The sequence below is a fragment of the Carcharhinus amblyrhynchos genome, chromosome 27 (genome assembly GCF_965287045.1).
Source record: "Carcharhinus amblyrhynchos chromosome 27, sCarAmb.v2.hapA, whole genome shotgun sequence".
NCBI classification, from domain to species: domain Eukaryota; kingdom Metazoa; phylum Chordata; class Chondrichthyes; order Carcharhiniformes; family Carcharhinidae; genus Carcharhinus; species Carcharhinus amblyrhynchos.
In genome coordinates this window covers 15,580,470-15,868,827 of record NC_137350.1, presented here as the reverse complement: position 1 = coordinate 15,868,827, position 288,358 = coordinate 15,580,470, and the positions used below count along the sequence as shown (strand labels likewise).

The 288,358-nt window shown below is 41.3% G+C and overlaps 1 protein-coding gene across 6 annotated transcripts; it reads left to right on the top strand.

Annotated features, from left to right (window-relative positions):
- Positions 1-141,212: 141,212 nt before the first annotated feature.
- LOC145359145 (speckle-type POZ protein) lies at positions 141,213-259,065 on the top strand. 6 transcript variants are annotated; one of them, XM_080213562.1, is made up of 12 exons: positions 141,213-141,316; positions 181,032-181,121; positions 185,549-185,592; positions 209,889-210,030; positions 214,473-214,594; positions 223,255-223,406; positions 228,388-228,515; positions 237,071-237,248; positions 240,354-240,409; positions 241,067-241,189; positions 246,321-246,463; positions 257,044-259,065. In XM_080213562.1, exons 4-12 carry the CDS (start codon positions 209,953-209,955, stop codon positions 257,186-257,188), a joined length of 1,125 nt encoding a protein of 374 aa, XP_080069688.1. In that variant the 5' UTR covers positions 141,213-141,316; positions 181,032-181,121; positions 185,549-185,592; positions 209,889-209,952; the 3' UTR covers positions 257,189-259,065. The 6 variants fall into 6 exon arrangements, with proteins under 6 accessions (XP_080069688.1, XP_080069682.1, XP_080069683.1 ...); XM_080213557.1 differs by lacking the exon at positions 185,549-185,592 and adding an exon at positions 172,018-172,122 and having other exon boundaries at positions 141,214-141,316; XM_080213558.1 differs by lacking the exons at positions 141,213-141,316; positions 185,549-185,592 and adding exons at positions 153,198-153,477; positions 172,018-172,122.
- The last annotated feature ends 29,293 nt before the right edge of the window (positions 259,066-288,358 follow it).

Genomic DNA, 288,358 nt, shown 5'->3' with positions numbered 1-288,358 from the left:
AAGTATAGCAGTAGTTTGCCATTGCCTTCTGCAGAATGGCTGACCAGAAATCCTCCAACGTTGGGGTGAATCCTGCGGTTGTTCGTGCCAGCTGGATTCTCTCATTCTGCAGGGTTTGTGGGAGTGACATCAATGGAAAATCCCACTGACAGCGGCAGGGCCAGAGAATCCCACCACTAGTGAATGACGTGCTGCCTCTCTCCACCGGGAAACACATGGCTGGGAGGTCAGAGAATTCCTCTCCTCGCAGGGATTTGCAGGCTGATAATGAACATTGTTTGGCCACATTGAGGAGGTTCTGCAGAGTTCAAATTGATATGAGAAAGAACTATCCAAGTAGGAAGAGTGCTGAGTTCCATATTTATTGTTGAGGAAACATAATGAATAGATTTTGGGGATTGTCTGCAGTAATAATTGGAAATGCTGTATCCTATATTTAGGAGGAACAAAAGGATTAGTGGGGTTAGATAGCAATGCATGATTATCAGTGCATTATGATTATTGTTTTGTATGTTATAACCCTCCTTCCACACCCCCACCCCAAATTACAAAGGGAACTATTTTTTGGTAGAAAATTAAACCTTGAGAGCTTTGAGTTGCAAAGGGAAGTTCAACCAGTTGACAGTGACCACGTTATAAACTATTGCAACATACAACATGTGTTATACTTGTGTATATATTAGGGTTGCTGTAATCAGTGGATGCATTCACCAGCATTTCAAAATGACATTCATTTAAAATCTTTCCATTTGCTAATATTTTAACAGCAATTTTGAAAAGGTGCTCTGGGAATTAAGACCTTTGACTGAATTGGTGAAAGGGGCTGGCATTCAACAATGTTGCTCATCTTCAGTCACAGTCATTTGTTCTAGTTTAAAGGTCTAGCCTACTTTGCTGTGTGTCTTTATTAAATAAAGCATAGTCCCAGAGGCTATGAAAGCTTCTTGTCTGCGTCTCCCTTGCTGATCACAAGAGTCCCTTGTAGCAGTTCCTTCCTGCCAATTCTTCTACACAATATTGAATCTTTATGGAGTCAGTCTCATCATCTGTTAAGTAACTGTTTCCAACTGCAAATGAATCTCTTCTTTCAGACAGGTTGTCAAAATGAATTATGTGCCTGAAGACAATATTGTCTTTCAGAGGTTAATAATGAAATCAATTTGATGCCACAGTGATGGGGCATGTGTCTGGTCCAGTATGTAGTGCTGTGGAATGGCAGGAAGTAAGCTCATAGTCATAGAATCATAAAACAACACACCACATAAGGAGGCCATTTGTCCCATTCTACCTATGCTGCTGCTTTGAAAGAGTTATCCAATTAATTTTGCACTCCTGCTCCATTCCCATAGCATTGCAAAAATTTCCACCTTCAAGTGTATATCCAATTCACTTTTATTATTGAATTTGCTTTGAACACTCTTTCAGGCAGTGCATTCTATAATCATAAAAACACGCTACTATATTATTTTCCTCATGTCTCAGGTACATTTGGCATGGTGGTGGCATAGTAGCATTGACACTGGACTCATAATACAGAGACCCAGGGTAACACTCTGGGACCTGGGTTGAAATTTCACCACAGCAAATGGTGAAATTTGAATTCAATAAAAATCTTGAATTAGAAGTTTAATGATGACCATGAAACCATTGTTTGTCATAAAATCCAACTTGGTTCACTGATTTCCTTAAGAGAAGGAAATCTGTCTTTATCTGGTCTGGCCTACATGTAAATTCAGATCCACAGCAATGTGACCCTCAACTATCCTCCAAGAGTCAATCACATTGCTGTGGATCTAGAGTCACATGTAGGTCAGACCAGGTAAGGATTTCCTTCCCTAAAGGAAATTGGTGAATCAGATGGGTTTTTTCTGACAATTGACAATGGTTTCATAGTCATCAGTAGATTCTTAATTCCAGATATTTTTAATTGAATTCAAATTCCACCATCTGTCATGGTGGACAGAGCAATAACGAGCAATTTAGCACAGCCAATCCATCTAACCTGTGTGTCTTTGGACTGTGGGAGGCAGCCAGAGCACCCAGAGGAAACCCACTCAGTCACAGAAAGAACATACAAACTCCAGAGATATAACCCAAGGCTGGAATTGAACCTGGATTCCTGGCATTGAGGCAGCAGTGTTAACCACAGTGCCAGTGTGCTGCCCTGGCATTGACCCACAGCTTTTTAAAAATTATCTGCACATTTTCAACACCTGCTATATTTTTTCCCTGCTGTACATTTTAAATAGACAGTTCACCACTAGATGGCACCAACAAACATTCAATGAACCCTGGAAATTAGGAAAGTAGTTCAAATACTATTGGAGACTCTCACTACCCAGGAGACCATTCAGCCCATTGTGTCTGTGCTGGCTCTTTAAAAGTGCTATCCAATTTGTTCTAATTTGCTTCTTTCTCCATAACTCTCCAAATGTTTCTGTTTGAAGTTTACGCCCAATTCACTTTTTGAATGTTGGCACTGCTGTCTCAACGACAGACATCTGGGTTCAATTTTGGCTTTGGGTGAATGTTTGTGCAGAGTGTGCACATTCTCTCCATGTCTTCTGATCTCAGCATTGACAGACTGACGCAGTAGTCCATCCAGCACACTGGTTTCAGTCTGTACGAAATGAATAGGCCCCACCACCCATTCATACTGTTGGCTTCCACACTCCAGAGTGCGGGAGATCTGTCTCTGAACTGCCACTGACAAAAAAAAGCTTGAATTACTCCCAGTTTTCACACAAATTTGACACTTAGAATTTTTTGGGAGGTTGCCAGGCCTGATTTTCTGCCATTGACAGTTACTTTGACTCCAGGTGGAAAGGTTTTATCTGTGTAGTGATCCACCCCACAATCCTATCAACGCTTAAATAATGCGCACTTAGAAGGAAGGGCTATGCTGCAAGTGCAGCTAGCTGGGTGACTTTTCCCAGGGGCTTTCAAGAGATGATGAGTCACAAGTGGCTGATGGGAAGGTTAAGAAAAATCGGTTTGTTGAACTTATTTGGACAATTTTAAAATTAAAAGAACAGTGGACAAAATATGATCTTCCTCATGGAAGCCTGTACAACCAGGAAGAACCTAGGCATTTCCCAATAAAGCAATAGAAAATTGCCTCGCTTCTTGCAAACAAAATATGTTGTGAAAATGGTTTACTTTTGAGCAGGAAAAAAAAATGAGGAATGTCTTGGCCCCGGTACAGACCAAGGTTCTGGAAGGTTCATTAGGATTTGAAAGATAGCAAAAAGAATTCAAAAAGAAATGCGGACAATTTTAACCTAATCCATCCATCAGGAACCTACAGGACTGATTGGGGTTATGTTTAGCTCAGTTGGCTGGACAGCTGATTTGTGATGCTGGAGCTGACAGCCACAATGTGGGTTCAATTCCTGTAACAGTTTGAGTTGATTTATAAAGGCCTCATCTCCTCAACTTTGCCCCTTGCTTGAGGTGTGGTAATCCTCAGGTTAAATCACCACCAACCACAGCTTATAGTCACCTGGGACCACAGTAACTTTACTTCTACACTCTGGCTGGATTTTACACTGCGGTTTAATGGGGAATAATGCTGGACAGAGTTCAAAACTGGCTGTCCCACCTAAACTCGTGGTTTCCTCCCTGGTGCATTAGGTTATAATTACCCCTCACGTTCTAAGTGAAAGCATGTTATTCCAAATCCCATGCTTCGGCTGACTGAGTGATCTAAATCAAGCACACTGGGTGGAATTTTACAGGAACATTCCAGCTAGCATAAAAATGAGAGTTGCAGATCCATTCTTTGGACGCATTTTTAGTCCCAATCTTGTGTACGTAGTGCATGAAAAAAATGGACTACACTGTTTCTAGCTACTGCAAGCAGCCGAGGGAGCTATTGCGCACGTGCAGTTCTTCCTCCCTGCAATTGTGGTGGCTGGCACCCGATCACGAGCCCACACCACCTGAAAATGTAGCCCCTACCCCACACCCCACCACCAGACCGATTGTGCCCCCTCCCCTCCATCAATCTCCTGCAAAGCAGCAGTGGATTCCCCTCCATACTGAACACAACTGTAGAGTGTGCAGTAGACCCCTCCCTCCCTGGTCAAGTTGCCACGGCCTGGGCCTCCCACCCCCACATGTTCCACCCCTCTGGACCAGGCCACCTCCAGGCACTGCTCCCATGGGCCCTAACCCCTTCAAGCCCTATTCTATACACTCTCTTCATGCACCATACCATCCCATAGGCCTCACTCTCTCACCAGGCAGTGCCAAATTGCCAGGCTGGTTCCAGTAAGATTGTGAGAGCCAAGAAATCGGGTGAGATCCAGATTTCATGACTGTTACGTGATTTTACCGGCTCGCTCTGCCCATTGATGGGTGGGGTGAACTGGTAAAACTCCACCCACTTTTAATTCATGAGGACAGGATTTTAGTTTAACTTGTATTGAAAATCATGGAATTCCACTTGGCCCATTGAGTTTGCATCGACTCCCCGAGAGAGCATCTTCTCCAGGCCCTATCCCTATAACCCAATCTATTTATCCCACTAATCCCTCTAACCTATTGCACCTTGGGACACTAAAGGACAATTTAGCATAGCCAATCCACCTAACCAACTTAACCTAAAAATGTAAAGAATCTGACAGTTTCCTAATTCATTTCAGGTGGCATTGCTATGAAATTATTCCAAGCGATAGTACCAATTATTATTGCTTCCCTTCTTTCAGCGGTAGTGGGAGATCCACAAACCTCAATTATCTTAATACCAATTGTTCCACACTGGTGCTGTTAGTTGGAGGAGAGGTGTTAGCCAGGACATGTTCCTGCTCCTCAAAATAGTGCTTGCATTTTTTTTTACACTCTCTGGCAAGGGCAGTCTTCACTGCTTATCCCCAATTAAGAATCATAGAACCCTCCAGTGCAGAAAGAGGCCCTTTGGCTCAGTGAGTCTGTACCAACCACAATCCCACCCAGACCCTACCCCCATATTCCTACATATTTTACTCACTAACCCCTCTGACCTAAGCATCTCAGGACACTAAGGGGCAAAGATTGATTGGCCAATCAATCTAATCTACACATCTTTGGTCTGTGGGAGGAAACTGGAGCACTGGAGGAAACCCACGCAGACACAAGGAGAATGTGCAAACTCCATACAGACAGTGACCCGGGCCCCGAATCGAAGCCAGGTCCCTGGAGCTGTGAAGCAGCAGTCCTAACCACCGTGCTACTGTGCCACCCACATAGGACTGAAGAGCAAGAATAGGCCATTCAGGCCTTTGGGCCTGCTTTCTCCTCCCCGCCCCCCCTTCAAACAGATCATACCTGATTGGATTGTGGTCTTAACACCACTTTCCTGCCTACACCCATAACACTGAGCCCCCTGTCACTCAGAAATCTGTCGAATGCAGCCTAGAATACCTTTATTGACCCAGCCTCTGCAAATTATGGGGAGGAGAATTCCGCAGACTAATAACTCTGAGAGGAGAATTTCCTCCTCATCTCCATGTTAACTTGGAGACCATTTCTTTTTAAAAGCCCCAGGAGACGAACAACCTCACAGTCGCTAATCTGGAAAGCCTTCTCGGGATCTTAACTGTTTCGATAAGTTGGCCTCTCATTCTTCTCAACAACGAGTATTGGCCCAACCTATCCAACTTCCCTCATAAAATAACTCAATCGTCGCAGGAATTAACCTATGGTGAACCTTCTCTGAACTAGTTCCAATGGAAGTCGTCCCTTTTTAATTAAGCTGACCAAAACTGTACGCAATACCTGTGGTGTGGGCTCCCCAATGCTTGATAGAGTTGCAGCATAACTGCACCACTTTTATATACCACCCCCTTTTGCAATATAGGCTAACATTCCATTTGCCTTCCTAATTATTTGCTGTACCTGCATGCTGACTTTTTCTGATCGTCATCTGTGATCTTCCTTCCATCAGAAGGTCAGAAGTGTGGATGCTCGCTGAAGATTGCATAACGTTCAACACCATTCATGATCCCTCAGACACTGAAGTAGTCCATGTCCAATTGCAGTAAGACCCGGACAATATCCAGGTTTAAGCTGACAAGAGGCAACTAACATTCCACAGAATCCCTCCAGTGTAGAAGGAGGACATTTGGCCCATCGAGTCTGCACCAACTCTCTCAAAAAGCATCTTATCCAGGCCCAGCCACTACCCTATCCCCAGAACCCGCACATTTATCATGGCTAACCCACCTAACCTGCACATCTTTGGACACTAAAGGGGAATTTAGCATAACCAATCCACTTGTGCTGTACATTTTTGAACACTAAAGGGGAAATTTTGCATGGCCAATCCACCTAACCAACACACCTTTGGACTGTGGGAGGAAACCCAAGCACCGGGTGGAAATCCACGCAGGCATGGGGAGAATGCGTAAACTCCACACAAACAGTCATCCAAGGTCAGAAACACAGGTCCCTGCCACTGTGAAGCAGCAGTGCTAACCATTGTGCCACTGTGCTGCCCCTACAAGTGCCAGGGAACGACCATCTCCAACATGAGAGAATCTAATCATTGGTCCCTTGATATTCAAAGGCATTATCATGGCTGAATCCCCCACTACCAACATCCTGGGATTGACCAGAAACTGAACTGCATTTGCAATGTAATCACTATGTCTGGAAGAATGGGTCAGAGGCTAGAAATCTTGCACTGAGTTACTCACCTCCTGACTCCTCGAAGCTTGTTGACCATCTATAAGGTGTGAGTCAGGAGTGTGATGGAATACTCTCCAGTTGCTTGGATGGGTGCGTCTCCAGCAAGAAACTTGACATTATCCAGGACAAAGTAGCCCACTTGACTGACATCCATTCCATAAACATTCACTCCCTCCAGCAGTGTGTACCATTTACAAGATGCAGCACAGGAAGTCACCAAGGCTCATAGTTCCTTCACTGTCGCTGGGTTAAAATCCTGGAACTCGCCCTAAACAGCATTATCGGAGTACCAACACCACTTGGCCTTCATTGCTTCAAGAAATCAGCTCGCTATCACCGTCTCAAGGGCAATTGGGGATGGACAATAATGCTGGCCTAGCCAGCAACACTCAAATCCCATAAATAAAAAAAGTACAACGATAGACCCCCGCCTTGTTACAGCAGTCTGTAGTCAGTCCCTCCATTTAAATTATATTCTGCCCTTCTATTCTTCCTGCCATAGTGGACAATCTCACATTATCCTACATTACATCCAATCTGACAATTTTTATCCACTCACTCAACCTACCTATATCCCTTTGTGCAATCCTCCTCACTACTTGCTTTCCTGCCTATCTTCATCATCAGAAAGTTTGGCGACAATGCAATCGATTCCCTCACCCAAATCACTAATATAAATTGTAAATAATCATGGCCCAGAACTGATCCATGTGGCATTCCACTAATTGCGCACTGCCAACCTGTAGATAACCCATTTTGTCCCTTTATTTGAGGAAAGATAGAGTGATGTTGGAGGCAGTTCAGAGGAGGTTCACTAAATTGATTCCAGAGATGAAGGGTTTGTCGTATGAAGAGAGTTTATACAGTTTAGAACTATACTCTTAGAATTTAAAAGAATGAGGGGAGATCAAATTGAGGTATACAAGATGATTAAAAAGTATGGATACAGTAGACATGGAGTGGATGCTTCCTCTTGAGGGGCATTCTATGTTAAGAAGTCACAGTCTTAAATAAGGGGTAGCAAATTTAAAACAGAGTTGAGGAGAAAGTGTTTCTCCCAATCTGTTGTGAATCCGTGGAATTTATTACCTCAAGTGCAGTGGATGCTGGGACAGTGAGTAAAGTTAAGGAGGAGTTAGACAGATTTTTAATTGGTAATGTGTTGAAGGGTTATGGGGAGAAGAAATTGGGAAGGAGGAGCATATCAGCCATGATTGAATGGTGGAGCAGACTCGATGGGCCAAATGGCCTAATTCAGCTCCTACATGTTATGAACATTTATACAGACTCTGTTTCCTGTGAGTTAGTTCTTGTTAATTGTCCTTGAGAAAGTGGTGTGAGTCACTTTCTTGAGCCATTGCATCCATGTAGTGCAGGTATTCCTTTTTGACTTTTCTATTGTGGATTTGTACAACTGAGTGGCTTGGTGAGTCATTTCAGAGAATCAACCACATTGTGTGGTTCAGGAATCACTAGAGTCACATGTAGACCTGATCAAGTAAGGGCAGCAGATTTCCTTCCCTAAAGGATATTAATGAATCAGATGGGGTTTTTACAACTATTTGATAGTTTCTTAGACACCAATTAAAGTCTAACTTCCAAATTTCTCAATTAATTGAGGTTAAATTCCACCAACTACTATGGTGGGATATGAACCTGTGTTCCAGAGCATTAACCAGAGCTTCTACTTTACTAAAACCAGTGGCATTGCCACTATGCCACTATCCCCTGTGATGTTAGTGTACCTTTAAGAGTTTTTTAAAATTATGTTCTCTGTAGTTCACGGCTCTCATTGTGGCACCCGATTGTCTATTAGGAACCTTTTTTATTGCTCATTTGCAGGTTTTAAATGGGGTTTGTTTATTTTTACCTTGGGAATGAGTTTTATGATCCTGCACTGTCAGGAGGAAGGATGTTCACAGGTCAGGTGACGGGGTTCTTTTATATTCAGTTCTGAGCTGCAGGTTTTAGTTTAGAGAGTTTTAGAAGGGACATCAAACTGGACAGGAGTGTCTCTCTCTCTCTATCCCCTTTGGAAATTCTGTTGGTTAGCTGAAGGCCTTTCTGGAGTAGAAAATCTGCTGTTGGTGGCCTCCCTACTGTTCTGGGAAGCTGTTCTGACTTTAAACTGTTGAGTGTATCCAGAGGACTGCTAGGAGTTCCAAGCTGAGGACTCAGAGTTTTCAATTCTCCAACTAAAGGACTCAGTTCCAGTATCATGTGAGCATTTGCTGTGTTAAATCTGTGAAAAAGGTTTTGACTAAAGGAAATTTTTATTTGATTGGAACATCTTGGATACATTTGTTAAGGGTTATACATTATTTTGGTTGTTTTTTTGTTTGTAATTGATAGTTATTGCTAATTTTCTTTGCATATATGTCAACTATATTCTTAAATAAACTTTGTTTGGTAAAAGCTTCCTAGTGGGTCATTAGAATCATACCTGAGGTGAACCATATCGTACTTATCCTGGCCAAATTCAAGGTGCAAAACTTATGCTCGAGGCAGGCTCCATAAAACAATTTATGGAGCCATAACACCCCTTAACCTCAGGTTAGTATAGAGATGAATAACCAGACAGGGCCACAGTTTAATATGTTATCTGAAATTATAGTGCCTCGAAGGTTGTCTCAGTGTTGTACTGAGGTGACAGCCTGAATTACATGCCAAACTCTTGGGATGTGCCTTGAATTCAAACCCTTTCAATAGAGGTGATAAAATATCAGCCGACCGTAGTCAGGTGATTTTCTGAGTTGGTATTGCTGGAGGAGACAGGAATAGCTGTGATTCCCCAACAGGCATCGTCAGGGGAGTAAAAGACAGGAAGGCAATCCTGTCATAGACTGCTCACTGTAGATGCAGAGGCTAGATATGAATGTAAGCACAATCGTATAGAATATTGTCTGGTTAGTGGTCTGTGTTCATGCTGTAACTTAATCATAAGATCTAATGAACAGTTAAAGTGTGTTTCTTGCTTTGATGTTCAGCGACAGAATAGTAAAGCGTCAGTCAACTGCTTTTCCTGGGAGATGTGGGTGACAGCTTACAAAGCATGTGGTTGAAAGTGTAACCTATGTTGAAATATTGAGGCATGAGGATATAAGTAAGAGCCGCAAGTGTCAGGTACTGTCGTATAATGATGTATTTCTCAGCTCATCGCTGTGGTTATAATAAATGTTCCAGCCTTATGCTCCAATAAGGTACAGGGAGCTAAATTAATTAGCTTGGCATCCCCCATTCTAGCATACAACACAGGGTAACATCTATTCTAATCATCGCAGTGCTGAAACATTCATTGTGATCATTAGTAGACGGATAATGACATAAGCCTTGAAATTAGCCTGAGTGATTTTAGCATATGAACATTATGAAATGACTGCTATTTTACTGGAGGCATCAATCTGTTTAAAATCACACATTCATTAAAACAACTGTGAACAAATCTCAGACCAATGTGTGACATGTTCATGCGCTGATATTGTGCATTGCCATTTCTAGGTAACGTGTGGAGCTGTGACATTCTCTCCCAGCTGATACAGCTGATAAAGTTTAAGATTTTGCTAAGTAGTCTTTAAAAATTGGCAAGCAAACATATGGGAACATTGAGACCATTAGTGGACCTCCCATTGTATAGCTCATGATAAGTCAGATGATACACTGCTTTAGAAAGACAATAGTGTTACGCCATGTGTCATGCAATTCTGTGATTCACGTGAATCTGTTTGCAGTAAGTTCAACCCCTTGAGGGTACGTGATCTAATTACTGTAGGTATGTAAGTAGAGACTTCTTGAGGTCAGAGTTTGCACATTCTCCCCGTATCTGTGTGGGTTTCATTCGGTTGTTCCGGTTTCCTCCCATGGTCCAAAAGATGTGCTGGTTAGGTGCATTGTCCATGCTAAATTCTCCCTCAGTGTACCCGAACAGGTGCTGGAGTGTGGCAACCAGGGGACTTTCACTGTAATTTCATTGCAGTGTTAATGTAAGCCTACTTGTGACACTGATAAATAAACTTGAAAACTTAAACTTATGGGCTCCCTATTTCTACCTCAATAGTTTTACCTGCATCAGTCCTACTTCAGTGCCTGCAATGCTGACATAGTGAAACAAACTTTATTCCCTACAAATTCGAGGTGGTGGGGTGGGGGGGCGGGGACAGTCAGTGTGAGTGATTGGGGTATCACTTGTATAGTTACCCAGGTGTTAGACAAAAATGTTCTTTCTAACATTCATGTGTAACTACCCAGATAAGTTCCACTGATCTCTTAGAAGTCAATGACATACAGGGGGAACAGGGAAATTGTCCATTAGAAATTCAATCTTCCCAGGTAATTCCCACTGAGGTTAGCACATCAGGACCGCCATGGAGTTCGAACATGCATCTTGCATCATGTGTCCAGTCTCCAAGGATCGCGAAACAGCAAGATCTCGGCCATTAACTCTGTTTTGCTCCGCAGATGCTGCCTGAGTTGCTGAGTGTTTCCTGCATTTCTTGTTATTATTCCAGGTTTCCCGAATCCACAGTATTTTGCTTTGTATCGTACCACACCATACCAACATACCATATATGTTGAAATAATACTAATTGTCAAATTGAAATAGGGGTAATAATTATAAATTTAACATACATTGTTCAGGATGAAATGAATGCTCTCAATGATGACTATTGTTACACTTACACCCCTCCATCTCCTGCTTCATGTACAGTCCAAAAAAATTAATGAAACATTGAAAATTGGACACCCAGTCCTGAATACATGTAACAGTCCAGATAAGATAATGGATGAGTAAGTTACAACTGATTTAATATACCAACAGGTCACCACTCAGTAGGACTTAATATTGATTGACTATTGAATAAAGACAATCAGTGTTGGCAGGCCATTCGTCCAACACTATCAGGATTATAAGGCTTTAAAGAATTGATCTAATACAATTGAAAGGAAGGATAAGGAATGAAGCATTTTAAGTATTACTGGTTAATGGGCTAGGTAGATATTTGTATATCACCTGATGAAAAGACAACAATATTAGCTAAAAGACTTTAAGAAATAAATTGATACAACCCAGTTACTGTGAATGATTTGCTGCATGTTTGATGGCACAGTGGTTAGCACTGCTGCCTTTCAGTGCCAGGGACCCAGGTTCAATTCTGGCCTCAGATGACTAGTTTTGTAGATTTCTTCTGGGTGCTCTCACACGGTCCAAAAATGTGAGTTAGGTTGATTGGCCATGCTAAATTGCCCCTTAGTGTATGGGGGACCAGCACATGGGGATAGGTTGGGATTGTTGTTGGTGCAGGTTCAATGGGCCAAATGGCTACCTTCTGCATTTTGGGGATTCTGTATTATACCTCTCTGTATGGCGCCGGATTTATTCAAGTATCATTTCTATGTAATTGTTGCAGGAAAGTTGGCATTTTTAAAAATTAACCAGAATTTTTATTTCAAAGTGGGCTGAACTGTTGAAGGTGTTAAAGAAACGGAATCTGTTCACAGTTTCAATGCTACAAGGGTTTATTAATTCCTCTCTGCACGAATTGATTCTCAGGGCACCGCAGGTCAAGAGAAAATGCTAAAATAGCTGTTCTGTAATTTGTAAAACGACTGCATTATTTACCCAGATCAATAACTCGGCATTAATATGTGATAAAGCTCGTGATCTTTCTTTCACATAATGGGATGTCATCTCAATGACCATGCTTTGTTGCATTATTAATTCTTCAATCTCCACCCCTTTGTCTTCCTCACATATCCACTTTGAGAAGAGTGTGTAGTGTGAAAGTGCTGGTGTTTGAGTAATGGCCGGAGTTGGGAAGTTGCTGGAGGCCAAGGCTGGTGGGGCACTGAGTCGAGTTACTGAGCTGTGTACCTGCATTTCCACCACTGTTGCAGCACCATTTGACAGGAGTCCAGATCTTGGAGTCGACTGATTTCCACAGAGACCTGCAGCGCGACAGGTCTTCTGGCACAGAGGGTGATTGACAGTGTCTCTTGGTCAGTGGATTCCCGAGTGCTGAATGTGATATACCACCAGAGGATCTAACACTGCACATGATGCAAGCTCTCTACTGCATATCGATGGAATGTATTTCTTATCCTCAAAATAGCAAGCTGACCAGGAATAGCTTTGCCATGCATCTCTGGAAGTTTAAAAATGTATCTTTTTGCTCTTGTTGCCATAGTAGCTCCATGAAAGTGCTGTTATTAGTGACATTCCTGACCTGTTGACCTGCAGGAAAACCTCAATGATCTTCAACTCTATGCAACTAGTATAGAACAAAATGAAACTCCCATTATAATAACAATAAGAATAATAATTCAGGCCCTAATAGCCAATATCTGAACATGTGGCTGAATTATCTGATTTCACCCTCAGCTGGGATTCTCCTGTCTCACTGCAGTAGGCAGTACGAGTGGCCAAACTGGCTAAGCGCCAAATTCTCTGCTCTCACTAGGAGTGGTGGCAGGCAGATCAACATCAGACAATTCAGGCACTTATCTTTCCAAAATTTGCTCATTGGGCTCTCAAGTGAAGAGTATATTTAAGTATGTCTCCTGCACAAAAAGATTGGACAAGCCCGTTTTATATACTTTAAACTGTCTATTTAATTCCAAGATAAAATGGAATTTGAGAGCCAGCTGATTGCGAATTAGTATTTTTAGCTGGATACTACACACATGTGGTTCACGTGGCCATGAAATGGGCTTTGAAAGGGGAAGAACTGTAGCAAGCCATTGTAGTATTAGGTCACAGGGTTTCATAAGCTATCACTGAACCTCCGAGATCTAAGTCAGTTTGCGAGAAGCTGAGAGAAAGAGCAGATAGATAGATAAATAGTCAGTCCTACACCTGTAGCAGAGAAAATGCCGACTCTATCATTCACCATGCAGAATGTAGGCGGGAGCTTGTGCTCTGATTAATTGGATTAAATTCATGAGGAGTTAAACAAGGCTGTAACATTACATAGCTTTGGTGAAAGGGAGAAATCTCCAGGATAACCCTTATGGTGGAAGTCAATCCTGGGATTAGAAGTTACTAGCTGGGAAAGAGAAAAGGAAGGAAGCCAGCGGGAGTGGAGAATAGCTTCGGACTGGCACAATGTGTCTGCTTAAGGAACATATGAAGTATAACCATGGGAATCTGGTGATATTAGAAATCACTTGAGGAATCTTCTGTAGTTCAAATTATATGTTGGCTACAGAATAATGTTCATCAATGGTGCTTTTAGTTTTTGTTACATTAAAAATTTTAAAACGTGAAATCTTGACTCTTGATCTTCCAGTCAGTCCCTGGAAATATGAGTGGAGGTATTAAAAGAGATGGCAAATGCACTAGTGATAATTTACCAAAATTCGCTGGACTCTGGGGTGGATCCGGCAGATTGGAAAACAGCAAATGTGATGCCACTATTTAAAAAAGGAGGTAGACAGAAGGCAGGCAACTATAGGCCAATTAGCTTAACTTCTGTAGTGGGGAAAATGCTTGAATCTATCAGCAAGGAAGAAACAGTGAGACATCGAGATATAACTTGTCCCATTGGTAAGACACAGCACGGGTTCATGAAGGGAAGGTCATGTTTGAGTAAGTTGGTGGAATTCTTTGAGAATATTACATGTGCAGTGGACAATGGGGAACTTCTGGTGTATCTGGATTTCCAGAAGGCATTTGACAAGGTGCCGCACTAAAGACTGCTACGTAAGATAAAGGTGCACAGTGTTATGGGTAATGTATTAGCATGGATAGAGGTTTGGTTAACTAACAGAAAGCAAAGAGGGTGGGTAAATGGGTGTTTTACTTGTTGGCGATCAGTGACTAGTGGTGTGCCTTGGATCAGTGTTGGGACCGCAATTGTTTACAATTTACACAGGTGATTTGGAGTTGGAGACCAAGCGTAGTGTGTCAAAATTCACACGTGACACTAAGATGGGTGGCAGAGCAAACAGATACAGATTTTCTAAATGAGTGGGTGAGGGTGGCAGATGGAGTATGATGTTAGTAAATGTGAGGTCATCCATTTTGGTAGGAATAACAGCAAAATAGACTATTATTTAAATGGTTAAAAATTGCATCATGCTGCTGTGCAGAGGGACCTGGGTGTTCTTGTGCAGGAATCTCAAGGAGTTGGTTTGCAGCAGATAATTAAGAAGGCAAATGGAATTTTGTCCTTCATTGCTAGAGGGATAGAGTTTAAAAACAGCAAGGTTATGTTGCAGCTATATAAGGTGCTGGTGAGGCCAGACCTGGAGTACTGTGTACAGTTTTGGTCTCCTTACTTGAGGGATAGATTGGCACTGGAGGGGGTGGAGAGGAGATTCACTGGATTTATTCTGGAGTTGAGAAGGTAGGCTTATGAGGAGAAACTAGTAGACTGGGGCTATACTCATTGAAATTCAGAAGAACGAGAGGAGATCTTACAGAAGCATATAAAATTATGAAGGGAATAGACAAGATAGAAGCAGGAAAGTTGTTTCCACTGGCTGGTGAAACAGCCTCAAAACAAGGGGAAGCAGATTTAGGACTGAGTTGAGGAGGAACTTCTTCACGCAAAGGGTTGTGAATCTGGGGAATTCCCTGCCCAGTGAAGCAGTTGAGGCTACCTCATTGAATGTTTTTAACGGAAGGATAGATAAATTTTTGAACAGTAAAGGAATTAAGCATTATGGTGAGTGGACGGGTAAGTGGAGCTGAGTCCGCAAAAAGATCAGCCATGATCTTATTGAATGGCAGAGCAGGCTCGAGGGGCCAGATGGCTGCTCCTGCTCCAATTCTTATGTTCTTATACTTTTATATTATCAGTCTCAATAATCATTTCAGACCATAACAAAAGACATGCAGGAGGGGTTCTGCATCAGACGACTGAAAAAGGAGCAACATTACAGAGATGGAAATAGGCAACCTTAATGATGGCAAAGATATCTGTTATCTTGAGTTCAAACATAACCCAGAGTCTGGTTCAGCCTCAGGTCATGTAGCAGGAAGTGATGGAGTTAGTGGTTAGGGAATGAAGCTTATAAAGGGGATCGAAGCATGTGACAATGTAACATCAAAACACAGCATCAATTTTCACATATACACTGACAAGGTCCTGCTGTATCTCACTGCCACCTCTCTCGACTCTTCAACTGACTCTAAATTAAACAGACAATTTGTTCAATATCCAATATTAAATGAGTAGATTATTTTGTCCAATCACATATGCAGTGAACCGAAGAGAATGGCAAAAGAATGAAGGAAGAGTCCTTTTCCAAAAGATATCTGACCAATATTACTGTTGGTCTAATCTACCCAATACTGTTAAACATACATAGGACTAGGCCGTTTTTCATTGTCAGTTTGCCCAAACTAATGATTATCATGTACAGACATCAGGACAGTCACTGACATTGCTTGTTACCGTGATGATGCCTTCACTTGAGTAAATGTTTCTGCTCTAACAACCATTCATGTGGACAAGAACAAACTTCTGCTCTTTGCTTAATAAAGCAGTTGTACATTCACATCGTCAAACATCAGTAGGGTATGTTTCCATTCTTCTCTACTTCCCCCACTGTCTGCCTGTCTTAAAGTTGATGGACAACACTAAGTAATGGTTATTTGTGCACTGCCCATCCTCTTTGACCACCCTTCCTGCATGAACATTGACTGTCGATAAGTTACCACAATGTGCAATCTCAAAGTCAAGTCCAATCCTATCTTGTCCACAGGTGTACTGTCTAGAAAAGGCTCTTAAGGACTGGAAGCCTGGATAGTTTTGTCTCCCTAGTCCAGGATCACCATAACTAATTATAGAACTCAATCGCTGTGGGATCTGTGTTTGGTAAACTGATCGCAAAGCAGCAATTTGACTGGCAGTAGGTTGCCAGTCAATATGATTCAACACACACTAGATGGAGCGTTTACCCACTAACACACTGCAAAGTATAGCAACGCCTTCCAAACTTGGAGAGATTGACTCTTCCTGGATCTGGATCTAGTTCATAGAATCGCTACAGTGCAGAAGAAGGCCATTTGGCCCATCATGTCTGCACAGTCTCTCTGCCAAACTCTCTTCCCTTGCATGATTCCCATAACCCTGTACATTTATCATGGCTAATTCATCTATGGGTGGCACAGTGGTCAGCATTGCTGCCTCACAGCACCAGGGACCCAGGTTCAGTTCCTATATTGGGTCACTGTTGGTGTGGAGTTTGCACTTTCTCCCCGTGCCTGCTTGGTTTCCTCCAGGTGCTCCTGTATCTCCCACAGTCCAAAGATGTGCAGCGTAGGTTGATTGGCCATACTAAATTCCTCCTAGTGTCAGGGGGATTAGCAGGGTAAATATGTAGGGTTATGGGAATAGGGCCTGGCTGAGATTGTGCTCGGTGTAGACCTGATGGGCCAAATAGCCTCCTTCTGTATTGTAGGGATTCTATGATCTAACCCACAAATTTTGGACACTAAGGAAGAATTTAACATGGCTAATGCACCTAAGCTGCACATCTTTCAACTATGGGAGGAAACTGGAGCACCCAGAGCAAACCCACACAGTATTGGGAGAATGTGCAAACTACCACATAGACAGTCACCCAAGGCCGGAATCGAACCTCAGTCCATGGAGCTGTGAGGCAGCAGTGCTAACCACTGTGCCATCCAGTTGAGACTGAAAAGTGAGTGGCTACCCAGGGCTGCAAGAAATGGCTGACCATAACTAATCTCAACTTGGAACCAACAACCAAATCTAATTTCTGTGCTCCCAAGTGGCATGGCCAATGGTTTGCCCCCAACCAACATCCCAGGAATACATCAGCATGTCATTATCAGGCTGCTGTATGTGGGAGCTCCTGTTTCACAAATGGGCAGCTTTGCTTCGTGCATCACAATAGCAACTAGACTTGAAAGATAATTTGGGTGCTGTAAAACACTTTGGGATATCCGGAGATGCTACATAAAGGCTAGTGCGTTCTTTCTTTTTAACTATTAAAGGATCTTGTTGGAGATTATAAAATATCAAATTTAAAACTTTTCCACTTTTTCCTGCTGCTTTTTCCTCTCTCTCTCTTAATCCAACCTTTCTTTCCCTGTCCTTATTACTCTTTCTGTACTTTAGTTGACATTGGATTCACCCATTCTAATCTAATTTACACTTCCTTCTTAGTCCTCGTGCTATTAATTTCAGCAGCCCTTCCTCTGATTGAATTACTCCATTTGCTTGCCTCTTTCACTGGGTCTCAGATGTCTTGTCTCCCACATTGTGCCATGATCAGCTCACACTTGCTGCAACTTGTCATGCAAATATTAAAAACAAGAGCAGGTAAGGGTGAGTGTGATTAGGAGCAGGCATAATTGCTGCCCTGTTACAAGCAACATTTGGACCGCTCCATATATTTGACAAAGTCAATCCTCTCTGATTTTTAATGTGTTCTCTTTCGCAGAAACATGGTGCGCAGGTTGCTGGATGGGCCAGTATTTGTTGGCTATTGCTAATTGCCCTTGAGAAGGGGGTGGTTTGCCACCTTCTTGAGCCCCCCCCCCACCTGCTGTACATTGTGGTGCAGGTACACCCGTAGTGCAATGGGTGAATCAACGCAGAGTCAAGAGGAGGCGCCCTGGGTTACCTGGGATTAATCTATGTCCCCATATTCCTGAGCTTTGTACAGGGAGTTAATCATAGGAAAGATGTGTGATTGCAGGATTTCAGCTGTAATGCCAGCAGCTGATGAACGAGGCAGAGATTGGGGGCTATCTCTCGTCAGCAGCTTGCTGCAGGTTCAGGGAAAGGTAATGGATTATTTTATTTTGTTGCAGCATGGCACACAGGCTGCAGAGGACAATAGCAGCAGAGCCATTTGACTAGAAGCTGTCAGGGAGCGATAATTCCAGCATGCCATCTCCGCTTGTAGCTTATAGTCTGAGGCAAGTGAATTCATAGGGTGCTGCTCTTTGTCACAGAAATGGCTCGATAGCAAACTGCTGTCTTTATCATAAAAACTGACACTTATAATAAGTCTCCAAGAGTTGCACAAATGACAAAATAGACATTCCATTTCAGAGAATTACTTCCTCCCCCCTCCTTCTCCTCAATATGAAACACTTCAATTGACAGTGTGCCCGCTGGTAAACTACATAATCCGTACATCGGGTATATTAAAGATATATTTCTTAATAGCTTTTGGAGCTCCACAGTCTAAAACAAAACATTTCAAATGAATTGTGTATTTTCAAATGATACGACCGATCGTTCAACATAATTTGTTGAATATAGAGGTTCGTTAACTTCTATCCATTGATCCCATCTATGCTTCCCATTGCCTCGGGAAAGCACAGTAAGAAGTCTCACGACGGCAAGTTAAAGTCCAACAGGTTTATTTGGTATCACAAGCTGTTGGAGCGCTTGCTCTGAAAGTTCGTGATTCCAAATAAATCTGTTGGGCTTTAACCTGGTGTTGTGAGACTTCTTACTGTGCCCATCCCAGTCCAACGCCAGCATCTCCACATTTTGGGAAAGCAGCCAGCATAATCAAGGGCCCCACTCATCCCAAACATACTCTCCTCCACCTTCTTCCGCCAAGAAAAAGACACAAAAATCTGAGGTCACATACCAACCGACTCAAGAAAAGCTTCTTCTCTACTCCCATCAGACATTTGAATGGACCTACCTCATATTAAGCTGGTTTATCTATACCCTAGCTATGAGTGGAACACTACATTCTCCTTTCCTTCTCTATGAATGGAATGCTTTGTCTGTATAGCACACAAGAAACAAAACTTTTCACCGTACATGTGATAATCAAATGAATTTTTATTGGTATTTCTATTCTGCTTTTCTCCTCCATCCACTTATTATTTTTCCACGTGAAATCTCTGTATTTTTTCAAATAGAAGATTAAGAAGAAATAGGAGCATGAGTAAGTAGATGATATTGTCCTCGAGCCTGCTCTGCCATTCAACATAATCATGGCTGAACCTTTGCCTCAACTTCACTTTCCCACCCTCTCCCCATATCCTTTGATTCTGTGAGTGACCAAGGATCTGTCTATCTTAGCTTAAATATATTCAATGGGGGAACATTCACAACTCTCAGAGGTGGAGATTTCTAAGAGTCACAACCCTTTGAGTGAAGAAATTTCTCCTCATCTCCATCCTAAATAATTGGCCCTTGTCCTGAGATTGTGTTCCCGTGTTCTAGATGCCTCAGCTAGAGGGATAAAATCTTTCACTGTTTACCCTGTCAAACCCCTTCGGAATCTTATTTGTTTAGATGAGATTGCCTCTCATTCTTCTCCGTTTCAGAGTATATAGACCCAATTTGCACAAAGGACAACTTCTTATTCCAGGGATGAATTTAGTGAACATTTGCTATACATGTCAATGGCAATGTTTCCTCCCTTAAATCTGGAGACCAAAAGTATAAGAAGTCTCACAACACCAGGTTAAATCCAACAGGTTTATTTGGTGGTAAACGCCACTAGCTTTCGGGGTTTGCCCCTTCATCAGGTGGAGTGGGGGTTCTGAACTCCCACTCACCTGACGAAGGAACAGCATTCCGAAGGCTAGTGGCGTTTACTACCAAGTAAACCTGTTGGACTTTAACCTGGTGTTGTGAGACTTCTTACTGTGTTTACCCCAGTCCAATGCCAGCATCTCCACATCATGTCCAAAAGTGTGTACGGTATTCCAACTGTGGTCTCCCAAAGCTGTATACAGCTGTAGCAAGATTGTCTTCTCCTTGTACTTGATCCACTTGCTGTAAAGGCCAACATGCTATTTTCCTTACTAATTGTTTGCTGTACTTGCATGCATGCATTCTTTGCATAAGTGTATCCAAGTCTCTCTCAGCATTAACATTTAGACGTTTCACACCTTTTAAAACATATTTTGCTTTTCTGTTCTTAAGACCAGAGTGAATAACTTCATATTTCTCCACAGTATCATCCATTGCCAGCTTGTTGGCCATTCACTTAACCTTTCGGTACCCTTTCACACCTCTTTGTGTCCATCTCACAGCTTACATTCCCACCTAGCTTTGTATGGTCAGCAAGGTCTTGAGTTCTTGATGTTTCCATTGAAATGGTCATATTAGAAACACTGATTGCTCCCAATTAGTTGAACTCTTTAGAGAACATGTGGCATGCTTTCTCCCTGGTCAACTGTTGGATTCTAAGATGACAAGAAGTCACTGTCATGAGATTCAGAACAGATTTTCTAGTGGAAAAATGTAATCGGAGTTGCTTTTGATAATGGTGTTTACAGATAGGCAGATGAGAATTCCCTTTTTAAAATCACACACAGCCTACCGGGTAAAATGTGATAGTAATAGGGATTGATCATCATAGAATCCCTACAGTGCACAAGCAGACCATTCAGCCCATCAAGCCTGCACCGATAACAATTCCTATTTCCATAACCTCATGTATTCAACCTGCTAATCCCCCTGCCATTAAGGGGCAATTTAGCATGGCCAGTCAATCTAACCTGCAAATCTTTAGACTGTGGGAGGAAACTGGAGCACCCGGAGGAAATGCACGCTGACAGGGGGAGAACGTGCAAACTCAGCACAAGGCTGGAATCAAACCTGGGTCATGCACTGAGGCAGCAGTGCTAACCACTGTGCCATCCTAAAGTAGCTGATAGCAGCTGTTTACAGGGCATTTCATCTACAGCAGTGAAATTCAAATGGTTAAGAAATAGAAATAAGACATTGAATTCAAATCTCAGGTAGTTGAGATGAATGAACAGTCAGGATTTAGCACTTGGTGGGCTGGCTTCAATTAATCCATGTGAAACTGTCAGATTTGACATATGTATAAAGTAGAGAAAGTCTCAACTAATAATATTCCAAGATTGTTCCACAGTAACAACAGGCAATTCTGTACTTAACCCAATGTTTAATGTTCTAACATTTGATTGGAATAATGAGAATTTGCACTAATGTATATTTACTTCAAAATCCATTTTCTTTAGCTCTCCATAGCATCTTTCCAGCATTTCACCCATTCAACCCAAAGAAGTTTACATCTAACTGATCAATCACCCACCATTTGTACAAATAACTGAGCCAATGGTTTCTTTATCTTGCTTGGATACTATATAAATGAGTAAACGACTGCTGATAAAACTGTGTGGTGTAAAACAGGATGTGCCTTGTGTTAAATGCCCTGAGGTGCCATTTGATAGACAGTAGTACACTAGTTACTACACCATGCAAGCTCACAGCTGCTCGCTAAGCGGTCCAAGTACATGATGGTAAGTGAACTAAGAGACATTTAAAAAGAACGTATTTTAGTATAAGACAAAATATTAAATGCATAGTCATAGAATCCCTACAGGGCAGAAGGAGGCCATTCAGCCCAGCTAGTCTGCACTTATTCTCTGATAGAGCATCTTACCCAAGCATATCCCTCCCTTCCCTATCCGTAACCCCATGTATTTATCCCGCTAATTCTCCTTACCCGCATATCTTGGAATTCTAAGGGGCAATTTAGCACTGCCAATCCTCGTAGCTTACACGTTTTTGGGTTTGGTGCTGTTGTTATGTTACATGTTTCTGTAGAATGTGACTGGGAAACATCCAGCTCAGATGCTGGACAGCAGGATAATTACTCATTTTAACCATGTAGTGTTTATTTAGGAGCAGATTAATAATCTGTCATTTATAAATGGAGATTTTCCCCTTTTTCTTCTTTAACTAAAGGAATGGAAAGTTTTGTTTAGTTATACAGGGTCATGTCGTGATATAATTAATGGAAGGCTAGGTTTGCAGCAGATCTAACCTGCACATCTTTGGACCATGGGAGGAAACTGGAGCACCTGAAGGAAACCCACACAGACATGGGGAGAATGTGTAAACTCCACACACACAGTTACCCGAGGAGGGAATTGAACTCAAGTCCTTGGCTGATTTTTTTTTTTATTTCTGCATTCACTATTACCCATCCCTAATTGCTCTGAGGAGGCGATGATGAGCTGCTTTTCTGAAGTGCAGCAGTTCATGTGGGACACATTCACCCATGGTGCTGTTAGGGAGGGAGCTCCAGGATCATGATTAGAAAGTCAGAGAGGTGAACCGAGAAATTACAGCTGCCTATACTGGATAATGCATGATGCACAGATCTATGATCCATATGCTCTTTGAACAGATTAATATCTCTGTTAAAAGGGCAAACAGGGAAATGTCACTCATCCACTCATGCCATCAACACTCATTCATAAGTTTTAGGGCAGATTTCTCCAGCTGCTCTTGCCCCAAAACCTAAAAATCCCACTCAAAGTCAACGGACCTTTGCATGGTTCACCCCTCACCCACTACAATTCCCGTGGCAGGTGGAACAGAGAAATTTCCCCTTTAGACTCTGGTTTTTGGTGTTTCACAAGTTTGAGTCTAGATTTGGATATGAATGCGATGTGTTTCAACACCTTCTCTGTACCTCTAAGATCTGGGTCCCTGTGTCTTGGGCTACAGTTCAGTTTATATCTGATGGAATGAATATATATTTAAAACTGTTCCTGCAACGTCCTGTGGCATTAATAATTTTAATTTTAAAGTTGATGCTCCAAATTCCGTCCAACAAACCCTCATCCATATTTCCGTGGCAGATTCTTAGTGAACAACAATGTCCAATTACTAGACAGTATCACATTCAATTTAAACAAAAATCACATTTACACACGGTCCCGAGGTGATGGACGAACCATGCCATAATTCATTATCTTCTGATGGATAATAATTTTCTCATAAGTTGCTGGGTTTGGAACCCAGTCATCTCAGGCACGCGAGTGAAAACAAAGCAAACTGACACATGGAAGGTTTCGCACAGCGGATTTGCTGAACCGTGCATTTGTAATTTAATTTAAGCTTTCAAGTGGGATAAGGTGGAATGAGAGAGGTTTTCTTTCCAATTAAAACATTAAAGCACCCGGCGACACTTTTGATTGAAAAGCACTGGCTGCAAATTCCAAGCTGGATAATCCAGCCTTTCAACAAACCGTTTGCCTGGCAACCACTAGGAATAAAAGATGAGGTTTGGTTTTGTTTGATTGGCTTGGTCAGATTCCAAGATTTGCCACAATCTGTTATGTGTCAGCTTGGTTCTGTTGGTAACAGTCTCATTTCAGTCAGAAGACCAATAGTGCAAGGTCCATTTTACCCCTTAATTCAATTATTCAGCTTTACATTCCAATAACATGCTGAAGAAATATTGTCCTTGGTTCTGCAGATCAACTAAGGCCCCACTAGTTTTTTCAATAGTTCTGGTGGTGGAGGTTGAAGTTATTATGCTATTACAGAAGGGTATTCTACTAATGTCGCCATCAAACAAGAATCACTACAGAACAGAAAGAAGCCATTCGACCCATCGGGCCTGTATTGGTAACAATCCGACTGAGACCCTCTCCCTGTAACCCCACATATTTACCCTGCTAATTCCCCTGATGCTCAGGCGTTGTTTAGCATAGCCAATCAACCTAACCCGCGCATCTTTGGACTGTGGGAGGAAACGGAGCACACCGAGGAAACCCACACAGACACGGGGAGAATGTGTAAACTTCACACAGGCAGTGACCCGAGACTGGAATCGAACCCGGATCCCCCGAGGCTGTGAGGCAGCAGTGCTAACCACCGTGCCACCAATTTGCTGGTGGAATTTGCAGAGCAGGCACAGTTGCAGAATACCTTTGCGCTCGTTTCATTGATGCAGTCTTGCAGCTCCCTGAGGCAGCGCCACCTGCAGCGATTGTCAGCCTTCAGGCTGGAAATGTCCAAACTCACCCTCACTTTGCTCATCGCCCCCTCCCCCTGCTCTCTCCGACAGTGCTGAGCCTTTCTCAGCGCATGTTTCACACAGGCTGCCAGTTAATTGGACCCTAGTCGGAGTGAAATTGTGGTTTGATCACATCCTAAAGCATAAATCACATCCGCCTCCAGTCCTGCTATTGCGTGCACCCGATAAGCGCAATTTTCACACCCAGGGCTCCTTTGACAGCACCTTCCACACACAGGATAAGTACCACCCAGAAGGAGCAGATATATGGGAACACCACCACCAGCAAGCACCCCCCACTCCCCCACACCACACCCCCAGCCACACACCATCCTGATTTGGAAAAATATTGCCATTCCTTAACTTTCACTGAATTATTATCCTGGGACTCCCTCCTGAGCAGCACTATAGGTAGACTACATGAACAGCTGGAGTTCAAGAAGGCAGCTCACCACCTCCTTCTGTTCAAGGGCAATTAGACAGAGCAATAAACACTTGGCAAGCCAGCAATGCCACACCACAAAGTATTTTTTAAAATGAGGATTCGGTGGAACTGATAGGGCAGCACAGTGGTTAGCACTGCTGTCTCACAGCTCCAGGGACCTGGGTTTGATTCCCGCTTGGGTCACTGCCCGTGCAAAGTCTGCATGTTCTCCTCATGTCTACGTAGGTTTCCTCCAACTGCTCCAGTTTCCTCCCACAGCCCGATAGACCTGCTAGTTAGGTACATTGGCCTTGCTAAATTCTCCCTCAGTGTACCCGATCAGGTGACGGAATGTAACAACTAGGCGGTTTTCACAGTAGCTTCATTGCAGTGTTAATATAAACCTACTTGTGACTCTAAAAAATAAACTTAAACTTAAAGATTTTCCCAACTTAGGTGCCTTGGATGTCGCTGCTCTCTTTCTGAATGGAATTGTTTAATGTCAGAATATCCTGCTTCGAAGGGGTAATTCAGAGTTATGGACACAGACATGCACTCACACAAGTATTTAGTACATGGTTACAGTAATGTTTGCAGCTTGCAATTGTGTTATAGCATAGCAGCAACATCACCAATGTGAGCTTGAGCAATTACACTGGAATCCAGCGTCAGCACAAATGCAACACAATCTAAATCCCAAGAGAATCGCAATGCCTCTGAAAGTTACTTGTATATGTCTGCATGGGTTTCCTCCAGGTGCTCCGATTTCCTCCCACAGTCCGAAAGACATGTTGGTTAGATGCATTGGCCGTGCTAAATTCTCCCTCAGTGAGTGTGGTGACTAACGGATTTTCACAGTAACTTCATTGCAGTGTTATTGTAAGCCCACTTGTGACACTAGTAATTAAACTTTAACCCTTTCCATTAAAAAGGAGCAGAAACTTAGATCCTGTTAAACTAATGCTTTTGATGCATTCCTTTGAAAGCCTTTATAAATTGAAGTTGTGTGGGTATAAAAATCCACACAAAAAGAAAGCATTCTGAAGCTCCAATTAATTAGACAACCGCAAAGTGTACAATTTCAGCTTTCTGTTCTGAGGGTTGTAACTGCAATATGTGACATATCAAGCTGCTACTACCTGCAGTGTAACTAGTTGCGGCATGCCTTCTGTCTCTTTCCTTTTACCCCCATGGTACCAGTTCACTGACAGGCTGAAACAGGTTGGCTGTTATTAAAGGAGATGTAACTACGCCGGCAGCTTCCCAGCATTGAATCACGTCACCATCCTCACAGTGAAACGATCCAGTGGGGAAAGGTAGGAAATTGCGACAGGATGCTGTGTGCTCTGGGGTAATGATCAAAATAACTCTCAGCCTATTCTCAGCTAGTAAATACCACAGCGTTCGATGGTTTTAATTAGAAGGGATGCAAATTCACAGTCTTATTCTGTGCAACGTGGCCACAAAAGCAGAATCCAACCAGACAAGTGAGCAGAAATACTCAAATCAATCCGCATCAATTTGGGTGTGAACTGGGAACACTAATTTGGCAGATACAGGAGTTTTTAATCTAAAATATCCTTCTGGTGCATTTCCTCCATTCTCTCATTCCTTAAACTATTCCTTTGTGAGTCATCATGTAGTAATATGGAAGTGACAAAATACACGCTATTAATAATTGTTTCAGAACTCCAGTAACAATTCCAATGGAAATATTATTTCCGTTTGTCCAATGTTAGAAAACTTTAACAGTATTTCATTGGTTGTAAGGCACTTTGTGATGTCCTGGGATCATGAATCATAGAATCACAGTGTACAGAAGGAGGCCATTCAGTCCGTTGAGTCTATACCGACAACAATCCCACCTAGGCCCTATCCCCAATAGCCAGTTCCCCTGACACTAAGGGGCAATTTATCATGGCCAATCCACCTAACCCGCACATCTTTGTACTGTGGGAGGAAACTGGAGCACTTGAAGGAAACCCACACAGACACGGGAAGAATGTGCAAACTCCACACAGTTACCCAAGCCAGGAATCAAACCTGGGTCCCTGGAGCTGTGAGACAGCAGGGCTAACCACTGTGCCACTGCGACTTCTTGCTGACTTCAAGGCTTCTACACAAACCAGATATCCCAAATGTTGAAGTGCCAGTCGGCATTCTTCTTGGGATACAGCATGTCTTGGAGAATGAACAGAGAATTTGCAGAACCAGGGCAGCTAGAAGAGACAGCAGTGAGAGGAGGGCCATCTACAGGAGGCCACTTTAGTCCAGTGTGGCTAGGGAGAAATTCCCTGATTGGTGGTATCAATGATGAACAGTACGCGACATTGGTACTTCCACTGAAATATGTCACCCACTGCAGCCACATCTGAGGCTTAAAAGTAGGGTATGGACCACATTGCCAGCAGCTGTGAGGATGGCTATGATAATGAATCTTTATACTTCAGGCTCCTTTCAGGATGGAGTTAGAGATATTTACAATATCTTACCCAAGGTGGAGGGTGTCATTTCATTCTGTCTTGCCAGAAGCGATGACCCAGATTATGTTCTTGAGGTTGGTTGAGCAAAGATAGGAGGCTCCCTCGCTCCATGGTCCTGACCTTTGGAAATGTACACCCACTGGACTTTTAGGCAGGGAGACCGGTGGGCTGACATAGGAGTTGGGGGTGGGTGATCCCAGAACAAATATGTGCAGCCCTCAATCTCACCCTCCTCACACTTCTTAGCCCCATCCATACCAACCCATGCCCCGACCAATTCCCATGGCCCCTCACATCCCCATGCCAACCCTTGCCCCTAGACGCCTAGTTAAGTGTAGTTGTTGATATTCACTTCTTTGGTTTTTGTACAGTCACATTTTTTTTGTTTTAAAAAAACTAACCATGATCCCTCATACCATAATGACAACAAAGCAGCAACAATGCCTCTCATCCGGCTTAATTAATCCTTACCCCCTCCATGCCAACTCATCTTGAATTCTTGGAGAGTTACTTGACAGCTTGGACACTTCGTAGAATCATAGAATCATACAGTGCAGAAGAGGCCCTTCAGTCCATCGAGTCTGCACTGACATGTGTGATCATAGAGTCATAAAATCCCCACAGTGCAGAAGGAGGCCATTCAGCCCATCCAGTCTGCATCGACCACAATCCCACCCAGACCCTACTCTCACAACCCCACATATTTACCCTGCTAATTCCCTGACACTAGAATCAATTTAGCATGGTCAATGCACCTAATCTGCACAAATTTGGGCTGTGGGAGGAACACAGTAAGAAGTCTGACAACACCAGGTTTAAGTCCAACCGGTTTATTTGATAGTACACTCACTAGCTTTCGGGATTAGTCCCTTTATCAGGTGAATGGAGAGTTCTGGCCTCAGACAGAGCATATAAAGCACAGACAGTTTACAGATTACTGGTTAGAATGTGAATCTTTACACCAAACCTGCTGTTCAAGTCTTAAAGTGGCCGACAATGTGAGTGGAAGGAGCACTGATCACAGGTTAAAGAGATGTGTATTGTCTCCAGACAGCACAGTGAGTGAGGTTTTGCAAACCCAGGCAAGTCACGGGGGTTACAGATAGTGCGACATGAACCCAAGATCCTTGTTGCGACCGTCCTCATGTGTGCGGAACTTGGCTATCAGTCTCTGTTCAGCGACTCTGTGCTGTCGTGTGTCGTGAAGGCCGCCTTGGAGAATGCTTACCCGAAGGTCACTGTGGGAGGAAACCAGAGCACCCAGAGGAAACCCACGCAGACACAGGGAGAATGTGCAAACTTCACACAGACATTAACCCAAGGCCAAAATTGAACCTGGGTCCCTGGCACTGAGGCAGCAGTGCCAACCACTGTGCCAGCGTGCCACCCACTCATTATTTTATCAGATGGCTGACTCCTGTTCCTAGTTCTTATGTGTTATTGTGAGAGACAGACAAGAGCAACAATGGCAGCATTTATCAACAAGTTGTTTTACATTAAGTTTATTTATTAGTGTTCCAAGTAGGCTTACATCAACACTGTAATGATATTACTGTGAAAATGCCCTAGTTGCCACACTCTAGCGTCTGTTTGGGTATATTGGAGGAGAATTTAGCATGGCCAATGCATCTAACCAGCACGTCTTTTGGACTGTGGGAGGAAACTGGAGCACGTGGAGGAAGCCCACTTAGGCACGGAGTGAACATGCAGACTCCACAGAGACAGAGACCCAAGCTGGGAATCAAACCCAGGTCCTTGGTGCAGTGAGGCAGCAGTACTAACCACTGTGCCACCTTAGTTGTCGATATGTAACCACAAACTATCTACAAAACAAAGTTAAGAAGCATTCATTTCTTTGAGAAGAGAGCTTGACTTAGTTCTTTAAGCAGAGACTCACCATCAGCTGGAATGGTTCGGGAGAAGAGGTGATTGAGGCCGGGATTGAACCAATTTAAGGAGGTTTCTGTGATTGGAATGTCAGATGGATATTGTCAATGGATGAGACTAATTGGACAGTAAGGTTTTTTCCATTGAACCCATATTGTACTTTTGCAGTGGTTGCTACTAACAAAGCAACTTGACAACCATTAAAAAAAACTCTTTTACTGCTTTTGTAACATGTAATAAATTCCCATGTTGGTTTTATAGCTATTCTCAGACAACGGCTATTACATTTCAGACAGTGTAGTAATGTGGCAGGAGCCAATTGACAGGTTAAGAATGACAGCGGGTCATGTGGGGTTTCTTTCCACTTTCAATCCACTTCCAACAGGGACACTGGAAGTGAAGGGCTCATGGGTCAGTGATAGCCCATTGCATTGCTGAATTAGCCCTTTGGTGATTACTAGCTGGAAATTCATGTGATAATCCTCCCTTGGGGAACAGGCAACACTGGGTAAAGGCTGCTATTCTATGGACGTCACTCATTATTGTTGGATCAATAATTTGGTCTAATGAAAATCAGAGCTAATAATTCACAGATGGGGAATTACCTTTGCAGATAGAAGCTCATATTTTCACTCCCCTTTCTAACTATGTTTGCATTCTTCTTTTCTTTCATGTACTATTTTGCATTAAAAAAACGCCTTAAAGGCTCTGAAATTAACATCCAATATTCCTCCCTCTGCCACTTAAATGGAAATCCAGTTCACCCAATTAGTTATTATAAGAAAAATTCCTTTAAATAGGCTCATGCCAATGTTAAAGTAGATTCTAACAACTGCATTAACCCTGTGCACTGTTATCCCAATTTTCAGTGTCAGAAACCTTCGATTGGAATATGTTAGGATCAAGATGGTGGAGGTTTCATAGAATCATAGGATCCCTGCAGTACAGAAGAGGCCATTCAGCCCATCAAATCTGCACTGATACTCTGACTGAATGTCTTACCCAGGCCCATTCCCTTGTCCTATCCCCGTAACCTGGTACAATGACCCTGCTAATCTATCTGACCTACATATCTTGTGACACTAAGGGGTAATTTAGCATGGCCAATCCACCTAATCTGCATAGAGAAAGGATGAATTTGCTCTTTGCTCAATACATGCTGAATTTCATAGAATCCCTACAGTGCAGAAAGGAGGCCTTTCGGCCCGTCAAGTTTGAAATGACAACAATCACACAAGCCGTATCCCTTAACCCCTCAAATTTACCCTGCTAATCCCCCTGACACTAAAGGGCAACCTAGCATGGCCAATCCAACTAATCCGCATATTTTGGACTGTGGGAGGAAACCAGACCACCCGAAGGAAACCCACACAGACATGGGGAGAATGTGAAATCTCCACGCAGACAGCCACCCAAGGCCAGAATTGAACCCAAGTCCATGGAGCTGTGGGGTAGCAGTGTTAACCACTGGGCCACTGTGCCAACCCAATGCTTCAATGGTTAATTAATGTCTTAACATTTTGTATGACAGGACATTTCAAAGCCGAACGGAAAATGGATTACTTTTAAGAATTGGAAGCTATTCTGCTCCTCATTCAATTAGACCAGACTTGTGCAGTCTATTTGTGCAAGGGGCCACAATTCATTTTGTTTCTCACTCAAGGGGCCAATGTGCAAATTTTGAAATTATTAGATTTGGCGCAATATTGAACATTAATTTCAATAAAATGTTGAGGTATGAAAAAGCTAAACAAATACTGAGCAAAAATGAAGCTTTATCAAAGCAATAAATTGATCATTTAAAATGATGAGTAATTAACAAAGATGGCCTTTAGTGTGAGAGAGGGTCAAGTTGTGTTTTTCTGGCTCACTCAGTCTCAGGTTATTTATTCACTCACCCTCATCCCCAACCACTGTGTGAGTGTGTTGGTGTGTAGGACTGAGGGTGAACTCTGAGACTTGGAGTGAGCCAGATTCTCTGTCACTCTCACTCACATACTCACTGTCATTCATACTCACACTTCCACTGTCTCTCTCATGCACACACATACAGGCACACACACACGCACATGCACACACACGTATGCACACACACAAATAATTAGCCTAAAGCTATGGCCTCTCATTCTAAAATGTCCAACAAGGGGAACGCTGATGCTATAGTTAAGAAAGCTCACCAACACCTCTACTTTATCAGGAGGCTAAGGAAATTCAGCATGTCCGCTCTAAGTCTCACTAAATTTTACAGATACACCATAGAAAAGCATCCTTTCCAGCTGTATCACAGCTTGGCGTGGCTTCTGCTCTGACCAAGGCTGCAAGAAACTACAAAGGATCTTGAACGAAGCACAGTCCATCACATAACCAGCCTTCCATCCATTGACACTTCCTGCTGCTTTGGAAAAGCAGCCAGCATAATCAAGGACCCCATGAGCTCCGGTCATTCTCTCTTCCACCTTCTTCCATCAGGAAAAGATACAAAAGTCTGAGGTCACGTACCAGCCGACCCAAGAACAGCTTCGTCCCTGCTGCCATTAGGCTTTTGAGTGCACCTACCTTATATTAAGTTGATCTTTCTCTACACCCTAGCTATGATCATAACACTACATTCTGCACCATCTCCTTTCCTTCTCTATGTAAGGTATGCTTTGTTTGTCTAGTGCACAAGAAACAGTACTTTTTACTGTACGCTAATACATTTTTAAACATTTACTTGTGTGACATGGGTGTCACTGGCTGGCCAGCATTTATTACCCATCCCTAGTTGCCCGAGGGTTCTTGAGAGTCAACCAAATTTCTGTGGCTCTGGAGTCACATGTAGGCCAGACCAGGTTAGGACAGCAGATTTCCTTCCCTAACGGACATTAGTGAACCAGATGGGTTTTTCTGACACTGGTTTCATGGTCATCAGTAGATTCTTAATTCTAGATTTTTCTTTTTATTGAATTCAAATTCCACTATATGCCATGGTGGGGTTTGGACCCAGATCACCAGAACATTAGCTGAGTTTCTGGATTAATAGTCTAGCAATAATACTCTTAGACCATCACCTCCCCTCACAATCTCCAATTCTTATGAGCTTTGACTTATTCATACTCATGAAATAATGCCTGGTTTTATATTCCATTCCCTTGTAATAAGCAACAACATTCCATTTGCTTTCCTAATCACTTGCTGTGCCTGAATACTAATGTTTTGTGAGTTATGTACCGGGACACTCGGATCTCTCTGCACTGCAATCTCTTTTCATTTAAATAATATTTTGCCTTGTTCTACTGCCTGCCAAATTGGACTGGCTTAAATTTTCACACATTTTTACCACTGTCTTAACTTATCCATTTCCCTCTGCAGACCCCCTGGCTAGGATTTTCCGTGATGTGGAGATGCTGGCATTAGACTGGGGTAAACACAGTAAGAAGTCTCTCAACACCAGGTTAAAGTCCAACAGGTTTATTTGGTAGTAAATGCCACAAGTTTTCGGAACGCTGTCCCTTCGTCTGGTGAGTGGAGAGTTCTGCTCACAAACAGGGCATATAAAGGCATACGTAGTTTACAGGATAGAGTTTAAAGACTCACATTCTAGTCAGTATTCTGTAAACTGTGTATGCCTTTATATGCCCTGTTTGTGAGCAGAACTCTCCACTCACCTGAGAAAGGAACAGCGTTCCGAAAGCTAGTGGCTTTTACTACTGATAAATGCTGGACCTTAACCTGGTGTTGTGAGACTTCTTATAGAATTTTCCGACCATTCCTACCAGCGGGATCGTCTAGTCAATAGTGAACACCTGCTACGGGTTTCCAAATGGTGGGGCGGGTGGAGTGGGGTGGGAGGGTGATAGAGCAGGAAACCCCATTGACCAAGGCGGGATCTTCTGATCCTGCTGCTGGTCAATGGTAGGCTGCCTGAGACAGCACAGTGGCACGGTGGTTAGCACTGCTGCTTCACAGCGCCAGGGACCTGGATTCGATTCCGGCCTTGAGCGACCGTCTGTATGGAGTTTGCACATTCTCCCTGTGTCAGCATGGGTTTCATCTGGGTTCTCTGGTCTCCTTCACACTCTGAAGAAGTCTAAGTTAGGAGGATTGACCATGTTAAGTTGCCCCTTAGTGTGCAAAAATGTGTAGGTTAGGAGGGTTAATGGGGTAAATATGTGGGGTTACAGGGATAGGGCCTGGGTAGGATGCTCTTTCGGACAGCGGGTGCAGACTTGATGGGCTGAATGGCCTTGTTCTGCACTGTATGATTCTGAAACTGCAAAATACACGCGGCTGTGTGAAATCCCACCGTTTCGGTCTTCTTTACAATTTACTCTCCTATCTGTCTTTGTGTCGGCAACAAATTCAGCAACTACATTTATGTTGGTATATTAGATTATTTACACATCCCGTTGGCTGGGGAATGGGATTTTGAAGGGAGAATGTGCTCAATGCTTGCAACAACCCTTTCTCCGTATCTTTCACTGTCTGCCCCATCAGGAGCCCTGAGTTCCAGTTGCTGTTCTATTCATGTGAAAGACCATCGTAACTCATTTGTGCTTTCAGCTGCCATGAATTATGAGTCTTTCATACCCGTGAAATAAATACCATAACTCATCATCAGCAGAATGATGCCCTCGATTTAATAGCAGAGTTTGAGATCTCTAATACTCTACACTGGGTGAAATGGAGGATTGATGTGAAAGCACTTTCTGTCTCGTGACTGCAACCTGCCACATCAATCACTTCAAATTCCTTCCTTACTCAAAATTCTTTATTTTTCAGCAAAAATAAAACATTACAATGAAACATAAATGTGAAATTACAGAGGGGGAAGCCACACAAGCCAACACAATTGAAATAAGTTCAGGTCCAGTGTGTTAGAATGAATGGTAGGTTATTTATTAGTTAGATAGAAAATATAAGAATGAAGGGTTAGATTCTCCCAAAAAAAATTCTAAGTGTCGAATTTGTGTAAAAACTGGAGTAAATCCCACTGCCTTTTTTTCAGCGGGATTTCCCACCCTCTGTGCACTGCAGAGAGCACTAGCATGAATCTCGCAAAAAATCAGTTGGGGGGGGGAACCTATGTCCGTCGGAAAGGCTGGCAGCATAGCGCTGAGCGGGCAACTGCGTCGATCTGTCAGCGCCGAGAGCGGTGCATGCCTAGTGACCCTGCATTGCTGGCCTCCCAATCACTGACCAGCTCAATTGCTGGCCAGCGCAGCAAACCCCTCCCATTGCTCGCCGTGCACTCACTCCACCATCTGGTCGCTGGCTCCCCAAATGTTTTCAGGCCAGCCTCCAGTCTCACCCCACCCCCTGCTCCTCCCACTGCCTCGATTTCCCCCCTCTCCATCCCCACCCCCTGCAATCTCAATCTCCTGAAAAAATTGAACATACAAGAATGTACCTCCTTTATATGACAGAGTAAAATTGAACATGCAAATATGTAGTTCCTTTCTATGACAGTAAAATTGAACATACATACAAACATATAACTCCTTTATATGACAGAGTAAAATTGAACATGCAAACATGTAGTTCCTTTGTATGACAAAGTAAAATTGAACAAAAACAGACATGTAGATTCTTTGTATGACTGAATAAAATTGAACATGCAAACATGTACTTCTTTACATGACAGTAAAATTGAACATACAAACATGTAACTCCTTTATATGACAGTAAAATTGAACATATAAACATGTAGCTCCTTCATATAACAATAAAATTGAACATACAAACACGTAATTCCCTTACATGACAGTAGAATTCAACATACAAACATGTAACTCATTTATCCCACATTTGGATGTCTATTTTAACAGATTATCTTAAACAGGTTGATGAGAAGGTTATACAAGTCCTTACGTCTATGTGCAACATTTGGTGATCAGAATTTCTGCCCATGTATTTCATTTTTACTAAGTATATTTAGAATTATGTTCCATTCATTACAGTAAGGAATGTCAGTTTTGGGAATGAACACGTTACAACTCTTATGATTCCCGGATCTGGAATAATATGATTAACTGGTTCAATTTTCACCGATTATGTGAGCAGAGTTCACTCAGAGGTAGATTGTGATGACACCTGATTGCTCCTAATCTGCTTCACACAGAACACGCACAGACAGTAGTAGTAGTTTGTATGTTCAATTTTATTCTCATCAATGTGGAATGGCTTTTAAGTAGGGTCTGGAGGGGAGTGTTGTAATGAATTACATAAGAACATAAGAACATAAGAAATAGGAGCAGGAGTAGGCCATCTGGCCCTTCGAGCCTGCCCCGCCATTCAATAAGATCATGGCTGATCTGTCGTGGCTGATCTGTCGTGGCTCAGTTCCACTTTCCCGCCCTCTCCCCATAACCCTTAATCCCCTCTCTTATCAAAAACCCATCAACCCGCTTCTTAAAAATATTTAGCGAGGCAGCCTCCACCACTTCAACGGGCAGAGAATTCCAGAGATTCACCACCCTTTGAGTGATTGCATTGCTGAGAACCACCCATTCTCAATCTGCCAAATTCCAACACCTAAACCACTAAAACAAACCTTCAGGTCAAACTGTGGACTTATTCCAAATTGGGCAAAGTGGGAATTTTTTTTGTTGTTGCGTCGCAGGATGTGGGTGTCGCAGGGTACGTTAGCGTTCATTGCCCATCCCTAATTGCCCTTGGGAAGGTGATGGTATGCTGTCTCCTTCAATCGCTGCAGTCTGTGTGGTGTAGGTACACCCACACTGCTGTTAGGGAGGGAGATCCAGGCATGTTTTCCATGGTGGCACAGCAGTGCGCACTGCTGCCTCACAGCTCTAGGGACGTGGGTTTGATTCCCGGCTTGGGTCACTGTGCGGAGTTTGCACATTCTCCCTGTGCCTGCGTGGGCTTTCTTCAGGTGCTCTGGTTTCCTCCCACAGTCTGAAAGACATGGTGGTTAAGGTGCATTGACCCGAACAGGTGTCAGAATGTGACAACTTGGGGAATTTCACAGTAACTTCATTGCAGTGTTAATGTAACTTGTGACTCATAAATAAACTTTATTTTTTACTTTAGTATCATGGGGAATTGGACGTGGGTATGCGGGCATTCATCTGTCTCCTATTAGTGGGATGCAAATCAGTTTCACACCAGTGGGTTCCTCGATCCATCATGGCAGCTCCAACAAAAAATACCACAGGAAACTCACAATGGCGTGAAATCAAATTTTGGGCTTCCTATCAAATACTCCTCCCCGCTCACCACTGAACCTACCAGCGAGGCCACAGGAGAATTCCGTGTTTCAGCCCTGCGATTATTTGGACAATTTTGAACTCTGCTCTCCATTTATGTAGGTGACTGGGGTTGTTAGGGTCACACATCCCCTGGAGTTCTTGACTGGAGATTGTTCTGGATCTATCAGGCGAGGTTGCATTGCCCAGTTCCATTAAAGACACTGGCAATTCTCCGACAGGCAAACTGTTTTCCCACTCAGGTGGACAGCAGGACCTGGGACCGCATTTTATGGGCAGCAGTCAACTAAGTGGCTGCCGCCAGACCTGTTGTCCAATCAAAGATGCTTGTCCGTCTCCAAGGCTTGCTGCTGGCCCAATCAGAGGGCTGGCAGGTTGGTATTCCTACTGGGAGGAAACGGATGCAGTGATTGGTTAAATGGGGGCTGGAAGTGCCAAGCGAGGCCCCAGCAAAGTGGGGGAAGGGAGAGGGGACGGTGGCAGAGGGGTAGGGGGTGGTGGTGAAGATTGTATGCTTGGCGCGGGTGGTATCAATGCTGCCAAGGCTGGCCAAAACTACAAAAAAGCAGGACCACCACCCCGAGACTGCCTTGAGCCTATCAGAGTTTTCCTGATGGCCTCTCCCCACCCCATTGGTACAGTGCTGGTTGGAAGAAGCCCTTAATGGGTCAGTAAATGGGCTGTCTGTCACCTGTCTTATTACAGGCAAAATGGCACAGTGATGGGAAGGTAATAATCACACCTACCTGCCTCATGGCCTATTCCCAAAGGCATGTGAAATTGAGCCCAATAAGGTCACCTCCAATTGGACAAGAGACATAATTGAAACAAAAAAATAGACTAATGCCTTGTATATAATGACCAGGCCTTTCCTTTTCCTCCAAGTTCAACCTTACCAGGGCTAAAGAAAATGGCAGCTAGTTCACTACTGAGCACTTTCTCCATTCGTGGAGGGATTATTCTGGCTTTTTTAAGAGTGATAAGAAATTGTTAATGCACCAAACCCTAGCGAGAGATTGTAATCAGATTCACAGACCATGATACCCAGAGAGGCTGCAGCCACAGCAGTCCTGTCACCTTGTTCCTTTACCATCTCTTGATAATCCTTTCTGTCATCTCTCCTGCCTTCTACCCTTTCCTTCTTTACACATCGCCTCTCGATATCCACCTTGGCTCCCTTTCCTGACTCTGTGCCTATTTAAAACCCCTTACATCTTGATTTCCTTCCCGATTTGATGAAAGGTCAACAATTGTTTTATTCTCCACTGACTCTGCCCGACTTATCGAGCACTTTCAGCGCTTTGTTTCAGATTTCCAGTATCCACAATACTACGCATTTGCAATAGTTTTGTGACCTGTCCAATTAGCAATTGCTCCCAGTATTTGTAATTGTATTGTGCTTATGCCAAGAAGCCCTTGACACATTTCATTCCAAGTTGTAACAGCAGCTGGGCACTGAGTTTCTGTCTCAGATGACATATTCGCAAAGGCATAAGGTGGGGCAAAGATTTGTTCTGTATTAGGTGTCACAGATAACAAATGTACCCATTTTGAAAAATACATTTATGATTGGGTGGCACGGTGGCATAGTGGTTAGCACTGCTGTCTCACAGTGCCAGGGACCTGGGTTCAATTTCAACCTCAGATCACTTCTGTGCGGAGTCTGCACATTCTCCCTGTGTCTGCATGGGTTTCCTATGGGTGCTCCGATTTCCTCCCACAGTCCAAAGATGTGGGAGTTAGGTGGCTTGGCCACGATAAATTGCCCTTTAATATCAGGGGATTAGCAGGGTAAACATGTGGGGTTACAGGGATAGAGCCTGGGTGGGATCATTGTCAGTGCAGGGTCAATGGGCCAAATGGCTTCCTTCTGCATTGTAGGGATTCTATGATTCTATTGTATGATTTGCTAGATTTGCAATGAATCTCGCCAGGGCCTTTGGCTGGGATTCTCCGACCTTGTCTGCGGCTGGGAGTCTCCGGTCCCACTGCTGTGAATGGAGATTTGACTGAGCAGCAAATTCTCCATTCTCGCTGAGAGTGGTGGTGGGACGAATAACATCGGAGAACCCCAGCCTTTATTTCCACTGAGAAACAACAAAATGGGATGTTGAAAATAAAATTAGTAGCGTTATTAAAAATAAGATCATTCGCCTCTGAGGAAATTGCAGTGACGTTATAACTGAAGAGAAGTAGAGTGTAGGAATAAGCCCTTCGGCCTACCAAGCCTGCATTGACACATGATGCCTGGTCACATTAATGGTATCCGCCATACTTCTTTTCAGAAAGCAACACCACTCTTTTTTTTCTTAAAAGAAATCTTTAACAGACCCTTTTTCAGTGCAGTGAGACAGCAGGGAGTGCTGTAGACTGGCAACACACATCTCTATCCATCAGTGTGCAGCTTCCCCTCTGAGATCCATCCCTAACTGCATGGTGACTGCTGTAAAGAATTAACTGTGTGTTAAATGCTCGTCCATACCAGCAGCAGCAGCTGCTTCTGGTGACAGGAAATATGTCTTGTGGAAACTGAGCAAATAATCGACTGTGCTGTGAGAAAATCCACTTACGGGAAGGCTTCCTGTGAGCCCACAATAACAATAATACCAACTTGGGCTCTAGCTTTCTCGACTGCATCACACACGCTTTGTATAAACAGAACTTACAGCGCTTTTTCCATATCAATGGGCATGGTTTTACAGCCCCACCTGCTGGCAGGATTTTCCAGTCCCGCCGCAGTCAGTGGAAGTTTGACTAACTCGCAGCATTTTCCATCCCCGTCTTCCCATTACAGAACAGCAAGATCCCCGCCCAACACTTCTGATACCAGATAAAAGGAAAGTTATTGGAGTTTTTGACTGATAAAGGTAGTCAAAAGCATCAAAGTGTTTCCACAGGAATCCCATTGGAGCTTCTTCGATTTGAACCTGGATGACTCAATAAATATTTGTAGATTCATAGAATCCCTACAGTGCACAAGGAGACCAGTCTGCCCCGACCTTCCAACAGAGCATCTTACCCAGGTTTTATCTCAGTATCTCTACGTATTTATCCTATTAACCTAGTTTTCAGTTTATTTATCAGTGTCATAAGTTGGCTTACGTGAGCACTGCAATGAAGTTACTGTGAAAGTCCCTTGGTTGCCACTCTGGCGCCTGTTCGGGTATACTGAGGGAGAATTTAGTGTGGCCAACGTATCTAACCAGTATGTCTTTTGGATTTGTGGGAGGAAACCAGTGCGCTAGGAGGAAACCCACACAGACACGGAGGGAATGTGCAGACACTGTTTAGGCAGTGACACAAGCTGGGAATTGAACCCGGGATCCTGGCGCTGTGAGGCAGCAGTGCTACCCACTGTGCCACAGGGCAGCCCATATTATATCAAATATCCACTCCATATGTACATCAAATAAGTTTGAATCTTCTCAACCTTGTTCTGAGTGAGTATTGGGCTGACTCACAGAGAGTAACGGTGCTGTAGGAGTTGCCTGGTTTGAGGTTGGGCTAGAACTTTGCTTTTTGAGCTGTGTAAGGGTGCATTTCATCAGTTTGAAACCTGACCTAGGAGTGATTGCTGTTAATATTGAAATAAGAAAGCATTTTTTATTCAGAGAGATTAAGGACACTAAGAATTCACCTCTGGCACTGGCGATCAAACCTTGTGAAGATGGACAGGGTGTAAGATCCTTTCGCCCTTCAGGCAAGAACGCTGAGTGGTGCGAGTTTGGGAAGTGCGAATTTAGTTCCAACGGGATAATGATTAAACTGCGTTACTGACAAGGATAAGGGGATCATAATCAAAAGCTCACAGTTAACTGGCAAGATGCCAGGCACTGCAATTGGGTGTCTCAGTACACATATGAAAAATGATTTTGTTCAGCAAAAGATAAAGTTTGTGCCAAAATACGTGTCTGCAGCATGGGCATAAAGCAACTCCGCAAAGCAATAACATATGTTTATATGGTGCCGTAATGAAACAAACAGGCAAACGCGGGGCAGGAGTAGGCCATTTGGCCCCTCTTGTCTGCTCCACTTAATAATTCTACATGCCTTCTTTACAACATCATCTACTTGAGCTGCTGCCTATTGAGATCTGTGTACTTGTACACCAAGATCTCTCACTTCATCTACCCCTCTTAGTATATTCCTATTTATTGTGTACTCCCTATAGCTGTTTCACCTCCCTAAATGCATTATCTCGCACTTTTTTAATGTTAAAATACATCAGCCACTTTACCACCCAAACCATCAACCCATCTATACCGTTATGTAAATTATAGCTTTCCTCCACACTATCCACTACTCGGCCAATCTTTGCGTCGTCTGTGAATTTTCCAATCATGCCCCCCACGTTCACATCCAAATCGTTAATATATAACACAAACAGCAAGGTTTCCTGGTCCTGCCAGTACAAAGAAATGCAGGTTGGGTAGATTGACCATAGTAAATTGCCCCTTAGTGTCCCAAGATGTGTGGGTTAGGGGGAATTAGCGGTGTATGTGCGAGATTATGGGGATAGGGTTGGGTGTGGGCTGGACTGGGTAAGATGTTCTGTCAGAGGGTCGGTGCAGACACGACAGGCTAAACGACCTCCTTCTGCACTGTAGGGATTCTATGAATCACCAGGAGGAAATACACATAGACACGGTGAGAATGTACAGACTCCACACAGATCTAAGCTGGAATTGAACCCAGGTCCCTGGCGCTGTAAGGCGGCAGTGCTAACCAGTGTGCCACCATATAGCTCATAGGAGAGAAACTAGGGAAAGATGCAAATTCAGATCGGATGGGGGAGCACTGCAAATGTTTTCATGGTTTATCTTATAAATGCTGTCAAGAACATTGTAGGCCTGTTTTCCAGCATGAATATGCGAGTCTGTTTCCTTTTACTACTGCGAACTGTTAAAAATATCTCTGCATTTCCATGTTTCTCCAGGCAATCTACAATGTAGACCCGCACCTGACATATTTAACAACTCAAGTCAGGCATTAACCCAATACTCTGTCCAGATATACATTATTACAAGACTTTAACTTTTGGGTTTAATTATTTCAACTTCTCACTGTACAATTCCACACCATTCATAGTTAAATAGTGTTCTATAAGCTTGGATTTACCTGAACTGGTTAAAGTCTAATATGATTCTTTTGGGTTCCAACATCTTTGCTGCCTTGAATTAGAAAGAAACAGCAGTCAGCTCTGAGCAAACACTGTAAATTCCTGTGCTACAGTCGCATCCAATTGTGCTGCTCACCAACTGATTGTAAAAGGTAAATTATACAATGCTGGGAGCTGTGAATTAAATTCTATTCAGTATCACAGCAAGAGGTTAGATTGGCTTCTGAGGCTGATCGGGAAAAGAGATCATGAACAATCGTATTCCACTTCAGACCCTACCACCTTCATTATTCCTTCACCTTTGTCTCCTGGAGGTCATTCTGAGTGGCTGGATTGACATGAGGTGAGTGGAACAGTCATTTTACAGAACCACGTTATGGCTTACGTCATCCTGAAAGTGGAATTGATGAGAGAAACACTTTGCTTTTGCCGGGCACTGGACTGTTGCAACAAAGTGCTGAGGTCTTTGTAAAATGCAGCTGTCTCCTGAATTCTTTAGTCACACATGATTGCAGTGATGAGATTTCCACACAGAAAATACTTTGTTCAAAGTAACTGCTCTAAGTCAAGGAGAGGATTAAATGCCTCACAGCTGAAGCAGTACAAAGGATTTGGTAATTTGGTAAACCACCATTTTACTATCTTACATCTTAGAAACATAAAAACTAGAAGCAGGAGTAGGCCATTTGGCCCTTCAAGCCTGGTCCGTCTTTTATTTTGATCATGGCTGATTTATGTGATTCAATATCCTGATTTACCCCCCCATCCCCCATATCCCTTGATCCCTTTAGCCCCAAGAGTTACATCTATTTTTTTCTTGAAATCAGAAAACATTTTGGCCTCAACTCCATTCTGTGGTGGTGAATTCCACACAATCACCACCCTCTGGGTGAAGAAATGTCTCCTCACCTCAGTTCAAAAGATTTATCCTTTATCCTCAAACTATGTCTCCTAATTCTGGACTCTCCCACCATCAGGAACATTCTTTCTGAATCTACCTTGTCTAATCCTGTTAGAATTTTATAAGTTTCTATGAGATCCCTTCTCGCTCTTCTAAACTCCAGTGAATATAATCCTAAGTGACTTAATCCCTCCACGGAAATATAGAAAGTAGAAGCAGGTATAGGCCATTCGGCCCTTGTGCATTAATGCTATTTGCTTTTGCTAGCAATGTGGCATTGCCATCTTAGATCATAGAAACCCTACAGCGCAGAAAGAGGCCCTTTGGCCCATCGAGTCAGCACCAAACACAATCCCACCCAGGCCCTAATCCCATATCCCTATATATTATACCCACTAATCCCTCTAACCTATGCATCCCAGGACACTAAAGGGCAATTTCTTAGCATGGCCAATCAACCTAACCCTCACATCTTTGGACTGAGGGAGGAAACCAGAGCACCCGGAGGAAACCCACAGACATGAAGAGAATGTGCAAACTCCACACAGACAGTGACCCGAGCCGGGAATCAAACCCAGGTCCCTGGAGCTATGAAGCAGCAGTGCTAACCACCGTGCTACCGTGCCACCTTGGGAAATGACATGATATTTATGTAAAGGTATTTAATCTGTGAGAAGATGTCTGTGGCTTAAATGTTTCTCTTGAGTATAATTTTTTTAACCTATTCATGGGATGTGGGTGTCGCTGACACGGCCAACATTTATTGCCCAACCCTAATTGCTCCTCAGAAGGTGATGGTGAGCTGCCTCCTGAACTGCTGCAGTCCCTGAGGTGTAGCTACACCTACGGTGCCGGTGGGGAGGGAATTCCAAGACTTTTACCCAGTGATAATGAAGAAATAGCAATGTAATTCCAAGTCAAGATGGTGAGTGGTTTGGAGGGGAAATTTCCAGGTGGTGGTGTTCCTGTGTGTCTGCTGCCCTTAATCTTTGAGATGGCATAGATTGTGCATTTGGAAGGTGATGATGAGTAAGCCTTAGTGAATTTCTGCAAAGCATCTTTTGGGTGGTCCACACTGCTGCCATGTGTATCAGTGGTAGAGGGAATGAATGTTTGTGGATGGGGTGCCAATCAGGCTTTGTTCTAGATGATGTTGAGTGTTGTTGGAGCTGTACTCATTCAGGCACTGGAAGAATATTCAAACATGCTGCTTGTAGATTGTGCCTTGTAGATGCTGGAGAGGCTTTCAGGAATCAGTTGTTGAGTTTCTCTCCATAGAATTCACAACCTCTGACCTGCTCCTGCAATCCCAGTATTTATACGATTAGTCTAATTCAGTTTCTGGTCAATGATCAATGCCCCATTGTTGATGGTTGGAGATATGGCAATGACAATGCCATTGATTGTCAATGGGTGATGGTTAGGTTCTCCCTTGTTGAAGATAGTCATTGCCAATTATTTGTGTGCAGAAATGGTTCTTGCCATTCATCAGCTCAGGCTGATCGCGCTGCTTATGGACAGACTGCTTCAGTATTCAGTATCTGAGGAGCTGTGAATGATACTGAATATTGTACAGACAGTGGCGACATCTCCCTCCTTGCTGGAGCCACACTGTATTGTAACCAAGACTAATCGTACAGTCTCCCATATGAACACGCCTTCCACTGTGTCTCAAACCTGTGAATCTTTGAGCTGGAATTTCTGGGCTCCCAACACTGATTTGAAAATGTTGCCCATTTCCTCAGTTGTTACTTTCCCCCTTAAATTCTACGTGGGGGGAGGGAGGGGTGGGGACAGCGCAACAGGCCGGGAGTCCCAAGTGGAGGCCATTTAGTGGGCTTCCGGATTGGGGCCATAGCCTCCGTGAGTTCCTGGGCACGGAACTGTATAAATTATTCACATGGGGATTTCAATATAATTTAAATGTGATTAGTGGGTCTGGGACTGAAATCTCATCAATGTCATCTAAGGCTGGACGATGAGATTGGATGGTGATAGCAGAACAGACGACGGAAAAGGCACTGAAGTAAAGAGCCCAACAATTGGAAAATTTTGGGGCCAATTCTCCCCAAAAGAATTCTAAATTCCAAATTTGCATGAAAACGAGTAACACCTGCTGATATTTTTAATGGGATTTTCAAATTGAATCTCCCACACTCTGAGCACTGCAGAGTGCCCTAGAGAGAATCAGGCTGAAAATCAGAGGATGGGGCCTATTTCCGCCTAAGAGGCCGGCAGCATAGTGATGAGTGGGCCATTGCACATGCGCCAAACTGTCATAGTGGAGATCAACGCATGCACACTGGCTCCGGACTGCCAGCCTCCCCATCACTGCCCCTCCGATGCCCCTGTTCCCATCCCCCAGCCAAGGGCCTCCTTACATGCCCCCTTCCATCCCTAACCAGCCTCGATCTAACCACAGCTGCCAGTCCTGACCACCCCCATCCCCTACCGGTAGCCCTGACCCCCCTGCCCCCTGGCAGGCCAACCCTCCCCCCACCCAAACAGCCAACCCCGATCACCCTCACTGATCCCAGTGCAGAGTGGCAGTGAGACCCACACCAACCGCGCTCCTATAGGCCCCACCACCCCCAATAAGCCCTGCCCCCTCTCTGGCCACACCCCTTAGTACTGCCTGATGCCCAGCGGGCAGTGTCAATGCGCCCCTGTTGTATTGCTGGTTTTGCCCTTTGGGCATTGACAGGGGGCCACCCTGCTTGACTTCTGACCTCTTGGAGGGACCTCCATGGCCTCTGTTCCTTCCAGCAGGGTCGAGCTGCTTGTCCCCTGTTCCTGGGGAGCTGCTGTAAACCCCACTGGAAGGAACCACTCCTGGCAGGGCGGGGGGGGTGGGTGGTGGGGGGTGGGGTTGGAGAAATGCTAATGAAATTGAAATCCAAATTTCAATATTTTAAAATGTTAAGTATTTTTAAATACTCCAAAAAATCTTCGGCTGGGAAACAGATGGAGGCTGTGGCGGGGTGCTCGCTAAATGGTCTCTGCTGATGTCTCCTGACACATTGCGCTGCTGGAACTGTGAAGCAGACTGGAAGAATTGCCCCGTTATCAATGATGTGCCGTTAGATACCACACTGACCACCACATTTCTCCCAGCAACAATGGAGAGGCTAAATGACATTCAAAAGGTGCAAAGAGCTGATGAAGAATGTGCTGGAAACATCGCACCAATGGATGGCCAGAATAATTTTCAAATAATCTCATTCTGAAGCAACACCTGGAGCCTCAAAGATATCTCACTGAGCGATACATTTATCATGAGAGGTTAGTCATTCTCACAGGCCTCAGTCTCAACCCTTCAGGGAGACCTGGGCATTAAAAAGACCGGAATTTTCTGCTCCTGCCACCGAACCCACCCAACAAAAAGGGGAATGTAAAACCCGGGAGAATCCCAAACCCATATTTCAATCCAATGTAAATGCACGATGTGATTGTCCCTTTCGCTCTTCCATTCCTCGACATTTGATATCAGGAGCGTCATTTGAATGCATTAGCATCTAATTGTTGGGCCTCTGTGCCTGAATCATTTCCCCGGCCCATCAAAATGTGCATCTGGTGAGCAGGCCGCCCAGGGGAGCTCAGGTGTGTGCAGCGGTCAGTGGGAGAGGGTCATGAACCAGGGGTCAGTGTAGGAGGGGGTGGGGGGTGCAAGTAGGGGAGGGTTAGAGGATCTTCCAGGTGAACCTGTAAAAGGCGCCTTGATTATGAATCGAGGTGATGAAAATGTTCCTTCTGTTTGTGCAACTTTGGTGGTTTTCTGGTCAACGCGATATTTTGTACGTAGCCTGAAGGAGACGGTGATACAGAGGAATGAAACTCTCGAATCAACACTTGGGATGGAGTTTGGGGCCTGGCAGATTGGCATGTCCTGGAGGCCACAGTGTCCAGCGGCTTTCATGTGAACAGAATCATTCAACGTGTTGGAGATGAGAAAGATAATTGTTTAAAGTTTATTTATTAGTCACAAGTAGGCTTACAATGAAATTACTGTGAAAATCCCCTAGTCGCCACACTTTGGGTACACTGAGGGAGAGTTTAGCTTGGCTGATGCACATCTTTCAGTTTGTGGGAGGAAACCGGAGCATCTGGTGAAAACCCACGCAGACACGGGGAGAATGTGCAAACTTCACACAGACAGTGACACAAACTGAGAATAGAACATGAGTCCCTGGCACTGTGAGGCAGCGGTGCTAACCACTGTGTCACTGTGCTGCCATAATTGCATGGGAAATAGTCCCTTATCTGATTGTTTCAGGAAGTCAGAGGGTGTTTCTAGATTGAAGGGAGGGAGAAGGAAAGAAGGCTGTAAATCAAAGCTTAGTGTTTTCAGCAATCACCAAAAAAGACAAATGATTCTGATGAACATCACTAGTTTCCCCAAAACATGTAACGCACACACAGAGACACACACACACACACACACACACACACACACACACACACACACACACACACACACACACACACACACACACACACACACACACGGCTGACCTTTCTATAAGTCACATCAAATAGTTAATGCATTTCCAACAGAATGCAGCAAAAGCTTCATCCTGAGCCTCAGAACCAGCATTTCATTCTTCTCTTATCCCTTCTAGAATTCTATCTCTAAAAAATTTCGAGGGGGGTGGGGAGGGTGCGGCGGTAAGGTGCTGGTTGGGAATAAAGTATGAGAAACCAAATATGGGCAACACATCTAAATTTATACAAATCACAGGACTATATCACACACAGTGTAATTTACCTTAGTCATTCAGCGGCGCTCGATACAGACATTGTCTCCGTATTTAACATGTTGCCATGGGTGTGGAATGGATATTTAGAAAGTAAATTGCAGGGTGGGAAAGCATGCAATTTATGTCAGGGCCAAGAGGCTATTTTTAAAAATAAGTTACAAAGACTTTTTGCATTTCTTTCCGACTCAGGATGTTGTGTGTTTCTTTCTGTGAGATTGCCTTTCGCGTTTGGAGCTTTTGGTTATTATTGTTTAATTATAACATTCATTTCCTTTTCTGTTTAATCAGTTATTACAGCAGAGACTACCTACATTGAAAAAGATGTGCCCTGTGGGCAAGATTTCTATGCAATACCGGATCCAGAGAATCTCACATTATTCCTTCATTCGCTTTGTCTTGAGTTTGGCATTAACTCATTTATTGAGTAATAGGCTCAGCTTATAGTGTGGTGATCTACATGTAATGCCACCAATTCAATGAGGTAGTATGATGGCCCAGTGGTCTCACAGCACCAGGGACCCGGGTTCGATTTCCAGTTTGGGTCACTGTCTCTGCAGGGTCTGTATATTCTGTCCGTGCCTGAATGGGTTTCCTCCCACAGTCTGAAAGACATGCTGGTTAGGTGCATTGCCCATACTAACTTCTCCCTCAGTGTCCCTGAACAGATGCCAGAGTTTGGCGACTAGGGGGTTTTCACAGTAACTTCATTGCAGTGTGTTTATTTATTTGTCACAAGTAGGCTTACACTAATACTACAATGAAGTTACTGTGAAAGTCCCCTAGTCGCCGCACTCCAGCACCTGTTCGGGTACACTGAGGGAGAATTTAGCATGGCCAATCCACCTAACATGCACATGTATGCCTACTTGTGACACTAGTGAAATAAACTTTAACTCAGAACATGCAGAGTGCATTAACATGATTTCCTTCCCTACTTTAGTGAACCAGGTGGTTTTTCTTTCCAACAATCGACAATTTTAATTTACTTTTTGAGGAAACTTAGTATTTCCAGAAACATTCTGGTTTTGAATTCAAAGTGTTCCTCCAGGACAATGCCACTTTGCAGAGTAGCCATTTCCTCACAGGTTGCATGTTTAAATAATTCTGTCATGGTCACTTTAAGACCAGCCATATTGCGTAAGAGTCATGTGATCTGAACAACGAATCACAACCTAGTATGTGGAAATCTGTCTAAGGGGCGGAGTTTTACTGGTCAAAGAATCTATAATGGCGTAGCTTGAAGCATGCAATTAATAAGGCAAACTTGGAAGACTCTGGAAGTACACCTTCAGAAGTGACTATCATAATGGGTGAGTTTTCAAGCTCTGCTGAGGTTAGCAGCAGAGGTGGAAAGGGCCTGAAGATACCAACACTGTTTGGCATGCGCCCATCAGCCATTTTCGCTGAGGCAAGTTGGAAGCCAGCAATTCATTTGTGGAACACGGGCTGACTGGCCAGCATTTATTGCCCATCCCTAGTTGCCCTTGACTTTGTCCCTTTGTGTCCCACGGTATGTAGGTTAGATGGATTAACCATGGTAAATGTGTGGGGTTACGGAAAGAGGACCTTGTTAAGATGCTCTGTCAAAGAGCCAGTGCAAATTTGATGGGCTGAATGGCCTCTTCTGCACTGTAGGCATTCTACCTTTAAAAGAAGTTGAGTGGTTGCTAGGCCATTTCAAAGGGCAGTTGAAAGTCAACCACGTCACTGTGACTCTGGAGTCACAGACAGGCCAGACAATGTAAGGATTTCCTTCCCTAAAAAAATTAGTAAACCAGGTGGGTTTTTCTAACAATCAACAATGGTTTTATGCTCATCAGCAGATTGTTAATTCCAGATTCTTTAAATTAAATTCAAATTTCACCATCTGCCATGGTAGGATTTGAACCTGGGTCCCCAGAACATCAGCTGAGTTCCTAGATTAATAGTCCAGCAATAACACCACCAGGCCATCCCTTCCCCTGGCTGTGCAATCCATTAGCCTCAGCAAGAGATTGTTAAGAAGATTTGAAGCAGATTAACTGGGACCTTCCAGTCATCCTCAACTTTCTCAATACAATGGGGAGCAGTTTAACTATCCGAAAAGCATGCGTGTGGCAACAGGCCAAGGCTCAACATTCAGGCAGGCTGTGTTAAGCAAAAGGGAGTCCTCTAGAATGATTTCCCCTCCCTCTCCCCTCTCCCCCACTCCCCCGCAATGCTGGTCTGGTTGCTGAATCTGTTTCAACAAAGTTGATAAGAGAGAACCACCATTTGGAAGTACTCTCTAGTTGCATAGCCTCTACCTTAGTCCTCTCCAATTTTCATCAATTTTTACAGATGCATCATAGAAAGCATTGTTTCTGGGGGTATCACAGCTTGGCATGGCTTCTATTCTGACCAAGACGGCAGGAAACCACAGAGGGTTGTGAACATAGCCCAGTTCAATTCGCAAACCAGCCCCCAATCCATTGATTCTGTCAACACTGCCTACTGCTTCGGAAAATCAGCCCACATAATCAAGAACCACACGCACCCCGGACATTCTCTCTTCCATCGGGAAAGAGATACAAAAGTCCAACTGACTCAAGAACAACTTTTTCCCTGCTGCCATCAGACTTTCGAGTGGCCCTATCGCACATTAAGCTGATCTTTCTCCTCACCCTATTGGTAACTGCAACACTGTATTCTGCACCCTCTCCAGGAAATTGCGAGGCATCTTGAAGGGAATTGCTTGATAGGGCGGACGCAACACGGTTTCATTAAAGGAAAGTCGTGTCTGACAAATTTACTGGAGTTCTATGAGGATGTGTCTAGGGCAGTGGATAGAGGAGAGCCGGTGGATGTGGTCTTTCTGGATTTTCAGAAGGCGTTTGACAAGGTACCTCACAAGAGGTTATTGCAGAAGGTCAGGGGACATGGAGTTGGGGGTAGGGTGTTAGCGTGGATAGAGGATTGGTTGTCAAATAGGAGGCAGAGAGTGGGGGTCAATGGGTGCTATTCGGATTGGCGGTTGGTGACTAGTGGGGTGCCCCAGGGGTCGGTGCTGGGGCCTCAGCTATTTACCATTTACATAGATGATCTGGAGGAGGGAACCGAGTGCAGGGTGTCAAAATTTGCTGATGACACCAAGATTGGGGGAAAGGCAAATTGTGCGGAGGGTGTGGAGAGTCTGCAGAAGGATCTAGATAGGCTGGGCGAATGGGCCAGGAAATGGCAAATGGAATTTAATGTTGGCAAGTGTGAGGTGGTCCACTTTGGTAGGAATAATGGTAGGAAGGATTATTACTTACGTGGCGAAAAACTGCAGCAGGTGACGGTGCAGAGGGACCTCGGGGTCCTTGTGCATGAGTCGCAAAAACCCAGCTTGCAGGTGCAGCAGGTGGTCAGGAAGGCGAATGGGATGCTGGCCTTCATAGCGAGGGGGATTGAATATAAAAGTAGGGAGGTCTTGCTGCAGCTGTATAGGGCATTGGTGAGGCCACAGCTGGAGTACTGTGTGCAGTTTTGGGCGCCGCACCTGCGCAAGGATATTTTGGCCCTGGAGGGAGTGCAGAGGAGGTTTACTAGGCTGATACCGGAGTTGAGGGGATTGAGCTATGAGGAGAGGCTGAATAAACTAGGCTTGTACTCGTTAGAGTTTAGAAGAATGAGGGGAGATCTCATTGAGACGTATAAGATGATGAATGGGATGGATAGGATAGAGGTGGAGAGACTCTTCCCGCTCAAAAAAGACAGTAGGACTAGGGGGCACAGCCTCAAGATAAAGGGGAGGCGGTTTAGAACGGAGTTGAGGAGGAACTTCTTCACTCAAAGGGTGGTGAATCTCTGGAATTCTCTGCCCGTTGAAGTGGTGGAGGCTGCCTCGCTAAATATTTTTAAGAAGCGGGTTGATGGGTTCTTGATAAGAGAGGGGATTAAGGGTTATGGGGAGAGGGCGGGAAAGTGGAACTGAGCAGCGACAGATCAGCCATGATCTTATTGAATGGCGGGGCAGGCTCGAAGGGCTAGATGGCCTACTCCTGCTCCTATTTCTTATGTTCTTATGTTCTTATGTCCTTTCCTTCTCGCCTATATACTCTATGAATGGTATGTCTTGTCTGTATAGTGTGCAGGAAACAATACTTTTCACTGTATCTCAATACATGTGACAATAATGAATCAAAACAAATCTCAAGTTTGAAGGCCTCTGAAGGGCCATATGGATTTGAGAACATTTAATTTGCCCTTAGTTGGACTGCGTCCATTGGGCCAGCCTGCTTTCTTACCTTCTCTCAGTAAGAGCAGCCCTGGTTGTCAAATGGTAAAAGAAAAGATTTGACGTTAATCACCAATGTTTGCTGCAGCACATACAGTACATAGGTACCCTCTTTGAGTATACCTGGAGCAGATGTAATACGCAGTATTGCAGACCAGATTTGAACACACCATTTAAACCAATCAAGCTTACAACAAACGTTCTGGGGCTGAAAGACCAAAGAAAAACTAATAATTGTGAACAATCATTGAAAGAAATGGAATAGAAGATGCAAGCACTCTATAAAGTATACGGGACAGCATTAGACAACTTAATGTTTGGAAGCCTCCAGCTATAGTTGATATGAACAACAGAGAAAATACTTCATAGAATAAAGGCAACAGCTAATTTAAGCAACTATCCTCAACGTCTGATGTTTAGCATCCTCCTGCCTATAATTACTCAGATTCTGCTGTGAAGTTTATCTTTAGAGTATTAGCTTTATGCATTCATATTAAGTCTCTCTTTAGCTTTACCAGAGGCACTGACCTGTTTAAAATAAGATGCCTCCTTTAAAATCGTGCAGAAAAGAATATCAAACAAATGTGTTAGGCATTCATCTCAAAGTGAAACACAAAGAACCCAAATTCAAGGTGCACACACAGACAAAATTCCTTTGTCTAAGGATTTGACAAAACTAGCCATGTTAAAATAAATATGTTCAATGCAATCTCAAAGTAGCAGACAAAGAAATATGTTGAAAGCACAGGGAGATCTTTTCCCTTTCATGAAAGAGTTAGTATGATCTGCAAAGCTCTATGGAAAGGAATAGTCTTTTAACTTCTTAAGAAAAAGCAGTAAACCTTGTAATATTCTCCCATAGCAATGACACGAACCACAGAGTAAGGATGACACTAACATTACCTGACATGATAGCGGGGAGAACTCCCACTCACCTGATGAAGGAGCACCAAGCACTCTGAAAGCTAGTGGCTTTTGCTACCAAATAAACCTGTTGGAAAACCAGCATGTTCCTCCCCAGAAAAACAGGCAGGTTGCCTCCCCAAATCTTCTGACACTTCCTCAAAAAGGGCAGGGGCATATTCTGCAAAGTCATCCATGTAAGGTGGGGCCCAAAGACGCCAGCAAGGCCATCCCAATCTCAATTTAATGTTAAACACCACTCGCCTCTCACACCATTGCCAGCATTGGGGCATCAGAGCCCCCTCCGCTTGCCCCAATGCAGACCACTCCCCTCTCATGCAATGCTGGCTTTTTCTCCCCCCACCCTCACTATCATCACAATGTAGGCACAAATCACCCCCCTCACCACTCCTCCTCCTCCATGCCTCCCATACCCCCTCACATAATGGGAAACCATAATGGGGTTCCCTAAAGGCCATGCCCCTGGCATTGCCAACTTGGCAGTGTTGGGGTGCTGGTGGCAGACCTAGGGCATTACTTAGCCACATCCCTCACCACCCAGCACTATACTCACCTCCGAGTCCCTGGCATGGCCATCGCAAACTGGCTTCTATTTTTGGAAACTAGTAGTGACTTCACTCCACATACAGTGAACTGAAAGGTAAAGGGGGTTATACTATTTAGACTTATTTAAATCTATTTAAATTCACATTAATCAGGTTCATGCCCTCATGTTGCTGATAGGAATGGGGGAGGGGATAATATTCTGAGATCTCCCTGGCACAATCCTGTTATGGGTACCTTGTGAGAATTAGCGAACATAATGGGATTTGTATCGTGGCAAATGGGGATGGATAATCACCCTCATTTTCCCTTCTGGTTTTGTAGTTTTCAAAATGAAAATATTTAAATATTGTGTTATTGATGTACAGTGGGGCTTGTCTGGTTGCACGGCCATTTTGTCATCTCAGCTAGTTTCCAAAATGGCGGGAGCCCCAACTAATATGTTGTTTAAATGGTGGTATTTTTTGATCAAATTCATTTCTCCAGACCCCCTTCCTTTGTGTCCTTTTTCAATGGGAATTTCAAATCGTCTATTTTTCCCTTGGCCAAATTTTATAGGCTGTTTTGTTGACCAGCTTTACTCAAAATGTCATCGTTTTTTACCTGCTTTATATATCCAGTATTTACTTCAATCTCTCTGTTAGGTTGGTCAATATTGTGAGGGCAAATATGACGAATTCACAAGGTATGTTCTGATGAAGGTTGCACTTTGATTCATTTGATCTTATCCTAATATCAACCCTATCATCTACAGACATTGGTCAACATTCTATTTCATTTGCCAAGCCAGAATATATTCCAAGAATGAATTTACCTTCATTGTTAAATGTGTTTGCTCAGTAGCACAGCTAGTTACTACATTAATATTCTGTAGATCTTTTGACATTGCTTATGTGAACATACAGATTGGGAATAGGAGTAGGCCACTTGGACCCTCGAGCCTGCTCCTCCTATCAATAAGATCATGGCTGATCTGATTGTAATCTCAACTCCACATTCTAGGTTACCCCGATAACATTTCACCCTCTTACTTATCAAGAATCTTTATACCTCTGCTTTAAAAATATTCCAAGACTCTGCTTCCACTGCCTTTTGAGGAAGAGAGTTTCAGAGACTCATGACCCTCCAAGAAACGATTTCTCCTCACCTCTGTCTTAAATTATTGATTCCTTTATTTATGAACAGTGAGCCCAAGTTCTAGATTCTCTCACAAGAGAAAACACCCTCTCCACGTTCACCCTTTCAAAACCCTTGGGATCTTATATGTTTCAGTCAAGTCACCTTGGATATAAAACTAGCCTGTCCAATCTTTCCTCATAAAACAACCTGCCCATTCCAGATATTAGACCGGTGAACATTTTCTGAACTTCTAAAGGATTTACATTCTTCCTTAAATAAGGAGAGCAATACTGTACACCAATACTCCAGATGTGGTCTTACCTATGCCCTGTATAACTGAAGCATAACCTCCCTACTCCTTTATTCAATTGTCCTCACAATAAGCATTCTATTAGCTTTCCTAATTATTTGCAATACCTGTATACTAACCATTTGCAATTCATGCACAAGGACACCCAGATCCCTCTGCATTTCAGAGTTCTGTAATTCCTCTATTTAGATGATACACTTCTTTTTTTATTCTTCCTGCCAAAATTTCACATTTTCTCTCAAAATATCCATTTGCCAGATCTTTGTCCACTCACTTAATGTATCTATATCCCTTTGTAGCTTGCTTATGTCCTGTTCACAGCTTACTTACCTACCTATCTTTTATTTTTTCTCCGAGTGCCAGGTTCAATTCTGGTCTCAGGTAGCTGTCTGTGTGGAGTGTGCACATTCTCCCCCTGTGTGTGTGAGTTTCCTTCAGGTGCTCCGGTTTCCTCCCACACTCCAAAAATGTGCTGCCCAAATCAGTGATTTTTCTTTTGGAAAAGTAGATATATGTGCTTCTTAGATCCACGAGTGTCTCATCAATTTGAGTAACAACGTCGGATTTCTGTGGGTTGGAATGAAGAGGATTATTTATCCGCACACTCACCCTGAAAATCTAGATGCCACATCAGTCACACACCGCAAACTCAGCAAAGATACAATTAAAAAAGATGGTGCACTTCAACAAAGGCTAAACCAAAAAACAATTTAACAGTTGATACATTTAGCTCATTGTTGGACCAGTCTGTGCAGGCCCAGCGATAAAGGAAGTCTTTTCTATGTCTGAATTATAGTTGAGACGAGTTCAAACACCTGGAATCGGATATCAGGATTACTGTAGGATTTCTTTGAAAAGATGAATGTTCAGCAGGTCATGAATTTTGGCTGTCAAAGGTTTTGTACCATGGGTTCCAATTTCTTCACACAATGACTTGCAGTTGCGGAACCAGGTTGGGAGGCTTTTAAAAAAGATTTTACAGCCTCATCATGATTACAAAGCAAACGTGACACTGCTTTTTCTGTAGCTGCCATCTTCTTCACTGCTTATCTGCACACTGCCCAGCTCCTTGCTGGGTGTTCAGAGTAAACACAGTAAGAAGTCACACAACACCAGGTTAAAGTCCAACAGGTTTATTTGGTAGCAAACGCCACTAGCTTTCGGGGTTTTTCCCCTTTGTCACGTGAGTGACAAATAAACCTGTTGGACTTTAACCTGGTGTTGTGAGACTTCTTACTGTGTTTACCCCAGTCCAATGCTGGCATCTCCACATCATGTTCAGAGTAAGTCATTATCTCAAGTCAGTTTCAGTCACAGGATCATACTGGTATCATCTAACCAGAATGGTTTGGAAATTGAAAGCCATCACTACACAAAGGAAGACAGATGCTGATCGCTCATACTTTACTGATGAATAACTGGTTTTGTCAACTTTCTTTAGTTAGATTGTAAATTTGGATGTGTAGGTCTGAATTTTGACCACATTGAAATGCCTCTGGACCCAGTTCTGGCATTCCTGACCCTGTTCCTGGTGTTTCTAATTTTTGGGAGTGCCTTTTAAGGGTGCAGGTTTGTTGAAGTGGAAAGCTTGCACCCTGCACTCCCGATCTGACCAACTGTATTGTCCTCCTCAATTTTCATGGGGTCAGGCCAGATTTTAGATGAATCAAAGTCCACAACACTTTAGTCAGCATGAGGGGACTTTAAAAAGGTAAATTTAAAACTTTCTCCACATGCACCTCATGCCACAGTATGCCCCCACCCACCTCTAGTGCCTCTCATACACCTGTGTCAAAGTCTGCCCCACAAACAACCCCACTCGTCGCTCATTCCCCATACCAAGGTATGCCCCCACCCAGCCCTTAGGATCCTCACCCTTCCATGCTAATGTATGCCCCTCCACCCACACCCTCTGGCCATTCATTCCCCAAGACAGTGTATGCCCCACCTATCCACATAGCCCCTCGTGCTCCCCAGATCAAGCTATGGCACCTTTATGCCCAGTCACAGACTATACTGCAGAGAAGCAGTGAGTCCCATAATATCAGTACAATGTGTAAAGAAAAGGCTTTAAAAACAGTCATTCTTTAATTTTTTTTTCACTTCCTCAAAGTAAATTCCTGTTTATTACAGCCCAATAAAAATGTCCATCATCCAGACTCTTTAAACTTCAATTGCTGAAACTGTAAGCACTTTACACCTCTTTGTTTTATGTAAATAAATGATGTGTAATTGGCAGCATAGACTGGAAAATCAGAGCTGTTAATCAAACATGTTTTCTCCAGGTATTTGAACAAGTTAATGGATTTTTGAGCTCTTAGTCAAATCTTATCATGTATTCTCATCTAAGAATGCAGACATTTGAATAGTCAAATAACCAAGGTGCAATGTCCTAACCATGTTAAGTGTTATGAGTTTTAACAAAAAGAGTGTGCTTTGCACAAATAGATTCAAGTTAACATAAAAAATGTTTATTGGAGATGTTCTCTGCATTGCACAGGAAAATATGAAGTGCCCTTAATAGGCATGATAATTGGCAGAAATATTATTTTTGAAAGAAAAGCATCCTTCTGACAGTTGTGATGATGCTGTGCCTTTAAGAAATGTATTATTTCATGTTTCTTATGAAGGGAATGTTTTAAACCTCAGCTCTGATTACAGTGCAGATTTGTTTGCTCCAGGCGGTCTGCTTGCCAAGAATATAGAAGCATAATTGAAACTAAATATTGGGGTGTTGCTTTTAATCTGAGCTAATTTTTCGATTATCCTTTGCATTTTCCTCTGGCATTTCAGAGTAGTGTTTGATTAGGTTGATTTACAAGAGAGAGAATCATGTGAATGGATGAAACTAAGATTACAGAAAAAAAAATCTATCTGCTATCTGGAGGCTAGAGACACAGCAGCACGCATACCAGCATGTAAACATATTGTTTACCAACTGATTTTGAAGAGGAATTTACATCTATGAGGGATATTGTTTTAGTTGGAACCAAAATAGATAAGCGAGCAGTTAAAAATGATGTGTTTAAATATTTCAATTCATATAAGTTACACTACTTCAGTTATAGTTATACTGTATTGTTAAAATGCAGTTTTGATTAAAAAAAAATTCCTAGTGAGTCAATAGAATCACACCTGGAGTGAAATACCTTATCCTTACACTAAATACACCAATGCAAAAATCAAGAATAGGGTGGTCCGGTGGCACAGTGATTAGCACTGCTGCCTCACAGCACCAGGGACCCAGGTTCAATTCTGGCCTCGGGTGACTGTCTGTGTGGAGTTTGCATGTTCTCCCTGTGTCTGCTTAGGTTTCCATGAGGTGTTCCGGTTATCTGTCACAATCCAAAGATGTGTGGGTTAGGTGGATTGGCCGTGCTAAATTGTCCCTTAGTATCAGGGGGATTAGCAGGGTAAATGTTTGGGGATAGGGCCTTGGAGGGATTGTTATCAATGCAGGCCCAATGGGCCGAATAGCCTCCTCCTGCATTATGTGGATTCTATGACTAGAAGTTGGGGCTTAGGCTAAGTTTACATTATACCTTGGAGTTTCTGAATTGGTCTCTAACACAATGGCTTTCTAGACTCCCAATTAAATAACAGTCATTCAGACAATGCGCTGTAAAATGGAGAGCAGCCAGGATAATGAGCACAATTGTGGAACTGAACCACATGGACCAAGAAAGTCCTGTTTGGTTCCTTGGACTTTGCTTGTTCAGGAGTTCCCAGACAGAGTGATAATAAAGGAACTACAACTGACATCAGCATGACTTGAATAAGGAGGAACCCAAACCCTTGTTTGCGATCCAGGTTTTAGGTTTTCAAGTGTGAATCTGTGGAGAGAGCTTGGTGAAGATCCCATTATGGAATAAAACATTCGATGGTGATTTCACGATCAACAGTAGATTCTCAATTCCAGGCTTTTTTTGCGGAATTCAAATTCCACCATCTGCTATTTTGGGATTCAGTCCCGGGTCCCCAGAACATTAGTTGCATTTCTGGATTGATAGCTTAGCAATAATACCAGTAGATCATCACCTCCTCCCCTATTTTTAGGTTAAATTTTGTTTTACCAGCATCCCTGTGTTCAAGTGCACTAGTGGGTGACTGTAAAAATCACTCCACAGTTAAATTGCCCTTGTTTGAGCTACACATTGTAAAGTGGTTGACAATCTTGGGACTATACCTTCGCAGGAGCCACTGCCTTCAGGAGAACGTAGGAGGAAATTTAGGAGGGAATGAGAAAGCATAACTATAATCTGAAGCATTGACCATCAGTGTTGGTTTCATGGCCTCAGTAATAAGAGATATGGTGTCACTTTTCACTATTACTGTAATAGAAACTCTTGTGTGCAGCAAGACTGATGACTTGCAGCTTTAAAATAAAATTCGCCACCCTTTGTCTCAACGTTTTGTTGAGCTGTGTCATTATTTAAGGACTGGCGGATAAAATGAAACGTCTGTCTCCCCAAGGCTGGCATTGCCTTTTTTAAGATCCATTTACTTGCACCACTGAGAGCGAACGGCTAAAATTGACATTCACCCATGAGCAATTTTACTGCTGCCCACCTGGGGAGCACTGAGGGAACCAAGATCTCATAGCTAATCAAAAGCAGTATTCTCTCTGATTGCACATTGTTACTGGGTGCCAGAATGAAAAATTGACTTGTGCCGTTATTCAGCCTTCCTGATTCCAGTTGAGTAAGAAGACTATTTGATCTCTATATTTTGGGGCAACTGCGAAATTAATGTCGTCTTTTTTTTCTTTTCGGTTTTGTAGAGCGCCAGTTGTTGCTGCCATCGCAACAAAAATCTAAAAATGTCCAAAAAACTTAACTGTGAACACTGAATTAAAACTGCGCTTCGACAGAACCCTCCTACTGCGCACATGACTGAGCTTCAACAAGCCTGCACCTTCCTCTAACCTGTGCCAGTGACCCTTATTTCAACAAATATCAGAAAAATACTAAGTCCAGTCAGCACCCGCTGTGCCTCCCCCCACAAGTGAAAACCCCAGCTTTGCAGGCACTTTGTCCTGAGGCTATCAGCCAAAGCCATGAAGTTTTCCAACTCTGCTGCCTACTTTGACGATGAAAATCCAGGCCATGATATTCCAGCCAAAGCTAACCCCATTTGCTTAAGTGATCTCAACAAGCCACTTGTCTATCTCAATAACTACCCTACGTCCCATCTATTCTTTTGTATTAGCCATTTAATTATATAACACTTATTTGAAAGTCAGAGTGCAAAACATCAGTACGCCTTCATCCCATGTTCTGATCACACCCCCAAAGAGGGGGGAGTTCATCAACCCCATCAGAAGGCGGTCTGCGCAAAAGGAAGTGAGCTCACTTAATATCTTTGAAGAAACATCAGCTGCCAATCAGGCTTAGATGCTCTGTAAACATTGCGGATCATGTAAACATATAAACAAATAAACACGGACAATGTTTGTACTTGAGATGCATTCAAGTATGAAGTAAAAGGTAAATAAGCACAGCTGACTAGAAGCTGAGTGGAAATCCATTGAACTTCAGTCAAAGGCTATTTTAAAGTACTACATCATGACAATGAAAGAGATCAAAATTTTTTAATGGAATAGAGAGGATTTCAAAGGTTTCAGCTTTCCAGGAAGGCTCAGAGACTTCAAACAATGCTGTATGAATACATCAGGGCTGAGTGAACAGCTGTGGAGAGAGAAAGTGCTTTTTGGACACTTTTAGAACCTTTTTCAGCTTTCTTCACATTATTGACATTTCCTTTGTCCAATTCCAGTCTAACCTCCCCTCCCCATCCCCCACCCTCATAGCAAAAATCTCTTCTGATTTTGTTTGTTCTTGGTTCTGACAAAGGCTCATCCAGACTCAAAATGTTAGACACAAGGTGGCATGGGTTAAGTGAGTAGGCAAATATCTAGAAAATGGAACAGAATGGGAAAATGTGAAAATCTCCAATTTGGCAGGAAGGATGAAAAAGAAGCATATTATGTAAATTGTAAGACACTACAGAGTTCTGATGTGCAGATGGATCTGGGGGTGTCCTAATGCATGAATCAGGAAAAGCTAGTTGCGGCAAGAAGTAAGAAAGATTATAATTTAATGTTAGGGGAAATGGATATCAAAGTAGGGAAGTTATACTTCAGTTATACAGGACATCTGGAGTATTGTGTACAATATTGGTCTCCTTATTTAATGAAGGATGTAAATGTATTGGAAAAATTTAGAGAAGTTTTACTAAAATGGTATCAGGAGTGGACGGGCTGCCTTATGAGGAAGGGTTGGACAGGCTTGGCTGGTATCCACTGGCGTTTAGAAAAGTAAGACACAACCTAACTGAAACATAAAATCGTAAGGAGTCTTGACAGGATTGATGAGGAGAGATAGGCAGGAGGTTACAGTCAGATCAGTTGTGATCTTACTGAATGGCCATGCAAGCATGAAGGGCTTATCTGTAGGAAGGCTTATCTGTAGGTTTTATTCTACTTTTTCTTTACATTTTCTCACAAGGTAAATCAAAGAACAAAGAAAATTAGAGCACAGGAACAGGCCCTTTGGCCCTCCAAGCCTGCTGTCTGACTTAACTAAAACTCCCCACCCTTCCGGAGACCATATTCCCTCTATTCCCATCCTATTCATATACTTGTCAAGACACTCCTTAAAAGTCATTGCCGAATCCACTTCCACCACCTCCCCTGGCAACAAGTTCCAGGCACCCACTATTCTCTGTGTAAAAAATCTGCCTTGTACATTTCCTTTAAACCTTGCCCCTCGCACCTTAAACCTATACTCCCTAGTAATTGATTCTTCCATCCTGGGAAAAAGCTTCTGACTATCCATTCTGTCCACGCCTCTCATTATCTTGTAGACTTCAGTAAGGTCTCCCCTCAACCTCCATCGCTCCTGTGAGAACAAACCAAAGTCATTCAGCCTCTGATCTTAGGGTAAACGTTCTCCAAGGCAGCCTTCATGACATACAACAGCGCAGAATCGCAGGGCAGAAACTGATAGCCAAGTTCCGCACACATGAGGATGGCCTCAACCAGGATCTTGGTTTCATGTCACTTTATCTGTAACCCCCATGACTCGCCTGGGCTTGCAAAATCTCACTTACTGTCCTGTCTGGAGACAATACACATCTCTTTAACCTATTCTTAAAGCTATCTCCACTCACATTGTCTGCACCTTTAAGAATTGATTAACTGTAAAGAGTCACATTCTAATCAGTATTCTGTAAACTGTGTGTGCCTTTATATGCTCTGTTTGTGACCAGAACTCTCCACTTACCTGACAGAGGCAAACCCGAAAGCTAGTAGGTTTTACTATCAAATAAACTTGTTGGACTTTAACCTGGTCTTGTGAGACTTCTTACTGTGTTGACCTCCCCTGTAGCCAGTGAGGATACAAAGATTTCTCTCAAGGCCCCAGCAATTTCCTCCCTTGCCTCTCTCAGTATTCTGAGGTATATACTATCAGGCCCTGGGGACTTGTCTACCTTAATGTTTCTCAAGAACCTCAATACCTCCTCCATTTTGATCTCAATACGACTCAAACTATCTACACATCCTTTCCCAGACTCATCATCCATCAAGTCCTTCTCTTTGGTGAATACTGACGCAAAGTACTCATTTAATACCTCACCCATTTCCTCCGGCTCCACGCATAGACTCCCTCTCTTGTCCTTGAATAGGCCAACCCTCTCCCTGGCTACCCTCTTGCTCTTTATATATGTATAAAACACCTTGGAATTTTCCTTAATCCTGCTGGCCAATGCTTTTTCATGACCCTTTTTAACCCTTCTTATTCCTTGCTTAAGTTTCTTTCTACTTTTTTTGTATTCCACACTTGCTTCGTGTGTTCTCAGCCTCCAAGCTTTGACAAATGCTTCCTTTTTCTGTTTGACTCGGCTCACAATATCTCTCGTTATCCAAGGTTCCCAAAAATTGCCATACTTATCCTTCACCCTTACAGGAATGTGCCAGTCCTGAATCCCTATCAACTTATGCTTGAAAGCATCCCACATGCCAGATGTTGATTTGTCTTCAAACATCTGCCCCCAATTTACATCCATCAGTTCCTGCCTAATATTATTGTAATTAGCCTCCCCCCAGTTTAGCATCTTAACTTGAGAACTACACTTATCTTTATCCATCAGTACCTTAAAGCTTACTGAATTGTGGTCACTGTTCCTGAACTGCTCCCCTACTGAAACATCGAGCACCTGGCTGGGCTCATTCCCCAATACCAGGTCCAGTATAGCCCCTTCCCTCATTGGGCTATCTACATACTGTTTCAGGTAGCCCTCCTGGATGCTCCTTACAAACTCTGCCCCATCCACGCTCCTAGCACTTAGTGTGTCCCAGTCAATATAGGGGAAATTAAAATCTCCCACCACTACAACGCTGTTACTTTTACACGTTATGCTGAGGTTTCAGGCTTTACTTGTGCTGGAGCATGTTACAATGTGACAACATGCTGCGTACATTCACAGCTCGTGATCAGCTAACCTCAGTAGAGACCACTAACTCGTGGACAGTGCATGATCAGAGGTCAGAACCAATTAGTGTCGGCCACCTTTGCAAATATGTTTAATTAACTAATGAATGTGAATGGGTATTCTCTGAAATAATGGATAGTAATGAGTGCAAAAGAGAACAATAGAAGATTATAAACATCATGCAAGGAAGAAGAAACTCCTAATAAACTCGTACACTTGTACCAGCCCATGAGGTGACGGCAAATTCTTGAACTGAACATACCTTATATGTTTGTATCTTTGTACATACCAGGAATTCATAACAACTATAAAAGTTTTCAAAATGCTCATAAATATCATTGTCAAACTATTTGCCCATGTCCAACATTCAGGCTTTTAATTTGCTAGTAAAGTAATGGGATAACATAAGTCTCTCTTTAGTCTCTAGCAAGTCAACCACACCTCCTGTAGCTATTGGCTATATGAACTCACAGATAACATATATCTTCCCCCATTTCACTGAGTATATTGAAATAAATGGAATTGGATCTTGTAGTATTATTAGCTTTAAGGGCATCCAGGTATGTTAATCCATTTAGTTTTGCAGCATATGTTTCTGTATGAAAGTAAAACTGTGCTCCCAGCTAACCAGCCAGGGTCCTTGTTAACGAATGAAATCTGGTTTAGGTTTGAAAGTGACTGTTGTATTAAAGCCCCGGTGCCATTCTGACATTTAAAGCATTGGACTAATCAAACATGGACTCCACGTCCAACAACGCTTCAACCAAATTCTTAGCACCAAATGTCTTGTGAAATGTAACAGAAATCAAGTAGGAATATGTCATTTGATTTGAGAGAACACCATTAAATTTGTTAAAATGCTGGGAGCTGTAGACACAACTGTCACCTTGTTAGGAGCTTCTAGACAGAACAAATTGCGTTGACATTTCCTGGTGGCTATTGCACCAAGGAATTAATGTAGCTCAGAGATAAGAGGGAATGGAAAAGTTTGATTAGGACTATTCACCCTCCAGAAAATGAGGGAAAGATTATGAAAATACAGCTGTAGCGTTGACTGGTACAGACCTAATATTGGGCCTGAATTTTACTTGGTGTGAGTGACTTCTGAGCTTGTTAAAATCTCACCCAGTAAGTCTAATTTCAAAAATGTCAGCTTCACCATTACTCTGGCCTCACTGTATTCCCCAATACCATAATATTTGATCTATATGTTGCACTGTTTGAGATATTCCTCAGGGAGAGAGAATTGACCATTTAATGCTCTAAAAGGACCTTGAAGATTAGTGAGAGCGCTCTGGCAGATTAGTTGAAACAAAAAAATGAAATGTTAACATAAGCAAAAAGAAAATTGTAGATGATATTTTCAATACTTTTGCACACTCCTTATTTTACATGTATATTTGTAGATGTTACATTGAAAGGATTGACTTGATGAAAGGTGGCGAGAGTAATAGAGTAACCTGGATTTTTCCACTGTGGTGGCCTTAACACTGAAATATCACAGCATCATAGAATCCTACAGTGCAGAAGGAGGCCATTCGGTCCATCGAGTCTACACCGACCACTATCCCACCCAGGCCCTATCCCCATAGCCCCATGCATTTACCCTTGCTGACACTAAGGGGCGATTTAGCATGGCCAATCCACCTAACCCACACATCTTTGGGTTGTGGGAGGAAACTGGAGCACCTGGAGGAAATCCACGCAGACACGGGGAGATTGTGCAAACTCCACGCAGACAGTGATCCAAACCAGGAATCGAACCCAGGTCCCTGACACTGTGAGGTCACAGTGCTAACCACTGTGCCACCATGCTGCATTACTGTCCAATAGTATAACTCTACCCAGAACTAGCCCAGTTTACCTCAGGGTACATCTCATTACATACTCATGATGGACTCGTGGCACAAATTCAGCCTTTTGAGGAAATCTTTTCTGAGGGTCGGATAGTTCCTAAAATAACTCTTTATTTCTGTAACATTGAGCTGGATTCTCCGACCTTGCTGCAGCTGGAATTCTCCAGTCCCGCTGCAGCCGGAATTCTCCAGTCCCGCTGCAGCCGGAATTCTCCAGTCCCACTGCAGCCGGAATTCTCCAGTCCCACTGCAGCGAACAAAAATTTGGCTGAGCACAAAATTCTCCATTCTCGCTCGAAAGGGTGCAAAAAAGATTTACAAGGATGTTAATGAGATTGGAAGGTTTGAATTATAAGGAGAGGTTGGATAGGCTAGGACCTTTTTCCCTGGAGTGTAGGAGAATGAGGGGTGACTTACAAAGATTAGTAAATTCATGAGGGGCAGAGGTAGGATGAATAGCCAAGGTCTTTTCCCTGGGATAGGGGAATCCAAAGCTAGAGTTTAAGGTGAGAGGGGAAGAGATTTCAAAGGGACCTGAGGAGCATTATTTTCACACAGGAGGTGGTGCGTATAGGGAATGAGCTGCCGGAGGAGGTGGTAGAGGCAGGTACAATTACAATACTTAAAAGACATTTGGACAGGTACATGGATAGAAAAGATTTGGAAGAAATGGGCCAAATGCAGGGAAATGGGACTAGTTCAGTTTAGGAAACCTGGCTGGCATGGATGTGTTGGACTGAAGGGCCTGTTTCCATGCTATATATCTCTATGATTCTATGACTCAATGACAGCGTGTGAATGGCTGGAGAATGCAAGTCATCATGTCTCAGTGTAGCTGAGGTCAATGCTCCATCAACACAATTTTTTTAAAACTAGCACAAAAGAAAGTTGTTTGCAATTGTTGGATGGGAGGCCAAGCATCTCAGTTGTTACTGACTGCATTTCACCAAAGCAGGGCCCGGCTTTTAGGCCTCAAAGCAAGGACACCCATAAAGAGAATAACATAGGCTCGTGAAAGAAGAAAGTATTTGCAGTGAGTGCCACGATATCCCATTAAAATAAAGAAACAGGATGAGTCTTGAGAGAGATGCCATTCACCCTGGGGGTGGACTCTGTAAGATTACTTAATGAAAGGCTGAAAAAAAAGTTTTGAAAATTCTTAAATGTACTTTTTATTTGTCACAGGGTGTGTTGATGTTCAACATTCAATTTCAATTCCATCTGCAGTGTGTACATGTGAAACTTAAAAAAGGGGAATTTCAGTAATTAAAACAAAGACACTGTTAAAGATGGCTGCCAGAAGTCAACTGACATTTCTGCAAGTTGTTCAAGTTTCTGGGATTCCTAATGCAGATTACAACCAAGACATCTCCAGGAGGTTGTCCTGTGGAATTTCACACGTGCGGATGTCAACATTTACTTCAAAACTGGACTTAGTCTTAAATAGTTGCTACTATTTGCATCATTATAATATTTACATTTCACTTCCATCAGGCGAGAGATGATGATACTACAGCGATAATAGCCACTTGGAAATTGTTGCTATGTTCTTCCTGGCTCATTAAATAGAAGAATAGGTCATTCCGAAGTGATGACTTGGATATAAAAAAAAACGAGGCCAAGGTCTGTTTAGACATGAGTTAATCAACCAGCTTCTGTGGAACACTCAAACATCACGGAGAGAGAAGTCATGTGATGGGGATTTCCATTTTGAAATCTCTTTTATTGCAAAACTCAACTTGTTTTGGAGAAGTCTGGGAATGAACACCTGGGAGCAGCAAAAAGGTGTATCTCTCTGCATATCTATTTTAGATCTAAAACACCAAGAATTGTTGAATACTGCAAAGTGCAGCTGTAAGGTCAGTGGCATTCTTTTACTTTTCTGTTTATAATGAAGGAATTAGACACTGGATTTAAAAAATAAACTTGCAGTTTTAGGGATGACTTATTTTGCTTTATTATTCATGGGATGTGGGCATCACTGACAAGGCTGACATTTGTTGCCCATCTCTAATTGGCCTTGAAGTCAATGTCTTGCCTGGCCATGGTGTCTGGAGTTGCTTGCCACATCACTGCTGAGGGCAGGTAAGAGTCAATCACATTGTTGTGGGCCTGGAGTCACATGTAGGCCAGACCAGGTAAGGATGGCAGATTTCCTTCCGGAAAAGACCAGTTGTATTTTTATAATACGGTTCGTGATCATAATCCCTGAGGCTACCTCTTCAATTCCACATTTTTACTTGAATTTAAGTTCCACCATCTGCTGTGTTGGAATTTGAACCCAGTCCACACTATATTAAACCTGGGCTACTGGATTACTATCCCAATGACATTACAACAGCACCACCATCTCTCTCAGTAATAATGATTGATGCTAACTTGATTTAATTTAGCATTTAAATTAGATGAATTAGTATTTAGACAAGTACAAGCGTCGTGAATTTACTGTGAATAATCATTATACTATTCGTAATAAGCAATTAGCAAACAATGTCATTTGGATCCAATTTACATATTCAAAATAGACTAATGAAAAGATGGATTTCCTGACCTTTATAAAGGCTGGAACTAATTGTGGACTCAGAAGGATAATTCATTGATAGATTAATAAATTACTCTGATTAGCCATAAAAATTTGTGAAATAAATGGCTCTTTTCTAAAGCTGAAGCTGATAATTCTCAGACCTGAAAATTAGCAGAAATGGTCACACTCTGACATGTCTGAAACATGGCTATGTTTGTTGTCGACACAGTGCATGGGCAGATGTACTATTTACTCCATGACGTCATTGGCAGTGACAGTGTGGACAGCAACCAGGACAAAAATAAAGGAAAATAAACTGCAATTATTTATTTGGTGAAGAATCTCAGATTTAGCTTTCAGTCTGGACAAGCTCTGACCCATTAACTCCATCCGCTATGCAAATGCTGTGGGACCGGCTCATTCTTGTCCAACATTTTTGGTTTATAGGTTTTTTTTTCTATATTTTGCTCTCCTCCCTTTTGCTTCTCATGTTGTTGGAAAATTATGTCAGGCAACTGGAGAGCTGACACAGACTAAATAAAAATCTGTCGTACAATGTTGTGGGATGTTTTACAGGCTGGAATAGTCTACGCTATAGCTAGTCTCTGTGCAACCCATTTATATTCTGACTTCTTATCTGTGTGACTGCAGTTCTCTACTCATTTCATTGATCGTGCCGCATCAGTTTACAATCATACTTGTAAATCTAAAAATAGCCCTTGACACAAGTTTGGAAGGACAAAATCCATTGCTGGTTTTCTGTGGGGACAAGTGCACATGCGCAGACGGTATCAGAGTGCATCTTGACTTGGCAGGAGACACAATGATCTGGATCACCCATCTTATCCGATGAGCACAACATACAGTGTATCTCAGGAAGGGGCCATGTGTCAATTTCTCTCCACTATATGTTGATAGCATCATCCCTTATCCATTAGACATCACAATCCTAGCCTGTGCCTTTTGCCTTGTTGCTATGCCTTATCTTCATAAAATCATCAAATCACTATAGTGCAGAAGGAAGTCATTCAGCCCATCAAGTCTCACTGACTCTCTGACAGACTATCTTACCTAGACTCTCTCCCCTGCCCTATCCCCATAACCCATACATTTACCAGCTAACCTACACATCTTGGGACAATAAGGGACAACTTAGCATGGCCAGTCTACCTAACCAGCACACCTTTAGACTGAAGGAACCTGGAGGAAATCCACACAGACATGGGGAGAAACGCAAACTCCATACAGACAGTCACCCAAGGCTGGAATTGAACCCGGGCCCCTGGCGCTGTGAGGCAGCAGTGTTAACCACTGTGCCACTATGTTGTGCATCCTACAAGATGCACAACTGTCAATCCTATGCTGGGTCCCTCTTTGGTCGGGAATCCTGTCCGTATGGATTCCCTGCTCTTGGTCCTAGCTCCTGCTGAGCAGGTTGCTCTGATTGGGGTGATTGGAGACCGTGGTTCCATCAAACCATGTTGACACTGCCTGGGGATTGTGGTGGTGGGGGATCCATCTCTGAGCTGATGCCTGGCTTTTGGTGGCAGTTTGCACCAGGCTTTTGACTCCACTATCCTTACAAAGGCCACAATTAAGGCCACCACATCAAAATATTGTGAAAACATATATTGCAGCCTGTACTAAGTCTAGTTGTTATGTTAAATACAACATTCTACAAATCACGCTGTCAAACTGGAAGATTCTCTATTAAATGCTTGAAGCTTGGGCACAGAGCCAGGGCACCACTCTGCTTTATCTGACAATGTCAGTCCTTATTACGATTTTTTTGTACAAAATTGCCATCCAGGTCTACACTTTATTACCATTTTCACAGCAATCAAACACAGGAATTTGTCACTTTTCATACACAGTAGATGAATTCATATCTTCACAAAACTGCAGCAGCAGTCACTCTTGGAAGTAAATGATTTTCTAATAGTTGTAATGTGAAATGATTCACTTCAAGTGTTTCTCTAAAGGACACCACAGTGTGTTGTACTCATGCTCTGTTATTCTGCTTATTATCCCAATTCTGTCTGGAAAATTGACAACAGCGTTAGGGTTTTATTATCCACGTTGGAAGGAGAAGAGGGACAAATGGAAGCCGGAGAAAGAAGGAAAGGAAGGCGAGAGAGGGAGAGGGATGAGGGAGAGCTAAGAAGAGGCAGAAGATGAGGGAGAGAGAGGAGAAAGGGTGATTGGAAAAAGGAAAAGGAGAGGGAGGGAAAAGAGAGTGAGGGCAGGATTTTCACCACAGGAGGAAAATAGCTTTCCCAACTGGCTATGTAGGGCCCTGTCACACACAATTTTAATTCCAGGGATGCAGGAATGGGATGCAGGCCTGCCAACTCGGAAAGAAAATCACAAGTGGCCATAGGAGCAGGCAAGTATGGAGATGGACTGGTTAGAAGGCTTGCCTTAGTCCTTTGGGACTTCGTCCCAGTTGTAATTTTAAAAAAGCAGTTAAAGCTATCTAGCCCTGACCCCACACATCCCCTCTACCTCCCATCTACTCTCCAGGGCTTCCATTACCAACTCAGTTCTCCCATCCACTCTCACATATCGGCCCTAACCCTCATGCTAATTCAATGGACAGACCTCAGAAGCCATGTGGAGATGGAATAAAATAAATTTTAAAAAACCACGAGAGCTCTCACTCTGGACACTTGATACAGAAAAAAGCTCCCATTCATGAAGTCCACGAAAGTTTTTAACTCTCAAGTGGTTAATCTCTTATAAAAACAAACTTCAATTCACACACCACATCAATAACTCAATCTTGAATAGATTATTTAAGCTGTCAAACAAACTATGGGGCGGAATTTTCCAGGCCCACCCTCCATGGGAATCATAATGAGCAGGGACCGATCATGCAAAGGTCCATTGACCTTGGCTTGAAATTCTGGCCTTAGAGCTTTTGCAATATAGTCAAATTTGCATAATGACATAATAATAGCCCTGAGGGAAATGTCAGCAAATAGGGCACTAATAGATGCTACACCAGCTGGCCTGTCCATCAAAGCAATCTTAAATCTTTCAGAGCTGAATAAAACTAATAACCACTGGGTAATATAATTTAGTACATTGTTAACAAAAGGTACTGGCGATCTTTGGTTTGAAGCATTTGGAGGTTCTGATGATTGAGTGATTAAATACTTTGTTGATTGTGGTACGTAGCATAGAAGTGTTTGGTTTTGTCCTTATTAAATGATCACAGCTGAGTCAGCAACAAGGACGCAAAATATTTATTTGCATTCTTTCAAAACACCAGCCAAATCTTTGTTATCAAGGGGAACATCACAGCTGAGCACAATCCTGAATACATGTGGTCTTTCCTTTAGAAGAGAAGAGATAGCGGAGTCCATGAAAAGTTGTTGTGGTTTTTGACATGGTCTGTGTTGTTAGCTGATCCCCTCTTGGGCACTATAATTGATTTTTTTGGTTCATAAACCAGTAAGGAATTAAATCAGCCAGAATCCGACCACTATTCATTGACACTGCAGTACAGCAAGAATCAGGATCAAAATTGGCACGGTAATTAGCACTAATTCCTCACAGTGCCAGGGACTCAAGTTCAATTCCTGGCTTGGGTCACTGTCTGTGTTGAGTTTGTATGTTCTCCCTGTGTCTGCTTGGGTTTCCTCCAGGTGTTCCAGTTTCCGCCCACAGTCCAGAAATGTGTGGGGTCAGATTGATTGGCCATGCTAAATTGCTCCTTGATGTTAGGGGGATTAGTAGGGTAAATACGTGGAGATGCAGGAAAGGGCTTGGTTGGGATTGTTGCTGGTGCGGAATCAGTAGACTGAATGGCCTCCTTCTACATAGTAGAGATTCTATGATCTATTATAAACTGCTGCAGTACTGACTCCTCAGAAATGCACCTTGAATTAAGAGTCTCCAAGTTTGCTCAAATTGCCCAATATGAATGAAATAAGTTATGTTTTAAGAGCTTTTGTTGCATTCAGTTTTACATAAACAAAAGGCTGGGCGTATCTGCCTGTTGAAGTGGTGGAGGCTACCTCGCTAAATATTTTTAAGACGTGGGTTGATGGGTTTTTGATAGGAGAGGGGATTAAGGGTTATGGGGAGAGGGCGGGAATGTGGAACTGAGCCACGACAGATCAGCCATGATCTTATTGAATGGCGGGGCAGGCTCGAAGGGCTAGATGGCCTACTCCTGCTCCTATTTCTTATGTTCTTATGTTCAAAGTAGGTTAGCGAAGGAATACTCATCAAACTGCCCAAACGAAATAGAGTTAAGAGATGGGCAGGGGGGACCATTCTTACTTAAGGATGTTCAATTTATTCTAAGTACAAGAATACAAATTGGGGAAAACCACACACACACACACACACACACACACACACATCAACCATTTCCATCGTTGCTCAATCTGATACTTTGAAAATAATGACAGGTACCTGATTTCAATCCTGTTTCAAATGGCACCTCTATTTTCCCTGATTGAACAATCAGTGTGGAAGAGTAGACAGCGTTTTGCTATGTGATGAGATTTTAATTATTTCTTGCAAACTGGGTCTGATAACTTTCTAAATGTCAGAAAGGGACTAACATATATTAGTGAGAAAGAGAATAACAACGGTTGACCCTCACAGCTGCAGGGAAGTCATGCTGGACCACCCTGGCTTTTGAGACTACTTATCAACTACGCAAAGCAAATTAAATATCTTTGTGGTTTAAAAAGGCATTGACTGGAGTACCTTAGAGACTCACACAGTGCACCAACAAATTAATGATGTGATGCCCCAGTAACCAATTCAAGAATTGAAATGATAATTTGCTGAAATTTAAAGGGCAGAATTCCCTATAAATTAAAGAATTAGTTTAATTTATAAATCAAAAGGATTAATAAAGCTGTTGTGATTTGACTTATTGTTATTGTCACAGGTATTGGTATACAGTAAAAAGTATTGTTTCTTGTGCACTATACAAAGCATACTGTTCATAGACTACATGGGGGAGAAGGAAAGGAGAGGATGCAGAATGTAGAGTTACAGTCATTACTAGGTTATGGAGAAAGATTAACTTAATATAAGGTAGGTTCATTCAAAAGTCTGATGACAGCAGGTAGAAGCTGTTCTTGAGTCAGTTGGCTCGTGACCTCAGAGTTTTGTATGTTTTTTTTCCCGACAGATGAAGGTGGAAGAGAGTATGTCTTGGGTGCATGGGGTCCTTGATTATACTGACTGCTTTTCTGAGGCAGTGGGAATTGTGATGGAGTCAGTGGACAGGAGGACTGGGCTATGTTCACAAGCCTTTGTAGTTTCTTGTGGTCTTGGTCAAAGAGCCAGTCCACTCTATAGATGAGCCAGAATCTGTATCTGCTTAAGATAGCATTTTCTGAGTTCTTTATTATGAAAAAATACAATAATTCTATCCAGATGATTAGGAGGGGAATGGTGGACAATGAATATAGCAATAACAGTCAAAGAGAAATATAAATGTATGAGGAATTGTGGAATAATTGTCTGTTTTATTCTTCCATTTTACAGTGTTCTTATACTCTCACTTTCTCCTGACTGTGAAACAGATTCCAATTTGACAGTGTAACTTCTAATCTGAATAGAATAATAGGCAGGAAGGTATGGCACTGCTTGGGCATCTGTATAGTAAAGTTCCAGTGTGGCCTGTGATTCAAAAACCGAAACTACAGCTGAAAATATGAAAAATTGGTTCATTTGCCCAACAACTGGGGCAATTGCTCATTGCTTGCTGGTTGAGTACTGAGATTAGATGCAGTTCCTCAGCTTAAACTGATCCAGGGTTGGAAATGAATTTTTAAAAAGGAGGCCACAGGTAAAAAGCAAATTTAGAAGTACAAATTACAAAACAAAAGTATTTGAAATTCAAAACTGATTGTTTTCAGGGAGCGATCACCAATATATTCCAAGTTGGAAGCTGCCATCTTGCATGCAATTCACATCGGTCAAAATATAGCAATGTTTTTGATTCACTTGGTCAAATCAAATAGGAATATGTCCCTTTCTTTTTATTTCAGGCTCACATCGATAATTTGCTTCACTTTTTTTTTGCTATCCTTGTTCCTGCTCCAGAAATTGAAATCAAAGTGGCTCATACATAACAACCATTTGTGAATTAAAGTTGCCTTCATTCTTTTCCAAGTTTTCTATCGTCAACATCACTTGTGATGCTCCTGTACTTGACAGGAATTTCTTTAATCCGTATTAGTCCTGTGGATCATTCAGAGGAGTGGAAAGGTTTTATTTAATTGTGAGCACTGAATAATTCTGTTTATGTGGGTGACACAGTGGTTAGCACTGCTGTCTCACAGCGCCAGGGACCCAGGTCCAATTCTGGCCTCAGATCATTGTCTGTCTGGAGTTTGCACTTTCTCCCTATGTCTGTGCGGATTTCCTCTGGGTGCTCAGGTTACCCCCCACAGTCCAAAGATATGCAGGTTAGGTTGATTGGCCATGATAAATTGCCCCTTAGTATCAGGGGGATTAGCAGGGTACATGATGGTTAGGAGAATAGGGCCTGGGTAGGATTGTGTTTGGTACTGACTCGATGGGCCGAATGGCCTCCTTCTAGGCTGTAGGAATTCTATGACAGATCACTGGACTTGCAAATGAGTTCCAACTTTTGGTGGGCGAATTTCAGGGTCACTTTAAAATGAGGCACTGAGATTAATTATCTCATTGGAAAATTTCTTGTAAGTTCATTATGTTTCAACATTTGCCAATGAATGGCTTGTGTGGAACTTTTAATTCATGGCTTCCAAAAAGCTCTCATCCCTATCACCATCTGATTGGCAACCTTGAGTAGTTTGACACTTTTCCCTACTAATGGGCTGGGCTTTGTGATCAATGCGCACAAATTAGACTTGCACTGGCTGAGAGTCTTCCTATGGGCTTGTGAACTTGAAGATCCAACAAGTCCAAAGATGTGCAGGTTAAGTCGATTGGCCATGCTAAATTTCCCCTTAGTGTCACAAGGTGTTAGGTTAGATGGATTAATAACAGTACAGCAGAGGAACAGGCCCTTCAGCCCACCAAGTCTGCCGACACAGCTTCCTCTCTAATATATTCCTGCCTCTACGTGGTCCATATCCCTCTATTCCCTGCCTATTTATGTATCTATCTAGATGCCTCTTGAACGTTGTTATAGAATCTGCTTCCACCACTTCCTCCAGCAGCATGTTCCAGGCATTCATCACCCTCTGTGTGAAAAATGTGCTTCTTGCATCTCTTTTAAACTTTCCCCCTTTCACTTTCAACCTATCCCTCTGAGTAATTGACCCTTTGACCCTGGGAAAAAGACTCTGACTATCCACTCTATCCAAGCTTATCATAATCTTATAAACCTCTATCAGGTCCCCCCTCATCCTCTAACAATCTTACTTTGTTCAACCTTTCTTCATAGTCCAAATACTCTAAACCAGGCAACATCCTGGTGAATCTCTTCTGCATTCTTTCCAGTACATCAACATCCTTCCAGTAGTGTAGCAAACAGAACTGTACACCATTCTCCAAATGCTGCCTAACCAAAGCTTTATACAACTGCAACACAATTTCCAATTCCTATATGCAATGTCCCGACCAATGAAGGCCAGCATGCCATATGCCTTCTGGCCCAACTTGTCCACCCTGAGTTGTCACCTTCAGGGAACTGTGGATCTGCATGCCTGGATCCCTCTGTTTGCTAATATTTCTAAGGGCACTACCATTTGCTGTATATTTTCCTTCTGCAGTAGACCTTCTAAATTGCATCACCTCACATTTGTCTGGGATTAGCCATGGGAAATATGTAGAATTCCAGGGATTGGATGAGGGAAAGGCCCTGGATACGATACTCTGTCAGAGAGTTGGTGCAGCCCTGATGGGCCGAATGACCTCTTCTGCACTGTTGAGATTCTATGAAGTGCAGCACCCTCCACAGGTTATCTGGAGCCTATGTGAACAATAAAAGCATATCTATGTATCTTTAAAAAAAATCAAACTGAGGAATTGTTAACGAGTAACGTTGTATCTAAACCAGGAAATGTGAGTTCGGATCTTGCTTTCAATATCAAATCAGGTATAAGAACATAAGAACATAAGAAATAGGAGCAGGAGTAGGCCATCTAGCCCTTCGAGCCTGCCCCGCCATTCAATAAGATCATGGCTGATCTGTTGTGGCTCAGTTCCACTTTCCCGCCCTCTCCCCATAACCCTTAATCCCCTCTCTTATCAAAAACCCATCAACCCGCTTCTTAAAAATATTTAGCGAGGCAGCCTCCACCACTTCAACGGGCAGAGAATTCCAGAGATTCACCACCCTTTGAGTGAAGAAGTTCCTCCTCAACTCCGTTCTAAACCGCCTCCCCTTTATCTTGAGGCTGTGCCCCCTAGTCCTACTGTCTTTTTTGAGCGGGAAGAGTCTCTCCACCTCTATCCTATCCATCCCATTCATCATCTTATACGTCTCAATGAGATCTCCCCTCATTCTTCTAAACTCTAGCGAGTACAAGCCTAGTTTATTCAGCCTCTCCTCATAGCTCAACCCCCTCAACTCCGGTATCAGCCTAGTAAACCTCCTCTGCACTCCCTCCAGGGCCAAAATATCCTTGCGCAGGTGCGGCGCCCAAAACTGCACACAGTACTCCAGCTGCGGCCTCACCAATGCCCTATACAGCTGCAGCAAGACCTCCCTACTTTTATATTCAATCCCCCTCGCTATGAAGGCCAGCATCCCATTCGCTTTCCTGACCACCTGCTGCACCTGCAAGCTGGGTTTTTGCGACTCATGCACAAGGACCCCGAGGTCCCTCTGCACCGTCGCCTGCTGCAGTTTTTCGCCACGTAAGTAATAGTCGTTCCTACCATTCTTCCTACCAAAGTGGACCACCTCACACTTGCCAACATTAAATTCCATTTGCCATTCCCTGGCCCATTCGCCCAGCCTATCTAGATCCTTCTGCAGACTCTCCACACCCTCCGCACAATTTGCCTTTCCCCCAATCTTGGTGTCATCAGCAAATTTCGACACCCTGCACTCGGTTCCCTCCTCCAGATCATCTATATAAATGGTAAATAGCTGAGGTCCCAGCACCGACCCCTGGGGCACCCCACTAGTCACCAACCGCCAATCCGAACAGCACCCATTGACCCCCACTCTCTGCCTCCTATTTGACAACCAATCCTCTATCCACGCTAACACCCTACCCCCAACTCCATGTCCCCTGACCTTCTGCAATAATCTCTTGTGAGGTACCTTGTCAAACGCCTTCTGAAAATCCAGAAAGACCACATCCACCGGCTCTCCTCTATCCACTGCCCTAGACACATCCTCATAGAACTCCAGTAAATTTGTCAGACACGACTTCCCTTTAATGAAACCGTGTTGCGTCTGCCCTATCAAGCAATTCCCTTCAAGATGCCTCGCAATTTCCTCCTTAATGACGGATTCTAACATTTTACCTACCACAGACGTTAAACTAACCGGCCTATAATTCCCCGCCTTTTGCCTGGCACCCTTCTTAAACAACAGCGTAACATTAGCCGTTTTCCAATCTTCCGGCACTTCCCCGGAATCCAGCGACGTCTGGAAAATAACCACCAAGGCATCCACTATAACCTCCGCCATTTCTTTCAGAACCCTCGGGTGCATTCCATCCGGTCCTGGGGACTTGTCCACAATCAGCCCCTCCAGTCTGTCGAGCACCACCTCTCTAGTAACAGTAATGTCATTAAGACCCTCCATTCCTACCACCTTTCCATCGCTAAAAATGGAAATAAAGCAAAGAAAAGGAAGTTTAGATTAAGAGTGATAAAAGAGAAGGAAAGAAAACAGGAAAAAATAAATTTAAAAAATCAACAATAATAAAATCTGAAATAATCAGATTCACACATATAAAAGTTGATTTTCAGTGCCAAAGAGGTTGTTCATACTTTATTTTATTTTATTTATTAGTTTCCCAATAAAGTAGGCTTACGTTAACATCGTAATGAAGTTACCATGAAAATCCCCTAATCACCACACTCCAGCACCTATTCGGATACGCTGAGAGAGAATTTAGCATGGCCAATACACCTAACCTGCACATCTTTCGGACTATGGGAAGAAATCGGAGCATCCGGAGGAAACGCACACAGACACGTGGAGAACGTGCAAACTCCACACAGATAGTGACCAAACCAGGAATTGAACTGGGGTCTCTAGCGCTGTGAGGCAGCAGTGCTGACCACTGCACCACCCTTCACTTATGAAGACTTATCATACTTTTAAAAGAATGTTTTCATATAAATGGGAATGCTCAAAATTTTCTGATGAGTTCACTTGCTATCTTTGAAGTAGAGCAAGCCATTCAGTTCAATGGTAATTAGGGATGGGTGATAAATACTGGCCAGCCAGTGATACCCAGATGCCATAAATAAAAAAAAATGCAATGATTTCATGGCCATGAATTTGAACGGTGACTCTTGTGGTATCAAATAGATTCTGGTTGATCAGGCCCTCCCAGAGAACAGCTCCATGATTTCTGCTTTGAGCTGTTCACATGTGGTTCCTGGAAATTGCCATCAGATTTCCACCTCATCGTTATTTCCACTGTAAAATCCGACCCATCAGACAGCTCGAAGGGACCCTCTCCAGATGGAGCTAAGCCTGGGATTGTACTGTTAGGTATTTTTCACATTATCGGCTGGACGCGCTATTAAAATGCCACTCACCCACCTTTGTGCTTTACTCAAGCCCTATGCAAACACTGTATAATAATGCCCTTCAGCTCAGAAATAGCAGCAAGAGTCGAGTTTTCCTTTTGGGAGATCTGACTGAGCATTTGTCCCCATCATTAACAGTTGTGCTGAACAGCACCTATTGTACACTATTCCTGTCGAATGCCATGAAGAAACAACAGCTAACTTTTAGCCCAATGTAAGCAGACAGTTGAACAAACTAAATACAGGTTAGTGACATCTCTGAGACATTTATTCCCAATGTAATTATAGCTTCTTCCAAAAAAGATTTTTCACAAATAACTTGTAACTAGCATCTGGAAACCAGTAGCAACTTCTTGATCCGCACAAATCTACCGTCACCACTCACACTGCAAACAAAGCAGCTAATTTTAATGCTTGTGCAATGCATTTTTTGCATGTTCCTTTATTGTATTTTATTTTTGCATCGTATTTCTATGATTAATAGTACAGGCAGCACGGTGGCACAGTGGTTGGCACTGCTGCCTCACAGTGCCAGGGGCCCGGATTTGATTCCCGGCTTGGATTGCTGTCTGTGTGTCATTTGCACGTTCACCCCATGCCTGCGTCAGTTTCTTTGCCATGCTAAATTGCCCCTGAGTGTCAGGAGGATTAGCAGGCTAAACACATGGGGTTACGGGATTAGGCCTGGGTGCGATTGTTGTCGGTGCAGACTCGATGGGCCAAATGGCTTCTTCTGCACTGTCGGGATTCTATGATTGTATCTATTTGGTGCAAGGCAATCTCAACTATGGCGCTTTAGATATTCCTGTTTCTGAAATTCAGGCAATTCAGTAATATTTGTCTTATTTGCTTGTTTAACCTGTTTGGATTTCATCTTCGCTTCTACATTGTCTTCACTGCTTTCCTCTCTAAGCCTCTGCCCCGAGCAGATTCTTATCCTAGGTACATTCAATCTCCATCTCAATTCATCATGCTGTCTTTCCTCAAAGCTTATTGCCCTATTATCCTCAATTAATCTCTCCCTCCCTGAAAAAACCCTAATCCATAAAAACTGCCAATCCCCCTTTAGCTTGCAATCTCACATGGTACCAACTTCAATCAAGGCTGTCTTTGATTATTTCTTTGCATTATTCATTAGACACATCCCCCTCCACTCTAACCCCCTTCTCCTCACTTTGCTGACTGTGCTCAATGAGACTACCCCACTTAACTGGGTTCAAGAACATCCATTGTTGATTCTGGCCCAGGACTTCCTGTAGTTCCAGCAGTGGCCACTGTTCCTGATGGCAGTGTTGAGACTGAAGAGCTGACAGCTCTTTGATTGGCTGGGAGCTCTTGGAGGTAGATTTCTTTGTCCTGAAGGGCAAGGAACAGGCAGGTCAGTCCCATCAGCTTTCCCAAAAATTGCCGGGGCTGGATTGCCACTGGCTCATGATGTGGAGATGCCGGCATTGGACTGGGGTAAACACAGTAAAAAGTCTCACAACAGGAGTTTAACCTGGTGTTGTGAGACTTCTTACTGTGTTTACCCCAGTCCAACGCCGGCATCTCCACATCATGACTACCACCGGCATCGCAAACTGCTGGCTCCAAGTGGAGAGGATCTCCAGGAAAATCGCGTATATCGACACAGACATCAAGTTTCTACAAAGATGCAGGTTGGACTTAATCTGGTGTTGTGTGACTTCTTACTGTGTTTGCCACTAGTTCTCCAGCCAGTGGACAATACTCACATCACAGTCATTGAATTCAGCTCCTCACTTGAATCTCAGGCTGTTCCCCACATGTCAGGAAGCTATTTGTTAGCCTAACCATCCTGATAGACTCAAGAGAAGGTTGAGAGTTGTTAAATATATAAGCATAATAACTCCCACCTCAACACAGTTAATAACACTAAAATTGTAATCATGAATATGCTCGCCTGCTGCAGGGAGGCAGACTAAGTGTAAGTGCAGCAGGTCTGCTATCACATTTGAGTTTGTTCGTCAAACTTGATGACACAAGCCCGATTCGATATCTGATCTGCATATGCTGTTTCTATTCATAAATGGTCAGAAGTGATATTCTGACTTGCTTTTTCTTACTTAAAGGTACAATAATGACATCCACTGTCAGTTGTGACTCAGTTGATAGTGCTCTTGTCTCTGAGTCACAAGTTTCTGGGATTTAAAACCCACTCCTGTGTGGGAGGCATGGTGGCACAGTGGTTTGCACTGCTGCCTCACAGTGCCAGGAACCCAGGCTCAATGTCAGCCTCAGGTGACTGTCTGTGTGGAATTTGTATGTTCTTCCCATGTCAGCGTGAGTTTCCTTCGGGTGCTCCGGCTTTCTCCCACCGTCCAAAGATGTGAAGGTTAGGTGGATTGGCTATGCTTAATTGCCCCTTACAGTTTTAAGATGAGGCAAATTAGCCTGGGGTTAGGGGATTGTGTGGGGGAATTGGAAGGTATGAGCTTGAGTAGGATCCTCTTTTTAAGAGTTGGTGCAGACTCGATGCACTGAATGGCCCTTTTCTGCACTGTTAGGATTCTATGCTTTGTACTCATGGTAGGTTGTTGCCAAGGTTAAATCTCACGGGATCCAGGGTGAGATATCTAACTGTATACAAAATTGTTTTTTTAACAGAAGCCAAATGGTGGTTGTAGAGAGTTGTTTTTCAAACCGAAGGCCTGTGACCAGCGGTGTGCCTCAGGGATCAGCTCTCGGTCCACAGTTATTTGTCATTTATATTAATGATTTGGATAAGAATATAGGAGGCATGGTTAGTAAGTTTGCAGATGACAGCAAGATTGGTGGTATAGTGACAGTGAAGAAAATTATCTCCAATTGCAACGGGATCTTGGTCAATTGGACCAGTGGGCTGACAAATGGCAGATGGAGTTTAATTCAGATAAATGAGAGGTAATACATTTTGATAGATTGAACCAGGGCAGGACTTACTCAGCTAATGGTAGGGCGTTGGGGAGAGTTTCAGAACAAAGAGATCTAGAGGTACATGTTCATAGCTCCTTGAAAGTGGAGTCACAGGTGGACAGAGTGGTGAAGTAGACATTCAGCATGCTTTGTTTCATTGGTCAGAACATTGAATACAGGAGTTGGGACATCTTGTTGAACTTGTACAAGACATTGATAAGGCAACACTTGGAATACTGTGTACAATTCTGGTCACCCAGTTATAGAAAGGATATTATTAATCTAGAAAGAGTGCAGAAAAAATCTACTAGGATGTTACTGGGACTTGATGGTTTGAGTTATAAGGAGAGGCTGAATAGACTGGGACTTTTTTCTCTAGAGCGTAGAAGGCTGAGGGGTGATCTTAAAGAAGTCTGCAAAATAATTAAGGGCATAGATCAGCTAGATAGTCAATATCTTTTCCCAAAAGTAAAACTAGAGGGCATAAGTTTAAGGTGAGAGGGGAGAGATACAAAAGGGTCCAGAGGGACAATTTTTTCACACACAGGGTGGTGCGTGTCTGGAACAAGCTAACAGAGGTAGTAGTAGAGACGGGTACAATGTTGTCCTTTAAAAAACATTTAGATAGTTACATGGGTAAAATGGGTATAGAGGGATATGGGCCAAATGCAGTCAATTGGGATTAGCTTAGGGGTTTAAAAAAAAGGATGGCATGGACAAGTTAGGCCAAAGGGCCTGTTTCCATGCTGTAATCCTCTATGACCTCAAGACTGATACTGCAGCGCAGCGCTCAGGGAGTGTTGCACTGTTGGAGGTGCTGTTTATTAGATGAGATGTCAAACTGAATCTCATGTGCCAGCTTTGGTGGATGTGAAAGATTCCATGGCACTATTTCGAAAAAGAGTAGGTGAGTTGTCACTACTGCCTTGACCAATATTCATTTCTCTATCAACAGGTATGTCATACTGTTGTTTATGGGAGTTGCTCTGCACAAGTTCTTGTATTACAATAATGACTACAGGCTGGATTCTCTGGGCGCACTGCTGTGAACAGAGATTCAGACAATTAAAAGTGAAGACTCATGATTGCAATTATTAGCCTTTATAATTTTGAAAGACCAATACTTTGATTAGAGCTATTCGTATTTGTGAAAATGCATAGGGCGACACAGTGGTTAGCACTGCTACCTCACAGCGCCAGGGACCAGGGTTCAATTCTTGGCTTTGGTCACTGTCTGTGTGGAGTCTGCATGGGTTTCCTCCGGGTGCTCCGATTTCCTTCCACAGTCCAAAGATGTGTGGGTTAGATTGATTGGCCATGGTAAATTACCCCATTGTGTCAGGGGGAACAGCAAGGTAAATATTTAAGGTTAAGGGGATAGGGCCTGGGTGGGATTGTGATCGGTGCAGACTTGATGGGCCAAATGGCCTCCTACTGCACTGTTGGGATTCTGTGGATTCTTTGTAAAGTTTTAGTGGGTCAGTATAGAAGTCAGTAAGCGAATACTTCCATTTAAATAGTGGGCAGAGGAATGTCATGTTGTGCTTTTGTATTACAACGTGATAATGGGATTACAAAATGTCACTTCTAGGACTTACTTGTATCAAATCTATCCAAATTTCTCCCACTATCATGATGCAAATGACAGATTCTACTGATGTTAAACCAAAGCAAATACTTGTTGGACCACCAACACCATGATGCGCCCTTAAAGAATTTCATATAGCATTGGAAATCTTAATCTATTGCAAATTACTCTGGCATCTAACCAACAACAGCACAGAATGTAGCTCCAACCAGTGTGTAAAATTAAAACTTCTGGAAGGTCAATGATAACATCTCTCGGTTTCATTTTTATTTTTGCCACATAAGAGCAAACTATTGATCATCCCTGCATTCGGCTCAGAAATTAGCATCTTCACCACCATCAGGACTTCTGACACAAAACTGCAATACTTGCACATCAATTGCACCGTGCATATCACAAGTACAGAGAGTTGCAAGTTTCATCATGGGATGTTACACTGTGTGAAATCACTTGTGCTATTTATGAGCAAGCCTTACTTCGCAGCTGTTTTAAATTTGTGAAAAGGTAGAAAGGTTTTAACATTTGGAACGGAGAACATGAGGGGAAGTAGGAGATGCATAAAAGCTGACAACGAAATGGTTTGCAATCGGAAAGGTGGTGAAAGAACATTTGTTTCAAACAGTCTGTTGGTGGTTTAATGCAATCATCACAGGCACCTGCTCATCTGCAGTCATTTAAACTGCTTGAAATGCAAACTAAACCATCAGCAAGAGTCAAGATTTTTCAATCTAAATGAAGGCATGATTAGCATCTGGTGTAGTGCCAACCAATCAAATCCCTTCACCTTGCTTTTGGTGACAACAGATAATCTAGTGACAAGCGACATGTTTAATCTAAAGTGGCATCTTTTGATCAGCGCAAAGGACCAGAAAAATAAGGCAGTTTTGATCAGCTGGCAACAGATATTGCCTTGACTTGCACTATCTCAAAGAACTGAAGGTTTGCAGGGCGGCATGGTAGCACAATGGTTAGCACTGCTGCTTCACAGCTCCAGGGTCCTGAGTTCGATTCCCAGCTTGGGTCACTGTCTGTGTGGAGTTTGCACATTCTCCTCGTGTCTGCATGGGTTTCCTCCAGGTACTCTGGTTTCCTCCCACAAGCCAAAGATGTGCGGGTTAGGTTGATTGGCCATGCTAAGAAATTGCCCCTTAGTGTCCAGGGATGAATAGGTTAGAGGGATTAGTGGGTATAATATGGGGGTAGGGCCTGGGTGGGACTGTGTTCGGTGCAGACTTGATGGGCTGAAGGGCCTCTTTCTGCACTGTAGGGTTCTATGGTTCTATAATCAGAAACACTGGGGACTATTCTCCCAAAAGGGCTGAATTGGTGGGAAAACTGTTCCAAATCCCAACTGTTCTGTCAATTCAGTTTCTCACCTGAATCTGTGCACTGAGGGAGCTTTGACAAGGTCCCGCATAGCAGACTGGTGCAGAAGGTGAAGTTGCATGGGATCAGAGGTGAGCTGGCAAGGTGGATACAAAACTGGCTTGGTCAAAGAAGACAGAGGGTAGAAGTGGAAGAGTGCACTGTGACAAGTGGTTATCCTCAGGGATCAGTGCTGGGGCCTTTGCTGTTTGTAATATATATAAATGATTTGGAGGAAAATATAACTGGATTGATTAGTAAGTTTGCAGATGACACTAAAGTTGGTGGATTTGCAGATAGTGATGAGAATAATCAGAGGATACAGCAGGATATAGATCAATTGGAGACTTGGGCGGAGAGATGGCAGGTGCAGTTTAATCCGGACAAATATGAGGTAATGCATTTTGGAAGATCTCATACAGATGGGAAATATACAGTAAGTGGCAGAATCCTTAAGAGTATTGATAGGCAAAGAGATCTCGGTTACAGGTACACTGGTCACTGAAAGTGGCAATGCGGATGGAGAAGGTAGTCAAGAAGGCATAGGGCATGCTTGCCAGGGTATTGAATTTAAAAATTGGCAAGTCATGTTGCAGCTTTACAGAACCTTAGTTAGGCCGCACTTGGAATATAGAGTTCAATTCTGGTCACCACACTACCAGAAGGATGTGAAGGCTTTGGAGAGGGTACAGAAAAGATTTACCAGCATGTTCCCTGGCATGGAGGGCATTAGCTATGAGGAGAGGTAGGAGAAACTTGGTTTGTTCTCACTGGAGCGACGGAGGTTGAGGGGAAACCAGATAGAAGTCTACAAGATTATGAGAGGCATGGACAGAGTGGATGGTCAGAAGCTTTTTCCCAAGGTGGAAGAGTCAATTACTAGGGGGCATAGGTTTAAGGTGCGAGGGGCAAGGTTTAAAGGAGATGTATGAGACAGATTTTTTACCAGAGGGTGCTGGGTGCCTGGAACTCGTTGCCGGGGAGGTAATGGTCGTGGATATGTAGTGACTTTTAAGGAGCATCTTGACAAGTATGTGAATAGGATGGGAATAGAGGGATATGGTCCCCAGAAGGATGGGGCGTTTTAGTTAAGTCATGTAGCATAGTCGGTGCAGGCTTGAGGGTCGAAGGGCCTGCTCTTGTACTGTAATTTTCTTTGTTCTGAAGAGATCCCAGTTGTGAATCTCATTAAAAACCCAGCGGGGGGCGGGGCCTGTTCACACCAGAGTTTGACAGTTCTGGAGCTCTGTGCATCTGCAATGGCCCCAAACTCTCAACCTCCCATTTGCTGGCCAGCCTGAGACTCCTGCAGTGCTGCCCCTACAGCCCACTCCTACAGCCCGGTTGTAGCTCCCAGAGCAATTCCCGGGCCAGCCCTGACCACACACCCCCAGGCCTGTAGCACCCTGATGCCCAGGCCCCACTGCCCAGCAGTGGCAATCCCCCTACCCTGCTAGTCCCAGCAGACCCTCCGCAGATCCCCCCACTGTCCACCCCCCTCGGGATCAGGCCCTCCACTAGGGCCAGGCCCCCCCGCAGACCACCCACCCCTCAGCCCACCCCAATCGCTGTCCTCCTTCCATCCCAGACCGATCTTGTCCGCAGAGTGGCAGCAGGATCCCCCACTCCCAGTGTTCACCCATAATAGGCCCCCCCCTCTTGGCCCTGCTCAATGCCCGATGGGCAGTGCAAGGTGCCCCTGGGCATAGGCACTTTGCCCCATTGGGCAGTGCCGGAGGCACAGGCTGGCACTGCCAGATTGCCCATGCCCAGGGGACCACACCTCTGCTGCCCAACCCCCTGGGGGATCGATAATTAACTAAGATCTATGTTTAAAACAGGTTAAAACAGATTTAAATTACTTACCTGCCTTCCTGCCGGTTTCCAGCGTGGTTTGATCAGTAATTGTTCACTGGCTCTGGGAGTTGTGCATGCATTCCGGCACATGCGCAGATCCCTGTTCAAGGTCACAGACGCATGTCTCCCAATGCGACCCGGCAGAAAAGTTGTGGGTCACAATGGGAGAATCATGGCCATTATTCTTTAGCTGACCTCTTAGTTCTTAGTTCTCCAGAGCAGTCTCCAAGGTTGCTTCCTCACATATTCTTATCATTTCTTCTAAAAATGTGAACTGAGGTTTCGCACCAAAATTGGAGATAGTGATTACTGACCAAAAGTGGCAGGGAGCAGCACTGGGCAGGATTGGGAAGAAGGTAACATCACTGCAAGCATTTGGATGGAGATTTGGGAATTGTGCTGTGTGAGTTGATAGTAGTTGCTCTAGATTTGTTCAGGTTTAAGGGGAATATTTTAAAAATTAGCTTTTTTCTACAGGCAGTCAGTGTGTCTGGTAAAAATGCAGCTCAGATGCTGGAAGAGCAAAATGATTACATGTTTTAGCTATGTAATATTTACTTAGGATAGAGCTGATGGATTTGTGTTTATAGATGAAGATTTCCCCTAGGGTTTTTGATTAGGTTTATTGACAGGATCATTTCATAATGTGGAGAGAAACAGCTTACCGTGTTGACTAGGGATTGTTTAAAGATAGAGCTCTGCAAATTGCTCTGAAACGCAAAATCTCTCTCTGATCACTTCAAGGCTATCTACACCCCTTATAGCAAATATATTTATGGTTGCTAAATATATTTAAAGTGGAATTTTAAATCTGTAATAGAATGTTATTTATTTGGAACTGAAACAGTGAGAAGCTAGAAATTAAAGTTGCTTCCTTTCTTTTTTAACTACTATTCAACTGTTAAGAATTCAACTGCTTAATTTTGTTAGAGTTATACTTAAACTGTATTATTAAATAAAGTCTGCTTTACTCTGAAATATCCTTACTTTGGCTGTAGAATTAGTCCCTGAACAAAACATTCTATCCTGACATTTATACCAAAACTGAAAAATTGTTGGAGTTGAGACTGGCTTCATTATATTCTGTTCTGGGGCCCTAACATCGGATACAGTGAAAGACCATAAAACCACAGGTCATAGGAGCAGAATTAGGCCATTCAGTCCATCAAGCCTGCTCTGCTATTCAATCATGGTTGATATGATTCTCATTTCCATTCTTCTGCCTTCCCCCCGTAATCCTTGATCGCCTTATTGATGAAGAACCTAACTATCTCTGCCTTAAAGACGCTCAATGACCCGGCCTCCACAGCTCTCTGTGACAATGAGTTCCACAGATTCACCACCCTCTGGCTGAAGAAATTCCTCCTTATCTCAGTTTTAAACGAACGTCCCTTCACCCTGAGGTTGTGGCTTTGAGTTCCAGTCTCTCCCACTCGTGGAAACATCATCTCTACATCCACTCTATCTAGGCCTCTCGTTATTCTGTAAGTTTCAATTAGATCCCCCTTCATCCTTCTAAACTCTGTTGAGTATAGGTCCAGAGTCCTCAACTGCCCCTCATATGACAAACTCTTCATTCCTGGGATCATTCTTGAAAGAAGCACGCTAAAGCTTTTAATTGATTCTGGGAAAATACATGTGAGCAAATTCCAAAAGTGGAGTCTTGTTAGATTGAGATATAACTAATAAAGGTCAATATTTTGCTTTGTACTTTTGTTCAGTGAAGCACTGAATTTACTTTATAATGTTTTCCTACTCTTTTTAGTTCATTCAAGAGGCATTGCTAGCGAGGCCAACATTTACTACCTGTCTCTAATTGCCCTTCAGAAGGTGATAGCGAGCTGCTTTCCTGAACCGCTGTAGTCCACGTGGAGACCTTTTAACAATTTGACCAACGTTGCTCTGGAGTCACATATAGATCAGACCAGGCCAGGGTGACACTAGTGAACCAGATAGGTTTTTACGACAATCGTTTCATGGTTATCATTAAACTTTTAATTCCATCACCCGTATCTGGGATTCTAACCCAGGTTCCCAGAGCATTACCCTGGGTCTCAGGATTACTAATGCAGTGACAACACCACTCTGCCTTCTTACCTACTGCTGATAGGATAAGAAGTGCATTCCTCTCAAGATACTGCAGAGATGATGTAAATATGTATGTCTGTCCATGCTATTATGGCATTTGGACAAGTATAAGTCAGTTAGATGTGGTTATTCCTGTCAAAGTTACTTCAGAAATGTTTGCGCTTTACCGTGTTTTGATGTTTTATGAAATTTGACCCATTCAAATTTTGCCACACAAATTTGCAAGGGTGCAGTGTGCCACCCCAATTGTGACAGATTCAACAAGCGCAAGACAGGCTTTTATTCATAACAACCTGAATCTCTTTTGAACAGCACAAGTACACAGGGACGAAGCAAGTATGTTTAACATTTGAAATGAAAAGAGAAAATTTCAAAATTCCACAGAAAATTGGTCTGTAATCTCGTCTACTCATCTTGAAAGTTAATTCCACAGCTTTAGATCTGTGTGTAAAGTAACATATACACTTCTGCTTAAAAATTCTTGATGTTGATCTTGTGTGTATGATCCCTCATTCTTAATCCCTAACTGCTGAAATGAATTTATTTCCATTGGTGCATAAGTGGAAGAAAAGATGGTGGAGTGAAGAATAAAAGTTTGGAATTGGGGAATGTCGTAGGACTGCAGGAAGTTATAGTGATAATGAGGGGAGAAACCTTTTAAAGATTTAAGTATGAGAATGAAATGGGGGACTGGTCTCCCAAGGACAGGAATATTCTATGAAGAAGACCTAGTGGGGAATAGGATATGAGCAGTCGATACACTGATATTTAAGAAAATAATGGATGGAGGAACCAGCCAGGAGAGCATTAGCACATTCAGATCTAGTGGCAATAAAGGTGTGAGTTTAGGAATAGAGTAGGTTATGTTAGAAGTTAGTATCGTTGTGCTGAGGAAGATATGTCATTGAAAGTTCAGCTTGAGCCTGAATAGGATGTTGCGGTTCTAAGTATTGTGGTTCAGCCTAAGACAATAGCTGGGGTGGGAGAAAGAATCATTTGGCAAGTATATATAGTTTATAGCACGGCCAGAGTCATAGAATCATAGAATCCCTACAGTGCAGAAGGCGAACATTTGGCCCATCGAATCTGCACCAACAACAATCCCACCCAGGCCCTATCCCTGTAACCCTACTGCTAGCCTCCCTGACACTAAGGGACAATTTTGCTTGGCGGTCCACCTAACCTGCACATTTTTGAACTGAGAAAACTGGAGCATCTGGAGGAAATGGGGGGAAAGTGCAAACTCCACACAGACTGTCACCCAAGGCCAGAATTGAACCGGGGTCTCTGGTGCTGTGAGGCAGCAAGGCTAACCAGGTTTTGATCTTCCTATTGTTTAATGGGCCTAAATTTTGGCTCGCCCTTGCAGGTTAGAAAACTTGTGTCAGCTGCCACCCAGGGAGAGCTGCCACTGAGGAAACACTGATGGCTTATTTTCCCTGGGGAATCTAGAACACTGGGAGCATAGCTTCAGGAAAAAGGATCAATAATTTAGGAATGAATTGAGAAATTTCTCCTTTCAGAAGGCTCTAAGCTTTGGAATTCACTAACCCAGAAGGTTATGAATGTCCCATCGATGATATTTTCAAGGCTGTAATAGATAGAGTTTTGAATCTCAGGGAATTGAGGGAATATAGGGAAAAGGCAGGGAAGTGAAATTGAGGCAAAGGACCATCCTTGGTTGTACTGGATGGCAGAGCAGGCTAGATGGCTAATCCCACCTGCTATTGCTTATATTCTTATGTTCGTACATCTTCAAGATGCAATTTCACTTATTCAATCAGCGTAAACCAGTCACCTTAACCACTCATATTTTCATTTGATAGGGCAGAACTTGAGTATTGCCTCTACCACTTGCCAACCACAGTAAGAAGTCTCATGACACCAGATTAAAGTCCAACAGATTTATTTGGAATCACGAACTATTGCAGCGCTGCTCCTTCATCAGGTGAGTGATGCCATCCAGTCAGTCCTTTTTCCTCATGCAGTATAAATTGCTGTTGGCGTTCTTGCAATCTGTCCTGATGAGTACGAGGCGAAAAGCTTAGCCAGCGTGGCTCTTATTCACAGCAAGAAACCTGTACTTCCCTTTGTTCTGCGATCTCCACAAAAGATTCACACTACAGTGCCAATCTTTCGCTCTGCTGCTGCTCTTACCTACAGTCACGTGTAACAGATTAATTATATTATTGATGATTTTCACTAGCCCAGGGCTGAAAAACTGCACGCAGACCAGTAAGCAACAGCATGTGGCATAAGTGATGGAAAACATTATCAAGAGTGAGAATTTTCTGGCAGAGATGCAGGATAGTAGTTAACTCCAGAGTTCTGATGACACTGAAAAAGCTACCCTTTCCCAGTTACGCATAATGAGAATCCCTTGATTCAGTTACTGCCTGGTGTCCTGTTGCTCGCCATCTATTATCCTGTAAAGTCTGCATTCATCCCTTTTAGTTGGAACACTCTGGGTATAAGTTCCTGTCAAGGAGATGAATAAAATTATTCAAATGTAAAATTGTAACTTTAGTGCTGCGTGATTTTTATCTTGCACGTGAGAATAGAGAGTATATGTGCTGTGCTGAGTGGCTGACAGTTTAATGCTCTGGTGCCAACCTCATTACTGACTGGATGGGTTGAGACTGATCAAACTCATTTCATGTTCAAATCCGTGCAGCCAGCAGCTAAGGAAGAGTTTCATCTCATCATCACTTTGGCCAATATTAATCCCTCCGCCAACATCACAAAAAAAAGACAGATGATCTGATCATTATCTCAGAATTGTTTAAGAACTAAATTGGAGTGATTTTTTTTCCTTTATTAATTCGTGGGAGATGGGCATCGTTGGCTGGCCAACATTTATTATCCAACGCTAGAGAAGGAGATGGTGAGCTACCTTCTTGAAATGTTGATACAACTGAATGGATCACTAGGCCATTCCAGAGGAAAGTTGAGAGTCAACCACATTGCTGCGGCTCCGGAATGGCATGTAGGCCAGACTGGGTAAGAACAGCAGATTTCCTTCCTGAAAGCACATCTGTGAACCAGATGGATTTTTCCAAAAATTGATAACAGTTTCATGATCATCAGTAAATTTTTAAGTCCAGATATTTTTTAGTGAATTCAAATTCCACCATCTGCCACGGAGAGATTTGAACCCAGGTCCAAAGAACATTAGCTGAGTTTCTGGATTAATAGTCTAGCGATGATACCACTAGGCCATCGCCTCACTTCATGTGCTTGGAGGCTTAACAGTGACAGCAGTCAGTACAGGGACTGAACCTGTGACCTTGTTGCATCGTACCTACTCGAACCACCTGAGCTGACCAGTCAATACTGTTTTAAATGTTTCCAGCCGCTGCGGTGTGATTTCAATTGATGCCTCCATGGCAGTTTCCAAACTCCTGAGTTATTTGTCCAGTAGCATTACCGCTACACCACAGTAGCCCACCCTTGGCAGAGATTTGATAGTGAGCATGCGATTGTTGATAGCACCTCCAGTGGTGCAGTACTTTCTCAGTATTGGAAGTATTGCACTGGGTCAATCTGGGTTTTGAAGTCCCTGGAGAGGGACATGAACCCACAACCTTCCAACTCAGGCGCAAGAGCCCTCAACAGAGGATCTACAACAGAGGCTCCTTAATAGAAAGTCCTCAACAGAGACTCCTCAATGAAGCTCCTCAGTGGAGGCTCCCACAGCTCAGCAGATTCTTTGCATCAAGCTGAACAGTTGCCTGAGAAAGAAATCCTGTCCCTTCCTCTTCCACTGAAGAGTGATAGAGGCAGTCACATCTACCAAACTAGTTAAAGCTCTTGGCCCAGATGGCCCAGCACTGATTTGGAAGTGTAATCGCACAGTTTGTTAACAACCTTCCCATCCTGCTCAAAGGTATCTGAGATCAGAAAAAATATTCCTCTGGACCACACGGATGCCAAGATAGTCGGCATCTAGAAGTGGAATGGATCCAGAAATGTACGCAGCAACTCCAGAGGAATAAACCTTCCCTCAATCACTGGAAAGATCATTACAAAAATCTCATTATAGACCTGAGTAAATCTTTTGACAGTGTGAGTCAAGCTGATCTCTGGCACTTGCTCTCCAAGCTAGGATATCTAATTTGTTAAAATCCTGTGGGTAATGTGTGAGAGGACAATTGAACATGTTTGTACCTGCGGTGAGATATCCAATACCTTTACAATGACTGTAGTAAAGCAAGGATGTGTTCCCCAACTCTTCAATCAATTCTTTGTTGCAATGCTTAAGGAAGCTGCCAGAGACAGGCCTTCAGGCTTTATGTTCTGGTTAGGGATTCACTTCATTGTCCCCATTATGCCTCTGCCAAAGTCAAATATCACAGGATTGTTATGGTGTAGAAGGAGACCATTCAGCCCATTGTCTCTGCACCAACCTTCTGAATGAGCATCATGACTGAGGGTCATTCTCCTACCTTTTCCCCGTGCCCCTGCACGTTGTTTCTATTCAAATAATTACATAATACCCTCTTGAATGCCTCAATCGGATTTGCCACCACTACACTTCCAGACAATGCATTCCAGACCCAAACCATTCACTCTGTGAGAAAGTTTTCTCTCACGTCACATTTGCTTTGTTTGCAAGTCACGCTAAATCTGTGCCCTCTCATTCTCAATCCTTTCACAAGCAAAAACAGTTTCTCCCTATCTACTTGGTCTAGCCCACTCATGATTTTGAACATCTCTATCAAATCTCCTCTTAGACATCTCCTCTCCAAGGAGAACAGTCAAATTTCTCCAGTCTACCTTCATGACAGAGGTTTCTCATCCCTAGAACAATTCTTGTAAATCTCTTCTGCACTCTCCCCAATGTGTTCACATCCCTCCTAAAGTGTGGCACCCAGAAATATTCACAATACTCCAGCTGAGATCTAACTAGTGTCCTATACAAGTTCAGCATAACCTCATTGCTCTTGTAATCTATACTCTTTTTAATGAAGCCTCGGATGCTTTAAATACTGCTCCCTCCACCTGTCCTGCTGCCTTCAATGACCTTTGCATATACACACGTGAGTCCCTCTCCTCTTCGGTCATGAGAGGAGTTTGTGAAGACGATGGAATCAGTTAGAGCTTCGACATCCTCAGTTCACGAGGAGTATACCACCACAAGCCTATTTGTGGGGCCTTGCTCAAAAGGTTCTGCCTTTCCTCTGTTACAACACTGGGGGGACGTTTTCCAGCCTCAGTCGTTCTGAAACCATAAAATCCCATCAAAGGTCAACAGACTTTTCCATAGTCCACCTGTCCGAATCCAGCCAATGACTGTACATCTGAAGTACCTCATTGACTATAAAGAGCTTTGGGATATCCTGGGTTTGGGAAAAGCATTATTACAATCCATTTTGCTTTTTTTTTCCCTTTAATTTGGCTGGCCTGAATTTGTGTTGAATTCCACAGGTGAAAGACGCACACAATTCTAGTTATGGAACAGTATATTTATTTATTTGTCACAGGCAGGCTTACTTTAACACTGCAATGAAGTTACTGTGAAAATCCCCTAGTCTTCATACTCTGACACCTGTTCGGATACACTGAGGGAGAATTTAGCATGGCCAATTCACCGAACCAACACGTCTTTCAGACGGTGAGAGGAAACTGGAGCACCCAGAGGAAACCCATGCAGACACCGGGAGAACATGCAGCCTCCACACAGGCAGTGACCCAGGCCGGGAATCGAACCCAGGTCCCTGGCACTGTGAGGCTGCTGTGCTACTAACTGTGGCATAATGCCACCTCATGGGTCCAGCCTACCAAAATCTAATCCATTAATCTATATCCTTTTGCTTTACCAGAAAAAGTACAATATTTGACCAAATGAAATGCAGTGAGATTTGCATTGTTTAGGAGTTCCTGCAGAAGTTTACATGCATTTTCCTTCTTGATTTCCTTATGTTCATCGCAGTGGCTTTTTCCTGTAACTCTCTGTACATTGCCAAGTTCAGCAGCTTCAACATGGTTATATACTGTAGTGACTTTGACATCATTTCCTGTGTGGGGACGCAGGACATCTGGTAATTGGAAGAGGACGTGGGATTTCAATGCATTTTTGTCATGTTTCCCTTCGTTAATTGTCTCTGTGCGTCCAAGCTTAGGATCAGGAAGGTTAACAAAGTTGTTTAATCCCTAGTCACCAAGGTGGCAGAAGCAATAAATCATCACAAATTGGGAGTTTTGCAGTTTTTCCCTTCTGGTTATTTTAAAGAAATAGTGGCTGAGTAGCACAAACACTCACCTTAGCTCAAGAGCATGGTGTAGTGCAGAAACCCTGTGCCCTCCCTTAATGCTCTGTAGATCGTGGCAGATCCATAGTCAACTTCCAGGCTTTCGAACCCCGCAGAATTGGCCTGAAGTTTGTATGAATTGAAGCTCAATCTCCAGCACACCGCTGTATGCAACCCTGGAGAAAAATCATCAGAACATTAAAAAAGATTGGGTTAAGATCTTCCAAAAAAATTCGAAGTGCTGAATTTGTATAAAAACTGGAGTAAATCTTGCTGCTTTTTTCAGTGGGGATGTGAAAATGAATTTCCCGCACTCTGTGCACTGCAGAGTATATTAGCATGAATCACACTGAAGATCAGCGAGCGGGGCCTATTCCTGCTGGAGAGGCCGCCAGCTGAGTAGGCCATTGTGCATGTGCTGATCTGTCGGTGCCAAGATTGACGCGTGCACAGTAGCCCCGCACTGCCAGCCTCCCGAATGCCAGCCAACTCGATCGCTGACCTGTCTCAGAAACCCTCATCACTGCTGTTCTGATCCCTCTATTCCTTGATCGCTGCCCCCCAGGTGTTTCCGAGCCAGCTTTGATCTCTCTCGTTCCCCCACAGCAGTCCCGATCTCCCAATCCTCCCACCACCTGCAGCTCCAAAACTCCCATGCCTTCCTGATCTCTCCCAACAGTCCTGACCTGCAGCCCTGGACCCCCCGCAGGCAGACACCACACCCCACCCTACCCCCACACGTCATTGGATAGTCCCAATCACTGTCCTTCCTCCCTCTGTGTGTAATCCCCAATGCCGAGTGGCAGTGGGACCCCTCACCCTCACTGATCACCCCAGCTGCCCTCCCACCAATAGGCCACACCCCCTCTGGCTTGTCCCCTTGGCCCTACCCGATGCCCAGCAGGAAGCCCGCAATATGGCCTCTGCTGATGTTTCCCAGCTCACTGTGCTGCTCTACCAATGGGATGGGAGAACTGCCCCATTGTTTTTGCTTTATTTTCTTTGAATGTTTCATTTTACAAGGTATAAAATTATTGAAAACGGGAGAAAGGAAAGCCAGTATGGCTGACAGACAGGCATCGTATGCTTGGGCAATTAGCTGTCCATTGGCTTGGCAAGGCCGAGGGACTGATGCATTGGCTGACTAATGGCAGGAGCGTGGGTGCAAGTCAGGTCCAGGAATATATTTGTAGTAGGGCAAAATTCAGGAAACGTGGGCTGCAGCAGACGGCACTAAAACAGTCATACCCCAGATGATATCACTCCAAGGTTACAACAACTATATGGGAATTGATACCATTTATCAAGGTTCCAAAACGTCTAGAGGAACCATTGTGTCTCTGAAAACTTAATGAAATATCCAGGAGATGGGACAATTAACACCCCATGGAAATCAGTTTGACTAACACAACACTTTGATATTTTAAACAGGTAGACAGCTGATGATTAAAAGCTAAAGCACACAAGGCAATGGAATCGTATAATGTAATCAAAATCAGAACTGTAACTAATTCAAAGCATCAATGACATGATGTTAATGTAACATTTTGTCATATAAAGAAAGGAGTTTAAGAGTCTGTAAGAACTAATGCTCAGTAGAGTAGCTTGAAAGCAAATTATAGTTACAGCCATGTGTTCTGCTCTCCCAATGCATGTTGAATAAAGCCATTTTTGTTGAAGTTCTACATGGTCTCAGAAGACTTAGTTTGTTTATTCCCTCCTACGATATTTAATCACAGTTGGGAATCCAGCACCTTCCCCACCCATCCCCAATTACTCCAATCCCCCATTCTCCCACTGTGGCGACATAACATGACTATCACAGCAACTTTGGGAGAGATCAGATACTTTGTTTAAGCGCTGTACAACTGCTGTGACTGCAATTCTTCAATAAAGTTCACCTCACGCCATGTGGCTTTGGATACATGTAAGCAATAATGTGAGATGACTCAGTAATGAACCAGTTGGATGCTGTCACAGCAGGAACATTAGGGTAAAGCTGGATAGGTGGACAGAGGTGGGTTGGATGACCTTTCTGAACAGTAATTAACTTGTGATCTTGCAATTACCGGGAAATAATGTCCGTCTTTTTTCATATCGAAAACTTTTGGTGTTAGCTCGAGCGCATTGGAAGTACAATTTGACCTATTTGCAATTTTCAAAAAAATCTCAATCTACTCAAACTTGTTGCATTTTCCTTTTCTTTATGTTTTACCCATACCGCTACATCCAACTATCTGGACCTCTTCCTGTAACCAGTTCTCAGCAAAAGAGAAAGCGGATTTCCCCCCTGCTGTTGTTTTGTCCCTCCTCTGACCTTGTTAGAATTGCTTTGGAACCATTCTCTTCATTGCTTCTCTCTGATGGATGAAGGTGGTAAATTTAACCCCAGAGATACCTGCAAGTGTCCAGTCTTCAACTCATCAAAACATCGCACGAACATAATTGGTAGCTGCAAACACACCTTAAGTATAGCTATAACAAATATTTGTGTTCCCAAAGCAACATTAAATTTGCAAAGGGACACACAAACAAATCTTCTGTCAGTCCAACACAGCTCTGACAAATCTAGACTCGAAACGTCTATTCTCTCTACACGGATGCTGTCAGACCTGTTGAGATTTTCCAGCATTTTTCTGTTTCTGTTCCAGATTCCAGCATCTGCAGTATTTTGCCTTTATCTTTGTCAGTCCCATCAGTCTCAGATTGTTAACCTTAAGATCAAAAAATGTTTCATATTGTAGTTTTGTTTTAACGTGTGTTCATTTTATGGGTTAAAAGAAACATTTCCTTAAATGCAAATTTTGATTTGCTTGTTGAAGAATATTTGAATTACAGTGGAATCCATGTGGGCAGGTAGACCTGGATTTTAGCCCAGAGGGGAGCTCAGGGCAAGGGTGGAAAGTGTAGTGAGGTGGAAGCACGGATTCTGTGCTCCGTGAATGCAAAACTATGTTAAGATGGTTTATTGAAGCATATATTATGTGAGTTATTTGCTGATCCTTGTGATATAAATGCTTATGGTAAGTGAATATTGTTTTATGTAAGGTGCTTGCTTGTACAGCAGTTGATATTGCAGTGGTTCAGAGGGTTAACTGTGGATTTTCAAAAGATCCTTACAACAGAATCTTCCACTCCTGCCCTAACTTCTGCAGTAGGACCAGAAATTCAGAGTCACTCCCACCACGGAATAAGGAAGGAGGGGATCAGTTACACACAATCATGTGTTCCTCTCCTCATTGGAGGGACATAGATACGTATAACCGCCCCTCCCTTCCCATGGGAAAAGGGGTATGCCAGAGTAGTGTCTTGGCATTGCCTCCAGCACCCTAGAGCTGTACCCTGGCACTGCCCCCTGGCACCCAGACACTGACCAGCGCTGCCACCTGGCACCCTAGCACCTTGGCACCCTGACACTGCCCCTGGCATTGCCGTCTGGCACTGCTCCTGGCACGGCCATGGGGAGCTCCGTGGTGGTGGTGGGATTGGGAGGTTGCCGTGGTGTTTGTGTGGAGGGGGGGAAAAGGTATTTCTTTTAATACAGATCATCACTGCTGGTTCTATCACACCCCACCCCACCGGAGATCCTGCAGCATTTTCCTTGCTCTGAATACAGCAGAATCTGGCGAGAAGAGCCACTGCATAGCTGGAGAGCTGCACACCAGTTTTCTTGCTACAGCCAGCACTTGGAGAAAAATTTTGCCAATTGTCTTTATGTCGGAGAAGGTGGACCACAACAGGAAGAAGATGAGAACAGGGTGATGAGCTGTCACAGTGACACTGCGTGTGCCAACAGTGGGGCCAGCCTTGCAATCAGCATGTAAACAGTTAAGTGTACGCACCCTTCCTCACCTAGTTTTAATATTGTCACTATCTCTCACGTAAGGAATCATTTGTGCAAGGTAGGATAGATGTAGCGTTACCGACGCAGTTTTCTCATCTTTCGGGAGAGGCAATGACCTCGTGGTGTTATCATTAGACTAATAATCCAGAAACTCAGCTAATATTCTGAGTTCAAATTCCGTCATAAGAACTAGGAGCAGGAGTAGGCCATCTGCCTCCTCGAGCCTGCTCCGCCATTCAAAAAGATCATGGCTGATCTTTTCGTGAACTCAGTTCCACTTACCCGCCCACTCACCATAACCCTTATTTCCTTTACTGATCAAAAATGTATCTATCCTTGCCTTAAAAACATTCAATGAGGTAGCCGCAACTGCTTCACTGGGCAGGGAATTCCACAGATTCACAGCCCTTTGTGTGAAGAGGTTCCTCCTCAACTCAGTCCTAAATCGGAGTTGAGGGGGTTGAGCTATGAGGAGAGGCTGAATAAACTAGGCTTGTACTCGTTAGAGTTTAGAAGAATGAGGGGAGATCTCATTGAGACGTATAAGATGATGAATGGGATGGATAGGATAGAGGTGGAGAGACTCTTCCCGCTCAAAAAAGACAGTAGGACTAGGGGGCACAGCCTCAAGATAAAGGGGGGGCGGTTTAGAACGGAGTTGAGGAGGAACTTCTTCACTCAAAGGGTGGTGAATCTCTGGAATTCTCTGCCCGTTGAAGTGGTGGAGGCTGCCTCGCTAAATATTTTTAAGACGCGGGTTGATGGGTTTTTGATAAGAGAGGGGATTAAGGGTTATGGGGAGAGGGCGGGAATTTGGAACTGAGCAGCGACAGATCAGCCGTGATCTTATTGAATGGCCGGGCAGGCTCGAAGGGCTAGATGGCCTACTCCTGCTCCTATTTCTTATGTTCTTATGTAATTCTGCTTCCCCTTATTTTGAGGCTATGCCCCCTAGTTCCAGTTTCACCCACCAGTGGAAACAACTTCCCTGTTTCTATCTTATCTATTCCCTTCATAATCTTATATATTTCTATAAGATTTCACCTCATTCTTCTGAATTCCAATGAGTATAGCCCCAGTCTACTCAGACCCGCCTCATAAGCCAACCCTCTCAACTCCAGAATCAACCTAGTGAATCTCCTCTGCGTCCCCTCCAGTGCCAGTATATCCTTTCTCAAGTAAGGAGACCAAAACTGTTCACAATACTCCAGGTGTGGCCTCACCAGCACCTTGTACAGCTGCAATATAACCTCGCTGTTTTCAAACTGCATCCTTCTAGCAATGAAGGACAAAATTCCATTTGACTTCTTAATTATTTTGCTGCACCTGCAAACTAACTCCTTGAGATTCCTGCACAAGGACACCCAAGTCCCTCTGCACAGTAGCATGCTGCAATTCTTTTTTTTACCATTTTGCTGTTATTCCTATCAAAATGGATGACCTCACATTTACCAACATTATACATGACAGATGACAGAATTTGAATTCAGTAAAAATGTCTGAAACTAAGAATCTACTGATAACATTAAACCATTGCCGATTGCCAGTAAAACACGTCTTGTTTACTAATGTCCTTTAGGGGAGGAAATCTGCTGTTGTTCGCCAGTCTGGCCTACATGTGACCCCAGAGCCACAGCAATGTGATTTGTCTCTCAACTACCCTCAGAAATGGCCCAGAAAACCACTCAGTTCAAGGTCAACTAGGGACGGGCAATAAATGCTGGCTGGCCAGCAATGCCCACGAATGAATAGAAAAATTCATCCACCATGCCCTTCCTACTGAGTTCCCTCTGAACATAATCTCAGGTCTGCTTGGGAGTAGATCAGGTCATTGGGCCACATTGAGTTCTGAGATGTTGAGCCTCAAGGCTTTCTCAATATGACAATGCAACCTGTTGAATCTCAGAGCCTCCAGTAGACTGGAACATTAGGTCTCTCCAGCCTCACTCAGAAATAGGCGTGAGAAAAAGTATGGCTGGACCTAGGACTTGGTCAGATGAGAATTTACTATAGATGGCAAAATTAGGGAGTGGGTGATAGAAATGGAACAGGAGATAATCTCACTCCTTTCCCTCCACAACCTGGTTCATGTAGTTTTAAATTGAAGACTATTGTGAAGTTGAGTCGAGTAATTGTAGATTGATGTTTGCAAAACTGTAAAATGCTGGGGAAAGCATTCCTTGGTCCCTTTGAAAAGATGGTGTTTTTTCTGTGCTTAGAAAGTTAAAAATGCAAGTAGATATAGAGTACCCAGAGTGAAACATTTGTACCAAACGGCCAAGCAGCAGTGTTGCCAAGGCAACTAGTTTTCAGTGACTTGAATTATTTGAATTCAGCCAATCAAATTTGCATCAGGTATTTAGATACCAAGAACCCATTAAATTTAAATCCAATGTTTTTGGCAATTGAGCACCAATCATGTGGTGGGAGATATTGAAATGTCATCACAGGTATAAAAGGAAGGGGGAAATGCAATAGAAGAGCAGCTGCCATCTGGTTCACTCATGTGCAATGTGGAATCTGCCATCCTTACCCAGTTTAACATTTGCGTGACTCTAGATCCACAGCAATGTGGGTGATGTTTAATTGCCCTCTGAAATGGCCCAGCAAGCCCCTCAGTTAAAGGGCAACTACAGATGGGCAATAAATACTGGCCTTGCCAATGCTGCTGACATCCCAAGAATGATTTTGTTTTAGAAAACTGTTGGAAAAAGGTAACCAGGGACAGAAAGGAGAAGCAATAATTTTAAACAGTTTTTAGAATCTTTGAGGAGTCCTAATGGGGACTTCTGTTCATGACCAGGAATCTAGCACAGGAGATGCTCCAGCTTAACTGATAGACCATGGGCCCCGCTTTACCATTTTGATTGTAAAGTGCTGGGTAGGCTTGAAATGATCCAACTTTTAGACCTGTTCTCAGGTGCCCCCATACACACTCTGCCTGAAAAAATACCAGCAATTCTGAGTGGCACTGCAGAAGCCCCTGGGTGGAGCTTAACGCGCCCGAAATTCTGCAGCTCTGATCGGCGCTTCCAACTGCACACACACAGAAAGAAAGAAAGAAATAATAAAATGCAGCTTCCCTGCCATATCGCTCCCAGGCCAGTTAATGCCTCCCCCAGCCCAGGGACATTGTCCCACCCCCATAACATTACTGATCCCCTTATTCCCCCATCACCCAGGACCGATTGCAGACCCCTACCCTCTCTTCCCCCACCAATCTCAGGCAGAGTGGTAGCAGACCCCCCTCCTTCCTCCTCACTGATCACAGGCAGAGTGGCAGCAGACCATCACCCCCCCGACCCCCCACACTGATCTGAAGCAGAGAGCCGTCAGACCCACCTTCCCCACCCTCCGCCCCCGCTCCCCCACAAACCGATCTCAGGCATGTGTATTTGTGTATGAGCCGACATTATGTGATTGGCCAGGCCAACAAGGCAGCATTTTCAGTCCATGATTATGTTTAGCTACTGTGATTTTTTTATTTATAAAAGCAACTTTTTCACTTGTTACTGCAATTTTGCCGTGACAACTTACTTCCTGGAGTATCCTATGGTCAGGATTTTATGGTGACACCATGGTGTGTCTCATCCTGGTGGATATGGTTGGCCAGTTGGCTTGCTGTTTACTTCGACCCGGACCGCAATATCTCATCGGGTGGGAGGGATGCTTGGCATTTACCTCCTCACTAACTGGAGCGCCCGAATCGGACTTTTGTGGAGCATGTCTGTTTTGCGCCAAATCTGAATGGGCGGACCCAGTGGTAAAGGGGGAAGTGCCGGTAAGATTGGGCATGTAGCCCATTAAGTCAATTTAAATGCATGCAACTGCATTTAAATGACTGTCGTGCAGTCCCTATTGTGGCCATTTTCAGGCTTTGGTAAAGGGGGAACTGGCGCTGAGGCGGGTGCGGATCGCACTACTTACCTCACACCCAACTTTACCAAGTTTTCATGCCCGAAAACAGGCGCAATTTGATGATAGAATCAGGTCCATAGAGTCATATTTTAGACCACAAGAACATTCCAGTATAAATTCTGGAAAATATTCCAGTAACTATTTCTGTCAAAAGTGATATATGCCAAGATTGAACTGCCCCTCCCATCTGACGGGATATTGTGGTCCGGTTGAAGTAAACGGCAAGCCAAGTGGCCCACCATATCCACCAGGGTGAGACACAACATGGGTTTGGCCATAAACTCCTGGCCATAGAATACTCCAGGTAGTAAACCGCATCGGCAAAATTGTGGTAACGAACAAAACAAGAGCTTTTTTAAACAAAAATTACAGTGACTAACCATAACCATGTGCTGAAAATCCTGCATCGTAGGCCTGGCCAATCTCACATTTGGCAATGGCAAATACACATTTATATCACAGCGCCAAAAATAATGAGTGGCTCAGAAGATATTGTTTCTCAGTTTAATTTAAGCGTTGGAAAAATGTGCAAGCTTTTCAGCCATTAGAATTTTTCTGTTTCATCTTCTTATAAAGGGGTGGGGGGTGGGGGTGGGGGTGGGGGACGATGGCCTAGTGGTATGATGGCTCGACTATTAATCCAGAAACTTCGATAACATTCTTCTGGAGACCCGGTGTGAATCCCTCCATGGCAGATGGAATTTGAATTCAATAAAAATTATCTGGAATTAAGAATCTACTGATGACCGTGGAACCACTATCAAATGTTGGCAAAACCCATTTCATTCACTAATGTCCTTTTAGTGAAGGAAATCTGCCATCCTAACTCAGTCTGGCTTACATTTGACTCTACAGCCACGGCAACGTGGTTGACTCTCAACTGCCCTCCAAGGGCAACTAGGGATGGGTAATAAATGCTGCTTAGCCAGCGACGCCAGTGTCCCACAAATAAATATACAAAAGATCATGATTAAGTATCTCCTACTCAAAATAATTGAAATGATTTGTCACACAACTCCCAGAGTGGCTGAAGATGGCCATGAATAGTCATGTTACCTTGGCCGTTAATGTATTAATGTTCAAAGCATGGCGTGATGTTAACACTAATTAACAGGAGCTGCATTTAGATTTTTCCTCACTCCTTATTAACAAGCAGTGTCAAGCATGGCAATGCCACAGTGCACCCTGGGAAATCACACTGGAAATTCATTAGGCCTGAAAAATTGTTAAATGAAATCAAACAATATTTCCCTCCAGCTTATTTTCACAATCTCCTTTGACCTGCCAGATGCTAACAGTAACTACTGGATGATCCCATGTGGACCTTCTTCCCTAAATTATAACTAAGAAAATGAACAAATCAGAAGGAGTGTTGGTGGATTGTTGGGTAAGGCCACGACCAGGCATAGCAACCACACAAAGAGCCATAGCTCCTTTTTCCCAGCTTGTGTTTCATTATCTGATCTAGGCCAAGTATTCATTTATAATACAGCAGCTTGTATCTTCAATAAAATGTTAGTCCGTGCCATTTAAATATGTTCCTTTTCACGTTTATTTATTAGTGTCACATTCGGCTTACATTAACACTGCAATGAAGTTAACGTGAAAATTCCCTAGTCACCACTGAGGGAGAATTTAGCATGGCCAATGCACCTAACCAGCATGTCTTTCGGACTGGGGGAGGAAACCGGAGCAGCTGGAGGAAACCCAATCAGACATAGGGAGAATGTGCAGACTTCTCACAGAGAGCGATCCAAGCCAGGAATCGAACCCAAGTCCCTGGCACTGTGAGGCAGCAGTATTAACCACTGTGCCATCGTGCTGTACGAACCCAACTCTTTTGTGAACAGTATGATGAATTCTGCTTTCATTACTGATTCTGATAAGTCTTTACATGTCTTTTGAACCCATTGCATATATATAAAAGCATCTGCCTAAGCTCTTGCTTGGTATTGATCTCAAATGTCTACCCTCCAATGACTGACTCAATGACCAGTTTTCCTTCACTCACTTTAACACATCCCTTAGAAGCTGGAATAGATTTCCTCTCTGCCATTCCTATGTAAAGAGCCTCTCTTTCTGTTAGCATGCCTCGCAATCAAACCTTCTCATCCTTAATGTCCTTTTATTGAACAACCTCTGCACCCTCTCAGTGGTTGATGCCTTTTCTAAAGTAGAACTGTCCAAACTGGAGACAACATATAGCTTGAGGATCCTTTAATCCGAAAACTGAACACATCCAAAATATGATAGTCCTGTGATTATCCCCCTCTCCACTCGCACTGTCTGTACCTGTAAAGAATTGATTACCTGAAAAGACTCGCATTCCAACCATCGTCTTGCAATTTGTCTTTGTCTATATATGCCGTGTTTGTGAAATCTATCTCTCCACTTACCTGATGAAGGAGCGGTGCTCTGAAAGCTCGTGATCCAAAATAAACCTGTTGGACTTTAACCTGGTGTTGTGAGACTTTTACTGTGCACATCCAAAATACACACTTTTTTTTGAACGTTTAGCATGGGAAATGTATATTTTTTCTCTGCGCCGATTTACCTTTTGTGGTGAACCTGACAAAAATAAACTTTTTGAGCTATCCTGTATTTATTATTGAGTGACACATTTACTTTTCCAGCCATTTTATTTACTTTGGACGACAGCCAGCCTAGGCTTAGGCTATTATATCATAAGTTTATATCTAAAATGTTCTGAAATCCAGAATGTAATCGATCCTGAGGGTTTCGGAGAAAGAACACCCAACTTGACAAAATAATGATTGATACAAATTTGGCGTGACCTCTTCTTTCTTCTGTTTATAGAGTCTTATTAATCTTACTTGCATATTTAAGCAGTGTTCTTGATTTATCTTCCCACTTCTCAAGACTTGGGTCTCCATAAGTGGAAGGAGCCAGCATGTGGATATCACTTAGCCACAATCAGAACTGAGCCCCAGTGTAAAATGCTTGAAGCACTCACTGTACAAACTCACTGATTCATTAAAATAGCTTGCCCTTAACCCATGATTAGAGGAAAGCTATTAATGGCGAGTCCTGCGGTTTCCACCTTTCAGCATCACCTGCTCGCCCAGTTCCTCTATCGCCGGCACTTCAATTTTAATCAGCAACAAGTATTGGGAGGGCTCTCTCACTCTCCCTTTCAGTCCACCTAAGAGCGAAAGAACCTTCTAACTGATTAGCGTAGCAGTCAGCACACACTCTACACTCAGCAGCACTTCCATTCAAACTCTAATTTTAAACATTGGGTAAAAGTTGAGTGCTTTGAAATATGCCGCTGATTACAGGGCTGGCCAAAGGGGAAAAGTGATTGAAGAGTGGCAGAAGTATTCTCTGCATCTGCCCAAGGTTTTAGCTGCTTTCCTGCTCAGTGGCCTCACACCTTTCGGCCTGGTTTCACGATTATAAGTCACTTGCCCCGCGTGTGGCGACTTTTAAGCTTTTAGCAATGCTGCTGATTAGCCGTATCCCTTACGCTGCCCACAGGCCAGCTCAAAAAGTGGTCTGGGAGAGATGTAAGCCCTTGGGAAATGTAAATGCATTTTCTGATGCTGGGTTGGCCATTGCCAAAACCTGGGGCAAGGACAAAATGCAGCAGAGTTGATATCTACAAAATAAACATCCTTCGTTTAACATTAAACAAAAGTTTGTTCTGGCCTGTGGCAAGATTCTTTCAAATCAAAATAAAGCGCTGGAACAAATTCAAATCAAATGAAACACTGCTTGCAATTCTGTTTTTACCTGATACCTCCAATGGCAGGGGGTTTTCAACCGGGATTTCTAGCGATCTCTTTTTTATTTTCCTCTTCCTGCGTAGCCTAGGATGACTGAGGCCAGTTATAAAGATGTTACTGCTGTCCTAGCTGAGACCAAACCAGGGTTCATTGAGTGGAGGAGCATATTTGATAGGCTGAATGGCCTACTTCTGCTTCTGCCTCTTATGATCTTAAGGTTCCCCTCAACTCTCTCACTTGATTCTGGTGAACTCACCAATGGAACGAACATATTTTTCATAAAACTTCAGCAAACAGACATTGTTTATGCAACAGGCTTGACAATTGCTGAGATAATGGGCCTGATTTTACCACTGCGTCATGTCCGTTTTCGGACACGAAGACGTGGTAAAGTTGGGCATGAGACCATTAATGTGATCCGCGCCCGCATCCACGCAGATGCCCACTTTACCAAAACCTGAAAATGGCCATGATCTGATTCACACGTGTGTTTAAATTGAATTAATGGGCTGCCTGCCCAACTTTATCAGTATTTCCCCCTTTACTATCACATTCACGCGTCCAGATTCAGCGCAAAACACACATGCTCGACAAAGGTCTGTTTCGGATGCTCCGGCTTCTGAAGAGGTAAGTTCAGAGCTTCTAACAGCTCTCTGACTCAGATTGGGGGCGGGGGGAAGGAGGGAGGCGGGTTGGATCATTCTCTGGTGAGGGGAGGAGCGGGAGAAGGGAGGCCTGATCATTCACTGGGTTCATGTCACGCTATCTGTAACCCCCATGACTTGCCCGGGCTTGAAACATCTCACTAATTGTCCTGTCTGGAGAAAATACACATATCTTTAACCTGTGCTTAACCCTCTCTTCACACACATTGTCTGTGCCTTTAAGACTTGATTACCTATAAAGACTTACATTCTAACAATTATTTTGTAAATTGTATTTGTGTCTTTATATGCCCTGTTTGTGAACAGAACTCCCACTCATCTGATGAAGGGGCAGCGCTCCAAAAGCTAGTGGCTTTTGCTACCAAATAAACCTGTTGGACTTTAACCTGGTGTTGTGAGACCTCTTACTGTGTTCTTTATACACCAGGATCCCAAATTTAGCATGAGTTCTATAGGGTGGAGGTAAGTCCAGCTTCTATCTGGTCATATCTATGCAGGGTTAGCTGTGGTTCAGTTCGTAGCACACTTGCTCCCAAGTCATATGTCAGGGGTTCAATTTTCATTCCAGCGCTTGTGCACAAAAAGCAAGTCTGATATAGTACTGAGGGAGGGCTGCACTGTCAGATGCACTATCTTTCAGACACCATGCCAACTGCCGACTTGGATGGGTGTTAAGTCTACCCCTAAATCAAACCTACCAAAGAATCACACATTGCTGTTTGAGGGAGCAGGGGGGTAGGGTGGGGGTAGGGTGGGGGTGGGGGGGGGGGGGGGGGGTGGCCGCTGGTAGTTGAGTCAGGGTTGCTGTACACAGATTGGCTGCCGCAACAGTGCCAACATTCCAAAAGTGTGTTACGAACGCTAAAACATTCTGAGATGACCGTTGCTCATAAAAATCTCTGCCTATATGTCAAACCTTATTTCTCAGTAGATTTAGTGGCACTGCAATTGAAATGTCCAGTGGGAGGTGAGGAAAAGCTTAGAATGCTCAGCCCACACTGTTGGTGTTGGAGCCAGAGATGCGTCCTGCCCCCCCTCATGTTGGTGCATTTCCTACACATGCACGCCAGTAAAAATAACGGGCTGAATTCTCCCCCCAAAATTTTAAGTGTTAAATTTGCCTGAAAACTGGAGTAAATCCCGCTGTTTTTTTTCAGTGGGAGTCCAGTGATGCCTACAACCCAAGAATCAATATCCATAGATTAACAGCTTGCCATAAATTAGTGTCTAGATACACATTGTGAACAATGTTTTAGAGTTCAGACAAGCTTATCTTTAGGAAGAGTATAGGTCATCATTTCCTTCCCTGCTTTCTAGATATTTCCGTAGGAAACACAAGCAATAGGGAAATAAAGTTAAGGCCACGTAAAATAAAGGTTTTTTTTAATTTTTGGGACATGGACATCGCTGGCTGGCCAGCATTTATTGCCCATCCTTATTTGGGTCAGCAGAGAAGTGGTAAATGGAATTAAATCTGGAAAAGTGTGAGGTAATGCATTTAGGAGGACAAACAAAGCAAGGAAACACTCAATATACAGGAAGATACTCCGAGGCTAGGGAGACCTTGGAGTGCATGTCCACTGGTCCTTGAAGGTGGTGAGATAGGTGGACAGGATGGTTAAAAAAGCATATGGAATACTTTCCTTTATTGGGCAAGGTATCGAATACAAAAGCAGGGATGTAATGGTAGAACTGTATAAAGTGCTGGTTAGGCCAGTATTTGCGTACAGTTCTGGTCACCACATTACAGGATGGACATTTTTATAACTCTGAAGAGAGTACAGAGGAGATTTACAAGAATGTCACCAGGGCTTGAAAACTGCAGTTACAATTGGATAGGCTAGCATTGTTTTCCTTAGAACTGAGGAGGCTGAGAGGTGGTCTAACTGAGAGGCGCAAAATCATGAGAGGCCTAAACAAGGTGGACTGGAGTCAATCACCAGGGGCATAGATTTCAGCTGGTTGATTGAAGCATTTAAAGGTACACGAGGGAAAATGTTTTCATCCTGAGAGCAGTGGGTATCTGGAATTCACTGCCTAAGTTGGTGTTTGAGATTGAAATGCTTAATTTATTAAGAAGCTGCCTGGATCTACATCTGAAATGGACCAGGTGCAGAAAAGTGGGATTAAAATCATCGGCTAGTTTCTTTTTTCTCTTTCTTATCCACCACTGAAGGGGCTGAATGGTTACTTTCACATCGTAATATCTCGATGATTCTAAGGCTCTAGACATTAACTTCTGCAGCCACAAGTTGATAAGATCAGCCTCAGTAACTGAGATATCTGTTCCACTTGGAACTTCCTTTCTGGCTAAATCTACCTTCCACATGATTTGGCGTTCGTCCCTTCTCTGATCTTGGCTCTGTAAGGATGAATGAGACACTTTCTTTTGAATACTGGTTGGAATAGCCTTACAAACCACAGCATTATTTTATTTTTCTCTTAATACATAGTCCTTAAAAATGAATCGTTCTGTGCCTTCAAAGTGAAGCATCTAACCAAAGAGAGCCTAAGTGAACTAACAAGAAGCTGCTAATTCTCCAAAGGCAAAAGGAGATATTAGGACAGACTGTTTGCTACCATGGAAAGATTATTACAGATTTCCTTCCATTGACTGATAGATTTTTGAGGGGTACAGAAGTTTATTTATTAGTGTCACAAGTAGGTTTACATTAACACTGCAAAAAAGTTGCTGTGAAAATCCCCTAGTCGCCAAACTCTGGTGCCTGTTCGAGTACGCTGAGGGAGAGTTTAGCAGGGCCAATGCATCTAACCAGCATGTCTTTTGGACTGTGGGAAGAAACTGGAACACTCGAAGGAAACCCACATAGACACCGAGAGAATGTGCAAATTCCGCATTGACAGTGACCCAAGCAGGGAATCAAACCCAAGTCCCTGGCTCTGTGAGGCAGCAGTGCTAACCACTGTGTCATGTGCTATTTTTGTGTCTTAATTTCAAAGGCAGATCTTACCACATTTAATTAACCAATCAGTGACACATACACTTGAAGATTTTCCTTTTCCTCATTCCAATCCCCTCACGACCTTTTTGCCAATCGAATCTGGTACATTTAGAATCCTGTGACTTATTGACTCGCTAGGGAATAACTTTGGCTTCACTTATGATTTACAACCCTTTGATTATCAACCTTGCATTTCTTCAAAGTCGGAAAAGTGGCACCTTCCTGCTCTGTTAGCTATAAACTAAGTTATTTGACTTGGTGATGATCCCTTCTCATGCAGTAAGGAATGCTTAGTTTATAAACGCAATCCTTTCTGGGGAAGAGGTTTTATGATTTTAATTAAATTATTGCCTTTACAGTGCTTGGGATAGCTAAGAACATGTATCAGTTAAGAGCATTTTGTTGGCACTCAGTTTTCTGTGGTCAGCTTTCAAGCTACTTTCCGGTCTTAGATACAATTTTGGGTATTTCTCTTCTGAATCCCAAAGGAAGCCTTTGGGCAATTTACCAGATGCTGCGCTAACAAAACCATCTTGTGAATCAAAACACTTGTCTTCAGTGAATATAACCTTGATGCAAAAATATTATTCTCAGTCGAACATTTTACTAGATAAGAACAAAAAAAAGTCAAATTATCATTGTATGATCTATTATGCAGTTCACTTTACCGAATGTATGAGGAAAATCATTAGTCCCACAGAATAGTTATGCATTTGTGTACTTGCTCAGTTCTTATGCTTTTTCATTAAAATAGTTCAGTGTTTATCATTGTATTGAGAGATACAGAATAATAATTGGAAACAGAGAACAAACTCTTTCAGAACAGGCCATCCTATTTATATTATGTTGCAAATCAATGGACCTGAACTGATAGAACCTCAAATTTTAGAAGATAAAATCCATCCAGGGTTAAAAGGCAGGTCAATGTCTTGAAGGGAATTCTTAAATGAAAGTGTCTGCAAAAGGCAGATTCAATTTCAACTCAACTACTTCCATTCAGATTTAATGTGGCTCTACTGTTAACCTGAAGTTCACTTCTGCAATAAATTGCTTTTAATAAATTGTCGGATTGAATACTGATTTTCCATTTTTTTGTACGATGGATCTAACCCAAGGCTGTTGGTCAAGCCACCATCCACCATTTAAATTATTGATGTTCTGCACAAGGCACAAGTAACAAGACCAAATTTAAACCCAATCAGTGCCATGATCTGTGTGTTTGAGAACAATTTGACCCAATTTCATCTGTTCCAGGTTTGTGTTGTCAATCACTTCATAAAAAGTACATGCAATGTCAAGTGCCGTTTTCTTGCTGGAACTGGCAGAGGTAATGATTGAACTTCACAATGCTCAGGTCAGACTGCACCATGACAATTGTGTCCAATTCTGACCAGCAAGAAGCAAGGAAACATTGAAGCATTTGAGAATGTTCAGAGAAAATCCACAGGGCTGATCCATTGTGGCAGCAATCTGACGATATTATCTCATTAAGAAATATATTTGTATCATGTATCTCATGCAGGATATTTTTTAGCAGGTAGTTCTAAGTATTGGTACCATTTTGTCTGTTCGCAGCAGATCCTGTTGTTACTGCAGCAGCATAATTGATCTTAATTGCCACAATGTTTTCATCTGGTCTACTGCAGGGTTATTATTTCAATGTTTTCCCTTAGGGATTTAAAGTAAAGTTTATTTGTTAGTCACAAGTGGGCTTACATTAACAGTGCAATGAAATTACTGTGAAAATCCCATAGTCACCACACGCTGGTGCCTTTTAGGGTGGGGCTTGATTAGGTTGATTGACAAGTAAGGTCATGTGATTGGGTGGAGCTAGGCTTACACAGAGAAATCAAGCACAGTTGTTACTTGGGAGCTGTGAAGAGCAGAAATAACTCTGTGTCTCTCTCTGAAGTCTGGAGACTGGGATCTGCCAGAAGTAGGTCTCTTTTTCTGAAGCTCTGTTGCTTGAAGGTAGACCTGTCTCTGAAAACTGCTGTATGGGAGTCAGAAGATAGATGACTTTCTGTGTCTGTCCAGAGGGGTTAAAGGCTAGAAGTCTAGCATCCACATGAATAGATCTGTTTTTTGGTGCTAATTGGGTGTGAAGAAGAATTTATATCTATAGGGATATTGCTTAAGTTAGAAGAGTAGAGATGTACAGCTGTTAAGAATTAATGTTCTGACAAAGGGTTATCCAGACTCGAAACATCAACTCTATTCTCTCTCCACAGATGCTGTCAGATCTGCTGAGTTTCTCCAGCGTTTTCTACTTTTGTTTCAGATTCCAGCATCTGCAGCATTTTGCCTTTATGTTAAGAATTATACTTTGTCATGTTCAAGTATTTTAATTGGTAAAAGTCATGCTAATTCTTTCTGTTCTCTTCTAACTGTGTTCTTAACTAAAGTTTATTTTAATAAAAGTTTCCTAGTGGATCAAGTGAATCATACTTGGCACAAAGCACCTTGGGTGGGATTTTACGGCTTGGCTCATTCCGAAGCCATAAAGTCTTCCTCGAGGTCAACAGACCTTTCCATGGGCTGCCCCTCACCTGCTCCGATTCCTCTGGAGGGTGAGACACTAAAATTCCAGCCCTTAAGCTTACCCTAATACCAAACTCAAAAAAGACAGTGGAGTCTTGGCTAACTTCATAATATACCTTGAAGTTTCTAATCTGGTTCCTAATATCTGAAATGTGGAGAATTTTGGGATTTACGGTGATTTATAGAGATGATGGTTAAAGAGATCATAGAACCCTACAGAGCAGAAAGAGGCCTTTCGGCCCATCGAGTCTGCACCAAACACAATCCCACAGAGACCCTACCCCCATATCCTTACATATTATACCCACTAATTCCTCTAACCTACACATCCCTGGACACTAAGGGGCAATTTCTTAGCATGGCCAATCAACCTAACCCACATATCTTTGGACTGTGGGAGGAAACCGGAGTACCCGGAGGAAACCCACGCAGACACGAGGAGAATGTGCAAACTCCACACAAACAGTGACCCAAGCCAGGAATCGAACCCAGGACCCTGGAGCTGTGAAGCAGCAGTGTTGACCACTGTGCTACTGTGGAAATGTATTATGCACTTTAAATTGTGGGAGTGGAGGAAGGGAACATTGGGCAGGATTTTCCAGCTGCACTCACCACAAAACCAAAAAATCCCACTCGAGGTCAACTGACCTTTGCATGGTCCTCCTCCCCCTCCCACTATGATTCCCAATGCGGGCAGAATGGGAAAATTCCCCTGATTGAGTCAAACTAGTATATTTTTTAGAGTGATATAAGCAATTGAGATAGACTTTCAAAACAATTGGAAGCAAGAAAACTGGGGTATGAATCCATTCACATTTCTCTACTTATTTCAAACTTGACACACCTCATAGAATCCCTACAGTGCAGATGGGGCCATTCATTCCATCAAGTTTGCACCGACCACAATCCCATCCAGGTCCTATTCCCATAACCCCATATATTTGCCCTGATAATCCCCCTGACACTAGGGTCAATTAAGCATGGCCAATCAACCTAATCCACACATCTTTGGAATGCGGGAGAAAGCCGAGCACCTGGAGGAAACCCACGCAGATGTGGGGAGAATGTGCAAACTCCACACCGCTAGTGAATCGAGGCTGGAATTGAACCCCAGTCTCTGGCGCTGTGAGGCAGCAGTGCTAACCACTGTGCCACCCCAAATATCTCTTTTTTTCCCAGTTCTGATGGAGGGTGAAGCCTGGAAATATCGTGAACCGTGTTGGGTTGTGTAGAACACAGTGATATAGATTGTGTTGTATAGTGTAGAATTTCAAAAGGATATAGACAGGTACATAAATCATTGAAGGTGGCAGAATAGGATGAGAGCGCAGTTAATAGAGCATTTTGCATCCTGTATGGAATACAACAAAAAGCAAGTTATTTTCAACATTGGCTCAGTTTCAACTCAAACATTGAGTTCATTTCTGAATACCACTTTGGGAGGGGTATGAGAGCATTAGGGACAGTGCAGACAAGGTGCATGAGAATGGTTCGAGTGATGAGGAACTTCAGTTACATAAAAAGATTGGAGAAGTTGGGACTATCCTGTTTGGAGAAGAGAAGGTTGAGAGACTTGAAAGAAGTACCCAAAATCATGAGGGGTCTGGACAGAGCAGAAAGGGAAAAATTGTCCCCATTGGTGGAAAGAGCCAGAACTAAAGGACACTGATTTAGGATAATTGGCAAAAAAAAAGCAATTGCGATATGAGAAAGAAGCTTTTTCATTGATTAGGATCTGGAATCTGTGGTGGAGGAGCATCAATTGATGTGTTTGAAAGGGAATTAATTAATTATGTGCCGGGTAAAGATTTGCAGGGCTACAGGGAAAAGGCAGGGGAATGTATATATGTTTGAGTCTGTGGAACTCGGCATCAGCTAAAATCAAACTGTGATCATTCATCTCCTCTCCCAAAAGGAGAAACAAGTTAATTCGTGGAATGACATGTCAAAAGATCCCCTTAACTGGAATTAAAAAATGAACTTTTATAGTTGGGGGCTTTTGTTTTTTTGTTACAGCAAATCAATCCAAAACCTTAGCATGAAATATTGGATGCTTCACCTGTAACACTTTAACACCTTCAATCACTCACATATTCCCTTTTGTTTCTCTTACAATGAACCTCTATAATTTTGGTTGATATCTTAAAGTGGAGAAAACTTTGAGACAAGTTGCTTTTATAATACTCCACTGCTTTGCCCTTCAAGTTGCTGAAGTATCTTCAAATGTTCCACTGGCTGAACGAATCATGCCAAGTATTTAGAATGTGCCCATTGTACGCTATTTGTCCATCTTGTGTTTAAAGCATCAAAATAGATGACAACCGCCACTTGTTGGATAATATTACAAAAAGGCCTTTAAATGATGATTTTGCCAAAGGTGCTATATAAACTACTGTGCTCCCATAAAATTCCTAATAACTACTGAAAGAAATATACTTGCAGTTTTTTCTTGAAATATAGAAGTGGCAATGGTGGCACAGTAGTGAGCACTGCTGCTTCACAATGCCAGGGACCCGGGTTCGATTCCAACTTTGGGTGCCTGCCTGGGTGAAGTTTGCACATTCTTCTCATGTCTGCATGGGTTTTCTCCCGTTTCCTCCCACACTTCAAAGATGTGTGGGTTAGGTGGATTGATGTGGAGATACTGGCGTTGGACTGGGGTAAACACAGTAAGAAGTCTGACAACACCAGGTTTGAGTCCAACCGATTTATTTGATGATAAACTCACAAGCTTTCGGGGTTTGCCCCTTCGTCAGGTGAATGGAAAGTTCCATGAAATGAAAGTTGCCCCTTTGTCAGGTGAAAGTTCCATTCACCTGACAAAGGGGCAAACCCCGAAAGCTTGCGAGTTTACTATCAAATAAATCGGTTGGACTCAAACCTGGTGTTGACAGATTTCTTACTTAGGTGGATTGGCCATGATAAATTGCCCCTTACTGTCCTAAGATGTGCAGGTTAAGAGAATTATTGGGTAAATGTGTGGGGTTACGGGGATAGGGCAGGGTGTGGGCTATTGGAGAATCAGTGTGGGCTCAATGGGCTGAATGGCCTCCTTCTGCACTGTAGTGATTATACATTCAAAGCCATTATGTTTCATTGGGAAATCTATTTCTTTGGAGCCAAACAAATTGACAAAGATGCTTCTTTTCAGCCTTTACCAAGCATAAGGAAATGTTTTGTAACTGTGTTTCACTTTTAAATACTCTAAATTGTCTGCTGAGGGTAGGTGGACTTTCCAAGGCCTTCAGTTGACTCTCTTTGTGAATATTTTGCTGATTGAAGTGGAAGATATGATTCCTTTTCAGGCATCCAGCCTGCAAACCCAACTCTCCTGACTCGCTTATAAAGTGATTGGATGCAAAATAATGTTCCCTGTCCTCTGCCCCAACAGTGTACCCAAAACGCTATGAGCACCCTCCGTAGCACCTTTGTCAGCCTGTCTTAGTGCCATTGTTAATTCTGGGAAAATATTGATTATCTCTCCTTGTAAACACATTCATGCAGTGGGAGAACATTGAAAAGAAGAATTAAAAGGTCATTGGAAAAGGGCAGTGAATTTAGATTCTACCCAGGGTACAGGCGCGTTGGGTTGAACGCTCTGTGCAATGAAATTCTGAGATTCCATCATTGCTTTGATTGCAAAGGTTGGTTTCCCCCTCCACTATTTAACACTAATTAAAGTGAGTGGATAGAAAACTGCATCACTCTCTGAAAAGAAAGTACGTGTAAGGTTATGAGGATAAGGCAGGGAAGTGGGAGTGGGTAAAATGCTCGATCAGAGGGCCAGTGCAGACTCAATAGGCTGAATGGCCTCTTTCTGCACTGTGAAGATTCTGTGACTATAAATCAGGTGCATCGATCCCAGAACCTGGATATATGCTCACGTTATGCTATGGATGTACAATACATGCATAAAATACCGACAGGATTTCAATCGCTCCTGAAAGCACGAATACAGATCACAATGCGTGATCAACCCGCACTCATTGATTGTGATGCAGTCAGCACATCGTGATACCTGTTTATTTCAATAATTTAGCATCCAGCCATTGCTATGTGTGATAGAGATTGGCTGGATACACCAACAGTGCTAACCGTGATAGAGATTGGCTGGATGCACCAACTTACTACTAGTCCACTGCACCATTCAGCGCCAGCTAACTACTCACACAGTACTCGCCCATTGCAACACCTCAGTGCTAGCCCATTGCACCATTCAGTATTGATCTTTGTAACACTGGCAGCATACAGCACCAGTCAGCACTGGACCACATAGCAATCAAACCTCAGTTACTCTGCACCAGTAAGTAAAATATATGATTATAGAATCCCTACATTGCAGAAGGGGGCCATTTGGCCCATTAAGTCTGCACTGACCACAATCCCACCCAGGTCCTATCCCTGTAACCCTATTTACCCTTCTATTCCCCATGTCACTAAGGGTCAATTTAGCATGGCCAATCAACCTAACCTGCACATCTTTGGACTGTGGGAGGAAACCGGAGCACCAGGAAGAAACCCATGCAGACATGGGGAGAATGTTCAATCTCCACACAGACAGTGACCCAAGCCAGGAATTGAACCCAGGTCCCTGGCATCATGAAGCAGCAACGTTAACCACTGTGCCACCGCGATAACACAAGAGAACTGACACGTACAATTCCTACTGGTGCTGAACTCAACATAGCCAACAAAAATTCTCTCCCCTTATCTTCCAGTGGGAGACTGCAAAAGGAAGAAAATGGACATTTGTATTTGTGAAAAATGGGACAGCGTGTCTGATTTTAAATTCCTTTCTTTAAGTTACAGCTATGCTTTGAAAGCAGGACTGACAGTTTAAGATTAACATATACTTTCTATTTTTAACATTTGCCAAAGTATACAAACTCCATCAAAGTCCACAAGCGAATTAAGTTTGCTATCATTTTGTGTTGTCATGTAGGATTTAATGGATTTCTAACTGTCATTCTGAAAATTCTATGGAAATTTTAGAAAGGGATTAAGGGTGGAAATCAGGTCTCCAACATCCTGAAGGTAGATAATGTAAATTAAATGCACCTAAAATATGTATGTGAAATGGACATTATTCAGGATTATTATTACTATAATTTACAGATATCCCTTGCCTTGTCCTTCTCACCTCTGTGGCTTTACTGAAGTCAGACTAAACTAAATCTTTATATTACTTTGCATTTGACTGCTTTTCAGAGCAGCTTTTGGGTATTTTTCCACAAAGGTATAATTCTCCTAACAGAATATATCACACTTGGATGGTCCACTGATTTTTACAAAATGCAATAATATTAATAAAATTAAAGAGTCATATTCCTGATGTAATGATACTCTTCCTTCCCACGATGATTGATTTTGCATACAGAGTATTTCATTGACATTTCAAAAGCAGAATGTTTTGAAATATGAAGGGTAGGACATTCAGAATATTTCTATAAATTATGTTAGGGACCAGATCAGAAACTCCAAAGTATATTATGAAGTTAACCTTGATCCCAACCTCTTTCGATTCTGGCATTAGTGTGTACATAGGCATTTTCATAGAATCCCTACATTGCAGAAGGAGGCTATTTGGCTCATTGAGTCTGCACCAACCACGATCCCAAGCAGGCCCTATCCCCATAACCCCACTTATTTACCATGCTAGTCCCCCTGACAATAAACGGCAATTTACTTTGGACTACTAACCTAACCTTCACATCTTTGGACTGCAGGAGGAGACCAGAGCTTCTGAAGGAAACCCACGCAGACATGGGAAGAATGTGCAAACTCCATGTAGACAGTCACCCAAAGCCGGAATTGAACCCAGGTCCCTGGCACTGTGAGGCAACAGAACTAACCACTTGCCATTGTTTTGCTCCAGGTATGATTTTATTGACCTACTAGGAGGCTTTTATTAAAACAAGCTTTATTTTAAAACACAGTTAAAATATAACAAAAAGAATGAACATAACTTTTACCAATTGAAATACTTAAACATGACAAGGTACCATTCTTAACAGCTAGCTATCTCTACAGTTCCAATTTAAGCAATATCCCCACATACGTAAATCCCTCTTCTGGATCAGTTAACACAAAAACATACAGAGTTGCATACTTGCTATGTTTTGAGCCTTATAACTCCTCTGGATAGAGATACATAAAGACACTCATCTTCTGCACCCAATTAAGCAGCCTCCAGAGAAAGATCTATCTTCAAACTGCAGAACTTCAAAGAAAGAGATTCATTCTCTGGCCGATCTCAATCTCCAAATTGAGTGAGAGTGAGAGAGAAAGAGAAAGACAGAGAGCTACTTCTCTATAACAATTTCTAATCTGTCCTGGTTTCTCTGTGTAAACTAGTCCCACCCAGTCACATGATTATTTTTGTCAATCAACCCCAATCACGCCCCACTCTGAAAAAACCCAGGGGAGGAAACTAAAATAACAACATTGCATTAACCCAGATTAAAACAAACATTCCAGCAATTAGGATCTATTATGCTTCTGTAGCATCAACCTATGGCCACTGGTTATAAACCAAGCAAGCACTGGTAAACAGAACTGACTGCTAAAAATAATCCTGCACAAGAAACATGACACAAATATATTTCTTATAGGCACAGTATCAGCACAATTGGATCGCAAATACAATTTGAGCTCACATTAAGCTGTTTCTGTTGGCAATCCGTATTTCCGTTGGTAATGTTTCAATGCATCAATTATTGTACCAACTCCTATTCTATCTCAAAACTGTTGAACTCCTCACTTCCCTCAATCTTCTGTAAGATTTTACAATCTGTAGAGTTTTAAACAAAAACTTGATGTCATCTTACCACTGCATTTTTATTTAATTTGCCTTCTCTATATTTTTCTTCTTGGTGCTGACTTCCACTAAATGCTTTCATCCTGTATTCTTTGGTTCCTCAGTTAAGTGTAGGCTAATTGCATTACTTAGCAGTACTCAACTCTGGATTACCTCTCAATAAATCCAACCATCTCCCCTTGACATTCAATGGTCTTACCATCGCTGAATTCCCCCACTATCAACATTCTGCAGCGTTACCAGAATCTGAACTAGTTAAATACTCTGGTTACCAGAGCACGTTAAAGCCTAGGAATCCTGCAGCGAGTAACTCACTATCTGACTCCCCAGAGCCAGTCTGCCATCTACAAGGCATAAGTTAGGAGTGCAATATTCTCCACTTGCCCAGATGAGTACAACTCCAACAACACTCAAGAAGGTCGACTCCATCCAGGACAAAGCAAGTCACTTGACTGACATCACAGTAGCTAACTTAAACATTCACTTTCTCCACCACCAATGCATTCTGACTACAGTGGGAACCATTTACAGGATACAGTACAGCAACATGCCAAGGCTTCTTCAACAGCATCTTCCAAGCTCATGACCATACTACCTATTAGAACAAGTGGCAACACCACCATCTGGAAATTTCCCTTCAAATCATAGACCATACTGGCTTGGAAATAATTGACAGTCCTTCAATGGCACTGGGTTAAAATGTTAAAGCTCCCAACCTAATGATCATTTGCTGTACCTACATCACACAGACAGCAGCAGTTCCTGTGGCAGCTCATCGCTAAGTCCTGGGAAATTAATGCTCATGGTCAGTGTTATTGACATTCCTGGAACAAAGGAAAACCTGCATGGATAGGGTTGGCAATAAGAATCTTTCTCCCAGAGTTGAAATGTCTAGTACCAGGGGACATGCACTTTAATGTGAGAGGGTTCAAAGGAGGTGTGAGGGTTAAATTATTAACACAGAGAGTGGTAGGTGTCTAGAACATGCTGCCAGGAGTGATGGTGCAGGCCAGTACAATCAGGGCATTTAAGACCTTTTAATTAAGCACATGAATACGCAGGATGTGATCGGCGCAACTTGTGGGCCGAAGGGCCTGTTTGTGCTGTAGTGTTCTATGTATGTTCTATGTTCTATGAAATAGAAGGATATGGACCAAGGGCAGGCAGAAGGGATTAGTTTAATGTCCTATGATCTACGTTGTCGCATTCAAGTTAACAAAACAGACTCAGTTCTGAATATTTTTATTTGCCGATCATCAGTCAAAATGATGATATAATTCATGCCACAGAACTATAATATTGTGAAAACATTTTTGGATTCTTCATGTCCGGCTTCAACTTGTTGAGAACTCTCACGCTTCTTTTAAAACATGCTGACAATGCTTCTTTAAATGATTCCTTCTCCTTGCGTTGGACTGGCAGTTTTACAGAACGTCTCCCACACTTCAAGCTGCGCTGCGAAAAAAAATCCATGTTTCTGTTTGTGCTGGGCCATTTTTTTTTAATGTGTTTGCTGATGCTTTTAATTATTTTTCATGGCTCACCGAGTATATTGAGTTTTGATTTGATTTGCAAAGGTGGTTCTCATGCTGAACTATCAGCTGTCAGGAGCTGGTTTGTTTATCATGTTCCTCTTGATGTTCTCCATATGTGAGCAGTGCTCTCTGTTCATGCTGTGCGGATATTTCTGTTGCGCTGGGCTCAAGAATGACATGTAACGTTCACTTGACCTCACGACATGATTGCTTAGGAAGTAGAGTCAACAGTTCCAGTGACTGGAACCAGCCAGTGATAAGCCTCAGTGTGAATGTCCACACTTAACATAAATTAATTACGTCTTGAAAATGAGTTTTCTTGAAAATGAGTTTTTTTGAAAATGAATTTGATCCCTGCAGTTGTCATGTTGCTTACCAGCAGGTTTTGCCAAGTTTACAGCTTTCCCTGACTTAGGACCATAAGATGTAGTAGCAGAATCAGGCCACTTTGCCTATCGAGTCTGCTCCACCATTTAATCGTGGCTCATATGATTCTCTTTCCCATTCTCCTGCCTTCTGCCCATTACTCTTGATCCTCTTATTGATTAAGACTTATGCTCCAGATATTTTTTTAATTGGTCAAGTTTCCACAGGCCCATGGGAAGCTCAAGTCATAGCGGTGATATTGGTGGAGTTGTATATATGGAATTGGACACAGTTCTTATTCAGGTCTCATCAAGATATTTGTAGTCTTGGGTAGATCAACAGTAAGTATTTATTAACTACTAGAAACGATACACATTAACGTGGTATAGGTTCAAAATAAGAGCTGTCTCCATGCTTGCCTCTACACACAGCTCAGTCCAACACTACACTGAGCCCTAGGACTGGGTCATGTGCTCTCCTACATCACTGCATGGCGGTAATGTACTCAGTCTCATATTAGCCCGTTATGTGCCCTTATGCTACATCTCCTCCCAAGACTTTATCCAAAATATTTGCAAGTTATCCCAATTTACCCCATGTATTTTCAAGATCACTACTCCTCTGTCTCTGCCCCATTAAAGTTTAGAAGTTTAAAGTTTATTTCTTAATGTCACAAGTAGCCTTATATTAATACTGTAACAAAGTTGGTGTGAAAATCCCCTAGTGGCCACACTCTGGCTCCAATTTGGGTACACTGAAGGAAATTTAACATGGTCAATGCACCTAACCAGCATGTCTTTGAGGTATAAGTTCAGGCAATCTGGAAACCTTACAGCTCTTCCATTTCATCTTTTCATACTGTTAGAGGAGTGGTAGACTCTTTTGCTGCAGATAAATTTTGTTGAATCAAAGTTTATTCTGGCATCTTTCTATCCTCTTTCTCCATTCTGTGGCCAAGAATCATTCTTTGCTCATTCTCTAATTGCAGTGATACATGCTGGTTGGTTTGTCCCTCCCTGTACGGAGTGGATGAACTCTGGGTTCATCGCTATAGTTTGTTTTCCCTTCTTCCTTCACGTGACTTGCTGTAGTGCATGCTGGGATGAAAGATGGCTCTTCTTGTTCTGAGGCTCCCTGATTGGGCAGGCAACCATTACCTCAATCAAGGAGCTCATACTTCAAGAGGCCCACCTTCATTGGGCTCGTTGAAGCCATTACATTATCCTATTCAGTTACATTGTAAACTTTGGGCTGAAGTTATCAGACATTGATCATGCCTGTGGGGCACTTTCCTCCACAATGGTGGCACAGTCACTCTACTGGTTCGCTAGGGTATTGCTTCTTTTGGCATGGACTGTCCCAGTTTCTTTGCTGGTTCACTAAACCAGACAGTGGTGTTTATTTTGTCTCAGGGCTTGTTTCCACCCCTTAAAATAAATCTGCGCTGCAAATGAATTTCAGATTGTCAGACAATCATGTTTTATTATTCATTCGTGGGACATGGGCATAGCTGGTTAGGCCAGTATTTATTACCCATCTCTAATTACCCTTGAGAAGGTTTTGGTGAGCTGCCTTTTTAAAACGCTGCAGTCCACATACTGTGGGTTGACCCACAATGCCGTTAGGAAGAGAATTCCAGGATTTTGACCCAGCGACTGCAAAGGAACAGCGATATATTTCCAAGTCAGGATGGTGAGTGACTTGGAGGAGAACTTGCAAGTGGTAGTGCTTTCATGTATCTGCTGTTCTTGTCTTTCTAAGTAGATGTGGTCGGGTGTTTAGAAGGTGCTGTCTAAGGATCTTTGGTGAATTACTGCAGTGCATCTTGCAGGTAGTACACACTGCTGCTACTGAGCGTTGGTGGAGGAGGCTGTGGATTATTGGAGAGGTGGTGCCAATCAAGCAGGGCTGCTTTATCCTGGATGATTTCAAGCTTCTTGAGTGTTGTTGGAGCTGCACCCATCCAGGCAAGTGGGGAGTAATCTGATTGGCTTTTACCTTCACTTAAAGCATGTCTGAGAGTGTGTCATCCCTGATTATCTCTGATTTTATGTCACCACAACTACAATTTTCAGCCATTCTGTACAGCTGATCATTAAAGGAGTCAATGGATTCTCCTGGCTGCTGGGCACTTTTTTAAAAATTCAGTCATTGCGAGGAATTTGCTACGTCTGAGGTTAAAATAAGCATTAAATATATATTAAACTTCCCCCAAAATTTTCAGATAATTTGTTATTTCAGTGTCTGGCTATTATATCGTCAGCTATCAGGCCTACCAAATAAAACAGTGTGTTAACTTGTTCAGTTTCTGCTTTTTTATCCATCATGAGCTGAATTTTATCATTTTTACATTCATAGTAATAACTTAGCCATCAGCAAATTTGCAGACTGCGTTCAATGCGATAACAATGGCAGCCATTGTTCTCAAAAAGCACAAATCATCACAAAAACAGAAACCACCAAGGAAGGGGCACAGAATAAAGTTCCAGGCCAACCTCAGGCTTCACTGATGGGAATGGAAAATGTTAATTCATGAATTGTGTTGTATTTACCATAATAGCCTTTCTGATAGGATGCATTTTGCTATATATTTAAGGAAAGCCCTTTCACTTTCTCTTCTTAGAAATCTCCAAAGTTTGGATTTTCGCTGGAAAGAAAAAGATTTGCACATTCACAGCCTCAGAATGTTTCAAAATGCTTTACAGGCAAGTATTGTAGTCACTTCAGTGGTATAGGAAATGTAACTGTCAATTCATCCACAGGTAGCTCTCACAAAAAGCGAGTGATCGTGATTAACTCAGCTGCTTTGTAGTTATGTTGGTTTAGGGGTAAATATTGGTCAGGTCATGGGGGAGAACATCAGTGCTCTTCTTCAAAACACTGCCGTGGAATCTGAAGTTTTTAAAGTTTATTTATTAGTGTCACAAATAGACTTACATTAACACTGCAATGAAGTTACTGTTAAAGTCATCACACTCCAGCACCCGTTCGGGTACACTGAGGGAGAATTTTAGCATGGTCAGTGCACCCAACCAGCACATCTTTCAGATGTGGGAGGAAACCAGAGCACCCTGAGGAAACCCACGCAGATACGGGGTGAACGTGTAGACTCCGCATAGACAGTGACCCAAGGTGGGAATCGAACCTAGGTCCCTGGCTCTGTGAGGCAGCAATGCTAACCACTGTGCCACCGGCATTCATCTAAAGGGGCATTGGTTTAACATTACAACTCCAAAAGTGCAGTATTCCCTTAGTACTGCAGTGGAGTGTCAGGCTGGATACTGTTTAAAAGTTTGCGGTCTGAGCAAAAACCAACAGAGGGCTTTGCATACCTCATGAAATATAAAACATCTGAAGGGCTGATCTCTTTCATTACTGTGACTAGTAATGTCAGTTTACAAATGGGAAAAGATTTTCGCAGGAATGCTCATTTATTCACAATATCACTGCATTTCACAATGGATTGGTGCAATTATAAGGGTCAAATACCTTAAGAGTTAATGAGGGACTGAATGAAGCATTGCCCACACAATGACATAAGAGAACACATGACTTGGACCTTATGGTCAGTTTAGTGTTGGACGGAGCCACGTGTAGAAGCAAGCATGGAGACAGTTCTTAACTTGGACATTTGCTGTATCAATATATATAGTTTCTGGTACTTAATAAATATTGTTGAGCTATTTAAGACTATGAATACTTTAATAAAAGCTACTAAACTATGCCCAACGCTTTGCAACATGGTGGCAGTGAATGGAACAACTCACAACCTCACCCACACTGTAGAAGAAAATTAAAATCCTGGAAAATTGACAGAAAAGTCAATTAGGGTGTCATCTAAAGAAGACATCACAAAGTGAAGGTGCAGGAGGAAATCGCCAGAGAAAAGCTCTTCCCAAATATTGTGATGCATTCTCCCAGACCTGATGGCCAGAATTCTGCACCACCACTGCCAGCGAGAATGGAAAATTTGGCGCTCAGCCTGATTACTGTTCACTGCAGCGGGACTGGAGAATCCCAGCTCCAGCTGAGGTTGGAGAATCTGGCCTGATATGTTTCAAGTCCATTGGTGTCGAACTCAATGTTTACTTACCGGTATGTGATTCAACCTAGTAATTTATCATTTTTGCCCACCTTTTTCACTGAGTGACGTGTAATATTACCAGGGCAAAAGCTTTGCACTTTCTGTCTGCTGACAATATCAGGATTCTCCCAGACAGGATATGCCATTATCAGGCACACTGCAACTCATACACACTGACAATCTGACAATATACTTCAACTTCATTCTGAAATGAGTGTTCCGTCCCTATCTTTGATTAGTCCTGTATGACACATTATTCGCTCCTCAATCTATTCTTATAGCTGAGTGACAATGTCAAAATTAGTGACATGTAAAGGATAAGCGTCTGTGTTTGTGATGTGGGTGCTCACTGTATCCACATGCCTTACTTTCCAGTTTCGTGTTGCTGTTCCCTAGCTGGTGCACAGAATTACAGTTGGCCAGATTGGAGCATGCAGCTGCCAAAATGCATTTGTTAAATTCCTAATTTGTGCCAAATTTCAGGTTGTTTTTCTTCTGCTGCATAATTTTGTCTATTGGGAACTGGATGAAAACTGCCCAAACTGAGCTCCAAAAGGACTTGTAGCAGCTGGTGGAGCGAGAATAACTTCATCCCATCTGCCTGCACTGAACCGCCTCTCAGAGATGCAAGGACAATGTTCAGATGTCTCCTACAAACAATTTTCTACTGAGTTCAAAAACAGTTCTATGTTTTTTATCTGTACGTAAGGGTTAAAGGTGAAACAAATTGTGGCTCTTTTTTCATCTGTACATAAAGGAATAAAGCTGAAGATACAACTTGTTAGCCAAATTGGGGGCGATCTTATTTTTTAATTTTTTCACTTGAGAAGCTGTTTACCGTCACTTGCCAGCAAGCAAAAAGTTAATACTTTTCTTTATTTTTATCTTTTGCCTTACACATTGGGTCTCAAGCATCCTTTCCAGACGTATCACAGCTTGGTATGGCTTCTGCTCTGACTGAGACCACAAGAAACTACAAAGGGTCATGAACGAAGCCCAGTCTATCACTCAAACCAACATCCTGTCCATTGACTCTGTCTACACTTCCTGCTGCCCCTGAACAGCAGCCGGCATAATCAAGGCTCCCACGCACCCCGGACATACAAAGAGATGAATAATAGAAGCCCATTTCATAATGGGCTTTAGGAATATGCTTCTATTGAAGATGTGACCAAAGAATGGATTTCAGTGGGCCCTTTATTGCAACTAGTCCAGTTCTATGCTTTACGAGATTCCCTTCAGAAATCCCCACATATTTGGATTCCTTAGAGAAACTAAAGGAAGATGGAGGAAATAGAAATTTTGTTCTAGGGCCAGGATGTGGAAGGAGTGCACTTAAATTCACCCTTATCTTCCAGCTGTACGTACAAGCCATGTATATGAACAGTAAAGGAATGCATGAGGATGGTGCACATCTCCAGGGTGGCAGCAATATACTTGCATCACTTTCAGCAAAGGTGACCTGCTAATCTCTACACCCAGTAAATAACTAAGTTATTGCAGCTTTGACCTTTTTGTCTCTGACTCCTTCCAGGCTCTCACATCAGGAAAGATCAATATTACCATCAATTTGTGCTTTCATCAGTTTCCCTATGGGCTTCCAGGTTCACCTTGAGAGGACTCTGGACTTCACACAATCACCAAGCTCCAAGGCGTTATAAACTGCTCGCACATACCCCAAGATTTTCTGATCAAAGGTCAGCATCCTGAACTTTGGCCCTGATTTTACCGGCACGTCTGCCCTGGAATCGAGGCAGGCGAGGCTCACAGAACAGTGTTCTCCGTTGACTTTGGGCAAGCAGTCTCGGCCAAGCATGCCGGTAAAATTCCGGTCTCTGTTTCCTTCTTCACAGAATGCTACATGTCCCAGTGGGTATTTCAAGCCTTTTTTATTTTTAATTTCAGATTTCTAGCATCTGCAGTATATTTTGCGTTTATAATGCTAGGGTTTTTGATAAGATTTGATTTTGATTTGATTTATTATTGTCACATGTATTGGTATACTGCAAAAAGTATTTCTTGTGGCAACACAGACAAAGCATACTGTTCATAGAGTACATAGGGGAAGTAGAAAAGGGAACGGTGCAGAATGTAGTGTTACAGTCATAGCTAGAGCACTGAGAAAGGTTGAAGTATCAAGGAATTTTGGTAAGGCAGAAAAATGGTGTAGATGTGTCATGGTCTGATTGAATGAGATAGAAGCCCGAGGGGCTGAATGGACTAGTCTATTTTCTGCGTTCCTAAATCAGAATTTTTGAGATAAGAACCAAGCGGCGAGCATCATGCAGAGAAAAGAAGGTCTTGGAGAGTTAAATCCTTATAAATGAAACCGAACAATGTAACAATGTCATCAATTAGAAGTTCCAGTTTAAACAATATAATTATGGATCAAAGTGTTGTAAGAGAACAATTAACGGTTCTTGGAGAAAATCAAAGTAGGAGTTGTTTCTGCAAGTCTTCCAATTGTTTCCTGGTAGCAGGCTCAAAGCAGCAAGGCTAGAACTTCCACTTGATACTTGATATATTTCAAAATACTACGAAGTGAGGAATAACTTCATGGGGAAAGCACTCGATACAATCATTCCTCAGAACCAGTAAACTGTCTATTAAGACTTCAAAGTAGATTCCAGAGAGGAAAAGGACCAGAATACTTTGATGCTTAGAAAATATCATAGAATAGGACCATAGAATCCTGACAGTGCAGAAGGAGACCATTCAGCCCATCGAGTCTGCACCGATCACAAGCTCACCCAGGTCCCGCCCCCCACAACTCCACATATCCACCCTGCCAATCCCCTAATACTAGGGTCAATTTAGCATGGCCAATCAACCTAACCAGCACATCTTTGGATTGTGGGAGGAAACCAGAGCACCTGGAGGAAACCATTTTTCCAAGGACAATTGGGTAATTAGCTGAATAGGCAAGATTTGCAGGAGCCCAGGGACAGGCTGGGTAGTGGGTCTAGCTCATTTCTTTTCACAGTGAGCCTGTACAGTCATGACAGGCTGAATGGCCTCCGTTTGTGTTGTAACTGTTCTATCATTCTGCCGATTGGATAGAGGGTAGAGCTTTTGACAAAGAAGCTTGCGAGAAAACAATGCAGCACCCCATTTTCTAAAGACTATTTGATTAGCCAAATTGCATAGCTAAGTTTTAATACAGTATAAAGTATCCAGAACAGATTGTGGTATCTGGCAAACTTACCAAGCTCAGCAGATTGAGATATGAAGAAAATCAATGCATTAATGAATAAATTTACAAGAGCATGTGATGCACCGAGCAAAACCTTTTCTTTGGAGGGTTGATTCCAAATTATTAAAGACTCTTTGCCATTCTCTCAGCTTTTATGTGTGACTTACTGGCACTGGACATTCCCAAAGGTTCAGACAGTTTAGCTCTTAATAATGTTTTAATCCGACATCACATGCATCACAACAGAGCAAGGCCACATCCGATTAATACAGAAACATAAAGTGAAGCTTCAATGCACCACACATACTGGATGTTCTCTCTTCCACCTTCTTCCATCGAGGAAAAAGGTACAAAAGTCTAAAAACACATACTAACTGACTCAAGAACAGCTTCTTCTCTGCTGCCATCAGACTTTTGAATGGTCCTACCACATATTAATCTTTCTCTTCACCCTACACTATATTTTGCACCCCACCCTTTTCCTTTTCCCCATTGCACTCTATGAACGAAATGTTTTATCTGTATAGCGTGCAAGAAACGATACTTTTCACTGTATCCCAGTACATGTGACAATAATAAATCAAATAAAAAGAAAAGGATGCTAAGATCAGTGTAATTACTGATGGATTCACAAAATGGCAATAATTTTTCGAAGTCACCCAGAGTTTGTCAGATGCAGGTGAAATTTTTGCTGGAGAGGTGGGAAGCGGGAACTGGAGGGGCGATTCTCCTAGCCCACTGTGATTCTTATTGCAAAAACGGGGCTCACTGCTTTAGCAGCACAGCGGGCCAGGGAGGTTCAAGCAGAGGCCATATAGTGGGTTTCCATTTGGGCACCATAGCCTCCGTGAGTCTTCAGCCGCAGGATTTCAAGTATCGTCAGCTCCGTGCCAGAAATCAGTGCAGAGCTGCTTAGATTATTATGATGCTGATTTCAATCTCATCAACAGGCCCCAGAGTCACAGGGGGCTATTTTACCATTTTCTTTCTAAGTGCTGGACAGACTTGAAACTGGGAGAGTTTCAGATCTGTCTTTAGGGTATGTTTCCCCCCATACGCACTTTATTTGCCGAAGTTTGAGCAAATATGCTGCAGAAGCCTGTGAGCGGGGCTTAAGGGAGGTAGTGTGCATGTGCAGGCTTATGATGCTACGCATGCACATTAACAGTGGCAGGACTCTGAGGGAAAAGAGAGAGGCAGCCTGAAGCAGCTCCCCCCCCCCCCCCACCCACACAATTGCAGGGACCCGAGATACAGCCCCTGCTGACCCACTGCCCAGACCGATCGCGGGTCCTCCTCCCCTCATTGATCATGGACCCACCACTGCTCTCCCCCCACCAATCACAGACCCACCACTCTTCCCCCACCAATCCTTGCAGAGTGGCAGCAGGCCCCCTCTCCCTCCCTCCCCCCACCGATCCCTGCAGAGTGGAAGTGGCCCCCTCCCGCTTTTAGCCCCACCCCCACTGACCCCACCCACATTAGCCCCATCCCCACTGATCCTGCCACTCTGCACTCAGTGCCAACAGAGGGAGGGAGGCGAGCATTTGAGGCTGGCCATTGAGGTGGCGGGGTGGTCGTTGTGGTTGAGGTCAGCTTGCCGGAGGGGGTCGGGGCTATCAGTGTAGGGGAGGGGGTAGATCGAGGGGAGTGGGGTGGGGAGACTGAGGTGGACCATTGGACGTGGAGGAAGATTGAGGCAGCCCTGGGGGGATTTGGGGCCAGAGCTGGCGTGGAGACGTCCGGGTAGCCAGCGATGGGGTGGTGCAGGGGGTGGGGGGGGGTCGCACAACCAGCGATGCGGGGCTGAGGGGCTGGTTAGCAACTGGGAGGCCAGCAGTGCGATGCTACTGTGCACCTGCCAATCTCTGCATGCGGAGTGGCCCACTTAGCACTACGCTGCCAGCCCCTCCAGCAGGAATAGTCCTGGTTCACTGATTCTTCGCATGATTCACGCTAGTGCTCTCTGCAATACACAGAGTGTGGGAAATTCTTTTTGAAAATCAACAGGATTTACTTCAGTTTTTATGCGAAATTGACACGTCAAATTTTTTTGGGAGAATCACACCTCAGGTTTTTCCTCTGGTTTGAAACTTGCCTCATGTGGGAAAGTGATTGGCTGGGATTTTCCGACCTTGCTTGCCCTGAAACTGGAAAATCCCACCCGAGGTCAACTGACCTGTTCAATGTCTACCTCTCGCCCGCTCCAATTCCTGTGACGGACAGGATGGTAAATTTTGCCCCATTAAGCTTAAGATCAAGTTGGTATCTCTGTTGACAATTCGTGTCTAATTAGAGCAAATGTATTCAAGCTCTTAAAGCTGGGGTGGTGGGGGAGAGGGCAGTGGGGGGGACAACTAGTGGCCTTCCAGCTTCAGAGAGTCATTTAGCTTCAGTACAAAGTAAGTAACTGTGAGGTTGCCTCAACAAGAAGGAGCCATCTCAGCCACTTCATAAAACTTTACTTAAAAAGCACAAAAAGCAGTGAGGCAGGTAGTGGAGAATCCCTCCACGAAGTGGTTGCTAATGGCACCTCCACCCAGGCAAGTAAGGGTGACCTGTTGGCCTGCCAAGAGCGCTGACATCCCAGTGGTGCCATCAGTAGTATAATGGCTTTGCATAGTAAGGGTGCCACCCACAGAATGATGTAAAGTAACAAGTCAAGGGGACAGACTTGCATTGGATAGAGACATGTGTAGAGGCGAGCATGGAGACAGCTCCTGGCTTAGACCTTATATTGTACTTATGTCCAAAGCCATGAGTAGTTAATAAACAATAAGTCTTAAATGGCACAGGACTCTGAACCTCTTTGGGAGACCCACTGAATGACACACATCTTACAGCATGCTGACAGAAATTGGAACCACCCAGAACCTCACAGCAGCTGGAAAAGAAATTTTGAAACTGAAAGATTGAAAAAACAGCATTCTGACCCAACCAGAAGTGTCAGAAGCAAAGGAACAGAAAGACATTGCCTGAAAAAGGTAGAATTAAAACTTCATAAGAACATAAGAACATAAGAAATAGGAGCAGGAGTAGGCCATCTAGCCCTTCGAGCCTGCCCCGCCATTCAATAAGATCATGGCTGATCTGTCGTGGCTCAGTTCCACTTTCCCGCCCTCTCCCCATAACCCTTAATCCCTTCTCTTATCAAAAACCCATCAACCTGCTTCTTAAAAATATTTAGCGAGGCAGCCTCCACCACTTCAACGGGCAGAGAATTCCAGAGATTCACCACCCTTTGAGTGAAGAAGTTCCTCCTCAACTCCGTTCTAAACCGCCTCCCCTTTATCTTGAGGCTGTGCCCCCTAGTCCTACTGTCTTTTTTGAGCGGGAAGAGTCTCTCCACCTCTATCCTATCCATCCCATTCATCATCTTATACGTCTCAATGAGATCTCCCCTCATTCTTCTAAACTCTAACGAGTACAAGCCTAGTTTATTCAGCCTCTCCTCATAGCTCAATCCCCTCAACTCCGGTATCAGCCTAGTAAACCTCCTCTGCACTCCCTCCAGGGCCAAAATATCCTTGCGCAGGTGCGGCGCCCAAAACTGCACACAGTACTCCAGCTGCGGCCTCACCAATGCCCTATACAGCTGCAGCAAGACCTCCCTACTTTTATATTCAATCCCCCTCGCTATGAAGGCCAGCATCCCATTCGCCTTCCTGACCACCTGCTGCACCTGCAAGCTGGGTTTTTGCGATTCATGCACAAGGACCCTGAGGTCCCTCTGCACCGTCGCCTGCTGCAGTTTTTCGCCCCGTAAGTAATAGTCCTTCCTACCATTCTTCCTACCAAAGTGGACCACCTCACACTTGCCAACATTAAATTCACACTCTAGAAGAAAACTCCATTGAATTCCAGGCAAGTCCAGCTTCAAAATCTAAGGAGTGTAGAATGAGAAAACCTAGCCTCATGAGCTGAAAAAAAATGTATGTTCTTGGCCAGCACAAGTTTTGAATATGTTTTTAAGTAAGCAGCTGTCAGAATTGCTGTTTTAAAATGCATGCAAATAGCCCGAGACCCAAGCTGGCGCCTGACCATTTGGTGCTGAGCTTACTCCGAACGAAAAAGAATTTCAATTAAACAACAAACTTAAAAAACCCAGCAAAAGCTGGGAATTGGTGGTTTTACACCCAAAATTACTGAGATACTGTGGGGAAAACTCAATAAAGGTTGATCCAGCCGGCTGAAAATTTAAAATACAGAAATTGTGACCGCCATTAGTGCTCTAGCTTACCAGACCAGTTTGGACTGATCCAATGCATTTCACTTTGGAGAAATACGTATTTTAGTTACACAATTACTTCAGGTCCAGGCAAAAAAGTAAAGTTTGCCATTGGCACAAATACTAATTGGCACAAGCTTTGACAAAAGGTCATGTGGACTCGAAACATCAGCTCTTTTCTCTCCTTAAAGATTCTACCAGACCAGCTGAGATTTTCCAGCATTTTCTCTTTTGGTTTATTATTGACACATGTAGGCTCACATTAACATGGCAATGAAGTTACTGTGAAGATCTCCGAGTCTCCACACTCTGGCACCTGTTTGGGTACACTGAGGGAGAATTTAGCATAGCTAGCACGTTTTTCAGACTGTGGGAAGTAACCGGAGCACCCAGAGGAAGCCCATGCAGGCACAGTGAGAATATGCAGACTCCACGCAGACAGTGACCCAAGCTGGGAATTGAACCCAGGTCCCTGGGTGCTGTGAGGCAGTAGTGCCAACAACAATGTCACCGTGCTGCTCCAGAAAGACAGAAGTGGAAAATGTTCACACACCGCTTTGTTTGACAGCTGACCATGTTATCATGAGACAAGGAATCAATGCATCCTCAGCAAGCTTTGACAAAATTTTATAATCATTTGACAGATGCCAAATTTGAGCAGTAACAAGGTCCCTGAAAGAGTAAAGTTGAACAAATCTCTCCAACAACTGAGAGAACCCGTTTACTCCTTCATAATGAGCTGCACAAAATGGCTGAAGGCTGTGTCTAGGGTTGCCTGAAGTCAGAGCTAATCTGGGACAGAATTGTTGTTGGCTTGGTAGATGACGTACTTCAAGAAAAGGAAAATTTGATCCTTGAGAAGGTTATTTAGAGTGTCAGGCAATGCGAAATCCGTTTATTGCACTGATCCATCTTAAGAGGTGAAAGCAAGCCATGGGACACAGCAATACTCATAGTCCAGCCAGTAAAACAATTGAGGAACAGTGACACTTGTAGGGAAGGGAAGCAATAATCTAACTAACCCCTAAAGGGTGGGTAACCATGCCAGAGCTGTAAAGCCAAGTGACTCCCGCAGGCATAATCAATGTCCAGCAGTCTCCACTGTATTTTAATTGTAATTGCCCAGGACAGTTCGGAAAGCTACACAAAGCTAACACAACCAGACGCACAGATGATTGATAAAGTCAAGGCACCACTCCAAGAGGAAACAAATAATGCTGTTTGTGTGAGGTCAAGGATCAGGGATTTCTATTCTGAAAAGCAGACATTTTGGTTAATAGTCATCTCATATGGGACAGGGAGATGATCTTCTCAGACAAGAAACTATGTCTGAGAGACCTCCAGTGATGAATGACAGACCACTCTATGGGCTTGGAGGAATCAACTTCCAGTTATAGATATGATTCTGGAACCATTTGTTCATCCAGCACTGAAGATAATCCAGTTGCAAGTAATAAAAGAACTAACTTCACAAAGTAAGTCCAAAAGAATGTTTAATAAAGGAACTTCATTACACCACCACTTGGACCAAGGGTCTGCAAATGTTCCCTGCAATCCCCTTATGCTTTCTATTTGTACCGGGTCAGCTGACCCTCATAGCCTGTTTCCATTGGTTACAGTGTTACAGATTCCAATGATACAATTTGTTACATTATAACAGATTCCAATGTTATCATTGGTTGCATTATAGCATCATTAAGATGCAAACAAATTTCTGAAGTCATATATATCCTTCAAATCCAGTCGTTTTCTCTTCTGAGCAGAGATGGCTGAGTTGCCCTGAACCCTCTTAAAGTGGCAGAAAATATCAAGAAAATCTCTGTCATCAATTACACAGAACTATAAAGTTCCTGAGAATACCAACAGAAATGATACTCTCAACTGGGACCTCAGCTCTGAAGTGTCTTCACTCTTTGTAGAGCTGGTTTGCCCATTTTCTTTGCAGGTGCTAATATGCTCCTCATTGGTCAGACCAGCCAGCCACTCAGATGGTTACCTCGAGGCCTCAAGTGGAAGACAACCAAAAGATGAACCAACAGCAACCAATCTTCAGTTCCAATACCTGTTGGTTATATACCTCAAGACTCCATGACACAGACGCTGCAACCTCTGGTTAGTGTACCTGTTAGCCAGACAATGCTGGAACGTATAGACAGCCGTCAACCAACCACAGTTCAGTGAAGTAAGGAAGCAAGCTAATGAGAACATAACTGCACATAAAGTTAAACTGCAAAGGGAGCCTGTTGATAAGTCACACCCAAACAATAGGAAGAGACATCTTTCATCCCAGTGTACATGGTGGAGAACAACATGTAGGAAGAAAAACAGAATGAACATCATTAACAAGCTGTGTGCTGTCTCCCGTAAGGAACAGATAAACCAATGACCATTAACAACATCAAATGTAGAGTTGGGAAAGAATGGTTCAACTCCAAAGAGAACTAAGATCAACCAAACAAATACCAGAATGATCACATTCAAAACAATCTCCTATTCATCAAGTTTTACCCAGTAAAACAGAATTTACAGCTCCTCCAATGCTGTAAGGATAAGATGTGGAAGAATAATGAAGGCTCCAGACTGCCTGAACCTGGGGAGAAGAGATAGTCAAAGTAATGTACATACATTAGGAAAACAGGAATGCATTGTAGATTCATTGGATGAAAACTTGGATGGAGATGTAGTATAAGGATGTGGCATAGAAAGGATTAAAATGGGACTAAGTTCAGTGCCGCCTACAGTGTGATAGAAAGGAACACATGACCTGAGTCTAGAGGGCAGTCCTGTGTTGGACTGAGACATGTGCAGAAGCAAGCATGGAAACAACTCCTAGCTTAGAGCTTACACTATACATATATGTACATAGTTACAAGTGGTTAACACTAACTGTTAAATTGTACAACACTCAACTTCTTCAAGAGATTGACTGAGCTACACACATCGTTCAATATCCTGAGCTGGCCGCCATCATATTGGGGATTGGGAAACATTGGGAAAATCACAACAGGCTTCCTAAACTCAACTTTAACAAGGTTCTAACGAGCTTGATTGCCAGCGTGCCTCATGAGGGGCCACACTGGCCCCAACATTCCCTTCCTATGGGTCTTGCATAGGGAATAGCATCCTGTGGTTGCCATGCTGCCATGCCTGCATTTGTGTGGCAAAGCAAGCTCCATTCCTGCCCTAGAGGAGACCAACCAAGGTGCAGCTGAAATGGCCTAATGTTTCAACTGCTGGAGACACTATTGCTTTCTTCCCCTTTTTTTCGTTAATGGAGTGGAAAGATTATTCCCCCGATAAACCATTTATTTTATTCCACTATATCCAGTGTTTCTAAGATGTCCTATTCGTTTTATTCAGCAATGTTAAATAATTGATCAAATGTAGTACAATTTTGAATTTTCTGGTATGAGTATGAACATTACTTTACAGTGACTGAAACAATAAAATTCTGTTCTTATTACATTGGATTCCAAGGTACTTACAAGTACTTTGGAAATCACATTCTGTAATTTTTCCATGAAAACTGTAAACCAAGGTTTGATGATTGGTAATTCGAATGAGACAAAAGAATTAGACGCTGTCTAACATAATTACAGAAAATTCATTCATGAGGAAGAATGTTGAGAAGTGAACCGTTCCTGTCACTAGGGTGGCACGGTGGCTCAGTGGTTAGCACTGCTGCCTCACGGCGCCAAGATCCCAGGTTCAATTCTGGCTTCAGGTCACTGTCTCTGTGGAGTTTGCACGTTCTCCCTGTGTCTCTGCGGGTTTCCTCTCACAGCCCAAAGGTGGGTTAGGTTTATTGGTCATGCTAAGTTTCTCCTCAGTGTAAGAGGGATTAGCAGCGTAAATGCGTAGGATTATAGGGATAGAGCCTGGTTGGGATTGTTGCTGGTGCAGGCTTGATGGGCTGAATGGCCTCCTTCTGTACTGCAGGGATTTTATGGTATTCCTGCTGTTGAAAATGCTTTCTCTGGCTTTCAACTGGGTAAAAAGGCTGCCTAAAATTAAACATTTACAGGCCTACATTCCAGCCTGCTTTACACAATGCACAAAATGATGGAACTGGTAGTTCCTCAGCACAGAATGTGCAAAAAGCTTCAGCGGGCATTTAATTTCCATTCAGCTGAAGGCTGCTTTCAAATCTGTCATGCTGTTGACACCAAAGGACATGGCAAACAGCTTGCATTGCAATATATACATGTAACATTTCTGTCACTGTGTTTCCACTGAGCAAATTGGTGGAAAAGCATAATAAGTGCAGAGGTGGGAATAGTCCTGAGATTCGGTAAGACCTCTTTGGGCGGCGTGATGGTGCAGTGGTTAGCACTGCTGCCTCACAGCACCGGAGACCCAGGTTCAATTCTGGCCTCGGGTGACAGCCTGTGTGGAGTTTGCACTTTCTTCCCATATCTGCATGGGTTTCCTCCCACGCTCCAAAGATGTGCAGGTTAGGTAGATTGGCCATGTTAAATTGCCCCTTAGTGTCAGGGGGATTAGCAGGGTAAATAAGTGAGATTACGGGGACAGGCCCTGGGTGGAATTGTGGTCGGTGCCGACTCAATGGGCTGAATGGCCTCTTTCTGCACTATAGAGATTTCTATGATCACTCTGGCTTTACCTTCCCTACATCATAGAAGCTTGCATTAACAAGGATAGCCCTCTTCTAAGAGTTATGAACAGGAATTTCTGGGTTTCCAGTTTAAGTTTGTTTTCTTTTGTTATATTCTATTGTGTTCTTGAAGCAGAGAAGTAGCTTTCAGATACTGCATTTTTGAGAAGCATGTATAGTGACAGATATTTGACTAACTTGCAGCCAGTGTATCAGTAACTGTAGATGTAGTGATATTGCACAGCGAGGGTGTGTTGGAAAGATTTCTCTTTGAAGTTCTTTGTTACAAATTGCATTTCTGAATGAGATAGCCTCTTGGGTTTAGTATCAGGTCTCATTACATTATATCTCATTACAAAATAGCATGATCTAAAATAATGAAGTCCCAGATTGTGTACCAGATACTGTGACCTTACATATGCTGGAGAAGGGAATTTCATATTAGCCAGTGAAATTCACAGACAGATGTAGTCTTGTTGGAGACAGGTTAGCGAGAAGGGGTTAAGTGTAATGGTAAGGTCAGAAGGTTAGAGCATAAGCTGGGAATCCATAAGTTAGCAAAAGTATGGATTAGAAACTTTCAAGTTTTTGAGACAAATATTGTAACTCTATAGTGGGATACATTGTCCAGACATAAGATAATGCATTCTTAGGGCCCAGGAATCATGTATCTTTCTGTCCTGGTGATGTGCCTGTGGGAAAGATCCATCTATGGAAAGCATCCATAGTTGCATAGCAACCAGGAAATGGGTTTAGCCAAGATGTCCGAATTGAATAGACTAATGAGATATCATTGTACTGATTGGCAGAATTGCAATTGACTGAGGTACTTTGTCAAAAACTGGACTGACATGTGAACACTAAATGAAATTGATTTTAAGCTAATGAAAAGGCGTATTTTAGATAACAGAAAGGTATAATCGTTCTGTATTTTGGCTGAGTGCCTCAGATCTTTGGAGAGGTTTTGGAACTCTGAATCTGAGCTGTTTAACCATTTGAGCGTCTCCATAATGGCTGTACGTTTATGTTTTGTTTGACCTGTATGATTTTTGCATCTTTTAAATAAATTTTGTTACGTCTTTTGAATAGGGACTTTGCCTTTTGCGAGTTTTTGAATGGCGTCTAAGTTTTTAGACATAAATTGGCCACCCTTTAAAAATTCCCCACATCAGTCTTTTACCCCATGTACTGTCTCCCATCTTTGGAAAGATGAATCAGTAACCGTTTCAATGGATTGAGACGTCTCACTGTTCCCCAGCTTGGAAGTCTGGGGATTAGCCATTGGAGACACCAATTCTATCTACATCTGCCCTCTCTGGTGTGAATTTGTGGCAGCTGTCCTTGGACTCCCCTGAATAATGTCAATTCATTATAAAACATGTGAATTGGTAAACCCACAATGTCTCAAACTAATATAGTATGTTGGAACACCTCTCTGACAGATGTCTGTTTTTGGCTGTTGTAAGAATGTACTTTCTCAGGGACATTGTGAGTTTGATGGCTCTGATCCCTAATGTGCTGAATTAATAGCCACGTCTTAATGTAAATTTTCCCTGAAATTCCACAAAAATATTTCAATGTGATCATTTCAAATATTGATATTAGTTTGGCTGTACATCATACTGCTGCATGGCCATGCACATTGACCATTTGATGGGCTTTAGGATTGTGTAAAAGGTCTTTGGGGGAGTTTGTAATAAAAGCAACTAGTTCAGAGAACATCTTTTCAGGTAGATTCTTCTTAGAGCAAGGTGTCATTAAGAACAAAGAACAGCGCAGCACAGGAATAGGCCCTTCGGCCCTCCAAGTCTGTGCCGATCATATTGTCCTACCTAGACCAGCTGCTTATATCCCTCTACTCCCCGTTTGTTCATATGCCTATCAAGATAACTCTTAAATGTGGCTAACATATCTGCCACAACCTCCTTACTTGGCAATGCATTCCAGGCCCCCACCATCATCTCTGTAAAAAACTTCCCCCGCACATCTCCAGTGAACTTTCCCCTTTTATCTTGAACTTTTGCCCACTTGTAATTGTAAATTCTGCCCTGGGAAATACTTCCAACTGTTCACCCTATCTATACCCCTCATAATTTTATCAACTTCTATCAGGTCGCCCCTCAGCCGCCGTCTTTCCAGGGAGAACGATCCCAGTTAATTCAACCTCTTCTCATAGCTAATATCCTCCACACCAGACAACATCCTGGTAAACCTTTTCTGCACTCTCTCCAAAGCCTCCATGTCCTTCTGGTAGTGTGGTGAGCAGAATTGAACACGGTATTCCAAATGTGGCCTAACCAATGTTTTATATAATTGTAACATAATTTGACAACTTTTATACTTGATACCCCATCCGATAAAGGCAAGCATGCCATATGCTTTCTTCACCACCTTTTCCATCTGTGCTGCCACTTTGAAGGATCTGTGGATCTGTATTCCCAGGGTCTCTCTGTGTGTCTATGCTCCTGATGGTTCTGCCATTTATTTTATATCTCCCACCTGAATTGGAGCTATCAAAATGTATCACCTTGCATTTGTCTGAATTAGTCTGATATCTTGGAATTGGTGAATAATTTGGCTGTGTATTTGAAGCTTGATCTCACCTTGTCAGTTATTTCCTGCAATATGTTTCAGCTGATTCATATCTGGGGAGAAAGCCCTTCAATGTCAGTCAGGAGAACCTGCCTTTGTAACAGCATCTCAAGGGTGCCAGCCATGAATATGCCCTTTATAATGTCATGAATCTTCCATTGAACAAAATAGCATCAAAGCTTGTTCCTTTTGCTAATTTCACATCAGATTGCTTTAAATAGCTTTAAAGTGTTGCAGTACTGCTTTGAATTCACTGGTCAGTTTGGTCATAGATTCTGAAAGAACTGACATTTAAAAGTAAATAATAAAAAACAAAAGATGCTGGAGAGGTTCAGCAGGTCTGTGTAGCATCTGTGTAGCATCTGTGGGGAGACCCCAAAGAAGACTCCATGGTATTCTGCTTTTACTTACAGTTGATAGCTTATAGTAAATTGAATTTGGGGCTGGGATCTCCCAAATCACATTGTTCCTGCTTGACTAGTGCTCAGCCAAGAATTTCTATTTTAATACTGCAGACACTTGCAGCTTTAATATTATTCGCATTAAATGTCATAATGTCCGTTTTTTGTTAAATCAAGGGATGTGGCTGGTTAGGCTTGCACTTACTGTCCATTCCTCATTGCCCTTGAGGTAATGGTCGTGTCTTGCATTCTTGAACCACTGCAGTCCAAGTAGTAGGACTGGAACCATTGACATTAGTTTGTGTTCAGGAAATAATGAAGGGTGCATGGTTTAGGAATAAGTGAGTGGATGAGGATTTCACTTTTTTAAAAAAACTCAGATATTCACACTCAGAATTACAATAGGCTCCAGGATACTGTTCTGGGGACCTAGGTTCCAGTCCCATGATGGCAGTTAGGAGAATTCGATTTCAATAAAATATATCTGGAATTAAGAATCTGCTAATGACCATGAAACCATTGTCGATTACCAGAAAAATCCATCTGGTTCACTAATGACCTTTAGGAAGGAAATCTGCCATCCTTACCTGGTCTGAGCTACGTGTGATTCCAGAGCCACAGCAATGTGGTTGACTGTCAACTGCTTTCAGGAACTAGGGATGGGCAATAAATGCTGGCCAGCCAGCAACAACCATGTCCCATGAATGAATAAAAAAAGTCAAATACACACATCAAAACAGATGTCAAAAATCAAACCTTTCTAGGGCCATACCTGCATAGAAAATGATGATACAAGAAGAAAGTTGTTCATCTTAAGTTTATTTGTGTTGCTAGTAGGTTTACGTTAACAGTGCAATGAAATTACTGTGAAAATCCCCTAGTTGCCACACCCTGGCGGCTGTTTGAGTACACTGAGGGAGAATTTAGCATGGCCAAAGCACTTAACCAGCACATCTTTTGGACTGTGGGAGGAAGCCAGACCACTTGGAGGAAACCCAGGCAGACACAGTGAGAACATGCAGACTCTGCACAGACAGTGACCCAAGCCAGGAATTAAATGTGTGTCCCAAGCACTGTGAGGCAGCAGTGCTGTCCACTGTGCCATCACGCTGCCCAAGTTGTGGAGAGAAAAGCAATGTTTCAATCCACGACCTTTCATCTGATTTTTTAAAAAATTTTGTTTTTATTCCAATTCAATCAAATCAAGTCCAATTCAGCGTCTCAACAAGTTGAGACAGATCTGATCCAAGCTGACAAAACAGGGCTCTCACCTCCTGTCTTGGGCTTGATCTACATGATCCAAGCTGATTGGAGCAAGCATTGCACCTCCTCCAAGACTTGATCTCATTTGCATCTTAGCCAAAAGGCCGAGATGCCGCTTTTAAGTTAAAATGTAACCCAATGACTTCAACCAAGCGCGGCACGTCAATACCAGACTTGATCTTAGCCTAAAAATGTCAGTACACTCGAATTCATTTTGCACATCACTTCCTGTTGCTAAGCATGCTTTGGTGTGAACATATGCAGTTTGTTTAAAACATTGTGACAATGAGTTTTGCTACATTGCACTGAGTTGCGCCTTTACTTTTCGCCTTTATCAATGATGGCGGCCCCCTCGCTTCAATTAGACACAGTGGGGGTAAGGCGCGTGCGCCTGATTAAAACAGGGCAGCATTGCGACGCAGGCGGCCCGTCGGCGCCTGCGCAGCCGCAGTGAGTGGAGGGTGACGCCATTTCCGGCGGGGCGGTCGCGGGTCCCGGATGGGAGGCCAGACGTTCGGTTAACTCGTGAGCTCCCGGCTCGAGAGGTCGGCGGGGGGCTGGGTAGTGGGGGATGGTGGCGAAGCCCACGGCAGAGCGGCCAGAGTCTGTGAGTATGTCAGTGGGAGAGAGAGAGAAGGATGGAAATAATAAACGGGACGGGGGTTTTGATTTAAAATGGGGCGGGTAGCGGTGGTGGGGATTTCCGCCGTCCCTTCCCGCAGGCTGCTGCAGTCCCGCAGGCCGCGCCGCCAGTCCCCTCAGCGCTTCACCAACTTTCCCCTCGCAACCCTCCCCTCCCCAGTACCCAACATCCACCCCAGGGGAGTAGGCCGAGATCAGTTCCAGGGACTGGATCCACCGGCCTCACTTAATGTCTTGGAAGCATCTGGAACGGCTCTTGCCATTAAAAGTGACTTGTCGGTTTATGTACCTTTTTTGTTCCATAAAAGGAAGGGCAACCTTTCAGTCTGCCTGATCGCATTAAATGCCTGAGTGTGTATGTGTGTGTGTGTAGGGGGATGGTAAGTAAAGACCGTTTCCCCCACTCTAAAGTATTGGTGTAAAGTTTGGCGTAGTAAAGATAAGTTTGCCGTCTTTATCTGGCCGTTTCTCGTCTAAAGTGCATTTGACGCAGCTTTTTTTCACTAGAATTGGGGCTGCTGAATCTGTGCTGTGACTCCTGAGGTCACTAACTCCTGTGATGTCACAGCAGTTCCCCTTAAATCAGGCCAAGATAGTGTAACTGCCATCAGAGCATCACAATTCCAGTTGCTTTTAACTGTTGGAATACAGTGGTGGCTCTTTATCTTCAGTCCAGCAACTAAAACAGGAACCCTGGTGAGCTTCACTCCTGAGTTTATCAGTGGTAATCTTGACTGTTGCTGCTTTTCCATTAGTCTCATTAGCTCATCTTCACTGCTAGAAGTGTTGCTTTCTTACGATTTCATTGGTCAGTAGAAATCATGAATTTTGCTCCCTCTTCAGTTCACAAGATGCTGGGCCACTGGTAAAGATGGATTAAGTTAGGCTGAGGATGTGACAGGCCTTGGCTTGTGCAGCAGTGTTGATGTAATATTTGTAGTTTTTTTGGGGGGGATGGGAAATGACAGCTGCTCTGTCATTATTAGTAGTGTAACATCACTGAGTCACTTAAGCAGAATCTTCTTATGCCAGAATCATCTTATGACAATCAAAGGTTTATTTTGTTGAGCAGGAAGGGAAAAGAAATTAAGTGGCAACAGAATAAAGGAGAGTGGTAGACATTGTGGCAATCTGAGGGCAAGGGATGCAGCCCAGCTTCGTTCCTGCAAGCTATATAGAGTGAAATAGGTCAGCATTTTTATTCAAAAGTGCATTTTTTTTTGCATTCAGTTCCTGACTTCGTTTAGGTTGACTGTGAGTTCAATTGAATCATTCTGATTTGTGAAAATGTGCAGTAAGTCTTGTTAGGTGTCAGAATTAGAATTTTTGCACTTTGCAGACATCTTTATTGCAGTGAAGGATTGAATCAGTAACTTAAGCTAAGTCATCTTTCCTATGCTATTATTACATATGACAACACTTGGTGTGGAGTGTTTCTTTTAAAAGGTCAATCAATTTTTAAAATCAATTTAGATTAATCTTCCTCTTTCCCTATTCCTGTTCATAATTCCTGTATCCAAAACTGCTGGCTCACAGCAAACGATTTGGTTTTAAAATTCCACTGCAATTCAGTTAATACCAAAAAAATCATTTGTTCAGCTGTGGAGGTCTTCATGCAGCTGTATTTTTCATACTGCTGTTCTGAATTGGAACAATAATAATGCTGATGTGCATGTTTATGTAAGATGAAGTGATTTGATTTGCTAATGTGGTACTTGATGCTTTGGGATTGTGAACTTGTTGTGTCCTGGACAGCCATATTTAGGAAATGATTGTAATATTCATTGTTCCTAAAATCATAACTTTCTAGTCCAAAATTTAAACCAGATAAACGTAACCAGCTTTTGCATTGGTTACTTTAAAACATTTTTTTAAGCATTGCTCCATAGCAGTGATTTAAATTTGTAGAGTATCAACCAATAAATGAGAAATAAAAGCTGCTTGAAGCCAAGTACTGTATTGAGAAAAGGGACGGCACTTTATTGTGGAAGTTATTAATCAATGACTTTCAAAATATGGATTATTTGCAATTTTTTCTCAGCAGGCATACTTTTCTTTTTAAATATATAATCTTAACAGTGTCTGAGCAATGACCATTTATTTCGTGAAAGTTCACCCCTCTCTTATATTGTCACAGCTGAGTATTCAACTGCATTTGGAATACTTTAATGTCCATGACTCTTTTAATTCAAAATGTTAGATATTGTGCAGAGATTATGAACACTGTCACTGCCAAAACATTTAAGGATTGGAAATAATGGTAGGAAAACAGCACTGCTTTGTTGGTTTAATAAAAAGCCTGATTGCAAGCCATGACCATCTAAAATACGAAGTATTGCATATCAAAAAAGTGACTCATGATTGAACTTGAAGTCCAAAAACAATGTCATTTAAATAATTACTTAAAACAGGAGATTTTCCTTCCTTCTGATTCTGTGATAAATGCACTACCCTGTGTGACCTTCATTGAGAGGAAAAGAGAATTCTGGATTTAATTCCTGGTTTGTGCTAAGTCAGCTGATCCCTGAGCTTTCCATTCCTAACTGATACTTTGGTGAATTTTTTTTCTGCTGGTGATCAGAAATAAGATTGGACTGGTGTGATGCCCCTGATGGTGAAACAACCCGTCAATCACAATCACCACCTAGGGTCACATTTGAAGAGTTATTTTGGTGATGACCAGTGGCATCAACAGAATATGAGACAGTCTGTTAAAGCTATGGCAAACATCCATCATGAAAGATGATGATTTAAGTACCAAAGCAGTTGTAACATTGAGATGTCTGAAGTGTTCAATTGTTGTGACTAAGTCACAGGACCAGATTATGAAGCTTGCAGATTTATTAATTTTTGAAGTTGGATGTGCTTTCCTGTTTGATATTTTATTTTTCCTCTTAGTCACCACTCTTGGGTCCCCAATGCAGCACAGCCCTCAAATGTGGTCTGGTGTTAGCCATGTTTTTCCAGCATTCAGTGTCGACATTAAGTTTTCATATATTTTTTCAAGTTTCCATAAGCTGAGTCTATGTCAGATCAATGGCCTTGAAGCTTCTTTGAGTTCTTCGTACAAAGGATTCCTATTTCCGATTTCAATTTAGATGATGAAGCCACCACCGGCGGCATCTATATTTCAGTAATATTATTCAGCTTAGTGGTTTGTTTCCTCAGTGAAGCCATGTGGATTTTTATTGTCCCATTTAGTGTGGTAGATACAGTGTTGTAGAATGAGTTTGTCCATTCATGTTCACTTTAGTTGGTTCAGTTCTTGCTGTTACATAGCAATGAGCTTAGAACTGGTTTTTGATTGAACATCAAGATGCGGGTTGATAATTTTCTAATATCTCAGGCACGGTTAGTTAGTGAGCTGAGTGGGTTGTTTTTCTGATGCCAGAATTTAGCTGGTCATCGAGGGATAAATTATTCAGTGCATTAATTCAAAGTCGCCAAACCTGTGTGCAGTCTCTAGCAACCATTACTTCTGTGTGATATGCCAGTCTGGTACAATCCATCCATGATGATATAAAGGCTGTGACTCAGTACAATGATGGTCAATATGAAAGTTGAAATCTGTAATGATATTATTGAGGAAGGTGTTTTTACATGACCACCCTTTGGTCATTTTTGGTTGCTTCACTGTGCTTTCTCATCACGCACCAAAGATAGATTATTCCTTACAAGATCAGATGGATAACTCTTCAATTCCACACAGAACTTGACGAGTAGAGAAAAATGAGTAACTGTAAACTTGAAATTCAACACTGGGTTATATGGGTGCTTACATAAATTGCACCCTTTAAATCATTGTAACCACTAGGATTTTTGGCGTCCATCCTCTGTTGCCTCGGTATTAAATACAGGGGCCAAACACAAGGAGCCCCTAAAATAGGTGTACAGGAAGGATTATCAACCTCGGAAACAAAAGATGGAACAGCCTCAGGCCAGTTCTGGAACTTGGAAGTAAAGTGCTTACCTTCATCACCCTCCTGTTGTCATCAGATCCAGCAGGTAATCCAAAATCTGGCTTGGTCTTGGTCCATAGATGCTGTATTTTGAATATTGAATCTGCTGCATGCCTAACTTCAAAATGTGAAACCAATCATCTGTTGATCAGTGGATTTGTTTTTGATTACAACACTGCCTTTGTTCCAGCCAGTAAAGCAGAGTTAGCCACAATTCATTAGGTTCTTTAACTAGCTTCCATTTATACTGACCAACAATCCAGAGGAAGTTTTGATCACCATTTTAACAAATTATGGAAAAAATTGAAGACCCACCTTCCAGGGACAATCAGCATTCGAACCTTTCGAATACATGCCTAGCTATAATGCATTTAAGAGAAATAATTAGATTTATGTAGTAAAAGCAAATTACTGTGGCTGCTGTAAATCTGAAATAAAAAGCAGAAAATATTCAAGCTCAGAAGGTCTGGCAGCATTGGTGGAGAGAAATAGTGTTAACATTTTGAGACCATATGACTCTGTTTGAAGAGGTGGCACTGTCATGGCACAGTGGTTAGCACTGCTGCCTCTCAGCGCCAGGGACCCAGTTTGGGTCTATCTATGGAGTTTGAACATTCTCTCCGTGTCTGTGTGGGGATGCTCCAGTTTCCTCCTACAGTCTGAAAGATGTGCTGGTTAGGTGCATTGACCTGAACAAGTGCTGCTGGAGTGTGACAACTAGGGGAATTTCACAGCAACTTCATTGAAGTGTTAATGTAAGCTTGTGATTAATAAATAAACTTTACAGTCAGTGGCCTAAAAAAAGGTAGATTACTTGATGGCTTACCAGATCTGACAGTGTAAGATGATTGATATCACCAGAAATAGTTGTTTAACATTGGTTGCTAATGCATTGATATCATTTTAATTAATAGTCTTGATACCTGCATCAAGTTAGTTCCCAAATTCAGATTCATTGTTTTAAAAGTGTAGAATGAGTAACAAGTTTCAATTTCGTTGAAACTCATTTAAAAATTAGTTCAATTAGAAAAATTCTTTAATAGTTGCGACTGATGTGGCTAGCTAATATGCATATGTATTTGCTATCCTGTCAACCATGATGTTTAAGCAAGTTTTCATTGCTGGGTTAAAGCTTTTGACTAGCTGTTGGTTATTCAACAGTAGGATCAGAGAGATGGAAATTCTCCTCCACTCCAATTCCGTATTGTCAGATCTGCTACCTACTTGCTTTCATAAATTTTAGCAATAATCATGTCCTAGCCATTTTTAGCAGATTAATTTGGCATCTATTTTCCATGTACTGAACTGTACCATTTTAATATAAATGGCAGATGTATTCTTCTGGTGTATGCTAGAAACTTACTGTGAAAAAGATGGAGTTGAGCAGGAACAACATTGTCTGCGTTGAGATGGAAAATGAACCAATGTTTGGGAAGCTTTTAAATGTTCTGAATAGGAAGTAGGATTTTGGTTTTAAACCTAAAATAAAAGCAAGCAATTCATTGACCCCCTCACTGACAGGCTTAGTGATGGAAATTTTTTTTGTATTGTGTTGGTGGATTTGCTAGTAGCAATTTTTTTCAAATTTTTCACCCCATCAAAAGAATTTCCACTTCACTAAATGTTTTTTGTGTTTTGGATTATGACTGGAATGCTCAGTAGCAAGTACCTGCAGTAATCTATACTTGTAGGCAGCTGCTGGATAATAAATTCTCTGAGCAAATTGTGTAATACGCAGATGGTGATGGAGCAGGGGGATAAAATCTATTGAGGGGTTTGGATGACAAACACGGCTCTGTGATGACAGTTACTGGGGGATTAAATTTGGGACATTACAAGTTTATCTGTAATGAATTACAGGGAAGTAACATTCATTTTTATATGATGAAATAATCTACTTGAGGGGTTCAAATTAAATCCGAAACCACAAAAGTGTCATCTGAATCTCAAGTTTACTTGCAGTCACCGTATCTTCAAATTGTGTCTTTTCCTATGGCTGTGATGCAGTCTATTTATCAGGCTTTTCAGTGTAATGGATTTGGGGACGGTCAGAAGGTGATAGTTATTTTAATGACATACGAAGACATTCTGCAGTTAATCAGGTGATGGGGCTTGTACCAGTTGGTTATTAGAAAGTTTATAATTGTGAACTGTTGTGCTGTACCAACCTTGCCAGGCAGCTGAGCAGCAGTAGCATTAGACTCCAAACTGAAAGATTGGTCCAGAGGCAGAAGGAACAATAGAAATGAGCGCAAATTTCATCTGAAAGGAACATCAGACCTGATACTGGCTAATTCACTCATTCAACATATAATTTGCTCACTCGTGCCTGCTTGCTTTAGCAGCTGGCTCTTTTCCTTCCTTGCACTTGTGATTTCAAGTCTGTCTTATGATATCCTGTATTTATCAGAATTTTCAATATTCATTTTATCTCTTGCTCCATAGATGGAAATTCCAGGAATTTCACTGCCATCACCTTGAATTCGAAGGAAAGTCTTGAGTGTGTAACATTTAATTACTATTAGCACAGCCTGTAATGTTCATAGTTATTTTCACAACAGACTCCCACTGTGTACTTGTTCTGTGTGCATAGGTACAAGCACAGTGGTGTTTTTGTAGGGAACAAATGGAGTACTTCCACTAAAAGTACTGGAATTGCCCCTAATAGTAACCAAATTCACTCGTATGAATTTTGTGTTGTTTGAACCTTTCTTATCCTCAAGTTAGATCTGAGATGTTTTATCATCTCTGCCTTAAGAGTTCTAATGACATGCCTGTTCCAGTTGGTTTCCATTCTTGCCTCACGATTATTTGTAATGCTTTGTAGAGGAAGTCAAATTTGCTGTCCTAAGTAGTTGGAGCACTGCTACGAGTCCTTTGTAAATCTGTATAGTTGTTGAAGGTTCTGGACAACATATTGGCTTCAGTGACTTATTTACAGCTTTCATGTTTAAAATCATTGAGGATGTATTTCTACAGTTGATTGGTTGCCAGGGAACCCACTATATAAATTGAGCCTTTACTACAGGAGCAAGCATTTTAGTACGTGCTTCTGTCATATGCACCTTTAGAGGAGCTGTTTGTTAAATTATTGGTTTGGGAATAACTTTTTTGGGCACTTTCTATACCGAGTTGTTCATTCTCGGCCTTGATTTTAATTATTTTACATCTGAGATGTGAATTAAATTCCCATGGTGCCTCTTGTGCAGCAGGGTACCTCAATCCCAACTTGCTTCACTGTTGACACAGTGGCCTCTGAGTCAAAGTTGTGTTCCAAGTTCTGCGACTTGGTTGGGAACACAGTCTTTATTGATGTGGCACTGAGGATTACTCCAATACCAGAGACGTGATTTTACAGATGAGTTGCTAAACGCAGCCTGCCTGCTCAATTTGCTGTAACAGGTCTGTGGCACTATTGGAAGAAGATTGTGGCAATTCTCCTGTTATCCTGGCCAACATTAATCTCTCACTCAATGCTACCAAAAATCTGATTAATCACTTGTTTATCTTGAGACTGTTTGTATGACCTTGCTGTACTCCAATTAGTTGCTATCTTTGCCTTCAAAATAATGGTGATTACGTTTCAAAGGTAATTCTCTGTTTGTGATTTGTGCTGCTGACCTGACCGCTTAAATTAGTTCTTTATTCTTTACAAAGTGAAGAAGAATTGGGGGCGGGGGTGGGGTGTGAGATTTAGATGATGGCATGATGTCCCAGTCGAAGTAGAGTATGACAAGGCATTGGAGAAACTTAAAAGTGAAGATGAGGATCTTCACTGGGGCATGGGAAAGCAGTGGATCCTGTGGAAAATGGTTTAGGTCTTGGCGTAAATGCAAATTGGAGTATTTTGAATGGAAATTGACTCAACTTGTTGGAAAATCTGGATTTCCATATGGTAGAAGACATGGGTAAAGGAGTACTGGCAAATCAGATTGGTGATATTTCAGTAAGCGACCTTATACAGTGGAAGTAAGCTTTCTATATAGAACCATGTTGAAATACGTTGGACTTGGTTTGAGGTGGGAGTTGAAAAACGCAAGTCAAAACTAGAGCTGCAGCAGTGCAGGTGGGAGAGCAAAGCAGTGACTTTCAGGTTTTGTGGATGTTTAGACAAGGTGAAATCTTGGCTTAATTTTGAAATCTGACAAGCTGGAGAGTGTAGCAATAGTCCTGGGGCAACTGGAGAAGTTGTGGGTTAGTGTACAGGTAGAATATGACCTGATACTTTTAAAAATCCCAGATGGAAAATGTCAATGTGATTTGCAGCAATTGAGGATGGAGACTTTCTGTTCGCTGAAGATGGGCAAAGGGTGATAGAAAAGATAAATTGGTGGAGGACGTGCTGTTTTTGTTGTAAATCATACCAGGAGACAGCAGAACAGAGGAAATGGATAGAGTTGTTAATGCTATGAATGTCGATGGAGCAAGTGGCTGAGGAAAGTGTGATACAGGATAAGAGCAACCCAAGTGCCATTGGAAGGGTGGGTGCTTTATTGAAGAATTTCATACTGGCATTATTGGCAGGATAATTATTCATAATGTGTTCTAAGACTTCAAGACAAAGTGTTATGATAACTTGAGAGAAAGAAGCAGTGACTAAGGTCAAGGGCTTTCCTTGTGGACAGTTTTGTTTCACGTGCAAGTCTGGTACATTTGTATTTAAAATACCATCCAATGCAACAGCAGGAGCAGAAACTTAAATGACAAATTATGTTGGAATACTGGAAGGATTATTTAGATGTTTACTGGTGCACTGCCCAATTGTGTTCAAATTACATTCATTCACACAATGTAGCTCTCCCTGCTGAGGCTGGTGTTTATTTTCCATCCCAGGTTGTCTTTGAGAATTTAGTGGTGAGTTGTTTTCTTGAACCGTTGCACTCTCAAGTAGTGAAGGGACTTGCCCAATAGCTGACTTTAACTCAAAAAAACAATGAACAATCTGCAATTATGGGTCCATGTTGAGTTAGTATGTGATTTGAAGGATTTATAATGTGAGACACAATGTGCCTTGTACTGTTTGCAATATTCACATTATAGGTACCGTTATGATACATGGATCATAACCATCCTTTCCACTGTAGCGATAACCTTTAAGTTATCGCTTTATACACATGGGAAGACAATCACTTTTTAAAAAACAAATGTTTATATATAGAACAGATGGTTTAGCGTGTACGAGAACATGTGATATAATTGTTTATGTTCAAATAATATTAATAAACTTCTCCAGTTTCACCCCTGTGGTTTAAGATGTATCTGAACCCCATAATTGTATAAGAATCTGGAATACACTCCCAGCCATCTGTTTCAAGTGCATGCCTAGTATATTGGTACAACAGTTGCAACTCCTGCTTGAGGGCAAGTCCATAAGATGTAGTAGAATCAAAAGTGACAGCATTCTTTCTAAATGCACGATCAGCCTTATTGTATTGTGCGAGGCTCTTAAAATGAATTATTGTTCTGTAGCAATTGAACGATATCAAAATATAGGCTGGTGATGTGGGCAGGTTCACATAGTATTACTGGAGAATATTTACCTGTACTATCTTTTATCATTAATTCTCATTATTCAATCCAAAATCCAAGCTTATAGAGATTTCCTTCGTAAATTTGAGAAAATTATGCATTGTGTAATAGACGTGGGCTGAATGAGGTGACTGTTAAGAATAAGTTAAATGAATAGACAGTGAATGTTCAGTGAGCAAATTTATTCAGATCGGGTTTTAAGATTAGCAGATTTTCAGCTAACAGTGGGAGCCTTGATCAAAATGAATGGTGGAGCAGGCTTGAAGGGCCAAATGGCCTTTCTGAATTACTTATTACTGTTTAATGAAATACTTATTATTGTTTAATTTTTTTTAACCAATATTGGGATTCGGGTTTTAGAAGTTACTCGAGTTCTGAATTGATCTGAAAAAAATTTACAATGGGAATAAAATAAAGTTCAGTACTTGGGATTCTGAGGCTAAAATGTCTTTCCTCCTACCCAATTCTGAGTTTTGCTTCTTGTATCTTTTCTCCCATCAGTAAAAAGGTGTAAGTTGTGGTCTGAAAATTGAAATTATAGGCTCTGTTGGACTGAGATTAAGTTTTGTGACTGAAAATTACTGCTGTTGCATTGTTAGCGCACGGCCAAATTTTTAATTATTCCAAATCTGAAAGTTGAGTATAAAGTTTTATAGCTTAGCAAATTAAATAAAATATTCAGTTAATGATCTTGGATTAATGCATAGAGACTTTAACATGAGCTGGGAGTACGTTTGTAATATTCAGTACCTAGGCACTGGCAAAAATTTATAGCTCGGACAATTCAATATTTCAACCAAAGTTTTATGTCCAGAATATCATTAGCTGAATATATCTTGGTCAGAATGGTAACTGTTCCAAAAATACATTTTTGCATTTAAAAAAAGTACGGAAAATCACAAGTGATTTCCAGTTACGAAGTAGTCGAGCTTAAATACTTCAAGAACCTTTAAACTTTGCAGTGCAGGAAGGGTGGGGGGAGGAAACATTGCAGTATATTAAATGGCATGGATGTATTGAATCCCTTTTATGTCAAAGGATCTGTGAATTTAAATAGGGGGAGGGGGAGACTGCAGATGTCATTCATACCATTTTACGTGTTACTGCTGCCACTCACACTTTTACATTTTTCCACGCATGTGGCAAAGCATTCAAATTTTTAATGTCCTTTCTAACTTCCCCTCCACTCTTCTAGTGGTAATATTGGGTCTTTACTTTTCTTGCTATTGATTAGTGAAAAAGGCTTTACTCTTTTCAAACTTAATCTTGCAAATATTCATTAGTACCTTCGGAATACCATGTTCAGTTTTAGTTCTTTGTTACTCTTGAATGTTTGATAAGATTATTTTCTTTAAAGTAGAGGCAAATGTAGTGGCGTAACTCGAAATACAATGGGAGCTTACATAAATGACTTGTTGAGCTAAGTGATTATCTTCATTCCTTGGCCAAATGATCAAGTTTCAACTGGTTTTAGTTATTTTAATTGCTGGCATAGTGGGAAGGGTCTTGCCCTAATCACCCATTGTTGTGCTGTCATCAGATTTCCAATGTTATTTCATTTAATGAATAAAAATGCCTCATCAGAGTTTCTTGTGACAAATTACTGCTTATATAATTTACCATTTAATAAAAAGCAGATGTCTAAGTTCTCAAGTAAAGCTCACTCTATCAATTTATTTGCATGTAGAGCCATGCTTTCTATACTGTGAACATTGTGTAAGTGAAATAGAGAGGCTGGTAGCAGCTAGGAGGAAAGTTAAGTGTGTTCTGTGCCATGTTACTTATCAACAAAGGTCAGACAGCAGCCAATAATAGTAATTATTTTTGTGTAATAAAAACAGAAAATGTTGTCAATGCTCAGTGGTCAGGCAGCATTTATGGATGAGAGAAAAAATGCTTACTGTTTCAGGTCCATGACTTCATCAGGCTATTTGCTAAAAGTTTGAACAATTTCTGTTTCATAATGGGGCAAATCAACCTCGTTGTGAAAGGAATATTGAAAAGAATTTCACGTGAGTCTGGAGTACTGTGATCACTGAGTTGTTCTTGTGGTAAATTACAGTTTAATCTCGTTTATATGTAGTGTTGATAAAACATCAGAATTCATTTTGTTAGCTTGCTTGTATTTTTAAAGTCATTCTTTCTGGATTAGTTTACCTGCAATACACAGTTCTTTAGTCAATGGTGTTTGTAATGAATATCTATATATAAGAACACACTTTTAACAATATATTTTGTCTCTAATTTAATAATTGGTCTTAATACCAAGACTAAGAGCATGTTTTCATTGCAAATTAAGTATTTGTACAATGATTTCCAATTTAGCACTGATAGATTTTCAATCTGAGTTCGCAGCTGAGTGGGACCTGACCTGTCTTAGTAATAAAGGGAGTACAGCTCCTTGGAAGCAGTAGTCTCCTATCACTACATGGCATATACCCATCAACTTCTGAAGCCTTAGAAAATTCCTTCAAAGGTGGGAGTCAACTTGTGCACCAGATCTCAAAGTGAACAGCTTGTGTGGATGACCATCACCTTTTGTTAGTTTCCAGTTGGGATCTGCTCTTTGTGGATGTGTCTTAAACTCCTGCACGTCTTTGCGACACAGCCCATATTGTCTGCTTGATCCCTTGCACAGGTAAACAATCATCTTTAGGATAAAAAATTGAGGCTGACTCATATGAGTACTGCATGTTGTGGTTGAAAAGGGAGTTCAATTTATATGTCAAATATATATCAAAACATGATTTTTGAGCTGAAAAACTGGGATTGCCTTTTATACTAGGCGATGTACATGATTATACATACATGATATATGTATGATTTTATACACAACGTATAGCCAGTCCAATTTGGTTAGCAAATACTGAAAGTTTGTTGAACCTCCTTGGCTTTGCTTAAATATATTTCTGTAAATTTATATGTGAAGAAAGCAGGAATTATCCTGTGGAAAAGATCTGTGTGTGTGATTATTTCCAGGCAAGCACGTAGCTCTCTCCTAAATAGCGCATTTGCAGTTTCTACCAGGCAGGGACGAACTAATGTAAACTAGATTCTGTTAGCTGTGGCTTGGCCACCCCTGATCCAGTGACGTCTGTTAAAATGATTGATGAGGGCGTGATTGGACTTTGTTGTGATGTTCCCTTGTGTTCATCTAGTTGTTATCACTCACTGGCTGGTCTCAGAAGATTAAAAGCCAGTCAACAGGGTACTAGAAAGTTCCTTCGCAATTTAGGCCAATGTCATGATTAGTTTTTAATTGTTTACAAATGGTTTCACTTTGTTTAAGAAATTGCTCACTAGTTGGCTTTGTGAGTGGAAAATCATGTCTCACAAATTTAATTTGAGTTTTTTAAAGGGGTAACCAAGAAGATAGATAAGGGCAGTGCATTTGATGTCTACAAGGACTTTAGCAAGGCCTTTGACAAGGTACCGCATGATAGGTTGTTGCATAAGGTTAAATCTCACAGGATCCAGGGTGAGGTATCTAACTGGATACAAAATTGGCTTCTTGACCAAAGCCAGAGGGTGGTTGTAGACAGTTGTTTTTCAAACTTGAGGCCTGTGAACAGTGGTGTACCTCAGGGATGAGTGCTGAGTTCACTGTTATTTGTCATCTATATTTTCAGCCAAATCATTAACATAAGAGGGATAATTAGTAAGTTTCCAGATGACACTAAGATTGGTGGCATAGTGGACAGTGAAGAAAGTAATCTCCAATTGCAACGGAATCTTGATCAATTGGGCCAGTGGGCTGACGAATGATAAATGGAGTTTAATTTAGACAAATGCGAGGTGATGCATTTTGGTAGATTGAACCAGGGCAGGACTTACTCAATTAATGGTAGGGCACTGGGGAGAATTACAGAACAAAGACATCTAGAAGTAAATGTTCATAGCTCCTTGAAAGTGGAGTCACAGGTGGACAGAGTGAAGAAGAAGGCATTTGGCGTGCTTGGTTTCATCGATCAGAACATTGATTACTGGAGTTGGGACATCTTGTTGAAGTTGTACAAGACATTGATAAGGCCACACTTGGAATACTGTGCAATTCTGGTCACCCTATTATAGAAAGGATATTATTAAACTAGAAAGAGTGCAGAAAAGATTTACTAGGATGCTACTGGGACTTGATGGATTGAGTTATAAGGAGAGACTGGATAGACTGGGACTTTTTTCTCTGGAATGTAGGAGGCTGAGGGTAATCTTATAGAGGTCTGTGAAATAATGGGACATAGACAAGGTAGATCGTCAATATCTTTTCCTGAAGCTAGGGGAGTCTAGAACTAGAGGGCGTAGATTTAAGGTGAGAGGGGAGAGATACAAAAGTGTTCAGAGGGGGATTTTACCACACAGAGGGTGGTGAGTGTCTGGAACAAGCTGCCAGAGGTGGTAGTGGAGGCAGGTACAATTTTGTCTTTTAAAAAGCATTTAGATAGTTACGTGGACGCGATGGGTATAGAGGGATAAGGGGTAATTGGGATTAGCTTGGGGGTTTTGAAAAAAGGGTGGCATGGACAAATAAGGCTGAAGGGTCTGTTTCCATGCTGTAAACGTCCGTGATTCTAGTTGCAGCATATATCATCCAAATTCAGAATCTTCTGAGAAAGATACAGGTAGTATCCTTTCTTCTTCAAAGTAAAATGGAATAATAGATACCGTTTGGTTTGTACAGCTGACCTCCTCACCGTTGCTGATTCCAACATGACTACAGATCAGTAAATGATAAAAGTGGCATTTTGTTTCTTGGGAAAGCAAGGGAGCAATGGGATAACGCACACCACTAAGTGAGTGGGATGGAGCCTGTATATTGAGAAAGCACTTTCCACGTCCAATTAATCTTCACAATCACCCTCCTATATCAGTGGTCTTAACTTGGCTTCAGTTAAAATAAGAACGAGTTCTATGCTCTGTCTGGCTTGGACCCACAGAAATTGCAGCACAAATAAAATGCACTATTAATTTTAAATTTTTGCTTGGTTGTAGTGAACAATGATACGTGCAGCTGGAGTCATCTCTAACCAGGTGTTACGTGAAATCGATTCTGGTGGTTGTTGTGTGTAGAACCCATAGACCTGGATAAATCCAGAGATTTTATCTCATTTGCACCCATTTCAGAAATTTGAATAGATTTGTCTGAACTTCTGCATACAAGCTTTTCAGCAAAACAAAAGTTTCATGTTGTGATTGCTACAAATATTGCGTATGGCTTTATAGCTGATATTTTGTGTCTACCTCTTCCGTGACAGAACTGTTGCTGTTCTATTGTTAAGAAAAAAAAATCTTTACCTTCTAGTGATTCTAATGTAATTATGATGTAATAGTGAAATCAAACCTTGGTTTTGTATTCTGGACAGGTTCACATTTTTGTCAGCATAGGATTTTATTTCCTTATGGGCTATGCACAGAATTAGGGTTATAATTTCTTAGTGGAAAAGGAAGCAAGCTAGGTAGTGTTCTGACCATTTTTGAGTGATTATTTCCCCCGCTTTAAGTCCCTATTAGAATTTTTTAAATCAGCTTAGATGCCCACTTCCATTCATGTCGGTATGATTGAGGATCAATCATTTATGAATCATTGAGTGGGAAGGAAGGCAAACAACAATGGGTACCGATGTTGTTCCTTTAAGTTTGCCACAATGTGGATGGACAGAGCTTGTAGATATATTTCATATTGGGATTCAACTTTTTGGGGCAACCAAACTGGGGAAGTTTATGGGAATTGTGTGTTATTGTCAATTATGAGCAATGCCTTGGATTTGCATCCACTTGTCACGGAATTTTGGCTATTGTGACAATTTTAATCCAGGGTGTATTTTATCCTGTTGACCCTGCATCTGTATCATTGGTCTACAGTCATTTAGCTTCTGCTGAGTGTAAGTCGGAGCTGAGGCCAGGCTTAATTGATGAGATGAAATGGAATGAGATGGTATAGCAGGAGGTGAACCAATCCACTTTACTGCGTGATGAGCTGAGTTGTGATTCTAGATTTACTCTCCTATTTCTTTTAAGCTTTCACCAAAAAAAAACTTGATACAGATTCCGTTGCAGTAAAGTGGGATGATGTGGTGTGCATGGATTTGTGCCTTCATGACATATAAAAAGTCATATGAATCTCTATGTGCTTGTTGCCCTTCTGTGATCTGGCTGACTCTTCGAATGAAACCAACAATGAAGCCCATTTTATTCTTTTTGCCAGAGATAGTGCATGGAGAGTACCATAGGATCTTTGCAGCATAACCCTACCCTATTCTGTCTGTAACTGACCTTGGCCTCTCTCTGGTTGTTGTACTTATCTGTTCCTAAACTGAGTGCAGCCTGGTCTGTTGTACACATTTTGAAAACTGCCTTTTTGTTGTAGCTTCCAGGAGCTGTGCTATTCAGTCCGCTGCTCTGTCTGACCCTTGGTAAGGGCCCTGCCACTCAATCTGACTTCATTAAGTACATTCCTATTAATGTCAGGACAGACTGCTGTATTTTCTCTGGCATATATTTTGGCTGATGTAAAAAAAAATGTTTTACTTGATCAGTTTTTCGAACAAATGCCCACAATTCTGAGCATTTTAGTTTCTCTAGAGTGTGTGTGAAACAAAACAAACGACTTGCACTCCTTTTAGAATGGTATAATTTAGTTCATATTGTCTCATTTTCCCTATTTTAATATGTTTCACATATTTTAAATTCAATCTGTCATGTGCTTGCCTCTGTGTTCACTTGTAACTGTGCCATTTACCTGATGATGGATTTTTACTTTGGATGAGTATTTAGCGAGAAAAACTGTTATTTGTTGTCTAGGTTGGTGTCATTTGTATGCGATATTAACCAGTCTTGATTTGCAGATGCGACTGTAATTATTACACATGAATTCACTGTTGGAGCCATTGGCGAAGGTACTGGCTTTGTGGCATGTTCACTTGTTCTGACTACTCTTCTCAAGTGTCAAGATTGCTTGATAGAACAGCTTCTCTGTTTGGACCTGTCCAGGGTTGTCTTTTCCCATGTAATTGGTCCCAACATGCAGGCTCTGAAATTGGCTTTCAAATTATCTTTGTATCTAAATTTGGGATGATCTGTTGTGCGGCTTGTGTTCAGTGTCTGGTATGCGGAAAGCACATGGCCAACTCAGTGAAGCTGAGCATGCTGTCTGAGATATTTGTCACACATCTACACATTGAAATATGTGTAGATGAGTACATATGTGTCAGTCAGTCCGATCATAATGATTAGATGCATATATCTTGGCAATAATTTTCCCTTCCATCTCAACTGTCTATAATTATTTGCAAATTCATGCAGGAAATTCCATTAATTGATTGCTGGCTGAGGTGTGCCAAGTGATTTGTAAAGGTTTAGCATAGCTTCGCTGCCTTGTACTCTATTTAGTCGGCCAAAGATCTTATGCTTTTTTTGTAATCTTCCTTAATTGTCTTGTCACCTTCAAAGATTTGTGTGCATACAACCCTCCGGGTTTCTCTTTCTTCTTGAACTCCTTTTAAAATAGTATGATTTAGTTTTCATTGTTTCATTTTTCCTACTATAATATTTCAAACATTTTCAATTCAATCTGCCATGTGCCTGCCTCTGTCCTGAAGTCTGTTGCTATCCACTTTATTGTTAGTACATTGACGAGATTCATATCTTTGCAGATTTTGAAGTTGTGCCCTGTGAAGCCAAGTCCAGAGCATGAATAGGAACTAAAGATTTTGGCTACAATGCATTCAGGAGGGAATACATAGGGTATTTCTCTGGTTTTTGAGTTGACAATAGAGGGACAGAATTTGAGAAATAGTTTGCATTTTCTGATAACTACAAATTTTCCTTACTGTGCTCATCTCGTCTGTAAATTTTATTCTGGTGTTCAGTGCTTAATGTGTTCTTTTATTATGTGATCTTGTTTAAAGGAAGTCCAAAGCAACACTCTGACTTGAATAAGCAGCAGTTAAAGCTGACAGTAATAAGTAGTGTGTGTCAATTAGGGAATGCATGACTTTGACATTAGTTGTCTGGTCATAATATGGTTGCAAAATCTACCAAACTGTATGTTGTATAAACATGATTTATTCATCTTTCAATGCAAATGTATATTTCAATAATAAATTTGTCAAATGTTGTGGCAGTGCTGGCTTGAAAGCCTTTGACTGTAATTGTTCAGTTAAGCAAAATTTCAAAATTGTAATTTGCCTTTCCATAATAAATAATTCAGAGCATAACTTAGCTGGTATGTGAGTTGAGAGTGACTGCTCTTGACATCAAGGCTGCATTTGGCTGAATGTGACATCAAGGAGACATAGTAAAATTAATATCAATGGGAAATGGAGGCAAAATTCTCCATTGGCTTCCAACAACCATCTTACTTTGTCCTAGGTAAGATTCAGCCAATCAGCACCACGCAGTCACTGTTGGAGTTCTTCAGGGCAGTGTCCCAAACTCGAGTGCTAGCTACTTCAACAGCGATCTTCTCTCCATTGTAATGTCAGAAGAGAAGATGTTTACTGATTGCAAAATGTTCTGTTCTGTTCTATTCCCAACTTCTCATGCTGGAGCAGTGTGTGTCTGCATGGACCAGTGCTTGGACTGAGAAATAGGAAGTAATGAGAGAGAATGTAACCAGATTCCAAATGGTATTACCATGACTGAACCCCTGGCACCAATCTTCTGGGGTCATTTTTGACTAGAAACACGTATAGACCAACCACGTAAATACTGTGGCTACAAGAACAGTCCAGAGGCTGGGAATTCTGTGGCAAATAACTCCGCTTCTGTCTCCCTAAAACCTGTCCACCATCTACGAGGCAAAAGTCAGGAATGAGAGGAAATACACTCATCCAGATAAGTGGAGAGTAACTCCAATGTCAATCCCAAGAGCTTGACACTATTCAGGATAAAGCAGTCATCACCTGCATCCCTGCCACATTAAACAGTTGCTCCTTCCACCACTAGTGCAATGTCATTGCAGTGTGTATCATCCTTTACAGCATGCACTGCAGCAACTAGTCAAGGTTTCTTTGGCAGTATCTTCCAAACCTATGAACTCAATCACCTATAAAAAGAAAGGCAATAGTCACGTGGGAATACCACCACTGGATAATTTCCCTCCAGTTGTTAGTTTATGCTAATGCTTTGTCAAAACACAAACTCCCTACCAGCACTGAGGATGTACTGACACCACCTGGACTGGAGTGGCTCAAGAAAATGACTCATCACCACCTTCTCATGGGCAAAGAGAAATGGGCAGTAAATGCTGCCTTTTTTATGTGATACTTACATTTTGTGAATCAAAAAAAAAGTGCAATCTTGGACAACTGAAATAGTTCACTGAAAAATGCATAATTTCAAATTAATGAGTTCCCCAGTAATTGGAAGGAAAAACCCTGGTTGCTCACTCTAGCCCAAGGACACTGTCCTGTTGTTGCCCTATCCCTTGGATCCATTAAAGCTGCTTCTATATAGGTCTTGTTTTAAGTTGATTTAGGGGGTACTCTTGTTCCCAGTATTTACAGTATCAAATGTAGTTTCAATGTACTAGTGGTGGGATTAGGTCCATAATCCTAAATCTACGATCTGACTTGGATATAAAGCCGTTGGATTTAGTAGTATGAATGTTTGAACTTGACTCATGAACGTTTTGCCAAATCTGAATGAAAATGAGAATAATAGCAAAGCAGCTAAATACCACCGATCAGAAATAGAATCAAAGATTTATTTGATCTGTGTAGGCCCATGCTGCATATATTTCAGTACTGAACTACTGAGCAGCTTCATGGCCCTTTATTTCATGCACTGTAACCATGCCCTGTATCAAAAGGGCACCTCCTATTGAAGAATTGAATTATTTGCTGAATGTCAAGACTGCAGAAATAGATGATGCATACATTCATACTCAAAAACCTTTGATAAGATACCACACAGGCGATTTTGCAGAAATAAAAAATATGGTTGTCGATGGCTTCCCTTCTTTATCGAAGATGGCCTTTTCCATGGGATGTCAGGAGAAACAACAACTTTATACGGATGAGAAGACAGCACTGATTAGTTGACAGGTGGACTGTGATTGGCAGAGGTGTTGCCGTGGGCAATGCACCATTTAATAGTGATTGACAGTTAACTGTCAGGCAGTGTTTGAAGTTTAAACCAGGCAGCTTGACTGTGAGGAATGAACCAGCGAATGGCTATTGCTTATTGCCTGTTTCGGCTAAGCAAATTGTGTACATGTTCTTTCTGTCCATAAAGAATTATGTATTGATATATGCAATCTCCAGTATGCAAATACACCACACTATGAACCTGACTGATTTATCTTCAATTGGTAGTGCAATTTGAAAATTATTTAGTAAATGGGTCTAATCAGAGAATTGCATCTAATGTTCGACATTGTTTTGAGTTTGATATGTTGTTTGATACGTCTCAATGACTGGCAGATTCTATATCTCTCATTACACTGACAGCAAAATTCATATACCTTTATTATTCAATTGTGTGATAGGCAGCAGACTGTCATTGGCAAATACCACTCATTTTGCTGCTCTGTAGTAGCACTGTGTGAATCGGCTAGTTCCATCTGTTGTTCTTATTGTCAAGACACCTTGCCTTCTAGGGTAATCTCAAGTACAGAGTTGAAAGTGTCAGCCTTAGGCTTATTTGTAAGTTTGTGTGATGTGCAGTCTGCAAGGATCTGATCAGGGTAGCCATTAAGCCCATAAGATGAAAGTGCAGAAGTAGGCCATTTGACCCACTGAGTTGGCTCAGCCATTCAGTGAGATCGATTGATTCTGATATAATCTTCAACTCCATTTTCCTGCATTATCCCGCAGGTAGTCTTTAAGCATCAAGTTTGCAAGTGGCCAATTAAGCCAATCTTATGTATGGAATTGTTAAGAATTCCAACACGTGTTAGCTGGTAAAGATAGACTTGTGGTGGATGACCCCTGGCAGATTTCTCAAATAGCACGTCTAGAAAAGGGAGTTATTTGCTCCATTTCAAGGGTGAATTTGAGTGCAGGATACAGCCCATTTAAGATGTGCAAGGAAATGGGATTTAAATATGGCAATGTAAAGGGTTCGAGATTCAATGTCATCCCATCAAAGATATGTTTCTCGTGGGATCCAAAAAGATATTTGTGAGAACTGACTTTGAGGGGATCCCTTTTGGGCATACATTGCGTCGTTAAGGCTGAACAGTACAAGTTGCAGAGTTCATGAGCTCAGTGAGTACTGATTCATTCAGTAGTGGCAGGTTGAGATTGCCATGATATGGTGCTGCAGTGCAAGTATCAGTGGCTTCTTAAGTGGAACATTGACTTGGCTAGCAATGTCTAATGAGCACATGGGCACAGCATTGCTGTCGATATGCAAGTCCTGTATTGTCCTGTAAACGTGAAGGAATCCTTCACCACGTATCTGGAAAACTTATTCAAAACTGGTTGTACCAATTTACCCAACCATTTGGTCAATTGTGCAGAACCTTTCATTGCTCAAACGATGGGGATAAAGAAACATCACTTTTGTGTCTTTGTTTTGATGCATTCTTCAGAGCAACACCTCTACCAATAAGACAACCAAACAATGCTTTCTTCTCATGCCGTATGTAATTGTTTCCCCTGACATTGGTATTCTTGCGATTGTCTTGATGAGATTGACAGACAAAAACTTTGACAATGTCTTTTTTCAGTGATACTCCAGTTCTGTACTGCCAAACGAATATAATTTACTCAGGCATTGTAGAGCCTTAGTCTGGTGAATTTTTTTTGTTAACTTTTGAAGTTAGTTTGGAATGTTTCTCTTCCTTTTATTCAAATTCTTGGTCATGCTAAAGATATCTTCCGACATATAGTGATTTTAAATGTTATCACTGTTCCTAGTTATATACGCTACTGTTTTACCCTTATTACTGTTAGAAATAACCCCTGAGCTCCAAAGCTTTCTTCAGATGCAGTTTTTAAGTCAGTCCTCTGCTTGTTGCAAGTTAGTGAAAATTATAAGTGATCTGCAACATGATTGGCACTCATTCAGGAAACAAAACTGTCAGATAAGGAGTCCTCAAAGAAAAGACAGGTTGAATTAATTAATACCTTATTAATATCTAATGTATCGTAATGTGGTATTATTGAAGTTGCACAGTCCAGCGTTTTTAAAAATCCTACTGGTAACGTTGTCATGTATAAGGTAGTTAGTTATAAAATGTGCAAACAGTGCTAGGACTGCTGGCATTTCTGAATTGCAAAAAACAGTCAGTAAGTGAATAGTGTCTCATGCAGAAAAAGGCAATTTGAACAGAGCTAATAAGGGATACATCTGTGAATGAACTAAACTGAGCACTAAAAATCTTATGCACTACAATAAATGTATAAAAAAAACACAAAGCTATAGTTATTTGGAGACTTGTAAATCTACCCTCAGTTTTTACTGGCAGGGCAAAGCTACGGAAGACTTTCAGCTTTGCTTAGAAATCACGTCCATGGTTAAGTTGCAAGTCGGTCAATAATTCAATAACGTGCAAATTCTTTGAGTTGGTAATGTACAACAGAAAGTATTTAAGCGTGAGCACTTCCACTTAGTAAAAGAAGTTAGAGCAAGAAGTCTCACAACACCAGGTTAAAGTCCAACAGGTTTATTTGGTATCACGAGCTTTCACAACTACTTCAATTCAAACCAACCTGTTGGACTTTAATCTGGTCTTATGAGACTTCTTACTGTGCCCACCCCAATCCAACACTGGCATATCCATATCACTTTAGTGGGTATTCGTATCATTTGTATCTTGGCCATTGTTCTTACAAAAAAACATTAACAATACACTGTACAGCTGTGAATAGTTATTCTGCCAATGTATTAGCACAAATGTTAAATACAGTAATGATCTAGATGCACTAAAACTGCTAATTTTCTGTTTCTGGAACTTCTTAAAATACAAAGTTGTGCTTTTTGGACACCAAATGAGGGGCCCAGATTTTCTAGTCACTGTTGGATGGATGCACCTAATGCTGGCTGCAATTTAATCTGCCTTTATAGTATTTTATGTTGGAGCCTTTGCACTTTGCAATGCTGGCTCCAGCAGGGATACAGGGATGAACGCAGCAGTCGAGAGGCCTAATGTTAAGTGTAATTCCAGCGCAGCCAGATCACTTTCCTGTCAAGAACTGAAGTCATGTCCCTTAAGTTCTGTTGTTTAATTCATTGAGTGTTTCAAGTGGAGCTGTCAACATCTGAAATTGCAAAGCATCAGCCTCCTCTGCCACCAACACTTATTATTTTCTCCCTCCCTCATCCTCTGACTGTGTTCAAATTATCCTCATCCTGACTATGTTCAGTCCTCTTCATTTCCCTCCCTCATCCCATTGAAAATGCTCAACCCTTTTCTTTGCACTCCAAAAACTGCTGACTGTTCTGAGATTGATGCACAGGAGTCAGATTCCAAAAAGTGAATTGGGAACGGGGATGAGCGAGTGGGTGTATGCTGACCAGGGCTGGTGGAAGGTGAGGGTTGTGCAGTCTGTGGTGAGGGGATAATTGGGCAGGGAGGTGGGTGGTGGTGAACATTGTGGAGTTAGTTGGTTTGCTTGGAGTTTTGCTGGTTTTATATCTGTGTGCTAAAAAATTCACATGAGTCTTTCTTAAAAACCAGAGACTGCTTAGGACAAACAGCCCAAAGTGCCTGTGGTTCCCAACTCCTGATCCCACTATCATTGGAATCATGGAGTTTCCACATTGTAAAACTGCAGTTGGAACTTTTTTGTGTATGTTGAGATGGGGACCTAGCGTGTGTTGATGATGAGTTGAAGGTCTCTTCCCATATTGGAACATTTGGGCCAAAGTATCCCATTAACATGTACAGAATGTATTATGGCGTAGTGTATCATAGATTATTTAACCTAGTCGTATTAGTGTGGACAATGTAGTCAGTAGATTTAAAGCCTGATCTAAAAGCCTGCTGGAATGGAGCTTCAATTTTATGTTAGAGTACATTAAATATTTCACTTGGAACAATATAGTGACAATTGATCATTGTTAGGATAATATACTACATTAAAAGCAAAATACTGCAGATACTGGAAATCTGAAATAAAAAAAACAAAATGCTGGAAAACTTAGCAGCTCTGGCAGCATTGGTGGGGAGAAAAGCAGAAGTAAAGTTTCAAGTCTTGAAAGACACAAAACATTAATTTTGTTTATCTCTCCAATGCTGCCAGACCTGCTGAATTATTCCAGCATTTGCTGTTTGCATTTGATCTATATAATGCATAGTAGTAAATATTTTGCTGTGCTGTACAGTTCCAGATAGATTTATCTTCAGAAAATGAAGTGTATAAATGTTACATGGAACAGGGGTTCAGTAAAAAAAATCAGAACTTGACCTCACCAAATCTTATCTGTCTTGTTTTTTTCTACTCCACTGTCTTTTTAAAATAAACAAAACGTTTAAATATTTTTCCCACAGTTTTTTTAAACCTAGTTGTCAATTTTGAGATTAGCATTGTCCCAGATATACTCTCATTACAGTTACTCAGTTAACCATTTGGGTGGGAACAGTTAGAGTAAGGATCTAGATTCTGTTTCGTGAATAGCTAACCCCATATGAGGCTTTTCATTCAATTTTCAGTTAAGTCAACAATGGAGTAAAAGAAGAAACATTAAAGTAACTTTTATTTCAGCTATAGGCTGAGCTTTGTTTCATAGATCTGGCAGGTAATAAAGTTTACATTTGGATAGTACTGTTTAGCTGTCACAGGTTAGGCCTGGGTTTGAATTATTATGATGTGGAGATGCCAGCATTGGAGGGAGACCAGAACACTCCACTCACCTGACAAAGGGGCAAACCGCGAAAGCTTGTGGGTTTACTATCAAATAAACTTGTTGGACTTTAACCTGGTGGTGTGAGACTTCTTACTTTGAATTATTATTCAAGTTTGAATAGATTTTGTCAGAGTAATCATGTGCCTTTTGTGTCCTTTTTCAGTTAATTAAGTAGCTAATAAAGATACTAAAATAAATTTCCTACAAGATCACATTGTAGTAAGTGCTGCTTTTCACTGCATGTGTTTGGCACCTCCTTAAATGGTGGATTTGCTGACCTTGTTGCCAATTTGAAAATCTTGACCAATCTGATTTATTACTGGCTTAGGTTGATGGACTCCCGTTGTCAGTGGAACATAACCAATGTTTCTACTGAACGACACAGCTTTTAAAGCTTGTTAAGAAATGAATTAGTCAGTAAGGAAGATAAGAATGAAGGCACAGTAGGCCATTAAGACCATTGAACCAGCTCCATGTTTTGTTCACTATGAAGCTCTATCTTTATTGTAATTCTGTCTTTTCTCCATAATCCCTTAATGTACTTATTTTCCAATTAAATATTTATCGCCTTTATAGCTGTCTTAATTAACTTTGCATCTGTGGCCTTTTAGAACTTTTTTTTCATTTTCATAGCCATTTGTAGTAACACATTTCTATCTGGATTTGCTTTTAACTAGCTTAACTGGAATTTTATGATATCCCCTCTTCTTGGCCTACAGGAGACAGTCATTTCATTCCTAATCTGTCAATATTCTTATTTGAAATGCCCCAATCATATGAAACTCCAGACATCTCATATCTGATGACTATAGCCATTTACTTATGCCCTTTTTGTGCTGAGTTCCATCATCTCGGTGTTTATAGTGATGTGCTGCTAGATTGTTACTGACATCTCATACATTTTTCCTGTAGTTGGGTAAATTGGGAGCAATATAACTTTTCAAATGTAGTTTGTATTGTTCCTTTCTGTTACATGCTGTGAGGAGGTCTCTTGTGATGTTTGAATTTTTTGATTTTTGTTTTAATGTGAAAACTAGGGTAACCAAACATTCAAAAGTCAGAACTAGTCTGTGGAAGGGATCGTTTAAGGTGAGAGGCCATATGGTGGCACCTGGAATATGTCCTGCCAGAGTTCACAATGCTATTAAGTCATTGGTTGAATGTGCCACTTGATTTTTGGATCTAATGGGTTGCTGAACCGGCTGGGCCCTTACGATTGCCCCGTACTGCTGTCAGTTGCCCTCACAAGCACCCATTCCTTAAAGGGATAGGTGTAAATAAAGTTAACATGGCTGAAGACATGGTTGGAAAACAGAATTATGCAAAACTTTCACAATTAGAGCTATCTCGCTGACGGCTATCTTGGTGAAAAAAATTGGCTCTCAGCTCCTTCTGTCACTGAGAATGATTTCTGCACATGTGGGATTGTCCTGGCCCAGCCACTTAACAATTGGCGATTAGGCGGCCATTCCATTTCGGGCTGCAATGCAGTGTAGCGCAAGAGGGTTTCTTTTGGGTTTACCAACAGTGAACAAAGTGTGAGTTAAAGAGGAGAGGAAGTGAAGAGAAGCTGATGCTGTATGAAAAGGCAAACATGCTGATGGAAATCTGTGGTTTATTAAGAGGGAAAATCTGCAAAGTGAGAGATTGTTATTTTGAGCTAATAGTCAGGATATCAAGAAAGTAGCAGCAAAATCAGGATTTACTGCAAACTGGCGTTAATGGCTACTTTTCCTGGCGATCGCAATTCTTTTGATCTAGAACTTCTTCCCAACCAGTCCTATGTTTTACCACTTAGATTATCACTCTTAAATTCAAAGTGAATGACTCAACGGGGTGCATTAAAACTGTATCCACCCTATTTCATATACTGGTTTAAGATATGCTTTCTTGGCTCGTTCTTCTTTATGACTGACCATGCAACTTGAGTTTGTTTATTTATTAGTGTCACAAGTAGGCTGACATTGCAAATGAAGTTAATGAAAGTCAGCTAGTTGTCACATTCCACAACCTGTTTGGGAGAGAGAATTTGGCATAACCAATGCACCTAACCACGTTTTTCGACTGTGGGAGGAAACCGGAGTACCTGGAGGAAACCCACGCAGACATAGGGAGAATGTACAGACTCCGCACAAACAGCGACCAAGCTAGGAATCAAGTCTGGGTCCCTGGCGCTGAGGCAGCAGTGTTAACCACTGTGCCGCCCTGATCATCAATTCGGATATACACTGCTATATTCCCATATACAAAGGAAGGAGCTGGATCTCTAATATTGATCTGTGCAGGACACTACTGCCCCACTCTTGTCTTTATTTATGTGAGATATTTGTACCTTGCCTCCTTGTTTATTTGCAGCATTTATGTTGAATTTTTCTTTACCATCTGGTTATGTCTGCATAAGTAGAATTGTGATCTTGGCCTAAAACAGAAAATGCTGGAAAATCTCAGCAGGTCTGACAGCATCTATGGAGAGAGAATAGAGCCAACATTTTAAGTCTGGATGATGCTTCAAGGGTCATCCAGACTTGCAATGATGGCTCTATTTTCTCTCCGCAGATCTGTCAGGCCTGAGTTTCTCCAGCACTTTGTTTTTGTTTCAGATTCCAACATCTGCAGTATTTTGCCTTTTATGTTAGTGTGGTCTTGACCTTTTGGGTGCGGGGTTAATATTTAAATCTCTCTTTGCACTTAAAACATTTCCACTGGCTTGTCTTTGAAACTGATAAAATGTTGATTTTGTTTGTATCACTTAATATATTGAAAAATGTAGTTTGGCACATTGATTTGGCATTATGCCATGGAATTTTGAAAGCATTTTGTCTGATTCCTCCTATGTTATGAGAAGAGAGAATGGTGTTGAGCTGCTATTTTGTCTTGGGGAGGACAAAGTACTTCATTCTTCAGGTTACTTGTTTTCTGACTATTGAATAGAAGTGTCTGAACATGTCACTTATAAACTGCAGATTAAGCTGATTTTTGAGAAAGTAGATCAATTTTCCTTTTGTGGAAAATGTTGCTTTTTTTGGGAAGTATTATTCAAATTCTTAAGTGAATTTTATTTTGTCGTGCAAAGTGGTAAATCTTTAATACTTATCTGATGCTCTCGACTCTGATTTTGCAAGGCAGGTTTCACATTGACATACATGTAGTTGTGCTGTGCGTCTGGACTGGCATTCCGCTCTGTACTTGTAAGTTTTAGACAGGATTCAAGACTGAATTCTGTGATGTTCAACTGACTTGTAAGTAGTTTGGAGGGTGGGGGGGGGGGGGGGGGGATGGAATAGAATTGAAAGGTAAGAGAAAAGGTCCATACTAATATGGTCCCCAGTATTGATCTCTCTGGGATACTGTTTTCTTATCAGTTTTTCTTAATGCTGCATCTTATGCCAACAAAATCTGCAGTATGCTGCCTGAAAGGGTGATGAAAACAGAATCAATAATAACTTTCAGAAAGGTATTGGTTAAATACCTGAAGCAATAAAAAAAATCCAGGGCTCTAGGGAAATGAAATTGAAAACAGAAAATTCTCTACGTACTCAGCAGTGGCTAGTGGCATCTATGAAGAAAGAAACCAAGTTAATGTTCTGATGAAAGGTTATTGACTTGAAACGTTTACAGTTTCTTCCACCACAGATGCTGCCAAATGTGCTGAATATTTTCAGCATTTTCTGTTTTTATTTCAACAACAGCAGTATTTTACTTTTGTACAAGGGAATAGGACTAGTTGGATGCTCTACAAAGGGTGAATAATCTCCCCTCTGTCTTATAGTTTAAAATACAAACACTATGGGTTGGGCAATTCTGTAAAAAGACATTCCACTTGAATGTGAAATTTAGTAGTTTAAATATTCATCCTTGCGTTATTCTATTGTAGTTTTGGATTTAAAACATTGCATATACATGTTGTACAAAACAGGAAAGTAATGCAACTATGAAACCAAGCTGGTAATGCTTTTAGGAGGACACACACAATTTTGGGTTATTTCTTTATTTGTGACCGTACTGTGCCTTTATGAAGTGTATTTTAATCAGGTTTTAGTCAGTAGTGGGTGAGTGGAAGATTGGGAGAGGTTTAAAAATCAACAAAGAATGACTAAGAAGTTGATAAAAAAAAGGAAGGATAGACTATGAAGCTGAACTAGCACTAAATATAAAAAAGGACAGTAAGAGTTTTTACAAATATATAAAGAGGAGGAGGCTGGCTAGAGTGAATGTTGGACCCTTAGAGGATGAGAGGAGAGATTGTGGTGGGAGATGAGGAAATGGCTGAGGCCTTAAATAAGTTTTTTGCCTCGGTCTTCATGGAGGAGGATGCAAATAGTTTGCCGGATATTAAAGATAGAAGGATGGTAGGAGTTGACGGCCTGAATGAGATTACTGTCACTAGAGAGGTAGTGCTTGATCGACTAGCAGGACTGATGGTGGACAAGTCCCCAGGACCGGATGGAATGCATCCCAGGGTTCTGAAGGAGATGGCAGAGGTGATTATTTACCAAACTTCGCTGGATTCCGGGGAAGCGTCAGAAGATTGGAAAACGGCTAATGCTATGCAGCTGTTTAAAAAAGGTAGTAGACAAAAGGCAGGGAATTATAGACCGGTTAGTTTAACGTCTGTTGTTGGAAAAATGCTTGAATCTGTCATCAAAGAAGAAATAGCGAGGCACCGAGAAAAGAATTGTTTGATAGAGCAGATGCAGCACGGATTCGTTAAGGGGAAGTCGTGTTTGACAAATTTATTGGAATTCTATGAGGATGTGACTAGTGCGGCAGACAGAGGGGAACCGGTGGATGTGGTGTTTCTCGATTTTCAAAGGCGTTTGATAAGGTGCCGCACAAAAGGTTGCTTCAGAAGGTTAGGGGGCATGGACTTGGGGTAAGATGTTAGCGTGGCTAGAGGATTGGTTGTCTAATAGGAGGCAGAGAGTTGGTATCAATGGGTGCTATTCTGATTGGCGGTTGGTAACTAGTGGAGTGCCGCAGGGATTGGTGCTGGGGCCTCAGCTATTTACCATTTTATATACGTGATCTGGAGGAGGGGGCTGAGTGTAGGGTGATGAAATTTGCTGATGACACAAAGATGAATGGAATATCAAATTGTGCGAAGGGTGTGGAAAGTCTGCAGAGGGATCTGGATAGGCTGAGCGTGTGGGCAAGGACCTGGCAAATGGAGTACAATGTTAGCAAGTGTGAGGTTATCCACTTTGGCAGGAATAATAGTAGGAGGGATTACTATTTAAAGGGAGAAAAGCTGCAGCATGCTACAATGCAGAGGGGCCTGGGGGTCCTTGTGCATGAGATGCAAAAACCCAGTCTGCAGGTGATCAAGAAGGCGAATGGGATGCTGGCCTTTATAGCGAGGGGGATAGAATATAAAAGCAGGGAGGTCTTGCTGCAACTGTACAGGGCACTGGTGAGGCCGCAGCTGGAGTACTGTGTGCAGTTTTGGTCACCGCACTTGCGCAAGGATATTTTGGCCTTGGAGGGAGTGCAGAGGAGGTTCACTAGGCTGATACCGGAGATGAGGGGGTTAGACTATGAAGAGAGACTAAATAGACTGGATCTGTACTCGGAGTTTAGAAGGATGAGGCGGGATCTTATAGAGACGTATAAGACAATGAAAGGGATGGATAGGGTAGAGATAGAGAGATTCTTCCTGCTCAGAAAGGACAGCAGGACTAGAGGGCACAGCCTCAAGATAAGGGGGGTGTAGTTTAGAACGGAGTTGAGGAGGAACTTCTTCACTCAAAGGGTGGTGAATCTCTGGAGTTCTCTGCCCGTTGAAGTGGTGGAGGCTACCTCGCTAGATATATTTAAGACAAGGGTAGATAGGTTTTAGACAGACAAGGGAGTTAAGGGTTATGGGGAGAAAGCAGGAAAGTGGAACTGAGCCACTTCAGATCAGCCATGATCTTATTAAATGGCGGGGCAGGCTTGAAGGGCTAGATGGCCTACTCGTCCTCCTATTTCTTATGTTCTTCGCATGTTTTTCAGGCAGCTTGGAAGGTTGACTCGCAGGCTGTGAAGATAGCCTGGATCTCAAGTGACATTTTAATTTAGTACTATTTTATCTGTAACTAGTGTCCTCTAGTTGTTACTGAAGCTGTATAATGGACATAATGTTTATTTTTAATCTGGCCTACTGCAGTGTCTTGGGGTTTTATCCTTTTGGAATTGCCAGATGGAACATGATTGACAGGTTAGGTGATGTCAGTTTTTTTCCACAAAGTCCAAGGTTTTAGTTTCATTTTTCTCTGATGCTGTTTGGGCTTGAGACAGAAAACAGTGTCTCTGGTTTTCCCCTCTCTCTGGAGTTGGACATTCTGTTTGAGTTGCTGTTAGATGTTGATGGAGGCGGACAGTGTTTCTGATTTTCTCTCTTTCTCTCCAGAGGCTTTTTGGAAAGTTCCAGGACTGGGAAGCTTTAGAGTTTTAATCCAACATTCAAAGGAACAATTCACCACAGGTGTTTAAAAAGCTGAAAACCCAGCATCATGTGAGCATATTGCTTTTTGTACGAAGTGTAAAAAGGGATGTATGTTTGTGGAATGTTGTTTGACTTGGAACATATATAGCTAGCTGTTAAAGTTTATACTGTATTATGTTTAATTCTTGTAATTGCTAAAATTTATGTTATATCTTTTTATTACATTTTAACTGTGTTCTTAAATAAACTTTGATAAAAGTTTCCTAGTGGATCACTTGAATCACACCTGGACTGAAACATCTTATGTTCACCCATGCCAAATTTAAATGTTAAAAACTTGAGATTCAGACTACCTTCACAGCTTATGAGTCAACCTTAGCTTATTATTTAATTTTTCAAATGTTTTTTCTTTGCTATTATGCGTTCTTGTCAAACTTCAACAACAAGAATCCACTTGATTTCGTGTGTCTCCTATTAATTGAATTAAGATTCTGTCTTTTTCTGAAAAACAGATATCTCTGAAATCCAACAGGGCTTGGTCCTGCATTTTTTGGTTTTGAGACACTGTATACATCTTTGCCTAAAGAAAGTGTGGCATGGTAGCATCATGGTTAGTACTGCTGCCTCTCAGTGCCAATGACCTTGGGTGACTGTGGAGTTTGCACATTCTCCCTGTGTTTGTTTGTATTTCCTCTGGGTGCTCCGGTTTTCTCTCTGTCCAAAGATGTGCGGATTAGGTTGATCGGCCGTGCTGAATTGTCCGTTAGTGTCAGGGGGATCAGCAGGGTAAATGCATGGGAGTACAGTGACACTACTTTCTGTCTTATAGAGTGGGATTGTTGTTGGTGCAGACTGATGGGCCAAATGGCCGCCTCTTGCTTGGATTCTTTGCAAGTGCCAGGCATGTTTCATTTCGTAGTGTCATTGCATTCAAGTCTGAAGTTTCAAATCCTACTCCAGAGGCTTGAGCATAAAAGCAAGTTTGAGCACAGTATCTCGGCTGACATTCCAGTTCAGTATTTCCCATAGGCTAGTTCATAAGACCGCACCTGAATTTCTGAAACTGTAGCAGTTATATTTATTCCACATGTTGATTTTTTTTAGGGAATAAATGACCTCATGTTAAATGAATAAATTTGATTGCAGTCTAATTTAATAAATTTTAGTTGAGTAACTTAATGAAATAAATTTAAATTGAATCAAATAAATTAAAATGTTGTGATTTATAAAATGAAGCTACTTATTTAGGGAGCAACATAGAGTGCCAAGATGAGAGTTGAATTACGTTCTAGTGTTACAGTCTGATTCAGTTGTCAAGGTCAAGGTTAAGAATGTTTCAGTTTTGTACTGGATTACTTGTCCTGCTGCTTTGTATTGTGCGTCAGCAAGGGCAAAGTTGTCAGTGTGATTGAGCAGTAATGATTGCATATGCATGCAGTTCAGAATGGCAACACTGAGGGCAATAATGTTTGCATATACTTAGAGGCCAGAAAAATTGTGCATGTATAAAGGCCCAAAACATATTACTATGAAAGGCTAATAGAATAACCCTGGCCTGTGAAGAAGGAATGCCCAAGACACTTGGGAGTTGCTCATTGTATTATATGCCACTTTGGATTTGTTTCCACTCTGAAAATGAGAAGACTTTTATATGAATAATATAAATTTTACTTGTAGGAATGTTTTTTAATAGTGGACGAAGAACCAACCTGATTGCTGAAAATGACTTGCGGCTGTAATTCCTTTTTTAATAATAGTGAAATGAGAGACTTTGAAACAACAATTTTCATTATTTAGTAAGTGTGATCGTTGAGCCTTTCTGATTTATGCCAAATTACATAAGATATGCATTACAGAAATTGGCCATTTGGCACAAATGGTTCATGGTTTATGCTCCACTTGAGCCTCTTCCCATCTTTTCTCATTTAAATCTACTATTGTAACTATTTATTGTCTTCCTCCTCAAATATTTTGTCCAGCTACCTCTTAAATGATTCTATACTGTTTACTTCAACCACTCTTTGACTGTAACGTCCACAGTTATCACTTTTCAGGTGAAGAAGTTTCTTATTCCCTAATGGATTTCTTAAATAAATAGATGGAGTATAATTACTGAGTTTGTTATTATAATAGAGATGTTCAATAATTGGTGTTTTAGATCAAGAATTTAATCTGAAATAATTCTCTCTCGAAAGGTTGTGTAAGGTGCTACATTATACGCTAATGAAACATTTAGATCATTTTGAACGCTCTTCAAAAATAAATCCAAATGGACCTGATGGGTCAAGAGGATTGTGAGACTTATTTATTGAATACAGATGATTAATGAGCCTTTGTTGAATTGCCTGTGGGACTTCAGCTGTAATATTTATAAATTCAGTAATTGTTTCTTGTAGGGTAAAAGAGAAATAAACACTGCTATATGAGTAAAACTTTTCTGACATTCTTCCATAATTCTTGGAGTGAAGTAAATTTCAATCTGAAATTCCTTTTGTGAAATTTTCGGTAAGAAGTTGACCTAATAAATTTTAAACTAAACCAAGGTGCTTAGTAAATAACAAGTTCAATGTACAGTGACAATGCTAAACACTGACCACCATTTCTGGTACTTGACTTTGAGTCTAGTTTATCACGTTATTTGTTTCCATTTTGGATAGATTTGTGTAGCTATAGCACAAAATAGTAATTAGTATCACAATCACCATTTCAGTTGGTCGTGACTGAGATGGGAAATAAAAATCTAAAGTGTAGTTGTAAATGCACTTGAAATTGGTGGAGAGAGAGCTTTACTTTGCATCTGTCTGTGCTGTGTCTGACCTTGGAGCACATGATGCTGACGATGGGCAATGAAAAAAGAATATTGTTTCATTTCCTGGTGTTACTAGTCCTTGCCTACATAAGTGGAAACGAGGAGAATTGGAGTGAACAGTGGAGTTTCCAAACTAGTCTGAGTGAGACTGTTAAATGAACAAAATAGTGAATGAATAATTAATATTCCCCAAAAGCTGATTGTCTGTGATATCTGAAAATGATATGTGACATGGTTTCGTTTAATTGCAGGCATATTTATCTCTTTGAAATCCTATTGCTGAACCAAGCTGTGACCTGAATTCCTTTCCCAGTTCTACCTGCAATAGTAGCATTTCAAATGGTATTAATTACAACAGTTGTTGAAATTGTGAAGGACTATTTATAGATTTTCCACTAAGTGTCTTAATATGCAAACATATGAATTAGGAGCAGGAGCAGGAACAGGCCCGTCGGTCCTTATGAGCTTACTCAATATTTAATAAAAGCATGACAATTCTGGTGGCAACCTCATCCCCACGTACCTGTCCATCCTTGATAATTTCACTTCCTAGCTTATCAAGACTAAACTGCCTTTTCAGGAAGGAAGTTTCGTAGAGACGTAATCCTCTGCGAGAGAATATTCTCCTCATCTGTCCTAAATGGGAGACCCCTTATTTTTAAACAGTCGTCCCTAGTACTTAATACTTGCAAAAGAGAAAACACCTCTCAACATTTACCCCGTCAACACCCCTCAGGATTTTGTATGTTTCAATCAAGTCATCTATTACTCTCAACTCCAGTAGCTGCCAATCTAACCTGTGATTTTTCCTCATAAGACAACCTGCCCAGTGAGGTATTAGTTTTGTAAATTTTCTCTGAACTGCTTCCAAGATATTCACAAACTGATACCATACACTACTTCAAATTTGGTCTCACCAATGCCCTATATGACTAAAGCATAACCTCCCTACTTCTGTATTCAATTCCCCTTGCAGTAAATTGTAATTTATTAGCTTTCCTAATTACATACTATATCTGCATGCTAATCTTTTGTGATTCATACACTAGTATCCCAAGATACCTCTGCATTTGAAAGCTCTGAAATCTCAACATTTAGATAATATGCCTTTTTATTTTTCCTGTCAAAATGAACAGTTCTTCCAATGTTATATACTGGAGTATGTGTTTGGATGTGGCAGCTATTACAATAGCAGTCAGATTGAAAAAGAATATACGTTAGATTTCAAGACGACTAACTTGAAATATTTCCATAATAAAGTAATTAACCAATTATCATTATTTTAGAAATTAAACAGTTTGAATGTCAGCTTTAACTTGCTTAAATTGTGATAATAGTGGAGTTCAATATATTGTGAATGCAGAATCTGGGGAAAAACTTTAGTAATTGACATCTGAATGCTGCTTTATCTAGCTGTAAGTCTTTGTAATAAATCAAACTACTTCCATAATGCTTTGAGATAGGGTCTGTTTGGGAGCAGCAGAGAAAATTCATTACTTCCTTTTGTAAACACCAAACTGCTTAGGAAAATCAAAGTATTTTATAGAATTTTCACTGAACTACTATTGAATATCTGTTTTAAGTATAAATTTGTATATGTTTACATGTTTTGAAACATAGAATCAGAGAATCCCTACAGTGCAGGAGGAGGCCATTTGACCCATTGAGTCTGCAATGATCATAACCCCGCTCAGGCCTTATTTCCATGGCCAATTAACCTAACCTGTGCAGTTATTGAAATATTTATTTAAAATTCTGATTAGTAACACGTTTGCAGTTATGATGTTAGAAACTATTCTAAATTACTTTCTAAAATCACCATGTCACAATTTTGATAAAGAAGCATTTTAAGTTTGGCTGGTGGTGTAATCATTCCTATGATCAGTATGGAATTGCAGCATTTGTCAGTATTGTTTTTCTTTAGAACTTTCATATGCAGCATGGTGGCACAGTGGTTAGCATTGCTGCCTCACAGTGGCCAGGGACCCGGCTTGCGCCATTCTGTGTGGAATCTGCATGTTCGCTCTTGTGTCTGCATGGATTCCTCTGGGAACCTCTGTTTCCTCTCGCAGTCTGAAAGATGTGCTGGTTAGGTGCATTGGTCATGCTAAATTCTCCCTCAGTGTACCTGAGCAGGCACCAGAGTGTGGCAAGTAGGGGGTTTTCTCAGTAACTTTACTGCAGTTAATATAAGCCTATTTGTGACACTAATGAATAAAAACTTAAACTTCAAACAAAAAACTTTTGAATTGCCACTTACTTTGGCCTTTTATGCTTTTTGCAAAGTGAATCCAATAAAGTTGTTAAGCATTTTGCTTTTAAGGGCAAAAATAGGTAGGGTTGTGTGCTGTAGGAAGGAGGAAATGAATTGTTTAAAAAAATCTGCTTGAAATATTGTAAATCACCTTTGTCCATCACTCATCTTATCAGGAAGTGTACACTTAAAGCAGTCAGAAATACTAGCTTGTGAAGTGCAGGGTAGGAGCCAATTTTTTTTATTGTCTTTAGTGTTGTTCCTAGCTCAACGTTTGAAGTTCAGTTTTTAAGTCATTGAAATATTGTGTAAATCTTCATATAGGCCACTTTTTGCAAGCTGGTCGGGTATAGGCAAAGCGATCTGTCATCACACCTTTTGGCAAATTGTCCATAGAGTTATTATGTTTGTTTATTAGTCACAAGTGGGATTATATTAATACTGCAATGAAATTACTGTGAAAATCCCCTAGTAGCCACACTCGGGTGCCTGTTCTGATACACTAAGGGAGAAATCAGCATAGCCAATGCACCTAACCTGCACATCTTTGGATGTGGGGGGAAACCAAAGCACCCAGAGGAAACCCATGCAGGCACGGGGAGAGCATGTAGACTCCGTACAGTGACCCAAGCCGGGGAATCAAACTAGGTCCCTGGTGCTGAGAGGCAGCAGTGCTAAGCACTGCCACTGTGCTGCCCTCAAACACTACTCTCGAATTTAAGTGTGCAATCTAGGTAGGCACTTTAGTGCAGCAAAAATACTTAAGCATTGTTAGAAATGGTATTCATCACCCAAAATGTTTCACCTGATAGTTGCATTGCCTACTATTAGTTGGTCAAATGATGCATGTTCTCAGAGTACTGATAAATGCTTATGTAAGGGTTTATTTTTCGGTTTTAAGGAGGAAAATAAGCTGAACGTATGGGATGTAGGGCTTTAAAATAGAGGCCTAAATAATGAAAATGGGTTCCTTGTGATTACATAACCTCTGTGTCTCAAAGAAGAAAGAAAAGTACAGCACAGGAAAAAGCTCTTCGGCCCTCCAAGCCGGCACTGGTCATGATATTGCCTTAAGTAAAACCACATATGCTTATGGAGTCTGTATTCTTCTATTCCCATCCTATTCATATGTATTGCCTGTTAAATACTGTTATCGTACCTGCTCCTTCCCAGGCAGCGCGTTCCAGACATTCACCAACCTTGTCTCTCAGATCTCCTGTAAACTTTTCCCCGTGCACCTTAATCCTATGTCCCCTTATACTTGATTTTTCTATCTGAGAAAAGAGCATCTGACTGTACATTCATAACCTTGTAAACTTCTACCAGGTCACTCCTTAACCTCCGTCATTCCAGTGAGAACAAACCGAGTTTATCCAACCTTTCCTCATAGCTGTTACCCTCCACACCAGGCAACATCCTGGTAAATCTCTTCTGTGCCTTCTCCAAAGCATCCACATTCTTTTGGTAGTGTGGCGACCAGAATTGTACACAATATTCTTACTAAGGTTCTGTACAGCTGCAGCATGGCCTGCGAATTATTATACTCGATGCCCCGACAGATGAAGGCAAGCATATCTACTTGACTACCTTATCCACCTGTGTTGTCACTTTCTGTGATGAATGGACATGTACGCCCAGATCTCTCTGCCTATCAGTACTTCTAAGGGTTCTGCCACTTACTGTATAATTCCTACATGTATTGGACCTTCCGAAATGCATTATCTCACACTTGTCCGGATTAAACTCCATCTGCCATTTCTGTGCCCAAGTCTCCAACCAGTCTATATTTTGTTATATCCTCTGACAATCCTTTCACTGTCTGCAACTCTACCAATTTTTGTGTCGTCTGTGAACTTACTAAACAGATCAGCTACATTTTCCTCCAACTCATTTATGTATACTATGAACAATATAGGTCCCAGAACTGATCCCTGTGGAACAACGCTAGTCACAGCCTTCCATTCGGAAACGTATCCCTCAGTACCTTTTAAATAGGTGCCAAGTCCTAGGAGAGGGGTGCAGAGGAGATTTACTGGAATAGTACCAGAGATGAGGGACTTCAGTAATGTGGAGAAATTAGAGAAGCTGGAGTACTCTCCCTACAGCAGTGAAGGTTAAGGAGTGATTTTATTTGAGGAATTTCGATAGAACAAACGGGGAGAAATGACTTCCCACTGGCGGGAGCTGTGGTAACAGAGGGACACAGATTTAAGATAATGATCAAATTATCTGAGGTTGGGAAGAGCCGGGGTAGCAAATAAGAGTTTGCAGAGAGAGAGGTGCTGGAAGTGTATTCTATAGTAACTTTCAAAAGAGGATTGGCTATTTCACTAAAGGGGAATTTGTAGAGCTCTGACGCAAGAGTGGGTGGGGGTCAAAGTAATTGGATAGCCCTGGGAAGAAAATGGTACAGCCACAACAGACCAAATGGCTCCCCCAATATGATTCTAACTATAAAAGATATCCCATTTCTGCTGTTGTTTGGTATAAATATCTTATTGTGTCACAGATACCCAGGGTAGGTACCAAAGGTTCTTGGGGTTTGTTGAGGTGAACTGAGAGTTGTAACAGGGCTGTTAAGGTAGCGCAGGACTTCAACATTTTTGAGATAGCAAGTGACCCCATTTTGACCTAGTTGTGTGCCGGTATTTTAGATGGGATCAGGCTTGGCTGTAGCAACATCAAATCCCACGCGCATCTGTGAAGAATAACTATTTTGGCAAGGCGCTAAAGGGTTGCTTCTGCAGCTATGGCACCATGTTGACCTCAGTGAAAGGGTTCATGCTAGAAGTTGAGGTAAAACTCCCTGAAGTGACACAAATGACAGGCCCTGAAACCTGTACAGACCGAGACGCACACGCTCGAACTGCCCCAGTAGCAGTTGAATTACGACATGCAGTTGTTACTTTGACAGCAACAATAAACATAGGCAAGGCACTCCATTTTTTCTTGTATTTATCATCAATTAATGTTATTTATGCAATAATTCAGAGAACTAAGTGAAATGGTGGACCTGACTAAATATAAACGGCAAGTTGTGGATTGTTTCTAACAAAAAATGATGCCGCTACAGTGAAACGTCTTTGCAACATGTACAAGATTAACCTTGTAGACTATCTCCAAGGAGAATATAAAAACTGAAGAAACAGACTGTCAATTTTGACCAATAGTGTTATCACAAGAACAGTATTGGAACTATTGTAAGCTTGTTCTCTCAACCACATTCCTGACCAATCCTGAAAATATCTGTTTATTCCTGAGAGTTTTTATGAACCATTTTTCTCCAACTGAAAGCTCCGGTTTAAATTGTAGGCATCTCATCTTGGGAGTTAAGAGCATTGAACGTGGCAATGTTCCTTTGATCTTTTTGGGATAGCTTAAAATAGTAGCTATTAATTGTTGGGATATAATTTTTTTTGTTTTATTTGAATAGGACATAATTGCAGCAGCTTTTTACCTCAGTTTGTTAAATGTAGACTTGGAATTTTCTGCAACACACATCTCAGTCCCAGTAATCATTTGGATTGTCAGTGTGCTATTGCCTCATCGCTAGAAAGGGACGAAGTTCTGATGAAAGAACCATCCTCTCTGGCTGTTTCTGGAATATCAGTATCTAGTTTAAGTGTAACAGTGGTGGCTTTGGAACTGAATGCTTGCTGACTCTTGGTTGCAGATAGCTTGATGATCAAAACGGGAAGAAACCTGTTTTTCTTAGAGAAAAGCAGAACTCTCCTTCTGAAAGGAACTTTTCTTCTTTCATTAAACATGGCCTGAATTCACATGCCGAATGATTTCAGATGTTTTTACCTTGGGTTGCTAAGTTACTATCTTGCATGACTAACACCCATGGACAAAGTGCTTTTAATATAAAATGAAATGGAGCCAGTTCAGCAACTTTTTGTTTTTCTTTTACAGGCATGGTTCTATCTGAATATTGTGGTGAAGAAGTTGCCCACAGCAAATTATTTTGTTGAAGTACGCAAATACTGTGATTAATCAGGAAAGGTGAGTTTTATTCCACTGAAAAAGGAACACCTCATTATAATTGAGGATTAAGTAATTTATGACAACTCACATTTATATGTATATTAAATATGTCTTCAATACATTTGTGCTTACAACATGTCAATATGATTGATATGCCCTTCTTGCTCTAGTTGATGTAGTATATCTTTTTAAGTCATGATTTAATTATTGAACTGTCAACCTTGATCATTTGTGAAGTTTTTTTTAGTAAATTCATCCCGATCTGTTCTATACAGATGAGTGTTCCTTTATTTGAAATTACCCTTAGCAATGAAGATGCTACAAACCAATATTGAAAACTCAGAATAGACTGAATTTCTCTCATTTTTGAAAGATGCCTATCTCATAGGCTACTGTATTCTGTTGCTATGAAAGCACACAATTTATAATCCAAAAACATCAGCCTAACATTTGTTGGAAAAATATTAGCAAGTTCTAGCCCTCCACCAATAATAATAAAAAGTCAACAACATTTGCAGTGATAAAGAGACATGTTATGAGTTGTAGTTTGCCATAAATTGCTGGATGTTTTACATTGTTTTGACATTTAGCCTGGCAAAAAAGGAGCTTGCCAAAACCTCGCAAGTGTCACGAAAGTACTAGCTTTGAGAATTAATCTTGCTGCAGAATTTAAGGCTAGTACTTCATTTTGTAAGGACCCTGTTAATTTATCCTGACCTGCATCTTGAGATCCAGAAAAGTAGTAACTGAAGCTGAAGTCTCAAACTTGCAGTAGTAAATTGTTCCTCATGATTTTTAAATTAACATCTTAAAACAAACACTTCCTTTTCTGTAGTCTGTTTTTTATCTTCTCACAACCCAATCTTTTTTCCCTCTTAATTTCTCCTTCTGTGTCTAATTTAATTCTAATTCACCTATTCCCTTTTCCTGTTTCTTTCTCTGTCCTTAAATTGAATTGGTTTAGGATATAGATCATTGGACTTGTGACGTTGAGGTGAAGTTGCACTGTTATCAATTAGTGTTGCAGAAATAATACAATACAAAGGAAAGATGCTTTCAGTAATCAAATATGGAGCTTCATCCTTTTTGGAAAATATTCAGCTTTGTGACCAAGGTAGTTAGAAGATTTGAGGATAGTATTAATATTTTGATTTGGTATACTATAATCAAAAATATTAATTGAATGGTGCTGTTTATCAAGAGAGCTTATAACATAAGTGGGGAAGTTAGTTGTTAGGTTTAGGCAAACTTCATCTGGAATTCGGTTTTAGACACCAAACCTCAAGAAAGATATCAGCTTTGGATGGGGATCAGCCCAGATTCCCTTAAACCAAGGCTTAAAGAATTATGAAGACACAAAAATTGATCTGAATTCCTCTAAATGTAGCAAGTTGAGTTCGAATTGAAGTAGTCAAAATGATTTGTTAGAAGATATGCAAATAATTTGTTTTCTGTGGGGAATCGAGCACCATCTTAATATTGTAGCTTGGTCATTGAGGAAACATTCCTTCAAAAGGATATGCAAATCTGGAAGCTCCTCCTCTGCCCACCCCTCAAAAAGAATGCCATGTAGATTGGATTGCTGAATATTTCAGGACTCTGATCTTTTGTTAAGCATGTTGAGGGTGTGGTGAGTAAACTGAGGTGAAGTACAGATCATCCATGTCTAATTGAATGATGGAACAAGTCTCAAGGGGTTGAATGGAATTCTCCTGTTTCTATTTGTGTCACACCTTCAGTTTTAGTGTTACCAGCCGACACTGGTCTATACACGACCAGGAGGAAAATCAAAAGATATGAGAATCATATGAGCACAAAGCAGCTATAATTAAAAGCTTGCTGTGGAGTGCACTTTTAAACAAGTACTTTTAATATCATTGCCATGAATGTTTAGGAGGTAAAAATGTTACATTTTTAAGTATGGTCCTCCTGAGAGAGAGTGAGAAACAGTAGTCTTGTTTACTTGTAAATCTGATGTATTGGTGGTGTTGTAGAACAGACGCGACTAAATCCGTAACAGCAATGTGCATGATTTTATGTCTGCCCAAATTTTACCATGCACTTGAATCATTATAAAGGGAAAACAGGGCCTTTGCCTTAGAGAAAGGAGTTGACCATGGTATATCCCTGAAAGAGAATCAAGTTAAAATAGTGCTAGACCATACATTAAGTTAACTGCTGCTAGAGTGGATGGTAGATTTTTTTAAAAGACTACTTGTTTCTTTTGTCAGTAAAATAGTTTGTGTTCTTTTTACTCCTGTTTGTTTAATTTCTGCAGACCTATCGGTTATTTCTGAATCCAAGCCGCCTAATGTGGTTTGCTGATATTACCATCTTCAGAAACAGCTTGGAGAGAAAAATCAAATGCAACAGTGCAAGTAGTTTAAAATTGTCACTACAGAGGAGGAAAACTGAAGGATTACAGATTTGTAAGGGATATATGATCACTGACGAGAAGTGATGTGTGAGGAATTAATTCACTGAAGTATCCTGAAATGTCATCATATGGGTGATGGTGTTTTGAGGGACATCTGTGCTGTTTCAAAAATGATATGAATCAAATCCTACTGGAGTAGTATTTATTGTCAGTTATTAGACTGCTTTATTGACCATTTGGGATACACTTTACTTGACTTCTGAACAAGGTTGATTATTGCAGATTGTAACGAAAACTATTGCAGACCCGAAAAAAGAAATGGAGAATTTTATTTTTGACCAATAACTTTTTTTGAAGTAAATGACACAAAATTGTTTTATTTTATGTGTGTGTTTTGTTTAACCTATTTCTGAAAGTGGATAATTCTTAAAAAAAACATTGCAGTCAGGTTAAAATTATTTTTGTCATAAATATTTTGAGCAACTTTTCATGTAGAATGAGCTCTAGTTTTGAGGCAAGGGTCTTTCATGTGTGAAGTGAACATGTTGACCACTGCACTACAGGTGCTCAAAATAATAAGGGGTTCTCAGTCAAAAGATTTTTGGCTCTCTTTGGTAAAATTGCAATTATTTACAAGATTTATTCCTGTTCCTTTTAATGGAATTCATTCGCCAAAATTAATACACACTGCTTAATATCAGTTACTTTATTGATTGAATTAAATCTGAGACTTTAGAATAAATCTTTGGTAATAGATTTCAGAAAGTATTCTATGCCGTTGTCCCAGTCAGACCAAGGCCTACGCAAAAGGATATTTGATATCATTTTGAACTGCAGGCAACGCTGGTTATAAATTGATTATAATAGCTTCCCATTTGCTTAACGCTTTTAAGATGCAATAAAGTGCTTCATAACTTGTGCCATGTTTGAGAGATTTGAAAACCTATGGATCTAAATATTTTTGACTAACTTTGCTGGTAGAAGTAAGTGCTTTCAATTTTGTGACCACAGTGCAGCACAATTCTATCTCCCATTTACTGAGAAATATGTTTAAGCAGACAAATCTTCAGCCTGTAATGTTGTTGGACTGAATGTCAGGTTACTGAACCTTTTGAAAGATTAGATCCAACCTGTACTATGCAAGTTGTAAGTTGACTGGATCGCAACTTTGGACAGATGTTCTGAAACCTGCTGCCTCACATGGATTTATCAACTTGGTAGATGTGCGTTGTGCTGAATTTCAGGCTGTGGCTATGTTGTTAGATTGCTGGAGGCCATTCCAATTTGATTAGCATCTAACAGTGATTAGCACAGCAAGATGCAGACTACATAGACTGAAGGAATGTGACAATATCTAGTGCGTGGGACAAATATTGAAGTTAGTTTTGTTCACATGCACCAACAAGAAAACTTGTGACATGTTCAACCTATCAAGGCTCCATCTATCCTCCCTCAAGTTCCTGAGATCAGAGAAAATTTCTGATCTAGTACTGTTGAGGAAGTACAAGAAATAGCACATGCACGCGTTTGAACATGGTTTATAAAGCTCTCGATTACTTTCTTTCTATCTTCTTTCCAGTTGTGTGTAAAGCTTTGAGCTTGAGCTTTTGGAAATACTGGATCAGGAAACATGAGAAATTGCTTATGGAAGGGAAAGTTCTGAGGGTTATTTGTGTCTGATCAGGGTCTCGCTGTGTGTTTGTAGGATCTTGCCTTTTAAGTTTTTGGGATGTGCTGATTGTGTCATGATGTCTCTTGTCTATACTGAGGTCTAATTTCTGAGTATCTTATACATTGTGTATGTTTTTTTAAATTCTTTCATGGGTTGGTGAGCATTACTAACAAGGTCAACATTTACTCATCTCTAATTGTCCTTGAGAAGGTGATGGTGACCCTATTTCTTGAAATGGTGTGTGTACATCTGCAGTGTTGTGAGGAAGTGAGTTCCTGAATTTTAATTCTGCAACTGAGGGAATACTGATAGAGTTCTAAGGCAGAATGGTGTGTAATATGGCTGATACTTTCAGGTGGTGTTCTTCACGTGTGACTGTTGCCTTCGTCCTTCTAGGTGACAACAGTCACAAGTTTGGAAGAGACTGTCAAAAGAACCTGGTGAGTTGCTGCAGTACATCTTAAAGGTAGCATGCTACCACTGTGTTAATGGTGGAAGGAGTGAATGTAATTAATGATCTCGTAGTTAAGGATCCTCTAGAGAGGAGTGATCTTAGCACTGTAGAATTTCAAATTCAGTTTTGAGAGTGAGGAACTGGAGTCCCATGCTATCATTCCGAAGTTAAACAAAAGTACCTATGCGTGAGGATAGATTTGGCTCTGGTAGACTGAAAGAAGACAGTTGATGAGAATGGCAGATATTTAAGGAGATGGCCAATTCCTCCCAAAAAACACACATTCCAGCGAGGAAGAAATATTGTAAGGAGGGAAGAAACATCTGTGGCTAAGCAAAGCAATTAAAGATAGCATAAAGACAAACGCAAATACTAAGGCATACCATATGGCAAAAGCCAGTGGTGGGCTGGAAGATTGGACAACTTTTAAAGATCAACAAAGGGTTACTAAAAGTAGTAAAAAGAGCAAAAGTAACTTATGTAAATATAAAAAGATATCAATATCTTCCAGAGATATATAAAAGCAGAGTGGCTAAAGGTAGTGTTGGACCCTTGGAGGATGACAGGGGAGTTAATAGTGGGGAACACAGAAATTGTGGAGACACAAAATCAATGTTTTCACAGTGGTTGACGCTAGTGCCATGCCAACGGTAATGGGTAATGCAGAAGCTGTAGAAAAAAGAGAACTTGGAACAATCATTGTTAATAGGGGAAAATGCTAAGCAAACTATAAGGTTAGAAGGCAGACAAGTCCCCAGGGCATAACAAAGAGCAAAGAACAACCCAGCACGGGAAACAGGCCCTTCAGCCCAACGAGCCCGCGCCGCCGCATCCTCCTACACCTACCCTGCCCTGTGTGTATGTGAGTGGAACCCCTAACTTAGCCAGATTCAGGGGAGAATAGTGTCAATTTGGTATACCAATCAGCCTAAGAGCACATCTTTGGGGTGTGGGAGGAAACTGGAGCGCCCGGAGGAAACCCATGCAACCACAGGGAGAATGCACAAACTCCCACAGACACAGGCCTAAATCCATGTATCTGCACAGCTTAGCAGTGCTAGTCACTGAGCTGTTGCGGCGCCCGTCTACTGGTCCAGGATTAAGCACACACACCGACACTAAGTACTAGGCCACTCCGGAACCTCCAAGAGCAGCCCATGCACGACCCACCGTGTGCATGCATCTTGTTTGACAACAAGGTGGACCAACACCTGTGGAATAAAAAGACAAAAACGTTAACATGTAATTCTACATTTCCGGTGTCGTCCTGAGGCTCTGACCCTATTTAATACCCTCTACTATAACCCTCCATCCTTGTTTCGCTCATGTGTCTATCTAAGTAAACCTTAAACAAGTCCAACGTGCCTGCCTCCGCCACCCTACTCGGTAGCGTGTTCCATACCCCCACGACGCTCTGCGTGAAGAACCTTCCTCTCATATCCAAATTATACTTCTCCCCCCTCACCCTTAGATCGTGACCTCTCGTAATTGTCCCCAGTCTAGGGAACAGCCTGCCACTATTGACTCTATCTATTCCCTTCAGTATTTTATATACCTCTATCATGTCCCCCCTTAATCTCCGTCTTTCCAAGGAGAAGAGTCCCAGTTTCTCCAACCTTTCCTCGTAACTCAGTCCTTCCATGCCAGGCAACATCCTGGTAAACCTCCTCTGCACTCTGTCCAGAGTCTCCACGTCTTTCCGGTAGTAAGGTGACCAGAACTGGACGCAGTACTCCAAATACGGTCTAACCAACGTTCTGTACAACTGAAGCATTAGACGGCAGCTCCTATACTCTATACCCCTTCCTATAAAGGCTAGCATTCCATAAGCTTTCCTCACGACCTTCTCTACTTGTGTCGCCACCTTCATAGACTTGTGAACCTGCACTCCCAGGTCCCTCTGTATTTCTATACTCCTAATCGGCCTACCTTTTATCACGTAGCTCCTCTCTGCATTATTCCTTCCAAAATGCATCACCTCGCATTTGTCAGGATTAAATTCCATCTGCCACCTATCTGCCCAATATACCAACCTATCTATATCCTGCTGTGTCACCTGACATTCCTCCTTGGTATCTGCCAATCCTGCCATCTTGGTGTCATCCGCAAACTTGCTGATCACACCACGTACGCTCTCTTCCAAGTCGTTTATATATACTACAAAGAGGAGAGGTCCCAGTACTGAGCCCTGCGGCACACCACTGGTCACTGGCCTCCAGCCCGAAAAGGTCCCCTCGACAACTACTCTGTCTCCTATTGCCCAGCCAGTTTTCAATCCATCTAGCTACCTGTCCTTGTATCCCATGTGCCTTAACCTTTTCTACCAGTAGATGTAGGCATGATGGCTTACATCTGGGGTTTTAATGGAAATGGCAGCGAAGATAGTGGATCCATTGGTTATAATATGCCAGAATTCCCTGGATGTGGGAAAAGTTCTAACAGATTGGGAAAATGCAAATATAATGCTGTTATTCAAAAAAGGAAGGAAGCAGAAAGTAGAAGATTATAGACCAGCTAGTTTAACATCTGTGTTGGGAAATTGTTGGAATGCATTATTAAAGAAGTAATAACAGGACATTTGGAAAGTCAAAACTCAACCCGTCAAACCCTTTATTGTTTTATGAAGGGTAAATCGTGTTTAACTAATTTGCTAGGGTTCTTCAAAGATATAACAAGCAAAATGGATAATGGCGATCCTGTAGCTGTCGCATGCCTGGACTTCTAGAAGGCATTTGATAAGGTGCTATACAAAAGATTGATCCACAGTTAAGATCACATAGCGTTAGTGATTTATTAGCTTGGGTGGCAAACTAGCTGAATAAAAGAAAACAGAATTGGGATAAATGTGTCCTTTTCTGCTCGTTACATCCTAGCAAAATGTAACTAGCAGGGTGCCACAGGGTTTGGTCCTCAGAGCCCCAACTATATGCAACCTGTATTAATGACTTGCTGAGATCAAGAGCTGAGTGGTCCTAGCAGAACTCTCACTAAGCATCAGTGAGCAGCTTACTTGTGGTAAGTGCCACTTGATAACCCTGTTGACCATGCTATCCATCACTTTACTGATGATCAGGAGTATATTGATGGGGCAGTAATTGGCTGGATGGATTTGTCCTGCTTTTTGTAGACAGGCTTAAAACCTGGGCAATTTTCCATGAGTCTGGTCGATGCCAGTGTTGTAGCTGTACTTATGACTTGTAATTGCCTGATTTATCGCGTTCTCCTTTTTCAAACGGTTTGCTACATTTGCAGTCTATCGTCTGGGACTGACCACTTGCATATGAGAGGAGGATTGGAAAATTGTGGCCAAATGTCTTCCATTTCCATCCTTGCTTCCCAGAGTAACCTGAGATGTATCCCATCTGGGCTGGATGTCTTTTCAAAATTGCTGATTTTTTTTTACTACTTCCTCTTTACATAACTTGGTGCTGCATCCTCCTTTACTGCTACATTTACGGGATCCTCCTTTAATGGTGACGGATGCAAAATATTCATTTAATACTTTAATCTGTCTATATGATGCGCAAGAAACAATACTTTTCACTGTATGCTAATACTTTTGGCAATAAATCAAATCATGTCGTCTACTTTCATAAGATCTTTTTTGGTCCCTAACTGATGCTACTGTTCCTTTGCCTATTCTTTTACTGTGTTATTGTGAGGCTTTTGGGTTCCCTTTTATGGTACTGATCTGTTCTCATGTTCTCTTTGCTCCACTTATCTTTTTTTGGAGCCCCTGTGTACTTTCTACATTCAGTTTACTGCTCCACTGTGTTATAAACCTCAATTGTTATGAACCACCTTTTCTGCTTGGTTATAAGCTCTACCTTCAGTCATTTAGGGAGCTCTAGTTTTGGATGTCTTCCCCATCTTCTTTTTGAAGGCTCTTCCCCGTCCCCCTTTGTTCAATTTCTGTTTTGACCACCAATGCTTTATTCAAATCCAACTAGACCAGATTTTTTATTTGTTCATGGGATGTAGGCTTTGCTGGTTACACAGGCACTTAATGCGCATTCCTAATTGCCTTGAACAGATGGTGGTAAGCTGCCGCCTTGAACTGCCGCAGACTGTTGTAAGAACATGGACATCCTTTTCCAACTTGCTGAAGTTGGCCGCCTCCGATTATGTATTTTTAGATGGCACTTAAGTATGTAGTGACAAAAGTTTAAAATTCCTGCAAAATATGGAATTTTTGAAGATGCAGTTAAAATAAATCATTTTATGTTTTGATTTAATAGATTTCATAGAATCCCTACAGTACTGAAGGAGGCCATTTGGCCCATCCCACATATTTACCCTGCTAATCCTCCCAAAATGTGGGTCAATTTACCATGACCACTCAACTTAACCTGCACATCTTTGGATTTAACTGATCTAGCAGTGACTACTACTCATGTGAAAAAACCGATTCTTCCACCTTTTGGCTAAGATCAAGTGTAGTATCGACATGCTGTGCTTGGTTGAAGTCATTAGGTTACATTTCAGCTTCATTTGGAGCAATTTTTAAAAGTGGCATCTTGGCTTTTTGGCTAAGATGCAAATGAGATCAAGCCTTGGAGGAGGAGTTACACCTACTCCAATCAGCTTGGATTATGTAGATAAAGCCCAAGACAGGAGGTGAGAGCCCTGTCTTATCAGCTTGGATCGGGAATGTCTCAACTTGAGACTCTGAATTGGACTTGATTTGATTGAATTGGAATAAAAACAAAAAAAAAATCAAAGAGCTGTAGACAACTCTATCTGTCAGATGTGCTTAATTTTGTAGAATTTGGTTTCAATGTTTCGCTTTGCAAGGTGCAAATTATTTGATATGTAGATTCAAACCTTAGAGCTATCACACATTTCTTGCATGATCCACTTTTATTTTGTGTATTGTTACTGCACAATGATATGGTATTGGGTAACAAAGTAATGGCAGATTTATTAAATACTAGGTATCAGTTTTCACAGTGGAGAAAGGATACAATGCTTGAGACAGAAGAAATACTAAGAATAAATCAAGGGAAGGAACTTTTTGCAGTCAATATTAATTTATGTCAAAAAGTACTGGTGAAAATAATGGGTCTTAGGATGGACAGATAGATAAATCTCCAAGGTCTGATGATTTTCATTCTAGGTTATTAACTGAAGTTGATGAAGAAATTGCAGAACCGTTGATCTTTCAATCCCGTCTTGTTTCAAAAATTGTGCTGTTAAATTGGAAAATTGCTAATGTCATTTCATTACTTAGGGTGCGTGGGATAAATTAGATAAATGTAGGCCTGTTAGTTTGTCAGTTGTGGGGAAAGTACTAGAATCTGTCCTTGGGGATAGAGGAATTTGAGCAGTGGAGCAAATGAACTGATTAGAATGAGCTAAAGATAAATTAGGTCTGACTAATCTGGTTGAATTTTCTGAAGTTGGGTAGGTAAAGGATTGTTATCTATGTGGACATTCAATAGGATTCCCTAGAAAGTTGTAAAAAAAAAAGTGCCCTGAATTGCAGACCTTTTGACTTGGGTTAGAAATTAATTGGGAGAAAGGAAGCAGAGAATGGCAGTAAAAGGATATACTCAGTTTGGCAGAATAAAATAAGTGCCTGTTGGAGGATTTTCACCACCATTGCAACAAATTCATTTGGTGTCTAACACAGTGAGACAACTCAAGATAATCCACAAGAGAATATGTATAGAATCATAGAAACCCTACAGTACAGAAAGAGGCCATTTGGTCCATCGAGTCTGCGCTGACCACAATCCCACTCAGGCCCGACCTCCATATCCCAACATATTTTACCCATTAATCCCTTTAACCTATGCATCTCAGGACACTAAGGGGCAATTTTAGCATGGCCAATCAACCTCACCCACACATGTGTGGACTGTGGGAGGAAATTGGAGCACTTGGAGGAAACCCACAGAGACACGAGGAGAATGTGCAAGCTGCACACAGACAGTGACCCAAGCTGGGAATCGAACCCAGGTCCCTGGAACTGTGAAGCAGCAATGCTAACCACTGTGCTACCGTGCTGCCCATGTAAGTATGACATATAACCACAAGGATCATTAGGTCCAAAAGCTTGCTTAGAAGTAGGTTTAAGGAGGAAAGTGAGGCGCGGAGGTCAGGAGGGAATTCCATAGAAGGTTACAGTGCGATACAGGCTCTTCGGCCCTCCATGTTGTGCCAGCTGAAACCAATCTAAAGTCCATCTAAGCTGCTCTATTCCAATATCATCATATGTTTATCCACTGACCATTTAAATACCCTTAATTTTGGCAAATCCACTACTGTTGCAGGCAGGGCATTCCATGCTTTTACCATTCTGAGTAAAGAACCTATCTCTGACATCTGTCCTATATCTATCACCCCTCAATTTAAAGCTATGTCTCCTTGTGTGAGCCATTTCCATCCAAGGAAAAAGGTTCACACTGTCCACCCTATCTAATCATCTTGTAAGCCTCGATTAAATCACCTCTTAACCTTCTCTCTAAGAAAACAACCTCAAGTCCCTCAGCCTTTCCTCATAAGACCTTCCCACCATACCAGGCAACATCCTGGTAAATGTCCCTGCACCCTTTCCAATGCTTCCACATCATTCCTATAATGCGGCGAACAGAACTGTAAGCAAAACTCCAAGTGCGTACAGTTTTGTACAGCTGCAATATGACCTCATGGCTCCTCAAATCAGTCCCTCTACCAATAAAAGCTAACACGCTGTACGCCTTCTTAACAACGCTATCAGCTTGGGTACCAACTTTCAGGGATCTATGCACATGGATACCAAGACCCCCTCTGCTCATCCACACTACCAAGTAACTTACCATTAGCCCAGTACTCTGTATTCCTGTTACTCATTCCAAAGTGAATCACTTCACACTTTTCTGCATTAAACTTCATTTGCCATTTCTCAGCCCAGCTCTGCAGCTTATCTATGTCCCCCTGCAACATCCTTCTGCACTGTCCACAACTCCACTGACTTTAGTGTCACCTGCAAATTTACTAACCCATCCTTCAATGCCCTCATCCAGGTCATTTATAAAAATGACAAACAGCAGTGGCCCCAAAACAGATTATTGCGGTACACCACTAGTAACAGAACTCCAGGATGAACATTTCCCATCAACCACCACCCTCTGTCTTCTTGCAGCTAGCCCACTTCTGATCCAAACCACTAAATCACCCTCAATCCCATGCCTCCGTATCTTCTGCAATAGCTTACTGTGTGGATCCTTGTCAGATGCTTTACTGAAATCCATGTCCATAACATCAACTGCTTTACCCTCATCTACCTCTTTGGTTACCTTCTCAAAGAACTCAGTAAGGTTTGTGAGGCATGACCTACCAAAGTTGAGGACCGGGCAACAAAAGGCACAGACACCAGCAGCTCTGCAATTATAATTACAAATGTACAGGCGACCAGAGTTGGTGGACAGCCAGGGTCATGGAGGGTTAGGGGGTTGGAGAAATTAGAGTAGGGATTGATACTTGAGGTGACCGTAACATGGGAGCAGGAAGAAGAGCAATTTCTGGCAATGATTAGATAATTGAGAGTCGTCCCACCCAGCTGGGTGATAGTCGAAAGGTGTTGAAGGACAACAGTATGCTTAACTATACTGAAGGTTGCAAAGAGGTCGAAAGACGAGGAGGGAATAATTTAGTTTTGTTGCAGTCACCCAGGATGCCATTTGTGACTTTGAGTTTTTCTGGGCTGTGGCGAAGGTGGATATCTGAGCGATTCAAGCATGAGTTTCAGGAAAGTTGAGAGTGGATTTGGAAGGCAGCAGCACATTCAAGGACTTTGGAAAGGAAACAGAGATGGAAAGTGAGAGGATGGGTTGAGAGTTTGCAAAGACATTGAGATCAAAGGCAGTTTGTTTTTGAGGAGGGAGTGCTGACAGATTTAACAGAGGGGGGGGGGTTGGTGGGAGAGAGAGAGATTTGAAAAGAAAACCACTTACGATATTGGCTAGAATGAGTACCCAGAAGGGAAGTTGTGTGACCAGCAGTTTAATGGGAATCAAGGGTAAGTTGAGTTCAGAACTAGAGTAAAAAGATTTAAAGGAAGTTTGGTCAGGTGGGCTAGTGGAAGGGAGCACCATGGCGGAGGCAGCTAATTGGAGTGTCCCGTTCATATTGACGGAAAAATCCATGCGCTTCTTGCAGTTGCTGGAGGTAAGGGTAATAGGAGAAGGATTTAAGAAGGTGGTTTATGGTTGAGAAAAGAAGCTGGAATTATCTTTGCATTCCGGAATTATCTTTGTATTCCAGAATTATCCTAGAATAGTGAACAGTTCTGGCAGATGAAAGCAGTCCCTGATAATAAGTTGTCCAGCTAGATCTGGTAGTGGATTTTTCAACTGGTTATCCGTTGTGTCCTTTCAAATCTGCAGCTCTTGGAGTTAAGTGAGTGGAGATGAGAACTGTATCTGGGGCAATGGCCAGGGGTGAGAAAGAGCAATAGTTTTATTGGGGATTAGGATATCAAAGGTGGAAGTGAGGGTACAGCTGAATAAACCAATAGTTGCAGAAATGTATAAATGGAGATCCAAAGGCTAGGTGTTTGAGAATTTGAAAGTGCAGTTACAATTCAGTTGGGGGCAGCTTTTTCCAGCATTCAGATATAAAATACGGTAGGCATTGGGTGTGGGTGATGAGCAGTAGAAGGTGAGATGATCTTGTGTGATTGAAACAGTACCAAGATGACATGACTTGGCAAGGTGAAGGGAGTGGCTGTGAGTTTGGGTTGGGGAATTTACATGGAGGGAGAGATTTAGGGAGGAAAGAGAAATTGATGAGTCGATGGAGATTGAAATCATGAAAATGTAAAGTAGTTTGATCGAGGCATGTACTGAAGAAATCATTGTGGGAAGGTATCATCACTTCTCACCTGGGTTTCCATTAAAATCATAATCAGTGCAATCATCCACAAATTCATGTGTGGCAATTACCATGTTCTCAAGTGAATGGACACTTTGAAGGATAATGCCTAGAGAGTGATAACTGATGTACTGGCATGTCCATATGATTGGTAGTGGGAGGTTTGTTGGATAACATTGGCATAGTTAGTGTCAAGTGGGTACAATAATTGGGAAGGCTGCGAAGAGTGGGGAGGGAAATTAGGGAAGCTGCTCATGATGAGCAAACACTTGAATGCCTCGATGAGCCCACCAAAGGATAGCACAAAAAAAAGACCCAGTGGGAAGTTGCAGGCTTTTCTAACGAAGAAAATCGAACCTGGCATGATGCCAGGTGATCAGGAAGAGGATTTGGGGTGGGGAATTTGGAGGGCAGGGTACTGGAGGAAGGCAGAGTGAAAGGAGGTATAATAACAGAAGAGTGTCTCGGAGGGGTAAAGAGAAAAGAGTTCCTGTCTGTTGCTTGTGGCTGACTTCCTGAAACTGACTATTGAACTGATCTGGGAACCTATCAAAACATGCCCAGAGGGTGGGCAGAAACCAATATAACAAGCATTTGAAGATCCTGTACCTTAAACATTACAATGTCCACATACTTATAATTTAACACCCAGAGGCACACAGATCAATGGATTTCATGACAAAAACTAGATCTAGATTTTTCCAGATCTTTTCCACAGGTTGCAAATTTGAAAAAAAACAGATAAAAAGCAGAACTTTATGCTTTTTTCCAACATAGTCCAGTGCAGACATGGTGATGGTTTATTAATGATTTGTGTGAAGAAACAAGTTTACACTTGGCGTTGAAGTAGAAGAGAATATGTATTACAACTGGAAGCAGGAAGTTGCATAGGTTAAGTGAGTGGTCACAGCTCTCTGACAGATGTAGTTTAATGTGGGCTGATGCAAGGTCATCCGCTTTGGAGTGAAGAATGTTACATCCATAAATTTTCTAAATAAGGAAATAGTACCTGAAAGGGAACAAATACATGTGGGAGTTTAAATACGCAAGTTATTTAAAACCTATAGAGAGATTTAAAAAAAATCAAAAAGGCTAATGGAATAATACATTTTCTGATGGGACTCTGTACAAAGTTGTGCAAAGCCTTGGTCAGAGTCCATCTGGACTACTACAAATCAGTTTTGGGTATTGCACTTCAGGAATGGTAAATTGACCTTGGAGGGACCGCAGTACAGATTCATTGAAATTATACCAGGGTTTAGAGAATTGAGTAGTGAAAGCAGACAAACGGCTTGAATGTAGAAGGCTGAAGGGTGACCTAATTGAGACGTTTAAATGGTAAAAAAAAATTGATTATGTGCAGTACAGATAAATTATTCACTCTGTGAAAATCAGGAAAGAGAACATATTCTTCTTGTTGTAGCAGGTTTATATTTGAGTGAAATCAGGAAGTATTTTGCTCACAAAATAGAAATCGGGAATTCTTTCGAAAGACTGGATGTTTGGAAAACTGAAAATCAGAGGAGCTTTAAAACAATTATAGTCACTGGGGAAAGGGCATGGAGTAAACTACTAAAACTAAATTAGAACTAAAAGTTGGCAATTCCCCAGATCCTGACAAACTTCACCTTGGGTCCTAAAGTAAGTGGCTGCAGAGATGGTCGATGCATTGATTGTAATTTCCTGAGATTCTGTAGATTCTGGAAAGGTCTCATCGGATTGGAAAATAGCAAATTTAACTCCCCTATTCAAGATAGGACGGATCCAGAAAGGAGGACTGCTGTCCAGTTAACCTGACATCTGTCAGGAAAAATGCTAGGGCCTGTTATTAGGGAGGCTACAGCAGGGCACTTAGGAAGTTTTTTGTGAAAGGAAAATCTTATTTGACTAATTCATTGTATTTTTTGGGGCAGTGGCACAGAAGTGGATGAAGCAGAATGTGTAGATGTGCTGTACTTGGATTTTCAAAAGACGTTTGATAAGGTGTCACATCAAAAATTAATCCATAAAATAAGAGTGTAAGAGACAACATGTTAGCATGGAGGAGGATTGGTTGACTAAGAAGAAGCCAAGGTAGGGATAAATGGGTCACTTTCTGCAAAGCGTGCAATGCTGGAACCTCAGATTTTTACAAATGATATCAATGGTATGGGATTGAGGGAGCAGATGTATGTTTGCCAAATTTGCTGATGACAAAGATAGGAAACTAAATTGAGGGAAACAAGAGTCTGTAAAGGGTTGTAGATTAGTTAAGCATGTGGGTAAAAAATGGTGGATGGAGTATAATGTAGGAAATGTGAACTTGTGCACTTTGGCAAGATTATTAGAAAATTAGCACCTCTGAAATAAAAAGAGATTGCTGACCTCTATCTTGGTGTCCTGTCCGAAGCAGTAAAAGTTTGTATGTGGCGCAGCAAATGACTAGGAAGGGAACTGGAATACTGTTTATTGCAAGGGGAATTAAATATAAACGTTGGGAAGTTGTATGAGGTGTTGGTGAGACCACATCTGAGTGCTGGGTACAGTTTAAATTTTACCTGAAAAATTGCATTAGAAGCAGTGCAGAGAATATTACCTTGACTGATTCCTGAAATGAAGGGGTTGTTATTCGAAAAATTGGGCCTTGTATCCATTGAGTTTAGAAATTGAGAGGTGATTCTTTTGAAAAATGTGAGATCCTGAGGAAACTTCACAGGGTAAATGCCAAGAGGATATTTCCCTTGTGAGAATGACTAGAACTAGGGAATACAGTTTAAAAATGAGGGGTGTTCCGTTTTAAAATGGAGATGATTTTTGTTTTTGAGGGTTGAGAGTCTATGGAATTCTCTTTCTCAATGGAGTGGAGGCAGGTCATTGAATATTTTAAAGGCAAAATGAGAAAGACAAAGTGGGGTTGAGGCCACAATCTGTTCAACCATGACCTTATCAGATGATGCAATAGGCTCAAAGGGCTGAATGGTCTGTTCTTGCTTTCAGTTTGTATATTTAGCGCTAGAGATTGCTTTGCTGCTTCAGCTGAATGCTAGTAGAAAGTTAACAGCCTGGAAAAGAGACTCTTAAATTTCACAAGGTGTGAAAGATCTTGCTGATCTAGTCCACTGCTTTGTATGGACTAAAAGCAAAATACTGCGGATGGTGGCAAAGGGTCATCTAGACTCACCGTTGGCCCTTTTCTCTGTCCACAGATACTCAGTCAGCATTTTCTGCCTTTGTTTAGTATGAACTGTTGGAGTTTAATAACAATTAAGGACACACTTTTCTCCCAGAACTGCTGTTAAATTACCTCAAACAGACTTCCTTTTGTATTTCTATTTTGGATGTTTTTGTAGTCTGCCAATTTTAGAGCATTGAATAATTACTTTGAATACTTGTGTAGCATAATCTAGATTTTTTTAAGTTGGAACAGTGATTGAAACACAAGCGAAGGCTTCTATTGGTCCACCAGGCTTCACATTAGGTCCCAGACTTTTCTGCAGTGATCCTTTTTAATTGAGCCCTTTTTAATACTTCACACTTCGTGTGATCCCAGAGTTAAAAACAATAATTACAGGCGCAAAAAACCCAAGACTTCTACTATTTTGTGAGTTCTATTAGTAGAGATTGGGCATCATAGCCCACTTCATTAGGCCACATTCTCACCAAACAAAAATATTGCAGACATTTAAAAAAGGCTTGCAGTAAGCCCCAAAATATTTGGATTTTAGTTTCCATTCCACGGTTGTCATTGTTGTCTTGCAGTTTGTACCCCAATGGCTTGTCCTGTGACCCCATCGACTCACGACTGACAGTTTGGGAAGTCTTGCTCTAGGTATAGCTTTGAGCTGATCTCATGAAGCTATATGTATCATAATGCAGTAAGCATACATACTAAATTGGGTCAGTGTATGCTCACAAGCGATAACATGATCTTCTATCACCACCAATATCATTCCATCATGATGTTTGCAACATATGTTCACCTCAGTAGAATGGTCTGTAATCTTTGGAGAAACACATTAGGTTGTTCAAAGATAAATTTCATGACTTAGATTGCACACTTAGAATGATAAGCTGATTCCAGCACAGGAGGTGGCCATTCAACCCATTAAGTCCAATCTGAGAGCTATTCAACTAGTTTCATTCCCCAGTTATTTGTCTGTAACCCTGCAGTTTATTTTTTTTTTGCAGATGCTTATCCAAATTCCCTTTTGAATGTCACAGTTAAGTCTGTGCCAGCACGCTCAGTGCGTAGTAGATTCCGACCACTTGTGTTTGAAGAGTTTTTTGGTGGGTTTTTTTGCTGAACATCTTCAATCTATGCCCTCCTTTGTGCTGAACTCCTTTGCCAATCTGTATCTCTCCTAATCTGCATAGATCCCTCTTGACTTTGAGCACCTGTCAAATCTCCTTACGACTGTCACTTCTCTGAGTGAGCAACAAAAGTGAGCAGTGAGCATGCTTCTACTGTTTGAGCCACCCATCCAGCGGCAGAGGTACCCAATGGAGGTCCCCGGGGGGGGGGGGGGGGGGGGGGGGCGCGGCGGAATCCTCCCTCACTACATAGGGGACCTAGGGTGGACGGTGGTGCAAGCAGCAGTTCTATACAACCACAAATTGATAGGTACATGGAGCTTGATCTTGGGTTTAGACATAGCTCGACACAGCATTGAGGGCCGAAGGGCCTGTACTGTGCTGTGCAGTTCTATGTTTCTTCAAATTACCTCATAACTGAAGCCCATATGCCTAAAATCATTTCTTTTCTGAATTCCCTTTTACAGCCTTCACATTCTTCCTAAAGGGCACTTCTCCAAATTGGGCATAATCCTCTGTTTGAAGCTGAATCTGTGTTTTATAAAGGTTCCTAGCATCCTTGTATGTCATCTTAACCCTTTCTTGATCTGCCTTGCTGTCTTCAAGAATTTGTGCTAATGGATGTGTATGTTCCTGCATCTCCTTTAGAATGATCATTTTTGGTTTATCCCGCCTCTCCTGTTTCTTCCTTTTAAAATGTCATTCCCCTTTTTGCTTTAAATTTCACTTGCCACATCCACCAGCCTGTATATGTTCTCTTGAACTCTGGCACTGTCTTCATCACAGTTCAAATACTCCTAAGTTTTGTCATCTGCAAATTTTACCCCAGTGGTTAGCACTAGTTAGTGCCTTCTTCCACTCTGAAAGGCAATTTTTTTTTTTACCACTACTGTTTCCTGTCACTTGGTCAACTTAACCATTTTGTCACTGTCACATTTATGATAGTAGACTCGTCAACAAAGTTGAGGTCACTATGTGGCACTTTATAAAATGCATTTTGGAAGTCCATATATAGGGCAGCACGGTGGTACAGTAGTTAACACTGCTGTCTGTCAGTGCCAGGGACCTGGGTTCAATTCTGACCTCCGGTCACTGTCCGTGTGGAGTTTGCACACACCCCCCATATCAGTGTGGGTTTCCACTGGGTGCTCCGATTTCCTCCCACAGTCCAAAAGGTGTGTGGGTTACCCATGTTTGACCATGTTAAATTGCCCCTTAGTGTCAGGGGGATTAGAGGATTTAACATGTGGGGTTATGGGCGAGTAAGGTCTGGGTGGGATTGTTGTCGGTGCAGGCTCGATGGGCTGAATGGTCCTCTGCTCAGTAGAGATTTTATACACCACATCAACAGTGTTCCACTCATTAACTCCATTACTTCATCAAAAAAATCTCAACCAAGTTAATTGCACGTGGTCATTCAGGATTATTTAGTGCAAACAGTTGATGCAATCGATGCACTAAACAAAACATTGGTAATGTAATCTATATGGTTGTGATCTCTAATTTCACTGCAATTTGTCTTGGAATTTTTTTGTGAGCTAAGTTTTAATAGTGGGTTACTCTATTTCAAAGTCTTATTTTATTTACAAAAGCTTTCTTAGTCTTGCAGTTGGCGCCATTCTTCTGTAAAACTAAAACCTCGTTTTTGATAAGAATCAGCTTACCTGTGTTTGGATTTTAGCTGCAATGTTTTTAAAAAGAGCAGAGTTGTACAGTCTTAACAGCTCAGTTGGCCACAGGACTCTAGAGCTATATTTAAGATAGATCAAACTGCACTTGTGTGCTCTAATAATGTGCATATATTTGCACGTTTGTCCCTTTAATGTTTGTGTATGTGAGGCAGGGAGTTCTCTTCTTGCATGTGCTATATGTAGGCCACTCGTAGTTTTCAGGCAGTTTTTGGCACAGTTTGGAATGAGGAACACTGCAACAATAATGCACTTACCTTGGCGCAGCAGCCTTTTCAGATGTAAAGTTAATTTGGTGCAGGGTTATGAAGAATTAATTCTGCGGTTTGCAGTTATGACCACATTTTCGATTCAGGTGTTATGGAACCTCAATTTCCATGGTTGAGATGAGAGAAATCTGCAACCTATGTTCCTTTTTGACAGTTGTACTGCATTGCAGTCTGCAGCATAACTGGTTATTTGTTTTTTGCCATTTATCGAGATTTGCAAGAAATTAATAAGCAGAGTTTACCAGAGTGTAGTAAAGCCTCTTCAAAATATCAACCTATAGTTCAGCAGAAATTGATATGTATATGAACCCATGTCAAATTTAAAGTGTGCAAATCCTCTGATAACTTGTATGCCATTCTGCAGTCTCTTCAGAGATTAATTTTAGCGTATATATCCAGAAAGAAATAGAACTTTCTCTAGCCACTGAAAACACTATTTTAGAGGGCATCTGGCAAACATTATTTCAAAGCAATTTACTGAGTTAATAATTAGGAGTATATTAAACTATATAATTTCCTCTATGGCTTCAGTGACGCAGAAACCACGTTACAAATTTTCACTCTGCGACTGGTGTAGACGACTATAAGAAAACAAAGTCGTCGAAGGTGTTCATTTTGTGATGTGGGTTCAGGCTTCACAGTTTTGTTTTTGTTGTTCAGTTTACTTTCCAAAACCACTTCAAAACGTTTATTGGGCAGTTATAATGGAGCTTTCAAGATAGGCTTTGACTTTGTTTGGGAGCATTTCTCTGGATTCCTGCCCATTAAGAGCTTAACCTTTCAAATATCCAAATCGTGCAAATCAGCTGTCCAAAGTTCAGTTCCTGATCTACCTTGATTTTAGTGGATCATGGAACTCCTGGGTTACAGGGGGAAATTAACACTGAAGTCCATAAGATGTAGGATCAAAGTTAGGCCAGTCAGCCCATCGATACCTGTAGACAAAAATGGAGGATAGCAAATGTTGTCCCCTTGTTCAAGAAGGGGAGTAGAGACCATCCTGGAAATTATAGACTGGTGAGCCTTACTTCTGTGGTGGGCAAAGTTTTGGAAAGGATTATAAGAGATAGGGTTTATAATCATCTAGAGAGAAATCATTTGATTAGGGATAGTTGACACGGTTTTGTGAAGGGTAGGTCGTGCCTCACAAACCTTATTGAGTTCTTTGAGAAGATGACCAAAGAGGTGGATGAGGGTAAAGCAGTTGATGTGGTGTATATGGATTTCGGTAAAGCATTTGACAAGGATCCCCATGGTAAGCTACTGCAGAAAATATGGATGCATGGGATTGAGGGTGATTTAGCGGTTTGGTCAGGAATTGGCTTGCTGAAAGAAGACGGGGGGTGGTAGTTGATGGGGAAATGTTCAACCTGGAGTTAAGTTACTAGTGGTGTACTGCAGGGATTTGGTTTGGGGCCACTGCTGTTTGTCATTTTTATAAATGACCTAGTTGAGGGTGTAGAAGGATGGGTTAGCAAATTTGAGGATGACACAAGTCGGAAGAGTTGCAGACAGTGCGGATGGATGTTGCAGTTTGCAGAGGGACATAGATAAGCTGCAGAGCTGGGCTGAGAGGTGGCAAATGGAGTTTAATGCGGAAAAGTGTGAGGTGATTCACTTTGGAAGGGGTAACAGGATTACAGAGTATTGGGCTAATGGAAAGACTCTTGGTAGTGTGGATGAGCAGAGAGATCTCGGTATCCATGTGCGTAGATCCCTGAAAGTTGGCACCCAGGTTGATGGGGTTATTAAGAAGGCATGCGGTGTGTTAGCTTTTATTGGTAGAGGGATTGAGTTTCGGAGCCATGAGATCATGTTGCAGCTGTACAAAACTCTAGTGCGGCCCAGAGTATTGCATACAGTTCTGGTCGCCGCATTAAGAACATAAGAACATAAGAAATAGGAGCAGGAGTAGGCCATCTAGCCCTTCGAGCCTGCTCCGCCATTCAGTAAGATCATGGCTGATCTGTCGTGGCTCAGTTCCACTTTCCCGCCCTCTCCCCATAACCCTTAATCCCCTCTCTTATCAAGAACCCATCAACCCGCTTCTTAAAAATATTTAGCGAGGCAGCCTCCACCACTTCAACGGGCAGAGAATTCCAGAGATTCACCACCCTTTGAAGTGAAGAAGTTCCTCCTCAACTCCGTTCTAAACCGCCTCCCCTTTATCTTGAGGCTGTGCCCCCTAGTCCTACTGTCTTTTTTGAGCGGGAAGAGTCTCTCCACCTCTATCCTATCCATCCCATTCATCATCTTATACGTCTCAATGAGATCTCCCCTCATTCTTCTAAACTCTAACGAGTACAAGCCTAGTTTATTCAGCCTCTCCTCATAGCTCAATCCCCTCAACTCCGGTATCAGCCTAGTAAACCTCCTCTGCACTCCCTCCAAGGCCAAAATATCCTTGCGCAGGTGCGGCGCCCAAAACTGCACACAGTACTCCAGCTGCGGCCTCACCAATGCCCTATACAGCTGCAGCAAGACCTCCCTACTTTTATATTCAATCCCCCTCGCTATGAAGGCCAGCATCCCATTTGCCTTCCTGACCACCTGCTGCACCTGCAAGCTGGGTTTTTGCGACTCGTGCACAAGGACCCCGAGGTCCCTCTGCACCGTCGCCTGCTGCAGTTTTTCGCCCCGTAAGTAATAGTCCTTCCTACCATTCTTCCTACCAAAGTGGACCACCTCACACTTGCCAACATTAAATTCCATTTGCCATTTCCTGGCCCATTCGCCCAGCCTATCTAGATCCTTCTGCAGACTCTCCACACCCTCCGCACAATTTGCCTTTCCCCCAATCTTGGTGTCATCAGCAAATTTCGACACCCTGCACTCGGTTCCCTCCTCCAGATCATCTATATAAATGGTAAATAGCTGAGGCCCCGGCACCCCACTAATCACCAACCGCCAATCCGAATAGCACCCATTGACCCCCACTCTCTGCCTCCTATTTGACAACCAATCCTCTATCCATGCTAACACCCTACCCCCAACTCCATGTCCCCTGACCTTCTGCAATAACCTCTTGTGAGGTACCTTGTCAAACGCCTTCTGAAAATCCAGAAAGACCACATCCACCGGCTCTCCTCTATCCACTGCCCTAGACACATCCTCACAGAACTCCAGTAAATTTGTCAGACACGACTTCCCTTTAATGAAACCGTGTTGCGTCTGCCCTATCAAGTGATCATTGTATGGTGGAGTTTCTGTTGCAGATGGAGGAGGAGAAAGTGGGTTCCCGGGCACGCGTCCTTTGTTTGAATAGAGGGGAGTATGGTAGGATGAGAGAAGAATTGGCGAATGTGGACAGGGGGAGCGCGTTGGAAGGTAGGTCTGCTGAGGAGCAGTGGAGGATCTTTAAGGAGATCTTTCTTGGTGCTCAGCAGAAATTTATTCCGATGGTCAAAAAGGACCGTAGGAGGAGAGGTAATAAGCCGTGGATAACGAAGGAGGTGAAGGAAAGTGTTAAATTAAAAGCGGAGGAATTTAGAGTAGCTAAGAGCAGTGGGCGAGAAGAGGATTGGGAAAGGTTTAAATGTCAACAAAGATTGACAAAGAAGTTGATAAAGGAGGGTAGGAGAAGCTATGAAGCTGGGCTAGCACTTAATATAAAAAAGGATAGCAGGAGTTTTTATAAATATATAAAAAGGAAGAGGCTGGCTAGGGTGAACATTGGTCCTTTAGAGGATGAGAAAGGGGACCTAGTGGTAGGGGATGGGGATATGGCTAAGGTCTTGAATAACTTTTTTGTTTCTGTCTTCACGGAGGAGGACGTGAATAATTTGCCGGGTGTTAGCGATGGAAAGGTGGTAGGACTGGAGGGTCTTAATGACATTACTGTTACTAGAGAGGTGGTGCTCGACAGACTGGAGGGGCTGATTGTGGACAAGTCCCCAGGACCGGATGGAATGCATCCGAGGGTTCTGAAAGAAATGGCGGAGGTGATAGTGGATGCCTTGGTGGTTATTTTCCAGACGTCGCTGGATTCCGGGGAAGTGCCGGAAGATTGGAAAACGGCTAATGTTACGCCGTTGTTTAAGAAGGGTGCCAGGCAAAAGGCGGGGAATTATAGGCCGGTTAGTTTAACGTCTGTGGTAGGTAAAATGTTAGAATCCGTCATTAAGGAGGAAATTGCGAGGCATCTTGAAGGGAATTGCTTGATAGGGCAGACGCAACACGGTTTCATTAAAGGGAAGTCGTGTCTGACAAATTTACTGGAGTTCTGTGAGGATGTGTCTAGGGCAGTGGATAGAGGAGAGCCGGTGGATGTGGTCTTTCTGGATTTTCAGAAGGCGTTTGACAAGGTACCTCACAAGAGGTTATTGCAGAAGGTCAGGGGACATGGAGTTGGGGGTAGGGTGTTAGCATGGATAGAGGATTGGTTGTCAAATAGGAGGCAGAGAGTGGGGGTCAATGGGTGCTATTCGGATTGGCGGTTGGTGATTAGTGGGGTGCCCCAGGGGTCGGTGCTGGGGCCTCAGCTATTTACCATTTATATAGATGATCTGGAGGAGGGAACCGAGTGTAGGGTGTCGAAATTTGCTGATGACACCAAGATTGGGGGAAAGGCAAATTGTGCGGAGGGTGTGGAGAGTCTTATAGGAAGGATGTGGAAGCATTGGAAAGAGTGCAGAGGAGATTTACCAGGATGTTGCCTGGCATGGTGGGAAGGTCTTATGAGGAAAGGCTGAGGGACTTGAGGTTGTTTTCATTAGAGAGAAGGTGGTTAAGAGCTGACTTAATTGAGGCATACAAGATGATCAGAGGATTAGATAGGGTAAACAGTGAGAGCTATTTTCCTCGGATGGTGATGGCTAACACAGGGGGGCATAGCTTTAAATTGAGGGGCGATAAATATAGGACAGATGTCAGAGGTAGGTTCTTTACTCAGAGGGTGGTAAGGGTGTGGAATGCCTTGCTTGCGGCAGTAGTGGACTCGCCAACTTTAAGGGCATTCAAATAGCCATTGGATAGACATATGGATAATATTGGAATAGTTTAGGTTAGAGAGTCATTAGATTGGCTTCACTAGTTGGTGCAACGTCGAGGGCTGAAGGGCCTGTACTGCGCTGTTATGTTCTATAATGACCAAGTCAAGCTAATGGGTCTGTAATTTCCCGTCCATTGACTACTTTCCAGTCCTCTGGGACCTTCCCTGCCCCCTCAGTGATTCCTTGAAAGATCACCACCAATGCTTCCGCAATTTCCTCATCTATCTCTTTTAGAACCGTGGAGTGTAGTCCATCCAGTCCAGGTGATCTATCCGCCTTCAGAGTTTTTCGTTTCCCCAGAACCTTTTCCTTAGTGATGGCCACTAGACTCAGCTGTGCCCCCGACTCTCCTGCAGCTCTGGCATCCGACTGGTGTCTTCCACCGTGAAGACTGATGCAAAGTAACTATTCAGTTCCTCTGCCATTGCTTTGTTTCCTATTATTACTTTTCCAGCCTCATTTTCCAGTGGTCCAATGGCTATTTTTGCCTCTCTCTTATCTTTTATACGTTGAAGAAAACTCTTCCTTTTTTTTCCTAGCTAGCTTACACTCCTATTTCATTTTCTTACCCCTTATTGCATTTTTAGTTGCCCTCTGCTCGTTTGTAAAGGCTTCCCAATCCTCTGAATTTCTCTTTGTCTCAGCATCAGGTGCTGAAATTGGTGTAGGTTATGAAGTGCTTTATCCAGTCTGCACTGTTGAAGAAACCAAAGAAAGACTCTAACAAAGCTGAACTGAAACACTCAGGCTCCACTACATCTCCAGGGGAAACAAATCTCAGGAGGGACTGTGGTCTAGAAGCCCCCATAAGGAACATGGCTGGAGAGGGTGACCTGCTCCCCTGCCAAATGTATCCTGTACCTGACCTGGATAAACAAGTTGCTACTGCCCTAACTTATTGAATCAAGCTAAACTAGGATCAGTGACACACTCAAGTAAGGGTCAACAGGACAAGGATGCTCACATTGCTCTCATACATTGAATAAAGCAAGCTACCTCTCTGTAGGCACTCCAGAGGCGCCATTTAGGCCTCACCATCAGTGAGATTCCACCCATTTCCCTCGTCAAAAAAAATTAACAGGATGATATGCCCACCGTACTTTTCATGAGCCAAGTAATCAAATAACTGCTGTCACTACTTGCGCAGCTAAGTAAATATAGAAGACCAACCCAAGAGAGGCCAGGGCTGGAATTCTCCCCAAAAATTGTAAATATCAAAATTCACGTGAAAGCTGAAGTAATTCATGCTGATCTTTTCAGTGGGAGTTCAGAGAAGAATTTCCCCCATTCTGTGCACCACAAAGGCCATCAACATGAATATAATTAAATTTCAGGAGGCGGTGCCTATTCCTCCTTGAGAGGCTTAAATCAACAGGCTGAGTGGGTCACAGTGCATATGCCGATCTGTTAGTGCTGAGAAGAGTGCACATGCAATGGCTTGCATTGACAGCCTCCCCTTCTGCTGGCCAGCTCAAACACCACCCTGCCCCCCAATAGCCCTCACACAGCCTGATCGCTCCATCCCTATGCATAGGGGCAGGACCCACTGCCCTCACCTATTGCCTAGGCCCTGCCCCTTGGTGCTGACTGGACAGTGCCAAGGTGTTTTCTGGGCAGTGTCAGAGGCACAGGCTGGCACTGCCAGGGTGCTCATGCCCAGGAGAACCAGCCCCTGCCCAGGAGCCCCCCCGATTGCCCTCACTTTGCTCCAGCAGCACGGCTGGGCCGTTAGTTTCCCGAAAGTGGAGAGCTGGTGTTGTCGCTACTGGAGTGCAACACTCTAGTTGGGTGGGAGAGGCTAGCGGGCCCACAGAGTTCAGTCCTGAGCCTGCTAATCTCATTTAAATTGTAGGGAAATGATAATTTAAATTATTTCTGTCGTCTCCACATGGAGCAGACGCTGCTGGGAGATGCAAGCAGGGCGCAAACCCCGTGAATCGGCTGATGCGAGATTCTCCTGGCCCACTGCGCTAAAAACTTAGCGCAGCGGGATGGGAGAATCGTGGTCCAGAATATCCAAGATTTACTGACCAAGCCGAAGCGTGCACCAGTACATATTTCCCCTACTTCAACAACACGAGGCACCAACGATAGAGAAAATAAGAACCCAGCCTTTTCAGGATTCATGATCTCTTTGTACCTTCATAGGAGACGAGCAAGGATTCTTTAATCGCAAAATAATAAATGTATAAAAGAAAGTAGTTCTAATGGTTTTCCTTACCTTTTATAAGGCCATACCAACCACCACTATACCAAACCACTTACCTGCTACCCTGCTGTGGCGTTATTCATCTATAAATAAAGTGACGGGTACCAAAAAAAACTCACCCGGTGTGAATACAAGGGTTACAGCAATTAAAAACATGTAAATACCATACAATCCTCATGTCATGTAACCAACAGAAAGGAGACCTACAAACGATTCCCAAACAAGGAAATATCTCTATTGCAAACACCGAAATCCAATAATTAAAATTTGAGACAGGGCCAGAAGCAGCCCCCCTTACTCACCCTGCTTCCCCAATATCAAAACCAAGATTAAATGCTGACAATAATGCACATTTAAGCTAAGGCCTTCCTCTCGCCAGCATTGGGATGAATTCCAATGAAGAGAAAAAAGAGACAATCTTGATTTTTTTCAGGATAACGGGTGGTAGATGTCTCCTGTGCTCATATATCATACATCCTCGTCGGGTTAAAAGACAATATCACAAAATCAGAAGAATAACCACAAGGGAACAAGGATCAAGATTAACATTGAACTGCAGGACAATGTAACCATCCATGGAGCTTGAAAAGGCCAAAGCCATGGCAGGATCATCGAGCAACACCCTGGATCCACCCAGAGTTTCACTGAAGCCTTTATATCTCTGCTATGTTGTTGCCCTGAAGCCCCAGTAAAGAGAAACCTAGACCCTGACGGGTTGTGAAGACCTGTTGTGTCCGGCTGCCTCCAGTCCTCAATGTCTTGTCCTTGATGTTCAATGCAAGACCAGTCATCGGAGTCTTTGATCAACTCCAGGCCTCAAAGACCGGATACAATGTGCTCCATCTAATTTAACGGCCAACCTTCATATTGAGATTGTGAAAGTATGGCAGCCAGTTCTCAAATTTGGCCAGGAATTGGGTGACACAGTGGTTAGCACTGCTGCCTCAGCACCAGAGACCTGAGTTCAATTCTGGCCTTGGTTAGTGTCTGTGTGGTGTTTGCACATTCCCCTGTGTGTGCATGGGTTTCCTCTGGATGTTCCAGTTTTCTCCTGCACTCCAAAGATGTGCAGGTTTGGCTGATTGGCCATGCTAAATCCCCTCAGGATGATTAGCGGATAAATACATGGAGTTACAGGGATAGGGCCTGGGTGAGATTGTTGTCGGTGTGAGCTCAGTGGGCTGAATTTATCCCCAAGTGCACGGATACTCCTTCTCCTGGCTCTATCTCAAATCAACCAGAATTTCCAAGGACTGAAGATGAGCCCCCACCAAGGCCTGTTGACTGGATTCTCTTCACCACTTCTTCTATTCCCTATGGTATCTCGCAGTTCGTCATGAGTGTCAATGATCTATGCTACGGAGCCAGGACCACCATACACAACGTCACCCACAGTAGCAGCCATCATCTCGATGCCTATGGCATTGCTGAAGCATGGGCCTGCTCATCAGTGAAACCACCACTACGAACTGAGCCCTACTACGGCCATCTCTGACTGCCTCAATCAAACGAGGAATTGCTCCTTATCAATAAAATTTAGCTGGTATTATCTAGGAACATAGCACAGATCTCCCCTCGCTAATGGTAATTTTGTAGCACAAGTTTAGGCACCCAACAGTGGAAGCTGTGGTTCAAATCCAGCTCTGGAAAACTACTCTCGGCCAGTTAGTTTGTTAATTTGAGTTGAATTAACTTCCAGCAGGTTTGCCTAATCCTTGATGTCATTAATTTGTTGCCAGATTATTGAATGAAGGATTTCTAAACTGATGAAAGGGGTCTGGTAATGTGTTTAATCGGAATTAAATTCATCTTAATTTTTGCGAAACACGAAAGTTAGTTTTTGACTAAACTAAATTATTTTCTTCCAGAAGGTAAAATTTCTTTCTTTAGAATCTTCAGGGAATGGTGTTAATATTTTGAATGTAAAATAGCCACAAAAAAAGGCAACTGGCCCCTTTAACAAACATTTTTTTTTACAGTAAATTTTCTACAGAATTTTCTTTCATCTGCCTTGAGAAAACCTGCAGAATCGTCAAGCTGGCGATGTCAAGGGTACCGAGTCCTCCACCCCCGGCTGAAATGTCAAGTGGGCCTGTGGCAGAGAGCTGGTGCTATACACAGGTAGGCTAGTTCTTTTAAACAGTTCTATTGCTTGGGCGTGGGAGTTGGGTGAAGAAAGGTATATTGGCAGCCTCAGCTACGTCTGCCTATTTTTAGAAGGCTTTATTTGATCTCCAAATTGAACACAGTTTTCAAACTTGTGCGTATCTTTGTTTTCAGTTTTTCAGAGGTGCTGGGTTATGCCTGGGGTTTGATTCGATGGACAGAAGCAACATGCAGTAGCTTTCTATTCTGTTTGTGTGGGACAACTAATTATTGTCTGCATGCTGTTTGCTTGTGAGAAGACATTGCTGCCAAACTTGATCCTGGATAACTTGAATAGTGATGAAGGGGATTGAGACAGTTTACTTAATGCTGGTTAGGGATAGCACTGGGCTCTTCTTGATCTGCTAGACTCAATTGTTGCCGTGCAATGTGGCACATATTCACATTATTCCTGTGAGCAGCCTGACTGTTTCTAAATTGTAATATGCCAAAGAGTCATATTGGATTCAAAATGTTAACACTGTTTCTGTCTCCACAGATGCCACCAGACCTGAGTTTTTTCCAGTACTTTGTTTTTTATTTGTAATAGTGTCTTGATCGTAGCCTTTCAAATTTTGGTTCTGTCACATGCATGACCATGTTTTACAGAAAGCACTGAAGGTTGGAAGTTTTTCCATGCTGGCTATTAAGTCTGTAAAGTATTCAAATTACAAACCCCATTGCAGAGTGTTGAAATGTTATATTTGTGAACCACAGAAGTACTTGCTTATCCTTCATGGCTTCACCAGTATGACATTTAAATCCATGCTCTCATTAATTTGAGTGTCTTCAGTTGCTGATGATCAAACTTGGTGTTTCGATTTAGGATACTTAGCTGGCAGAGGTGAAACTGTGATCACCTGGGAAGGGTGCACCTCTCAACATTGTGGCTAAGATCACGTGTAATGCCTTTTCTTGTCAGCTTGGATCTTGTATGTCTCTCTTGTGGGGACCATGAATTAGATTCAATTTGAATTGCTTTTTGGCGCAAGTAAGGAGATGGATTAAGGGCTTGCCCAGTCCACTCTGCACATTGGCTTTGCAACTTTAAGAGTAGATTAAAATTTAAAAAATGGATCAATCTCTGTGAAGCAAGAAGATCTAGTACAGGACTACAAAATTCACAGGGCAGAAAACCAGTAAGTGCTAATAGAGCTGGATTGTCTCAGTTTCCTTGACTGGATTACCAAGGTTTGGGAGCCAATGGCTCAGTTTGGACACATGTACCCTTCTTACACATGTAGCTAGGTAGCTTATTGAAGAGGCTTTACCCAATCGCTGATAATAAAGGCTTCCTGTTGCTGTTAAATACATTCTACTAGAGTTGTGACCATTTTGTAAAGACAATGTTTACATTTCCCTTTATAGTTAGAGTCAGAGAATCATAGAGGTTTACAGCATGGGAACAGGCCCTTTGGCCCAACAGGTCCATGCTGCCCAGTTTTAACCACTAAACTAGTCCCAATTGCCTGCATTTGGCCCATATCCCTCTATACCTATTTTACCTATATAACTGTCTAAATGCTTTTTTTTAAAAGGACAAAATTGTACCCGCCCCTACTCACCACCCTCAGTGAGAAAATTTCCCCTCTAGACCCTTTTCTGTATCTCCCCTGTCACCTTAAACCTATGCTCTCTAGTTTTGGACTCCCTTACCTTCGGGGAAAAGATCTTGACTATCTACCTTATCTGTGCCACTCTGGTCCTCAAATATTCCCTACTAAATGATTGAAACAATGTATAATCCCATATAGGGCACAGAAAATTGTGGGTAATGTAACCATATTTACTCAATATAGAATTCTCAGTCATAAGTTATTCCTAAATTAAATGTCTTGATTATGTCCTGTTCTAAAGCTCAGCATCTATAATATAGATAGAAATCTCTAACCAATTTGTTGGAATTCCAGACAAAGTTGCCAATTGCTGACTAAACAGTATTATTTATTTTGTGTGAATATCCTGCAGCACCCGGATTGTATGTACAATCAATGCCTGTGCCAGAATAAAACCAAATACAAATTTTACTCTTCGTCAAACAGCTATGAAGTTTCTTCTTTGCAGAAGAGTCCAAATTTCATAACCCTTTCTGTTTCTAAAATGTTAACTTCAGCAAATTAAATTTATTCAAAGCATTCGTAAGTCAGTAGAATTCCTTGAGAACTACATCCTATGACTTGATGAGAAAGGTATTGTACAGTTCATGATGAATTGAGGCAACCAATGCCACAGTATTTTAGCGCCCTGCTGAGAAAAATACAACGTCTTACTTATAAGTTATAAATAGCTTTCATTAAATAACTCCCATTAACTGTTGGATTAAATCCTAAGAGCAGCATGGGGCAATCGCCCTTGCTTTTATGCTATGTTACATCATGATCTTTCATTATTCTTTGTAAATTGAATTACTTTTCAAGTTCAATTAATATTACATGGACAAAAGTATCAGCCATTTTACGCCAACAAAATGTTACTCAAACAGCAAGATGCTAATTGACCAGTTAATTGCTTTTAGTGATATTGGCTGATGAAAGAATATTAGTTCGGATTGCAAAGGATCTTGTCCCTGTTTCCCATTGACTGAATACCTTGGGTTTTCAAAGTCTATCCGAATCAATGGAGCAGGCAGAAAGGAATTCTGTTTAACATCTTATTCCAAAGCTTAGTATCTTTGTAGCAATTTCTAATGATTACAGTGGAATTCTGGCCTAAATTATGAGCTCAGTCCTGTCACGTCTGAACCAGTAGTTGGAGCTGCCAGTTGAACTGAGCTACCTCATTATACCTGAGGAATAGAAATTGGAATAGATCATTCAGAACTGGTCTGCAAATGCCTGATCTTTGAAGCTAAGCAGACTTGAGCCTGGTTAGTTCTTGAGTGGGAGAGCTCTGGAGAATACCAGGTGCAAGAATTTAAGAAATGGGGGGACAGTGGCGTGCTGGTAGTAATGTCACTACACTAGTAATCCAAAATTCCAGGCTAAGTGCTCTTGGGACACAGGTTTTAGAGCTCACCATGGCAACTGGTGGAATTTAATTTCAATTAATTAATAAAATTTGGAATTAAAAGCCAATCTTAACAATTGTGACCGTGAAATTGAGATTGTTTTACAAATCCATCTGGTTCACTAATGTCTTGATCTGGTATATATGGAATTACGGCTCTATTTAACTCGCCTCTGAAATAGAAAGCTATTGAGTTGTACCAGACTGCTACAGGAAAGTCGAAATAGAGTAAAATCTGATTGACCACCCAGCGTCAACTCAAGCACCGGAAATGATAGTGGCGCACTAGGCTCTGCAAAATTTCCCTTACTAATATGTGAAGGCTTGTGGCAAAATTTGGAAGGGCTCCTGCAGACTAGTCCAGGAATATCCTGAAGTTATCATATTCATCATCTTGTACCTTGCACCCAATATCTGAGATGCTCCGTCACTATCTCTAGATATATTTTGTCCCACTGGCAGGTTAGACCCACCACAGGCAGTAGCACAGTTGTATGCTGGTAGCAGGGAGTTACCCTGAAAGTCTTTAACATTAACTCTGGACTTCATGTTAGCCTCATAACATCAGTCTGGAACATGCACAAGGAATCCACTCGTTGATAACTACTGCCCTCCCTCAGCTGATGAAGCAGGAATCTGCCTAGTGAACAACACTTGGACAAAATGCTAAGGATAACAGGGGCACCGAATGTACTCTGGGTAGAGGATTATCAATGTCCCCACCACTGCAGGCTGAGCTGGCTGAATTCTGAAGGACGTATCTGTCAGGAATATTGAAAGAAACTGCAGTGATACAACAAATAACAGCAGATTCATGCAGCCCGTGGTGCGGGATCTGACAAAGAAAAACTGCCTTGATGACCCTATACCACTATCTGATGCAAATACATCTGTCCAAAATGACCCATTCCTTATACCCTGTTGATGCCTTCTCAGTATGTTCCCCCTCAAACCTCTTAAGAATTTTGTGTTTTAATTTGATTATCACAAACTCTTCAAAACTCCCATGGAATTGATAATCCTCTCAGGTCATCTGTAACAGATTGCACAAGATAATTAGTAACAGCACAGTTCAGTATGCAATGACTTGAATTTTTCAAAGCAGTTCAGTGATGTTCAGAAATTCGTTATCTGTATTTATTGCTAATTGATTGGCTATTCACTGAAGTTAGGAGTTCATTATTACCTGCCATGGAGTTGGAATTTATGAATGCTGCACTAATCTAAATATAAATTATAATTTGAACTGCCATAGGAGAATTCCTTTTTTGGATTCTTGCCTCTTCCTGCCCTTTACTTAATTATGAATGCACAAAAATAGAACATGAATCTACTGTTATTTGTTGTTAAATCATTGCTATTTGTTTGAATATTCAAATATTTATTTCTTTTCCCTTTTTTCCATTTGCTAGATAAAAGTAGTGAAGTTCTCCTATATGTGGACTATTAACAACTTCAGCTTCTGTCGAGAGGAAATGGGAGAAGTTATCAAGAGCTCAACTTTCTCATCTGGAGCAAATGATAAATTAAAGTGGTGAGTGTGGAACTCCGTATGATAACGTTTGCATTTATAAGTGGGGATTTGCTTATGAGTAGTTATGGGAAAGGCAAAATGATTGAAAGGCTTAGTGAAGCATGTCGTGAAATGAAATTTATATTGTGGCTTAATGCATTTGACCTAATCACTATATTGCCCTTGAACCAGAAGTTCCTTTCCAAGGCCATGGAAGCCATGACACCTAATTTTAAAACTTCCATGCAGATACAGGGGATAATCCAAATTTCAGAATTCTCCTTGAACCTTTGCATGTGTGTAATCCTCCATGACAACCCTGCGGTATCTGTAACCATTTAAATCAAAAGAATATACTTGTACCATAGGTAGGATTGTGAGATCAGACACTGGCTGTTAGAAATTTCAAACCCAGCAAATTGGCTCAAGGCTTATTATTGGGCGGCACAGTAGCACAGTGGTTTCCTCCCACAGTCCAGAGATGTGTGGGTTAGGTTGATTGGCCATGCTGAAATTGCCCCTTAGTGTCCTGAGATGCTTAGTTTAGAGGGGTTAGCAGGTAAAATATATAGGGTTATGGGGATAGGGCCTGGGTGGGATTGTAGTCGGTGCAGACTCGATGGGCCGAAGGACCTCTTTCTGCACTGTAGGATCCTATGAATATTAGCCCATATATATGAATATTTGCTCCATATTTATGAGCAACTCTTGCTATCTCTCATTTTCAAGCTGGTCATTTTAATTCTTAGCACTAGACAGATGTAATTTCTAAAGCACTTTGTTGTTTTATGTTCTCAATCCATCACTGTACAGTAGATTTTGAATAATTATTTACTGTTGATACTGAGAGTTAAAGTGCCCTTTTTCCCTCCCAATTTACATTTCACTGTCTGTCAGTTGGTGAATGGAGTATTGGAATTAATTAAGCACCCTCACAAAGATCCCATGAAATGTGGGGAGGAACCTCTTAATCTGGACCAAAGAGCTAAAATCTGGGATACCTGACATTTTGGTTTATTTGGTGTTCTATAAATATTACTCTTGATGTTACTTGCAATATTAGTACTTGATTTTCATTATCTTGCCGTTCTTTCTTCTGAGATGTGAGATTAGTTATTCATTGCTCTCATTTCTTCTGCTCTCCAGTGAAAAAGCAAGAGGAATTATTTGTTGCTGTAGTTTCACCTGAGTTGTACAGACTACCAAAACTGACAGATTTCAATATCTTTGCAAGCATTAAATTTTCTGATAGTTTTGTTTCAAGAATAACTTGCTGAGATTGTTACACTTGGCAATGATATTGCTAGCATTTCAATGTATTAGATATCATTTAGTTGCAGTGTAAAAGAAATGGGCTGGTTGATGAATAGAGGAAATGAGTACTTCACTTTACGTAGTGAGTAATGCAGAAATTTTAGGCACAGTGTCGTAATTGGTTGCCTTTTCCAGAACATTACCACAATTTGAAAATTCTTGTTTGAGTAATGTCTTGATATTTTAAAGTTAAATGCAAGATTATGTTTTTAAGTTCTAGGTGCAATGTTATGGTTCATCCTCATTACTAATAAGGGAACAATTTTCAGTATTTATAAAATTCAAATGAAAATGCAGTGTATTCGGCAACACCATACCTTTTTAATATGTGGCTTCCAGAATGTTCAAGTTCCAGACTTTTAGGTAAACTATAAATGCGATAGCATAAGTGGTGAAGCTGTTTGTCTGTGAAACATGGCAGTTTTTACTTTCGATTTCTAGAAGTGATGGATTTGAGTGCAAGGATACACATTTCGCCATACTTATTTTGTAATGAAGAAGGACGTTTAGAGATGGCGTATTTTCCATTATTGGATTCCCACTGTTGGCACCAAGCCAGGTCAGATAGAAGTACTATTAAACATTGAGACACAGAATATGGTTTGCTGTGTGTCAACAAAGTACACTGCTATAATGTATCAACTTGCAATAGATTGAAACTGCAGTTTTAAGTTGAATCTCTTCGTGTGAGACAGGAAATATATGTCCGTATTTTCAGTGAAATCTGTAAATATTTGATTTATCTGTAAATAAAGGTAGGGTGTAAAGTTTACATTCATTTATGTTGTATCAGTTTCTGGAAGATTAGTTTGGCTATTATGTATTTGGATGTGATGTAATAAGACATCAGAAAGGGCAATGTCTTACCCTCCAAAAAGCAAGGTTGCATTCATGGAAGAAAAACTTGATAATTTTGAGTCTGCACTGAAAGTTCTTTCCTTCCTTCCTCTCTCCTTCCTTGTTCTTCCCATTCAGATTCATTCACCACAAGTTTTTCACACACTGACTGAAGTTGTCACTTTCTAAAATAATTTTGTGTGGTCATTCACCTTAGTTTAACATGTAGCTAACACAAAAATAACCTGTCGGTCCTTAGGAATATGCTTGATTATTGAACTTTGCCAACTGTCTATTTTCAGAGAAATGCTATAATCATGTTTATTATACTTTACAAGTAAGTCAAAATGGGAGCATTTCTGTAAACTGACAGGAAGACACCATGCTTTCAAATTATATTAAACTCTCCCCTTATCCCAAGCACAAAGTGCAGTGCATAAAATAAGTTACCTTCTGATGCATATTCCAACTTTCCTATCCCTGCAAGAATAGAGACTTAAAATTTGGTACATTGTGCACAGCTAGAAACTGCTTTGTGGACATCCCTGATAAGGCCATAGGTAAAATTATACCCCTTTGAGCACAAGGATGCGAGTGTGGCAAAACTAGTCTCAGTAGCTTGATGATGCTTTTTAAAAGAAAAATGTATTTTTCAATAATTTTTTCTCTTAGGGGAGGCGATGGCCTAGTGTTAATATCGCTAGACTATTCATCTAGAAACTCAGCTAATGTTTTGAGGACCTCGGTTCAAATCCCACCATGGCAGGTGGTGGAATTCAAAATCAATTAAAAAAAATGTGGAATTAAGAATCTGCTGATGACCACAAAACCATTGTCGATTGTTGGGAAAAACCCATCTGGTTCACGAATGTTTTTTAGGGAAGGTAATCTGCTGTCTTTACCTGGCCTGGCCTACATGTGACTCCAGACCCACAGCAATATGGTTGACTCTCAACTGCCCTCAGGCTACTAGGGATAGGCAATAAATGTTGGCCAGCCAACAATCCCCATGTCCCATGAATGAATTTTTAAAAAAATCTGAAGGTAACAACACTTTGACAGAGTTCTATGAATGCTGGATTGCTATCTAGTATACCCTCCAACTCGATAGTATCCCAACTGGATGTGAATCTGGATGGTGAATTTTGATAAACTATCTTATTGTGCAGGCATAACAAATGATCCAAAACCAGTTCTTACTCCATATCCACATAACCAGGTTCACCAGGAATTGCTAGATAGAAATTAAGTGGGGAAAAACTGGGCTGATTTTCCATTTTCTAAATAAGCAGCACGTAGACCAATTGTCGAAGGTCACAATCCATGCGGTTTAGTGCCTCTAATTTAACAGATGCTTTGAAACTAATTTTAATCTCCCAGGGCAGATGAGGTTAGGGGAAGTTGGAGGGAGGAGCTAAAATTTTAAAAAAGGAAATCCCACTCTGGAATCCTGGTCAATGAACAGGTGTGAAGGGCCGGATTTTTTTTATTTTTCATTCATAAGACATGGGTATTGTCGTCTAAACACAGTAAGAAGTCTCACAACAACAGGTTAAAGTCATACCAGTTTATTTGATAGTAATCCCACAAGCTTTCGGAAACGCTGTTCCATTGTCAGGTGTGTGGAAGGTTCTGATCAGAGAAGGGCATATAAAGTCACACACAGTTTACAGAATACTGACTAGAATGCATGTCTTCACAGCTAACATGCTGAAGACTCGCATTCTAATCAGTATTCTGTAAACTGTGTGTGACTTTACATGCCCTTCTCTGATCAGAACCTTCCACGCACCTGAAGAAGGAACACTGTTTCTGAGAGCTTGTGGGATTACTATCAAATAAACTGGTTGGATTTTAACCTGGTGTTGTGAGACTTCTTACTGTGTTTACCCCAATCCAACGCTGGCATCTCTACATCGTTGCTGGCTGGCCAGCATTTATTGCGCATCCCTATTTGCCCTTGAAAGCAGCCATTTCAGAGCACAGTTGAGAGTCAACCAACTGAGGTGGCTCTGGAGTCATACGTAGGCCAGAACAGGTAATGACAGCAGATTTCCATGAGGTAAGTTACTTCATTGCTCTGTCTGTAGGACGGGAGATGCCTCCCAGTCCACTGAGCCTACCATTCAAACAACTGTGATGTTAGACTTAATAGTATCTGCTTTTCACAGTGTTAATCTGACTGGCTGTGTTGGGGAGGAAACATGTTGAGGAAATCTAAGATGGCTCTTGCAAATAATCTTGGCAGGACCTGGGGTAAAGTCATACTTATGGATTTTCCTTCAGAAAATATCAGCTGACAGTTTTCCTGGCTCAGCATTAATATTGGGTCCTCCAGATCCAAGACCTGATTGCATGGACTGAGCCATTTGAGAAGTACGGAAGCTGGCCCTCCTATAGAGAGAGCATGCTCGACCATAAAGAATTTTATTTTTTCACTCATTTTTATTTTGGGTATTATGAGAGAGCAATCCTTGTGTTGAAAGTGCTTCCATTTGGAATGTTCTATCTCAAACTAAAGAGGCAAAATTTGGAGGGTATGTTCTGTATCACACTATAAAATATTCATCCACATTAGTCTTAATCACTAGATGTGCAATTATGAAACATTTATTTTCAGTTTGCCGAATCAAAAGGAGATGTCTGCTGTGTTTATGCAGGAGTAAGATTGTCAACTAGTTATTTTAGCTATACAATTTTTTAAAAATGTGTTTTTTTTTACAACCATCTTATACTGTACTAGCAGAATATAATTTGCCTAGAACAGATTTGTCCTGGGTTAAAATCAGGAATGAAACAAAACGGTTACGGAGAATTCAGCTCTTTCCTGACTGGCTTGATTCTATTTAACAAACTATGTTGATGGCTTAATATAATGTACTAACAAGGTGTGAACACAGAATGAGCATCAGCTATGTTGGTTACATTTTTTTCTTTACATTTCTACAATCAATTATATCATCAATACTTTGTTTTTAAAGTTAAAATTATAATGAATATCTGTTTAATTTACTCATCTTAAGAGGTTAAAAAAACAACATTCTGACATTGAAATACCTGAAGAGTGAGTGACATCGTTAAGATCACTTTACAAATCAAACATTGTATCATTATTTTAATCTTTGTTGTTCTGTCAATACTTGAAAAAGATTGATTTCAGAAAATGTTTTGTACTTGAGCCTTAGGATAATGAGCTCAAGAAGCTAAGAGTGTAATGCACCTAAATACCATACACAGTAGTGCAGTATATCAATTGTTAATTCAGTTTCCTTGAAATGTGGTGAGTCGACAATTATCAATAGTAAAGGTGATGGAAAAAAAAGTTTCTTCTTTAAAGAGTAATTAAATTAATTCCCTTGGCTGGCCCCTTCTAAAAGTGATGAAATGCATCTTACTCTAACTTGTAGCTTTCATCCTTCCAGGTTATTTTCACCTTATTCTATTTTGCAATAATATTTTAAAACTTTTGAGCTTGGAAGTCATAGTAAAGAGAACTCTATTATTGCAATAAGTGGGATCTGTAGATCCCGGATCTTGCTGGAAACTGCTGAAAGTTGAATGAACACAAAATTCATGAAATTAAAAATACACTACTTCAATAAATTTGTGATTATGTTGAGGTACCCACAAAATACCAGCGTTAGAAGACTGTCAGAGCAGTACTATAATCAATTATAAAACACTAAGAAAAACAGTAGCTACATCAATGTCAGAATGCAGTCTGGTTATGTCATTGGTCAGCAATGATGGTACTGATTTGTAATGATGAAAGGAAGCAGATTTTTGCCTTCAGTGCAGTCTCCCCACAATAAAAATGATTCTGCATCATCTCTTTTCCCTTCCTCTTTCCCTTTCCCTCGATTGAGAACAAAATAAGTGGATTATAAAATAAATGCATAGGACACCTTTTAACATTTGGAAAGAGAACCATAGAAAAGTTAAAACACAGAAAGAGGCCTTACAGCCCATGTCTGCTGCAAAAATCGACAACCCATTCTGTTTCCATCTTTCAGCACCTGGTCTATAGCCTTGCAGGTTTTCATGCTTGAGGTGCATATCAGGATACCTTGTAAACGAGTTGAGGGTTTCTGCCTCAATCACCAATCTGAGAAGTGAGTTTCAGATACCAATGACCTAAGTGAAAATGTTTTTCCTAATTCCCTTCTAATCCTTCTACCAGTAATCTTAAATCTGTGCCCCCTGCTAATTGAAATAAATCTTGTCTGTCTAGCTCCCTCGTTTTGTACACCTCAATTATATTATCCCTCAGCCTCTTCTGTTCTAAGAAACAAACCTAGCCTACCCAGTCATTCCTCAGCTGCAGATTACAGGCCTGGCAACATTCTTGCAAATTTCTCCTGTGCTCTGTCTGGAGCAATTATTTCCTTCCTATGTGGTGACCAGAATTGTATGCAGAACTTCAGTTGTGGCACAGTAGTGTTTTATATAGTTATATAGAATACAAAATCCGGGATGTAATTCTGTATCTCGTCCAATAAGGGAAATGATTCCATGTGCCTTTTTTGCCACCTTGTCTACCTATCCTACCACCTTCTGGGACCTCTGGACGTGTACTCCAAGGTCTGTCATTTCCTCTACCCTCTCACCATCCTCCTGCTTATTTTGTATTCCTTTTTTCTGTTTGCCTTCCAAAAATGCAATACATCAAGTTAGAAAATTGATTAATGTTTTGAGTGCCAGCCCTTTTGTCAGAACTGAAATCTGAAACAGCACATCCTTTCTCTTTCCAGAAATTAAAATACATGCAGTGCATTTCCACTATTTAAGTTTGTTTATTTATTGATGTCGTAAGTAGGCTTACATTAACACTATAGTGAAGTTATTGTGAAAATCCCCTACTGTTTCTTTTGGAGTAAGAAGAACTCTCGGCCCTCCAAACGATAACTTACAAGAATTGACGTAGCACGTTTATTGTATCTTTGGGTGAGACTTGATGTCATGTTCAAAACAATCACACTCCATTCTACCATATGGTATGCACAAATGCAACTTAGTATGGTAAGGTTCAAATAGCAGAATTGATGGGTTAGTAGTAATTATCATTTAAATAAAGGGAGAAATTGATCGGCTGGAGGGCAGGTACATTGGTGCATTTGTCCAGTTGAAAATCTTCACAATCTTGATGAGAAAAGTATTAGCATTTTTTGACCTCATCGTGATGCATTGATCAAGATTATCATTGGCCATTGTACTGCTTGCGGACATGATCTTTCACCTTCACTATTGTTAAAACATTTATTAATGCAGCATTTAATTTCAAACAGTCAAAGGTTATGATGCTGCAAGAGTTTTCCAAGTGAACCTTTAACTAATTGGAAGAAACTGGAGAAACTATGTTGTAACAAATCATCCATCATCTAATTATCTTCAAAAGCCAATTTAAGTGGAATTGTAATTTGATGCAAATGTACTAAGACTCACCATTCAAGTATTCCCAACTGTTCTATTCAACATGTCAACATTTTAACACTCTTCGATAAAGCTATAAAAGATCAAGTCCTAAAGCTTCTCTTAACTGTAAATATCTGAGAGTTGTAGCTGTTTTCCAAAGCTGCTTTTATATCATTTTAAGTTGTATCCACTGCTTTGTTTAATACAAATTTTAGCATTGCTTGTCCTTCTTGCCAACTAGTATCAGGATAAGTGAAGGCACATACACGTAACAGGGTTGTGAGCTGTTCTGTTTTCATGGCATTAAAGTACTTTGCAATCTTTTTAATTTCAAGTTTGCATTTGGCAAACAAGGTTTTTTTTTCTCTTTGACTTCACCCATTAAACTTTTTACATGCTAATAACTTTAATAATACTGTATGAATGCCTAAAAGCAGTATAATCTATTTGTAATTGATGGCGAATTAGTGCAGAGTGGGGAGGTGATGAACTGAGGGTAATAGGCAGAAAAATAATAAGCATTAAAGTGCACAGGGGTAAATTGGATAAAAATGCTCATGAGGAAAGAGAGTTGCTATGCTTTTCAGTTCATAGTTAAAAAGCAACTTGCCTTACCTAAATTGATTAAATATTCCCACATCCCCCAAGTATTGCATGATAATTATAGGGAAAATGGTAAGTATGACAAATTCATTGTAAAATGGAATAAATTATAAGTTAAGAGGAGGAAGGAACTGGAAACATGAATAAATTGAAGAGTGACTTTAAACACTTGTTGTCTTATTTTTGTACCAGTGCTTTGGACAGTTAGTGCATCCAAATAGATTAGGAAGTGTAGTTAAAAGATGGTGGGTAATACATGACATGAAATACAGCGTGGTAATTGTTGAGCAGTAGCATTATTGAGTGTGTGAGAGATAGACCATCCTTTTTAAAAAAAAATTGAGTTGGACCTCATACAGTGAACTAGATGCAGTTATGATAAAGCTATGGTGAAAGGAAAAACTTGGGACGGGACAGACCAATCCTGCATCTAAATGCTCTCTTTATTTTTTTTAGCCTGTATGTGATTCATTCATTTTCTTTTTAACATATTTCATTTTTTATGTATATTTAAGGTGCCTCCGAGTGAACCCTAAGGGTTTAGATGAGGAAAGTAAAGATTACCTATCACTCTACCTGCTGCTAGTCAGCTGTCCAAAAAGTGAAGTCAGAGCAAAATTTAAATTCTCCATTCTGAACGCAAAAGGTGAAGAAACTAAGGCAATGGGTAAGTGAAGTGACAGTATGCTTCAGATACAGGCTCAGCATTTAAATGCAGTTCTATTCAGTTGTGCAAACTGGTGTAAAGGAACAACTATTTATGACCAATGTTTCCCCTTTCTCGATTTCTTTTCCCCTTGATTTGATGGAAATTTGAAATTATCTTATACTTGAGGCTGAAGTCTTTGCAAAAGCAGGTTTGCCAAAAACTGTGTTTTAATGACCCTTCTCAATTTTACAATTTGATGTGGACTGCTTTTTAGAAAGTGCCATTTATATATTAAATTTGGAATTCACTTACCCTGCTCAGACTTGATTCCTTGAATAAGGATTGTTTTCATATCAGTATGTGCATCTACTGTCAACAGAAGAATATGCTTCCCTTCCGTTTCCATTCCTCACCCCCCACCACCACCAAAAATAAGAATTGACTTATCATCTGATTTGCTTTCTTTTTGAAACTAGGTTTATTGAAGATTTGTTGATTGTAAAAGCTTTATAGCTATGTAAAGATAAAAAGGTTGACAAAAACAAATGTAGTGCCCTTACAGTCAGAAAGGAAAGAATTCATAATGGGGAATAAAGAAATGGCTGAGGAACTAAATTTGTACTTCAGTCTTTGCAAAGGAAGACATGAATAATGTGCCCGAAGTGCTGAGAAAAAACATGTTTTAGTGAGGAGCTGGAGGAAATCAGCATTAGTAGAGAAATGGTTTTGGGGAAATTGAGATTGAAGGTGGATAACTCTCCAGGTTCAGATAAGCTTCATCCTACAGTAAGGAAGTGGCCCTGGAAAGATTAAATCAATTGGTGATTATTTTCCATAATTCTTTGGACTCTAGAATAGTTCCTGCAGATTGGAAGGTAGCTAATGTAAGCCTACTATTCAAAAAGGGAGGTAGAGAGAAAACAAGGAACTATAGACTAGTGAGCCTAATGTTGGTACTGGCAAGTTGTTAGTCTATTATCAAGGATTTCATAACTTGGCATTTGTAAGGCAGTGGTAGTCAGCATGGATTTACAAAAGGGAAATCATGCTTGACAAATCTATTGGAATTTTGAGGATGTAAGGAATAGAGTTGACTGAGGAGAACCAGTGGATGTGGATTTAAACTTTCAGAAGGCTTTTGATAAGGTCTCACATAACAGATTACTATTTAATGTTAAGCACGTGGGATTGCAGGTAATGTCTTGAGATGGATAGAAAGCTGGTTAGCAGATAGGAAACAGTTGGTATAAACTGGTCTTTTTCTGATTGGCTAGCAGTCTGTAACTAGTGGGGTTCCACATGGATCTGTGCTAGGACTCCAACCATTCGCATTATATATTGATTTGGAAGAGGGAACTGAATGTATTATCTCCAGATTTACAGATGATATATAGTTGGGTGGGAGGGTAAGCTGTGAGGAGGATGCAAAAATGCTTCAGTGTGATTTGGATGGCTGTATGTGTGAACATCTGCATGGCAGATGCAGTATAATGTGGGTAAATGAGGTTATCCACCTTGGCAGCAATAATAGAAAGACAGATTTACTTGAATGGGTGTAAATTGAGAGAGGTCGGTACTCAACGAGACCTTTGGCCCCTCGCGCATACTTCGCTTGAAAGTAAGTGCGCAGGTACAGCAGGCAGTAAAGGCGGCAAATGGTATGTTGACCTTCAAAGTGAGAGGATTTGAGTAAAGAGATGGTTTGCTGCAATTGTATAGGGTGTTGGTGAGGCCACATCTGGTGTATTATGTGCAGTTTTGATGTCCTTATGTGAGGAAGGATGCCCTTGCTGTAGAGGGAGTACAGCGAAGGTTTACAAGCTGATTCCTGGGATGGCAGGCCTATCATATGAGGAGAGTCTAGATCGGTTTAGAAGAGTGAGAGGGGATCTCATCAAAACTTAAAATTCTAACGACGTTAGACAAGATGGATTTAGAATGTTTTCAGTTGTGGAGGGAGTCCAGAGCTAGGGGTCATAGTCTGAGGATAAGGGGTAAACCTTTCAGAAAGGTGAAGAGAAATTTCTTCACCCAGAGGGTGGTGAATCTGTGGCATTCACTACTATAGTATGTATTTGAGGCCAAATTTCGAGAAGAAATTAGATATTGCTGTTGGGGCTAAAGGGATCAAGGGATATGGGAGGAAGGGGAGATCAGGATATTGAATTCAATGATCAGCCATGATCAAGATGAATGCCAGATGAGGCTCGAAGGCCAAATGGCCTACTCCTGCTTCTAGTTTCTATGAAGTTATGCATTTGTGTGCAAGTTGAAAGGCTTTCTCACTTAAGATCTAAAGGTTATAGCAAATACACAGTGCTCTCAACTACAATAAAGCAACAACAGTCCATTAGTCTTTCCTCTAGTAGCTTTAAAAATTACTAAGCCAAGAAATATGGCTCGAGCTGAAGTTTAATTTAATGAGAAATCCTGCCTGGATTCAGTTGTTAGACATTCACTGGCTGCATGATGTTTCTTCTGCTGGCAGCACTGTTTATATAGGCTTTTTTTAATAATTGTCAGTATGAGCCATTACTGTTTGACTGAACTTCCAACTTCAGTTGCCTTGTTGGGAATGTAGCTGCATGCTTGAAAACTCCTTGTAATCTCATCCTAGTTCTGCATTGTCCACAGTATAGCAAATAGCCTGGCCAATGTCAAGCCTCACTGCACTAAGGCAGAACCAAATGCTACAGAATGATGGAAACTGAAGATGGTTACTCCAACTTTTTGGTTCTGTACGTAAAGATTTGGGAAGAAGATCAGGGAAAGGCATACTCAATTTGTATAAGAGATAGAAGCCAAGCAAAAAAGAAATGTAGTGTTTTTATTCTTTACTGCATGTAACTCATTCCATTTGAACTACAGTAACGTTATTTTCAGATCTACCCATTAACACTGAAGGGATGGAAATCCTGAGTATTGTTTATTTCAAAACTGGAGGAGAAAGCTTGCATCTCAGTAGCTTAAAAACATAACTAAAAATAATTGCCCTTAATTGTTTGAGAACAAGGAGAGAGCTTTTCAATTTGATTATTTTGCCTGCCTATCTCCTGTAGGGAGATTAAAAAGGCTAAACTGTGGACTTCTGTGTAAATTTCATGGTTGGCTGTCAGACAGTGAGATAAGAGTGGACAAGTTGCACTCTGCATAACTATGTTTTCATAGAATGCTTTATCTTTAAGCCATCAGCGCCTGACAAAACTTGCACAATTGAACAGTTCAAGTATTTGACAATCTGAGTCAAACAACTCTAACCTTTTAATATAAAATGCTAGGAAATATACTAGTTGATGTAGTATCTGGAAAAGAAAACCAGCATTTTAGGTGGATGACTAAAAAATTCTTAATGCAAAGTATTGTCTTTTCTCTTGGAAGCTGAAAGACCTGCTGTAAATGTTCATTTTTTTTTTATTTCGTCACTTTTATTTGAGAGAATCGATTGAGCTGTTAGACAATCATGTTTTAAGAGAAATTCAGCATTGTATGGAAGTTGCTCATCACCAGAGATTTCACATCTCCATGCAGTACCATGATTTAGTTATATGCTTTTGTGCATTGTTAATGCATTCAGCAGCTAGTTTTGTTTAACATGCTGTAACGGCAACTTAAGTCACTGAGATATTCATCCTGAATGAAGTAGCCTCTATTTCACTGTACAAGATTTGTATTAATTTTGTTGGTTTAATATCAAAAGCTTTAAGTGCTCAATTGAAATCTCATGGCTTGGATATTGTTTTAAAAAAACACATGCTGTCTTGTGGAGTTCATGTTGGTCAATAATTATTTCAGAAAGAACTATTATTTTTCCCTTTTTCCCTGTATTTTGCATTATCTATGGGCAAATTAGTTAAATTTTGCTATTAATAAGGTGAGAGATTTTATAACGGAATGGAATTTGATTTGTGGCACCTGTTGGTGGTATCAAGTGCTCACAGCATTGGCGTTGCTCTTTTTAGAAGTAAAATGAACTTTATTACATTTGTTTAGCAAAGTGAATCTGTTTCAAGAGGACCTCCTCCATTTTTCTAAATCAGCCATGATGATGTATCTATGGTATTACCTAATGCCAAAGTAATAACAGTTTCACACTAAGTTCATGCTCACTTGGGACCGAATTAAGACTGCTTCAATTCATTTCATGTAGGGTCTTTTATAGCCAGTAGACTTTCATCCTATCACTTTGGGCTGGAATTGAAACTAGGTTCCAGAAATGAAAGACCTTTGTTAACTCGTGGTGTGTCTCTGATTCTTGGCAAAACAAATATCAATAATTTATCAAAAGAAGCAAAACACAAACTAACATCAATAATTTGTCATAAGTTTATCACAATTAATCATTAGCAGAAGCCTTTCCAGCAGACTCGAAGCTGATCTGTAAAATGGTAATTTTGATTACCGTAAAGATGTCATTATTCAATTTACAAGATTACTTTCCTATTTAATTTGCATATATTGGTCAAATCGGATACAGACTCTTGTTTAAACCCTAAACTGGAAAGTGAGGTTACAGTCCATAAGTTACTAAGAGATTCAAATTCACCTGGTAGAATTTTAATAAACTGGACATTTAAAAAAAACAGTTATGACTACTGTTAAAATGCTGTCCTGCTCAATTTTGAATATATTTATGATAGCTGCTTAGTCAAATTTTTATTTCTGTGAATGAGGTACAAAGTGGAGGTGGATTAATTGATGCACCCAAAATTCAAATTTAAAAATACTTGTTGCTAAAAGCCATATAAACTGTATTAGCCTCAATACTGTCACAAACTGAAACCATTGAGTCATTACATTTTTCCATCATGTAGAATCTCTCTATAATATTGTGTGACCATACTCAGGTACAGGGTATTATTCAGATGGCTCAAACTGTTCTGCTAACATCAAAGCTGATAGATGTAAATAGGAGAAGGTTGGAAACCTGTTTCTAGGATTGATCTACTTTGTAGTATTGCAACTTGAGCTAAGTAGAATGGATCTCATTTTTGTTTTGCAGAGAGCCAGCGAGCTTATCGGTTTGTACAAGGAAAAGACTGGGGTTTCAAGAAATTTATTAGAAGAGATTTCCTACTAGATGAAGCCAATGGGCTCCTTCCTGATGACAAACTTACATTGTTCTGTGAAGTAAGTTCTTAACAATTGTGATTATGACTTAGACTATCTAAGATGTTTACTGCATAATAGAAGCAGCAAGTAGAATTAATTCTATGATGTAATGGGCTGGTAACAATGTACTGCTATGTGTGATCACTGAAATTGGCCCCAAGTTGATGTACTTTGCAAAGTTCAGAGCAAATTCTGCAAATTATGCAATCATGGTAAATATGGTAATTTATCAATATGGGGAACTTAACTACTGTCTGGCCACTCCCTATAGAGAATGATTAATAGTTGTACTTCTTTGCTTTCTTGTTCTAATAAATTTATGATTCCTATTATTGTGAGACACTGCTATATTGAAGGCCATGCCTTTTGTAGACTGTTGTGTAAACTCAGGGTAAATGTGAAGCCATATAAAACTCCATGGGGGTCATCTTACTGGTTCATCACGTCGGTTGATCGGCATGGCGAGCTGGAGGTAAAAAAATTAGCCATGGCAAAAGAGAGAATTGGGGGTGATGATCAGCTGGGGGGCAAGTGACAGATGTCCCAGTGCGTTGTATATACACTGTACACAATGCACTGGGAGATCCGGGCGCCTGCGTAATGGCACCCCGGAGCTTCAGCAGTTGGAATCCCAGGATGAATATGCCCTGCCCACTCCCCCAAATGGTGAAAATCAGTTTTTTTTTTGCTAAGTGCCATATGATTGCATCTGGGAGCTAGCTCAAAAAATGGACACACTCCTGTTTTCAAGCTCATTTGGCAATATTCTCATCCTTTTCAAACCTATCTGTGGTCTTGCCTGTTCTTGTATTTCATCTCCTGCAGCTGCACAACTGTCTGAGATCTCTGTGCTCCTCCAATTTTGGCTGTTTTGAACATTCCTGATTTTAATCACTCGCCAGGCCTTCAGCTGTCCACACACTCTGGAATTCCCTCCCTAAGCCCCTTCACCTCTTGTTATCTTACCACCTCAGTGATGCTCCATAAAGCTAACTCTGATCAAGCATTTGGTCATTTATCCTAATTGCTCCTCCTCTGAAACACCTTGGGATGCTCTGCTACAGTAAAATGGCACTGTATAAATACAAATTGTTGAACTGTCAAGAGATCCTATGTGGAGTGTACATTTATTTCCTGAAATTTAAGAAGAAAGAGTGTGCTACGGTGTATTTGTTGTATTCAGAATCTTAAATTACATTTATTGGAAAATTGTCAACATTCCCTAATATTCTGATTTGTATTGAAATATGCACACTTGTCTTGGATAAATTTAAATGATAATACATGTGATGGAATATTGAACAGCATTAGTTTCAATTAACCATGAAGTTTATGTGCTATAAATTATATATCATGCAGCTTACAGATGTCACCTGTGTCTAAAATTAAGTTAGAATATTATACTTCTGCTTAAATTGTTTTAGAAAATTAAACTCACTATACTTTAAATATGTGCAAACTATATAATCAGCATTTCATAAAGTATTGCAACTTTATTGCTGCAGAATAATCTCATGATTTGCACAGAATTGTGTATTGAAGAAACATTTGCAGTTATGGCACAAATTGAGAAGGAAATTAAGTGCCTGGTGTACATTATAAATCAAAACTGCCAACCCCAATTACATGCTAGATAACCCAACTATTCGCTTATTGATTTGAAGAATTAAATTGAGGTTTTCTTTTTGTGCTGCTTGCACTAGTAGTGCTTTTTCTGCTAGCTAAACAGGTATAAGCATAGCTGTTGCAATTAACACTTGTCTTTGAACCGGCATTAAATTTTACAACTGATTGAGCACATCCGCCCTTAAGTTCATCATAGTTCAGTGCTTATCTATTCCCAAATTTAGATAACATCAAGCTTGGGGATGTTCCTTCTCCCATAACCATCTGGTGGGGTAGTTCAGATTTCATTGCATCCATGCAAGCTTGTCCAGTAGCTCTAGCTAGACCTGTTTAAGCTGTCCACATGTGGCCGAACGTTATTGTTGTTCGTGGCCCATTTCTGCAGTATTTGTGCTTTAAGTATTAAAAATATTGAATAGCCTGTTATTCTAGTATTCCCTCGAGGTTGTTCTGATATGTAAAGTCATCAGACTGTCAGACGTAGTCACAGTGACATTGTTTTATTTGATTTCTGGTGGAAGGAACATTACCATATATTTAATATAACTTTCAGACTGAAACTCTTTCTGATCTCAGTGGGAGCTAGTTAAACTATCTCCATTATTCAAGGCTTATTCTTGTTTTAGCCAAAAAGAGTATTCACTTAATATTTGCCTTTGTGGCAATATTGTGACTCAATAGTGATTGACAGGTTTAATGGGTGAGGCAGATATCTAATTTTTTAGTAATACTGTTGTGGGTAATTTTTAATTCTATTCTTGCAGAAGTTTATGACTTGATAGACTTCTGTTTTAAATTCCATGGATTTTCCTCTTTTGTGACGTTGCATATGGAGCTATCCAATTTGCCTTTTAAACCACAAATGTCCATATTCAGTAAATTCTGAAAGTCAGATTAAACAATTGAGATGGCCTTTGTTTTAAATCGTTGCTGAAGTGCACAGTACCTTCACCATTCCTGTGACACAGCCCTCAGGGATACAGACTTGAATATGGTGCACAACTTGTTTAGCCATCCGCTACAAGATCAGGCTGAAACACTTGGAACAGTACTGAATCCCACTCTCATCTGCTGCAAGGGCTCATCTTGGAAGAAAAGATAGTGGTCCAACCTGGCATCTTTTTTTGCGAAGCCAACCTGTTGTCTGAAGCCACTCTCCCCATCTCTTGCGCTCTCATCTCCAAAAATAAGTGCATGGATAATATGGGAGGCTTTGTCATCAAGATTGAGACAATCCAGTAAGTTGCTTCTGCCACATCTTTTCCACCAGGCCACCTGAACAAACTTTCTTCAACACTCCTCCTTGCCCTAGCCCTGAAATTGTATCTTTCTCTAGCTTCACTCCCACCTCTGGCTTCATCTTGTCCATGAGACCCATATCCTGTTCCTTCAACCTTATTCCCACTAAACTGCTACTCATCCAGCGTTCCCTCCTGCTGCATGTTTAGCCGCTATTGTAAAATATTCTCTCCAAGTATTGTCCGTCTCTCCTTTAAATCATCACCCCCTCCCTAAAAAAGAAGCACTTGACCTCACTGTCATTGCAAAATACCACCCGTCACCAATCAGCCTTTCCTCCCAAAGCCTTTAAAGATGCTACCACCTCCCAAATCGGTTCCTATCTTTCCTGGGACTCCATATTTGAATTCTTCCAATCAAGTTTCTGCCCTGTTGCAGTACAGAAACTGCTTCTTTCAATCACATTACATCCTACCTAACTGTGACAAAAGTAAACTTTTCAATCTCTTCATTCTTCTCTACCCATCTGCAGTGTTTGCATGGTTGACCACACCATCCTCCTCCAACACTTACTGTTCAGTTGTGTGGGACAACTTTCACATGGTTTTACATTACTGTCTATCTAAACCAAATTACAGTGGCCTTTCTTCCTGTTCTTCCATCAGTATGCCTGGTGTCCCCCCAGGATCAATCATTGGTCCTCTTATTTCTCATCTATACACTGCCCTTCATCAACATCATCTAAAGGTATGCCACTAGTTTTCACGTGTATACTGATGATAGCCAACTCTATCTCATTTCTCTTGTTGCTAAATTATCAGACTACTTTTTGGACATCTAAACTGGAAGCACAGAAACCACCACTCCATCCCTCTCCTTGGAAACATTCTGGGATGAAGCCAATGGGTTTGCAATCTTAGTGTTACATTTGAACTTGTGATGTGCTTTCAACCTCAATTGTGCCATCTCCATGACTGCCTATTTCCACCTCTAACGTTGCTCAACTTCATCCACATCTCAGCTCATCTGTTGAAACCCTCATCCATATCTTTGTTATCGCCAAGCTTGACTATTTCAATGCACTCCTGACTGCTCTATAAACGTGAGGTAGTCAAATTTCTGCTGTTTGTGCCCTAACTCTGTCTCATTTCCCTATTGTCTCTGAGCTCGCTGACCTACATCAACTCCTGATCAGTGCCTTTATTTTAAAATTCTATTTTGTGGTTTTGAATGCCTTCCTCTTCCCCACCTCTGTATTCTCCTGCAGTCCCAGAACTGCCTGAGATATCTGCACTTCTTAATTGTGGCCTCTTGTGCATTCCCAATCATCACTGCTCCATCGTTGTGCCTTGAGTTGTCTGGACCCCCAAGCTCTGGAATACCTACATTGTTCCCCTCTACCTTGCTTTCTTCGTTTAAAACACACTTTAAAACCCAGTTCTCTGCCCAACCTTTGGCCACCTGACCTACGTGCCTTTCGGTGGCTTGGTGTCATACTTTGTTTCATAATACTCCTGTGAAGTATTTTAGACGTTTGTTGCATCAAAGGTGCTATAGTTGTGAAAGCAGAAACCCAGTTCAATATCTTTATATTTCAAAGCAAGTAATGAGTTAATCGATCCATTTGTGTATTAGCTGTTGGACCAGCTGTAATTGCAGTTGTCATGGGGTGACTCTAAGAACTTAGAGGTATGCTGTCTTTTCACTTTTTGGTCTTTAATCTGAATGTGATGCAAAAAAGATATCAAAACATAGATACTCAGGCATAGTTGTGATCTCAATTCTCAATATGCTTTTGGTATTTTTTAGTGACTTATTGTTGAAATTGATCATCATTTACACTATCACAACCATGTGCTGTTGGCCTGCCTCCATGAATAGACACAGGTGCTGTAACAGTCTTCTGGCTTCATTCCAATGAACTGTGAAGAGATCCCTCAAGGTGTCTTTATTCTATATATCTAATAATTTCAGAGATCAAGTGGACATCTAGTAGTCCCCTCGGCAATGATTGAAGCAACCAGCTGTTTAAATTCTTCTCTATTTGTGTTCAAAAGTTATTACATATGTAGATATAAAATAAACATGTACCAGAAAACTAAATCTCAGAAGAATTTTAGCAGAAGGAAAACTTGCAATTTATAGTACCTTTCAAATGCTCAGAACATCCCAGGCACTTTACTGTGAAGTAAGTTGTTTTGAAATGTAGGAAATAAGACAGCCAACTTGCACACAGCAAGCTGCCGCAGACAGCTATGTGATGATGACCAAATGACCTTTTTGTGATATTGAATGAAAAATAAATATTAACCAGTACACTGGGATAACTCCATTACTGCTCCTTGACATCATGCCATGGAATCTTTAGATCCATCTGAGAGGGCTAAAGTCTCACCCAAAAGATGACACCTCCAATGGTGCAATCCTCCTCATTCCTTCATTGAAGTTTTACCCTTGATTTCTGTGCTGAAGTAGAATGGGTCTTGAACCCACAACCTTTTTGAAAGCAGAAGTACTAACATCCGAGTTGGGTTGGTACTATTTATCAGTGTTTTAACTATGGTACTTACCTGATTGAAGGCCAGTTTTAAGGACTCCTTTGGCTTTTTCATTTTAGTGCATGGTACCTTTTTTGTGTGGCACGCATTTTAACTGTGTGAATTTGTGGGCTGCATATCATACTGTCCAGGTTCCTGTACAGGCATGCATCTTTAAAGGTAATTTTCCATGATGCTTTTTGATTTGTCTGAAACATTTTCAGGGAATAATTTCAAAATTAGCAATATTTTTCTATATGCACTTTCTGGAAGTATTTTGGAGCAGTTCTTTATATTACAAATACAGTTGGTCAAGGTTGATGAACAAGATCACTAGCAGAAGTATGAAACTTGGTACTTTCCTTAAAAGGGCAAGACGAATTTCTTGCACCAAATTTTCGTTTGAACATTATTATCTTTATGTAAAGCAATTCATGATGTGCTTTAGCCAATGGTGTTCTACAACTTCAACTTAATGGTGTAGGGACTCGAATTTCGCTCCAGCTTTTATATTGTTTTGACATACTTTTTATTCTTTCGAGACTGAATTAAGTCAATGGTTTGCCAACCTTATTCTTTCTTGATCGTTCAAAAGTAATTTGACCTCTTGCATTGGAAGCTGCTTCCTGCAATCATTGTTTGTTCTGGTCCAATATTACATACCATGACTATCATCTTGGTGTCAATTTTAATGGAATGTTTCAATGTCCTTGATGATTCCTTGGGTCCCTTTTCTGCCACTTCCAGGCAAAGAAATTGAAGTTTATCTTTTCAGTCCTATGATTATGCAAAATGAAGATGATGAAATGACATGAAATGTTATCACTAGGGCAATGTCCTCCAAGCCTTAATGGCCTTATTATGTTCTGAAAGTTGGATAAAATTGTTTTTTTTTCCAAACACCTGGATCATGCATCAAAACAATTATGTCGGATATGTGGGAGCTTGAAGGAGTCCAGTGAGGACTCCAAAAATAATTATTTTATCAGATTGACAGACTCCTTAATTGACAGACAAGGGAATTAAGGGTTATGGGGTGAAAGCGGGAAAGTGGAACTGATCCACTTCAGATCAGCCATGATCTTATTGAATGGCGGAGCAGGCTCGAAGGGCTAGATGGCCTACTCCTGCTCCTATTTCTTATGTTCTTATGTATTGGCTGCAAGTCCATCACTGTAATAGTGCAAAGGTTTGGGAAGTAATGAGGCGGACATAGTTATTTAAGGCTGTTCCTGCAAATTTTGTACCTAAGTCATGGGGTGATGGTAAATTGTTTTTTCAACATTCTTTGGAAGTAATTGTTAAGAGTTACTCTTTCCTTTCACGCTTTGACTTTGTTTGAAATTCTATGTTTCATCATTGCTTTATCTATGAGATTGTGTAGGTTTTTGATGACAAATAATTTACAGCTTTTCACTAAATTTTTGAAAAATATTAGGAGTTGGGTTTGTTACCTTGGGACACTTGGAGGGCTGATTGGATGTTTAATCGTGGAGGGGGAGGAGGGCAGTGTCATAGCCAAGTGTGGTCTTGGTGCCTGACACAAATTTGTTTAGATCGCAATCTCATCTGACTTATTTCTGTCTCTTTCCCCATCTTTAATCAACTTTTAAGTTTGTTAAAATAGCACCTCCCACTGTAATGTAATATTAGTTTTTGAAGACAGCCTTGTAGAAATATCTTGTAAATTTAAATTTTTCATATTTTGAAGATCTGTTATAAAACAAAATTAGCCCCTCCATACAGATCTCTTGCAACTATTTAATCTAGGGATCACATTGTAGACTGGAAGAAGATATCTCGGGCTGTATTTTACACAGTTCGAAGTATAAAGAGCTGAAGTCCAGTAAGTCAATTCACTTATTGAAGTGAATGAAACTTCAATGTTCCACATGTGGTCGTACGTGTCTAAAATTCCACCTCTTGGCTAAGTTTTTGCACCAACTGCACAATTCATTTGACTTCAGTAAGTTTATTGTTAGTCATTTTCCTAACTAACCGTAATCGATATTGACCAACTAGGTTAAAATATGTACTCCTGTATTGTCTGTTGTGGTGTTGGGTACGCCCAGTAGGTTCTAATGACAGCTTCATGGTCTGAAGTAGGTTAACTAAGTCTTTATTAACCACTAGAACTATATACAAATGTATAGTGATGCATACAAACTAGGAGCTGTCTCCATGCTTGTATCTATACGTGACTCTGTCCAATACTACACTGATTTTTAGGTGCGGGTTTGTGTTCTCTAGCATCGTTCTGTGGAAGGCATTGTATTCAGTTTCTCATTAACATTGTGTGCCAGACCATTATCCTACCCTGTCTGCATTCCACCAAGCTTTGTGATTACTCCACGTAGTGTAATGAACCTTCTATGAGGGGGAACCTGATTGTTCCTAGGTGCTTATGGTCTGTGATATATTTTCATGGATAAAGATGGATTGTTTAATGTATGTCCAAACATGGAAGTCATTATTTTAATCTGTGTTCTGTTGTTCATATGATTTGGCTGTTAAGTATGCACATTATGATAAATAATGCTAGCATAACATTTATCTATTGCTCTCTGTTCAAAGGTAATAAGTTAATACATATTGTGTTCACTTTTTAATTGCCATTTTCAGCATGTTTACTTTAACAGGCTGTTTGAACTAGTAGGTGAATTAGCCAACTAGCTGGAAATTAAGCTGCTGGCAGTTGTAAAAGAAGGAATTTTTTTGGAAGACAGTAAAAACGTTTACAGTGATTTTGATTGGAAATGACTTTGACAAATTGTACTGTTCTCTTAATGCACACATTGCTGTTTCAGTTGCTTTCAATGTTGAATAAATTTTGCAGCCCATGTCAGTCAAGCTTTAGGGCATGTTCTTGTATTGACATTTGAATTTATAAGAAAAGTGGCATTTTGACAAATCAATAGATTATCAAAGTGGGAAATGCATTATAATGAGTTTTCCCCTGCCCTTTTAACCTGCATTATGTTTACACACCCTGTCTACAATAGTTTTGTACAAAGTTAATGCACAAAAAAAACATTTTCCAGCCAGCATTGTTTTAATACTGGTGGTGGTGCGTTTATTTTCAATAATGCCAATTGGGAAAGAAAAGATTTCCTGTCAATAACTTTGTCTTGGTGTAACACAATGATGTTCATGTTTTCTTTTGTACTGTAGGTTAGTGTGGTCCAGGACTCAGTGAATATATCAGGCCAGAACACCATGAATATGGTGAAAGTTCCTGAATGTCGGTTAGCAGATGAACTTGGAGGATTATGGGAGAATTCTAGGTTTACAGATTGTTGCCTTTGTGTAGCTGGCCAAGAATTTCAAGCGCACAAAGCAATTCTCGCAGGTTTGGACCATTCTTGCACTCGTACAGCTTCTTACTAGGCATGTTGCTAATCATACTTAAGCGTTGATAAATTTGTTTTAATACCATGTATCAAAGTATGCATTTGTTTTAACCTGGTGTGTTTTTTTTTCTGATTTTCCACCGTTTTTAAAAGAAATCAAAAGCACACCAGGGATTCTGAAAATCTGAGGTCAAAATGAAGAACTCTTTCTTGGAAGATTGGCATTTGAAAAATAAAGAGGCATTAATATTTTAGTTGGTTATAGTGGGCTTTTGGGGTACAGAATGAGAGTGAGATGGAACCAAGAATTTATCTCTTAACAATGAAAATCGTGAAAATTACAAATAGGTTGTGTGGGTTCAATGAACGAGATAGGTGACACATTCAGTATTTTTTTACCAAGAATACTGTTTATCGCAAGAATTCTGTGCAGTAATATTTAGAATAACACATTGTGTTAGTTAAAGAAAATGAAACCCGCGATGCTTTTAAGTGAAACCATGTTCATAATTTTCCAGATCAGTTTCATGAGTCACATCCACTGTTTTTGATAGAATTGATTTGCATTTCCTCCTTTTGTTTGGCATTCTGGTCACAATGTTTTAATAGTGGAATTATTGATAATTGCCTCCAAATTAGCAGCAGTATTCTAATTTCCTTCTCAACCAAACAAGCAAATTTTATATATAAAAGAGGCGGAGATGAAAATGTAGCTAAAATGTGTAAGCATTATGATAAAAACCTGAACTGAAGTAGTTTTGGAGGCCAGGTTACTTCAGAAAGTGATTACATTCAGTAAATGGTGTAGATGAGAATATCAAGTAAAACTGCACTTGCCAGCTTTATCCTAACACACCAGTGCTGTATTTTATTGCTATTAATGCAGATGGTGAAGTGGACATTTAGTATGGGTTTGGTCACTTGCCATACATTTCCTCCTATCTGAATTACTCATTTGGATCCCAAAGCTTTGTATTAATCTATATAATTTCTGTAGAATCTTCCTCTGAAATGTCGGTTCATGGGCTCTTTTAATTTATACAGCTGAATGTGAGCAGTTGCCATGTATAACACCCATTTATTGCTTTGAAATGGAATGTACCAGGCTGCTTTGCATCATATGCAAGTTTCAGGTTATGCAAGGGGTACCCAGTCAGATAGTTGTTCTCCCACATTGTTGTTGAGCTGTTCCAATGTGCGATGCTGGAGGTTGAAGTTGCAGGTGTAATTTGTTGGATTACTGCAGACGATGGCAATTTTGGGCCATAGACTTTTGATATTTATGATAATCAGCTTGTCTGCTTTGATGGAGATAGAGTAGGGGCATCTGATTTTAGTTCCTAAGATTTTTTGGTGAGGATTTCCCCAATGCGAGTGGCTTGGGCATGTGTCACGTATTCTTGCAAAGTGTTTGTAACCAGGAATGTGGGCTCAACAGCTACAGTAGTCTGCGAACTGAGTTTCTTGCAGATGTCTATGGCCGTCTTCCTGTCAGAGGGTTATTTTGTGGGTAACCTGCATTTTGTCCAGAATAGGCCTTTAATGTTGAGCTGTTTGCTGCTCCTGTTCCTCTGCTTCCTTACTCCTCCACTTAACAGTTGGCTGCTATAGCTTGAACCAGGAGTCGGGTGGCTGCGGTGAAGTTTTCAGTTTTCAAGTTGGAAAATTTAACTTTAACATGAGAACCAAGTGGAGATTGCCAAGACTATCAATTCAGTCTTCTGTGGCTACCAGTCTCCCGTGATTCAGCATCAAAATATCCTGACTTCGATCCTGACCGTACATTGACCTACCAGCAACACCACCAGAGCACTGGAGCCAAGGTCAAGCTGAGGGTGCATTTCGTATGGAAACTCGGTTAGCAGAGCCAACGCACTGCTTCACTCGTTTTGGTCTAGCTAACAGCAGAGTACTTCTGCTTAACTTGACTTGAGCTGCCGTGTAAATATGTTTGATATCCACCTCCAGGAGTCATGGGATTTATTTTAGGGACATTGAGACAACACAACTTGAATGGTTTCCTGTGCTCCCACATGTTGAACTTCCACATATCTGCAGGGACAAAGTCCTCCTCAGATGCCACTGGTTGACAGCTAATGAAGCATTCTTGTTGGTACAGGACCTCAAAAGTACTCCCCAGCCATATAAACAGAACTGCTTTGGAAAGGTAGCCTGCATTTTGTTAACAGGTGTCACTCCATTTTCTATTGCTGGCTAGCTTTTGGGAGACTGCTGTACAGAATTTTTACATTGGCCTAAATAGAATGGTACTTGATAGCCAAACTCCATTATAAAGGATGAAAAATGAATTTAAAATGTGCAGGCCTTCTAGGTTTCAATCTGTTTGAACCAACACCAAGAAGCTTGATGTTGGATCTGGTAACAAATCTACAGATCTCTCCCTAGGAATTGGCAGAAAAAAAATTATTTCCAAATATTTTATCTATAATCGCAAATTATAACTTTGGGTTCAAGGACGGGTACTGGAGGAGTGCCACAAGAATTGCCAAGAGTCTTCCCTTTTCCCTCCCCATTGTCTATTTGAATAAGTGTGCATTGTGGATCAGGTGGATCTGTGCTATGCAATATTATGCAAATCTGTTCTGACAGAGTGCTATCAGATGTATTTAGATTGAAGCTTCAAATCTATTGTGGCACCCAAATTCAGGCATTAAGTGACGAAACCCACCAGGTCGATTCTGCAATATCTCTACTGCAGTCCTTATTTTTCATTGTTCCTGAATTTATGCTTAAAGCTATTGAAATTGTGACCCATATTTTTGCTTTTGAAATCGTACATGTGGTTTAAGTACCAGGATGTACATATCGTACTTATGGTTTAAGTACTAAGATGCTTAAAAGTGGATGATTATGACAAAATTTAGATGTTCAAATATGGTAGAAACAAATAAATACAAGTTGGCAGTCTGAGTCTCCTTTGCCCAAAGTGCATGTGCATAAGCTAATTTAGATAAGTACTGTGTTTTGTGCTTGTTACCTTCGTTGTAAATGTTTAAACCATTACATTTAGTGCAATCAGTCACTGCTAGTTAATTGGAGTCTGTTTGAATTAGAATAGTTAAATTATTTTTTTTTACATTTAGCTCGCTCCCCAGTCTTCAGTGCTATGTTTGAGCATGAAATGGAAGAAAGCAAAAAGGTACGTGCATTTAAATTGTAAGCAGAAATAATAGACACTGTACTTGGGCTGTGTTATTTAAGACACTTGCTAAGCCTCCATTTTCCTTAAATAAGATGTGTGTGAAAAGGCCAGATATCCCACTCGTTTAATGATTTCTCATATTGAGTGAGATATTCTCTCCAGGTTGCTCTAATGTAATCAATGACTGGGCATGCTTGAACTCTGGAAAAATCACTTGTGTTTTAACTGGGTCTTTGACTTCAGCACAGCCTGTGTTGCGGACATAGACTTCCCTGACCATGGAAAAGTATGCTACGAGCTGTTATACTCCAATACACTGTATCATCATGTAATGTTGAAGCATTTTACCTGTGTGTCCTTTGCAGCTTCTAATAACCAAGATGCACAGAAAGTTTCAGATTTTATCCAGCAGAATTTTTCTAGTGTTGGGGTGATAAAGTGTAATTAGGAAAGATTATGGAGCCACAGGGCATTTCTGCACAGTATTCGTCATGTAAAAGCTGTAACTGTGTAATTAGAAAATGAAGAGTTGAATTTCAATACCAAATTCTATTTTGTTCCTTTGTCATAAAAGAAAGATAGGCAATAGCAATTTTCAGTTGCAATTTAATTTAAAAATCACTTTGTTCTCCCCCACCCCTCAATTTTCTATAGAATCGAGTGGAAATTAATGATGTGGAGCCTGAAGTCTTTAAGGAGATGATGTGCTTTATTTATACGGGGAAGGCACCAAATCTTGACAAAATGGCAGATGACTTGCTTGCAGCTGCTGATAAGGTGAGTGGAAAGGTTAGAAAGAGACTGTGTAGTTAACCAGTATTTAATTTGGCAAAAAATGAGTTTAAATTGAAATAAGAGCATTGAAACTATTTGATTTTTTTGATATCTCTGCTTACCCCCAAAACAAAAGCAAGATTTCATAGGAATTAGGAGCAGAAGTAGGCAAATTGAGCCCTTTGAGTCTGCTGGGCTTTCAATCAGATCATGGCTGATCGTTCCCTGATCTCAAATCCACCTCCTCACCTATTCCCCATATCCCCTTTTTTATTCAAAATATACCTATGTCCTCCTTGAAACCATTTAATGATTCAAACTCCACCGCACTATGGGGCAGCGAGTTCCACAAATTCATCAATCTTTTTGAGAAGTAGTTTCTCCTTATCTCAGTTTTAAATTTACCACTTCTCAACCTATAGCTCTGACTTCTTGTTTGAGTTTGCCCCATAAGAGGAAACATTAAGTCTACGTTTACTTTATCAAACCTTTTAAAATTTTATATACCTCAAAGAGATCCCCTCATCCTTTTAAACTCCAGTAAGTATCAGCCCAGAATGTTTAATCTCTTGTTATGTCAAAACCCTTTCGTCCCCAGAATCAATCTAGTGAACCTTCTCTGATTCGGGCTTTATCATCGGAATGATTTTGAGTTGTTGAGCAGGTTATCAGATGAGTAATCCTGTTTTTTTTTAACATGTTGTTGGAGCTCTAACATTTTTTTAGTCCTAGGAAAATCTGAGTTTTGGTTTAACATATTGCCATGCACGGCAACATCTGAAGTAATCCAGATTTCGTAAGATTATTTTTACGTGGTATCCTTGTGATCCTAGTTAAATGATTTGTCCATAGACACGTCCAAGACTTGTATCCTACTGTGTCATAATCTAGTTGCCTTTACATCAACGAATGAGATGCTTTAATATTTGATAAACTATTGATATGCTGCATCACAGGCAGTCTGTATCATCTGTTAAAACATGAACTTGCTCCTGATGCTTTCCGTTTACTTTCATAGAAAAATGCAACTCCTGTAAGCAGCGTGTTCCCCACCATCCCCCAAACCAATCCCAGGAACTTAAACTTGTGTCCCATTAGGTATAGAATGTATTCAAGCCAAACCTGATAGTTTACATTTATTTGCAAGCAAAATAATTACATGCAGGTAGAACGTGGCATATAGAAACCAGTAACACAATACTTGCTTCACAGATGAACTGTTCCACATCAACAAAATTCAGAAATCTTAGCAGTGCTTCTGACTAATTTTCTTGATTAAATGATACATGGGTGATGACTTCAAAAAACCCTTCTTAGCCACCTCATGCAGAATAAGCAGTGTGAAGCAAGAATTTGAGATCTTAAGCACTGCTGCCTCATTTAATGTTAGATCTTTTAAATAAAACCACTTCAAATGCAAGCAATTAAGGTATTAACTATTTCTTACAATTAGATAAGTGGGTGAACAACAGTGTTTTGAGCCTTTGTGCTTATCACACTTACAGACATACAAATTAGGAACAGGAATAGGCTATTCAATCCCTCAAGATCATGGCTAATCTGATAATTCCAATTTCCCCATTCCTGCCTGCCCCCTTGTTAATCAAGAATCTATCTAGCCCTGATTTAAGAATATTCAAAGACTCTGCTTTCACTGTCTTTTGAAGAAAAGTCCAGAAACTCGAGACTCAAAAAAAAATTCTCAGCTCTGTTTTAAAAATAATTCTCTAACAAGAGGAAACATTGCCTGTACATCCACCCTGTCAATACCACTCAGATCCCTACAGGTTTCTGTCAAGTTGCCTGTTGCTCATCTAAACTCGAGGATACAAACCTAAGCTATCCTCCCTTTCCTTGTAAGACAACCTGTCCGTTCCTGACATTAATCTAGTAAGCCTCCTTTTGAACTGCTTCCAACGCATTTCCATCCTTCCTTAAATAAGGAGACCAATACTTCAGATATGGTGTTACCAGTGCCCTGTACACCTGAAGCATAACTTCCCTATACTTGGAATCAATTCTTGCAGTAAATTATATTCTATTAGCTTTCCTAATTACTTGCTGTACCTGTATGCAAACCTTTTGTGATTCATGCGCTAGGGCATCCAGATCCCACTCTGCCTTAATCTCTCACCATTTGGATAGTAAGCTTTATTATTCTTCCCGTCAAAATGGACAATTTCGCATTTGCCCACTCACTTAACCTGTCAAAAACTATTTCTAAAAATGACTTGTTTAGTTTTCCTTTGACTTTCAGCACTTTTAATCAATGGATAACTTGAGGCTTTAGCCATTAGAAGACACTGAATTTGTTTTCTTCTCAATCTTCAAACTCTCTTCAAAGCTTCCAGGCAATGGTACCTCTGATACAAACTGCTCGCTTTGTTACCTTATGGTGCAAAAACAATAGAACTATTTAATGCACATGGTACCTTTTGTCTGGTCACATTAAGCTACAATACAGAAATTATTCCTGTTTAATGCATTATGCAATTCTGATTCCTTGATGCTTTGATCAACTGATACTGATTATTTATATTTTAACTTAGAATATTTGAGCAGTAGAAGTTAGTGCTTCAGTGTTGCTGATCATAGACCTGAAGCTTATAGAAATTATCTTCCTTTGACTGATGGCAGGCTTAAGCAATGAGAAACTTGATGGAATTTTGCACAATCGGCCACTACTGCCATCCCCTGTTAACTAAGGATTCAGTTATGAGGAGAAATTGCACAAATCAGGGTTACATTTTTTGGAATTTGGTAAGTTAAGAGGTGCTAAGAAACCAAAGTTCAAGATATTAAGGGAGAAAGAGTTGATTGGGGAAAACTATTTCTCCTCTATTTGTGGAGTTTAGAACCAGGGAGAATATCTAACCTGAAGCCAGATCTTTCAGGAGTGAAGTTACCAAAACTCCTCTTCATGGGAAGGATGGTAGAGGTTTGGAACACTCCACAAATGGCAATTGATGCTAGATCAATTGTTAATTGTAAAATTGAGATTGATAATCTTGTCAGTCGATGGTATTAAGCAGTATGGAACAAAGATGGGTATGTGGATTTAGGTTGCAGATCATCCTTGATTTAATTGAATGGCAAAATAGATTCAAGAGCTTGAATGATGTACTCCTGCTTGTGATGTAGCACCAGCTTTGGTTGTAAAACTGGTTTTGATAGTATTACATTACGTCCCCATTTTCAGTTGCCTCGTACAGTATTGTTCTGCTTTAGCATTGTGGATATAATGTGACTGCTATGCACACTTAGTGCTGGTACCTCTGTTAGTGTCTTTTGGATGATCTGGTTGGAGCCGCTTTTCATTTAAGTGCTAGTTGAGCCTCTTCCCATCTTTTCTCCTCTTTATTTGACTCATTAGAAAAATATTGATGGTCTAGCAAGATTTAGTATCTCATTATGTATAAACATTTCTCACTTGCTGAACAGTGTGTCACTTAAGAGCAAGGAATGTTTGTAAAATTTCTCTCTAGTGCATCAGCCACACTGCAACTGTCTTTTCTGCCATTTAGGGATGGAAGCTTCTGTGCTTCACTTATCCCTTTTGCCATAAATCACAAATTAGCTCATTCTGTGGATTGGTAGCTGCTGTGGAATCAACTCAAAGTGACTCAGTTGGTAGCTTGGGACTGAGATGTGAGAAGCCGATCTGTAAACATATTGAACTGTGTTTTGCAGTATATAGTGTGATCACGTTTCATCTTTGTAGAGTTGTCTGTTCGTAACAAAAAATGGTTTGAATTTATTGTATGGGTCAAATCTGTAAGGTAGTAAAGCGCGAGGTTGTTTTGTAGTTACAATTTGATGCTTAACTATTGACAAAGAGCACCACACAAGTAAATCAACAACAAATATTTTGTAATATGATCTGAATGTCAAACTCAGTTTTTATAAACTTCTGAATTATTAACCCATTTGAGATTGTTATATTTTCAAAACTAACTTAGTGCCACATGGTCAGATTAGTTTATAAAAATGTGATCTGAATTCACATATTCTCTCTATTGACTATGGTTTTGGAAGTCCATGCAATTTATTTTCAGGTTGAATACAGTACTCATACAAGTGGCTAAATGAAAATGTTATTGGAAATTGCATTTAAATTTGAACCAGGTCAGGGCAATGATCCCTGCATTCAGACTGAGGTAGTATGCATGCATCTTAGAATTTCAGAAACTGTGTTTTGAATGAGTATATATTTTTGACCTGAGTAAGAAATGGGTATGGTCAGGGCCGGTGCAACCAGCAGACAAATTGCATAGAGAATCAAGATTTGGAAATGGAAGGTTAAGGTCTACAGATATACCACCAAAGAACCCTGATATGCGGACACGTTTCCATTAGTCTTTCCCAAAATTTAATGTTATAGTCCTCATGCTGTTTATGCGACAGTTTTATAAATTTGTATATCGACCTGACAATTCCAAAACTGTGAACCAGTGAATAATATCAAAACATAATTTAATCTAACCTACTGTATCGTAATGATTATTGATTGTGTGAATTGGGCATAAAGTCACGCAGTAACTGTTGCAGGATCACACTATTTATGAACCATATTAAATATTATGGCCGTGATTCTCCCAAAAAAAATTCTTAAGTCCCTAATTCAGTCCTGCTGGTCTCCTGAACCTCTCTGGGCCAAACCTTATGCCCTGATCTGTCCGATCTGGATGGCCAGCCCCAATCACCACCCTCCCTCTCTTCAACGCTTAAGACATTGCCAGTTTGCTGCTTGGGTGATGCCAGGCTGGTACTGCCCAAGTGGAACCCCCAACCCCTGGTTGGAAAACATGTGGAGGCAGTTTCCCCTCCCAACACCTTTTCCCCCAGTGTTCATTTCTTCTGGTGCATAGGTACATATCCTATGAAAGGTGCAGAACCTTTATTCATACTAGTGCACAATATTCAGTTTCAAAAGCTGATTGTGGGATGGGAAGGTTTGCCTAATACTTTTGCACCGGCCCTGGAAATGTTTGGACGTATTGTGATTCAATTGAATTTATTTTACAAAAAAGGCAAGATGTTTATAACCAGTTCCAATGGTAGTCACTGAATTGTGGTAATTTAATATTTGCCTAGTCTTCCATTTCTAAATGATCCAAACTCTTTATTGTTTCAGTATGCTCTGGAGCGCTTGAAGGTGATGTGTGAGGATGCTCTTTGCAGCAATTTGTCTGTAGAAAATGCAGCAGAAATTTTAATTCTGGCAGATCTACACAGTGCAGATCAACTCAAAACTCAAGCAGTAGACTTCATAAACTAGTGAGTACCAAAATTCAGTGCTGTAACAAACTGAAAACTTTTTATAATTATGCTTACAGGCTGACTGTCACAAGGTCAGTACCTTTAATCTCTAACTCAGTTTGAGCTTGGGCAGCTCCTCTCAAGTCTTGGATGAAATCAATCCTGGATGCTCCAAGCAGCTGACTGCCCACAGTTTGTGCTGTGTGTGAGTTAAAATCTCAACTCTGCAGCTGGTGGTAATTTGCTGAGGTCAAGGCTAAGCAAGCTTTACTTGACATTTAAGGATCCTTGATGTTAACATTGAATTCCCAAAATGGAAAAGTTTTGCTTTCCATTGTCAGCCCTACTTTCACAAGCTCAAAAAACACATGTTGCAACTCTGGCACTATCCCATTACAAGTGGTTTTGTACATTTACCTGTTTATGATACTGCTATTAACTTTTTTTCTGCTTTGTAGCTTCATCTTTTTGTTTTCTTTACTTCAAAGTTTGGACTAAAAATTACCTGGTAGCGCCACACTAGTTTTAACTTCAAATCTTCTGAAGCTTCAAATTTGTACCCTCTGAATCAAAACTTTTTTCCTCCAAAATCTTGGGTTTAAAGTGGAGGGTTACATCCCTCTACATTCCAATTATTGGGTGGTATTTTTGACTAGGCTGACTTGCAGGTGCCTAATAGTAACGTGAAAAACAGAAGTATCTAAAATATAACAACAAATTTCCAGATTAGGACAGATATCAGGTGGTTAAAAATATTTTAAGGCAATATTTGACAGTCAAGCGGAGTTACGCATATCTGTATAACAAAATGGAAATTATAAATAGTGATATGGCTTCAATTTGTGTTTACTATTTACTTTACCCACTTTTCTTATAAGTAGCTAGTTGTAAAGCTGTAAACATATGGGCAGCAATTTGATCACAAAAATTAATGCTATGTAAATGAAATTATTAATTTGTAGTAAATACTGCTTGAAATTTTTTCATGTGTTGCTAATAGTTACATGTTTTACATAAAATCTGTTAAATGGTTGCAGGAAGCAAATAACAAATATACTATATTGCTTGAAGAGATGCAGTTTAGATTCAATATTAAATGCCATAGCACTTGTTGATGTTTTTGCATGGTTAGTTTTATTAAATGGTTGTAATTTGAACATTGGACAGAGAGCAGTAGTGGCCGAGTCATTGAATGTATTCAAGGCTGAGTTAAATTTTTGTTCTATAAGGGAATTGAGGAGGAATGGACCAATGAGTCTATACCTGCTCCCGTGTCAGATGATTTTGCAGTAATTCCACTGAGATTTCAGTTCTGGTTACCATTCTCTTAACACATTTAAACCCTCCAATAAGTAAGAAATAAAACTAGTAAACTCTGGAAGCATTTTTTTTAAAGCAGTGCTTTTGGAGATAGAGCTAAGACCTCTTGTAGCATATATATGTTGCCTGGGGTGACGCATGGTGAAAATACTGCACTGAGAGAACAAAAGACACACTTCACAGCACAATGGTGTCCTTACTGATAAGCTGATAATGGCTTCAAGGATCAAGGCCTTTCCTTTAAGGAGAGATGCAGAATGAATAAATGGACTATTTTTATCCTCCGTACCATAGGAGATGGGAGTTAAATAGCTATTTTTTTGGGACGAATTCCAGTCACATGCTAGGTTTGATAGCAGTGAAAAACAGTACAATCTTAGCATGCAATAAGTCAGAATGCCAAACCTCAGTAAAGCAGACTTCAGTAACCTAAATAGCTAACATACTTGGGACAGGTTGGAGTGCTGTGCCACTGTTTCTATACAGTTGAATCACAGTTTATTAGAATAAAATTGAGAGCAAGATTTGAATTGTATCAATATTTTCCATGAAAAAACAGAAAATATGAACTTCTTGGTGTATGTTTTAGTGCTGAAGGTAACCTATATCTTGGTACGGTTTGCAGTAGTATTCTACTGTGCATTGAAGGATCTTGTGGTAGTAAATTTAACATTTGGATGAAGAATTTGTACTTCCTATAACACTCTTGGCTTGCTTGGTGACAATCCAGTACATTAGAATTTTATGTTTGGATCAAACAAATAAAGGCATTAGTTATCTGTTTATTTGAAACCGACATTAAGAATCTGCTATGCATATTTTGCTTGATCCCAAATATTTTCTTTAAACAGAAATCTGTATTAGATGCATTAGGATGTTAGGAGCTAAGTCTAGTGATCTTATGAAAAATATGCACTTTTTTTGCTTATCCTATTCCTACTTCTAATTTAAATATATTTTGTATTCACTTGTGTGGTACTGACCCCTGAGTTTTGCTGACTGTTTTAACAGGATTCTTGTTATAAAACAACATAACTGTCAGCAATGATCAGATGACATTTCATGTGAAAAATCTCACATGAAATACTATAAAAGAATCAATGCCTTCATGTTTCTTTTTACAATACTAAATGATGCCACAATGCAAGTTTAGGGGTTTGTAGTTAAGTTTTTAAAAGTAATGTTTTGATCCTCACATTGTGTGATCTGTATCACAATTCCTACAGGCTTGTTGATTTGATCCCAGCATATTTGGGGTGGTAAAGAGCGTACAAGTCTAGCACAATCAAAGGCTGACATTTAATGCAATCTGCCAGGTGTCAAAGGCAAATGAGGGTGAGATTGTATCAAATTAAAAACACAAAAATACAAGCAGTCTGAATTCGAAAAATGACTAGTTTAGATAAACTTGCTTAAAATGATGTGAATGCAAACCTGTTTTCACATTATACTTCAATAATTAAAATTGAGCCAAGAATGGGATACATAATGGAAAAGTCTGGTTTTGCAGTTTTTTTGAAGTTAAGCTTCTGTACTAATCTCAGCTAGTTACCGCATTCTGCTCGTCTGTTAGGTTGGCAGAAAATACAATCCAAAACTTGAGTTTGCTTTGCCTTGCATGATTGAAGGGACCGTGTTCTCAATTTCAATTTTAAGCTAATGTGCCTTCTGGTTTTGGTGTCCTGAGTAAAAGATTGGTCTGTCTCGTTAGAAAGCAACTATTGTCTGTCATTTGTTCATCATACTCTGCATCAAGCCTAATAGGGCTTTTTAAAAAATCAATTTGAGTTATGAGTTCTAGTATTGCTAGTTAAAAGTTGCCATTTTGGTATTAATGAGGAATTCTTGGAGAATTAAAATATATGAATTCCATTTTAAAGTAAAACCATACTGTGAAAATCTAGCCTTAGAACACAAACTGTGAAATTCTGGTATTGGGGGTTCTTTATGCAAGTAAATTTCTGTAAGCAAGCAAGTAGATGCTTGCTTTGCTGGAGATTTGATCTTGTAATGGCATTTAATGTGGAGTGACAACTGTGCTTAGAGAGCATAAAATATAACCATTAGTTAGATTTTCTTGTAAATCTTTTCTAAAGGAAACTTGACATTTAAGTTAATGGAGAGGGATAATTAGAACAAGATGTTCTTATATTTTATAATGCCCTTATAAAATAAGGTGGCAGAGCTGCAAGATCACATTATTTCCAGCTCTTTAACATGATTAGCATAGAAAATGAAAATATGCCTATTCATTCGTCAGCCAACTGAGGAACAGCATGTTTGAGGACTGGATCTCAAACCCTGGGACTAAGGTCATGGTTTACTGGCTAGTAGTGAGGGACCCATGTGCTGTTACATGAATCAAAAAAAATTGAACAACCTACATCAAGCACTTGGGAAATGAGGCCAGTGCTGCCTTTGCAAGATTCTTCAAATCCATTGGTAAGAAAGACCACAGCATCCTCTCCAAGCCAATATGCCTAGCCTTAAGCTGCTATTTGCTCAGTAGCAGCTTTGCTGACACCAGACTCCATTGCAACTGCTCTGCTGTGATCCCAGGTCATGGCTGGAGACTATTAGCACGTGGAATCATTTCCAGCAACTTGTGTGAACCTCTGGCCTGTGACACATCAAATGGTGAACGAGCGTGCAGAGGTGAAGGAGTCAGGGACAGTAAACCACTCATCTGCTTGACACTTCAAGCGTCACCTGGCCTTCATGTGATCAAGTCTGAAGATCATGTATTTGATTTATCAGCCATTTCCGAGCCACTGAAACTGGAGTGGGAGTGGGTAATCCTCAAACCAAAGGCACTGACGAAGAGGGCCTTTAAAAAGGAACTTTAGAGATTGTTTTTGGGGGGGGTCACTCATTAGATAATTCCTTCTGCACGTAAAAAGATGTTTCCCTTGAGCTACTGCCGCTGGGACCTTTGTCAGATTAAGGCTATAGAAACTCAGAAGAACATGTTTTGTCTTCCCTTTGTGCCATTAGACACAGGAAACTGTCAAGGTCTCTTGAGCCTTAACCTACTGAACAATAGGGAGCAGAACACCCTAGGTTTGAAGCCTGGTTGCTGCTGAGTTAACTAGGTTTCAGTGGGGTTTGACTACAAGTGACCTCCTACCCCCTGGGTTGGAGTTTTAAAAAAAGATTTTTAAAAATTCACAAAATTATAGAATGCCTACAGTGCAGGAGGAGGCCATTTAGCCATCGAGGCTGTACCAGCAACATTCCCACCTAGGGCCCAGCACCACATATTTACCCTGCTAATCCCCCTGACATTGAGGGGCAAATTTAGCCAATCCACCCAACCTGCACATCTTTGGACTTGTTAACACTGGTGGTGGGTTGTTGTTGAATTAGGAGTTATACATTCATAATTTATAAAACTGAATAATTTTTTGATTTCTGGTAGTCTCTTTGCCAAATGGCTTTAAGAAGTGTGAAATATCTCCTACTGAGGATTAATTAAAATCATTTTAACTTGATAGTTGCTGGGAGAATAGTCAACAAAGGTGGGACAGCACGGTAGCAGTGGTTAGCATTGCTGCTTCACAACTCCAGGGACCTGGGTTCAATTCCCAGCTCCAGTCACTCTGTGTGGAGTTTGCACATTCTCCTCATGTCTGCGTGGGTTTCCTCCGGGTGCTTTGGTTTCCTCCTACAGTCCAAAGATGTGCGGGTTGGGTCGATTGGCCATGCTAAAATTGCCCCTTAGTGTCCTGGGATACGTAGGTTAGAGATATTAGCGGGTAAAAGTATAGGGATATGCGGGTAGTGCCTGGGTGGGATTATGATTGGTGCAGACTCGATGGACCAAAGGGCTTCTTTCTGCGCTGTAGGGTTCTATGATTCTGTAAGGTCTAGCAGTTGTAGTTTTGTTGAGAAGTTCTGATTTTTTTCCCCCTATTTTTCTCTCTTCACCCATCCCCAAAGATAAAGAATCTATCCTTATCCTCAGTGAAGAAAATAATTAAATCTATCCTATAATTCACCTCTGCTTAAATAATCATTATCAATTTTTAAGGAAGTTATCTTGAGTGCAGAGAGATTCTAAGTTTTGACAGTTTTGCTCACCTACTAACTACCGAACTGCAACCAAAGTTTGCAGATGAACATCAGTTAAGGTTGATCTTGCATTTAATCTGTAAGTACGTTTTGATGGTTTGGAACTTGACTATCAGGTTCTCCCACTTAGTTACTAATGAGCAAGTAAGACGATTTTACAAAAAAAAATGAAAAGCTCTGAGCGCTGTGACTGTTTGGAGTGTTTTGCTTTAATGCAGACCTGGCATACCACTGATGTAACTCCAGCTCGAGTCTGAAACCTGTGTGGTCTGTCTGTAGCAACAGTTTGCAGCCAGAAGTCGTTTTGGTTTTCATAAGGGAGCTTTCACAGATAAAAGAAAACTACACAGTATATTGTAGCAAAGAACATATTTTAAAACACCCACTTGTTGAGTTAGTATATCTGTAAGGCTTTCCCATCAGAAAGGCCATCATAGCTTATTAATCCAAGTACTAATGAGATATGTCAAATTTGGTATTCGGATAGACCACCAGGGAAATACAAGATGGATTAGGAGTGAGAAATGAAGATTTCGGAAGCACTTTGTTTTTAAATCCATAACATGTTATGGATTTGCCTATGTTAGACTTTTTTACATGGTTGTGTTAACATTTTTGAGCTTTATTGCTTTCTTGATCACTGATGTAGCAAGTTCTCAGTGCTAGTTTGTCAGAACTGGTGTCTACTGCTTTGATTGCTTTCGTGAAGAATTAAATGTCCTTATTAAACATTTTGATTCATTTTTCTCCTAAATATTTTGTGCTTAATGATCTCGAGTGCATTTTCTAGGTTACTATTGACATTTTCAATGTTTTTCATTAGTTCAAAATATTTATAAATTAACTTTGGTTAACCTCACTGCGTAAGTGGTGGTTCACAATATAGCCTTGCATAATTGTAAGCTATACAGGCTAAATTTAAATTCCAAATTGTGTTGACCTCAGCCACAACAACAACTGGGGGGGTTACTCTTTCCCTCACCCGCTTACTAGGCAGGAAAAATAAATCAATCTGTATTGGATTCCCACTCCTTTGTCACTGTTCAGTGACTTCTAGAAACTGAAGATGTGTGCAGTGCAGAGATGATAGAATCACTGACTGAAACTTACTGCTAAAGTTTACAGAAAAAATAATGATGCAGACAAGGTTTTAGAGGCAGCTGGTGCCTTTTGTGAATTTTGGAGCAAAATTTGACAGCCTCAGGAAAGGAATGGGAAGCTGACCACTAAAAGTAACAATATTTAGCTTTCTATTCACTCCTGTCCAAACAAGCCAGTCTGTTAATCGTTCTCTCAACTTAGAAGACTCCAAAGCTCTTTTCCCATTCAGCGCTGTCCCACATGACAGTCTGCCTAAGATTCATTGAGTTTTAATTGGAATAGTGAGCAGGATCTCATTACTTAATTTTGGGGCAAAAAAAGCAGCAAATAATTTGCAAGGCAATATATACCACGCTGTGAAGCACTGACAAAGATCAACTAGGATGGCTACCCCACTGATTTTATTTTGCGTCGAGTTCTCAAAAGTCCCATCAGAATTCTTTGGAGCCATTGATTACATGTGATTGTGGGAGGAGTGGCATCAATTTATTCATGTTTCTTAGCATGGCTGTGATGGGATCACTGCAGGTCAGTGGGATCAGGCAGCTCTTTAGTTGTGGCATTTGGGAATTTGTTACATTTTGAGGCAGCTGAGAAGCTCCCAGTTTCAATCATGTGTTGATTGAAATCAGTATCCTTCCTGATAAATAGGAGGGAGAATTCTATGTGATCTGCTGTGCTGCAGGGACAGTTTATACTGAGGGAACCCATAAGAAGTCCAGACTCCATGATCTTGATCCAGTTTTCAGTGGAGGCATGTTTTCTAATCCATAAGTGCAGTACACACTGAATTGGGTTTTCTACAAGATTGGTCACATTGCTAGCAGTTTCATGGGTTGCTATCCAGAGTGTGACTAGAGTATGTATAGGAACTGCCCTTCTGGCCAAAGTCTCTTCTGTGTTTCCACCAATATTTCTTTGGCATTACAAATAAAATTTTCAGAACTTGTCTGGAGTGTATTTTGTGTTATCTTAAGCAGGCCTTTGTGTACTTGCAACTTGGGCCTCAAAAAACTTTGTATCTGGGAGGAAACCTTTTTTGTTTTAATTGAATTTTCCAATATTTATTTGCAGTATTAATAATTGGTAGGCAAGTTATTACTCTCAACATTTCTGTAAACATTGAGTAACTACTGCCAGTCTCATATTTGGCATTGAGGTCATAAACTTGGAAATGTAGGCAAGTTCCTAAACCTGTAAAACCAGATAGACCCGCAGAACAATGCCCAGCGAAAAGAAAAAAACATTTGCATATGTATACCATCTGATCATGTCTCCCAGAAATGTGCTAAAACACAATGAATAAATTAAATATTGTGGAAAGTATGACAGTCATTTAGCATAGTACAGGCTACCATAGATAGCAATGAAGTGAATGACTAGTTTGACCTGGTTGAGGGCAGAATGCTGGCTGAAAGAACTGCCAATGATGCCATTGAACCTTTGGTGTAAACTTGAATTACTTAACAAAGGTTGAGACTGGGTTTGATGGCACATCTAACCGATGGCACCCTGGACTCTAAGCTGACTTACTGAAGTTGTCTTCTGACTTGGAAACCAGAATGGAAGTTACTGAGTCAAGTTAACGCTAAATAAATTTAATAATTTTGCTAAAGATGGTCATGTTGATTGCCCTCAGAATTTCCAGTTTTAATTTCGTTTGATATTCAAAGATGTTTGCAGAATTTTTGATTTATTATTGTCATGTATTAGTATACAGTGAAAAGTATTGTTTCTTGTGCATTATATAGACAAAGCATACCATTCATAGAGTGCAGAATATAGTGTTACAGTCATAGCTAGGATGTAGAAAAAGATCAACTTAATGTAAGGTAGATCCATTCAAAAGTCTGATGGCAGCAAAGCTGTTCTTGAGTCAGTTGGTACCTGACCTCAGATTTTGGCATTTTTGCATCCTCTCCCCACAGACATGATAAAAATGCTGATTCTAGCCTCTTGGAGAGTACACTGAACCCAACGAAAGAACAATTAAAGATGACATCCTTTATTTAATTAAGTTTGCTGGTCCACCAGGGCTTTACAACTTTTTAATACTAGTTTTTAAATCATGATGTATTTTTATAAGATCGCATGGACTGTCTCATCTTAACTTTGTGTGTGTTCAGGTTAGAAAGGCTTTATTTTCTGAGCCGTTATTCACAAGTTGTCTTTCTAGCTGTTTATTCATGACCTAATCCTGCATTTAGAGAGTGAGGATGAAGTTGCCTTTTCTTGGGCATTATTAAGGGCCGCTGATAGACATTGAGTGCTGGATTGACCTGAAGAAAAACATGTAAACAGAGTGGGGACTCCAGGTTGCAGGGATTTAAAAGATTTCGAAGGAGAGACCAGGAAATGGGGTGGAGCAGCATATGAGGAGAAGCCCAGGAATGGGGAAGAGCGGTATAATAAAATGAGAGACCTGGGAGCGGAGCAGCATAAAAGGAAAGGTCCGGGAGCAGAGGAGAGCTCTGTAATCAGGCTGAGAATTTGAACCAAACTCGAAAGAAAGTGATGTTCACAAGTCAAGTACTCACTGGGTGAGTATGGTAGTTTTTATTTTGATTTGAATTAGTCTATTATAATTGAAACCAGATTGATCAATTAATATGAAATCTAAGGCCAATTTGATAATTTAACATAATTACAGTCAGTGTTTAATTAATTAGACTTGGCTGTTGAAGTTAAAGTTAATTACCCAGGCACAGTATATTTGGGTTTTTTAGTAAACTGAAATGAGATTTTTATATAAGAGTTAAGTAAAATGTTAAACTTTGCCTCTCTATAAAACAAAGTGACATCAGCTAATGGAACCTGGTGAGTGGTTAGTGAATCTTTATTTAAGTCTGGCGACTATTTCTGTTAAATCAGTTAATAGTCTAACAAATAAAGGCATGGCAGGACATCTTGCTCTCCAACAGGTATTCAGTTCTGAATACTGGTGAGAGCAATGATTCCTCTGGAGAGTGCAGCCAAAACAAAGTTCATGGCACCATGGCTGGCCCACCTGAACAGCCATAATGTGAGATGCCGGCATTGGACTGGGGTAAACACAGTAAGAAGTCTCACAACACCAGGTTAAAGTCCAACCAGTTTACTTGATAGTAAACCCACAAGCTGTTGGGGTTTGGCCCTTCATCAGGTGAGTGGAGAGTTCTGGTCTCAAGCAGAGCATGTAAAAGGCACACACAGTTTACAGAATACTGATTAATACTGTAAAGACTCACATTCTACTCAGTATTCTGTAAACTGTGTGTGCCTTTTATATGCTCTGCTTGAGACCAGAACACTCCACTCACCTGACGAAGGGACAAACACTGAAAGCTAGTGGGTTTACTATCAAATAAACTGATTGGACTTTACCCCGGTGTTATGAGACTTCTTACTGTGTTCACCTGCACAAGGCAGCACGAAGAAGATTGGGACAGCAGTAGCGATAAGGAACTATATCGTTAGGAGGACGGTGTTTCTGCGGCCATTTGTGAATCCAGGATGGTATGGGCAGAGGGGGTGTGTGAACAGCTGTGGTCACCACCCATGTTGTAGTGAAAAGGACATTCACATCTGCCCAGGTGCTGTGGGTAAGTGAATATTTTAGCAATTTATACATGTGGCAATAATTACCAGAAGTGCTTACCAGCTCCCATAACATACTCCAGTTTCTCCTTTCTTAAATGAAAGTAATCTTCTTAGGGATCAGAAATGTACTTGAACTCCTGTTTCCAGCCCATTAGCTGACTGCAGTAATCTTTTAAACTTGGTCATGTGAAATGGAGCAGGTGGGATTTTCTTCAGCTTTATGCATTTGTGTTTTCTTCTCTCTCCTATTTTGGGCATAATTAGATATTGACAAATTAGTGATTTTCACCAGTGGTTTCATTTTGAATGTATTGTCCAGTTCTGTAACCCACAAGTAACACATCACAACTGTTACATTTCTTTATGCAATTTATTTACTTGGATATAGAAGGGAGAGAAATAATGGCAAAATTAAATTTCAGCAAAGTACTGGGAAAAGGATGTGATATCTTGAAAATGTCAGCTAATGCATTGACCTATTATAAATGTGTGTATATAATTTACTTATTTTTCTTTCGTCTTTATAGCCATGCCTCTGACGTAATGGAAACATCTGGCTGGAAATCTATGGTTTTGTCCCACCCTCATCTGGTGGCTGAAGCTTACCGGTCACTAGCATCAGCTCAATGTCCTTTTCTTGGTCCTCCCCGCAAGCGACTCAAGCAATCCTAAAGTGACATTTAGAAAATGGAGCGCATCATTTTAACAGCACTGACCCGATCACAATGTTGCACAATGCAATGTATGAAGCTTTCTGACGCGCTTCCCGCCGTGGGAAGGACCGTGCTTGGTGTGCTAATGACCTTTCTGCACTAAGCACTTTGGGGAGAAAAACAAACCACAAACTTTTGCTGCATTGTCTTGTGCCCCCTAGACCTGGCTGAACGGATTCCCGCTGTTTTTTTTAACGGATGTTTTTAGATGTTGGCTCAGAAGCTTTCATTATGGGGGGTGGGGGGGAAGAAAAGGGTAGCCGTTTAACTTGCACTACTTCATCTACTTCATTTCGTGAACTTGAAGCCAGCTTCTGTCAGCACAAGAAAAATGGATAGGGGCATCGAGAGTCAAATGGACGACCTCTAAATGGAGGAGAAGAGAAGCGCCCAGGCTGTGGATGCCATAGATGTCAATGGGCTTCTTTTGTCCTTCCAGTGAAAATGCAAATACGTTGGTGTCCTTAGCCACATCTGACCCAAAGTGTGCACGTTTGCAACTGCAGTCAAAAGAGAAAACTGTCTTAGCACTTGTATTATCATTATAATAAAAAAAAGAACATTTTTACAAGGAAAAATGAAACCACAGGAATTTGGGTCAAATTTTAAAAACATGGGAAGAAACCATTCAGTTTAGACTTTACCCACGTGCTCTTAGCAGTCTAAGCTAATAAGAGCTATGGCTGTGTAAATGTGTTTTGAAATGAATACTGAGGTTTCATGTATAGAATGTGTGAAAAATGTATTAGCATTTTTCTTGGATGGATTAGCAAATGGAACAAAAATTGATGAACACATTTTCTTGTTCAATGAAGAAAAACAGTCCTACTTCAGCTCCTGAATTCAAGCTATTGTCAAACACACTCAACCATTTCTACCCCAGAAGGAAAAGGTTAATTTGTAACAACCTGTTCTCAGGTTGCATTGCCTCCTTTGATTCATTGCTTTTCAGAAGTGGGGAAACAAAATTTAAAATAGTCAACTCCCAAATTTTTCTTTGGAAAATATAAATAAAATACTATTTTGTATTGAAATGCCTTTTGTGTATTTCCTCTTTAGAGGAAATCCTTTTTCCCCCAAAAATATTGTGAAATATTGATTAATTGTATGGTTTTGACAGTAAATTCAGCTTTTGTTTAGTGAATAAATTTTGTGCAGAAATTATTTTTAAAGACTGTCACTTAAACAGAATTTGTATTGATTTTTTTTTTCCAAACTTATTTATTGGAGCAAAGTCTGCTATTTTGATTTGATTCAATAGTGTTTGTAATGTTATGCTTTGAGGGCATCACAAACTTGTATGAAGAAGCTGATCTCCTTTTGAGACGGTGATTAAAGTGGCTCTTGTATTGTCCTGTTACCAGGGTTGGGATCTCAGTTTTACAAACATTTTGAAATGAGAATGGATGCCGCAAACAATCCTTGCATCCTGGAAGTTTAGTTCTGAAACTTGGACATAGTTTCCGTGACGTCTGGCTGTGCTATCAAGAGCTTAAAATTCTGTATTTTCTTTGTCCCTTTCCTTTTAAAACGAGTTTGAGCGCACTGCCTTCTCCCAGTGTTGCTCTTTGCCCCTTTCTGTTCCCCCCTCCAAAGTAAGAAGGTGGTGCAGAGTAGAGAAAATAAAATCAGACTGGAAACTTATGGTGGTTGAGTTTGCATTGTGGCACTTTATGATTTTGTTTTAAATCAAAGCTGTACTCTTTTCCCCACAGGCAATGGCAGCATAGCTTTACATTCCTGAAACTATAAACTGTATGGTCTGCTTTCATTGCTCATGTGAACATAGCAAAATGATATGTGGATAGGCTGATATATTAAAGTATGTCACCTATGTATTTTGTCCTTTTATCTACCAGCTTATTCTCCATTTCATTGTACTACACTGCTTATTCAAACCCTTCCATCTCTGATGCTCTGCTTCTTGAAAGAGCTTCACAAATTTACTTTTGAACATTTTCATGTGTGTAATGCAATGCTAATTAATTAGAGCTACTTAGACATATGCTACATTCCATGCAATAGTTTGGTGAACAAAGATTTTATCCAAAAAGGTGATGGATAAAATTGCTCTTTTTCGAGGGAAGTTGAAAATCATTATAAAACTGAAAATCCTTTCAGTGGCCAGTTAAGACACAATATAAGAACACAAAGTTATGTTGAAACAGAACTCTTTTATTTTATTGGTCTTTTGCAAAATCATAAGCCTAACCATGACAAAAGGAATTGGTGTAGGGTGGGGGGAGGGGCGGCGCCAGCAGCAGCAAAGGGTGTGTTTCTTTTATAGTTTGTGTTCGATTGCCAGTTGTTGAAACAAATGCAACCTTCATTACAGAACTGAGTATCAGCAACTTTTAAGTTGCTGTCTTGTAGTTCTCAGCTGACCATAGGTTTCTAAAATTTATTTTGTACCCAATGGTAATAGAATAAAAAAAAAGAAGTAACTTGCTTTTGCGCTGGGGAGGCACTATTTGACACTTGTACTATTCACTTTCATACTTTCTTGAAATGCTCACGTTTTTCATAATTCTGCAGTTTTGTTTTACAAGACATCCTACAAGAGCATGAGACCAGATGGACTACCTGGCACTGACCTAGGCACTAGAAATGACAACTGCAAACTCAACCCTATTGACCCTGCAAAGTCCTTCCTACCTGGAAATTTGTGCCAAAATTGGAAGCGTTGGCTTACAGACCAGTTGAGATCGTCGTGTAGCTAATATCTCAGATACCATATCTCTATACGTGGGTTGTGGCCTGTCTCACAGGCAGGATAGACTCAGCAGAGGTGGCAGCACAGTGGTATGCAGGTGGTTTTCACATTGACTCTCAATGCTATGAAGTCTCAAAACATCAGGTCAAACATGAGCAAGGAAAGCTCTACCCCCTTCCCCAGCCCCATAGCTCAGTATCCCTCCATATTGAACATCAGTCAGAGGAAGCACTAAGGTTGGCAAGGGTGCAAAATATCCTCAGTGAGCGACTTTGAATCTCCATCAGCAAGAATGGTTCAGTAGCACCACACCACAGACTGAGCTAGCCAAGACCTCAAAAGACATAGCTGTTAGACTGGGTCTTCTGCACATGGGGAGGAAACTCAACAAGCAGGAAAGACATACTTGATCTAATCTTCACCAACTTGCATGCCACAGATGTGTCTATCTATGGTAGTATCAATAGGAATGAACACTCGTATTGAGGATATCCTCCATCCTGTTAAATGGCACCTCCACTGTGCTAAATGTAATAGATTTTGAACAGATAACAACTCAAGACTGGGCATCCATGAGGTGCTGTGGGCCACCAGCAGCAACTTATTGTGCAGAAGCAGACCATTTGGCCCCTTGAGCTGGCACTGATGACAATCTCACCCAGGCCCTATCCCTATAACCACACACATTTTTATCCTGCCAATCCCCCTGACGCTAAAGGGCAATTTTGCATAGCCAGTGGACCTAGCCTGCACATCTTTAGCATATGGGAAGAAACTGGAGCGTCTGGAGGAAATCCGTGCAGACACAGGAGAATGTTCAAACTTCATGCAGACAGCGACCTGAGGCTGGAATTGAACCTGAGTTCCTGGCACTGAGGCACAGCAGTGCTAACCACCCTGCCACCCGTGCTCAACTACAATCTGCAACCTCATGGACAAGCATGTTCACCACTCCATCATTGCCACTAAGCCAGGGCATCAATCCTGGTTCACTGAAGAGTTCGGGAGGGGATGCCAGACACAACATGAGGCATACCTAAAAATGAAGCGTACAGCAGTAGATTAATGTACAAAAGAGAATAAGCAGCAAGTAATAGAGATTCAATAACCAATGGATCTGATCTAAGCTTTGCAAGTCCTGCCAGATCAGTTGTGAATCTTAGTGGATAATTAACTCACTGGAGGAAGATGTTCCACAAATGTCCCAATCTCAGTAATGGAGCCTGGCACACCAGCACAAAAGGTAATGGTGAAGCATTCACAACAATCTTCAGCCAGAAATACCAAGCAAATGATCCATCTCAACCTTCTCTGGAGGTCCCCAGCATCAGAGATGTAAGTCTTCCGTCAACTCCTCTAGCCAAATTCTAGAGGTGAGGTGTGATTGATTGCCCTTGTAATTTTTGATAGTGTGGTATGAAGGAACCTAGTAAAAGAGGAGTTAGTGTGAAGAAGGATTTCTCTGGTGGTTGGATTTGTACTTGGCACAAAGGAAAATGAATATGGCTGGAGGTCAATCATCTCAGTTCAAGGACATCATTGCAGGAGTTTTTCCACGTCATGTCATAAGCCCAACCAACTTCAGTCGCTTCATCAGTGACCTTTCTACCAGCAGTAGATCAGAATTGGGAAATTTTGCTGTTGATTACATAATGTTCAGCAATTCATTGGAGGAATTCATGATTCCTCCAATACTGAAGCATTCCATGTCCAAGTGCAGCAAGGCCTGGACAATATCCAAGTTTGGGCCATTTGTGCTGCACAGCTGCCGGGGAATGACCATCTCCAAAATGAGAGAATCTAATCATCACCCCTTGATGTTAATTTTAACATAACTGAATTCCCAACTATTAACATCTTGGGAGTTATTGAGCAAAACTAACTGGACTAGCCATATAAATACTGTGGCTAGAGGAGTAGGGGTCAAAGGCTAGAAATCCTGAGGCATGTAACTCATCTATGACTTCCCAAGGCATATCCATCACCTACAGGGCACAAGTCAGGAGTGTGATGAGTACAACTCCAGTAGCTCTCAAGAAGCTTGACACCATGCAGCCCATTTGAATGGCACCCTTTCCACAAACATTTGCTTTCTCCGCCATGGCCACACAGTGGTGATTGTGTGTACCATCTACAAGATGGGCTGCAGGAATTCACCAAGGCTCCTTAGACAGCAACTTCCATCCGTCACCTTTATCATTTGGATGGTCAGCAGTCACATGGGAACCTGAATGTTCACCTCCAATTCACTCACTGCCCTGACTTGGAAATATAGCACTGTTCCTTCATTGTCCTGGAACTCCTTCCTTAGCAACATTGTGGATATACTTATACTAGAGGGACTGCAGTGATTCAAGAAGACAGTTCGCCAACATCTTCTTGAGGGCAATTAAGGATGGGCAATAAATGTCATCCTGGCCTGTAACACCCGCATCCCATAAATTAATTTTAAGGAAGCACATTAATAGAGCTTAGTTATGGTTTATGAATTCGTATTGCACCTTTATATACCAGATTTAATATTGCATATTTCACTCATGAATATTGTGAACATTATGACTTGCTTTAATGTTAAATAATGGACATCAGAAGATGCAAGATGATGATGCATTTGCAGAACTAGGTGGCCTAAGGGGAGACTGAAATTCAATTTCGGGTATAAGCGATTTTGCTTAGGATAGCATTGAGCCTAGAGCCTCTCAAAGGCAAACTTATCATGATACTTTCAAAGGAATAAGTGCAAATCCAAGTACAGCACATGGTTTGCTTTAAGAAGACAGATTTAAACTTTATCCCACAGCTTAAATGTCAAGCTGAAATCCATGCTGTAGAAATGGCTCGATTTGTTCCTTCATGGTGTGCTGTGGTGTAAGATCACACGTGATGATTTCATTTGTGTCTTACTCTCTTGACACTTTCTGAACTAAAGTTTCAAAGACTTAAGTATCTTCATTCAGGTTTTAAAAAATTGTTATAAAAATTACATTTTTATATTGTGGATTTTTTGCAGAAAGTATTTGTCACAGAAACTACTTACTGGAATTGAACTGTGCAGGTGCTGAATGGATATACTGAGTTAAAGCTGATGCAATACTGTTAGTTAACTGTACCGGTAATTTAACTCTACTGATTCCTCACCAAATTTTGATATAAACTGCTATCTTCCATTTTTTCAGTCCACCTTTTAAAATCACGACCTTGTAGATATCACACCTCAAGCAACAAAGTATCCAGAAATGAATGGTAGCTTAAATATGCACTTATTTGCTCAGTTACCAATCACTTTCCCCAATTGCCTAAATTCAGTTGGTAGATACCAAAGGGAACAAAATGCAAAGATGCGCAGGTTAGGTTGATTTGGCCTTTAGTGTCCTGAGATACATAGGTTGGAGGGATTAGTGGGTAAATATGTAGTGATATGAGGGTAAGGCCTGGGTGGAATTGTGGTCGGTGCAGACTCGATGGGCTGAATGGCCTCTTTCTGTGCTGTAGGGTTTCTGTGATTTCTAACAAAAAAGAATTGGAATAACAGAATGAAATTCCTCACCTTTTAAAGACATGAATCCTGAACCTGCCATCGACAGAAGCAGGGCCATCACATTGGGCGGCACGGTGGTACAGTGGTTAGCACTGGGACCCGGGTTCAATTCTGGCATTGGGCCACTGTGTGGAGTCTGCATGTTCTCCCCATGTGTGCGTGGGTTTGCTCCGGTTTCCTCCCACAGTCCAAAGATGTGTAGGTTCAGTGGATTGGCCATGCTAAATTGCCCCTTACTGTTCCAGGATGTGTAGGTTAGGATTAGCAGGGCAAATATGTCAGGTTACGAGATAGGGCCTGGGTGAGATTGTTGTCTGTACAGACTTGATGGGCCAAATGCTTTCCTTTTGCACTGTAGGCTTTCTGTGATTGCTCGCATAATTTTGTGGACAGAGGTTGCGTTGCCAATTTGACTTTTCAGTAAGCTGACAATATATCGATTGAAAAAACTTTTTAACATGAATCTGTAGGGAAAATATAAGTATTCAGAGTATGATCCCTGTTTTTTATTTAGTGTTGGATTTCAGGGGCTCAACTTAGTGCAAACTTGCATTTTGAAACACTGAATTGAGCTGTTTTTAAATCTACTAATGCTTTGTCTATTCCTGACCTCAAATTATTCTGTGACCCAGTATTGCAATTTAATGTCATTATATTGGTTTATATTCCCATATCATCTATTGTATCCCTCTAAGGTCATCTTTCAGGTCATGACTTCCTCTAGCCTGTGCATTTTATAAGTGTATTAAAAATGTCAGCTACAGGAGCAGTTCTGTTTCTGAGGAAAAATATGTGGGTTCAGGTCTAGGCTGATATTGGAGTGCAGTCATGGATGCATGCTAAATTGTCATCTTACACATGACTCATTAATTGGGTCTTAGGCTTTCTCCTGAGGCCTCCTGTAGCAATCTTCAGCCAATTTGATATACTGCATGTGATATCAAGAAATAGCTGAACGAGATGCTGCAAAAACCTCGTGACCGGACGAATATCCCGGGAGCAGTTCTGAAGATTTGTGCTCCAAAGCAAGCAACCCCCACAGCCCCAATATGCAAACTGTTCCAGTACAGCTACAGCACTGGTATCCACCAAACAGTTGTCCTGTCCATAAAAAACAGTACACATGCAATCTGGCCAATAATATCCCAAAGCAGTGATGGAAGGTGTAGTTGACATTATTAACAAAGGGCATTTGCCAATAACCTGCTCATTGGTTCTCAGCTTCGCTTTTACAAGTACTTGGCTCCAGCATTCATAACAGCCTTGTTTCAAATACTGCACTTGAAGTCAAGGCAGTATGTCAGGGAATGATCTCAAGGAACCAAAGCAAAATCTGTGGGAATCAGGTGGGTGGGGAGGGGTGGGGGGTGGTAATCTCTCCACTATGACAGGTATGGTATCTAGCATAAGCAAGCTTATTGTGGTTGGTGGAGGCTGATTATTTCAGCCCCAGGATACTAGTGCAGAAGTTCTGGTGGTGTCTTAGATGCAACCATTTTGAGCTGCTTAATCAATGGCTTCCTCCCCACTGTAAGGTCAGTGGAAATGTTCACTGATTTGCACAGTACCGTTTGCAATTCCTCAGATACTGAAGCAGTCTATCTCACCATGCCGTAACACCTGGACGACAGTCAGGCTTGACCTGATGAGTGGCGAATAACATTTGTGTCATTCAAGTGCCAGGCTATGACTGAAAGACTATCATCATTTTTCATTCACTACATAATGCACATTACTATTGCTGAATCTCCCACCATCAACATTCTGGGGGTTAATGTTGATCAGAAACTATGGACCAACCATGTAAGTACTGTGCCTGCAAGAGCAGGTCAGAGGCTGGGAATCCTGCAACAACTCATCCGCTGACTTTCCAAATCACTTCCACCATCTACAAAACACAAGTAAGGAGTGTGAAGGAATATCTTGGTGAGTGCAGCTCCAAATGCATGCATGAAGCTCAATCCAGGACAAAAGAGCCACTTAAATGGCACCGATCCACCAGTTTAAGCATTCACTTCCTCCACCACTACTGTTCCCCAAATGATTTAAAAAAAATAGGAATGGGAAGATACAAGAGAGGGAAACCGCTGATGTACAGTGACAGCAGGTTATACTGCCTCCAGGATTCATTGCAGCAACTTGCAAGGTATTGGGTGTAGTTTGGTAGGTCTTAAGGTATTCATAGTCTTAGGTAGATCATCAGTACGTATTTATGAACTGCTAGAAACTGTGTGCATAGGTACAGTAGTGGTCCAAGTTAGGAGCTGACACCATGCTTGCTTCCACATGGGGCTCTGTCCAAAATACATGGACCCATAAGTGCAGGTCATATGTTTTCTTATGCCACTGAGCAGCACTGTACTCAGTGCCACATTAATCCTTTATGTGCCAGATTCTTGTCTGCTTCCCACTCTCCACCCAACATATTTACAAGTTATCCCAGTTTAGACCATATGTTTACATCATTACTATCCCTTCTTCCGCTCACACACACACACACACACACACACACACATATATATCTCTGGATTCATAGATTCAGAGAGTCTGGAGACTTCAATTCTTCCATGTCTCGTTCTTACAGCTGCTGGAGGAATGGAAGGCTGCAGGTAAACATTGAATCGGAGGTCATTTTGGCATTTGGGTGTCTTCATTTTTTTTCAATTCCTTGACACTAAATCACTCTGTCTGTTGATCAATTGAAGTGATTGGTGGTTGGTTTATCCCGCTCTTTGAGGCAGACAGACATTTCCTTCATGTGGCTTGCCATGACGCATGCTGGGTTGAAAGGTGGCTCTTCCTAATCTGAGAGTTTGACTTGATGGTAAGCTCATTTTGCAATTGGCTATGTGATGTGCTGTCATCAATTGACAGCTGCTACTGTTTCCAGCATTGTTCGTGGGACTGTCTCGCTGGCTGGGGATTGCAGCATCTGCTCTGTGGTCTCGGTGTTTATCTCTCCCACTATGAGATGGATAAGGCTCTTCTTACTGCTTGCTCCTCACTTGAATGTTGTCTGCTCAAAGTGTCATGGTAACCATCTGTGTGGTTGGCTGGTTTGATCAATCAGGGACTTCTGTCACATGGACAGACCTGCTGCTCAAAGAGAGAAGGCAGCTAAGAGCTGAAGACCAGTTGAATTCCTTTTGGAGCTGTTGAGAACTTGCAGTTCTGTATAATTTACAACAGTGGTTGTCTGACATTCTGAGGAGAATTTGGGCTACAATACATCTCTGTTCAGCTTTTAAAGGTTTCTGAAAGTTCAATATGGTGCCACCCATATGCTGCTTCACAAAGGGTTTTTCCATGCTTGCTGGTTTTGGTGGGCTCCCACAGTAATTTAGTTTATGATCTTGTTCTGACTGCCTGAATCTACTGGTTAGTTTTCCCTTCCTGGAGCATCAAATCCCAGATTTTATTGGATGTTTTAAGCTGCCTACCCAGTTGTGATTAATTTTTAATTAATGTTATTATTTTTCTTTGGCGTGAGCTTGGCTGCCATGTGTTCAGGTGCCAACTTGGGAATTGGGTTTCTCGGACTGTGATTTTAATGGCAATTTCTGATCACTGAAAATTTTTTCAGGACTTGCATTGTCCAGGATTTTAAACTTATAGCTCACTCCTGCTATGTGTGCTGATTCTGCATGCTCTGGTTTTGCGGCTGGGTTTCTATGGGATTCAATAGAGACTTCTCCTGCAGTGAGGAGTTTAGTTTTAGCATCAGCTTCTAAGCCTATCTTTAGAGCTTTTCTCTGGAGATTTCTTCCTGCACCTTTGCTTCTTGAGTTTTCCTTCAGGTCACACCTTTTTTGGTTTTTCTGTCAATTTTCTGGGAATGTAATTTTCTTCTGTGGTCTTTGCAAGAATGTGCGTTGTTCCGTTCGCTGCCACCGTGCTATAAAGTGTTGGATGTGGTTTGATCTTCGTATTCTTTGGTAGTTCAATAGTAAACGTTTAGTAACAAATAGAAACAGTATCCATAGGTACAATGAAGGTTCTCGATGGGGACTGTCTCCATGCTCCTGTAGAAAAGGGTAAAGCCAACATCATCTCAGTTGCCCATAGACTGATCTCGCATTTGGAGGGGAGAGCTGATTGGCAGTGATTTAACCTGAGGATCACCACACCTCAGTCCAGTTTGAGAAAGTGGGGCCTCCATAAATAAAGCCAGTACGTTAAATGAACCAGTGCTGTTGGCGTCACTCTGCATCACAAAATAGCCATTCAGTCAACTGAGCTAACCAACCCCCATGCCTTCAGCTCCCCACCTCAGAAGGATCCTCTGGGACTATGTTTCTACATATGGCTCTGACCAGGGCTGCATAGAGCGCTAGTTGCTGCTCATGTGCTCTTTTACATCACTGTGCAGGGAGGGGGGGTAGTGTACTCATTTCCATGTTAACCCTTTTATGTGCCACACCTTATACTACACAACTAGTTGGAGCTCCTTCAACAGCACTTTAAAACCTGCAACCTTAGCCACTTAGAAGATCGGGCAATTGTAGACACACAGGAACCTGACAATCTGCAAGTCATCGGCAAGTCATTCACCTTTCTGTCTTGGAATTAAATTACCATTCTTTTACTCATAGGCAAAGCTCTGGAACCCTTTCCCTAATAGCAATGTTGGTGTACCTCTAACACCACATGAACTCCAGTTCAAGAAGGAAGCTCACCATCATCTTCTCAAGGGCAGTTGGGGATAGGCAATAGATCCTGGCATTGCCAACAATGCTCACATCCTGTAAATGAATAAAAAGAAAAGATAGACCTAAACAATTCCAATGTACCAGTCAAAGAAGAACATTGGAGTTTTCTGGGTGTTCATTTTCCTGTGTGTTGTAATACCACCAGAAAATTGGCTTAAGCAGCTGCTCGTCATTTTTCTGGGGTTTCTATTGACCTGAAGCTATGATGAGAATTTGGGAGAACTGCAAATATTGCTGGCATTTGCTAATGGAAATGGTATCTTTACTGTGAATATGAATCACATGTTGGGGCAGAAGAAGCCTCACTCGTAAATGAAATGTGCTCAGATTGGGAACACAAGTGAATGAGAACAAATTGGCACCTTTGGAAAGGGAATAAAATGTATTGCACGCCTTTGCATTTATTCCTAGAAACTGAATTTCAGCCAATGAAGTAGGCAATTGTATTTGACACATGCTGTAATATATTATTGATATTATGGAGTAGATTTTCTTAATTTGTGGTTCTGTCATACTTGTGCAAGATCTAATCCATAATTTTATGTTACATCAGCTAAACTTTGTCAGGAATATTGCTGAACCATTTAACGTTAGGAAGTACCCAGGGAAGAAGCTGTATCGATGTTTGAAAGACTTTTGTGAGAGCCCATTTATGAGGATTGGAAGTGCTAGTGAAGTATAAATGCTCGTGAATGAACAAGAGGAACAAGACATGCCAATCATATTGAAATGGGAATTGGATGTTCGCCATTAACTTCAAGGAAAACAATCCACCTGCTGTAGTGACTTGCAAAGGAAATGATGAGCTGCGGGCCTGATGGACCAGGTAAATTTGAAGTACAGCCTCTGGTCTGCACTGAGTTCTCTGATATCAGCTGAAGACACTGCAACCAGAATTAAATCTATGAAGCAAGCAGGGGAAATATCAACCAGAGTTACCGTTTCTGATCACTATCCCAGACACTACTAGATGGCAGTGCATGAGGACATCGAATACAGGTAACAATTTCTTCTCTGTTCCTTATAATAGAACTTTGGGATACCCCAGGTAAGACATTTACTTGCCGATGAGGATCTATTCGCAAAGCTGAAGAAAAGGCAAAGCTATAGATGTGATAACCGATGAACCATTGAAAGTTTCAAGGCAATATGAAGTCATTCTTAAAATATTTGATGCATCTATATAAACTTGGTCTATAGGCTAAAGTTTGCTGTCCAAACCCTTTGCTTGTACATTCATTAAAATAAACATACAGATCGCCATGCACTGAGGCAGAACAATTTACCTGGGGGCTTTGAGCCTTTCTAGCTTTCTAAAGGTATTAACATTTTGGAAGTGGTTCAGAGAACTGAGAGCTTCAAATTTGATGTTCAGAATTATTAGAAAAAAAATCTTGAAAAAGTTTGGGAGACACAAATAAATTAGACTAAAGAATATCAAAGACCATATCCGTGATCAGCGGTATCCTGAAACTACCTTTCCATGATAGCCTCCCAAATCCCATAGCCTAGACTCTTGGTGGGAACATGACAACATAACTCTTCAGAATCTACGCACAATAATCAGGCAACTGTGATTGGAAGTCAAGCATATACTTGAGTTTTCTTCATGCTCAGATACTAATATACCTGACTTCATTCAGTGCTGCCATCAATAGGGCAAGAAATCTTGGCAGTGTACCAGTTGGGGCAAGGTCATGACTTGCCATTCAGGGTCAAATTTCAACATGATGCTAATGGAGTTCACTGTTTTAATGAGCGGAGATTCAGCACATGGGAATGCTGTGGTATGGGATAAATGCACATTTACCCTATCCATGTCTGCTATTACAGAATAGCTATGAATTTTTAATACTTTTTGATTTTCTGTTCGTATCTGAATCTCTTGTTTCACAGCGAGAGCTCTGATCATCAGGCCAAGTACGAACTGTGAATTTTACACTACTTATCAGCCAATCAGAAGTTTTGTCATCCTTCTGTGTCCTTATCTTTGTTTAATCTAATGCATCTTCAGCTAATATTCTAACCAAAGTTATTTTTAATTATCAACCAGATGAGAACAAATCCTTTTGACTGAGGACAAGTAAGAGCTTCACAGGATATACAATGTCCATTTAGATTCTTGTCTTATCTTATTATCTTGATCATTTTCAGGTCAAATGAAAAAGACTAGCTAATAATTAATGTCTTGCGTATTTCACAGAGTTTAAATAATGTTTGAGTAACATTTGGTGAACAAAACTTGCGTATTTTGTTGCCAAAATTAATTAAAATAATGCACTCATCAAATAATGTTACAAAGCATAACTTGGATGGTACAAACTCAGCAATGTATCTCAGTATCATGCCATGAAGTCTAGATGTTTCTCTCAAATACCCTGAGCAGTCTCTCTCACTGCACTGAATCCTCATGCCCCGACTCTATAAGGGGGTCGTAGAAAGATTTGAAACATAAGTAACTGCTTCAAAAGTCACAATGCTTTGTGAGTTATGCTGCCAATGAAATGTGTTGTTGGCAACTTCAGAGTCATTTTATGATTTCTTTTGCCATGCAAAGAAATCCTGAAGGGGCATTATTTTGCATTCCTCACAACTGTGCAGTGTTCTTAAGAAATCTTGCTCTCGATAGAGAAAAAAATCACCATTGCCAAGGCTTTCACTGACATTCTGTGCTGGTTTGGCCACATTCGTCATGCACTCGAAGACCTTCCATGTGGTGAGCAGCCACTGGGTCAGCATGTCATGGGTGTCTATACTTCTGCTCCATGGACACCAGCAAACAAGCTATGAAGATAGTGGGCATTGACACTGACAACTGGGAGACAGTTGTTGATGGCCGTGGCCTCTGGTGGCTGACTCTTTTGAAGGGCATTGGAGCTGAAATGAAAAGCTCAACTGGCTGGCAGAGAAAACAGGCCTGTGAATCATGCCCCTTTTCATTCCACTGTCTTTCTCTGTGGCAGAGAGTGCTAAGCCAGAGTGGACTCCTGAACTATAACAGGCAACTCTGAATGTAGAGTTGACCACAATACACAAACCATTGCCTTCTGAGACAGAAGGCTTGCTAGCACCTTCAACAAGTCAATAACTTCAACCTTCCCCATGTTATGCTTGATCAACTTGTTGCCTACTCATTACCTGTAGACATCTCCTTGCAACTTCTTGCTATCCTCCTCACTGCTTATATTCCCACCCAGTTTTGTATAGTCAATAAACTTGTGTACATTGCTTTGGTCTCAACAATCTACATTAATGACGTAGACTCAAGCAGCTGAGACCTGGGCATTAATCCTTGCAGCACTCAATTACTTTGCCAACTTTACCCCCTAATCTTTGCTCCCTGTCTGTTAACAAATCCTCCAAACATGTTAATCTAATATCCCTTTCGCAAAAGCAAAATATTATAGATACTGAAATATGAAATCAAAATAGAAATTGCTGGAAATACTCAGCCTCTCAGACAGTGTCAGCGGGGAGATTTGGCAGTTAATATTTCAGGCCTATGACCTTTTATTAGAACTGGGAATTTTGAAATGTAATAGGTTTTAAGCAGATGAAAAGGAGGGTGAAAAAGACAAGAGAAGGTTGGTGATAGGGCAGAAAATGGGATGAGATGAGGTAAGTTAAATGACAGAAGTCTATCTTATATCTTAAGATGTGGCAATTTACTGAATGTCTTTTGAAGATCTAAGTATACTGTATCTACTTATTCCCTTTATCTACTAGTTACATCCTAAAAACGTACATAGAAAATAGAAGCAAGAATAGCCATTCATTATGACAATGACTGATCATCAAATCAATGCCCTGATCTCACCCCCTTGTATATCTTGATTCCTTTAGCCCAAGAGCCATATCTAATTCCTTTTTGAAAGCACACAATGTTTTGACCTCAACCACTAGCTGAATGGAAATGTTATGCGTTCAAGTCGCAGTCCAGGATTTCAACTTAAGAACTAAAACTGACACAGCAGTGCAGTATTGAGAGACTGCTGCACTGCCAGAGGTCTCATGTTTTGGATGGCATGTTAAATGGAGATCCTGTCTTCCCTTAGCTGGTCGTTAAAGATCTCTGCCGTTATTCTGAAGAGGAGTGGGGAAGTTGATGCTAATTTCCCTGGCCAACGTTGAATGATCAACACCTCAGAAACAGATAATTTGATCAGGCAACCTTGCTGATCATTGGAACTTGCTATGCAAATTGTCAGCCCCATTTCATGTATTAGAATAGTGATGGTACATCAAAAGTGTTTTGGCTTTCAGACACTTTGGAATGTTCTTTGACTGCAAAAGACCCAGTATAAATTCAAGTTTTTTTTTCCTTTGTTGCTTAAGATTGAATACCTTGTCCAAATGCAAGTATTTCCAGGAGTCTGCCTTCCAATTGCACTTTCACCTGCCACAGAATGGTTGGTATCAGAAATAAAAAACAAATGAGCTGATGAAAGTGGGCCAGATGAGACTACTTTGCATCTAATTGTGCTATATCTGGCCTGTGAATGCTAACGCTGAGTGCGTGAAAAGGGAAGAATTTTATTCCTCAGCACCCACGACCAAGAAAATAGATGAATTTTTTTAAAATCACAAAATGGCTACCTCTTTAATATAGGCACTTTAGTTATACTGACGAGTTAGCATTTCAGACTCCCAACTTCAATTGTTAACTCCAGGAAGGGGCAGTGAGCAGGAAACCTTCAACATATCATCAGCATTAAACTCATCTGAGCCTCGTTTTCATAAGATTGATGGGCTGCCCACTCAAGTAAGAAACCAGTTGCATATCCATTCTTGCGGCTCAATTTCTGGTGGTCTGACCCAGGCCTATTTAAAATGGGATGGCATTCCCTAATACATCATGTTATTAAACTCGTGGAAGAGAGACTATTAAATGTCGCAAATCAGTCCTCAAGCATTTTTTAATGCCTCCTTGGAGCTCCTTGTAGACACTATTTCCGAGCATTCACATTCGCATATTCAGAGCCACACTATAGCAGGCAAGAAGTGGCTCAGCGGGTCAGGATCAGCAACATCAGCCCAAGACCTTAATGCAGTGCAGGAAAAGCTTCACCCCATTAGGCCCAACCCACTCTGGCCATGCCCCCTTGGCACTGCCCAGTGCCTAGTATACAGGTAATAGGCAGAGAGAAAAAAATTTGGTAAAGATGAAGCAACTTTAAAAAAAACCCTCAACAATAATACAAGGAATGAGACTTCACGTTTGTTAAAGTTGATTTTCAGTGCCAGATTTCCTGGATAGTAATTAAGACATGATTTATAACTTTATTGACACTGGAATGGGCAAGCCCTAACTTTCTAGGATGGGAATAGAGGGATATGGTCCCCGGAAGGCTATGGGCTTTTAGTCAAATCTGGAAGCATGTTCGCTGCAGGCTTGGAGGGCTGAAGGGCCTGTTTCTGTGCTGTAACTTTTTTTGTTCTTTGGTAGGTTTAGTGGGTATATATATCACTCAAGTCCAGCAACTTTATGCTGTTCCATGTACTTGGAAGGAGAGTCTCCCAGTGACATACCGTTATAGTGAAGCTTCTGAAGAAAAAGAGCAACCCTGACAGCAACTTCCAGATTCCCACTGTGTGTGCATATCCCCTGTAGGTTGCTGTCCGATTTATTTGTGCCGCAAAATTTTGCCTATAAAATCTTTAAGAAAGCCCTAAAGGCATTCAATTTGTAAGCTTAGGCCCCTGGGAGTTTTTAATGTAGTAAGCAAGCAGAAATACTTAAAAGCAAACTGTGTAATCAGTACACTTACAGCTCTTCTCATTTAGCAACACATTTTGAAAAGTATAAATTAAAATGCCTGGCACATGAAAACATCAGTGGTCTTGAAGTCCTCAGTAATCTTATTGAGATTCCTGTTCATTTTTATGACAAAATTCAGTAGGACCATGGCATTAATTTGAATATAATTAACACTATTTAAATTTCGAGTGCAGGGGATTAGTCTGTGCTGGAAAATAGATAACACTTGTATGAATAGTTTAGAATACATTAATCAACTCAAATTAATTTTAAAAATCTCCAATGTCCATAAACCACACGTGTGGCGATAATCCCAATAAAAATATCTTATCCAGGATGTCCCACTCCTGCTTTCATTTAATTTTCTCCCTTCCATCTTCCACCTCTCCCCCCCACAGCCTAACATTATTTTCAATGCACTGCTATTAAGCTACTTTACAGAGTCTGAAATAAACTGAAGGGCAGCTGTTAGTTAGTCACATTCAGGACCATATGGAAATCTGACAGTACCGCGCTATTTATTATAGACCAGATTTCTACTAAATCTTAGTGAATTAAATCCAATGAGTTCCACCGAGTAGCATTTTCTGTTTCATTTCCCCTCTTTTGCAGATTCAGTCTCCCACTGGGGTCAGCCTTGCAGGTGCCAGAAATTCTCCAAACCTCAACCAAGTGACTCCTCTTCATGTGTGAGTGATTCGTGTCAGCAGCCTTTTTAAACATCAAGGCTGATCCTGTCGTCAGGTTCAAGTGTGCACTTAATGGGGCTTAACAGCAATCAAAAACCATTATCTTGGTTCATTGTTTCATCTCCCTGTGAATTTACACCAAGAATGTCCATGTCATTAAAGACCAAAGTTTGAATTTGAACCCATTCTGTTGTGTACATCTCTGTTCCCCACAGCATTTTGTAGCTTACCCATAGCCATTGCAAATGCTTTAAAAAAAAAGGCACGTGGTTTAATCACTGGCATCATTCATTAATCAGCCAGTAATAATTATTTACCAAGATCAGAACAATAGGTGAAGTTGAATCACAATTTTAAAACTTAATATTTCAGCTAATTTTTATAAGAACGTCCTCCGACTCTCACTACATTTTTCCCGCACTCGCATCTTTAAAGATTTAAGGTACACTTTCTTTTACTGTACTTTACCCTTCACATTTCTCTGCCTTGAACTGCATCTGTCATCCATCTACTCACATCTTAAATTATTTTAATATAACACACCACATGATGGTGCATTCCACATCACCACAAGGTGGCTTGCTATTTTGGAAGGCTTTAACAATATGTCTTGTTTTATCAATGGGGTCCCTGACTATCAAGATGTATTATTCCAAAGTTTGCCTTTTGGTATTTCTGTGAATGGAGTAAGGACGCATTAAAGTAACTTCTTTGACAATGATTAGTAAGATTCCTGTGTCTCTTTGATTCTCTGCCCCCACACCTCCATTACTAGTTACTATCTAGTACAGTGGTGTGTAACTTTTAGCCAGGGGTCACATGTAGGTTCTGAGTATAACCTGCCAGACTTTTTTTGACCGTTGCCCGAGTGTAGGGTTACCACATTCCACTGATCTTCATCCACATAGGTTTTTTTCCCCTCTGGTATGACTGAAGTGATATGTACGTAAAGCAAGGGCAAGTGAAGTGAGTTGCACGCTAATTACTCACAACATTGACTGTGAGAGCTGTGCATCTCCAAACAGTAAATATTTCTTTTATTTTGCCATTTGAATTTCAAAAGAGTCATAGAATCTTTCAGCGCTGAAGGAGGCTATTCAGCCCATTGAGCCTGCACCGACCACAATTCCACCTAGGCCCTATCCCTGTAACCCCACCTATTTACCTTGTTAATCCCCCTGACACTAAGGTTAATTTAGTGTGGCCAATCCACTTAACCTGCACATCTTTAGACTGTGGGAGGAAACCGGAGCACTCAGAGGAAACCCACATGAACATGGGGAGAATGTGCAAACTCCACACACATATAGTTACCCAAGGCTGGAATTGAACCCAGGTCCCTGGTGCTGTGAGGCAGCAGTGTTAACCACTGTGCCACTGTTGATGACAGTCTGTTGATATATGAATGATTTGAGCACTTTCTATAACTCATTATGAAATATTTGGCCTGTACTAAATGTATTCAACTTTATTTGTGGGGTCATGGTTAGTCAGCAAACCCAGCTTCAATCTTATGGCCCACTGAGATGAAGGTGGGCCATTCATGCAGCCCATTCACTACCCTAGGTTGCCTATCACTGACTACTATTGTAACCCTGAACTCCTTGATATTTCTAGCACTAGTTATTTTTATGCACTTGATCTAGTTAATTCCTGTCAATAAAAATGTAATAAGTTTTAGCACTTGAAGCTTGTTACATAGGTTACAATATGTTGAGTTGTCTAAGCTGCCAAGAAAATTGATTACTCCAAGAATTCATTAAGGGAAACATCTGCTGTGGAAATGCATTCAAAATGGTAGTTGTGGAAGCAAGTTGCTGCCAAACCATAAAGCACCAGACATCAAACATGTTAATGAAATACTTTATTTTTTAAGTTTTCTCACATAGGCAGGTTTAATGTTTTGAGGATACGGACAAGGCTGTATCTACTATCTGACACCACTTCTTGAGTTCTCTGCATGAAGGCAAATCCTTGATTATTCACTTAACCACGGTTATGAGTCATGATTTGCTTTACTATGGGTTAGAGTGAGGAAGTCAGAATGGGGATTGAAGTCTGGTTTGTTGGTGTTAATCTGATCCATGTGCTAGCCATCTAGCCAACTGAAGCCATCAGCATCACCATTATCCCCTTTCTAACCCTATAAACTCCTAAAAAAGAAAGTAGACAGCCGCCTTTTTGAACTATTGCAGTCCACAGTGGTCTGCTCCACCATGTTAACCCTGCAACAATGCAAGAATGATAATGTATGATCAAGTCAGGAAAGATTGGGATTGGACTGGGGAGGTGGTTGCGTGGTGGTATTGTCATTGGTCTAGTGATTCAGAAATCTGGAGTAATGCTCTGGAGACCTGAATTCACGAATCCCACCAAAGTAGATGGTGAAATTTGAATTCAATAAAAAACTGAAATTGAAAAAGATTTTTTTCATCATCTAATGATGAACATGAAACCCTTGTTGTAAAAACCTGTGTGGCTCAGTGATGTCCTTTAGGGAAGGAAATCTGCTGCTCTGGCCTATATGCAATTCCAGACCTGCAGCAATGTAGTTGACTCTTTCAAAAAAAAATACCCACTGAAATAGTGTAGCAAGCCATTCAATTCAACAGCAATTGGAGATGGGCAATAAATGCTGGCCCAGCCAGCAATGACCACATCTCGTCAATGAATTCTTTAAAAAATATGGATTGATGGATATAATTGAGAATAGAGCTATGTCAGACTCCTTCTGGCCTAATCTATAATGCCATTCTCCAAACCAACCCTGAGGAATGCCTTGAGCAGTGAGAGTCAAACTGCTTATTTTAAATTTTCAAACAGTGCTTAGCAATTAACAGGCGTTTCTCACGTCCTGCCCTGGTGAGTGTCATTGGCTCAATGGTGCATGTGGCTGTTGCCCTCTTTCAGGACAGCAGCATTCCTCACCCTGCCACTCCTCTAACATCCCTCCTGTCCCTCACCAGCCAGCCAAGAATCCTGGAACATAGGCTGACGCAGTTGGAAGCCAGGTCCTCTAGGTCCAGAGCTGCTTAAAATCATCCTCTAAGGTTATCTGCTGTCCATTCAATTGAAGGTCAACAGCCTTACGCCTCCCATACTGCAACAACTTGGGAACCGTTTTGTAGGCACACTGGGACAAGTGCTAAACAAACACAACTCTCCTTGCTTTTAATCAGGCGGAGGGGGGTTGGTGGAGGAGGGGGGAGCCTTGCTTCAAATATTTAACACCATTTTTAAGTTAAGAAACTAATGATCTGATTAAAACAGCATACTGGGCAATCAGGGCGCCTGTGCAGTGGCCCCCAAAGAGCTCAGCAACCGGCTTCCTGGTGAGAATAGACTCCATCCCTCCTTCTACTAGCGAGAATCACATCTGTGCACTTTTTTTTCCCTAAGTGCCGTACAATTGTGACTGGGAGCTCACTCAAAAATCGTTGCATTCTCTCCCATTTTAACGCTTGTTGGGACCTTAGAATTTTTTTGGGTAAGATCACCCCCTCACGCATTAGTTCCATTGTGTATGCATTACTTAACCAATCAGCCAATTGTATTCCTCTAGCACTTGCTTCCCAATCACTACACTGGCCAATCAACTCCCCTCCCCTCCACCCTCCAACCATCATCTCAGACGATCAAATTCCTTGCTCCCTTCCGATTGCTGATTACAGCTATTTTTGGGATGCTACTTGTATCCTCTGTGGTGATGACTGATGGAAGGATATGTTCAATTCTTTTGCTATCTCTTTATTTTCTATTATTAATTCCCCAAACTCATCTTCTCTTGCACTAATGATTACTTTGTTAATTCTCCTCTTTATTTAATTCTTATTGAGAATTATCTCATTATGATAGATCTTATTATCTGTCTTTATGTCCATATGTAGCTTTCTCTCCCACTTTTGACTTTTCCCCCTTCTTAATATTTTTGTCATTCTTTGTTTTTCTTTATATTCTGTCCAATTTCTGACTTGCCACTTGTCCTTATGTAATTATATGCACTTTCTTTAAGTTTGATACTCTCACGTTTTTAGTTAACCATGGATGTTGGGTCCTCCCCTTGGAATTTTTCTTTCTCGTTGAAATGTATTTATTCCGTGTATTCTGAAATATCCCCAAATATCAGAGTATGAGTGCTGACGTCCACTGAATACATGAGGAGATGCATGCCCGGAACGGAACAGTCGCACTGTTGTCCCAGCAGTTGCTAGATTGGACGACTATTGTACATCAGCAGTCAGCCACATCAACCCCAACTGAAAATCACTTGAAAGGGGCCAGGGAGGTCTCTGAGAAAGCTGAAGACGCCTAGCATGATAATTATGTGGGATTTTAACCTATACAAATACAGACCAGAGAAAGTAGCCTAGATGAGGAGTTCTTAGATTATTTTCATAGAACAGCATGTTCTGGAGTTATATCTTTGGAGTGTGAGAGGAATCTGGAGCACCCGGAGGAAACCCATGCAGACATTCATCCAGGTTACTGAAGCTGTGAGGCAGCAGCGCTAACCACTACTACTCTGATTGCCTTGAATTTTTCTGCAATAACACGTTTAAAAGATGCTCATGTTCATTTGCTCGTGTCCATGATTGAAAAGTTAATTGTGAAGCTCTGCTTTTGATGCACAGAATTGGTTTTCATTGTTGTCATGCAAGAAATTCACATGCGCACAAAGCCAAGGCAATTAGAGTTGTATTAATGGAAATCTTTACAACAAAGTCAGATGCACGTGGAATATAGATAAACACAATTAAGCTTAATTTAATTAGAAACAGTTTTCTAAGCATTGCTGCATTTTAAACTACTTGTAGCCAACCTGACAAAGTTGGTGTGAGAGATAAAACGACTTTGAATTTGTCAGATGATTTCTACCAAATGTCACAGGGGGCTTCAAGTCAAACAGCAAAGGCTGATGACTTCCATGTTTGTGCACTGGGTATAGAGGAGCAGCTGCCTTCAGCTCTTTCATTTGTGTTGTTTTCATCAGGGTTCTTTTCAGTGATTCATCCCAATTCCCCACGTTTAACCTTTACAATCAATGGAGACTGTGCTATATGTTTAAATTGCCAGCAAAATTCGAACCAATACATGACAGTACATTTAAGTAATTCAGTATCACAGCTGCATCCAGACAAAACTAGCATCTTTTCAACTCCTGGGATTATGTGTCTGATTGCAGTACTTGGCAGGCGTTGTACAACAGTTGATTACATTCTTCATTCAAGCAACTGAAAATAGACTGGTTAATGAAGATTGGGAAGTTGGTGTTGGAATACTGTCCATTCGCGTGTAGGATCTCCAATATAATCCATCTTAGGTTGATAGATTAAAAGTCTCCTCTCCATCAACTCTTTTTCTTTGGCAGTCTTCCATCTCGTGAGATGATGATTTGTGCTTTGGTGGTCAACTTTGTGGTAAGTATCACATGATGTGGCTCAGAAGCTGCCTCTGGCATTGCAACCTCAGCTGCTTTTGCTTCAGATGATGCTGGTGGGCTGAGAAGGTGCAGAATTCACCCAATTCCTGGCCAACCTAGATCTCCGTTTCTCCTGGTCTCTTCCAATGTCTCTCCAAACAATTAGCCACCAGATGTCACATTCGTCAGCTCCTGTTGTGGTCTGTGTCAATGTCTGTCATCTTCATTTCTTGCTTGCAGATTGTACTGGAGGTATTGCTGTACAGCTGGTTATAACCCAGGGACTAGTTCACCTTATGGAGGGCCTTTGAGTAAGCAGCTGTTAACCACTGCATAACTTTAGCTGAGCCAATGTGGATGTTGTTGGTTTAGTAATGAGTGTATGCTGGTAGATATAGCTCACTCGAGGACCTCTGAATTAGTGATATTTGCCCTGCCAGGAGATGCTGATGAGGATATGACTGAGATAGTGAGGGTGCAAACTGTTCAACTTTTTCTTCTGCGTAGCCTTTGTTGTCCAAGTCTCACTACCATTGAGGGCACAAGCTTCACAAACCTGCAGTTGGTATTCTCAATCAGATTGCTATTGTTTCACACTCACTATGTTTGAACATAACAGCTGCAGCTTTTGCAATGCACAAGTATCAGGTTGCTGGTCAGTGAACAACCTCCAACATTGTCAATGCTGATAGATGGGAGTATAACAACATTCTGGAGCATGACATTTGTCTTCCTGATGCTGATGGTCAGATTAAACTCTTTGCAGGTATCAGAAAGTCTGCCCGTTTACTGCTGCAGGTGTTCCTCAATATGGAAGTTGGAGGATGCAACATCAGCGTAGAAGAAGTCTCTGATCAGAACTTGGCACATCTTTACCTTGGATCTCAGGTAGGCAAGGATTTCTGTCAGGTCTGTTATGTAAGTAGGCAAGCCCCTGTGGATGAATTGGGGGTATATGACAGTGCCAAAGTGTATTAGTACCAGAATACAACCCCTGTTTGATCCACTGTGGATCTCAAAATGTTCCAATATTGCCCGTCATGGTTGACTTTCCCCCCATATTGCCATGGAGAAGAGAGAGGAGATCACAATGAGCAGCTTTGGCAGGCAGCCAATTTTCTTCAGTTGTTTGTCAGGATGCCATTTCTCACATGATTGATTGTCCTGATGAAATCAAAGAAGGCAGTGTGACCTCCTTTTGTTCATGGCTGTTCTCTTGTAGCTGCTGGACTGAGAAGATAATTGCAGTTGTGGATTTTTCAAATTCTCAAACCAGACTGTAATTCAGGATAGATTGCAGGAGCAATGCAGCGGTGATGGTGGCATGGTAGTAGTGTCAAAGGATTAGTAATCCAGAGACCCAGGCTTAATGCCCTGGTTACGCAGGTTCAAATCCCAGTAACTGGACAAATTTAAATTCAGTCGATACCTCTGGAATATAAAGCTGATCTCAGTAATGGTGACCATAACAGTTCTCACCATCACTGGTTTATTTAATGTGCTTTATAGGGGAGGAAATCTGCCATCCTTACCTGGTACCCACAGTATGTGGTTGACTCTTAATTGCTCTCTGAAGTGGCCTCGCAATGTACTCAGTTCAAGGGTAATTAGGAATGGGTAGCGAATGCCAATGATGCCCACATCCATTGAAAGATTTTTTTAAAGCCAAGATCTGTTGTCTGACATGACAACAAGGGTAAATACATCAATCCTAAAGGGTCTTGGTAGTGTTAATCCATTCCCTTATACACAAGACCACATGGCATAAAACTGCCAAAACTTTGGTATGTTTGTAGCCACGTTCAATTTTGTTAAAAAGAAATATTACATTGGAGGAGATACTTTACTGAAGTTGCAGACAGAACAAATTGGGTGGGATGCAAACTACCACTGCATACTGAACTCCGGCAGTGAATGGAAGATAATTTTAATCCGAATATTTGACATCCTTGCCTTTATAAACAATTAAATGATATATTTTCATAATATAATTAACAGATTATTTCCTTTTGAAACATAACAACAAATTGGGAAGCTTCACAAACAAGGGTAGGGGGTAGCTTTGATTATCCAGACCTTCATGTTGACAGTTAATCTCAATATAAAGTGTCCCAAACATTGCCTGTGTAAAGACATTATTTCAACAAAAGGCCACGTTTTTGCAATCGTCTGTCTATTATGTGATTGTATTTAGTTTCTACATAGTGTCACCTCATGAGCACAACCATGGGTAAATGAATTATTACACTAAGCGGGAAAGCACTATACCACACAGAGGCAGAGCTTCCCACCTCACAGAACAGTTGGCATTTTCATTCATCATTCATCTTGCTTCACAGCAAGTGTGCTCCAAGGGGAACAAAGACATCAGCATCATTTTAAAGCTTCAGTTAATTTTTTTTTACAACCAGAAGTAACAAGCACCGCTGCATGTCAGAGCCTGGCTGTAGGTAAAGCACCATTTTTTAATTAAACACTGCAGAAAGAAAAGAAACACCTTTTCTAAATACACTTTCAACTCTCCCGGCAGCCACCGTTAATTGGCCACTTAAGGACTTTAATCGGGGTAAGGCTGGGCTTCCCAACCATGGCCTTGCCTGCCCCAACATTAAATCGCTGTGTAGTCGGGGAACATGGAATCAGTATTCCCATCCCTGCAATTTCTCAGTCATTCCCCACCCATGCCCCCTCCACTGCTTAAAACTCCACCGATGGGAGAGTGTAAAATTCAGGTTGTAGACATTTGAGCAATTTGTGTATGGCACCATCGGCTGCTCGACTGTATGGGGAAAACTAGAAGAGCAATAGTGATAAGGAATTCTATAGTCAGAAGAATAGAATGGTGTGTTCACAGCTACAGACCTGAATCCTGAATGGCATGTTGCCTACCTGGTACCAGGGTCATGGATATCAGTGAACGGCTGCGTTCCAGAGGGGGAGGGTGAACAGTCAGAGGTCATGATCCATACCCACACCAAAGGCATAGGTAGATTAAGGGATGTTGTACCCCGGGCAGAGTTTAAGGAGTTTGGAAAGACATTAAAAAGCAGCACCTTGAAGTAGTAATATTTGGATCACTCCCAGCACATTTCATTAGTGAGCACAGCAGTTAGAGTTTGGAACACATGAATGTGTGCTGGAGAGATTGTGCAGGAGGAAGAGCTTCAGGTTCCTGGAGCATTGAGACCAGGTTCTAGGGGGAGGAGCGACCTGTAGAAAGTGGGCGATTTGCGTTTCAGTTGGGCTGAGATAAATATCCTTGTGGGGAGGTTTTGGTCAGGGGTTAAATTAGTTTGACAGGAGGATGGGAAGCTGAGGATGAATTCAAATGGGACAAAATCAGGAATGGAAATGGAAAAGCAGGAAATCAGTGAATGAGCCTGGAAGGCAGAGGAAACAAAGAGGGCGATACTCCCATCGCGACCTGCAACTTTTCTGGTGGGTCGGGATGGGCGATGTGCGTTGCCGGCTTTTTTCTGGGATTTGTGCATGTGTCGGAGAACAATCGGAGACCAGACCATGCTGGACACCGGCAGGAAGACAGGTAAGTGATTGAATCTATATTTAATGTAATTTAAATGTCATTATCGGGAACTTGCCAGTCCTGATTGAATCTCCCACTCCGCCAGAAGTACTTAATTCCGGCGGGGTTTACAGTAGCTCCCCATGTTCGGGGAACTAGTGGGAGACCCTGATGAAATGAAGCGGGGGGGCAATCAGGGCCCTCCCAAGGAGTCAGATGGTTGGGGGGGTGGGGGGGCTCCCGCTGCCACTCTGGGATGGAGGGAGGCAGCAATTGGGGTGGGTTGGGGGGGGGTGTTGCGGTCTGCCGGAGGGGAGGCCCCCTTCTGGGGGGGATCTGACAGATCAGGACCACCGCACATGCGCAGAGTTCCAAAACTGTCAACACTGCCCCCTGGAACTGTCATCTCCTCCACCTAGGTTTTTAATAAGATTCACGATTGGGATTTCTGCATTGCACAGAGTGGGGAGATTCAGGTGAGAAGATGAACTGAGAAAACAGTTGTTGTCGAAAACAGTTTTCCACCAATTCAGCACTTTTGGGTGAATCGCCCCTAAAAATCCTAAAATAAATAAAGGGGTTTGGCAGTGCTCAAGGATATTTACTTTAAAGGAAGGAACTGAACAAATAGTGCAGATGGAGGGTACAGGTACAGCTGTATGATACCATGGCTATTACAGAAATGTGGCTTAAAGAGGGACAAGATGGCAGCTCAACGTTCCTTCATGGTTACAGGATTATCAGACAAGATAGACAAGAGGATTAAAAAAAAACAGCAATGGCGACAATTTTGGGAAGAAACAATTACAGCTGCAAGGGGAGTTGATATATTACAAGGATTATCAAATGAGGGTAATCCAAAGACGTGCAGGTTAGGTGGATTGGCCTAGCTAAATTGCCCCTTCAGTGCCCCAAGATGTGCAGGTTAAGTGGATTAATTATGGAAGATGTGTGGGGTTAGAAGGACAGAGTGATGGGAGGGCCTGGCTAAGATACTCTGTCAGAGTCGGTGCAGGCTCAATGGGCCAAGTGGCCTTTTCTGCACTGTAGGGATTCCATGATATGGTTTGAACTAAGAAACAAAAAAGTGCAGTACTAGGTGTGTACTAAAGACCCCTAAACAGTCAGAGGGAGGTAGAAGAGCAAATATGCAGGTAAATCTCTGAGAAGTGTAAAAACAGTAGACGGTAATGGTAGGGAATTTTAACTACCTCAATATTAACTTTTTTTTCATTCATTCATGGGATATGGGTGTCACTGGCTAGACCAATACTTTTATTCCCCATCCATAATTGTCCTTGAGAAGGTGGTGGTGAACTGCCTTTTTGAACTGCAACAGTCCATGTGGTGTAGGTACACTCACAATGCTGTTTATGAGGGAGTTCCAGGATTTTGACCCAGTGATAGTAAATGAACTGCAATATAGTTCCAAATCAGGATGGTATGTGACTTGGATAGAATTTTGTAGGTGATGGTGTTCCCATGCATCTGCTGCAGTAGTCTTTCTAGCTGGTAGAGGTCATGGATTTGGAAGGTATTGTTGATGGAGCCACAATGTCAGAGATGCATTCAGAAAAAACTTTATGGTCAACGTGTTGCAGGTCCAATAAGAGAATGTGTGATTCTGGACTTTGGAGCAGCACAGTGGCACAGTAGTTAGCAATGCTGCCTCACAACACCAGGAACCCGGGTTTGATTCCTGGCTTGGGTCATTGTCTGTGTGGAGTCTGCATGTTCTCTCCATGGCTGCGTGGGTTTCCTCCGGGTGCTCCGATTTCCTACCACAGTCCAAAAATGTGCTGGTTAGGCGCGTTGGCCATGCTAAACTCTCCCTCGGTGTACCCTAACAGGCAGCAGAGTGTGGTGTCTGGGGAATTTTCACAGTAACTTTGTTGGAGTATTATTTAATGTGAGCCTACTTGTGACACTAATAAATAAACTTTAAAACTAGTTCAAGGAAACAAAGCTGTGCAGGTGGAAGGAGGGCAGTGAGGGGAGCATTTTGGTGGTGGTGATCATAATTCAGTGTGGTTCAGCGTAATTATGGAAAAGGACAAAGATAGAACAGGAGTTAAATTTCTCTATTGGGGTAAGGGCAATTTTACTAAGCTGTGGAGTGATTTAGCAATCACTGGAAACGATTTACTTGAAGTTAAATCGGTATTAAAGCAACAGGAGTCATTCAATGGGGAAGTCAAGAGATTAAGAGTAAATATGTTCTCACCAAGGGGCAAGACAGCTAAATCTAAAGCCCCCTGGATGTCAAGGAATTTACAGAACAAGATAATGTGAAAAGGAAAGATTAGTCAGACACAATAACTTAATACGAAGAAAGCAGACAGGAGTATAGAAAATCAGTTTAATCTGCACGTCTTTAGGTTGTGGGAGGAAACCCACACAGACATGGGGAGAACATGCAGACTCCCCACAGCCAGTACCTCAAGCCGAGAATCGGACCCAGGTCTCTGGAGCTGTAAAGCAACAGTCAAAAAGAAAATTAAGAGCAAAGTGAGAGTATGAAAGAATATTGGCAAGTAAAATCAAAGAGAATCCCAAGATGTTTGATTAATACATTAAGTGGCTGTAATGATTCTATAATTCTCTCCTATGCATTATTATGGAACCACGTCAACTCTATCCATGGGGGTGGTTGTGTCTATGTCAAGCATTTCTTCTGCCCTCCACGCGAGCGTCTTCCAGCAGAGAGTTCCCCAAAAAGGAGCTGCTTGGATACGCGCTCGCCTGGCATATGAATGACATGACCTGCCCACTGGGTCTGTGCTGTCATCAGTGTGTGGACTGATGGTAGACTTGCTCTAGAGAGAACTTCAGTGTCTGGTACTTTGTCTTGCCGTCTGATGCATAATATTCTGTGAAGACAAGTCATGTGAAAACGATTGAGCTGTTTTGCATGCTTTTGAAACACAGTCCACGTTTCACAGGCATACAGGAGGGTAGTGAGTACCACAGCACTGTAGACCTTCAGGTTTGTTGCTGGGCTGATTCCTCGATGTTCCCATACAGTGCAGCACAGTCTACAAAACACAGAACTTGACATAGACACGATCACTTGGGAAACGCTGGCACAAAACCATCCTACCTGGCGCTGCCTCATCCACCAGGGCTGTTAAGCTTATGAAGCAAGGTGTATTGTTGAAATACAACTAAAGCACGAGCTGCACAAGTCCAGAGCCACCAAAGCAACAACTGCAGTGCCTACACAAGTCTGTCCATTATGTGCCAGGACATTCCGTGCCCGAATTGGCCTGATCAGTCATCTTCAGACACATCACATCCAGCCTCAAAATGACTAATGGTGTCGAGATCCTCATCGACGACAATGGACGAACAACAATCCATAGGGGAGACTGGTTGGACACCACCCTTTGAATTTCCTCACACCTACGAAAAGAACCCTGTGTGTTTTTCGATATTGAAGACACTAAGTGCAAGTTGTTGCTGTCCTTGCAACAGTTGCTCCAATTAAGTGACTTGAGTGGAATGTACCAAGCTAAACAGAATGAAGTGTTAACAAGATCAGATTACACTGCCCAAGTGGATTGGTCACTGTTGCTATTTCTCTGCTTGCCAGTTTTTGGCAAGTCTCAAATTATATAGGGTGTAAAATCATAGCAGGACTTCTAACACTTTTATTTTTGGCAAAATAATATTTGAAAGCCTTTTATAGCTGTTGGTTTCACGTTTAGTTGCCAACCATCAGTATTTCACACTGACAATCAGAGTTGGCAGCGGAGAGGCGTCAGAAACCAACAATTTACAGCCTTAACTTGGAATATTGTTCACATGCAAATGCCAAAACTCAATGGAGACAAATAAATTGTCGCTATTAGCATAAACACAGCTTCCATGGAGGTATAAATCAGCAAAGTTGCACGAATCAGGACAGTAGAGTTTGTCACCAAGCTTCATGATTCTGAAAAAATATATATATTTGTACTTTGCCCCAAGGGTGTTAGAGACAAATAAGTGATTGGAAATAAGCAGAATATGACAGCCTGACTTATTTTGTATTCTTCTTTACCAGCACATGCCCCAGACAAGTGACAAGCTTTAGTCTGGAGCCATTTATATAGTAGCTGCCAGTGTATTCGTTGCTTAGTTTGGTCAGAGGAGCACTTCAACAATGCTAGAGGAAATTCCATCATGCTGCCAATGTTAGCAACCTTTCCTCACCTCCCAAACAAATAACAAAAAGGAACAAATTCACCCCTCAGAGAAGGAAGAAGAACAGAACTAGACAGGCGCATTCTTTACTTTCTCATTGCTTACAAACTCACCTGCCAAAATTGTTGCTCAATATTTGTGCAAGGCCAATTTTGCGAGCATATTAGAAAATGAGTGTTATGATGAGAATTGACATGACGATGTTATGAATGGTTAAAGCTAATGTTTAAATGCTGCATTTTTTTCAAAGACTGGAAAAGTTGGCCAACCGAAGATTGAAACACCTCCCCGACTTGAGAGGGAATGAAATAGACCTTCTGGCCTCATGCTCGGTGCTCTCCCACTCAGTGCTCTCCCACAAACTAATTCAAACGATCGTTCAAACATCAAAAGGTAAAAGAGGGTCTTCAACATTTTCATTATAACAATTCTGATTTGTCTTTTTAAGCAAAGGGCTTGTGATTGATTAAAATCACAGGTGCTTGAACCCACCCCATCTTGTCTATCGGATTATCGATATTGTCTCAACACTTTGTGGGTTGGTCCCTGCATCAAGATATGTTCACAGAGCACAAAACAGCTTTCAAGAAAATTT

What these genes read in the sequence shown, in the direction of transcription:
- LOC145359145 (XM_080213556.1), top strand. Translation starts at nt 209,953, where the DNA reads ATGTCAAGGGTACCGAGTCCTCCACCCCCGGCTGAAATGTCAAGTGGG. An exon ending in AACTTACATTGTTCTGTGAA is followed by an intron (nt 228,516 to 237,070) that starts GTAAGTTCTTAA and finishes TTTGTACTGTAG; the next exon opens with GTTAGTGTGGTCCAGGACTC. An exon ending in AAATGGAAGAAAGCAAAAAG is followed by an intron (nt 240,410 to 241,066) that starts GTACGTGCATTT and finishes AATTTTCTATAG; the next exon opens with AATCGAGTGGAAATTAATGA.